At 45.3% G+C, this 288,358-nt stretch overlaps 2 protein-coding genes and 1 pseudogene across 4 annotated transcripts; 1 reads left to right on the forward strand and 2 right to left on the reverse strand.

Annotated features, from left to right (window-relative positions):
- The first annotated feature begins 2,878 nt into the window (after nt 1-2,878).
- On the forward strand, nt 2,879-62,255 carry POLR1E (RNA polymerase I subunit E). Its single transcript, XM_088460102.1, has 12 exons — nt 2,879-3,088; nt 4,665-4,768; nt 5,431-5,507; nt 9,195-9,292; nt 17,541-17,596; nt 18,336-18,480; nt 31,737-31,844; nt 34,699-34,795; nt 48,600-48,730; nt 49,455-49,536; nt 58,922-59,053; nt 61,910-62,255. The coding sequence occupies exons 1-12, from the start codon at nt 3,028-3,030 to the stop codon at nt 62,061-62,063; spliced, it is 1,245 nt and encodes a 414-aa protein (XP_088316228.1). The 5' UTR covers nt 2,879-3,027; the 3' UTR covers nt 62,064-62,255.
- Nucleotides 62,256-78,104: 15,849 nt separating this feature from the next.
- On the reverse strand, nt 78,105-227,650 carry FBXO10 (F-box protein 10). Of its 3 annotated transcripts, XM_088460124.1 has the most exons (13): nt 227,478-227,650; nt 210,932-211,021; nt 209,959-210,549; nt 204,956-204,997; nt 194,396-195,256; nt 175,250-175,399; nt 169,976-170,112; nt 139,665-139,735; nt 127,862-128,014; nt 113,226-113,501; nt 88,777-89,087; nt 87,521-87,702; nt 78,105-79,026 (listed from the first exon to the last, which is right to left on the reverse strand). In XM_088460124.1, the coding sequence occupies exons 3-13, from the start codon at nt 210,541-210,543 to the stop codon at nt 78,849-78,851; spliced, it is 2,946 nt and encodes a 981-aa protein (XP_088316250.1). In that variant the 5' UTR covers nt 210,544-210,549; nt 210,932-211,021; nt 227,478-227,650; the 3' UTR covers nt 78,105-78,848. The 3 variants fall into 3 exon arrangements, with proteins under 3 accessions (XP_088316250.1, XP_088316251.1, XP_088316248.1); XM_088460125.1 differs by lacking the exon at nt 204,956-204,997; XM_088460122.1 differs by lacking the exons at nt 204,956-204,997; nt 210,932-211,021; nt 227,478-227,650 and having other exon boundaries at nt 210,446-210,545.
- LOC148454922 (5S ribosomal RNA) lies at nt 203,663-203,781 on the reverse strand (annotated as a pseudogene).
- Nucleotides 227,651-288,358: the final 60,708 nt, after the last annotated feature.

Genomic DNA, 288,358 nt, shown 5'->3' on the forward strand with positions numbered 1-288,358 from the left:
AAATTAAGTGATGACGAATAGGCCCCAAAGTGTTTAGGGGCCAATTTATCAAGCATTTTTTTAATAAAATTATATAGCAACAGCAGTTTCTGCATAATTTTATGAATTGTTGCTATGTACTAACAGCCTAATGCAGGAGATTTCACAGAAATCTCTGCAAAACACTAATTATTGCTGCAGACTGCAGTTTCCATTATTATCAATGGGGACTACGGTCTGACCCCTATGTAAAACACCAAACTCTGAAAAGCGAAGCTTTTCGTAATTTGGCCCTGATGGACTACATCCTTCAGATGTAATCTGATGTATGCGTATGGTCTGGAGGCATATTCGCAGGAAAGGGAACTTGCAATTCCTCTCTCGCCGCCTCCATCTGGCACCAGAGGCGGAGTCTTTCATAGATGTTAAAGACTCCACCAAAATGCCAGGGCAGTATCTTTTAGATTGAATAAGTGATGATCAGGGATGGTTTTTGGGTACTCAGGAGATGCTTTGTACTATGAGACAACACTTGACTGGTTTTGTAGGCTAGAAGTTGCAGAGAAAACACTTCTGTTTGCCAAATCAGTTTCTGGACATATCCAAACTGAAAGACGAGTCCTATATTTAAAGATAAGAGCCTGTAGGGGAACTGCTGTAAGTCAAACTGATTTATTATGGTATTGTATGTAATAAAATGTGGAAAAAAACAACCATAATAATAATAATAATAATAACATTTATAATTAACAATTTTCCTTATTTTGGAACTTTGATGATAAGGATCCAAATTTAGATCCCAAGTATTCGAAAAAGAATAACTGGACTGGTGCAGTTATTCTTCTTTACTTCTACCCATCTGGGGGCTAGCCACACCCCCTGTACATTTTTGCAACTGCCCTTCAGTAGGCCCTTACCATTGCATTTCACTAAAGGCTCTTCATGCCCCAGTCCGCCCTGTAGTGTCATTGTAATTCATGTGCACAGTCTGGTTTTGTTATTGGTACTTAAACTTTGTAGTACTGGTATATTGCACTGCAGGGGACTGGCTGATATCTGGAGCTGCTATTCTCATATGTCAGGATCGGGATACATTGTGGGGTGTTGCTATACTTAGGTGGGCATTGGCACTGGCTATTCTGTCTAACGTGGGAAAACTACACAATGCAAGTGTAAACAACAACCACATTAGTCAAACTACACCTGCACCGTTTGTCACTCTAATTTTTTTAATTGCATTGCACTGATAGAAAGACAGGGCCGCTTGCTTGTGTTTTCCCCCCCAGCCAAAAAGTTGCCAGCCAGCCCCTGATCGGAGGGACGGAGAGAGTGAACCTCCTTCTGCACAGAGTTTAGGCAGCTCGTATTCATAAGGGAGCCTAAGTTCTGATGATGCTGTGTATCTATATACACACACGCACATACTCATTTCATAAATATATGTGTGTAGAGTAGACAGTTGTCTACATATACATATTTATTTCAGGATGATATATACATATGTATATAAAGTGATCTAGTAACACCTACCGTAATAACTGTGCATATTTTACAGTAGGTGTTGGTGGCGCAAGATACACACATAATATATATATATATATATATATATTAGGGATGTGCAGGCTCGGATAGGTTCGAGTTTGCACGTGGAGTTCGGATTTTTCCCTCCAAAAAAACGGAACTCAGAAAGAGGCAAAACGTCTTTTGTCCAGGAATGATGATGTTCGTCCATGTAAGATGACGTTTTGCCTCTTTCTGAGTTCCGTTTTTTTGGAGGGAAAAATCCGAACTCCACGTGCAAACTCGAACCTATCCTGGCCTGCACATCCCTAATATATATATATATATATATATATATATATATATATATATATATATATATATATAATATATACACACACACACATACAAAGCATTTGGCAGTCCGGAGTGTGTCCTCCTTAGTATTGATGATACAGAATGTTACTAAACATCCAAGTGTATTGTACATACATAGCAGACGTTTCAAGGCCGCAGCGGATCTTTTATTTAGGGTCTTGTACAAAAATATAGTGCTATTGATTCTTTGAGGGAGGGGGGCCCCAAACCGGTATCTTGACTAGGGCCCCATGAAGTCTAAATCCGGCTCTGTCTGACACTGAAAGGGAGCCGACCGGCACTGCACACAGGGCAGTCCGCACTTTCGGCACCCCCCTGCCCCCCAGTAATAAGCACGGTGATGGGACCACAGGGGTTTGGCTGTGAGGCCACGCCCCCTTCTCATGTGGCCACGTCCCTGCCCGCGAGACAACTCCCCCCTTTTCGGCGGCTCCCCGCACCGGGTGACACTGCGGGGAGGGACGCCACTGTTTGTAAGTTATTACACCGCGGGGAGGGACGCCACTGTTTGTAAATTATTATATTGTGACTGATGTCGGAAATGGAGGGACAGCAGCAGGTATCAGAGATATCTATTACGGTCTCTCCATAATACATTGCAGGGATACTAATTAGTTGCATATATCCCCTAAAAACGGGTGTTTTTCTGGGAATTTGCTGCAAATAGTCATTGTCAAATGGGCCCCTGAGGTATACAGGTCATAAATACAAAATCGACCCTTTTTTCACAACAAAACCGAACATTATGAGAATTGTTTTTCCAGGTTGTCCACACAGTGTGTTCTAGATTAAGTCAGTTTTCTTCTGCAGTGTAATGAGAAAAGGAAGATCAAACAGCGATTTTAACAACACAAGATATCATTAAAAAACAAAACAAAAAATAACATTTATTAGTATACGTTTACAATATCATCTAGAAACAAACTGAGAAAAAAAATTTGCTTTAAAGTAACATACCTGAGCTTGTATTTGTAGGAAACCTATGCATATTGAATTTAGATTTCAGCAGCTGTTGAACCACAGTGGGGCCAGTAGAGGGCGCTATCTGCTGTGACACGTATAGGAAGAAGAGGAGAGCGGTGCCTCTTTGTTACCGCATGTGTACAACATGTCTGCACCTCCCAGAGCAGCTGCTTAGGACACAACGTGGGTGACCGGGACTACACAAACATGGCTGCCGGCAGAGCTAAATGGGAGTACAGAGGCGACCCTGAGCGGCCAGCTGTACTGGGTGAGACAATACATTATATAAAATACTGAAAGTATAGAATTCCATGTGTTTATCTATAAAAATCTATTTGCAACGCTGCATTATGTTCTGTATTGTGGAGGTTAACGTAGCTGTGTGGTCTCAAAAGTGAAATATGTTTAATACTTTAAGTATAAAGTTGCCGTTTTATTGACCTTATAGTGGCTCTGACCAGCATCTGTGCATGCTTTGGTTTCTGCATAGGACTACTGATTTTAGTTCAGTTAATATACTTTAGTTACTATTAGAGATGCTTCCTTCACTTGTGTCCTATTGGGGATGTAGTCGACATCGCTGTGGTTGTGATGTCGGCAGTCAGAAAACTGGCTCCAGAATCCCGACGGTAAGTATCTGGGTTAGGGGCTGTGCGAGGGAAGGTTAAGGCTAGGCTTAGGGAAAGGTGGGTTAGCATACTACCGATTGTGCTGCGGACGCCTATTATTTCTGCTTGCACCCCCCTGAGGTGGTGAGCAAAAATCCGCCCAAAGTAGGGCTTTTGTGTGTGCCCAAATACAGTGTGCCTATAGTTTGCACTGGTTTAGCCACTACGTATCTAAACTCTGTACATTTGGGTGTGACATACACAGTAAGTAATGGGCGCACAGGTGCCCAAACAATTGAATATTGCCCCCCCTCAGACGGGAGCTGTGGGCGCGAGAAAACAATTGAATTGTCCCCTAGGAAAGAGGTTAGAGTTGTTTCCCATCCCCACACTTTTATTAGATTGTGGAGGTGTAAAACAAAGGCGGTGTGCATTATAAGATGGGGACAGTTTGTATGACAAATCATACATAAAAATAGAATAAGTACATACAAAAGAGGTAGAAAGGGCCCTGCTCATGAGTTTATAGTCTAGAGGAAGGAGGGAGTGCTGACACTACTGGAGCTAGTGATAATTGGAGTGGAGCTTGGGCGGGATGCAGTCGGGAAGCCGACAGTTGAAATGCCGACTGCTGGCTTCCCGACTGTCTAATCCCGGCAGGGATCTAATGACAGGCGTCAAAATCCCGACGCCTGTCATTTTACCTACGCCGGGAGCTCGGCATACCAATCGAAGGTAAGCCGGGCGCGGACAGCTGCGGGGGGGGGCTAGGTTAAGGGCTTTCCCCTTCCCCCTTTCCCCCCCCCCCCCCACCCCTGTCCCTGGGAGGGTTAGGCTAGGGAAAGGGGGTAGATCTTGGGTCAGGCTGCGGCGAAGGGGGGGCTAGGCACTTGGTGGGGGAGGTTAGTTAGGTACACCTAAGAGGGGGGTGGGGGGGGGAGAATAGGTTAGTGAATATAGAAAATACTCACCTGTCGGGATCTTCACTGCCGTCTTCCAGAGTCGGGATTCGAACCGATCCTGTTTGGGCTGTAGCTGGTCATACACCCAATGGCAGTACTATCAGGTGGGGCAGCATATAGTGAAGAGGTGGATTTTGAGAGATAGCTGGTAGCAAGGCCCTTGTAAGAATCAAATCCAAAGCCACAAGAGGTGAAAGATAATGAGTCTGTACATTGTGCCACAGTGAAAAAAATTTAACTTTGATTTTTATTTTTTTTAAATGTGTTTTTACAGTTCAGTTTGCAAATGGAAATATTCAGACTCCCGAGAGTGTAAATTTCACTCTATACAGGAACAAAAATCATGCATCCCCTATGATGAAAAGGCAAAGAATCCTGGTATGACAATAGTGATCATTTAACTTTTTTTTTTTTTTTACCAGAAAATCCCTTTTCTAATTGGCTGTGATCTTTCTACTTTCCCCCATTTTCCCACCTCATACTGAAGCACCTGTCGCCCTCCTTTGCTGCCAGTCAATAGGTCACGGCTTCCCATAAGGTCAGGACAATATGGCAAGGAGTCTTTCCCCACTCATTTTAAAACTTAATGAATGAGCAGGATGTGAAACTTGAACATTGAAAGGTGCTTTCTCATTTATCAGGAAACTGCGCGTGCGCAGGACCCATTCTGTGAGTGTGCGGAATGGGTCCTGCATAGTCGCACTCAGTCCATAGTTGCACTCAGCCCCTTCTGTGCCTCTGCCTGATTGACAGGCAGACGCATTTAAGGTGCAGGGCGGCCGGCGTTCCCGGAAACGGGGGGGGGGGGGGGCGTCTGCCGTCAGCGGGATCGCAAATGCAGCAGGGGGCGTCATACACCACCTGCTGCATTTGCATATTAGCAAGGACAGAATTGCAAAGCTTCCTACTTGCAGCTTTGCAATTGCGATCCTTGCTGCGTCACCCCCTTAGTCAACACACCTTAGTCTAAATGGGGGAAAAATTGACCAGTGGAGCATATTTGTGAATAACAAGTACGTTTCTTTTAACTACTCTTGCAGGTGGCTGAGACAGACAGACTAAGTTATTCAGGAAATAATTTCTCAGCTGAGGCTCTGAAGTGTAACTCTCTGAGCAGGTAAGAAACTTCTCATTATTGGCTTAATAAAAAAAATAAATGGAAAAAAAGTTGATTTTGAGACCATTTAAACACACAAAAATGACATGTAATAATGGATCAATTAAGCTAATTGAAATCTTCCAACTGCCTAATTAGTCTTTAGGGGTGGTGTCCAAGAGGTTCGGCACTGTCCTGACATTTTTACCTTAAAATAAAGATTTTCCCTACCCTTTAATTATTTTTTTGATTTTCCTATAAAAAAAACCCCAAAAAATATATATGGAAATTTGGGATTGGATTGCGACTGTAATTTGCAGTGCGTGTCCTGTGAGAATTGCATGCACAAGCCAACTTGCACCTAATTGTATTGCTCCCCCAAGACTGCATGTTCCTGAATGCTCCCTAAGGGATAAATTTACTAAAGTGAGAGTTTTTAGAAGTGAGTTTTAAAAGTGATGTTGCCCATAGCAACCAATAATTCTAGCTATTATCTTGTAGAAGGTGCTATTTAAATGTTAAGTAGAATCTGATTGGTTGCTATGGGCAACATCACTTGTAAAACTCACTTCTAAAAACTCTCACTTTAGTAAATTTACCCCTAAGTGTCTAAAAGCTTCTTTAAAGAGTCTGAGGTATGAAAAAATAGAGACAAATTATAGCAGAATAGGATTTGATGGCAGATATTAACCAAATGACCCATCTATTAAGGTACTGACCGCATTTTTACCCTAGCATTTTTTCATATGTAGTATAACCTTGTTTCTGTTACAAACATCTTTAATTTCTGTATAGTCACATCACCATTCAACGCTTGGACCCCCCCCCCCCCCCCCCCTTTTTTTTTTTTTTTCTTTCCAGTTTCAATTTGAAGTTTAAGCAATTCTGGTCCAGTGTATAAGCTAAAATTGGTACAAATGTAGGCGGCAAACTGCTAGATACATAATGAAAAAAAAAAAATTGGGGTTGAGCAAAAACCGAAAAATGTCAATTTCATAGTTATTAAAAAAAAAAAAAAGACCTTTCTCAGAGAACAAGTAATGGGTTAAGAACGTTATACTGTTCTGCATTGATGGAAATGAGGCTTCAAAAATGTAAAATTGCAATGTTTTTAATAGCAAAAACCCCTATGTTTGCTATTAAAAGCATAGTTCTTTTAAATTTTGATCTGCAACACACTTGTAAGTGCCGCTAGTAAATAAACCCCTCTAACCTCCATGGAGGAGGAAACATGAAGAGCTGGGTCTCTTTTGCTGGATCCCCAGTTGGCAACTTGCTTACTGGGTGGGGATCTAGCAGAAGAACCGAAAAGGTTGCCACATCATTTTACAACGCAATGCAAATACCCTTTGGTCAGTACCTAGTTGGTCAAGGGTTCATCTTGCAGCAAGATAATGACCCAAAACATACCTTCAAGTATTGTCAGAACTACCTGCAAGGAATAGAACAAGACTGTAGGATTCAAACCTTGGAATGGCCAGCACAGTCTCCAGACTTAAACCTCATCAAGCTGGTTTGGAATTAACTGGACGAAAGAGAAGCAGCCTACAAGTACAACACATTTGTGGGAACGGCTGCAACGGTGTTGGGAAGGGCTTCCTGCAAAAGATTTCATTTCAGTTGTAGAAAGATTACAACTAGTGAGTCTAAAAATAATTTTAAATTGTTTTAAGTGATTCTATGATTTTTTTTTTTATCTCCAATAGTTTTTGTTCTATGCTTTATTGTCAGAGTACATTGAGGGGGGAGGTGTATAAAACTTTTAAGAGATGGACGCTAAAGTGATTGCAGCAGTGTTTTCGTACGCAAAGCAGCTGCAAAATATGCAAATGTTCATCTGAGTATAAAGACGCCCACTGCTGCATTCATACCTGCGTAAATATCGGTAACATCGATGCACATCAGCGGCCATATTGGTCTGGCGGCAGGTCTCGCTCCTCTCACGCAGAGGGCTCTCCTCTCACGCAGAGTGCGTATGCACTCGCAGTGGCTAATTTATGCACACCCATGTAACCGCGTTTAAACGGACAGGCACGCCTGCGTTTTTCTGACCCTGTTACCCCTGAAGCCTGTTACTCACTTTGAGATGGAGTCCGTAATCGCAGTGCGATCGCTGCAAACGAGCACTGTGGCTTATACTTATGCATAATGGCAAACATTCGCTCGATGTGCGTGGATATCGCATTAGCGTCCATCTCTGAATCAGGCCCAGAGTGGAGAAGGTGTCCCAAGCAGTCAGCTTCTAGTCATCCATTATCTAGCACAGCCATTAAAATTAATCTGACATTAATCTTTGTAAAGTCCAATAAAAATAGTCTTCTTCCATACTTTTGACTGGTAGTTTATGTCCCAGTCATGATTTTCATTACAACATTACTCTATAGCATCTATAAGATCTAGATTATCACGTGTCATTAAGGTGGTTAGTACTGGAATCCTGTCTCTTAAGCTATGAACATATTTATACATAGCGTTAACATTTTTATTACTGCTTTTCCCAATCCTTTCTATTATTTCTCATTCTTTTTGATAAAAATCCTTTTATAAATTATTTTGAGAATGGACAAAACAATAAATCAAACCGTATACCTAGGTATATAATAACAGTGAGAGAAAAGAGGGACAGGTGGGAAGATTGACGCTGGAAGAGGTTAAGGAGAAGGGGAGTAGATGCTGTGCAGAGGTATTATTGGGTGGGAATACTAGAAACAAGTAATAGTTGTCAGTGGAGGTTTGGCCTTTTAGAGGTATATTTACTAAAGTGAGAGTTTTTAGAAATTGAGATGTTGCCCATAGCAACCAATCAGATTCTACGTAACATTTAACTAGCACCATCTAGAAGATAATCGCTAGAATCTGTTGACTATGGGCAACATCTCCTCTTCTAAAAACTCTCACTTTAGTAAATATACCCACTAGTGTGTGGTCCAGTGTGTCCAAACTTTTACGAAGTGTTCGGGGGTGTCCTGTAGAGTTCCATGTGAAACACTGACCAAATAGAGTTGATAGTTGCCTGGACAGAGGGAGGGGTACTAACAATATTTTTGGTTGTTAAATTCCCTGAATGTTACCTGCTGCAGAGTCCTGACTGAATCAAACTGCCTCACTGGAAACTATATATATATCCATGTGGTGTGATCAGTCTGTAAATTACACATACCATATCAAGTAGTAGAACATATTTGCTTTGATATGCATCAGTATGTTTGTTTTACTCTGGGAAAATATTTCTGCAGTAAAGATTTCTAGCGGAAAATAGCAGAGGAACATGAGAGCTTTGCAAAGGTAAATCTAAGTATCCCCACTTGTGTATCACTCATTTCCAACCCAAGTTACCTGCTACTGGGACCCAATGCATCTTAAAGCAGAGTGTTCTTGTTTTCTTTCTTCAGTACAGCTCCATGGACCTATCTATTCCTCCAGGTGGCTAGAGGTTATATTAGGAAGGTGTAACCAAAATTGTCCTCATGATAGATTTCAACCTGACTGAAATTTATAGTAATGGGAAACTTTTTTTTTTTGTTTGTTTTTAATAGCTTACATTTTATGTTCTCTTCTGTGGTCTGTTCTTTCTTTATAACAAACTAAGCACATCAAATCTGTGTGTTTTTATTATTATTAAAAAAACAAAAAAAAGTTGACTGTTTTTATGTCTGAAAGAATTAATCATGTCAAATTGTTTTATTTATGCATCAAAATTTGTATTAGGTACTTTGTCGGAGTTCTAAATAAAGAAACCGGAATAATGGAAGTCCATGATGCTGAAAGGGTCAACATGCAGCCAATACTGGAAAGCAACAATAACTGTGAGAAACTAAACTCTCTTATTTTTTTCCTTATTGTATATGGCAGTGGTTCTCACATTCTCTTGAATCACGATGTCCTAGAGTATCAGTATTGTTTTCACGTCGCCCCTATTTCAAAAGTTACTTATCAAGAAATTCAGAAAAAAAATACTAAATTAAGTAAATCGTGCTTATGCCATCTTTATGGTCAGTTATGTGGTGGTAGGTGGGTGCACTACGGTTTGTCCACATATTTTGAATGGCAGCCACATGCACTGGTTTTACCTATCACATTGACCATAAATAATTTTATTTGGTCCTGGATTATCAACCTATGGCCCCACTGCAAGTGCCAAGTGGCAGCCTAGTGTGCCACGGCACCCAGTTTGGGAATAACTGGTATATTGAGTTTATTCCAAGGGTATAGGGTACAGAAAGCAAAATAAAGTGTAAACGGATATGGGAAAAACATCAAGGGGAGAAAAAAAAAGTGTTACACTCTTCTTCAGGGTCCATAGGGATAATGTGGTTGAAGTGATCCAGGCACCAATCAGTTAAGCTTTTAGCTCCCAGGATGCCCTAGGTCCTCCTCCACATATACCCCGGCCACAGGCATTCAGTTTTTCGTTTGGTGCGGCAGGATTCAGGCGCACCTTTTAAACAGGGGTGCTGCTTAGGCAGTCCCAAGCTTTCATTTTAAGTTTTATTTTTTATTTCTATGTTTTAGAATTAGCTGTGCTGAGCGTCTTGATAGACACCTGCACTGCGACTCCGTCTACTTCCGCCAGGCCGCAACACCAGTAATAGGTCTGGTGATATTTGGCGGGTCACGGCAGAGCTTGCTAGTGACGACACTGGGGCCTGGACTGCAACCGGACGCAAGGAGTTATCAGGTAAGGCGATCCCTTGCGGAAGTCCTTGCATCCGGCTCTGCAGAAGCACCTGAAGACGCTGCAGTGAGGGCCTGGGGCCGTCCGCTCCCTGACTAAGATAAGGGGCCTTATCATCTGACGCCGGGGGTCGGTAGCGGACCCTGCTGGTTTGGGTCAGGTGTATAGTGATGTATATCCTACCAAGTTTGAGTAGTTGATTCAGGGTCCATTACAACTAATTTACATATGCATTGCATATAACTTTTTGCTAGCTTCTGTGTTGATACTGCCTTTTATTTCTGATTTGTCAGTTATAACTATCACTGTTTTTTCTTCTCATCCCTCTGGTACAGGTGGGTGGGTTTTTTGTCTCCGTACTTCACATTTACTGGTTATTTGTGAAGGCTGTCACATTTTATTACCTTTATAATTGCTATGTCAAAAGGTAAAATAGAAGCAGGAGGTTGAGGCCCCTGTGCTGGTTTCATGTAAATCCTGTTTGGTAGGCTTGTCCCCTCAGGACTTAAACAACAGGATGGTTTGTGTGCTGTCTGTTATAAAGAACCACCTCACCAATCCAGTCTACCAGCCCCTGTACAGGAGCCATCTTGGGTGTCCCCCTTGTCTCAGAATATGCGCAGTTAGTGGATCGTTTGGCTACTCCCACACTGCCTCCTTTAGTGGGATACCAAAAGCAGTTTCAGCATGCTATGTTTGCCCCCTATATATTCTTCTTCGATGAATGTTTATGCCCACCCAAGTCAGAGTATGGCTAAGTCTGCTGTGGTGAACAGACCGGTAGTCACTAAGGCGCATAAACGGATGTTCTCTTTTTATCAGTCTGCTCAGCATGTAGATTTAGACGCATCATCGGAGGAATCAATGATGCGCCAGGTTCTTTTCCAGGGTCTATCTCGGTAGAGGAGGACCATCCTTCTACAGTGGATGTCCCTTCTTTGGTGAGGGCAGTCAAATCAATCCTAAATATACAGGATGATGAGCCAGCTCCTAGAAGGCTCCAGTGTTTAAACACCAGAAGGTGGTAGAAGCTGAGTTTCCTAAATCTGAGCAGCTCACTGAACTTATGAAAGAAGCATGGAGTAACCCGGATAAACTGTTCCATGTTGCAAAAAGATTAGCATCTTTGTATCCTTTCCCAGCTACTGAATGTACTAAGTGGGAAATCCCTCCTACTGTGAATACTCATGCGACACATTTAATCAGGAGTGCGACGTTGCCTATTCCGTCAGCATCTTCTCTTGAAGATCCTACAAATAGAAAAATGTAAACATGTCTTAAAGTAGTATTTTTAATGTCTGGAGCTGTTACTCGACCAGCTATGCCTGGGGCTTGGGTGTTCAAGGCTGTTGAAGAATGGACAGGGTCATCGGAAGATACTCTACTGATTGCTACTAGAGAACAACTGACATATATCTCCCACATCTGGGAATCTGCCTCTTATTTTGGAGAAGCTGAAATAGATGCTGGGCTCCTAGCTTCTAAAGCATCGGCAGCCTCGGTTGTGGCTCGTAGAGCCCTTTGGTTAAGGCCTGGAAAGCAGATACGGGGTCAAAGAAGTTTCTGGAATCCTTACCTTTTTTGGGGGGAAATATACTTATTGGAGCAGAATTATATAAGACAGTGGCTACTCTGGCAGCTTCTAAATCTGCAGGTCTACCATCAACAGCTACATTAAAGTCTAGACAGTCTACTTTTCGGTCCTTTTCGTCTTCCAGGACGAGCAAAAGGAAAATCTTCCTCTAGACCGTCTTGTTCTCGCAGGACCACCAAGCAGCAAACTAAGAGGTCCTGGTCGGCCAGATGTCCAGCTTCTAAGCTGGATGACAAACCCTCTGCCTGATGGGACGGGGATCCTCCTGGGGGATCCCAGGGTGGGAGGCCGACTTGTTCAATTTGCGGACTACTGGCATAAAACAGACGAGTGGGTCAGAGAAGTGGTTTCTTGGGGGTATGCCCTCACTTTCCGGAGGCGTCCTCCTCAGTTTTTTTGCACAACTCCCTCATCAGATTCTATCAAGGCCTTGGCCCTCCAGGAGGCCATTTACTCCCTGCTGCTGGCAGAGGTGATAATCCTGGTTCCTGTGGTTCAACAAGGAAGGGGTTATTATTCCAATAAATTTTTGGTTCAGAAACCAAATGGCTCTCACCGCTATATTCTAAATCTGAAAACCCTCAACAAGTTTATCCATGTACCCAAATTCCGTATGGAGACTCTTCGATCAATTATTTTGGCAATGGAACCTGGAGATTTTATGGCTTCTCTGGACATTCAGGATGCGTATCTGCGTGTACCTATTATGCCATCTCACCAACAATTTCTACGGTTTGCTGTCCTGCAACAACATTACCAATTTCAGGCACTGCTCTTTGGTCTATCAACCGCCCTTCGGGTCTTCACCAAAATAATGGCGGTTATGACTGCCTACCTCAGGCATCAGGGAATCTGAATACTGCCATACCTGGATGACCTTCTGATATCGTCAGTCTCCAGCTGTTTTACAACACCATCTCCAACTGACCATTGCTTGCCTACAGACGCACGGCTGTATCATCAGTTGGAAGAAATCCTCTTTCTCCAACACAGCAGATGGTACATCTGGGGGCACTTCTGGACCCTCAGGCACAAAGGGTGTTTCTGCCAGAGGACAAGATTGCGGCCCTATCATTGCAAGTATGCAAATTGCTACACAATTGAAGGGTATCCATTCTATCAGCAATGCAGGTCTTGGGGTCAATGGTATCCACCTTCGACATGGTGGAATATGCTCAATTCCACTCCAGGCCTCTGTAGCAATTGATTCTCTCCTGATGGAGCAGACAGTATCATGTAATATGGTCCCAGAGGATCCTTCTCACTCCGTAGGTCTCTGTCTGTCTCTCTGTCTGTCTCTCTGTCTGTCTCTCTGTCTGTCTCGTGTGGTGGCTACAAAAGAATCATCTGTTCGTCTATTGTTGATTCCAAATTGGGTGCTTCTCACCATGGACACCAGTCTTTGCAGATGGGGGCGATGACGGGTCATCACACCTTTCAGGGAAGATGGACAAATCAAGAAAGTCATCTACCCATAAACATTCTGGAGCTTCGAGCAGCATACAAAGCACTTATCAGGGCCCAGGACCTGCTTCAGGGCAGGCCGGTCCAGATCCAGTCCGACAACACGACCACAGTAGCCTATCTCAATCATCAAGGAGGCACACGAAGTCACGCAACCATGAGGGAAGTGACAAACATTTTGATCTGGGCAGAACGTCATCTTCCGGCTATCTTGGCAATATTCATCCTGGGAGTCCTCAACTGGGAAGCGGACTTCCTAAGTCGTCATGACATACACGCCGGACAGTGTGCTCTCCACCTGGGGTTTTTTCAACTCCTGTTGAACAAATGGGGCCTTCCAGACCTAGACCTCATGGCTTCATGTCACAATCACAAGGTCCCCAGGTACCAAAGAGCCCTCAGCCGCATTCGTAGACGCACTGACAATGAGATGGGACTTCAAGCTGGCGTATCTTTCCTCCGATTTCCTTCCTTCCTCAGGAAATTCAAGCAGGAAGGCGAAACAGTGATACTAGTAGCTCCTGCTTTGCCCAGATTCCATTGGTTCACAGACATACGTAATCTATCCATAGACACTCAGTTTCCTCTTCCTCTATGGCCGGATCTATTAGCGCAGGGTCCCTTACCCCATGGCGTGGCTCTTGAGTCTTTCATCTTAAGAGCTAAAGGTTTCTCCAGCTCTGTGATTCAAACAATGCTTAGTGCACGAAAACCTTCATCTGCCCGGATCTATTACAGAATTTGGCATTCTTTTGGTCAATGGTGTTCCCACAGAAAGTATGACCCTAACGGTTTTTGGGTTTCCCGGGTACTTTTCTCTAGGCTGGGTTAGACTTCGGTCTCCATCTGGCCACCCTGAGAGTACAGGTTTCTACATTGACAGTTTGGTTCCAGCAAAGGATTGCTTGTTTGCTTCATTGCCGGATGTTAGAATTTTTTTACAGGGTGTTTTGAGTGAGTTCAGCCACACTTTGTCCCACTGGTTGCACAGTGGGATTTGTCCTTGGTTCTCAAGGGGCTGCAAATTCCCCCATTTGAACCTCAGTAGATTTGAAATGGTTGACCGCGAAGCCACTTTTTCTCCTCGCTATCTCCTCTGCCTGTCTACCATAACTCTTTTATATATATATATATATATATATATATATATATATATAAATATAAATAATTTTTTTTTTTTTATCATAGTAATAAAATCTACACATCTTTATTTTTTAGGCTTCATTTATATTCCTTGTTTTGGTAAATTTATTCCTTCTTCCACTGCAGCAGCCATGCCATGTGAATATCGAGCAGCCTGCCAGTCATCTTCAACATTTGCATACACAAATTATTGCGCTTTAAAGGCTTCTCTTGTGCTAGATTAATGTATTTTTCCAGTGTTGGTTTTAGATTTCTTTTTTTTTTTTTTTTTTTTTTTTTTTTTTAAAGCTTTGGGAATCTTTAATTCTCTGTGGTACATTCACATTAGTCGGTACTTTTCTAAATAAAAAGGAAAAAAAAAGACTATTGCTTACGACATTGTGGGCAGGGCCATAATGCCAACATTCAACATCGAAAATGTCTGTTTCAGGTAACCCTAAGTCTTACCCTAATGCTAATATCTACATTTTCCAGGTGTCAACATTTATGATGCTGACATTTTAACCATGTTGACTTTCTGGTGTTGACCACCTACTGCCTAGTAGGATGTATAAATATCTTCTAAGGTTGCCATTAGTAAAGCTGGGCATCCACTATACAATTTACGGTCAGATATCTCTCCAATCATGCTGGTTAGAATGAAAACCTGATAATGTATGGGATCAAATGACAATCGTCCATTTGCTCACAAACACTGGAAAATAGCCAATAATGGTTGTTCACATACATTGGTTAAAACACACGAATTTAACCAATTTGAGCTAATTTTTTTGTCCTTTTTTTTTTTTTTTCAGTGTTTAAAACCATATGATCAACTGTCATTTGCTCCCATACATTAGCAGGTTTTCACTCCAACCACCCAGATTGGACAGATACAGTCAGGTGCATAAATATTGGGACGTTGACAGAATTTTCATATTTTGGCCTTTATTCACCACCACAATGGCTTTGAAATGAAACAAACAAGATGTGCTTTTAACTGCAGACTTTCAGATTTAATTTGAGGGTAATTACATCCAAATCAGGTGAATGGTGTAGGAATTACAACGGTTTCTATATGTGCCTCCCACTTTTTAAGGGGCCAAAAGTAATGGGACTATAGGTCCCCATACATCAGAGATGGATTGCAGCAATTGTGCAATTTGCAATCGATTGTGTATAAAAATCTTTCCCTTTTTCAATCGATTGTGGCAATTCTGCAATCGATTGTGTATAAAAATCTCTCTTTTTCAATCGATTGCAAATTGCACGATTGCTGCAATCAATCTCTGATGTATGGGGGCCTTATCAACTCAAGAACTATTTCATGGACAGGTGTGGGCTATTCCCTCGTTATTTCATTATCAAGTAAGCAGGTTAAAGGTCTGGAGTTGATTCTAGGTGTGACATTTGCATTTGGAATCAGAGCTGTCACTATCAGTGAAGCAAGCCATCATTAGGCTGAAAAATCAAAACAAACCCATCAGAGAGATAGCAAAAACATTATGTGTGGCCAAATCAACTGTTTGGAACATTCTTAAAAAGAAAGAACGCATCGGAGAGCTCAGCAACACCGAAAGACCCGGAAGACCACGGAAAACAACTGTGGTGGATGACAGAAGGATTATTTCCCTGGTGAAGAAAAACCCCTTCACAACAGTTGGCCAAATCAAGAACACTCTCCATGAGGTAGGTGTATATGTGTCAAAGTCAACAATCAAGAGAAGACTTCACGAGAGTGAATATAGAGGGTTCACCACAAGATGTAAACCATTGGTGAGCCACAAAAACAGGAAGACCAGATTAGAGTTTGCCAAACAACATCTAAAAAAAGCCATTACAGTTCTGGAACAACATCCTATGGACAGATGAGACAAAGATCAACTTGTACCAGAGTGATGGGAAGAGAAGAGTATGGAGAAGGAAAGGAACTGCTCATGATCCAAAACATACCACCTCATCAGTGAAGCATGGTGGTGGTAGTGTCATAGCGTGGGCATGTGTGGCTGCCAATGGAACTGATTCCCTTGTATTTATTGATGATGTGACTGCTGACAAAAGCAGCAGAATGAATTCTGAAGTGTTTCGGGCAATATTATATGCTCATATTCAGTCAAATGCTTCAGAACTCATTGGACGGCGCTTCACAGTGCAGATAGACAATGACCTGAAGCATACTGCAAAAGCAACCAAAGAGTTTTTTAAGGCTAAAAAGTGGAATGTTATGCAATGGCCAAGTCAATCCCCTGACCTGAATCCGATTGAGCATGCATTTCACTTGATGAAGACAAAACTGAAGGGAAAATGCCGCAAGAACAAGCAGGGACTGAAGACATTTGCAGTAGTGGCCTGGCAGGGATGAAACCCAGCGTCTGGTGATGTCTATGCGTTCCAGACTTCAGGCTGTAATTGCCTGCAAAGGATTTGCAACAAAGTATTAAAAAGTGAAAGTTAGATTTTAGATTTAGTTTGTCCCATTACTTATGGCCCCTTAAAAAGTGGGAGGCACATATAGAAACCGTTGTAATTCCTACAACGTTCACTTGATTTGGATGTAATTACCCTCAAATTAAATCTGAAAGTCTGCAGTTAAAGCACATCTTGTTTGTTTCATTTCAAAGCCATTGTGGTGGTGAATAGAGGCCAAAATATGAAAATTCTGTCAATGTACCAATATTTATGCACCTGACTGTATCTGAAAGAAAATTGTATAGTGGATGCCCAGCTTTAGTCTTACTGAATCGACCGCTTACTCATTTTTGTATTTTGCCTTTACAGCTGATATAAACTTTATTCTTACTACTTCAATATATAATTCTAATGTAGGTTATAAATAAAAATGAAAGTCTTCATAAGTATAGCAACAAATCTGTGTAGTGGATACATGTCACCATAATTCTGAAATGTGTGCCCTTGCTTGATGGATCAATCTAGATTCTGGGTCTAATGCAGTGGTTCTCAAACTCTGTCCTCAGGACCCCACACAGTTCACATGTTCCAGGTCACCCTGTAGGTGCACAGGTGTATTTATTACTTATTGACACATTTTAAAAGATGCACAGGTGGAGCTAATTATTTCACTTGTGATTCTGTGAAGACATCTGGAAAACATGCACTCTTTGAGGTCCTGAGGGACCGGTGGTCTAATGTTTTCCTCAACATAAATTTGTAATAACCATATATATTTTTTTTTTTATAGTGGAGCGACAAAGCCAAGATGTGACAGCCCAGACAAGCAGAACATACAGAGAGAAGGTATATTCTTAGTTTAAATCGGGCAGGGCACGGCGCCCCAGAGACCAGAGATGACATTACGGTATAGAAAGGGTCACCCTACACAGAACATTTTTACAGCATATAAAGAGCATACTTGCCGGGAAGCTCCCAAAAAGGACAGGCATGGATGACATTCTTGCACCTAGTAATGTAAAAGTGTCCTTTAGAGTCTAAAGGGTATATCTAATTGCAGGCCTGAAAATTAAAAAACCCAGTGGCGCAGGGTTTTGCTATTCAATAAGCTGACTGAAAATGGGACGCTGTGATTTTTATAGAAATATAGGGGGGAATTCAGCTCGGTGTGGTAATTTACCACCTGCTAATTGGTCCTCCGGGGCTATTCAGTTAGCTCCATAGGCAGCCGGCAGGCTGCACTTATAGGATTTTTTTTTCCCGAGGTCTGATCAGACCTAAATCCCTACTAACTAGATGGTTAACGGGTGAAGCAAGGCACTTAATGTATAGATCTGTGAATTTATCATAGTTCTGTGTGTTAACACCGCTCAAACTGACTCTAACTGAAAGAGCCCCGGGTGATAAAGCCCTAGGTTATCACCCTTTCACCTCTGTTAACTTAACAGGGCTAATTAAATTTGGCCATGAGTTAGTGAAAAGTAATATTAAGTTTGCAGGAGGTGGACTTATGTCTTTCTAAGAATTTTAATAAAACTATATAGATTTGCAATAATTCATAGTGTTCATGGACTTCATTGAATAGGTGGATGCGCTGATAGAAGCCTTTGGAACCAACAAGCAGAAACGTGCTTTAAGTTCTCGGAAGTTGAACCAAGTTGGCAGTGAAATATTAGATCAAGCTATGGCAAAGGCTGCTGATGAAATCATTGAGACCAAGGGAACAGCAGGCAAGTACAAAATGCTATTTGGTCAGTGTTACTTTACTAAGCTATTTCATGCGGTCATTACATTTAGCGATATGAGAGTCGTGAATTGGGTCATAATGTTTTCTTAAAAGGAGACCAATTTTATTTTGTAACATACCCTTTTGAAGTTTAGAATTCATAGATATATTTTGGTGTTTTATTGGAGCTGTAGATCCTATTTGATAGTATTTTCCTGGTGACGCTAGAAAGATGATTTCAAATTCACTGACAGCATTGTCTACACAGTTTCTTTTCTGAATGCAACAGAGCAAGCACTATTATGTCAGACATAGCTGCTGTACATGTCTTTATAGAATTTGTTTAATGTCTTATACATGGCTAACCTTTTTATGATTGTAGTACAGATGTGTCCTCATACATCTAGCCTCCTTGCACGTTAAACAGCCCTTCTAATTCAGCCATGCCGTGGCGGGACTCTGTAGCGCTGAGCTTCTTTTTGTGCAACTTTTTACCTTCAAATGTGTCTTATTCACATCGTGATGTGAATAGCTAGCACAAGCAGCTTCTGCTGATTAAAATGCAGTGTGTCTATGATCTCTGTGCGTCTGTGGGTGTATCTGAATGTGAAATGCTATGTTAGTCTCAGTGGCTGTAACACTGTAATGTAGCGTTTCGTATGCAGACGCACAGAGAACAAAGGCATGCTGCATATCATTTTAATCAGCAGAAGCTGCTTGTGCTAGCTATTCGTATCAATGTGTGCTTCGAAGATGCATTCGAAGGTAAAAAGTCTCACGAAAGATGTTCGGCGCTCCCGCGGTGTGTGGCGCGACTTGTAGCGTATGGATGATAGATGTATGTGGGCACATCTGTATATGTGCCTCTGATGCAATTGAGTCGCCGTATTATTACTGTTTTGTCCAGGCCCTGAGCATGTTTCCTTTTTGAACCCACTTCCTCACACTGTCCCCCCCTCACATACACCCAAACTATGTGGATTAGCACATCAGATATTGCTGTTTGTAAATGAGGCATATAGTAAAGAGTGACAGCACCAAATGGTTCTTTTTGTGGACACATGTACACTTATGAAACTCTCCTCATCCCTGCATTGTAGCAGACCCTCTGTAGCTGCAAGGAGATAATTTGTACTTTGGGATCTACCTCTATCACCATAACGGTTTGCAACAAACAAAGTTTCTTTAGTATCTTTACATTTGAATGACCAACACACTGCATTTAGCTGCTGTTAAACTGTAGCCACATGTACAGTGTTCTGCTATGTGACACGAGAGAGAACAGGCATGCCTGAGTTGGTCTTCCACTCTTTATTTCCTCCCCTAGATCACAACCCATCCCTTTGTTTGTGCATGCAGGGGCGGATTGCTCATAGAGCTGACCAGGAAGATTCCCGGTTGGCCAAACATGTCTGTGGGGTTGCCTGTCGGCTGGGTGACCTTTTTTCATTTATTTATTTTTTTTTTAATTGATGTAGCCTCGCCCCTGCACTACTTTATGACAGGCAGCCCGCCAGCACTTGTCGGATGTGCAGATGGTCAGTTGCGCTGCAGTGGTACTGGCAGCATCTCAACTTGTGTATGTGACTACTGTGCCAGCTTCTGCTGAGTGAAGCATAGTTTATGGTATATATCTGGCCTGGTTTTTGCTCCAACTCAGAGCAAGTTATCTCTTTTGATCAGCAGGCCAATTGAGTCAGTTGCAGCCTGTCTTAATCAAGGGTTACCACTCCTTATACTCAGTCTAGGGGCAGCTGGGGCTGTTTGCAGCTGGGGTTAAAAACACAAAAGTGTTAAATGCACAAAGTGTGATTACATAACAGTTAATCACAGTTGAACAAACATTGACCAACATCTAAGGTAATTTCAGATTAAGTTACCATTACTTTAAAATTTGTCTAAAATAAACAAACCTAAAACTCACCATGTACTACACATTTCTTTTTTTCAACTACCTCCCTTGTATTTTCTCTAAGGATATAACATCCCTAACTCTCCCTGCATCTCCCCTCTCTGGGCACACTGCCGCCCTATTGAGTCACTCACCTCCTCTAAAAACTAATGAGCTTTCTTTTCATCAAAAATTTTTCTATTACAGCCTCATTGTGTCACTATAAAAAAATTTTATACACCTATATCTACTTCTCCATTCTTCTGCTTTTATTATCTGGTGACATATCACCAAATCCAGGCCCCACACACGGACAGCGGATTTACTATGGAATAAATATCCTGCAAACCTCACATGTCTCCCATCACCCTCCAAATCAATAAATGTGCCTTATAGAATTCACACTTGATCACAACTTATTATTTTACATCTGAACATCTCTTTACAATAACTGCTTTCACTAATTTCTACATTTACCTGAGACTGCTGGTTTATACGTTAACCAAACTCTCTAAATAGCCCCACATGAAGTGGCTTCTGCCACCCGTCAGACTTCACGTAAACTGATATAACAGCCATGGCTCTCCACAGACACCTACAAAAACTGCCTCTTAAAGTAGAATGTCAGTGGCATAAATCTTAATTCAAATGACTTCCACACATACTGTAAAATAGGAATCCACCCATCTGTCATCCTAAACCTCTGTCCCATGCTCACTGTCTACCCCATCCGTGTCACCCCTGTCTGTTTGCCCATCCCCTCTAGAATGTAAGCTCTCACGAGCAGGGCCCTCTATCCTCTTGTGCTTATCCTTTCTTTACTTATACTATCTGCTCTATACTCAAAAGCACCTAACCCGTGACTTTTGCCATCCTGCTTCTGTTACAGCAGTGTACTTGTACTTGTATTGCATTGTCTTAAACTGTTTGACACTGTTTTCTTGTTCTGCTCAACTGTCTATGTACTATGTCTATGTACTATGTTTGTGCACTATGTTTATGTACTATGTAAGGCGCTGCGGAACCCTTGTGGCGCCATATAAATAAAGGATAATAATAATAAGAGCCGTCTAAGACTGGCCAAATTAAACTTCAGAGACATAGGCTGCTTCCAGGATGAACTGTACCATGCTGCACATAGGGGAAATATGCTAGAGGTGGAAAGTGTCATTCCTGGCTTCCCAGGAACTCACTGATTGTGAGATGGCAGTATATGGGGTGAGCTGTGTCATATCTCTTGTTAGAGTGATCATAGAGGTGATAGGTGGAGGGGGGGTTGTACAGCGAGTGATTGGGCACCCCCAGTCACGGAGGGCTGGATAGAATACTCCTGTGCCTGGTCATGGAAGCAGAGTGCTGGCCAAGTAGTGAGTGGTCATGTGCTCAGCACACACTCAGCCAGGACTGGCTTTCTACAGAGAAGCAAGATGATGGACCTGACCACTTGCATTTTGGGCTCCGTCATACTGGACATATCCTACTTCCAGAGCAGCCTGATATCAGGTAAGTGTCACTCCTGCCTGGCTCCTCACAGGAGTCGCTGTCCTATCTCTGTATGTAAATCACAGCTATGCTTTGTGGCTGGTTTAACTGGTCCTTGCTACCCTTTGACATGGCCTTATATTGCTGCTCCCTCAAGCTGGCCCTAACCTTCCCCAGCCTGTACACAGTTAAGGACCTTGACTTAGGTCTTTCATTTATTCATCTTAAAGTGATCTAGAAAGTATTGTCTGACAGAGGAAGTGTTAACAGGATTACAGTTCTGTACCCAGAGTAATTATGTTACTGCTTGTTCGGTATGAAAGTATTTAATTTATTAAATTTAACCTCCCCTCCCAGACCTCTGCTGTAGGAAATGTGATGTGATGTGTTTGCTGTGTAATAAATGAGGACTCTCAGCCAGACCCTTAGCATTTCCACGTCCAGTGCAGAATCAGCACCTCATGAGTATATGCTCATCTCCCCCCCACACACACACACTCACACTGCCCACCCACAGCTAGTACGAGCGGGCAGGAGATGGTCGCGATTATCGCGCTCATCGGCATTGCGAGGAGACCCTGTGGTAGGGTCTCAGCACTCGCAATGCCGAGTGGACTTCCAGCTCTAACAGAGCTGGAAGTCCACTACTGACATCACGAGTGATGTCAGTAGGGACACCCACAAACGGCAGGCGTTCCTTCGGGAACGCCTCCATTTGATCAGCCACCCCCCCTACCCACCTAGAAAACAGGGCGAGCTGTCGATCAACATCGACAGCCGCCCCGTTTTGCTGCGAGCTCCTGAGCGAGTGAAGGTCTCACTTGCTATGGGGCTCGCGTGTGCGCACTGGGCCACTATTGACCCACGTGCGAGCAGGTCTGAATCAGGCCCACAGTCTGTGTTTGGCTGTGTTCTCTGTCACTCACACTAATTTAAAACTAATACGTTTTAATTGATTCCAACTTATTAGCAGATGCCTGGACAGTATCAGACAGAAGTTATGAACCAGGAAAAAAAGAGCCTAATTGCTGACAGACTAGAACTGTTGTATTATACATTATGCTACTGAAATTAACTTCTTACTGCACTAGCCTACTCAGTCCCTAATTGTCCTCTGGCAACTATTACAACTGATTTCTCCTAGAGCTCCAACATTCTAACACACTTTGCTGTTTTAGTTCTGAACATATAATAGCAAATTAAATTTCTTGCAGAACCAGACATGAGTTATACATCACACTGTACTTCTACTGTCTGTTCATGGGAATTCTAGTGCCACATATGATGATCATGCCACTCAGTTTGGACAGGGTCCATTTCCAAGCTGAGTAGAATGTTGTACGTTTGACGGCCGTGTCTTGGAAGCAGTAGGGTTCTCAGGGATGGGTCTCTGCCATTCTGTTGGCCAGGAAAAGGTGGGCATGTCCTGCAGCCAACTCCTTTTGATGAGCACGTTTTCAGCTTTTGGGGTGTATTGACTGAAAGGGATTGGTATATTATGTCGACGTTGACCATATCAACATGGTCAGAATGTCGACATACATGTGGACATGTTCATGGCAACATCCACCATGTCAACACTGATGAATTGTCACATGACCAGCATATCAACAATGTTTCTTCTTCAGGGTCCATAGGATCCACAGGAAATACCTTGGACTATGTAGTTGGAGTAATCCATTGCACCAAACAGCTACAGCTTTCAAGCTCCCAGCAATGCATAGGGCCTCCTCCCTATATACCCTGCCCCCAGCCACAGGCATTGTTTTTTTTATTTGGTACTTGGCAAGTGTCCAGACGCACCTCTTGGAACAGCAGGACTGCTTGGGTAGTCCTAGGCTTTTTTTTAATTTACCTTAGTTTTTTATATACTACTAAGTTGTTAGTACTAAGCGTCCAAAGGGACGCATGTACTACGACTCCTACTACTTCCGCTGATGCCGAAACGCTAGCTCCTGAACAGGGTAGGAGGCTCAGGGATTTTGGTGGGTCTTAGCGAAGCTTAGCTAGCAACGATGCTGTGGCCCAGACTGCAATCTGCTCCAAGGAGAGGACAAGGTAATGCGATTCCTCGCTTGCGGGGAATTGTGTGCTGCAGTCCTGGCTTCCGATGTAGGAGACGCATCGGAGGCTGCTGCGGGTGAAGGGCTCGTCAGAGTGCCTCACTAAGGCCGCCGGGCCCTATCGTCTGACGCCGAGGATGGGTAGTAGATGCACTAGTAAGCACCTACCACTGTGGGGCCAGCGTACCCGGCCGTCAAAATCGCTCCTCCACCAACACAGACGCAACTGCCTGCGTGGGTTCCCGCGTCTGGTTTGCGATTTATGATCACCTTGTGTAGTGAGACGCTCACAGTTCACCTATGGTGCGTTGCTGAAAGCCGTTGGTTCTCAGAAGTGTGGGTCAGTCTCCCCGTACGCCTCTCCCTTGGGTCAAGTATACAGTGCTCTATATCCTACCAAGCCCCCCCGGGGGTTTGGTCAGTTGATTCTGAGTCCATTTGCATATGAAATTATATTTGCATTGTATGTGACTTTAATGCTAGCTGCTGTATTGACACTCTTTTATTTTCAAAACTATCAGATATAATATTATTATTATCGTTTATTTATATGGCGCCACAAGTGTTCCGCAGCGCCTTACAAAGTACATAAACAAATAGGTTGATTTACAGTGACTTACAGTACAGTACAATACATTACAGGACAGGGATAATATACATTGCTACATTCACGACCATAACACCCAGATAAGCAACAATGCATCCCTCTGTACAGGTGTGTGGGGTTTTTCATTGTCTTACACATTTATTTGTGAAGATGGTGACATTGCATTTATACCACATACCTGTGATACATTGTTATGTCATTGTAAAAGCGCGGTGAAGGAGGAGGTTGAGCCTCCTACGTTGGTATCATGTAGATCCTGTTCGGCAGGCTTGTCGAACAGGATTTTGTGCAAGATGGTTTGTGTTATAAACAGCCTCCTCTCCAATCTGGTACACCAGCACCTGCACAAGAACCACCTTGGGTGGCCTCTTGGTCTCAGTTTTGTCGAATTTAGTGGACCGTGCAGCAGCATCACAGGCTCCTGCAGTGGTGCTGCATCCCTCTATGGGGTACCCACAACATTTTCATCCTTCTATGTATATGTCTCCCTTGAATCCTTTTTGGTTTGATGCTTATGCTCATTCTAGTCAAAGTATGCTGCTGTCTATAGCCGCTCAGCAGGTAATGCAGGCGAATAGTCCAGTTGTGGTAAAACAAAAGCATAAAAGAGTATCCCTTGAGGCATTGCCTCAGGATCCTCACACAGCATCATCATCAGACTCTGAAACTCAGAATTCCGGTTCTTACTCTGTTGAGGAAGACCACCAATCCTCAGTAGATGTACCCTCTCTGTTGAGAGCAGTTAGGTCCTATAGAGGAAGATGAGGTTCCACCTAAATCTAAGACCCCAGTCTTTAGGCGTCAGAAGGTGGCAATGGATTATTTCCCTCAATATAAAACAGTACTTGCGGTCACATGCGCTCCTCTGGAGTAAACAACAACTGTTCAAATGGTTAATTGATCAGGACAAATCCTCTTGATAGACAATCTCGTATTCCTCTTGTTTCTAAAAGTATTCCTATTGAAGGTGGAAACCCTCCTTTCACATGTGCAATGATATTTTCCTCAAAAAAAGGGTATATAAAGGTGTATATATAGTGAAGTACAGCTTTATTTATTGTTAAAACTTATCCATAAAAAATCCAACAGAGAAGCAATGTACCAGATATAATGGGGTGTAGGACAGTACACACCCAATAAAGCAAGTATAGGGTATAAACAGTCACCTCCCGGGATGGGTCTGTGTAACCCTTGGTTTGTTGTGTGGATGTCTTCTAACCCCTTCGCCTGGTATCCTTATCAGTCTCTGCCAGCTCACCAACGCGTTTCTGCTCTAAAGGAGCCTTTATCAAGGTGTAACACCTTGATAAAGGCTCCTTTAGAGCAGAAACGCGTTAGAAGACATCCACACAACAAACCAAGGGTTACACGGACCCATCCCGGGAGGTGACTGTTTATACCCTATACTTGCTTTATTGGGTGTGTGCTGTCCTACACCCCATTATATCTGGTACGTTGCTTCTCTGTTGGATTTTTTATGGATAAGTTTTAACAATAAATAAAGCTGTACTTCACTATATATACCTTTTATATACCCTTTTTTTGAGGAAAATATCATTGCACCTGTGAAAGGAGGGTTTCCACCTTCAATAGGAATACTTTTAGAAACAAGAGGAATACGAGATTGTCTATCAAGAGGATTTGTCCTGATCAATTAACCATTTGAACAGTTGTTGTTTACTCCAGAGGAGCGCATGTGACCGCAAGTACTGTTATATTGGGTTTTGAAGAACGGGTGTTAAGTGATCACCCCAGCGGTATTTGCAGCACTGTGGAATTGGAGCGCCAGTTTTATTTTTGTTTGGATTATTTCCCTCAGTCTGAGGAACTGGCGGATATCATGTCTGAAACATGGAGTACTCCAGATAGGCGTTTCCATGCAACAAAGAATTTAACTTCTCTGTACCCATTTTTACCGGGTGAGTGTAGCAAATGGGAAGTTCCTCCAATGATAGATGCTCATGTGACAAGATTGATCCGGACCTCTACATTACCTATCCCTGCTGCATCCTCGCTTAAGGAGGCTACAGACAGAAAACTATTTGAAAGCAGTTTTTTCATTATCTGTAGCTATTACCAGGCCGGCTATGGCAGTAGCCTGGGTGGCCAAGGCTGTGGAAGAAAGGACAACGTCTCTGGAAAACAGTGTGCCAGATGCTACCAGAGAACAGCTGTCTTATCTCTGCCAAATGCGAGAAGAAGCTGCGTATGTTGGGGAAGCAGTTATTGATACAGGTATTCTGGCTTCTAAAGTATCTGCAACCTCGGTGGCTGCTCGGAGGACCCTGTGGTTAAGGACCTGGAAGGCAGATACAGGGTCCAAGAGAGCCTCTGAGTCTTTACCTTTTGTCGGGAAGGTACTGTTTGGGCCGGAATTGGATAACATAGTGACTGCTCTGGCAGCATCTAAATCTGCTGGGTTGCCCTCTACGTCTACCCCTAAGTATAAGCAGATGTCCTTTCGCCCGCAGGGAAGGTGAAGGGACAGTTTTTCTCTAGACAGGATATTTCCCGCAAGAAAACGCAGACCAGGAAATCCTGGTCAGTCAAACGTCCAGCTTCCAAGCCTGATGGAGCGGGCCTCTCCCTGGGGTATCTCCGGGTAGAAGGCCGACTTCTCCAGTTTTCTTTACCCTGGCATCAGACAACTACGGATGTTTGGGTTCGAGAAGTGGTCTCTCATGGGTAGACCCTCACATTCCTTAGGCATCCCACTCAGAAATTTTCTTTGTACAACTATTTCTTCAGACCCAGTCAAGGCCTTGACACAACAGGGAAGGGGTGGTTATTCAGATTTGTTTCGGATTCTGAAACCATATGGGGTCTCATCGCCCTATTCTGAATTTAAAGTTTCTCAACAAATTCATCCATCTACCCAAACTCCGTATGGAAACCCTATGGTCAATTATGCTAGAGATGGGCCTGGAGCTTTCATGGTTTCCCTAGACATACAGGATGAATATCTGCATGTACCTATTGCACATTCTCACCAAAAGTTTCTGAGGTTTGCGGTGGGTCAGCAACATTATCAATTTCAGGCTCTGCCCTTCGGTCTGTCTACAGCACCTCGAGTATTCACCAAGATTATGGCAGTCGACAAGGAGTCAGGATACTAACATACTTGGATGACCTCCTGATATTGGCACAATCTCCAGAAGGTTTTACAACACCATCTCCAAATGACCATTGCCTGTCTACAAGAGCACGGCTGGATAATCAATTGGAAAAACTCTTCTCTTTCTCCAACTCAGAAGATGGTACATTTGGGGGCGCTGATGGATTCTCTGGGGCAAAGGATTCTTTTACCAGTGGACAAGATTTCTGCCCTACAAGTACGGGTACGCAAACTGCTCCGCAATCAAAGTGTCAGTTCACTTAGCAATGCAGGTACTGGGGTCTATGGTATCCACCTTCGACATGGTGACTTATGCCCAGTTCCATTCCAGGACACTGCAATGATGGATTCTGTCTCATTGGGATGGTCAGTATCATCTGATAAAGTCTCAAATGATCCGCATCTCGCCAGAAATTCGTCTCTCCCTTGCGTGGTGGCTGCAGATAAGCCATTTAGACAAGGGATGCCATTATGGATGCCAGATTGGGTGCTCCTCACCACAGATGCAAGTCTGCGAGGATGGGGCGCGGTGACAGGTCATCACTCAGGGAAGATGGACCGCTCAGGAAAGTCACCTGCCCATAAATATTTTGGAGCTTCGTGCGGTGCACAGAGCCCTCGTTCTGGCGCAGGATCTCCTTCACAGCAGGCCTGTCCAGATTCAGACAGAACACGTAACCACAGTGGCCTACATCAACCGTCAGGGAGGCACATGAAGTCCGGCATATATGAGGGAAGTGGCGAACATTCTGGTTTGGGCAGAATGCCATCTTGCAGCAATCTCTGCAATATTAATATCCCAGGAATCCTCAACTGGGAAGCAGACTTTCTAAGTTGTCAGGACACACGCCGGAGAATGGGCTCTTCATCCGGACGTCTTTCAGTGCCTGGTGGATAAGTGGGGACTACTGGACATAGACCCCATGGCATCACATCACAACCACAAGGTTCCCAGGTACAGGTCCAGAACAAGACCCCTCAGCCGCCTTCGTGGACGCTCTGGCTGTAAGGTGGGACTTCAGGTTGGCATACTCGTTTCCTCCGATCTCCCTCCTCCCAAGGATTGTCAGAAAATTCAAGCAGGAAGGCGGCAGGGTGATACTAATAGCTCCTGCCTGGCCCTGGAGACATTGGTTCACCAATCTGACATGTCTATCCATAGACAGTCCACTTCCTCTATGGCTGGATTTGCTAGTGCAGGGTCCCTGCCTATATCCGGATCTACCTCGGCTGGCTTTGACGGCATAGCTCTTGAGTCTTCCGTCTTAAGGGCCAAAGGTTTTTTTTACTTCTGTGATTGAGATGATGCTTAGGGCAAGGAAGCCTGCTTCGGCCCGCATCCATCACAGGATTTGGCATTCCTTTTTTTTCATTGGTGTTCCCACAGAAAATATTACCCTAAGGTTTTTTAGGGTCTCCCGAGTTCTTACTTTTCTTCAGGCTGGACTAGACTTAAGTCTTCGTATGGCTACCTTGAGAGTTCAAGTTTCTGCATTGTCAGTATGGTTCCAGCGCAGAATTGTCACTCTGCCAGACGTTAGAAAATTTTTTCAGGGTGTTCTCCGTCTGCAACCTCTGTTTGTCCCTCTGGTGGCACAATGGGATTTATCCTTAGTTCTCAGGGCACTGCAGGAACCCCCCTTTGAACCCTTAGACGCAGTGGATCTCAAATGGTTAACAGCGAAGACCCTTTTTCTCCTTGCTATCTCCTCAGCTCACAGCGTTTCTGATTTGGCAGCACTTTCGTGTCGAACTCCATTTTTAATTTTTCATCTGAATAGAGCTGTCCTCCGTACAAGGGCGGGTTACCTTCCAAAGGTGGTATCCCTTTTTCATATAAATGAAGAAATTGTATTCCCAGCCTTTCAGTCTTCTGGCCTTTCTGTAGGCAAAGCTTCACTGGATATGGTTAGAGCTCATTTACGTGGATCGTACCAATTCCATGAGAAAATAGATAAATTTTTTGTGTTATAAGGCTTTCATAAGCGAGGCTGACCAGCTAACAAGCAGACTCTGGCTCGGTGACTGGGTATGACTATTTCTCATGTGTATAATCAGGCTGACCTGATTATACAACATTGTGTCTGTGTGCTAAATTACCTACAGCACAGCCACAACAGCATTAGTTTATTCACCTGCTAACTCTAATATTGTGATGAATAGTTCCACAGGGCGCTGGTTCCAATACTAATATTCAGTAAGATGACTGACATTCTGCTAGCCAAAATGGGTGTGTAGAATCTCCGTCATTTGTTACTAATTTATGCTATGCAACATTGTGTCGGCGTGTTATATTATCTACAGTACAGCTACAACAGCAGTAGCTCACTTATATGCTAACTCCTATATACATGAGAGTAATCCTTATAATAGTGAGGTCTTCAGATTGTCCGGATATAAGGACAAATACTCGGAATTGATACATGCTTACATTTAAACACAAAGGGAGTATGTAATAAATCCCCGATAACAGCGAGGCTCTTCAGATTGCCCAGATATAAGGACATATGTGGAAAGACCGGTGACCAATACATGCCTGTGTATTAACTACAGTACACGATCTCACAATTTTACAATTACAATAATTACTATAGGGGAGTGGTTTTTCAGGACAATAAAGCCATTCAACTCAAGTTGCTACTTTCTGCTTAAGCAAGTGACACAGAGACTGAGAGTTTCACCCATATTTGGACTCAAGAATGAAAATACGGTCACACAGCAAGGGTTCTCCTTTTTATTATCACTAATTTCTATCATTTTCACATTTACATATAATTATCTTTCTCTATTTTTAACCTCTATTTCGCTGGTCATGTCCCATGTGGGGGCATTTTAGTGCATATCTAATAAAGATTGATTTTTATTTTCTATTACATTTGTTGTGCGCCATACCATAGACATTCTTTTTCTTTTCCCCTCCTTGTGAGGTCAGGATGGTATACCCCCCAAAAGGATGCAGAAACATTGGGGATCAATGTAGTAGTGCCCGATTAGTCCTAATAAAACAGTTTGGGGTACTTAAGTTCGCACAATAGTCTCTAATTAGCGTCTTTGCACAAGTAGTGATGAAACGGCATACAGCAGTATTTTTTGGAGCAAATAGTCCTGGCAAATTTGGGGTACCTGAAAATGGGTGCAAGCATCTTTTAATGTCTCTAAAGTGAAGTTTTAATAAAAGTTAAATTCCTCCCTCATAAAAGCACCTGCAATCCCAAAAACATTTGACCCCTTCTTAGAGCACCCCCAGAACCTTATTTCTCTAGTTTGCGAAGTTGTCCCCCCACTTTGTGCTTTTTTTTTTTTTCTTTTGTTCTGGAATTTTTTGGTGCAGTTGTCCTTTGGGGGCCTGTCCCAATGGTTCTGAGAGGTTTCCCCACCTTTGCACCCCAAAATAAAAATTTAGCACTTTTCTCCTGCTATTCAGAGGCGAATCTTTATCGCCTATTACATTGCATTGACTTTCCGTGTACGCGAAAAGCGGGTGGAATCGAATACGTTTCGACAGGCGAAAAGACACAAAATACTTTTTTGCGGATCTCGGCTTTTCGTGTCTAATTGAAAACGGCCATTAGTGATCTTCTTGTAAAATTGTCATCTCTGGTAAAAAATAGGATTCTGCTCTTGGTATACAGGTGAGCATGGTCTGTGATGTGAAGAAAGGATAGGTTCTGTGCATGCAACCTGCACATATTGTGCGTTTTTCACTGACACTTTGTTTCTGGAAGAGAAGTCCTGATTAGACAGACCTCCCATTTTGACATCACCAAGAGATTCAGTGTAAACTGGAGCTAGTAGAGCTGATTGTAATATTGCTAGCAGGCCAGAGAGGCATCTTGCGGTCTGATCTGGTGATCTGGCATGATTTCCTTGGCTTTCTGCTGTGATCAGGATGGCATTATTTTGGTTATTCTCTCCAGGTCCTAGAAAAATGGTGACACTTTTTCTCACCACTGTTAATAAGGAACACAATAAGATGCTGTTTATATATGGTAGCTACTAGGAAGTTGTCATTTAAACAATGCCAAATGTTCTTTATAATTAAATATGTAAATATCAATATGATCCTCATTATTATGTTTAACCCAGTTATCCCTTTTTAAAGAACTGGTGAAAGAAGCAATGGATGTGAAAGAAGAAGAGTCTTCGCTATTCCTTCCTCCATGTGATCCTCATGCAGACAAACCAAAAAATGTCTACAAATTTCATGACCGTATCCTTTTAATGTATGGACTGTACTGACAGAGCAGCAGCAGGACGGTCTGTGCCTGATGTAACCCGTCCATGCTGCTGTCAGACTGGATCAGAAATCTACAGCTTACCACTGAACAGCCCCTCTCTGTTACTGCCACTTTTAGGCCCTAACATATATGGAAATTACTATTTTATTATATTACACCCAGATAGAAAATTAAACTTTAGTTCTGTTTTACATGTAGTTTTACTGCCGCCATAAATTGAACTAATGACAAACTGTCACTGCCAGCTGTAACACAGTATAGTATCTTTGTTGAAATACTAGAGGACATACGATTATAGTAAGCTATATTAGCTACTTGGGATGACCAAGCATCCTTGTGTTTGTTTTCTTGGTTGTGGCTGTTAATGGGGAAGTGTGCTGAGATTGTGTGCTAATGACGCCATGTACTGGTGTACCTCAGGGAAATGTGTGCCCCAGGTGAACCTTTAAAGTTTATATACATTTAATTTTTTGCTGAAAATGCAATTAAGTTTATTCTACATGAACTAGCAGCTAAAATAATCTTATTTACTATACTGTTGAAGATCAAATAGTTTTCTATTGATCTATTAGTCAAGTAAAGCCTATGATGCCGGGCAGAGGACATTGAGATTAATTTCTAGCTTTCAGGCTTTTCTTGAGGTAAAACCGTTTTATATTGGAGCCGTGTTTTCCCAGTTATTCACTTTTCTACGCGCCAGGGAAAATCAGATGCTTGGTTCTTTTATTAATGGAATTGTCAGCAACTAATTGGTAATAGTTCTGATGTGCTATATCCTTCATGCATTTTAGTTTGAGGGTAAGTTATAAACTCTCTGCGGGTTTCATTGCAACTTATTTCTACATCTTCACTATCTGGATTTTCTATTGTATAACAACAAAAATGTTTGGATTTTCTTTGAGCCCATTACACTACTTAGTGAACAGCAGCTTGCGCTGTTATTAATAGTTCGGATAGCCTTTCCTCTACACTTAGGGGCAAATTCAATTAGCCACGATAAAAAAAAGTTACCTCGTGTTAAATTAATGCACATATTGTCCCGTAATTTCACTTAATGCATGTATGCGCGCTCCCGATTAACACGCAATTCAATTAGAAAAAGCTTATTCTGGCATTCGGGCAGTAATTCTTGCTGGTAATACCTGTGTTAAGTGTGGGTGATAACTGGAAAATCAGCCTGTACCCCCAAAAAATGCAAATAAATATTGGATAACAGTGTAGAAGTCTCTTAGTGGGCAAAAGCAGTATTTAGGGTTCTTAAAATGTGTCAAATGGCTGTTATATGCATTTTTCAAAAATAGTGAAAAAATTATAGAAGGCAAATATTTTTCTGCAAAATATGTAAATAGATTGTGTAATTTTAAGCCACTTTTAAAAATGTGTTAAACACCTGTAACTCCACCGTGCAAGCTTAAAAGCGTATTTCCCATTCATACAGCACCGCCATTTTGCTGAGTTTCATCCCAAAAATAACATGTCATTATTGGCCAAATTAAGCAAATTAAACATTTCTAAGTGCCCAATTAATCATTAAGGAGGGTGTCCCAGTGGTTCTGAACCAAGTCCCCACAATTGTACCTTTAAAATAGGGATTTCCCTTTCTTTTCATCTGCTCAGGGGGTCGCAAAAACAAGTGCTAAATCCTCTGGAGAATTAGCACAGGTTAACTTGCGCAGCTAATTGAAAAGCTTGAAATTTGTTTCGCCCGTAAAAAATAGTGACATTTGCATGTGTAAATTGTTTATGGCGGATAATTGAATTCGGCCCTAAGTTTATGGCATTTTATACAGGACCACCCCAAAAGTTGAGCTGAAAAAAATATAAAAAAAAATGTCAGCCAGGTTTCCAAAATTGTAAAAAAAAAATTTTTATTATCATGTGGGCTACATTGAAACTGTAATGGCTATTGCTATCTATTTCACACCAGGTTACTCTGGATCTACTGGTGACTGGTACACGACAAGGGTGACCTGTATATGGCTGAATAAGCAGCACAATGACTGAGATAATTAGAACAAGATAGATCCTGGTTACGCCACTAAACATTTGAGAACTGGGGTCTGAGAACAGGGCATGGAGTAAAATAATTATAAATGCCATAAGTTGTTAGTACACCTATATTACTGCTTAATGGATTTCATATTGAGCTGCTTATACAGAATACTCAATATGTTTATAGATCTGAGGGGGCGATTCAGACCTGGAAGCTAAGCTGCACACTCTCGCTGTCAAAAGGTGTCGGGTATGTAAATTCCGCACTGTCTGGTGTAAGGACGCTCTCTATGTCTTAGAGAGCGACGGCAGAGTGAGCGCATGCCGGTATAAAGGTGCCCACTTTTCTTTCGTGGCACACGTCATCTCCAGGAAGTGTATGAGTAATCAGAACCATTGGAGCTGCACGCAGTGCTTGAGGTAGACCCTACCACACCGCAAGCACTGCGATCACTGCAGGCTGAAATACAACCAAGTGACGTGTACAATGACGCTTCCATGCTAATTATGCACACCCATAAAACTCTGTTTCGACGCCCAGACACGCCTGCGTTCGCAGCACCACTCCCTTGTTCACAAGCACCTTCCCCTGTTACCACCCACCAACGGCACAATCTGTCACTCAAAATAGCGCTCAGTCTTTGTGTAACGAGCGCACAATTCCCGATCGCAGGGACTGGTTCGCGTACCTGCACTGCGATGCATGCGCAGACGGGCGACAATCGCCCATAGTGTGCGTCCGCGGCTTAGCGTCTCGGTCTGAATCGACCCCTGAGTTCTTTACATAATTTAAGAAGCGCTACAGCATGTTATTTTGTCCTAACCCCTGCCAAGTTATCTCTCCAGTGGAATATGCTGCTTTGGAAAGTGTGTCGTCTGCCTTTAGGAGCATCACTTTTGAGGAGATCCAGAGTTTGAAAGAAAAAAAACAGTAAGTTCTCATCCTCATCATTATACTTTATATAGCACCAACATATTATGCTGTGCTGTACATTAAAGTGATCATGACATAGACAAGTCACATAACATATGCAACAGAAAGATGGCCCTGCCCACATGAGTTTACAATCTAAGACGTGTGGGGAATAATTGATGCATAAAGTAGTATACAGTAGTACTGACATCGCAAGTTTTTCTGCGTACCTCTATGGGGTGCAAGGGTAAACTGCGATGCTGGCGGACACTGCCAGGTTCCCAACTGTGCGGTCTTTCAGTTGGGCTAGTTTCCCAGGGAGTGGGCCTGTACAAATACCCCTCCGTATTGCTACACACCCCTGACTGCTTCTGATTACCGAGACATTCACAGCTAGACATTACACCACCACCTTAATCTCGTTGAGTCCGTGGATTGACGACTGTTATCGCACCTGACAGGCTGGGGACACCCTGCTATTGGATGGCTCTGTACCATCACTTTGCAGCGTGATTGGAAATTGGGAAACCAAGGCCCAGCGCTCTCAAACCTTCTCTTCCAGTCCAGAAATGGGGTTTGGTCTTCATTCAACATGACTATTGCTCCTTGCCATAGTGATGCAGCGTGTAAACTTCCGCTTCTTCACTCACACAATATAAGACTCTCAGCCAATTGGGATCATACTATAGAACAAACCATAGTTAACTGTAGTCACCCAGGCTGAAATATTAGTTGCCATGGATGTCCGGTGTGGGTCGAGCCTAGATTTAATATAAGTACTTCATGGACGATTTTTAAGTTATGTTTTGGATCTCTGTTTTGGTGAAATATGCAACCTATCTGACAGCTCAAATCTCTGGGATTACTCTGGGTCTTCCAAATGCTGCTGTAACTTCCATTCTAAATTAGGTTCTAACAGTGAATATTTTAAACTTGATCTATTTAATAGCCTTCCCTGCTTTGTAATGTTTAATTCTATTTCTTCTTCAGGGTCAATATGGGCTCCACAGGGAGACATTGGGGGTGTAGGTGGGACCTGGAGGACCGGTCACCAACAGCAATGCTCCGGTCCTTCCCACTATACCCCGCCCACAGCCTGAGAGCACTTCCTTCAGTTTCGTTGGTGTCCGTTAGAGCTGGACCACCATTATAACAGGGGGCTACTTTAAGTAGCACAGGATTTTATTTGATTTAATTTATTTCTATTTTTTTACTATAATGGGCGAGCAGCACCAGACTGTCCTCTTGATGTCTGTGCTGCCACCCCATTACCCCTCCGAGGCGCCGTGACTACAAGCCTGTGCTAGGTACTCCTGGTGGGGCTCCAAGGGGGGGGCTAGCTAGCAGGTTCCTCGGATTCCAGACTGCAGCCTGGAATTCAGGGTACAGGTAAGACGGAACCCAGTTCATGGGGATCTGCATTGTTGCGCAGTCTTGCCTCCCGTCTCAGGAGACACACCGGAGGCATATAACATACTGGTGCAGGGCATATGTAAGGAGGCCAGGGGACCTGGTGGTTACGATCAGCAAGGGGAGAAGGTACTCTCCCTGCAGCCCCTCCCCCAGTCCAGGGTGCCATTCCACTGCATTCTTTGTGTCCCTGGGCTGCTCCTCCCTCACTCTCCACCCCCCCAGAGATGCGCGGCAGCCATTTTCTGCAAGCAGGTTTTTGAGAACGCTGGGTCCAGTCTCGATGTACAGCTCTCCCATGGGCCAGGTCATACATCGCTATATCCTACCAGTCACTGCGGTCTGTGTAGTTGATTTTAGTGCCCATTGTAAACATGCTATGTTTTTCTGCATTTGTATGTGACTTGTGCTTGTGCTGATCTCTACTTTCTATACTGTACAGCTTATACCTTTCCCTTTATTCTACTATACCCTGACATACTTGGGTATATATGGGGATCATTGTACCTTACATTTTCCAGATACTTGTGAGTGCTATCACATACTTTGTAACGCAGTTGCACGCTACACTGTGCCATATTATCCAGGGTGTTCACTGCACTGTATCATACTGTGTGTTTTGTTATTCTTGTGGCTATGGCTGGCAGAGGAATGAACAAGCAGCCTGATGCTGCTCCTCCTACTATGGTGTCTTGTAAGTCCTGCTCTGTGGGCTTAGCCACAGAGGGCCTCAATCAGGATGGTCTCTGTATTAATTGTTACACAGCCCCAGGCCCATCAGCCTCGGTGTCTCCCTCAGGACCCACCCTGAGCTGCCTTCTCTGAAATGCTAGCAAAACTTGCGGACCAAGTAGCAGTCCCCGTGGTAGCTCCCACTATGGGATGGCCACAGCAGGTACTCCCTGCAAATCCTTTGCCTCCCCCATGGGTAGACATACTGTCTGCCTCAGTACAGAGTTTGGCTAATACCTCTACAGTTTTTCAGCAAATGCTGCAAAAAGAAAAGCCTTTACCTACTAGACCTACAAAATGTACTATGATACCTTCCCAATCCACACAGTTATCTCATTCTGAGATATCATCTGGGGAGGCAGAAGATGCAGATCTCTCACACTCTGACTCCATCTCAGGAGAAGAGGAGCCACCCTCTAAACTAAATATACCTGCTCTTGTGAGAGCTGTTAATTCTATTCTACAAATAGAAGAGGATGAACCCGCTCCTAAGAAAAAACATGCTCTTTTTAAGCGACAAAAGGTTGTTTTGCCAGTTTCCTCACTCTGACCAGCTATCTGATCACAGCTTGGAATATGCCCAGTAAAAGGTTTCAAATTCCATAACTGTTCAGTTCCTTTTACCCTCTTCCAGCTACCTATTTTACTAAATGGGAAGTTACCCCAGCAGATGATTCTTATGTAACACATCTGGTTAAAAATGCCACCTTACCCATTCATACTGCAACCTCCTTGAAGGAGACTACAGATAGACGTATAGAAGCTTGTCATAAATCTATATACACTTACAGGAGCTTTTACACATCCTGCTAAGGCTACAGCTTATGTGGGAAAAGCCAATGAGTGTTGGGAAGAGGCCCTAGAAGAGACTTATCCCCCTGATGCTTGAGAGAACATCTGTCCTATATATCTCACATTAGAGATTCAGCCTTTTATTTAGGTGTAGCCGCTATGGCTACGGCTCTCCTGGCCTCCGGGATATCTTCCACTTCGGTAGTGGCCCGCCCTATGGCTATGTTCCTGGAAAGCAGATTCAGAATCAAAACGGGCTCTAGAGTCTCTGCCTTATGCAGGAGACATCCTATTTGATCCAGAATTGGATAAAATTGTGACTACTTTGGCGGCTAACAAAACGGTGTTCCTGCCCTCTGCATATTACAAAGCCTCGGACGTCATCCTTTCGGTCCTTTCACCCTCAAGGAAAAGCCAAGGGTCAGTCCTTTCCATAATGGCAAACATCATCCAAGGCCTCCAAACCTAGGGCCAAACCGGCCTGGGCTGCTAGACGTCCACCTGCCAAATCTGAGGACAATCCTACAGCTTGACGGGGCGGGCCTCTACCTGGGTGAGAGGCCTTCTTCAATTTGCCCACGTCAGGTGCCTGGGTAAGGGAAGTGGTCTCCCACGGATACGCCCTCTCATTCTTGAGGGGCCCCCCCCCCCAGCAGTTCTTTTGCACAGGACCTCCATCTCACCCAACCAAGGCCCTGCTGCTCCACAAAGCCATTCAGTCTTTACTGACTTCAGGAGTAATAATTCTGATCCCCATCCTCACAACGGGGCACTGGCTATTATTCTACCCTTTTCTTAGTTCAGAAGCCCAATGGGTCTCATCGGCCCATCCTCAACCTCAAATCTCTGAACAGGTTTATCAGGGTGCCCAGGTTTCGTATGGAAACAATCCGTTCCATTATCGTAGCTATGGAGTTTTTATGGTATACCTAGACATTTAGGACGCTTACATACATGTACCTATAGCGCCTTCTCATCAGCAATATCTCTGGTTTGCTATACTACAGCAACATTACCAATTTCAGGCTCTGCCGTTTGACCTTTCAACGCCCCCCTGGGTTTTTACCAAGATCATGGCAGTTATGGCAGCCTCTCTTAGTCATCAAGGGATTAGACTGCTCCCATACTTGGATGATCTCTTGCTTGTTGGCAACCTCCCCAGAGACACTTCACCGCCATCTACAGTTAATCATTGTCTTTCTTCAAATGCACAGTTGGCTGATCAACTGGAAATAAATCTTCCGTAACACCCTAAAAGGATGGTACATTTGGGAGCCCTCCTGGACTCTCGGGTTCAGAGAATCTTCCTATCGGCGGACAAGATTTCAGCAATCCAGCGCAGACTGCTGTACAATCGCCGAGTGTCAATTCACTCTGCAATGCAGGCCTTGGGATCAATGGTGTTCACCTTTGACATGGTGGGGTTCGCCCTGTTTCACTCCAGGCCCTTCCAACACTTGATCCTCTCCAGGTGGAACGGGCTACCCCATACCAGACGATGAGCCCTCCCCCCAGAGGTTTGCCTGTCCCTAGCCTGGTGGCTACAGACAGACTTCCCATTGAACAAGGGTCGTCCCTTTTAAATCCTGGGCTGGGCTCTCCTCACCACGGATGCAAGCCTCCAAGGGTGGGGCACAGTAACCGGCCAGCACTCCTTCCAGGGCCGATGGTCCCCAGTCGAGGCAGTGTTACCAATCAACATCCTGGAACTTCGTGCCATCTACAGAGCTCTTACTCTGTCTCAGAATATACTGAACTACAGGCCAGTACAAGTACAGTCTGACAACCCCACGGCTGTGGCCTACCTTAATCACCAAGGGGGCACTTGAAGTAAGTCAGCAATGACAAAAGTGTCCCACATTCTCACATGGGCCCGAATGCAATCTCCCAGCCATCTCCGCAGTGTTCGTCCCGGGCATTCTCAACTGGGCAGCGTATTTCCTCAGCCGTCACGACGTGCATACAGGAGAATGGTCTCTACATGCAGAAGTCTTTCAGCTTCGGTGGACAAATGGGGTCTTCCGGAAGTGGCCTCTTGACCTCAAGACACAACAATAAACTTCAGTTTATGGAGCCAGAACACAGGACCCCGATGCAGCCTTCATAGATGCATTGTCAGTGAAATGGAACTTCCATTTGGCATATCTCTTCCCTCCAATATCCATACTTCCTCAGGTGCTTCGACAGTTCAGACAGAGGGGGGGGCACAGTCCTGTTCATAGCTACAGCTTGGCCCAGGTCTTCAAAGACTCTCCATATACGTTCCTCTTCCTCTACGAGTAGACCTGTCTCAAGGTCCATGTCTACATCCGGACCTAGCCCGTCTGTCATTAACGACTTTGCTCTTGAGACCTCCCTCCTAATGGCTAAGGGTTTCTCCAACTCTGTGGTCCAGCCCATTCTCAGAGCACGTAAACCGGTCTCAGCCAGGATTTACCACAGAATATGGCATACATATTTTCAATGGTGTGCTTCAAGAAACTATGACCCGCGAGTCTTTAAGGTTTCTTGAATTCTCGCCTTCAGGCTGGACTGCATCTAGGTCTCTGCTTTGTCTGTCTGGTTTCAGCGCAGAATTGCTACTATACCGGATGTTCACACCATGCAAGGTGTTCTACGTATACAACCTCCCTTTGTCCCTCCTGTGGCTCCATAGGATTGGCCACTGGTGATCTTCAAGCACTTTAGGAATCGGTAGATGCCAAGTGGCTCACTGTGAAGACTGTTTCTTCTTGCTATAGCATCTGCCCGTAGTGTATTGGATTTAGGGGCGCTTTCATGTCGCTCCCAAGGACAGGGCTGCTCTTTCCCAAGGTGGTTTCTCGCTTCCACCTGAATGAGGAAATTGTGGTTCCGGAATTTCATTCACCACACCTCTCGGCGGGTGAGGCCTCGTTGGATGTGGTCCGTGCTCTGAAGATCTATGTGGACTGCACTACTTCCCTCAGGAAATCGGACTCCTTCTTTGTCTTATATGGGTTCCACAAGAAGGGTATGGCCAGCTAACTGACAGACTCTGGCCAGATGAATTCACATGACTATATCTCACAGGCTTACACGCAGACTGGCATTCCTGTGCCGGCTTCAGTATCTGCTCATTCTACTTGCTCTGTGGGTCCCTCATGAGCAGCCCGGCGTGGCGCCTCAGCTGAATAGCTATGCAAGGCGGCCACCTGGGCTTCTGACCACACCTTTCTTGAGTTTTATGCCTTTGATACATTTGCCTCTCAGGATGCTTCCTTCGGGCGTAGGGTTCTCCTATCCACTCAGGTGCGTTCCCGCCCTTGAACAATTGCTTTGGGACATCCCCAATGTTTCCCTGTGGGGCCCTATGGACCCTGAAGAAGAAAAGCAGTTATGGTAAAACTTACCTTCGTTAACTCTTTCTTCGAAGTTCATAGGGTCCACAGAGCACCCGTCCTGATGCTCCTAGCTTCTATAGGTTTTCTTCTGGTCACTTGTTTCCTTCTCTGTGCGAGTGTGTGATTCTTCTCTCCTATCCTGCTCCTGCCTTGGGCTTGTTAACAGTAAGTGCCCTCAGGCTGTGGGCGGGGTATAGGGAAAAGACCGGAGCATCCTGGGATTGAAAATCTTTGCTGTTTGTGTCCGGTCCTCCAGGTCCCACCTACACTCCAATGTCTCCTTGTGAACCCTATGGACTTCGAAGAAAGAGAGTTAATGAAGGTAAGTGTTACCATAACTCTCTAATTAGAAGGGTCAGAGTAGTATTAATTCAACTCCGGATATGTCCTCATCTGGCTTAAGATAAAGCCTACAGTGTCGATCAAATTTTGAGGCTTTAGAAAAAAAAAATCACCCAGAAGGGTGGCAAATCTGTTGCGTATTCCATCATTCATAGTTACAATTTTTTCAGTCTGTTAAGTTTAGCAAATGGACCGTTATTGTGGAATAACCTATGCTGATATATGTTGTGTGTAACGTCAGGGCCGTAACTAGGGGTGTGCTAGTGGTGCAGTCGCTCAGGGCGCAGAGCCCTGGGGGTGGCGCAGTTGCTTCCCCACAGCCCATGCTGCTGGCTAGCAGGATGCCTGGAATGGCAGCCAGTATAGCTGCTGCATTGCCACCTGGAGTGTCCTTTTTGGATGCTTTGGACATGACTTCACTATGCTGGTGGCCCCGTCCCTTCTGCATGACACCATGCGCTTAGGTGGCGGAGCCGGCAAAGGGCACAGTGCTGCACTGTAACGGTACTGTTTAAAGTGGTACACTGTGGAGGGAGTTCTCACTTTCAGTGAAGATATTTAATAGGTTTCTCCACATTTTTGCAACTGTATAGTTCTATTAATATATACTGTACAGCGTATCAAATTGTTTCATCTTAGATGTGGATATAGCCTGTGGCTTTTTTTTCTTTTTTTAATTATTGAAAATTAAGTTGTTCTCGGGGCGTGGCCTGGCAGCCATCAGGGACGGAAGTGTGGCTTAAGAGCTCCTGATAGCCCTTCTCTAAAACTGCCTACTGCTCAGGTTAAAGGCATCTTACTGCCAAATATTTACTTTCCCCTGCGTCTCTCACCCTGAGAGAGGCCAGCAGAGGTGTCTGCGGTGCCTGGGTGACCTTCCCTGCCTCCCCGAGAGCTGCGGCCTACCTTCCACCCTGCAGCCGGGACCTAGATTTCAGAGGCCCTCCGACTTCCATAGCTGCGCTGCCGCGAGTGTCCACCTGCTGCCTTCAAGCTCAGGGGCAGCAGACACATATCTAAAGGTACCCTGGGGACTTACCTAAGTTGTTGGGAGTTCCCCATATCAAGACCACAGTGTGGGGGACGCTGGGCTCCGGAGCCCCGGGACGACGCCATCTTGGTTTTTTTTTTCTGCAATATTCCCCATAGAAACAGAGCTTGTATGAGGTGTGAGCTCCCTCTGGTGGCCGAAAAGTATATTACATGGCACACTGATGCAGTTCTCTATGCCTGATGATTAAATTCTCTGTCCTGTCACCCTGATATCTCAATGGCCTAACACTTTTCTGAGTTAAGTGGAACATACATTCACGTGATACCCATTTTTATTCACTTTATTTTTTTTTATCGTGAGAGATTACGCTGGATTTTACTATGGGCCCGAAAAAAGTTAAAATCTCTAAATCTGTCTCAAAAATAGCCTTTTTCAAACCCTCTCCTCAAACTGTTAAAGCTATCGGGATGGAGACGTTGGCTCCCCAGAAAACTAAATTGACTACTCCATCTAATGCAAGTTCCTCCCCCACTCATACCGATTCTGCACCGAGTTCCCCTAAAGATTGTGACTCTCTCACAGTCGGCACCATGAAACTACTCCTCTCACAATTTAAAGTAGAGGTTGCTGCGGAATTTCGTGCCACTCTTCAAGCTTGTCAACAGTCAATTGACGACCTCGGTGATCGAACAAATAACCTTGAAAATAAAATGGAGGAGGTAGTCGGGTCACACAATGACCTCATAGTTCAGCATGAGTCTCTCCAAACTGAAATTACTGCTCTTCGGGAGAAAGTCGGAGATTTGGAGGACAGATCAAGACGCAACAATATTAAACTCCGAGGAGTTCCTGAAACTGTTCCCCATAGTGGTCTCCACGAATTTACGTTGAATTTATTTCGGAAGCTCCTGCCTGAAGCGCGATCAGATGACCTTCTTATTGATCGCATTCATCGACTTCCAAAAGCCAGAAGTGCTCCGGAGGGTGCATCTAGGGATGTATTAATGCGGATGCATTTCTTTCATATGAAGGAGGCATTATTGAAGGCAGCTAGACCTTCAGAGGAATCAGCAGCGGCTTTGAAAGGCCTCCAATTATTTGGTGATCTCTCTCAAGCAACATTGGCAAAGAGACGCTCCTTCTATCCAATTACTAGTGCCCTCAGGAGAGCTAATCTACTTTATCGATGGGGTTTTCCTACCAAACTCCTAGTGTCACGTGATGGTTCCACAGTCATAATTACAAACCTGGATGAAGGGTGGAAAACCCTATCTAGGTGGAACATTGCTGGAAATTCTTTTGATTCTTCATCCAATCAAAACCTGCAGAAAGACTGATCTATAGCGGGATTTCAAGCATAAGTACACATTATAATTTTCTTTCTGCTGTATGCTACTATATATAGCCTGAGAAAGTTTTGTGAGTATTTTGAATGTCTTAGTCTATTCAGAGTGGCAATAATGCATTTTCACTGTATTATTTTACTCGAATTCTAGTATATGTTTCATTTACAAGTAGGCCAGTTACTTATTTAAATTTTTGTATGTATCTTTGGATACGTTTTTTTTATATGTTACCAAGTTTTGTATGGCCATGTTCTCCTAGGGGGTTACACTTGGGTACTGTTTATTTACGGGTAATGTTTCCTGCCCCTTCCCCGTAAATTCGGGGGGGAGGCTGAAACTACGTGCTATCTTTTTCACATAATTGCATTGCCTGAGTGATCTCGTTTGTATGTAAAGATAGGGTTCTATGCTTGGTTTATTTATAGTGTTAATTAACTTTCGTTTATGGGTGACGGGGATAGGCTACTACCCCCCAATCACAAATTCCTAAGAGTCGTAGTTTTTTACACGACTCTTGTTGGCTCCAAGTGGGGTCGTTTATGTTCTCTTATACCCCTTCTAATGTCTGCTGTTTTTTTTTTCCTTTTTATTTTCCTTTTTATCTATGTTACCCTGTTATGTGTTTCTCTTTTCCCCAGCCAGATTTGCAATCCCAGGATTGTTATTTTGATGTTGGTCACTGCACAGTATTTTACACCTTGTCTGTATAGATATGGTTAATTTATTATCAATCAATGCGAAAGGATTGAACTCTCCCCAAAAAAGAAATTTAGCACTGCGGTATTTTTCTAAGGTTAAAGCCCACATTGTTGCGATTCAGGAGACGCATTTTCAGCAGTCTGCCCCTCCAAGATTTAATAACATCAGATTCCCTCATTGCTACACAGCTAATGGGCCTCAAAAGAAAGCAGGAGTAGCCATCCTTATTTCTCAACATTGCGCATTTACACTAACCTCAAAATATGCAGACCCACAGGGAAGGTATCTAATTCTAGTGGGATTACTAGATAATGTTGAGGTTACTATTGTCTCATGTTATGTTCCAAATACAGGGCAATTGGCCTTCTGTAGAAAATTCTGTTTGACTTTACAAAAACACTCTAAGGGAGCATTATTGCTCCTCGGAGACTTTAATATGGTCCTGGATCCAACCATGGATAGATCCCATTCAACAACTTCCCGTTCAAATAGACCACAGGAGTTTTCTAAGGGTTTCCAGCAGCTTTTAGTAGAGCACGGGTTGTTTGATGCCTGGAGAGCAAAACACCCTACAGTAAGAGATTATTCCTTTTATTCGAATGTCCATAGGACGTATTCCCGGATAGACTTGGCCCTATGTGATAGATGGACCTTATCATCTATTAGTAGTATCAATATTCTTCCCATGACTTGGTCAGACCACTCCCCCCTTTTTGTTAAATGGGATATAGGGAATAGGAGAGTAATCCCGGGCCCGTGGAGACTAGGTAATCACCTGTTGACTCAGCCGGAGGCTCATAAAGCAGTTCAGGAGGCTCTTTCTATTTTTCTTAGTACCAATAAGCCGGAAGAAACTTCCATATTTAACTTTTGGTGCTCATTGAAGGCAGTTATTAGAGGTTCAGCAATTCAAGTTGCGGCTCGGCTTAAGAGAGAATATAAACAACAGTATGAGAAAGCGGAAGTTGAGGCAGCGCAAATTGAAGAAGCTCATAAAGCAGACCCCTCTAATAAAATATTATATAAACAACTCCTCAATGCTCGAGAAAGGGTGAATGTCTTCTCACTTAGAGAAGTACAGCGTAATATTGCCAGATTAAATCAAAAGTTCTATGTATTTGGTAATCGAGCAAGTCGACTGTTGGCTAATAAATTACGTGGACGAAGGGCTAGGGGGCAGATACAGAGAATCTACAATCACCATGGGGCTAAAGTATCGGACCCTGTAGAGATAGCTAATGCTTTTGCAACCTATTATGCGCAACTTTATAACCTCAAAGTTGACCCCAATATTGCCCAACCAACGGCAGCCCTTATTGAGCAATTCTTGAGTGGGCTTTCTCTCCCGAAATTGTCTTCTGAGGCTTGTCTGTCCCTTAGCACTCCTTGGACTCTGGAGGAAATAGATGTAGCCATTAGCAAAATGCAATCAGATAAGGCTCCAGGTCCGGACGGCTATTCTGCCAACTTTTACAAAACATTTAAAGCTGAGCTGGCTCCGGTTTTGTTGTCTGTGTTCGGTGAAGCAACGGAATCTAAGCAATTCCCTGAAGAAATGCTGGAGGCACGTATAATTGCCATACCAAAACCCGGCAAAGACCCTAATGCTGTAGCTAATTACCGACCTATTGCTTTGCTGAACACAGATGTCAAGTTGTTTGCCAAAGTGATTGCTAGTCGCCTGTCTCGGCTGTTGCCGGTTCTCATTAAACCGGATCAGGTCGGATTTGTGATGCATAGGCAAGCCCCAGACAATACACGTAGAGTTCTCAATATTATAGAATATTATGACTACCGTAGGGAGCCTTTATTGATCCTATCGCTTGATGCCGAAAAGGCGTTTGACCGCCTGCACTGGGGTTATTTGATGAAGGTTTTACACAGTTTCGGTTTCCAGGGAGGTATTTTAGATTCCATTTCGGCCCTATATACTTGCCCTTCTGCGAAGGTATTTGTAAACGGTTGTCTATCTGACAAATTTGACATAACCAACGGCACACGTCAGGGGTGCCCACTTTCGCCACTCATCTTTGCGCTTGCCATTGAACCTCTGGCGGAGATGATCAGAACCCTCAAATCCATACATGGTCCCTTGCTCGGAGGTTTCTCCCATAAAATAAACTTATTCGCAGATGATATTTTACTGTGTTTACTCCACCCAGAAGAGTCCCTTCCAGCATTGCATGCCATTTTGGATCAATACGCAGCAGTGTCCTTTTACAAACTCAACACAGCAAAGACAGAAGCCCTCCCTCTTAACATCCCAACTGTAATTTTGGAGAAACTACAGGAGACGTATAGATATACATGGAAATCTAGGTCCCTCAAATATCTGGGGGTGCATTTAGCTAGAGACCATGATCTTATTGATTGTAATTTTGGGCCCCTCTTGAAAGCTTATGAAACTTTAACAAAAGAATGGATGCTACATGAGGTGTCCTGGCTAGGAAGGATTGCAGCTGCAAAAATGGTGCTGCTCCCGAAACTAATGTATTTATTTCGGACCATTACTAGACCCCTATCCAAATCCATATGTAACAAATTTTACCAAATACTAACTAAATATATTTGGAAGGGGAATCAACCCAGAATAGCGAGAAATACCCTCTCCCTCTCTAAGGAGACAGGCGGAGTGGCCTTCCCAGACTTGGAGAGATACCATTCAGCATGTATACTTAGCCAGGCAAGGGACTGGTTCATAATAGACTCTCCCAAACCCTGGGTAATTATTGAAAGGGAACTTATGCGCCCCTTTCCCCTTCCTGATCTATTCTGGCTGCCCTCTTCTGAAATCTCCTTCAGACCGGGATTCTGTAAAGCAGTTCAGACTACAATAGTATGTTGGCATACCTGTGTTTCCTTAGATGAAGAGATTTCCCTGCCTTCTCCTAATCTGTCTCTCCGATCAATAGCCAATTTGATCCCTGATATGCACTTAGGTTCCTGGGCGAAGGTGGGCCTCTCTTCTTTGGGGGATGTATTCGCGGGGGAGGATTTGGCTTCTTTTGTGTCCCTTCAAACGCAATTTGATTTAACGAGGCAGGACTTTCATAAATATTTACAGCTGAGACATTGGTTGCACAGTCACCTCCCTTCTCCACTTAAAAAACCTGCCTTCCCATCACTGCTGCTGACTCGCCTACGATCCTCTAATCACAAAGGTGGTATATCTTGCTGGTATCAGTATCAGATAATGTTAATGTTAAAAAAAAAAGGGAAACTTCCGTGTCGGCTTAAATGGGAGAGGGATCTGGCTGTGAACCTTTCTGATGAGGACTGGAATATTATTTTTCGTTCCAGTTTTACTATATCCAAATGTATCAACCATTCAGAAATGTATTACAAATTACTTCAGAGAGCATATTTTACTCCTGAAAGGCTGCATAAGATCTGGCCCTCTGTCTCGCAATATTGCTGGAGAGGTTGTGGTTTGGTGGGAGACATCTTTCATGTCTTTTGGTCCTGTCCTCTACTTCGCCCCTTGTGGAATGCAGTATTTTTTATGATTAGTAAAATAGTTGGTGTAACTATTCAGGCGGAGCCTCTAGTTGCCTTATTCCACTTCTATCCTGGGGAATTATCACGTGGCGAGAGATATATTATGGGTCATGTGCTGATTGCTACAAAAGCTACAATTGCTCAGGGGTGGAAGACAGCCTCTCTCCCCAACATCACAATCATAGAAAACAAGATCCATAAGCATTTTGTTTTTGAAACAACAGGTGAGAAATACTCCTCCTCCGTCAATTCCATCCATATGAAATGGTTTAAATGGGGAGAATATAGGGAAAAACAAGGCCATTCCACCATTTATAGTGTTCCGGTTGTTCCCGGTGTTCTCTGTTCACCTCACGCAGATCCGGGGCAGCTCCATTAACTGAATATTTAGTATTTTGTCTATATGTGTTGTGAAGTGTTTTATAAAACATTTTTCTTGTCCTAAAAAGTTTAAGTATCAATTATATGTACAAGGACCAAGATCGATTGATTTATATTGTGATATGCTATATGTCTGGCTTACCCCTTTTCCCTTCTTTTTCCTTCTGTATCCCCATTTCTTTGTATTAAACTTTCAATAAAAACTATTATGAAAAAAAAAAGAAAATTAAGTTGTTCTCTTAAATCCATTTTCTCCCCTTCCACAGACATGGCTCTTATGTACTACAAGAACTCCAAGAGTTGAGGCTAGCAAAAGATATTGACAGACAAGCCCGAGCTCTTTGGTATTTGGACATTCTGATTAAACTGAGCCAACTAAAGATTGTGAAACGGAAGGGTGAGCCTTAGTTTTAAGACATTTAAAATGTGGGGAGTCGGTCAGAATTATTTAGAAATGAGTGGATTCAACCATTAATATATAATTTAAAAACATTTTGAATACCTTGGTCCATAATGCATGGTATTTGGTAAGTCTCTACATCTTATTCCGCTTTGCAGGAAATGAAACACATTAAGAGCTTGCTCATTCAGAACTTCTGGTTCTCAATTTGCCAGCATGTCCTGGCAGGCCAATTAAAATTTGGCATTACAGGGCTTGCTGGAACCTGTAGTGCTAGTAAAAAAATTTTACCAAAATATCACAGCGACCCTTTGATTGTTTGGACAAGCCATAGAGCTTCAAGTGCTGGTACAACTTTTTGGGGTGGACGCTGGGGACACGCACTTTTTTTTTTTGTGTAAAAAAAAAAGCCGAGAACACTGCTGTATGCATCCAAGAAATTCATGCCTGTCAGATACAACTTATTTTTGGGTGTTTTATACTTTTAATGTTAAAAAATTGGGACAGTAATTTGTAAAAGGGAGTTTGGAGGCGATTTTGAGCTTTGTAAATTGGTGTGATGCAAAAGCTCCGGAAAACCCCAGAAAACCCATCAGTTTTGCAAACTCAGTGCTTAGTAAAATTGACCCTTAGGGTTTAACCTTTGTCTATTGTGGCTCCTTATGATCTCTTTATCTTGTGACTATACATGCCTTTTTAATGTGTTGTGTTCTCTTTGTAGATCTTATTGCTTTCGAATGTCCAAAGATTATAAGTGGCAACTTAATGAAAAACTTTACTGTCACCATCTTTAAAAATGACAGGTGAGATTATTCCTTTTCTTATACATAACATGATACTAATGAAGCAGATGCTTGCTCTTGTTTGTCCTGGGAATTCAATGAACTACTCTGTGTACAAAGCAATACTATACATTTGAATTCCTGTAGGACAGGCCTGGCCAACCTATGGCTCTCCAGATGTTGTTAAACTACAGCTCCCAGCATACCCTGTTACAGTTTTGCTATTATGGAATGCTAAAAGTGTGACAGGGCATGCTGGGGCTTGTAGTTTCACAACTGGAGAGCCACAGGTTGGCCAGGCCTGCTGTAAGTCATTATTAATGACTTTGGTCTTGCATATTTCTATGTCCCAAAACAAATATTTACACTCTTTAGGATGACTGATGAGATGATCACTATTGTTGTTTTGCCTTTGTATACTAAAGTGTTATAACTGCTGTTTACAGATGTCTCCTTACACATCTCTGCTGCAGTGGAGCCAAAAGGCCCATCTCCACGCACCAGCTACCTTGAGACTGCTAGCATTGGGTGTCTCTTTTGCCAAAAATATGTCTAAGTTGCAATACGACTAGGACGCACCAACAGACTCTGCTGAGTAATTTCATATGCGACACTTGTATATCTGTGTGCGACTGAGTTCCTGAATTTGTATACGAAGTGCTACAAAGTGGCGTCCGCAGATTTTTTCATTCCAAGTTCCGTTGTGGTTCATACACAGACTCTGTCACACAGATATACAAGTGTTGCATATCAAATTAATCAGCACAGTCTGCTTGTGCATCCAAGTGACATCGCATTGTGACTTGGACGCATTTTTGGCAGAGTTGCATGAGACCTGGAGTCTCACATTAGGCAAGTCGCGCTGTGTGGCGTATTAAGTCTAGACGTATAAGGACACATTTGTATATGCACATAGGTAAACCTAAATAGTAGTATACACCTCTTTGGCATCTTTCACATTTTATTTTCATATATCATGGAATCCAAATGAGTTGTTTAGGGCATTCTTAAAAATTTCAACACAAGAATAATCTAATGCAAAAAAAAATAAATACTTTAGCTGCAGGTGAGCTTGGATGAGTACAGCAATTATTAAATCATTCCACCAATTCTCAGTTGGTTTGAGTCCTGGACTTTGCAAACTAAGCAACTTGAGGATAAATTATTATTTTTTTTATTTTCCGTATCTTAGCCACTCCAGTGACTTTTATTATGTTTTGGGTTATTGCCCTGTGGGAATAGAAGCAATTTGCAGTTTATTTTTTGGCTGCAAATTGCATTTTTTTCTTTGCGTTTTCATAGTGTACTGTGTACAACTTCCTCCCCAGTGTATACTGCAATTTTCCGTACTTAAGGGCCTGATTCATTAAGGATTGCAATTACACACGCAGTCGCACTGCAATAGTGTGCAAATCCACTGCGATAGCTATGCCGTCGCAGCACAACATAAGGACGCCCACTTTACCTTGCAGAAATCCGTAATGTGTTAGCGACACTGCAAAACCATAGAGTACCATCGCAGCCTCATGCACGCTTAGGCATTGCTAACTTCATTGCACGCTATGACTGCTCAAACTGTGTACGGCATTGCAGTGGATAATTTATGCACACCCCTGCAACTGTGTTTTACCCCTCTTGGCACCACCCCCAAACGGCACTTCCTGTCAATCACTCTGCGACGGGTCTGCATGGTCACTGTCCCGATTGCAGTGGCTGGTTCGCACGCTGCAATGCATACGCATGTGCAGTACGCAACAATCGGTCGATTGCGTGCATGATCGCAGTTGCGATTGGTAATGAATCACACCCTCGGTGATGGTACATCTCACGTTGTACTCCATCTGCACCTGACTAAGGTACATGGAGGGGAGGCAGCAGCAGTTAGACTTAAAAATTTAATAGTCTGGAAAAGGCCCATAAATATGACTTTTCAGACGCATTTTTTACTCTGAATAAGGCCCAAAATGTGGCTGTCTATCCATTTTGTCCTCTCTTTTATTTTTCAAATCCCTAAAGTAAAACTGCATCATTATATAAATATATTCCCATGACTATGATCCAAAGCAATGTTTCTACTTCAGGGTCCATAGGGGGTCCACAGGGTTGACCTTGGGGTATAGCTGGATCTGGATCCACGGGCACCACGCAGTTAAAGCTTTGCTGCTCCCAGGGTGCACTTGGGTCCGTCCTCCTCTATACCCCGCCCCCGGCCACAGGCACCTCAGTTTTAGTTGGTGCCCGGCCGGAGTCGGGTCACCCTGTCGCAGTGGGGCTGCAGGAGCAGCCCCTAAGCTTTATTTTAAAAGAGAATTTTTTTATTTTTTTCTACTTTTTTTACACTTTTAGAGCGGCAGCATCAGACTGTCCTTTAGGACGTCCACGCTGCCGCTCCTTCTCCCCGCTGGCGCCGCAACGCCAGTACAGCTCTGGGGATCGCGGCGGGACCCCAGAGCCTGTACTAGCCGGGCTCTGGGGACTCCCTTGGCTGCTGCCGGACGCGACGGGGATCAGGTAAGCCGCGTGTCGCCGCGTATACTTTATATGCAGTCAGAAGCCTCCGGTCTCCAGGGTCAGACCGGAGGCGCTAGCGGCGGTGGCGGGCTCCCCCTCAATTGAGGAATACCCCGCGTGTCCGCTAGACCACCAGGGTAACAGGCTGGTAGCGGGACCGGCAACCCGGGGGTTAATTGCTAGCCAGGGGAGGCAGCCTTCCCTGTCTAGCGGCTCCTCCCCTCAGCTCAGCGCGCCTTTCAACAAGCAGTCTGGCGTCGCTGAGCTGCTCTTATCTTACGGCCACTCCTCCTCTGAGGTCTCCGGCGGCCATCTTTACTGGCAGGCATCGCAGACTCCCAGGCGGTATCAAGTGGACCGGTCCCCCTGTGTACCTCTCCCCTGCTAAAGGACAGTGTACACAGCGCTATAGCCCTCCCAGACACTGAATCTGGGCGGTTGATTGTAGCGGAAGGTGCAGTGAGTACTAACTTTTCTGCATTGTATGTGACTATTGCTAGTGCTGCCTGTCTGTGACTTATTCTCCTTACTGTCAGCTTATAACTATCCCTTTCCTTCTCCTACGGCCCGGCAGGTGTGTGGAGGAAGGGCGTTTTCTGAGACCCTCACTTATATAAAACACGTATTTGTGGGGTCAGTCACATACTGTTGTGTGCTACACAGTACCATATCTGGGCTGTTGTGTCACATACTGGTGAGTGCGCGGGTGTTAAAACCGTAATTCCTCTGGTGATACGTATTTCTTGTGAGTTACGGTATCATGTCTGATGAGGAGACTGAGCGCTCTGTGGCTCCTGTGCTATTTTCCTGCAGACGCTGTGCTGCTGGAGTTGATGGGGAGGACTTATCTCAGGATGGTCTGTGCGGGCGGTGCCAGCTGGTACCGGGCCCCTCCAACCCCCCTGTATCACAGGACCCTCCTTGGGCGATGTTTTCAAAGGTGCTGGCGTCTATTGCGGACCGGTTATCGGTCCCATCAGCGGTCCCTTCTAGGGCGTTGCCGCAGCCCACCATCCCCCATTTCCCGGGTGTTCCACAAATGTTGCGGTCTCCCCCCGGGGCCCCAGACTGTGGGTCCTTACTCGGGACTGCCTGTGTATGTGCAGTCTTCCCCAGGGACGCGTCAGTCTGTAGTGCCTTTGCAGAGTTTTGCTCCGACGGCTCCTCCGCCTTGGGTGGATGTTCTCTCCAGCTCCGTACAGAGTCTGGCGGCTTCATCCTCGGCGTTTCAGTCCATGTTGCAAGGTGATGTGCCACCAAGGGCGTCTAAACGTCCGGTTGTGAGTTCACTAGCTGCGCAGTTGTCGGACTCGGAAGTGTCCTCAGATGATGGAGAAATCCATGAGGACTCTGACTCTGATGCCATGGGGCAGGAGGTGGAAGCTAAGTCCTCCATTAATGTTCCAGCCTTAGTTAGGGCGGTGCGGGCTATCCTACATGTTGAGGATGATGCGCCGGCTCCTAGGTCGAAGTTTCCTAATTTTAAAAAGGCCAAGGTGACTTCAACTGTGTTCCCCCTGTCTGATCAATTATCGGATCATATGGCGGCGGCCTGGCAATCACCCAGTAAGAGGTTCCATCCACAGAAGAGGTTGGCGGCGAACTATCCTTTTCCTGAAGCTCATTGCAGGAAATGGGAGACTCCGCCGGCGGTGGATTCCCACGTTACCCGCTTGATCAAAAGCGCGACGCTGCCATTGCCGTCTATCTCCTCTTTGAAGGATCCCACGGACAGGAAGGTGGGAACTTTTTTAAAGTCCATTTATTCTCTTTCCGGGGCGGTGGCTCGCCCGTCCATGGCTATCTCCTGGGTGGCTAAAGCCATTGAGGCATGGGCCAATGCCTTGGAGGATACCTTTCCTGATGAGGCTCCGGATATCCAGAGAGCGTTAGTGGGACAGATGCGGGATGCAGCTTCCTATATTGGGGAAGCGTCTTTGGATGCCAGCCTGCTCACTTCTAGGGTGTCGGCTGCAGCGGTGTCTGCTCGACGCTCCCTGTGGCTGAGGTCCTGGAGGGCTGATGCAGATTCAAAAAAGGGTCTGGAGGCCTTGCCTTTTAATGGTGATTTACTATTTGGTCCGGATTTGGACAAAATAGTGGATACTTTGGCTAAGTCCAAGTCGGCTTTCCTCCCTTTGGCCTCTGCGCCATATAAGTGAGGAGCTCTGCCTTTCGGTCCTTTCGGGTTCAGGGTAAGGCCAAGGGCCAGTCCTTTCCGAGACATTCGGCGACCAAGGCCGCACCCAAGCCCAAGAAGCAAGCATGGAGTGCTCGGCGCCCTTCTTCCAAGCAGGAGGATAAGCCTGCTGCCTGATGGGACGGGCCTCTCTCTGGGGGACCCCAGAGTGGGAGGCCGACTTCTCCAATTCGCCCAGTGTTGGCACAATACCACCACGGATGCCTGGGTTCGAGAAGTAGTCTCTCAGGGGTACGCCCTGTCTTTTCGGTTCAGGCCGCCCCACCAGTTTTTCTGTACGAGTCCTTCTCTGGACAAGACCAAAGCTGGTCAGATTCAGGTAGCTATAGAATCCTTGCTACAAGCAGGGGTCATTGTTACCGTTCCGCAGTCTCAGCGCGGGACGGGGTACTATTCTACTCTGTTTCTGGTACAGAAACACAATGGTTCTCATCGCCCTATCCTGAATTTGAAGTCTCTGAACAGATACCTCAGAGTTCCCAGGTTCAGGATGGAAACGTTACGTTCCATCATTCTGGCGATGGAACCCGGGGATTATATGGTCTCCCTCGATATCCAGGACGCCTATCTCCATGTGCCCATAGCACCGGCACATCAGCGGTATCTGAGGTTTGCTATCCTGAACCATCACTACCAATTTCGGGCGTTGCCTTTCGGCCTTTCCACGGCTCCGTGGGTGTTCACCAAGGTGATGGCAGTTATGGCTGCCCACCTTCGGGGTCAGGGTCTACGTCTGTTGCCGTACCTGGACGATCTTCTGCTGCTGGCGAGCTCCCCGGAGGTGCTTCTTCGACATCTCCACCTGACCATTGCTTGTCTTCAAGCACACGGGTGGTTGATAAACTGGAAGAAGTCCTCCCTGATTCCATCACAGCGGATGGTTCATTTGGGAGCCCTGCTGGATTCTCGTCAGCAACAGATTTTCCTGACTCCGGAGAAGGTCTCCTCCCTGCAGCTGCGGATACACAGTTGCCTGAGCAGTTGCCGCCTGTCGGTCCATTCAGCTATGAGAGTTCTGGGGTTCATGGTGTCGACATTCGACATGGTGGAATTTGCCCAGTTCCATTCCCGGCCCCTGCAGGGGCTGATTCTATCGGAATGGAACGGGTTACCTCACCGGATCCGCTCTCAGATGCTGGTGTTGTCTCCGGAGGTTCGGCAGTCTTTGGCTTGGTGGCTTCAGACGGCGCATCTGGTCGAGGGGCGCCCCTTTTGGATCCCGGACTGGGTCCTGCTCACGACGGATGCCAGTCTCCGGGGTTGGGGGGCAGTGACCGGCTCATTATCGCTTCAGGGTCGTTGGTCCGCGGAAGAAGCACTTCTCCCCATCAACATCCTGGAACTGCGGGCTGTGTACAGGGCCCTGCAGTCGTCCGGCCCCGCTCTTCACGGAAGGGCGGTTCAGATGCAGCCCGACAACGCCACCACGGTGGCGTACATCAACCACCAAGGGGGAACTCGCAGCCGGGCAGCAATGTCGGAGGTGTCTCACATTCTTGCTTGGGCGGAGTGTCACGTTCCAGCGATCTCGGCAGTCTTCATTCCCGGAGTCCTCAATTGGAAGGCGGACTTCCTCAGCCGTCACGACGTGCATCCCGGGGAATGGTCGCTTCACCCAGAGGTGTTTCAGCTACTCATGGACAGGTGGGGGCTGCCGGAGCTGGACTTGATGGCCTCCCGTCACAATCACAAGTTGCCCGTTTACGGGTCAAGGACAAGAGACGCAGGCGCCTGTCTGGTAGACGCTCTGTCGGTGAAATGGACGTTTCACCTGGCGTATCTGTTTCCTCCGATATCCCTGCTTCCTCGAGTTCTGCGGAAATTCAAGCAGGACGGCGGCACGCTCGTGCTGGTGGCTCCGGCGTGGCCCAGACGTCCTTGGTACTCCGATCTGAGGTGCCTCTCCATCGACGCTCCGTACCTTCTTCCTCAGCGTCGGGACCTAATGTCTCAAGGGCCCTGCCTTTACCCGGGTCTGGGTCGGCTGTCTTTGACGGCGTGGCTCTTGAGACAGCCGTCTTGAGGTCTAGGGGTTTCTCCAGTTCGGTCATTGGTACCATGCTTAGGGCACGCAAGCCTGCTTCCGCGCGGATTTACCACAGGGTGTGGCGCACTTATTTTCAGTGGTGTGAATCCAGAAACTATGATCCGCAGGTGTTCCGGGTTTCCAGAATCTTGGAGTTTCTTCAATCGGGTTTGGACCTCGGCTTACACCTGGCCTCTCTGAAGGTTCATGTGTCTGCTTTGTCCGTGTGGTTTCAGCGACGGATTGCTACACTGCCAGATGTTCACACCTTTTTCCAAGGTGTTCTCAGGATCCAGCCTCCCTTCGTGCCTCCGGTGGCTCCGTGGGACTTGGCGGTGGTACTGCGAGTCTTGCAGGGTCCTCCTTTTGAGCCGCTTGAGTCGGTGGAGCTTAAGTGGCTGACGTTTAAGACCATTTTTCTCCTGGCAATTGCTTCTGCCAGGAGGGTTTCAGAATTGGGGGCGCTTTCCTGTCGCCCCCCTTTTCTGATTTTTCACCAGGACAGGGCGGTGCTCCGCACTCGTCCTGAGTTTTTGCCCAAAGTGGTCTCAAAGTTCCACATTAATCAGGAACTTGTTGTGCCAGCTTTTCAGTCACCTTATCTTTCCGCTGGTGAGGCTTCCTTAGATGTAGTCCAGGCACTTAGAATCTACGTGGACCGGACTGCTTCGGTTAGGAAGTCGGATTCTTTGTTTGTCCTCTTCGGTTTTCACAAGAGGGGTTGGCCTGCCAACAAGCAAACGTTAGCCCGTTGGCTTCGTTCAGTTATTTTTGAGGCTTATGCACAGGAGGGTTTACCTGTGCCAGCCTCTGTTAAGGCTCATTCCACTCGTTCTGTGGGTCCCTCTTGGGCTGCTAGACGTGGCGCCTCCGCTGTTCAGCTGTGTAAGGCGGCTACTTGGTCTTCAATTCAGACGTTTTTGAGGTTTTCTGCGTTTGACACCTTCGCCTCTCAGGATGCATCCTTTGGGCGCCGGGTACTCCTTTCAGCACAGGAGCGTCCCCGCCCTTAGTTGAACTGCTTTGGGACATCCCCAAGGTCAACCCTGTGGACCCCCTATGGACCCTGAAGTAGAAAACAAGAGATATGGTAAGAACTTACCTTTGTTATCTCTGTTTCTACGAAGTCCATAGGGTCCACAGGGCGCCCGCCCTGACGCACCTGGCTTCAAATGGGCTGTGTGGCTGGTCACCGGTTTTCCGTCTCCCATTTCTGTGAGTATGGTTTCTTGTGTGTTCCAGTCTTCCTTCTCTCTGTTTAGTCTCCTCCTCCGGCCTTAGCTGCTTACCAACTGAGGTGCCTGTGGCTGGGGGCGGGGTATAGAGGAGGACGGACCCAAGTGCATCCTGGGAGCAGCAAAGCTTTAACTGCGTGGTGCCCGTGGATCCAGATCCAGCTATACCCCAAGGTCAACCCTGTGGACCCTATGGACTTCGTAGAAACAGAGATAACAAAGGTAAGTTCTTACCATATCTCTTGTTTTCCCAACCAGGGCCCTCCTTTAGCACAGGTGACACAATTAGCACCTCAGTCATTGTGATGTAACCATATGTGCACCAGCATGGATATCACTAAAACCTAGACTGTTAGTGTGCCTTGGGCACCGAGGTTGGGAAACACTGCTCCAGAGTAAGGATGTTTGGGGTGTGTTGCTTTGCTCCAAGCGTAGCGCCTAATGTGGAGACCAAATTTTCCAATCATGGCTTCATAAGAGAGCACCATAGAATATTCCTCCCTTCTGTACAGAATGGTGCATCTGAGTGCTTACTCCCAATCTATAGACAAGTTTTCTCATGAAAGATAGCACACTGTGCTACTGTGGGGGGTGAATGAGGGTGAGGATTTGTATAATGCAGCCAGCTCAGAGGGATGTTCCGAAGTCTCTCTATTATTACATCAGATATCTGTGGCTGTCATGGTAGTTGCATGACACTGCATATCTATAAACTTTAGAAGCCTGAAGGTACAAACCAAAGAAAAATGGTCCTTACAGCTATATTTCTTCCTACCAAGTGATTTGTTAAAAAAAAAAAAAAAAAGAATTCATGGTATTGTTCCTTACATTGTACAGTTTGCGCCACGGTTTATTTACATGTATGTTATGAAGAAGCAGGACTAGCTCTGTAATTACTTATTGCCTGCTTTTTTGTAATAAGGAAAGATCTTCTGTTTTTTTCCATTACAGATTTTCTGTTCATCAGTTTCAAGAAATCCTTTTGCTTCCATGATATAAGATGTGAAATGCCTTAGGGGATGAATAAATTTTTTATATTGTGGCTGTGCACTCAATAATCTGACTTTGGAATTCATGCAGTAGAATGTGGCTTCACTTTACTAGTCTTTGCTGCAATGATCTGATGTCCTTTTCTGCTGCTAGATTTGGGTTTCAAACATTTCACTGTCTTACATGTGAGGTGCCTGTCTATGTAAATACGTTTGCCTGAGGGCAGCAGACTGCTTATTAATTGCCCATCTTTCTGTATGCTTCTACGTCTACGCGCAAATTCATATAAGCGCTCCTCATCTTTTATTATTGTGAATGAATCTTCTGCTTGGTCCATGACAATTTGTGTACAACTTCACTAGTACTTGTCATTTTTTGAATGTGGATTATTCTGTCCTTGGCTGTCTAACAGCATAACCGCTTGTTTTCTTTTTGTCCTTTTAGGATACATAATTCAATATCTGGGACAATGAAATCTAAAATTGTGGCTTATGTGATAGCCCTGGCCTTACATATATCTGATTTTCAGGTAGATCTGTCATTTTTACAGAGAGACTTGAAGCTCACAGAAAACAGGCAAGTGTGTCACTTATCCACAGTGTTTGTATGTTATGCAGTCTGTAATCATTGTACAGTATATCCCATATGTTATGCAGTCTGTAATCATTGTACAGTATATCCCAACAGAACTCAAAGCATGTTATGCTATTGCAATGTAATCACTAGAGTTTTCTGGAGTGAAAGCAAATCCAGGCCAAAACACTTTTTATAATAATCTTAATTTAATCTCTTGTCCGTGCCCAAGCAACACCTTTTATAAATCCAGTGATATGATTACATAATGTAATTTCATAGAGCAATTATATTCAATGCAGCGCTTGGGTTGAACACAGGACAGTGGAAATAATGTTCCACCTCATTACATACCTCAATACATAACTACATACATTGATCTTCATATATTAGCTAACTACAGACCTCTACAATGTACGTCTCTGAATCCTATAGCTAAAATAACATCACTAAGAGCGAATAAATACACTAGTGCAAATAAGTAAACATGTAATAAAATGTACTAAAATAACAATAGTAGGTGTGTAGTAGGTTGTAAAGTTAGAGAATATCCTAGTGAGTGTGTCCAGTCTAAAAACAATGGAAAGATGCGATGATACAAAAGCTCATTAGTTTGAAATATATACTAACATAATTTTAAAACGGTGAGCAGGCAAACCAGTGCTGATATATATGCGAATAGCGTGGAGGAGGTATAGAGCTGCTAGCAATTTATAAATGTTATGTTTTAGAGGGATGTAGTTATGGTGCCGGTCTCAATACCGACATCCGAATCCCGACAAGGGATTTAAGATAGGCACCGAAATGCCGACGCCTATCTTAATCCTGACGCCGGAACACCGAAGGATGCCGGACCGAACAAGGTAAGTCCGGGTGCCCTTAGTGTTGGTCGCGGGGATGGTTAGATTAGGGAGCATAGCGGGGTTAGGTTTTGAAGGGGGAGGTTAGGGTTAGGCACCCCCCGGGAGGGTTGGGTTTAGGGTGCGGTAAGGGAGGGTTAGGGTCAGGCACCCCCGAGGGGAGGTTAGGCATTAGGGGGGGAGGTTAGGGTTAGGCATAGCTAAGGAGGGGTTAGGGGGGATAGGGGTAGGGATAGAGTACTTACCTGCCCTGTCGGGATCTTCTCCCTTCGGGCTGCCGGCGTCGGGATATGAACCGGTGGCTATATAGCCCCGGGACTTCATACCAATTTAGTTTTAGTAAATATAGCAGTAGTTAGCCTAGGAACTTGGCAGTGCCTTCTAGCTACCCATGTTCTCTGGCCTCCTGTGGCTAAAAACTTAAATACTTTGTATGCAGCAGTGATTTTGATGCTTGAGCTCTTTAAACACCTTCTAACTAGTTGTATATACACTGATGCTGAGGTATGTTCAGGTGATATGAAGTACAGATTTAGAAGAGCACATTGTGGTACTGTGCAATATAGTGGGAACCCCAGTTCATACTGCTAAGGGCAGTCTTCAGGAAAGTACACCTAATGCTACTCTGAATGCTTCCAATGAATTGCCAGGGGCTGCTGTTACTGTATAGTGCTATGACCTACAACTGTGGCCAAAAGTATTGAGAATGACACAAGTATTGGTTTTCACAAAGTTGCTGCTTCAGTGTTTTTATACCTTTTTGTCAGATGTTACTATGGTATACTGAAGTAACATTACAAGCATTTCATAGGTGTCAAAGGCTTTTATTGACAATTACATTAAGTTTATGCAAAGAGTCAGTATTTGCAGTGTTGACCCTTCTTTTTCAAGACCTCTGCAATTCGCCCCGGCATGCTGTTAATCAACTTCTGGGCCACATACTGACTGATGGCCGCCCCTGGGGAGTTTCCTGGCCATGGAACCAAAATTTTGATGGCCACTCTGTAGTTTTAAAATCTTGTTGCTCTGATGCCCTTCAGGATCTACTAACGTATTAAAAATGCAGAAAAGTGTGGAAATAGAGTGATGCAGTTAGCTTATAGACATCAGAATGTTGACATGCACAAGGGGGGCAGCGGTATGTTGAACCCACCATACCTCTAATGCGATGTAAAGCATCGTAACAGTCTCCGCTTTAGAATTTTAAATGCTGTATGATGCTTTACGTCACATTGTATTACTACCATGTCTGTTTGCCAGGGTCAACATATGGCTGTCCTCCTTGTGCTTATCAATGAGCTATACCCATTCTGAAATAAATCTAAAAAGTCCATCCTCTCTTAGCACAACTCTGCTAGTGCCAGGTGTCTCTTTAGCCCAAAAATGCAACTAAGACACAATCACGAGACTGCAGTGATTAATGTGATATGTAACACTTGTACGTATGAGTCAATTATACAAAGTGCTACAGTCCATCTGCTGTGTTTTTTCTCTCCACATTACGGTCCATTGTGCCTTTTATACAGATGCAGTTGCACAGGAGATATACAAGTGTTTCATATCAAATTAATCAATGCATTTTTGTGTTGCATTGCGACTAGACGCATTTTTGTGCATATTGAGGCTAGATGTATGAAGACACATCCTCTATGTATATATGTGTATCTATCAAATAAAAGCATGGGGATTTTGATCAAAGCATATAAGCTTTGCAGCCCAATGTCAAACCCCACATGTGCACTAGCATATATGTACACACACTATTACATTGCTCTCAGGTAAAGACTGTAACATCTATACAGGGGCTGGCTGTGAGCAACTAAGTCCTATGTAGCCTTAAGTGAACGCAGCCACTAGGTACAATTTTGAAACAAAAAAGAAAATATATAAATTGATGCATCAAATGCGTTCATTGTTTGTTTTTTTTAAAGCACATTTATACTGTCATTGCAATAATGCCACCAATGTAAAACAAATTATATGTGTATTGTGTTATCAGGATTCTTGAAATAGCTAAAGCGATGGGGCTGAAGATCAGCAAAAAAATGATGTTCTCTGACATGACTGTGGATGAGGGTCACAAAATTGGTATATTAACACTCCCTCTGATATCGTACAAGCCAACAGGAGGGATAAAAAGAAAGAAAATGTGAATTAAACGGCAATAACACTTAGTTGCAATGCCAGGCTGCAGAAAGGTTGGATCACTGACAAGGACTGTTCATTTATAGAATTATTGTTACTCAGCTGAACTCTGAGGTGTGTTGCTGACACTGACTGTAACAAACATTTTTACTTTTGTTTCAATAAAAAAATATAAATATTGCTACTCTAGATAGAATATATGATACATCTATATTCCTTATTACATTTCCACACATGGTGTTTATTTCCGGTAACTTACCTTAAGCCAGTGGTTCCCAAACTTTCTTGAATCACGGTGCCCTAGAGTATCAGCATTTATGTCACGGCGCCCCTAGGACAAAAGGTTCTCATTGAGAAATTCAGAAAAACATTAAGTAAATTGTGCTTACCTATCATCCTTAGGTTCAGTTGTGTGATGGTTGGACAGGGATGTGCTTCTTTCTGACTACATTTTATGGTTTTGCCTCTTACATTGACCATAAATAATTGGATTTGATGCTGGACCACCAAACAGAGGCACCCAGTTTAGGAACCACTGCCTTAACCAAAACATTATCACAGGAGTACTTTGTTTGACATTTTTATTTAATTATTATAGAATCTGCTCATTCTAGAGTTGCAAACAAAACATTGAAATATTTATTTATTTCCAGAGCCCTAGATTTACAATCCTTTTTCCATTGATACAAATTAGTTTCTTTTGTTTTATCTAAATCTATTAGTATAGCTTTAGAGTAAAATGTAGAGGGGATGTATCTGCATATTTACATTTCCATGTCTTTACTAGTCTGCCTTATGCATGTACCTGGAGCAAATATGTGACGGTCATCATCATCCACTTGACAACTTGTACCCGGTTTATGTAGTTGCAAAATTTCTATCTCATAACAAACATTTTAAGTTCCATGTTGCTCAAGACTCATCTCAAATGAAGATGCTAAGCTTTGGTCTCCACAAACTTACCTACTGCACTGCCTAATCTGCCTCTCCCAAGTGCAATATGCACATAGCTGTAAGTATTTACATAGCATGTGTCAGTGTGTTGTGCTAAGGTGTATCTTTACTTTACGCAAAGGCATTTATGCATCAATCAGAACCTGGTTCTTTCAATTTCCTGACCAGTGAATGAGTGCTATACTGATGCAAACCCATTGCTCTATAATTAAGAGGGGTTTCCATAGTCAATGATTCAATGTACCTGCTAAAATAGTACAAGCTTTATCGTCCCATCATTCGTAAGTCAGATGGGGGAGGGATATGACTTTACTGATCTATAAAATACATTGATAACATGGAGTAGGAGTACTATATTTTAGCTGGTAAGTCCTAAAATCGCAAGACCACCAAAGTCCCCTTCACAAAAACCTATAAAAGTCATAAAATGCAGTTTTAATTTGAATCCACAGTGAAATGTAAAACTGCGTGTATAACCTATGTAAATTGCACCAGTATACACAGTAGCGACCTGCCTGAGGAACAAGTAGGAAGGGATTTATGCAGTTTGATATATAGGCCCTGAAGATCTAGGTCACATGCACCAGAGATATCCATGGATAATTAGAAGTACATATTAGTGATCAAATAATCAATCCCCTCAGTCTCTGTGGAGAGTTCTATAAGAAAGCTGAACTGAAGTGTCTGATGCGTTTAATAAGGTGAGTGTAGGCTAGCCTCTCTAGAAGCATGAAGGAGACAGGCTGCTCAGAGGAGGGGACAGTCACTTGTGAGAGTGTCTAGGTCAGCATTTTGTCTTTTTCAGAACAGGAGTAATCACTGCATACTTGAATGATGGAAAGACACCAATAGGGAGAGTGTGATGACTGATTTAGGTTGGGATAAGCACAGAAGAGAACTCAACTGATTTTTGTGAGGTATAGGATCAAGTAGAGAGGTAGGAAGATAAAGAGTAGATACTTTATTTCTGGGATCAAATGAAAAGAAGGTTCAAGAGGGTTCAGGAAAAGAATTGATCCAGTTTCTAGCTGAGGAAGAGGAGACCATTTCTTGTCGATTATTATAAATGTTGTCCTTGAAGTAGGCATGATGGGATGTGTAGTTCCACAGCAGTTGGAGGGCTGCAATATGAATACCCCAGCTGTGGAGTGATCACCCTGTTTACCTTCTTCTCAGCTGCCCACTGTAATTACCTACAACTTTCTTCTTTCCACAGTACTTTGTAGTGGGGAATTACTATCCAGAATTATTATACAGTCAGTACGCATACACCTTAGAAATAACCATAACTCTCCGGGCTACTCCCTTCTACTGTAAAATCAAAACCCCTTCCTGACCATTAATAACACATTCAAAAATAATTTTACTTTTCTTCAATATCAATACTTTCTAATCTCCCTTCAAAACAAAGGTTTCCTTTACTATCCCCTGCCAGCCTTTCAGGGAATTTCCTTATATCTGTCATATATAGTGGTGAATTTGGAGAGTGAAGCAACCCAAAACCTTTACGATGAACTGGGAATGTGATCTAGGTATTACCCTAAAACTCAGACAATAGGTGAAGATTTTCTCTTGACCCACAAGAGCTTAAACCGTAACAGAAAGGTAATATATGTTTAGAAGGGTGGTACCACATTCCTGGCAATTTGAAAGCAATGTATCTCAGGCTCTTGCTTGGTGCTGGGTGTTGGCATGGGCAAGAGGGTTCATCTTTGGTGGTCTTGATCGAAACCTTTCATGAATTTGGTTGGTTGTTCTCCATATGAGAGCTGTCTGGTCTCCAATTACTATGACTACTGCTCACTATAATAACTATGAATAAGCAGAAGGGCGATGTCCAATTTTCCTGTGTTTTTTTTTTTTAATTGTACAAAAAATACTGTTATCTTTGATAAAATACTACTTCAGAAAAAAGGAGATTAGAAAACAAATGTTGTCATCAACAGTATGCCTCATTTCTTATATTTTATCTTCCCAATCACACTTTGTCAATATTTCACAGTGTATATATCCCAAACTATATATGGATGGGAGAATACTTTTTAAATGTGTTGGCATTATAACTTTAAACATTATCCTAAAAGATGATTTTTTTTTTTAAGTTATAATCCCAAAATGCTTTAATATTAGACCTTGTCTGCATTTGCTGATCCTCATACTGACTTGTAAACTGACTACTTCCTCTAATGCTGGGTACACACAAAACCAGTGCTTCCCAAAACTCCCTCAGTTTGAGGCAACCTTAGGGTCTCCATAATTCTTTCAAGGCACCCCTAAGCCAAAATATGTATTTATAACCCAAACCCTTTCCCACTCCATGTCCTCCCCCTTACTTAACTTTAGCTGTGATCACTCCTCAGATCAGACATTGTCTGATCTCCCACAATGCACTGCTCGTCGGACCACATTCAGCAACAGGCAGCCACACAATTCACTGCCTGTTGCTTTCTACTGATGGGACCCCTACTGCATTCTCCCCCCTCCAGCTCTCCTCCTCACCCCAACCCATCTCTCCCCATACACACTGTGCGGCCTCGTTAGGCTACCGGCCGCCACGACACGGAGCCACTGCACTCTAGACTATATATAATTTGTACAGCTGACGAGCGATCTATTGTCACGACATATTGTGTACACAGTGCCAGTTTATGTATGACCTACGCCTTTCACAGATCTATCGCATCAGCCGTGCTGCATATAGTAAGTGATCGACCCATATTCTGGCCACAGGAACCAGTGAAAATGACATCACAACTGGTTCCTGTGACCAGACCTCTTGTATGGCCAGTTGGCAAGTGTGTATGTGCACAATATTATTTGTGCATAACCTTACCAAATCGTTAATTTTCATAATGCCACTCAAAAAAGTACCACATACCAAAATAAGCTGACTTTGTGTACTGTGACAGACTTGTATGACATCCCGATAACACACATCAGCATGAACCAGGGACAATAAATGGATTGGTTAGTACTACAACATAAAGATTAAATCGATATTTACCAGGTGTAGGGGTTTGGTATTTGTTGTTGTCCATTGACCACTGATAGGTCTGCTATTAATTTACTGAATTAAAAAGTAAAAGCATTTAATTGCTTGGATCACGTACACAATCTATGCTAAATGCTTTTCAAATGATTTATTTTAGCAATGGGCAACTTAATGTACCAATACAAGAAGAAAACAAACATTGTAGTCACATAATATTAATTTGTATCTCACTAAATCAATAGTGTCAGAATGGAGAAGCCTGTCTGCTGGAGCCAGGATTACATTTGTTTTCATTTGGTAAAACTTAACTTCAGAATGTAATGTGCATCAAAATGAGACATTGTTAAACCAGGCTGTGTGTACTGAATAAAAAGTCAGATTAACAGAACCTCAAACCCAATAAAGTTACAATTTGTATTATCAATGCTTTATGTATGTGTAAGACAAAATTAATATCTTGCTTATGGTATACCTACATTTGATGTAGTATATATTAAATATTTTGGCATAGTTGTAGAACTGTTTGGTTGCTAATTGCATAATAAAAACATCAAACTCAAAAATAGCAACAGGCACACTTGAAAAAGGCACTTAAACTCCACTTATATTGTACATAGAGCTCTGGCAGCCATTTTGTGGATGAATATATTAACAAGTCTGATACATCCATATAGGTATAGATAAAATGTGCATTGAAGTGCCAAAAGTCATGGGGTAGCAATATGTAATGGTAGGTGGTGTCACCGTACTCTGACCTCTTGGAAATGCCCAGACCTGCATCAGTTGTAATCTGACATCTCATGAGTTAGTTTGAACATGGTTAGGGTGCTCATTACAAGGTGATGTGAACTATTGGAGTTTGAAAGGGGCATGATAGTGGGTGCCTCACGGATGAGACATTCCTTGATCTACGGTGTTGCTTGTGTAACGGTAATACCTCATGGAAGGAATTAGCACCCACCGTGGACAGCGCAGTGGTTGACCTCAGGTGCTTAATGATTCGGGTGTGGCATAGATGCCATTGGCCATGGATCCCAATGGAGTTGGGTGTGTTCACGTATGGGTTGGGTATGCCTGAACAGGTCATTGATCAGTAACAGCTACATTGCATTGCTTGATGACCAGTTGCAGCCCTTAATGTACCCCCACAAAAATGGAATATTCCAGCAGGATAATGCATAGTGTTATCAGTCCCAAGTTGTCCAGAATTGATAAGAAGAGCATTCTGGAGAGTTCTGACGAATGGTAGGCTACCACATTCGCTTGGCATAAATGCAATAGAGCATTATTGGGACATGGTGGAGAGGTCCATTCACACCCAAGATCCCGCACCAACAAATATCAGGGAGCTGTGGGAAGCTAACCAGACTGCATAGGTCAACAACTCTCCAGAAGTCTTCCATCCACTTATGGAATTGATGCCACATAGAGTTGCTGCACTTCTGCGGGCTAGAGGGGGATCCTACACCATACTAGACATCTATCCTATGACTATTGGCACTTCAGTGCAAGTGTACAGTACACTAGTGATTTCCAAACTATGTACTCAAGACATCCTTACTGTCGTTTTGAGGATTTCCATGCTTGAGCATAGATGGTTAAATCAAATTGACTGAGGTACTAATTAAGGCCCCTGTTCTCAAGCATGGGATAACTTCAAAATATGTACGGTTAGAGTGCATTGAGGAGCAAGTTTGGGAACCACTGCAGTATACCATAATGGTTTGTGTACTGTATGATACATCCATGTAGACATAAAGCAAATTAAACATTGTTAAAATACTGATCTTTTAAAACTGTCAATTCGTAAACCTCACTATCATCCTGATTTAGGTGGGCAGTGGTGGTTTATTTTAAGGCCTGTCCCAAAGATCAGGACGATTGTACCGATGCAGAACAAGGGGGGTTTGGGGTGTTTTGCAGGGCCACGTGATGTCTAGGCAGATGTCTCCAAAGCACGCTTCAGAAAAAAAGACCTCTGGGGCATTGCCCTAAGTATATACTGTAGTATGTATTGTTTAAAGCAAAGATTTCCACTGTTATACGTTTAGCTCGTGTGCAGGATTATTACATTTTTTAAATTAGAAGGGGAAGAGCAAATATCTTTTAAGTAGTTTAGGATATTTTCAGAACCTGTGCTAGCTCATGACTTGAGAAAGGTTTAGGGCAGGGTTATTTATCATGCTGCCCTCCAGCTGCTGTAAAATTACATTTGTTTGCTATTTTTGTAGTTTTGCTATTAGCCCAAGTCCTAAATCTAAACAACCATCACGTTTAAAACCTAAAGGTCCCCACACACATAGCGATATTTTACCCGTTTCCGACGCATTGGAACGACCGCTCATATAAAATATGCCGATATCGTGAGTCCCCGCTGGTCGCACATCGCATCGTCAGATCTGCCGTGCTGTAGGGCAGATCTGACAATCTAGGATACAATACAGTGAAAAGTCTGCATGCAGGAGAGATCATTTGAAGATTGGACACCAAATTGTGTGCAGAGCTGCCGGGGAGAGTTTGAAGGGAAATCGTACATAAATCGTACACATCGGCTGATCGTGTGCACATCGGTATGTATGTGGGCACCTTAAGCCAGAGGTATTCAACAGGTAATATATTATAATATTAGGACAGTGCAGTTTCAATATATAGATTTCGAAGATAAGTCTAGATTTTTGTAGAGATACCGGATACGGATATTGGTGATAGCCTTATATGAAATTAAATAAATGTCCCTTGGAATTGGTGAAGCCCGAATGATGCCTTCCTCTGTTTTGATGACTTTTACTATCCTAGTTTTTTAATTGCATATAAGTCTCTGGCTCTAAAGGACTATTAAACTCCAATATTGTGATTTTCTGATGTGAACCATGTCCACTTTTAAATTTGACTTCAACTATAACTCTGTTAAAAAGTAGTAAATCCCCGATCCATTACAGAATGGCTGTCCTGCTGCCCTTTCCACATCTTTAGAACTATGGGCCTGATTCAGCAAGGATCGCAGCTGCATAATCGCACACAATTACATAGGGAGAGGGGCCCTAGATTGCACACCCTAAGCACAATGTGAGGTGCTACCTGCTGAGACTTGTAGTGCTGCAACCATAAAGAGACAAATGCAAGTGCACACTCTAACCATGCTGAACCTAATAATATAACTGCTTAATAGCATCAAAGAGGTTCTTTGCATAATAATGGCCATAATTATGGGCCTGCCCACCTTGTCCTGGTGACCTCTATCAGGCAGGTCCCTAACACTCCCATTAAACAAATATAGGGCACAGGACCCCCCAGGCCAACCTAGCAGAACCGCCCCATGGCATCACACTAGTGTGAGATTTAAAGTGAGGGTTAAAGAATAATAAAGGAAGCCTATGTGTTAAGTCCTACCTATGTAGGTGGTTATAATAAAAGTTGTATAAAGAGCTTCATATATAAAAAACAAACTAAAGAAGTGAAAAAGTGTATATTATGATGCCATGAAGCAGTCCAGCCACACCAGCCCAGAGAGCCCCGCACCCCAATACCAGTCCCAAAACTGACACTTTTTCACTTCTTTAGTTTGTTTTTTATATATGTAGCACTTTATACACCTTTTATGTCCTACATAGGTAGGACTTAACACATATGCTTCCTTTATTATTCTTTAACCCTCACTTTAAATCTCACACTAGTGTGATGCCATGGGGCGGTTCTGCTGGGTTGGCCTGGGGGGTCCTGTACCCTATATTTGTTCCATGGGAGTGTTAGGGACCTGCCTGATAGAGGTCACCTGGACGCGGTGGGCAGGCCCATAATTATGGCCATTATTATGCAAAGAACCTCTTTGATGCTATTAAGCAGTTATATTATTAGGTTCAGCATGGTTAGAGTATGCACTTGCATTTGTCTCTTTATAATCGCACACAATACTACTACAAATATATACTAATGTCTGCCACTGCTCAGCCAGCATAGACATCCACTGCCTCACATCTGTAATACCTCGCAGTCCTGCGTATACATCAGTAACATCGGAGAACATCGGCCCGTCACTCACAATTACAGCAGGTCTGACCCGTCTCAGAAATTGCAAGTCTCATCACACACAGTAAGTACTCCAGCTACGTAGGCAATCGCAGTGGCTCATGCAACAGCGTTCAAAGGGACAGACACACTTGTGTTTTTCTGACAACTGCCCCGTCACCACCCTCAAACGCTCACTGCCTGTCACTCACTCTGTGATGGATTCCTGTCTGCATGTGTAATCACAGTGTGATCACCATGCACGCACAATACGGTATATGCCCAGTACGCAACAATCGGATGATCTGCGTACGCTGTTGCAATAATGATCCATACTGAATCAGGCTCTTTGTCCTAAATGGAAGGTAATAGATCAGAAAGACTGCAGTCATTAGGGGAATGGCCAGTGATGTCACAGCAACTTGTGCAAGTCTACAAGTATGTTTGTCGTGCTCTTTTTGCTCTGTAAGTGCAGAAAGTTTTCATGTTACATGGGCAGTTGTTTCAAAGCGGTGAAAAAAATGTGAGATAGGGTAAGTTCTTACCCTTGTTATCTCTATGAAGGCCATAGGGTTCCACAGGATACCTTGGGGTATAGGCGATGGCAGACATCAGGCACCTCAGGAGGTAAAGTTTTCAGCCTCCCAGGATGCACTGGGGTCACTCTCCTATACCCTGCCCCCGAGCTATGGCATCTCAGTTAAGTAACAAGCCATAGGCCAGAGGAAGAGAAGAAAGAGAGAAGATAGTGCTGGAACACACAAGAATCACATTCTCACCAGAAGGAGACTGAAAAAAAACAATGACCAGATCAAAGCCCATCTGCAGTACAGGTGCGACAGGGCGGGAGTCCTGTGGAACCCTATGGACTTCGTAGAAATAGAGATAACAAGGGTAAGTTCTTACCATATCTCATATTTTCTACTTCAGGGTCCATAGGGTATCCACAGGATACCTTGGGGATGTACCAACGCTGTATCCTTTAAGGGTGGGAACGCTCCTGTGCTGAAAGGAGAATCCACCGCCCGAAGGAAGTATCCTGAGAGGCGAAAGTATCAAATGCATAATACCTCACAAAGGTATGGATAGAAGACCATGTGGCTGCCTTGCAAAGCTGAACAGCAGAGGCACCATGGCGAGCTGCCCATGAAGGACCCACAGACCGAGTAGAATGAGCCCTAACAGGATGGTACGGGAAGGCCCTACTGAGTGTAAGCCTCAGAAATCGCCATGCGAATCCATCCTGCCAAAGTTTGCTTAGTGGCAGGCCAACCCTTCTTACGGAAACAATAGAGGACAAACAAAAGCGTCCAACTTCCGAAAAGAATTGGTATGGTCAACATAAATCCTGAGAGAAAATACCACATCCAAAGAGGCCTCACCAGCAGAGGTCTGGAGAATTAAAGGCTGGCACTATAATTTCCTCATTAATGTGGAAACTAGATATCACCTTAGGTAGGAAACCAGGGCAAGTACGAAGCACCGCCCTATCCCTATGAAAAATCATAAAGGGAGGGCGCGACATGAGAGAGCCCCCAATTCTGACACCCTTCTGGCCGAAGCAATGGCCAGAAGAAACAGTCTTAGCTATAAGCCATTTTAAATCCACTGAACCCAGTGATTCAAATGGTGGTCCTTGGAGAGCCCTCAAGACCAAAGCCAAATCCCCAGGAGCTACTGGTGGAACAAAGGGAGGCTGAATCCGAAGGACACCTTGCAGAAAGGTGCGGACATCAGGAAGAGTAACAATCCTACGCTGACACCACACTGACAGGGCAGAAACTTGCACCTTCAGGGAAGCAAGGCGAAGACCGTGATCTAAGCCCACCTGTAGGAAAGCCAAAGCTCTGGATATTCTGAACACCTGAGGATCATAGCCTCTAGGGCAACACCATTCAAAGAAAGTATACCACACTCTGGTAAATTCTTGCAGATGCAGGCTTCCTAGCTCTGAGCATGGTGTTAACTACAGAGCTGAAAAAAACCCTGGACCTTAAGAGGGCTGTCTCAACAGCCACGCTGTCAAAGACAGACGACTCAGGTCCGGGTAAAGGCAAGGACCCTGAGATAACAGGTCCGGACGTTGAGGCAACAGCATCGGATTGTCTATGGAGAGACTCTGAAGATTTGAGTACCAGTGACATCTGGGCCACGTTGGAGCTTTCAGCAGGAGTGTGCCTCCTTGTTGCTTGAATTTTCGAATTACTCGAGGAAGAAAGGAGAACGGAGGGAAGAGGTACGCAAAACTGAAGATCCACCGGACTGACAGAGTCTACCAGAAGAGCCTCCGCGTCTCTTGTTCTTGACCCGTACACAGGCAGCTTGTTGTGGCGGGAGGCCATGAGGTCTATCCACTTGTTCACCAGTAGTTGAAACACCTCCTGGTGAGGAGACCATTCCCCTGGATGCACGTCTTGACAGCTGAAAAAGTCTGCTGCCCAGTTGAGGACTGCCGAGATGGCAGGGAGATTGTCCTCCGCCCAAGCCAGAATGTGGGACACCTCTGTCAGTGCCGTCTGACTTCGTGTTCCTCCTTGGCATTTTATGTAAGCCACCATGGTGGCGTTGTCCGACTGTACCTGCACAGGTTTTCAGTGGAGAACATGTCTTGCTTGCTGAAGAGCTCTGAATACTGCCCGAAGTTCCAAGATGTTTATTGGAAGCGCAGATTCTGCTGGTACCCACCTGCCCTGGAACAAGTGTGGACCCGTCCCTGCTCACCAGCCTCGCAGACTGGCATCCATTGTCAGAAGGACCCAGTTTGCTACCCAAAAGGGGCGTCCCCTGTTCAGGTGAGCCGACTGCAGCCACCAGGCCAGAGACAGACGTACCTCCGGAGAAAGCACCATGGTCTGTGTCTTGATCCGATGGGGCAACCCATTCCTTCTGGAGAGGAACAATTTCTGCAGAGGTCTGGAGTGAAACTGGGCATATTCCACCATGTCGAACATTGACACCATGGAGCCCAGTAACCTCATCGCTGAGTGAACAGACACTCGGCGGCTCTGAAGGCAATTGCGTAACTTTGCCTGTAATGCAGAGATCTTTTCCTCCGTCACAAAGATCCTCTGTTGAGAGTTTAAACAGGGCTCAGAGATGGAGTATCCTCTGCAAGGGAACCAGGGCGACTTCTTCCAGTTTATCAACCAGCTGTGATTCTGCAACACAGATATTGTCAGTTGCAGATGGCGCTGGAGGATCTCTGGAGACCCTGCTAACAACAAAAGGTTGTCCAGATAAGGCAACTAGCGGACCCCCTGCATCCGCATGGACTGCCATGACCTTGGCGGTCATGGCGGTATAAATACTCGAGGCGCTGTGGCCAGACCAAAGGGCAGTGCCTGGAACTGGAAATTTGGTCGAGCACTGCAAACCTGAGTAATTGCTGGTGTGCTAAGATAATAGGGACATGCAGGTAGGTGTCCTGAATGTCCAACGACACCATGAAATCCCCAGGCTCCATTGCCACAATAATGGAGCGCAGGGTCTCCATCCTGAACTGAGGGACCCTCAAGGACTTGTTGAGGGATTTAAGGTTGAGCCGGGATGACCCATTGGGTTTCTGCACCAGAAAGAGATTGGAATCTGGGGTAGCGTAACAGGCACTTGCACTCTATGCTCCAGGCTGGAGTTAAACACTTTCTGGAGTTCCAGGGCCTTGTCCAGATCTGACGGAAGGCCTGTTGTGAAAAACCGGCTGGGAGGCCTTCGCCGAAAGGAGAGGGTATACCTCAGAGACCATCTCTTGTACCCAAGTGTCCTTGGTAGTCAGGTACCAGCACTGGGCGAACTGAAGCAGACGGCCTCCCACTCTGGGATCCCCCAAGGGGAGGCTCGTCCCGCCAGGCTGAAGGCTTATCGTCCGACTTGGGAGTAGGATGTCTTGTACTCCAAGCCTGCTTCTTTGGCTTGGCAGATTTCCTGTTTCCTGACTGTCTTGGAAAGGACTGTATCTTGGACTTATCCTGGGCCCTATAAGGCCAAAAGGACAAAGTACTAGACCCTGATGGGACTGTAGCCGATGGCAAACGCGCAGATTTAGCTGCTGCCAGCGTGACCACAAATTTGTCCAGATCAGGACCAAACAGGACCTGTCCATTAAAGGCCAAGCATTCCAATCCCTTCTTGGAATCTGCATCCGCTTTCCAAGAGAGCAACCACAGGGAGCGGCGAGCTGCTATTGCTGCAGAGGAGATTCTGGAAGTGAGGAGACCTATATCCAAGGCTGCCTCGTTAATGTACATGGCTGAGTCTCTGAGATTTCCAACTAACTCCACTTGCTCAGCTGAGGAGTCAGTATCCAGAGACGCCTCCAAGTTATCTGCCCAGCGCTCCATGGCTCTGGCCACCCAGCATACGGCCATAGCTGGTCTGGAAGCCCCTCCAGCAAGGGAATAAATGGATTTTAAACATATTTCCACCTTGCGATCCGTAACATCTTTTAAGGAGGACGTGGGAAATGTAATACTCCTCACTAGGCGTGTGACATGAGAATCCACCTGTGGAGGGGTTTCCTATTTGGAAAAATAGTTATCCGCAAATGGGTATGTAAAAGCCAAGCGTTTTTGAGGCTGGAACTGCTTACCCGGATTTTTTCACGCCTGCTCTAAATGATCCACTAACATGACCAGATAGAGGAAATACAGTGGCATCTCCCTTAACATCCTTAAAGAAGGCGTATTTAGATTTGGCCATGGGAGGATCCTCATCATCAATAACCAAGGCCGCACTGACTGCCCGTATAAGGCCAGGTATATAGACTTAGACTCCGCCTCCTTTGCACGAAGGGGCCCTTTGTCTGAAAAGTCAATAATTTCACAGTCATCAGACGTCATGCCATCATCATCATACTGAGCCGTCTGAGACACTGAAGGCCGCAATGGTGACTCTCCCTGTAAAACGTCCGTTGGGTGCTGTACCGTAGTAGACAATGAATTTACCCACACAGGCTCCTGCGAGACCTGGGGGGGCGAAACCGGGAGACTCTGAGGTATCATCAACTGCCTGGGGAACCCCTGCATGGGTGATGAGACTACAGTCTGCTGTGATAACCCCATCTGGGGAAATGCAGGGTTCGCCAACTGGCCCACAAGGGTTGTAAGTGCCTTAGCAAAACAAGCCCAGTTTGGTTCCTGTACAGGCGCAGTGACAGAAATCGGGCGTGATATGAGATAACATGCCCTTCATAAACCCTCAGTGTTCACATCTCCCTCCGCTAACAGTACATTACATGTGGTACATTTTAGCTGAAAATGATATTAATGTTCACTCCCAGACATGATGAGTGTAAACGGAGCGTTTGTGACTCTCCACACAGAAAAACACGGTTTACTGTGAGGCAATGAACACCCTGCAACACCGCACCGCAAGGGCTTTAGTAGAGGAAGAACAGGGATAGTAAAATGGCTGACAGTCTGAAGTGAAAGTACAGTCAGACAGTGCTAGCATATAGTCACATACAATGCAGAAATAAATAACCTGCACTACAAGCACTGTGCTCAACTACACAGACCAGAGCCTGGTAGGAAACAGCGCTGCACACTCTGACCTTATCGGAGGAGAGGTATGCAGGGGGACCCGGACCGCGATGCAACCTGTATCAAACTCCAGCAGCGTTTGCACACTTCCTAGAAAATGTTCGCTGATGAGGCAGGCCCGGGGGAGGAGTACTGATACGGCCTGCCAGACCGCTGTGGAAAGGCAATGTGCAGCGGGGAAGGCGCCAGCTGTGAGACAGGGAAGGCGCGCTCCCCTGGCATGCTATTAACCCTTGGGACACTGGAGCATTTCCACACTGCTGCAGCCCGCTGTCCCTGGTGGTCTAGTGGAAAGCACAGGATCAGTACCTGGCTCCACGCGCAGCCTGTCCCCGGGGAGCTCCCTGCCTGAGGACCAAATGACTGAATCGTTGGGTACCCTCTGCAGGACCCCGCCGCTTACCTGACCCCCTTGAATCCGGCCACAGTCAGGGAAATTCCTGGGTCACCGTTAGCTGTGACCCCAGACTCCCACCAGCATCTCCGGATCAGTACCTGCGTTCTGGTCCGGCGGGGTGAAGGAGCGACAGCATAGACGTCTGAGCTGACTGTCAATGCTGTACAGCTCATCTTGTGCAGTAAAGCTGCCTGGAAATTAACTTCAGGGGCTGTTAACAGCCCCTGAATATGGTGATCTGACTCCGAGCCGGGCACTTACGAAACAGATGCCTTGGCTCGGGGTTGGGGTATAGGAGAGGGACCCCGGTGCATCCTGGGAGGCTGAAAACATTAACTCGGAGGTGCCCGATGTCTGCCGCCATCGCCTATACCCCAAGGTATCCTGTGGATACCCTATGGACCCTGAAGTAGAAAATTATGGATATATTTACACTTAAGACAGTCCAGGTATTTTATATGTATTATTAATGGCCGGGCTTTTCCCTCACACAGTTGCATTACATGTGACCGTACTTTTCTGCTCCATGCATAATGGATCTCCTCCTGCCCCCAGGCAGTTCTGTGGCAGTCTGTGACCACCGACCTCACTGCGCCCCAGAATGCCATGTGAATGGCACTCTGAAGCCTTTGCATCCTGCAATAAACTATGACCAACTCTGTATGTGGGGAAGGGGGAAGTGTGTGTTTTTATGCTCACAGGGAATTAATGGGTCTGTTAATGCTTTATGGTTATGCTTTATTACCCTGGGAGATTATTGACACAGCAGAGGGTAATCCTTCAATGGCTACATATTGGCACTGGGGGAATCGATTACTACTGTCACTGGGGCTTTGGGGGCATTGTTATAATGGGGCATGTGGACATGGCATTTTTTCCCCACTAAAATATTTAAATACGGTTTTAAAAAAGATGCTTAACTTTTTTTTTTATTTTTTACAGAAAAAGACAGTTAAGTAGTTAAAAGGACATTTTGACTCTGAGGTAAATTGGATAGTTGAAATGAAGAAAACATTTCATTACAAGCAATCATACTTGCACCGTAACAAGTAAATTAAATCAAGAAAACATAAAATATAACTTTAATGTACTGTTTTTTTTCATATATATATACAGTTTTCACACAGCTAATTCTTTAAAAAAAAGAAAATAGGAAAATGCTGTCTTTCAGATATGCATGTCAGATATACGCATCTACATAACTGTTATTTCTATACAAAAAGGTTAATGTATCTTTAGGTTATATCGGCTTTACACGGTGATAAACCAACTTTAGCAGGCTGTTATTTTGTGTGATATCCTGCAGAACTCAGTGATAGATGGCTGCTCTTCCATGGCCCATACCCAAAATGATCATTTACAGCTATATTTTAAAGTTCTATTCTTAAGTGAACCTAATATACTGAAAATACATTTTTCAATTAACCAGTACTTCCTATATCACGTTATCAAATTGTAGTACTACTTATATAATGTTGGCCACTGTTATGGAGCATACACACGGTCAGATTTGTCAGACTTGTCAGATTTGTCAGATGAACGACTGAACGATTGAACGATTTGAACAATTTGAACGATTTTACCAAAGTTTTGAACGATTTGAACGATTTGAACGATTGAATGATTTTTGACTGCATTAAAATGAATGGAATCGTCCAAGTCTGACTGCAAACCCATCAGATGTCAGATATCGTTATCTGACAAACGGGAACGCGCATCGTTGATCGTCCATCGTTCAGGCATGTCAGATATGTCAGATTTTCCATCAGATATGAACGACTGAACGATTTTTAAATCGTTATCGTCCATATCTGAAGAAAAAATCTGATCGTGTGTATGCACCATAACATGATGAATGGCAATCCCTTCCTGTTTTATACATACAAATTCAAAGGGAGTGAGATGGATTCAGCAGGCTTTGTAGTACCTAAGAAGATGACCTCTATCTCTATAGTTGAGTAGCAAAGTGACTGGTATTTGTGTATGTCATTCGTATTTTGAAGATGTATAACTAGACAAATTCTTATTTGAAATTTTAATATACCAATGATTTATACATTGGTGACAGGTCTACTTTCATGCAATTCTTAATGTTTCAAAGATTATACCAATAAAATGAGAGTGGCAGTAACACAAATCTATCATGTCTAAAGGTTTATTTAAAAAAAAAAAAAAAAAAAAAGGATGAACCCTTTTCCAGCTGCTGTAAAGTAGTTACAGTCAACTGAATATTAAGTGGCATTCCACCCAAACAAACCTAAAACAGACATACAGTACAGGCTTCTATGAGATTGTCTATGTTAAAGACATACTTGTTATATGATAAATTCCTTCACATGTAATTAATATGTTGTGTAACAGGCTGTAAAAATGGTAATGATTATGCCTCATCAAATTGCAAGACATGTTCTTTAAGAGGCTTGGAGTAATTTTTAAAGACTAAAAGTACTTTTACATGTAAACATAAACATCATATAGATAAATTGTCACTTGGTACATTGACATTGCATGTGAACACCGGGAGAGGGTTCTTCGGCCATCACAATGATATGGAGTTTATAATGGAATGCATATTGATGGGATATCAGTAAAACTATAGAAAGGGTCCATAATAAATATATTGTACCCAACACTGGGCAATCCCGATTTTGCTCCATATTTCGGTATCCTTGGTACATGGTGCATGTTGCTAAGCTCACCATGTTGGAGTGCTCAGAGAATCAGAGTAGTTGCTTTTGTAAACCTTAAATCATGACAAATAATAATTCAACATGTAAAAGGGGTGAGGATACTGTGACAGAAGTCTGTACTTTGGTGGGACCTCATCTCCTTCATAAAGTATAATGTCTATATCACATCACTGACGTAAGTATGGTCAGAGGTCAGCAATGAAGTAAACGCACTGTAGTCAAAGGATAGAACAGAAGATGCTGCCGTTGTTATGACAGCGTCCTTCAACTCTTGCTGCAATCCTGGTTGTAACAGTGGCAACCCTCTGACTACTCTGGGTGCTGGAGACTCCTCTTGTACATCCTTCAATATAAGGCCTGGCAGGCGGATTCTCCAACTTCCATGTAACCTCTGACCTGCAAGACACCAGTACCCGTTAATGGTAATGCAAACACTGCATCACTGAATACTAAAGTGTAAATGTGAAGAATGCAGGACAGCAGCTAAGCGGACATACTGTAGGAAAACAGCACTTTACAATTGATATATTTGGCTTACTGTATAACGGACAATATTTCTGGATAGCTCCAGCTCCCTGTATATTACTATTATACAGTAATAATAATCGCACCTGACTCACCATACGAATATATAGAGAGAATAGTCCGAAAAAAATTGACAGACAAAAAAAACAAGCAACCGAAAAATAAAAACAGAGATATTTTCTATGTAACCGTTTATACATGTATGCAAACACCAAATAGTATTAGTTCACAATAGCAACATAACTAGGAATTTCCAGGTGCTATAGCAAAACTGTGAGAAAGCCCCTCGCTGAAGCTCACATCCTAGTTCATGATCCCCGTTATCTATCAATGGCTAACACTGTTCATAAATCGTCCACTTGTTTAACATTAAACACACTGCGCACACATGCCCCAAATGCTCAGTTGAAAGGACATCAGACCAAACTTTGATGGGCTCAGACAAGTGTGTTTCTGAAAGACTGTCATTACCTTATGCTGGTCACAGAAAGTATTGGCGAGTTACAGCAGGCAGACAGAAGGTGACTGACAATAGAGAAAGTCATCCATCAATAACACTGGGTACCAGCACTTCAGTGCAAAGCTGTGGCTCAATGTGACTGTGGGCCTGATTCATCACGGATCGCAGTTGCGAAGATGCACGCAACCGGTCTATTGTTGCGTTCTGCGCACGCATGGCATTACATTAAATGCGATTACAAAAGCTACGCCGACCCAGAGCAGAAGGATTGACAGGAAGTGCCTTTGTGGGTGATGATGGAGGGTGGTTGGGCCAATGCAGGCGTGCCAGTGCATTTCAACGCCACTGCAGGGGTATGCATAAATTATCCACTGCCATACCAGATACCGCCTGAGGCGTCATAACATGCAATTCCTGAGTGTGGTCTGGGCTACTCTAATTATCCGATGTTACTGATTGTTTCACTTTCTTGGTCAAGTATACGGATGTGGGTAAGGGGAAGTGGGTGTCCTTATGTCGGGCAGCATACGCAATGTAAATGCAATTGTGAAAATATCACCGCTGATATTGGCAACGCAGTTGCGTGCGTATAAGCAGAACAGCGAACCGTAGTGAATCAGGCTCTGTGAAAGCAAGCACTTTATTACATCAATGGCTATTGTCCTAAATTGTCTCCATTGTGGACAGTGGTCCATAGTCTTATTCTTCTTCTTACAGGAATTACAATGACCAACTCCCTTTCATATTACCTTTAGGATACGTGAGCCGACTACAGAGGCCAATCCCGGGCGTTATTTTCAGTCCCGGGATTGGTTTTTTTTTTTTTTTTTTTTCTAAATGCCTCCCGCCCAGCCCCCTCCTCCGGGCAGAGGGCGGCGGGGCTATCTTGGCAGAGGCCTGTCAAGTGGTGGCAGGCGGTCCAGCCGGCGTTGGGCTGCGCAGTGTGACCTCTGTCCTCACGCCACCCTGCTCAGTGCGCACAACCAGGAGAAACCGGGAAGCGCCTGAGCATCCTGCTGAAGGTGCTCAGCGCTACCCAGTATTTAAAAAAAATAAATAAAACATTTATGGCCAACCCTGAATCCTGGGATTGGAAGCTTCATTCCCAGACAATATCCCAGGATTGGCCTCACTAGAGCCGGCATAGATAGATAGATATTTCCTCCCTTCTTATAATATTCACATATCACATTTTCTCTTTCTTTACTTTCACATCCTCCTAACCCTAGGCCACCTTTCCTGTGTGACTGGATCATACAGCTCACCAATAACCTCTGCAATCTGACTGGACCAATTTGCACTATGTATCACCTATCCTTGTGTATTAACACCTATTACCCTATAGAGTGTAAGCTTGTGAGCAGGGCCCTCTTACCTTTATGTCTGTCTGTTACTACCCAGTTTTGTTCTATTAATGTTGTTTCCAATTGTAAAGCGCAAAGGAATATGCCGCGCTATATAAGAAACTGGTAATAATAATAATAAAGTGTGTGTGTGTGTGTGTGTGTGAGACACCAGACGGTTGGTTTGGGCTTGGACAGGCATGGGAGGCTGAAGAGGGGACTTGGGAGGTGTGAATAAACCTAGGTGGCTTGAGCTGCAGAGGATGATGGGCCTGAAGGTGAGAACAAGAATGGAATGTCTTTATTAAACTGCAGGTTGGAATGAGAACTGCAGATAATACTGAATGAATGAGCACAATCAGATTTGGACTGATGATGCTGGAATGAAAGCTGGATTGGTTTGAGACCGATGTTGATGATTTTAAAAATTGGCCTCATTCAGCTTGGATCGCAAGTCTGCAATCGCACGCACCCGCACGGTGCAAAAATATGCAAATTAATGCGAATGCAGCACTATACCAAGACACCCCCCAGCTTATAAAGCCGCCCACATCCCATTACATACATCCGCAAGTCAGCGAAAACATCGGTAACATCGGACCCATACGCAGGAGTTGTGGTTGAGCTTGACATGACTCACAACCTGCGAAGCTTCCAGTCACCATGTAGAGCTCTGACTGCGTATGCCGTCGCTGGGGCTTAATTATGTACGCCCCTGTAATGGCGATCAAACTCACAGGCACGCCTGCATTCCTTTGACAACCCCCCCTCTCCACTCCCAGATGGTACTTCCTGTCAATCATTTCTCAGTGGCTCTGAGTGTCCGCTGCGTTCACGATCGCAGCGGCCAGTTCACGCACGAGCACTGCGGTTCGCACGCATGCGCAAAATGCATACATCGACCGGGTATGTGTGAACGCAGACTTCAGAACCAAGCTGAATGAGGCCCTTAGTGGATTTGAATCCGATATTAATGAATTGATGAACTTGATTGGTTGGGACCGATGTTGATGAACTTGATCAGTTGGGACAGATGTTGATGACTGAATAACTAATTAATATGAGTCCAATTGTTGGAAGCATCGGACGAGACCGATGGTTGAGATATCGTCTGGAACTGATGGTGGCTGTAAGAACAAGTCTCAGTGGTAAAACCAGACTGGTGTGCAAGATGGTACAGGAGACTTGGGGCCTGATGCAGCAAGGAACGCAGTTGCTAATACGCCTGCAATCGGGCAATTGTTGCATACTACACATGCATTGCAGTGTGCGTGCGCGAACTAGCCATCGCGATCGGGACTGCGATCGTAGTGACTACGTAGACCCTTCGCAGAGTGATTGAAAGGAAGTGCCTTTTGTGGATGATAACAGGAGGATGGTCTACCGAATGCAGGCATGCCAGTGCGTTTGAAAGCCATTGCATGGGCGTGCATAAATTATCCACTACAATGCCCTACGCAGCCTGAGGCCTAATAGTGTGCGTGGAAGTTAGCAATTTCTGAGTAAGGTCATGGCTTGTGCAAGTGTGCGTGAGGCTGCGATAGTACTTGATTGTACCGATGTTTTCGCAGGCTTGCTAAACATTACAGATGTGTGTAAGGTAACGTGAGCGTCCTTATGTTGTGCTGCGGCGGCACTGTGATCGCAATGGATTAGCATACTATTGCAGCTGAACTGCATGCGTAATCGCTATTGCATTTGCAGTTGCGTATGGTAGTGAATCAGGCCCTTGATTACCAGATCTAGGAAATGAATATAACGGTCTGGGACCAGAGCACCTGTGAGCTCAGTACTGAGCAGTAACGTCAACAATAAGCGACATTGTACTAGCAACATAGGGCAGTCAGGAAATGGAATTTATAGGGGAAGATCCCCAGGAATTGGATGCTGCAATCAGCTGGTCTGGGAGCTGTGTTCTTGAGTGGAGGACGCCTCTCACAATAGCGACACCGGCATCTCGACCACCAGGATACCGAAGGTAAGTACCGGGTTGGGGGGGAGGGTTAGGTTAAGGGTGCGAAGAGGGGGAGGATAGGGTTAGACACCAAAGAGGGAGGGTTAGTATAGGGAAAGGGTTAGCATACCGAACAAGTGTCGGGATGCCAGTGTCGGGATTCTGACAGCATTGAGTCCAACATGGCTGCCCCCATACTGTTGTGTAGGAGGGAACTATGTGTGCCATCATGCTGGGAAGACACACTGGACCTCATTCAGACCTGGTCGCAAGCGCTGAGCGCTCGCAACCGGGTCGATGTTTTGTTCCTGCGCAAGCGCAAGCCCCGGAGCGAGAGAGAAACTCACTCGCTCCGGAGCTCACTACAAAAGGGCCGGCTGTCGATGTTGATCAACAGCACCGCCCATTTTGTAGGCGGAGCGGGGGGTGGCTACCCAACGCAGGCGTTCCTGACTGAACGCTTGCCATTTTGTGGGTGGCCGCACTGATATCATCAGTGATGTCAGTGGGGAGTTTCCTGCTCGATCAGAGCAGGAAGCTCCCTGGGGTTTGCGGTTGCTGAGACCCAACCTTAGGGTCTCGTCGCAAGCCCCGATGGTTGCGATGGTCTTGACCATCGCGACCATCTCCCTGGTTGGTCGCTAAAGCTGTGGGTGGTAACCCACAACTTAGCTAGCGACCAGGAAGCCGCACTAAAAAAAAAAAGAAGCGTGCGCCCTCATTCAGAGAGAGCGATTGCTTCTAGCGACCGCCTCTGAATGAGGGCCACTGTGAGCAAGGATCTGTAGAGAGCCATCTCCATGCTCAGTAGGACACTGAGTGGACAGGGCAGGAGCAGCACAGACAGTTGTCACCACCAGACGGGAGCAATATGCAATGTGAGCGGACCTCTACGCTAGCCTAGACAGGCACCAGAGAGGTAAAGTCGATATAGAGGTCACAACTGCCCTGCAGCCGCGGCGGGAGGGGGGTAAAGCCGGCTTTCCGAACACTGCTGGCCACAGTGATCGGGACACGCTTATTTGGAAGTAATGGCCCCTTAAAAAGTGGGAGGCACATATAGAAACCACATACATATACATACACACACACACACACACACACACGAGGGTTGATTGAAAAGTAATGAGAGTGCCTGTTTTTCTGTCCCATTAGGTAGAAGTGGCAACGCTATGCTGGTTATTGTGAAGCTCATACATCGATGTGTCTGAACCTGCGGTCTTCTTTGTTTGGTCACAGCGAGTGGAAGCGAGTGGAAGATCCTTCTATGTTTCATTATGGCGGATGTATCTGAGATTACATCAGAGATGTGTGATTGAAATTTGTGTTAAGCTTTAAAAAAAAGCTGAAAAGAAACTCATGAAAGGTTACGGCAAGCATACGGTGGAGAAACAATTAGCCGTGCTGCAGTATTTCGGTGGTGGAAGCACTTCAAAGAGGACAAAATGCGAGTGACTGACGAAGCGCATTCTGGAGACCACCGGTTACAGATGTCATTGCCAAAGCTGCGGAAATGTTGCAAAACGACAGGTTAACTTTACACTGACTTTCGGCTCGACTTGGCATCTCATTCAAACGGGTTCAGCATATTGCGACAAAGGAACTGAAAATGCATCACGTGTGTGCCAGCTGGGTACCCAGAAATCTCACAGAAAAGCTTATGCGACGATGAATTGAATCGTGCAAGAACATAGTTCGAATGACAGCAGGATACCAGATTTCCTGACATCGATTAGTACGTGTCTGACGAATCGGGGATTCGTCATAATCCGGAATCCAAACAACAGTCTAGTGTATGGAATCACGCGAATTCGCGTCCGCCCAAAAAATTCTGTGCGATTCCTTCGGTGTGTAAAGTCATGCTTCTGCTGTTCTAATGCGCACAGTATGATCCTACAGCACTGTGGACCTGATTCAGACCCGCTCGCATAAATGCGTACGTTCGCAGCCAGCGTATGCAAATTCGGCTAAGTGATGGCAAGGCAGACGATCGCACGGCAAGGCATAAGCACGCCCACTATGTTTTGGCGTGCGATCGCTTTGTGTATGTAGATGCCCACCAGCCTATGTTAAGGCGCCCACTTGCGCACGTCATCTCCAGGAAGAGTATGCAACCATCGGTACATAGTGTACCATCGGAAGCGAACGCAGAGTTTGAGGTTGACTATACCCTGCGATCATTTCAGTGTAAAAAACAGTCAGGTAACGTATACTATGACGCTGCCTCTTAATTATGCACGCCTCTGAAATGGCGTTGAGACGCTCAGGCACGCCTGCGTTCGCATCTCCACTCCCCCGTTATTAATGGCCAGCCCCTTTCACCACCCACAAACGGCTTCTCCTGTCACTCACTCTGCTGGGCAGTCTGTGCGCAACGAGCGAATGCTTCCCGATCTCTTGCACTGTTTTGTGAATGAGCAGATAGCGAAAATCGTCCAGCTACGAGTGAACGCATCCTAGCAAGCGGGTCTGAATCAGGTCCTGTGTTCCCTGTGGATAGACAATTAATGGCGACTACTTTGCAAACGTCCTGAAAACCCATTTGCGTGGAGCCATGAGGAAGAAAAGACCACATTTGCTGAAGAAACAGTGGTTTTTGCTCCAAGACAATGTCTGACCACATGTTGATGTTGTTGCATTGGCAGCACTGACTGATATTAATGGGACAGCACTGGAACACCCTCCATATAGCGCGGACTTAGGGCCCGATTCAGCGTGCACTGCTGAACGCAGATTGCTGATGTTCGGGAATCAGCGCAGGCACATGACCCATTCTGCGCATGTGCACGATGGGTATGCGATCTTGATCGCAGACTGGCAGTGATTGACAGTCTGCTGCCGTTTGCGGGCGGGCATGGGGCAGCGATGGCTTCCGTTTCCTGAAATGGAGATGTGTCACCACCGTTGCCTGCGTGCAGCTTTGCAATTACGATCTTTGCTGAATCAGGCCCTTAGTGCCCTGTGATTTCTGGGCATTCCCAACCCTGAAAACAACAACTGCGCGGAAAGAAGTTCTCAACAGATGATGTAGTGAAAAATGCCACAGCCGCAATACTACGGGTCGTGTTCAATTACTGCGAAAAGTAGGAATCCGTGAAATGTCTGAAACTTATCTCCGTATTCAATTGCAAAGACTTTTCGCAAATTGAATACGTTTTTGCAAAAACGGAATGCGTGTAGTAGGCGAAAAAGATTCACCTGGCGAAAAAAAGTGCAAAATCGTTATTTTGGGGTGCAAAGGTGGGGAAACCACTCAGCAATACCCCAAAAAAGGGGCAAAAAAAGTGCAAAGTGGGGTACAAACTTAAAAACTAGCGAAATAGACTTTTAGGGGGTCTGCAAGTAGGGGTGAGGTGTTTTTTTGATTGCAGGTGCTTGCTTCAGGTGCGTTTTTTACGTTATTTATTTTTAAACTCTACTTTAGCGACTTTAAACCATGCTTGCACACATATTGAAGTACCCCAAATTTGTCAGGACTACTTATTTTCACCAAAAAAAGCTGCTTAATGCTATTCTTCACCACTACTGCAAGGACGCTAATTAGAAGAAATTGACACACCTTAAGTATGCCAAATAACTGTATTAGGGCTATTCGGGGGCATGTACATTGATCCCCAATGTTAGTGCATCTTTTAGGGGGTGTCAGGCTGATTTCCCCAATTCTGACAGCACTTTGCCTGGCTTTAACTCGCCAGGTAGCTTTTTCACGTGTTTTGGAATCGAATAGGGCAAATCACGGGGATGCGCGTGATAAGTTTCCGTGGCTAAAACACGCGATGTAGGCGAAAAGTCCAGCAGGCGAAAAAGTATCGCGGGTGCGAAACTAATTGAATACGGGCCTAAAAGTGATGACTACTGCACATCTTTGAATCATTGAAACGCTGCACAAAATGTATTGAATGTGAAGGACGCTACTTTGAAAATGAAAAATGTTCAGAGCCCGTGGAGTCATTTATTCTGAATAGAAAAATCAGTCTCATTACTTGTCAATCAGCGTGTGTGTGTGTGTGTGTGTGTGTGTGTGTGTGTGTGTGTGTGTGTGTGTGTGTTATATATATATATATATATATAATGCAAAAAAACTGTCTGCACTCACGCACACAGATATCCACCCTCTTTGTATAATATATATGTGTGTGTGTGTATATATATATATATATATATATATATATACACACACATATACACACACACACACAGTATATATCGTATACACACCTATATATTATATTTTTTGTAAACTTGTTGCTACATTCTTCACCCTAGCCTTCCTTTTTGTTCTTCCCCTGTTCGTTGTATGCCATTATTAATGTTTTTTTGTTTTGTTTTTTAAAGCAAGGGCTACTGCTTTTCCCGAATGACCTAGCTTTCATTCCAGCCTATTAATGATAGTGGTTTCCATAGCTGCCATGTAGTGTTATGTGACTGTACTTGTTCCCCCATTTAAAAAACATCATCATACGCATTTCCTCATTGTGGATGAGACTGTATTGCTGCAGAAAAGAAAAGGAGTCATATTGCAGAATCACAAATCTAAATGTCATCAAATTATGTTCTAAACAAAAAGACTGAAATAAATATTACAGCTCTGCCAGGAAGAAAACCTACTTTTTCTTGAAGGTGAGTAGTTTGTTATGTTGAATGATGCAGTCCTCGCTGTTAGACACATGCTGCAAAATATTCTGTCCTAGCTTTCCTTGAAAGACGATGTTTTCCTGCACCAAGCCTTTGGACTGATCAAGGAGTGCTATAGCATAGTCACGGAAAGACTGAATTCTGTTCCTGGTCACCTAAAACAACAAACAAAATTCATCCAAGTTCTGGAAGGTAATACTAAATTAAAATTACATAATGTGTTAAATTAGTAATCTGCAGCTAAAGACTGAACAGCCGGATCAGTGTAACCAGTGGGTTAATTATTTCATTTCTACATAACCTAAGATATTAGAACCTCTGTTGGGCACCATTGAGGTTTGAAAAGGAGATTGTATTCATGTTGAGACTGGCCATAAGCTTTAGGGTGAGACAAGACATAAATAGAGGGGCCTAATCTCTTGTATTTGATTGTACCCAACACTGGCATTAGATGTGCACTGGGCCCCTAAGTAGTACCATATATATGGTGTGATCAGCCATATTCCTCATGAATAAGCATTATAATATGTAGAGGCGCTAAGCAATATGGGATAGTAATGCCCATATTCTAGACAAAGGGGCTTTGGAAGATATTCTAGGACACATCCTTACTGTATATCTGGTCCTGGAGATGCGGACTGTCCCTGGGGACCAGTGTATTTGCAGTGCTGGCTCCCTCGCTGTGTCAGGAGCAGAGTGCTGCAGGTAATGTTACAGTGGAGCACCCGGCTCCTGTCACTGAGGAGTCGTCGTCCCTCGGCGGGTGACATCCGGGTGCAGCCGGCACCCCCCTTGTGACACCACTGTGATACACCGGTGTTGTTTGAATACACAGACAAGTTGGGTATATAGTGTGTTTGTTAATTTGTTACTTGTAAAAGTGTGTTCATTTGTACTCACTCAAATGCTTTGTGTATAACTATTTCACTTTGATCATAAAAGAAACCCACAGTATATAATCAGCAAAGTAATAGCCTCTGAAAATTACAACCCTATCACAAAAATAACTACTATTTCAGTATGACAAGGTCCTTTTGTTCTAGAACACAACATTTTTAGCAATATGGTATTTTAGAAACATCACTTTGTACTACAATAACTGATAATTACACCGCCCTTCTCTGCTACTCTGTTTTCCCCATTCTTCCCATTACCCAATTTTTCAAAAAAACTCAGATCCAAAATGCAATCAGTTCAAACAACATAGATGAAGTAACTAGCAGCGCTACCTTCATGTCAGCAGTTTGTAGGAGTTGGAGTCCACAGCCGCGGTTTCCTATAATATCATTTTCTATGATGGTTCCATCTCCCTTGGAGGCAATGCCGTGACTTTTGTTATCATAGATGCCGTTCCCTCGTAGCTCCACTCTGCAGGCTGTCTCCACGTGGACGCCACTTAGTCTGTTGCAGGAGATACTGTTATTTCCAATGCGTGCAAGTTGGGTGCTTTGAAATACAGACACCCCACTGTCATGGTTGGCATGTATTGCGTTAGCTATTATGTTCAGTGCCTCACTACTCTTGATGTACAGCCCAGCAGCTGGAACAGGATAAAAGAGAATATATATGGTTAGGTAAAATGCAGCCCTTTCAGACACCATGAGAAACTTGGATATTCTCTGCCTCATAAAGATTAGTTTTACTTATGGATGATATATAAACTGCAATCAACTCATCTTGATAGTCAGTAATTTTCACCAAACCTAACTTTACCTTCTATATAAAACTTTGATATGTGGATAAATGTGTGTTTAGATGCAAAACTGTCTGCTTTTAGTACTGTAGATGTAGTAAATAATTTGTCAAGAAACAGGCCTTAAGATATTGATTGTTAAGCATGTCTCGAGACTTCAGAATATAAATGGTTGAGGACCCCTGCTTTAAAAGAGAAAATGTAATTAAAACTGCATTTAACAGAAAATGCTTTCCTGTTGGAACTGAGGGCCTGATTCAGACCCGCTCGCAAGCGGGTCGATGTTGCCCAAGTGCGCATGCGCACGACGGAGGCGGCTCCGTTGTGCGCATGCGCGAGACCCGAATAACGACGACCAAGCCGTCGTTATGGGTCTCGCACCAAAGGGGGCGTGCTGTTGATGGTGATTGACAGCACGCCCCCTTTGGTGGGCGTGCCGGGGGCGTGGCTGCCCAGACGGAGGCGTTCCTTTGGGAACGCCTACCGTCTGGGGCCCCCACTGACATCACTAGTGATGTCAGTGGGAGTGCTTTTGGCTCTGATAGAGCCAAAAGCACTCCAGGGCTTGCGGCAGCGAGACCCTACGGCAAGGGTCTCGTCGCAAGCCCGATGGTCACGATGGTCTTGACCATCGCGACCATCATTTTGGCCGCTCGCTATAGCTGTGGGTGGTCACCCACAGCTATGCGAGCGGCCAGGAGGCCGCTCCAAAAGGTAGGAGGGACGGCCCTGATTCAGAGCGAGCGCTCTGTCAGAGCGTCCGGCTCTGAATCAGGGCCTGAATTCATCTCTCTAGGGTTTTCTCACTCAGCCTCAATAAATAATCAGTTTTCACTATGATACAAAGAATATCTAATGACTGAAAGATAACTAACAACCCCCATGCTTGTTGATTTATTTAATGCCATATTATGAGATCCAAATTACATTGTGGAGTTTGTGGCGATTCTCAAAGTTGGAAGGAATCCCAATAAAGTACAATAGTTACCGTCTGATATCATTGCTTCATGTTGCTCTAAAAGTTCCATCAAAACCCTGGCCAACAGACTCGTAGGTGTAAAAGCATCAGTGATCTAACCAGGTGGCTAATGCGGCCCTACATCAGTGATTCCTCGAAACCAATCGGCAATCACAACTGGCGAACATCAATTATTGGTGGCATAATTTAAACGGGAGTTAGCACTCACAGAAATGCCCCCCCCCCCCTCCAAAAAAAAGGGAGAAAAGGGATTGTTTTGGGGGTATACCACTAGCTACTGGCTCAAGGAGGTGCCCTGACCTCCTTAACATAAGTAAATACACATAGGAGAGTCGAGCAAGCCCTCTGTGGTATAGGGATGTATTCTACTTATGTATTTAGTATGTGAAAAATTTATGGTTAGATGGATAGTTAGAATTAATGAATAGCTGATTGAGTGAGTCTGTTAGGCAATAGCTGTAGGCAGGGTGTTCGTCCTATACAGTAATACAGACTATTATTGCTTTTGATATATGCAACAGTATTAGTCAGGATCTACGATCTCTCTAATAATCATTGCACAGAACATGGAGCTCGTTGCCTCGAAACTCAGAATTAACCAAAACATTCTGGTATCCAGCTTAGCCCCTCAGAGCGCAAAATTACACTGATATTCTACTAAAAAGAACAAAACCTAGAGCAGGATATTCTCTCTTTCGTCTGGGCTGGGGGACACTGGACCATGGGGGTTGTAGGTGAGAAGGTGTGGAGTTGGCACTAACTACTGAAAATTTCCAACCCAAGCTCCCCTCCCCTCTGCAACTCCCTGACATCAGTGTAAATTTAGTACCTGTGGAGAGAGGCACGTTTTTTCAGGGCTGCACTGCGCTGCAGCCTTGTTTAGCATAGGGTTTTTATGTTGGTTGTACAGTTTATTTTTTATTTTTACTATAGGTGCTGTGTGCTGCTTGTGGCAGGTGGTGAGAGCCACATCAAGAAGGGGTGGCGCTGAGCACCTTCCCCGTTCTAAGGCGGATTCGGCTGCCCAACTTCAGGCCGACCTAGATCGCACGGTTCAGTTGTTACAGTATCACGGTTGGATACTAAATCTCGAATAGTCTCAACTCACACCTTGTCAACGCCTGGTGTTTTTGGGGGTGATCTTCAATACGGCACTACAAAAAGTGTTTTTGCCCTCGCCCAGAGCCTGGGCCCTTCAGGACTTAGTCAGGGAAGTGCTGTCTGCCCCTCGCCCATCCGTCTGGCTGGGCATGAAGTTACTAGGTACGAAGGTCTCTACCTACCAGTACGGGCGCTTCCACTCGTGGACCCTCCAGTGGGAGATTCTTCGGAATTGGACGGGTCGCTCGGAAGACCTTGTCTCTCAGTTGCTGATCCTGTCAGACAGCACTTGTCAGTCGCTTCGCTGGTGGCTGATTACCGATCACCTTCTCCAGGGTTGGTCCCTAGTTACTCCCAACTGGACCATTGTCACCACAGACGCAAGTCTCAGCGGTTGGGGAGCGGTGACGGAGAACCTTTGTCTTCAGGGGCCTTGGTCGTCATCGGAGATAGACAATTGCAAGGTCCCTCGATTTTGTGCGAGGTCCAGAGATCCTTTGGCATTCGCAGTGGATGCCATGGCAGATCCCTGGAACTTCCGTCTGGCCTACATTTTTCCTCCAATTCCCATGTCACAGAGAGTTCTCAGTCAAGTCAAGGAGCAGCAGGTTTCAGTCATCCTGGTGGCTCCAAACTGGCCATGCCAGTCGTGGTTCGCCACGTTCCTCAAGCTAGCCGCAGGACCCGGTTGGCGTCTACCGCTGCATCCATATCTTCTTCTGCAGGGGCCGTTCTGTCACGAGGTCCTACCTCAGTTGGCTTTAACGGCCTGGTCATTGAGACCAGGCTCTTAAAGGCTAAGGGATTTTCCCTTTCAGTCATTGGGACCATGCTCTGGGCGTGGAAGCAGGTTTCCTTGGAACTACCACAGGGTTTGGAAGACCTACATCATGTGGTGTGAGCGGGGCAGAGTGCATACTGCCCAGTACCGCCTTACAAGGCTGTTGGCGTTTCTTCAGGGTGGTTTGGAAGCTGGCTTACGGCTTCAATCTTTGAAAGTACAGCTTTCAGCTCTGTCCATTTACTTTCAGCAACGTCTGGCTCTCCTCCCAAAGGTTCAGACATTTTTTACAGGGGGGCCTTGCGAGTGCAACCTCCGTTTCGGCCACCTGTAGCACCGTGGGATTTGCCCCTGGTTCTGTCGGCTCTTAAGCAGGCTCTGTTTGAGCCATTGGAATCTGTGGCCCTTTGGTTCATCACGTGGAATGTGTTTTTTCTTATGGCTATTGCCTCGGCTTGGCGGGTCTCTGAGTTGGGGGCTTTGTCTTGCAAGCCACCTTTTCTTGTTTTCCATGACGACAGGGCTGTTCTCAGAACGGTTCCTTCTTTTCAACCGAAGTGGTTTCATCTTTCCACTTGAACCAGGAAATAGTTTTTCCTGTTTTCTCACCTTCACAGGACCAGGACGATCTGTCGCTGTTGGATGTCGTCCGGGCCCTGCAAATTTACTTAGACAGAACTTTGGATTTAAGGCGTACGGACTCTCTACTGGTCCTCTACGACGTCTACAAACGTGGCTTGCCAGCCACGAAGCGGAGCATTGCAAGATGGCCACCGGCCAAGGTGTCGGCTCATTCCACTCGGGCAGTGGCGGCCTCCTGGGCGGCGCGCCACAGGGCCTCAGCTGAACAAGTTAGTCGCACAGCTATCTGGTCATCTGTCCATATGTTTGCGCGGTTCTACAGGTTTCATGTTTTTGCCTCCAGCGACGCCCACTTTGGGCGTACAGTTCTCTGGTCAGGCAACCTTAGCATTCCTTTCCCTGGGGGCAGCTTTTGAATGTCCAATGGTCCAGTGTCTCCCAACCCAGACGAAAGAGAAAAGAGGATTTTTGGTACTTACCGTTGAATCCTTTTCTCTGAGTCAGGCTGGGGGACACTGCGTTCTCTCCCTCACGCTCAGTCGTGTTGGGTATTAGTTATTATTTGGGTCCTAATGACCATCAGTTTTCGTTATTTTTCGGTGTGACAGTGTCACTGAGTATTGCTTTTCCTTAGCAGGCACTTTTTAAGTTGTACTTATGTCAGGGGGTTGCAGAGGGGAGGAGCTTGGGTTGGAAATTTTCAGTAGTTCGTGCTAACTCCACACCTTCCCACCTAAAACCCCCATGGTCCAGTGTCCCCCAGCCTGACTCAGAGAAAAGGATTCAATGGTAAGTACTAAAAATCCTCTTTTTGTGAGATTGTCACTAAAAAAAAATAAGTACTAGGGACTAGAGAGTATATGTACAAAAGTGCACGTTTGTTGCCCAGAGCAACTGATTCTACTTCTTTTTATAGCACCTTTTACAAGAGGTGGCGTACAGTATCACTGTCAAGTTCTGAAAAAAATGCTTTTTCGGCACTTGATGAATGACATATATTCCAGAAGAAATAAAATAATTGTATGTTTTTGATATTCAAAGAAGCTGCACATAGGGCCATCACTACACACTATGGTATGGGAATGTGGAAATTATCGGGGTAGAATTGTAACCAGGAGATGTCAGTGATATCTCCTGCATTACAAATATGATGAATAATCCTGGCACTTAATTTCTACAAAATTTTCACCTACTTTTGTAGAAATCAAGTGATGAATAGAGTCCAATGACACAGATGCTGATACAGCAGCAGAGGATAACAGGAGAATAGAGGGACTATTTCCTTTCCCTGTGTGCTCCTTCAATAGGCCAGCCCAGTATGTAAATTATAGAAACATTTGGCATATTTCACAAAGATATCTGCTAGTGTGTACGGAGTAAAAGATGAATTGGCCAATGGCCTCACAACAGATATATCTTTAGATGGCAATGACGGTTGTTCAGTGTGTACAGTATAGATGGCAATAACGGTTGTTCAGTGTGTACAGTATAGATGGCAATGACGGTTGTTCAGTGTGTACAGTATAGATGGCAATGACGGTTGTTCAGTGTGTACATTATGAACAACCATCATCTGCAGATATATCTTTCAGGTACGAACTACCCAGCTCTTTTTAGGAAACTAGCAACTGACCTACATACATGGAATTCACTCTTCATGTCCTGGGAGGGATAATGCAGTTACAGTAAGAGGAATGCTCTACAGAGACTGCTCTGCACGTTCCAAGCACTTATGACTGTTGAACAAATTTTTCCAGTTTAAAAAATACATTTATACAAAAGGTGTATAAAGCAGTCCACCTAAGATCCTCCGATTGTTTACTTTATTTGCTTCTTCATAGGTAGCCATTCATTTAATATGCAGACTAGAGAAGTTACCAAATTTAGTTACTACATGTAACACATTTTAAAGAGATGTGTGAGCATATTCTGAATACAACAGCACAACATCATATAGTGATATTTGCCTCTATATCCCCCAGTTTCAATCCTTAAATGTTTTTACTATCAGGGGCATCACATGATAGGAGAAAGCATGTGTCTGTATGTTGGAAAAATGGTCTAGAGATTACTGTGCTTGTCATAAGTCTAGCCTGAGGTCTAGAGTACAGCACAGACCTCTTTATAAATTCTGTTATTTCCTTTCAATAGCATCAAAAACCTATGGCAAATCCAATGAAGCTATACCTTGAACAGTTTTTTTTTTTATTATTGCTAAACAACCTTCTTAGGTTACCTACCATGTGAGGCATAAATCTGCCAATGAGTAAGGACAGTAATCACCATGTTCAGCCTGAAGGTCAAGTTTTCTGTCAACATTAATTGTGTACGTGGGCTTAAATGAGCTGCAATTTGTGTACAGTGTATATGACTATCAGTTTTAAACCAGTTTTTCCACTATAATGTGCCTATGAATATTGTACATTGATATATGTATGTCTTCAACAAAGAGCTAATTCAGAGCAGAAAAATAAGAGTTATGGTATAACATACCTTTGTTAACTTTTTTTCTTCAAGGTCCATGGGGTCCACAGCCATTACATTGGGGCATATGGATTCATCCAGGCACCAAACAGTTAATTCAAGCTCTCAGCTCCCAGGGTGCACCAGGTTCTCCTCCATATACCCCGCCCCTGGTCACAGGGCGTCAGGTTGTTATAAAGCCCACTAAGAGAAGGCAAAACAGATAAGACATATGTTCTCTAGACCAATCTCTCACCAAAGAGGGATATACCCAGAGATACAAATAATTACCCAATAACACCAGGTGCGTTAGGGTGGGTGTCCTGTGGACCCCATGGACCTCGAAGAAAAAGAGTTAACAAAGGTATGTTATACCATAACTCTTATTTTCTTCTTCGGGGTCCATGGGGTCCACAACTATTACGTTGGGGATATACCTAAGCAGTACCTCTAAGGGCGGGGACACTCCTGTGTCTCAGAAGAAAGGAGGACCCTGCGCCCGAAGGAGGCATCCTGAGAAGCAAAGGTGTCAAAAGCATAGTACTTAATAAAAGTGTGGACAGACGACCAAGTGGCTGCCTTGCACAATTGTTCCGCAGAGGCGCCCCAGCGGGCTGCCCACAAAGGACCCACAGACCGCGTAGAGTGTGCCTTGACTGAATCTGGCACCCTACGACAAGCCTGAGTGTATGCCTGTGATATAGTCATACAAATCCATCTAGCTAAGGTCTGTTTATTGGCTAGCCAACCCAGTTTATGGCAGCCATACAGAACAAAAAGAGAAATCGGACTTTCTCAAGTTGCTGATGCGATCCACATAAATACGTAGAGCACGTACAACATCCAGGGAAGCCTCACCTCCGGACAAACCTGAGGCCTGAAAAGCTGGGACCACAATCTCTTCATTTATGTGAAATCGTGATACCACCTTAGGAAGATATCCTGCTCTGGTACGCAGCACCGCTCTATCCTGATGGAAAACTAAGAAAGTTGAGCGAACCGACAGAGCTGCCAAGTTAGACACCTTACAAGCAGAAACGATGGCTAAAAGAAAAATTGTCTTTGCTGTCATCCACTTGAGATCTACTGATTTCAACGGTTCAAAAGGGGGAGCCTGTAATGCCTTAAGTAACAATGATAAATCCCACAGTGCTACCGGGGGAACAAAAGGCGGCTGCACCCTCAAAACAGCCTGAAAAAAGGTCCTTATATCAGGTAGCGGAGCAATCGTACGCTGAAACCAAACCCCAAGCACAGAAGCTTGCACTCTCAGGGAGGCCAGACGAAGACCCCACTCTAAAGCTGACTGGAGGAAAGAAAGCACTTGGTAGGCCTTAAACACACTAGAATCATATTTCCTCAGTTTACACCACTGAAAAAACACGCGCCAAATCCTATAGTAAATGCGGGCTGAAGAAGGCTTCCGCGCCCTTATCATTGTCCTTATCACTGACTCTGAAAACCTCTTGGCTCTGAGGATGGAGGCCTCAAGAGCCACGCCATCAAAGACAGCTGAGGAAGATCCGCATACAAGCAGGGACCCTGAACTAACAGGTCCTGCCTCAGAGGAAGAGGCCACGGAATGTCCACGGAGAGATTTTGTAGATCGGTGAACCAACGGCGCCTGGGCCAAGCGGGAGCTATATGGATCACCACACTGTCTTCCTGTTTGAGTTTCCTGATGACTCCGGGAAGAAGAGCCAGAGGCGGAAAAAGATACGCCAGCCCGAAATTCCACCTTATTGTCAGAGCATCTGTGAATTCGGCTAACGGATCCCTGGTCCTGGACCCGTATCTGGGCACCTTGGGGTTGTGTTTCGAAGCCATGAGGTCTATCTCCAGAAGACCCAATCTGTACCAGGTACTGGAATACCTGTGGATGGAGAGCCCACTCTCCGGCGTTTATGTCTTGCCGACTCAGGAAGTCCGCTTCCCAATTTAGGACCTCTGGTATAAAGACGGCTGTTATCGCAGGAAGGTGACGCTCTGCCCAGACCAGGATCCTTGACACTTCTGTCATGGCTCCCCGACTTCGAGTGCCACCCTGCTGATTTAGATAAGCAAACAAGGTAACATTGTCGGATTGCAGTTGCACCGGTCTGCCGTGCCATAACCCCTGGGCCTGTATTAAAGCCCTGAAAACTGCTCTCAGTTCCAATACATTTATGGACAGATGACTCTCTGCCTCTGTCCATTTCCCTTGGACGATGTGCTGGCCCGTCACCGCTCCCCAACCCTGAAGACTGGCATCGGTGGAGAGGAGAGCCCATTCCTGTACCCAAAAGGGGCGACCCTGATTGAGATGGTATGTCCGTAACCACCAAGACAGGGACAACCTCACTTCTGGAGACAACTGGGTCCTTTGAGACCTTATTGACTGATACTACCCGTTCCAGTGTGAGAGTATCCACTGCTGTAACGGACGGGAGTGAAATTGAGCATATTGCACCATGCTGAAGGTGGACACCATCGATCCCAGCACTTGAATTGCCGAGTGTACTGATACTCGTCTGTTGTGAAGCAAATTGCGTATTCGCCCTAATTAAAAAAGGAACATCAGCCACTGGAAAATGATCTCCCTCCTCTACAGAGAGAGACTCCAGAGAGGATACCTGTGCCTCCTCGCCCTCCTCCGAGGATGAGTCCGTATCCCTGCTGACATGTGTGGCCAAACGCCTTCTGGCCTTTGGCTGTATAGACCTGGCCCTCTGTGGCTGCTGCTGAAAAGCCATTGAAGATAAAGGAACAGCCTGACTTGCATGCACATACATATCCATCCAAGATGGCATTATAGGGGGCAAAAACATTGCCGGCTGTAGCGGCTGCGGATATCTCACCACTGGGGCTGCCGGAGCTTCCAACCGTTCCGCCACTTGCGCCAAAATCTGGGAAAAAGAAGCCCAAGGGGGTTCTTGCCCAGGAGCCAGTAAACTTGATTGTTGTGGAGACTCCCTAAAACAGTGAACACACAGACCATTTTGTATAAAATCCTGAGAGGACAAACCTGCTTTGCATGCTATACAGAGGGGCCTCTGCCACCTGTCTTTCAGACTCCTTTGACATAATCAATTCTCTATGCCAGGAACTGAGCACACATATGACAATGCTTCTCCCCTTAAACACCCCACACACCTGTTGCAGAGGGCAATAAGGAGAAACAGTAGTGATAAGTTAACACTTTGTAACATACACACACAGATTTCAAACAAGTTACAAACTATATATATATATATATATATATATATATATATATATATATATATACACACACACACACACACACACACACTCACAGCAGAGCTTATGCAATTTAGGTTCCTCAATGAACTACAAACAGCCTTAAGCTTAGTAGCATATGGAGCTTCTGTATGACCGGTTCCAAGGGAGAGGCATACAGGGAGACTGACCCAATACCTCCTGAGTAACAGCCATGGAGAGCACCCAGGAGTGGTCTGCGGACGACTCATATAGCCAGAGGCAGGGAGGAGCAACCCTAATGCGGGAAACCTCGCGAGAGCCATAGTTCGGGTTGGGGGAGGGGCCGCCGGGGAAGCGTACCTCCCCTATGCTGCATGGCCCACCCGGCACACTGACATGGCCACCGCCATTACCCCCGGCTGTCAGGCACATCACGTCCCGGTGGTCTAGTTGAAGGAGGCAGGTTACCCTGGCTGCTCACTACAGCAGTCGCCCGGCCAGCCTCAGCGCCGGAGGACGGACCGCACATGATTGCGGCGTCAGCGACCGCCCACAACCACACTTACCTGCATCCCCTGTGCCCGGTCGCGGTCCAGAGCCTATGCCCCTGCCGAAAGTAGCAGTCGCTTGACCAGCATTGCGGCTCCGGCGGGGGTAGATGGAGCAGGAGACCCGCGTGCCTCCCATCAGACGCTCAGTTGCCACTTAACGGCGAAACACATGCCGCCTGCTCAAAAGAAAAAAAACAAAAACTGGTCTTTGGGACTGCTGCAGCAGTCCCACTGCTAGTACGGTGCCTTCTAACACCAACCAGAACAACTGACGCCCTGTGACCAGGGGCGGGGTATATGGGGGAGGGTGTGATATGTATTACCGGCGGGCGCATGGTTGGCGGTTCAACTCCCGACAGCGGCTACCCGACAGCGCTGGAAATCCCGATCGTCCTAAAGGTAAGTATCAACTCACCTAACCTAAGCCCCCTAACCCTAACCCCCCCCCTGTGCCTAACCCTAACCCACCCTCTACCCTAACCCCCCCGCTGCCTAACCCTAACCCTCACTCCCCCTAGCCTAACCCTAACCTCCCGGCGATCGGCATTTAGGCCATCGGGTTCCAGACTACATCCCATGGGGGGGGACCTGGTGCATCCTGGGAGCTGAGAGCTTGAATTAACTGTTTGGTGCGTGGATGAATCCATATACCCCAACGTAATGGCTGTGGACCCCATGGACCCCGAAGAAGAAAGAATAGTATTATCTTGCCTACTACTATATTATGTACAGAGATAGATAAAGAGAGAGAGAGGCAAGTATTGCACATTCTTCATGTATAATATAGGGGTGTGCACCGGCCACTTTTCGTGTTTTGTGTTTTGGTTTTGGATCTGGATCTTTCTTCGTGTTTTGGATCTGGATTGGTTTTGCCAAAACCACCCTTCCGTGTTTTGGGTTCTGGGTTTTGTGTTTTGGATCTGTATTTTTTTGAAAAAAAGCATAAAAACAGCTAAAATCACAGAATTTGTAGGTTTTTCTGCTCCTATGCTATTATTAACCTCAATAACCTTAATTTCCACTCATTTCCAGTCTATTCTGAATACCTCACACCTCACAATAGTGTTTTTATGTCCAAAAGGTTGCACCGAGGTAGCTGGATGACTATGCTAAGCGACACGAGTGGGCGGCACAAACACGTGACCCATCTAGGCGTGAAACTGCAGTGGCAGACAGGATGGCATTGAAAAACTAGGCCCCAAACTGTACATAATGCAAAGAAAAAAAAGAGGTGCAAGATGGAATTGTCCTTGGGCCCTCCCACCCACCCTTATGTTGTATAAACAGGACATGCACACTTTAACAAACCAATCATTTCAGCGCCAGGGTCTGCCACACAACTGTGGCTGAAATGATTGGTTCGTTTGGGCCCCCACAAAACAAGCTGGCAATTAATCTGTCCCTGCACAAACTGGCTCTACGGAGGCAAGAAGTCGTCCTCATCCTCCTCATCCACAGATTCCTCACACTCTTCAGTGTTATGTACATCCTCATACTCACAGAGTATTAATTCGTCCCTGCTGGAACCACAGGTCCCTCTGTACGTTCTGGAGGCTGGTCTCCCTGGAAGAGTTGATCATTCATTTTATGAACATCATCTTCTCCACATTTTGTGGAAGCAACCTCCTACGCCTTTCGCTAACAAGGTTCCCGGCTGCACTAAACACTCTTTCGGAGTACACACTGGAGGGGGGGCAACTCAGGTAAAATAGAGCCAGTTTGTACAGGGACCTCCAAATTGCTTCTTTTTCCTGCCAGTACAGGTACGGACTGTCTGACATGCCTACTTGGATGCTGTCACCGATGTAATCCTTTAACAGACAGACGCACGCTTGTCGCTGCTGCTTTGAGGATTCAAGTGCGGCTACAGCCCACACAATTCACAAAGACAGAAAAAAAAAAAGAATATTTTTATTGTTTGTGGAGCACACTTTGAGGGTTACACCACCCTCTAACAGACAGACGCACGCTTGTCGCTGCTGCTTTGAGGATGCAAGTGCGGCTACAGCCCACACAATTCACAAAGACAGAAAAAAGAAGAAGAATATTTTTATTCTTTGTGTAGCACACTTTGAGGGTGTCACCACCCTTTAACAGACAGACGCACGCTTGTCGCTGCTGCTTTAAGGATGCAGGTGCGGCTACAGCCCACACATTTCACAAAGACCGAAAAAAAAAGAACAATATTTTAATTGTTTGTGTAGCACACTTTGAGGGTGTCACCACCCTTTAACAGACAGACGCACGCTTGTCGCTACTGCTTTGAGGATGCAGGTGGAATCTAGACGGGATTTGGAACCGAGGACACACTACCTCCATCAATTGTCTAAATCCCACTGCACTAATGTCGGATACCGGACGCACGTCTAACACCAACATAGCAGTCAAGGCCTCAGTTATACGTTTTGCTTCAGGATGACTGCTGTCGTACTTCATCCTCATCGCTAGGGACTGTTGGAGGGTCAATTGTTTAGTAAAAGTAGTGATGTTCCTACTTCCTCTCTGGGATGATGAACAACTCCCAGCAGCAGCAACAGCACTAGTAGGAAGTGGTTCTTGATCTTTCCCTATTTTATTTTTATCAGAGAAAGTTTGGTCCTCCATTTATGTTATATTGATATATATACGTGCGGCTAAAGCGCACACAAACACAGAAAATATTTTTTTATTTTTGCTGGAGAGTAGTGCACTTTGTGGGTTACACCACCCTTTAAGAAATGAGCCAGCTGGCTCTTTACTTATGGGACACAGGCGCACGCTTGGCGCTGCTCCTTTGTTGATGCACGTGCAGCCACAGTGCACACAAGTCACAAACACAGAAAATATATATTTTTTTGGTTTGGAGTGTACTTTGGGGGTTACAGAACCCTTTAACGGTCAAGCCAGCCGGCCCTTTACTTATGACACAGGCGCACGCTTGGCACTACTTTGTTGATGCACGTGCGGCTACTGCGCACACAATTCACAAACACAGAAAATAATTTTTTTTTTGGTTTGGACTGGAGTGTACTTTCGGGGGTTACAGCACCCTTTAACGGTCAAGCCAGCCGGCCCTTTACTTATGACACAGGCGCACGCTTGGCACTACTTTGTTGATGCACGTGCGGCTACTGCGCACACAATTCACAAACACAGAAAATAATTTTTTTTCGGTTTGGACTGGAGTGTACTTTGGGGGTTACAGCACCCTTTAACGGTCAAGCCAGCCGGCCCTTTACTTATGACACAGGCGCACGCTTGGCACTACTTTGTTGATGCATGTGCGGCTACTGCGCACACAATTCACAAACACAGAAAATAATTTTTTTTTTGGTTTGGACTGGAGTGTACTTTTGGGGGTTATAGCACCCTTTAACGGTCAAGCCAGCCGGCCCTTTACTTATGACACAGGCGCACGCTTGGCACTACTTTGTTGATGCACGTGCGGCTACTGCGCACACAATTCACAAACACAGAAAATAATTTTTTTTTGGTTTGGACTGGAGTGTACTTTGGGGGTTACAGCACCCTTTAACGGTCAAGCCAGCTGGCCCTTTACTTATGACACAGGCGCACGCTTGGCACTACTTTGTTGATGCACATGCGGCTACTGCGCACACAATTCACAAACACAGAAAATAATTTTTTTTTTGGTTTGGACTGGAGTGTACTTTGGGGGTTACAGCACCCTTTAACGGTCAAGCCAGCCGGCCCTTTACTTATGACACAGGCGCACGCTTGGCACTACTTTGTTGATGCACGTGCGGCTACTGCGCACACAATTCACAAACACAGAAAATAATTTTTTTTTTGGTTTGGACTGGAGTGTACTTTCGGGGGTTAGAGCACCCTTAACGGTCAAGCCAGCCGGCCCTTTACTTATGACACAGGCGCACGCTTGGCACTACTTTGTTGATGCACGTGCGGCTACTGCGCACACAATTCACAAACACAGAAAATAATATTTTTTTTGGTTTGGACTGGAGTGTACTTTCAGGGGTTACAGCACCCTTAACGGTCAAGCCAGCTGGCCCTTTACTTATGACACAGGCGCACGCTTGGCACTACTTTGTTGATGCATGTGCAGCTACTGCGCACACAATTCACAAACACAGAAAATAATTTTTTTTTTGGTTTGGACTGGAGTGTACTTTCGGGGGTTACAGCACCCTTAACGGTCAAGCCAGCCGGCCCTTTACTTATGACACAGGCGCACGCTTGGCACTACTTTGTTGATGCACGTGCGGCTACTGCGCACACAATTCACAAACACAGAAAATAATTTTTTTTTGGTTTGGACTGGAGTGTACTTTCGGGGGTTACAGCACCCTTTAACGGTCAAGCCAGCCGGCCCTTTACTTATGACACAGGCGCACGCTTGGCACTACTTTGTTGATGCACGTGCGGCTACTGCGCACACAATTCACAAACACAGAAAATATATTATTTTTTTAGCACTTGGGGGGAGCACCCCTGATGGACAGAGCACCCCCTGGACAACACTACAGCACCTCTTTAGGACTGGGACACTGCACAGGACTTTGGAGTGGACACAGCCCCTATGGAGAACTGACGGCACAACACAGTCCAGCCAGCCCCTATGGCCTTTGAAGTAGTGGGCACAGCCCCTATTAACAACAGCAGCACAGCACAACACAGCCAGCCCCTATGGACTTTGAAGTAGTGGACAACAGCAGCACTACACTACACTACACTACACTACACAGCCCTAACTCCCACCCTCCCTCTTCACTGTCCACAGCCGAGTGAGAAAATGGCGCCGACGTGGGTACCTTATATAGGATCCAAAACCCGCGAGACTCGGAAGGCGGGAAGATGACGTTTTGCCTCGATTTCAGAATCCGAGTCAGGCGGGAAAAGTCGAGCCTGACTCGGATCGGACTCGGATCGGGGGGGCTCGGGAGGGTTCGAATTTCAGAAATCCGAACCCGCTCACCCCTAGTATAATATAAACAAAATTAGGGTGCTCAGTTGTATCGATTACATAAACATGTCCGGAATAAACCAGGAGTAACCAGCACACCAAGATATGATGCAAAAATAAATGTAATTGATTGCCGTCATACATCTCAGTACAGCTCAATAGGTTCTTCAGTCAAAAGTAAAAAAAACAAGAGATATGGTAAGAACTTACCTTTGTTATCTCTGTTTCTATGAAGTCCATAGGGTCCACAGGGTGACCTTGGGGTATAGCTGGATCCTGGATCCTCGGGCACCACGGAGTTAAAGCTTTTAGCTGCTCCCAGGATGCACTTGGGTCCAACCTCCCCTATACCCCGCCCCCGAGCCACAGGCACCTCAGTTGGTAAGCAGCCCAGGCCGGAGGAGGAGACGAAACAGAGAGAAGGAAGACTGGAACACACAAGAACCATACTCACAGAAATGGGAGACGGAAAACCGGTGACCAGTCACAGAGCCCAAATGAAGCCCATAGGGGTCCACAGGGTGACCTTGGGGATGTCCCAAAGCAGTCCAACTAAGGGCGGGGACGCTCCTGTGCTGATAGGAGAACCCGGCGCCCAAAGGATGCATCCTGAGAGGCAAAGGTGTCAAACGCATAGAACCTCAAAAAGGTCTGAATGGAAGACCAGGTGGCCGCCTTACAGAGCTGAACAGCAGAGGCGCCACGGCTAGCAGCCCAAGAAGGGCCCACGGACCGAGTGGAATGAGCCTTAACAGAGGCTGGAACAGGTAAACCCTCCTGCATATAAGCCTCAATAATAACAGAACGAAGCCAACGGGCTAGAGTCTGTTTGTTGGCAGGCCAACCCCTCTTGTGAAAACCAAAGAGGATAAACAAAGAATCCGACTTCCTCACAGAACTAGTCCGGTCCACATAAACCTGGAGTGCCCTTACCACGTCTAAGGAAGTCTCCCCAGCCGAAAGATCAGGTGACTGAAAGGCTGGTACAACAATTTCCTGATTAATGTGGAACCTGGAAACCACCTTAGGCAGGAAATCAGGACAAGTGCGAAGCACCGCTCTGTCCTGATGAAAAATCAGAAAAGGGGAACGACAAGAAAGCGCCCCCAAATCTGAAACCCTCCTGGCAGAAGCAATTGCCAAGAGGAAAACAGTTTTAAAAGTTAGCCACTTGAGCTCCACTGACTCCAAGGGCTCAAAAGGAGGACCCTGTAAGGCCCTAAGAACCACCGCCAAATCCCACGGGGCCACAGGTGGCACAAAGGGAGGCTGGATTCTCAAAACACCCTGGAAAAAGGTGTGTACGTCCGGCATAGCAGCGATCCTGCGCTGGAACCACACCGACAGACCAGACACGTGTACCTTCAGTGAAGAAAGACGTAATCCTAAGTCCAAACCGGACTAAAGGAAAGCCAGAATACGCGAAACTCGGAACACCTGGGGATCATAGTTTCTGGCCTCGCACCACACTAAGTGTGCCACACTCTGTGATAGATCCTCGCGGAAGCAGGCTTGCGCGCCCTCAGCATGGTGGTAATAACGGAGCTAGAAAAGCCCCGAGACCTCAGGACGGCTGTCTCAAGAGCCACGCCGTCAAAGATAGTCGACCCAGATCCGGGTGAAGACAGGGCCCCTGAGACAACAGGTCCCGCCGTTGAGGTAGGAGGTACGGAGCGTCGATGGACAGGCTCCGCAGATCGGAGTACCACGGCCTTCTGGGCCACGCTGGGGCCACCAGGATCAGTGTGCCTCCGTCCTGTTTGAACTTGCGCAGGACCCGAGGCAGCAGAGATATCGGAGGGAACAAGTAAGCCAGTTGAAACAGCCATTTCACCGACAGCGCGTCTATCAGACTTGCGCCTGCGTCCCTTGTCCTTGACCCGTACACAGGCAGCCTGTGATTGTAACGGGACGCCATCAGGTCCAGCTCTGGCAGCCCCCACTTGTCCACGAGTAGTTGGAATACCTCTGGATGAAGCGACCATTCCCCGGGATGCACATCGTAACGGCTGAGGAAGTCTGCCTCCCAATTGAGAACTCCTGGGATGAAAACTGCCGAGAGAGCTGGAAGATAGCGCTCCGCCCAAGCCAGGACGCGGGACACCTCCGACATCGCAGCTCGACTGCGAGTCCCTCCCTGGTGAATGATGTACGCCACCGTGGTGGCGTTGTCTGAGTGCACCTGAACGGCCCTTCCGTGAAGAGCGGTGCCGGACGACTGCAGGGCTCTGTATACTGCCCGCAGTTCCAGGATGTTGATGGGAAGAATCGCTTCCTCCGCCGACCAACGACCCTGAAGTGACAAGGAGCCTGTCACCGCCCCCCAACCCCGGAGACTGGCATCTGTCGTTAGCAGAACCCATTCCGGGATCCAAAAGGGGCGCTCATCCAGGAGATGCGCTGTCTGCAGCCACCAGGCTAGGGACAGACGCACCTCCGAGGACAACACCAGCATCTGAGAGCGGATCCTGTGTGGCAATCCGTTCCATTCTGAAAGAATCAGCCCCTGCAGGGGCCTGGAATGGAACTGGGCAAACTCCACCATGTCGAATGCCGACACCATGGACCCCAAAACTCTCATCGCTGAGTGCACCGACACTCTGCCACTGCTCAGACAACTGTGAATCCGCAGCTGTAAGGAGGAGACCTTCTCTGGAGTCAGAAAAATCCGTTGCTGACGAGAGTCCAGCAGGGCCCCCAAATGAACCATCCGTTGTGATGGGATGAGGGAGGATTTATTCCAGTTGATCAACCAGCCGTGCGCCTGTAGACAAGCGACCGTCAGGTGGAGATGCTGGATCAGTACCTCCGGGGAGCTTGCCAGCAAGAGGAGGTCGTCTAGATACGGTAGCAACCGTATCCCCTGGCTCCGAAGGTGAGCCGCCATGACCGCCATCACCTTGGTAAATACCCTTGGTGCCGTGGAGAGACCAAAGGGTAGAGCCCTGAATTGGTAGTGGTTGTGGAGAATAGCAAACCGCAGAAACCGTTGGTGCGATGTTGCTATAGGCACATGGAGGTAGGCGTCCTGGATATCCAGGGAGACCATATAATCCCCCGGTTCCATCGCCAGTATGATGGAACGCAAAGTTTCCATCCTGAATTTGGGAACCCTGAGAAACCTGTTCAGGGACTTCAAATTGAGGATGGGGCGATGAGAGCCATTGGGTTTCTGCACCAGAAACAGCGTAGAGTAATACCCCATCCCACGTTGAGACTGTGGTACGGGTATAATGACCCCCACCGTCAGCAAGGCCTCTATGGCTTCCTGAACCTGCAAGGCCTTGGTTTTGTCCTGAGAAGGACTTGTGCAAAAATACTGGCAAGGCGGCCTGTGCCGAAAAGACAGGGCGTACCCCTGGGAGACCACTTCTCGCACCCAGGCATCCGTGGTGGTATTGTGCCAGCACTGGGCGAATTGAAGAAGTCGGCCTCCCACTCTGGGGTCCCCCAGAGGGAGGCCCGTCCCATCACGCAGAAGGCTTATCTTCTGGCTTGGAAGAAGGGCGCCTAGCACTCCAGGCTTGCTTCTTTGGCTTTGAGGCGGTCTTGGGTGCGGACTGCCTCGGGAAGGACTGACCCTTTGCCTTGCCCTGAACCCGAAAGGAACGAAACGCCGAGCTCCGGACCTTAGCAGGTGTAGTAGCTGAAGGGAGGAAGGCTGACTTGGATTTTGCCAGGGTATCTACTATTTTGTCCAGGTCCGGACCAAATAGTAATTCCCCATTAAAAGGTAAGGCCTCCAAGCCTTTCTTTGAATCCGCGTCTGCTCTCCAAGACCGCAACCACAAGGATCTACGAGCAGACACTGCTGCCGCCGAAACCCTAGAGGTCAGCAGGCTAGCATCCAAAGATGCTTCTCCAATGTAGGAGGCGGCATCTCTCATCTGTCCTAACAACGCCCCCTGGACGTCCGGAGATTCATCTGTAAACGTGTCCTCCAAGGCGTTGGCCCACCCCTCAATGGCCTTGGCCACCCAGGAGATGGCCATGGACGGCCGGGCTACAGCCCCTGAGAGAGAATAAATAGACTTTAGACAAGTCTCCACCTTCCTGTCCGTAGGATCCTTCAGCGAGGATATAGACGGCAATGGCAAAGTAGCACTCCTGATGAGGCGTGTTACATGGGAATCGACTGCAGGCGGAGTTTCCCATTTCTTACAATGCGCTTCCGGGAATGGATAATTGGACGCCAAGCGTTTCTGTGGCAGGAAACGCTTACTGGGCGTCTGCCAGGCCACCGCCATGTGATCAGTCAACTGCTCAGACAAGGGGAACGCTGTAGAAGTAACCTTAGCTTTTTTAAAACTAGGATACCTTGACTTGGGAGCGGGTGCCTCATCCTCAATCAGAAGAATAGCCCGCACCGCCTTAACCAGAGCCCGCACATTGATGGAAGACTTAGTGTCTACCTCCTGGACTGAGGCATCTGAGGCTGAGTCATGCTGTACCTCACCATCATCCGAGAACCCCTCAGAATCCGAAAGATGCGCAGCCTGTGCCATGACTGAGCGTTTAGACGCCCTGGAGGGCACGTCACTGCGCAACATCGACTGAAAAGCCGAAGATGCTGCCGCCAAATCTTGGACAGTGTGGGAAAGCGCATCCACCCAGGGTGGAGGAGCTGTCACAGGAGCCTGAAACGGCACCACAGCCGGCTGTGCCACAGGGGTGGACTGAATATACATTGGCAACCCCGCATAGGGACCAACAGGCTGAGACCCCGGGGGAGTCTGCAATAATTGTGGGACACCCGGGGAATGGGGGATGGCAGGCTGGGGCAACGCCCTAGTGGGGCGGCAGTCGGGACCGACAGACGGTCCGCGATGGACACCAGCACCTGGGAAAACATCGCCCATGGTGGCTCCTGCGAAATGGGAGGTTTAGACGTACCAGGGACCGCCTGGCACCGTCCGCACAGGCCGTCCTGTGACAAATCCTCCCTATCCACTCCTGCAGAACAGCGCCTGCAGGAGAACAATGCTGGAGCCCCGGAGTGCTCAATCTCCTCCTCAGACATGACTTAGGAAGAAAACGTGCGCTCTCACCACTGTGCTGAACAACAGCCCACAATATGGCACCGTGTAGCACACAACTGTATGTGACGGACCTCACAAATACGTGATTTATATAGGTGAGGTCAGTAGAAACACCCTTCCCCCGCACACCTGTAGGGCTTGTAGGAGAAGGAAAGGGATAGGTACAGGCTGACAGTAAGTAGAAAAAAGACACAGACAGGCAGCACTAGCAAAAGTCACACACCATGCAGGAAGACATACTCACTGCACCTTTCCACTACAATCAACCTCCCAGATTCAGTGTCTGGGAGGGCTATAGCGCTGTGTACACTGTCCTTGTCGGGGGAGAGGTACACAGGGGGACCGGTCCGCGTGCTCCCTGAGAGTATCCACGCTGCCACAGAGAAAATGGCCGCTGGAGACCTCAGAGGAGGAGTGGCCGAGTATCTGCAGCTCAGCGACGCCAGACTCCGAGCTGAAAGGCGCGCTGAGCTGAGGGGAGAAGCCGCTAGACAGGGAAGGCTTCCTCCCCTGGCTAGCATATTAACCCCCGGGTTGCCGGCATCCCGCTTGCCGCGATATTAACCCTGGTGGTCTGGCGGGGTATGCCTCCGCTGGAGGGGGGGCCCGCCGCCACCGCTAGCGCCCCCGGTCTGTCCCCTAGACCGGGGGCATGGGACTGCATTTGAAAGGAACCCGCGCACCGCCGCTAATCAGCGGTGCGCGGCTTACCTGATCTCCCCGGCGTCTTCCGGCAGCAGTCCCGGGGGAAACCAGAGTCCGGCTAGTACAGACTCTGGCTTCCCCCGCCGCGATCCCCAGTTCAGTGCTGGCGTCGCGGCGCCAGCAGGGAGAAGGAGCGGCAGCGTGGGCGTCTGTACAGACAGCCCAGCGCTGCTGCTCTAGAGAAAAAACTTATAGTAAAAAATAAATAAATTTAACTAAGTTAAATAAAAAATTAAAAGCTTTAGGGGGCTGCTCCTGCAGCCCACCCCGCAGGGTGACCCGACTCCGGCCGGGCACCATCTAAAACTGAGGTGCCTGTGGCTCGGGGGCGGGGTATAGGGGAGGTTGGACCCAAGTGCATCCTGGGAGCAGCTAAAAGCTTTAACTCCGTGGTGCCCGAGGATCCAGGATCCAGCTATACCCCAAGGTCACCCTGTGGACCCCTATGGACCCTGAAGTAGAAAGTGCATATTTTTAGAACAAGCAGAATAAGTGCAAAATAAGCATGTGCAAAATGTCAGCAGCATAGATACTTGTGAACGCTTTAGGAACTCATGTCAACATGTACTCAATGGCATTTCTACCATAAGCCTGACAGCCTGTTTCGGTGCATCATGGGGCATTCAGCATGCTGGATAGATAGATATTGTTTGGTTGATTTCAAAGTCCAGTGGTAGAGTTATTTGTGTTCATGACAATGGAGAGCAAGCATGATGTAATAGTTTTCCATCACTTATCGTGGTGGATTATTTGCGTGTTCCTAGGTGTGCTACCTAGGTGGGTGGGGACGGTTGAAAAAAGGAAGTCATATGAGTAGACATGTATTTACCCCTACGCATCTTTACATAAAGGCGAGTCCAACTAGTACATTTGGAGTATACCTATTTTTAGTTACAGGATTACACTATTGCTATTTATCTTGTTTTATGGACTAATGGTGAAAGATGAAAAGGGACACCGCCTCTCTTCCACACATTTACCCAATAGCAGTGATTACAGCTGTTGGAGTATAGTGAAGAGAAACTAAACTTTCAATGGCTGTGTGTCACCTATTATAGGTGAGTGTCATTTTTCAGCTGAATACCTTCCTTCCTATCAGCCACCAGTAGAATGGTGCATACACACGGTCAGATACGTCAGATGAACGATTTTACCAACGATTTCAACAATTTTTGCCTGTACAAAAATGAATAAAATGTGACTGCAAACACATCAGATGTCCGATATCATTATCTGACAAACGGGAACGCGCATCGTTTATTGTTGCAGACTCACATGTCAGATTTTCTTTCAGATATGAATAATTGAACGATTTTTAAAATCGTTATTGTTCAGATCAGACAGAAAATCTGCCGGGGGCAGGCATGACTATTGTGAGTTTTTCTTCTTTTGTACAAGAGAGGATATAGGAAACATCTACCTTCCTTCACTCATTGGATTTTGTATAAAATGCAGAAGATTAGTGTGAAGCAACATCTTTAAAGACAGAGCTTTTGCTTACTCATTTGGGATTGTAGTTTATCGGATTTAGATTTGTGAGAAGATAGTTACGCAGGAGGTATGGAACAGACCTGATTGGCCATCTGTAAGACACACCATAGACATGCTATAGAAGCTCAGTATACCTGCTGTTAGGCACCACACTGTGCACCAAGCTAGACTTTTAAATCAGACTGTATGGACATGCAGAGACACATAAGAAGGGAGAGAGTACAGTCAGTCACATAAGTACTTCAGCTAAGAAAATGATGCGACAACTTCAATGATGGACAGTATTAATGTAAGAATTAAAACTTTGGAATTCCAGTTATGGTTTGGTTTATTTTCCTGCCTCATGGTGACAGCAAATACCACACACAATCCACAGCACAGTCACTCGCTAATATCTTTCCTGCAGTATATTGGCCCTAACCTTGCAATAAAGTAGTAGGGCTTGTGTGAGGCAACAAAACACACTAAATACCCAAGCACCATAAATAACTACACAGTTAATTCTATTAAAACATAATAAGCATAAAAGGTACCTGAGGAAAACGGGCAATCATTTATTGAAAGTGATGAATTGGAAAGTGATAAAATACCTACCAATCAGCTCCTATCATCTTAAAGACTGTGGGCCTGATTCAGAACCGCTTGCGAGCGCTGAGCGCTCGCAAGCGGGTCGATGTTGGCCCAGTGCGCATGCACATGACGGAGCCGGCTCCGTCGTGCACATGCGCGAGACCCGGATAGCGATGGGCAAGCCGTCGCTCCGGGTCTCGTACCAATGGAGGCATGCTGTCGATGGTGAGTGACAGCACGCCCCCTTTGGTGGGCGTGCCGGGGCGTGGCTGCCCAGACGGAGGCGTTCCCATGGGAACACCTACCATCTGGGGCCGGCCCCACTGACATCACAGTGATGTCAGTGGGAGTGCTCTCAGCTCTGATAGAGCCGAAAGCACTCCAGGGCTTGCGGCAACGAGACCCTACCACAAGGGTCTCGTCGCAAGCTCGATGGTCGCGATGGTCTTGACCATCGCGACCATCTTCCTGGCCGCTCACTATAGCTGGTGGGTGGTCACCCACAGCTATACGAGCGGCCAGGAGGCCACTCTAAAAATTAAGAAGGACGGCCCTGATTCAGAGCGAGAACTCTGTCAGAGCGTGTGTTTTAAATGTGACAGTTAGGAGCTGATTGGTTGGTAGTTTATCGCTATCCGGGGCTTAGTACATCTGCCCCTAATTGTTGTACAAGCATGTAAATTACCAATACACAAAGCTTTCAGAAATAAACAAAACAATATAAGACCAAATCATACACACAGCACTATAGGCCTGCGTTTTCATATGCAACACAGCTGTGAAAATATGCTGATGTGTGCAAAGATCACCCGAGCATAAAGACGCCCACTGTTGCCTTCTTACCTGCGTGCAAGGGGCGCCGAGAGGGGGCGGGAGCAGATTGCCCGGGCCCAGGCTTCCTGAGGGTCCCGGGTCTGGCACCGCCCCCCCTCCCTCACAGCATCCCAGCACACAGCGTGTGCTGAGCTGCAGTGGGAGACCAGCAGCCACAGCAGTCTCCTATGCCTGTGGGGGGGCGATCGCGCCTCCCCTGGCTTTGAGCCGGGCTGAGGGGGCTCAGAGTGCCCCCCCTCCCCAGCGCCACGGCACAATTTATTTAATTTTTTTCATGAAGGGGGCGTGGCCACACCTTCCGCGATTAGGCCACGCTCAGTTACGCTGGCCCGCCGCGGTTCTTGGAAGGCCTGCCTGCGTGGGACGACGCATACCTGTGCAAATATCGGTAACATCGGTGCAAATCAAGAGGCCATCTTGCCCTTGCGGAAGGTTTGACCAGCCGCAGACTCGGCAGCTCTCCTCTCACACAGTGGGCTCTCATGCTGCATAGGAGATCACATGGGATAATTTATGCACACCCATAAAACGACGTACAGACATGTCTGCAATTTTTCTGACCACCCCCATTACCACTTCCAAACGCAGTCCACAGTCAATCACTGTGATGGATTCCTATGTGCGTCCGTAATCACAATGCAATCGCTGTGCATACGCAGTGTGGCTTATACTCATGGCAATTGCTAGATCTGCATATGTAATCAGGCCCTAAATCTTCATGGCATAAGCAGCAATATACACAGCAACCTAGTATAGTTGTGTCTTACCTCCATTGTGGTTAATACTGTTGGACTCAATAAGTGCCACATTAATTGGCCTCCGTGAGGAGAAGCGATCATCCTCGCTATCTAGATCATTTTCCCAGTTTGCTGCTTCTCCTTCATCATTAAAGTTTTCATTTCCAGCCTGGTTAGCAAGGTAATCACTGGCATCATCTTTGCGGCAGAACACAGCCACCCCATAGATACTGTTGTGACCGATCTGGTTGCTGGTGATGTGGGGAAGACTGGATGACATGATCCACACTCCACAGCCTTTATTACCTAGAAAGTAACAGAGCATATTATCTTTCGTTTGTTACAATCAAACACGGACCAGCAACTAACAATCACACAGAAAATATTACATCTTCTATAGATCTGTGCCCTAAACCATTTTCAGCATCTGCTCTCAAGGGGATACATTCAGTATGACGGCGCTTAGAACACCGGCGCCAGAATCCCGACACCTGTCAGAATCCCGGTGCCGGCATCCCGAAGGTAAGTAGCGGGGTTGAGGAGAGGGTTAGGGTAGGCACTAGGGGGAGGGTTAGGTTTAGGGTGCGGGGAGGTTAGGTTTAAGCACTAAGTGGGGAGGTTAGGTTGAGGCACCGGGGAGGGTTAATGATAGGGGAGGGAGAGGGGGAGGGTTAGGATACCTACAGACAGGTGTTTGTATCCTAACACTGTCCGGATGTCGGTGTCAGGATTTTCCCCGCCAGGATCCTGAGCACCAGCATCCTGTACACATCCCGCTCTCAAACACCCCAAAAGGATTTTAAGTCCTTCCTTTTAATGCATAGTTGAAACACTTTTTCAAAGATCAGTAATTATCCTTGCTGTATCCACAGATGGAAATATTCAAAACATGACGTCTGAGGGTTAGTTAAGGAACACTGCCATAGGCTAATTGACAAGACACAGAATCCAATAACAACAGAGATGGAAACTGTAAGGACTCACATCTCCTGACAATAGGTGGTATTAAAGAAATAACCTTTCATTTTCCAACAATACGTGAAGATTTCTTAGTTGCAGGAATCCCAGACATATATGACTGTTATGATTGAATTTAAAAAGGGAATTAATGAGAGATATTTAGCAACCAATCTGATGTTCACTTCAATTTTCATGATTCTGAGATAGATGGAATTGCAGAGCAATGCACAAGCATCTCAAATGCAAAGCTGCATCTGTGATCCCAGCACTGCGATCGAAGTCGTAGCCTGGGATCACCATCGCAATCGGTTGCTCCTCTGGCCAGGTTGCGGTAGCTGAAGCTCACCGTCAGCCTAGCCAGGAAATTTGCACCCACCGACATAGACCCTGGCCTCGTCCCTCCAGGAACGGTGGCCTGACATGCCCCCGCTCTGCCCACCCAACGCTGTCAATCATGCTGCAGCTTGGGGCAGGGGTCTGCAGCCGAGATCGCAGGACCTGTTATGCACATGCACAGATGGGTACTGACAAGTATGCTCAGACCACTCACCATCAGAGATGTGCGCTAACCATCAGGTTAGCGTACATCTCTGTATCAGGCCCTAAGTCAGTAGAAATGTACCAACTCCAAAATAAGAAGCTTAAAATCTATATAATAGTTCAACATGCACAGTACATGCATGCAGAGTAAGAGTGGGGGCACGCGTCTGCAGCATGCGTGCCCCCATATCCTCATCAACAGCCCCCACACAGCAGACAATAGAGTGTAGGGGTGAGCCACAGTGACAAGCTGCCGCCACCACCACCCTGAGCCAGCCCACTCATTCACCTTCCATGGCCCCACTTTACCAAACAAGGCTTTGACAACTTTATTGTGTCAAGTGAAGCACACGCATGCATATTTGTAATGATGTGCAGTACTTGTACACTCCGCCATCGAGAAGTGCCGCTGAGCTGTGTGCATCTATATGAATACATTCAGTTATACATTCAGCGTTATAGGGCAAGCTTATACTGGATGACAGAAGCTAACTGCAAGGTTAGCTCATACTCACTGCATTTAATTAGTTCTTCTCCGGGAGAAGCCCGAAGAGGAGATACAGTTGACAGTAGGGATGGCTACTGAGTGAATGTCTCGACACATTGATTCGAATCTTGTAGATGTTCGAATGATTTGAGTCACGAAAAGTTGGTGTGTCGAGACATAATACTGCAGCAGCCTCTCTCTCCCTGAGGTTCAACATACTGGCGCTGCTCAAACACAAAAACTGTAACTCAGGCAGTGGGGTATAAGCAGTGAGTTGAGTGGTGTGTGCTCTCATACTTTCAGGTGCCTCCGAGCTTTTTGCTCTCCACCACGGCTGCTCGGGCTCCCAGCTCCGCTGCCCTTCGGGCACAGGCCAGCCCGCCCGAGCCTCCCTCTTCACCATGACCACATAATCAAATGAGCAGTGCAGGCGGTGCTTTGAGTGACTTCCGGACACAGGACCCTGACCAGAGTCTGGCAACTCGCTTAGGGGACTCAGATGTACCGCACAATCATCGCGGCCACCCCACTCCTAGGTCACGCATCGGGATTGGAACTCAAGTGCTGGAAAAATAGCAACCCGCACAGCCAGTCCCCAGGCAGTCTCTGCATTCCAGAAGAGCCGTGAGCCAGGACACTGTCTCGAGCCACTCCACTGAGTTGAATCACGTGGCTCGAATTAATTCAATGGCTCGCTTTGCCCCTTGGCTAGTTGAGGTTTTGGGGGGTGGGGTGGGCCCTCCATGATGAGGGGGTGGAGCTAAATTAAGCAATTTGTGTCATTTTAGCCCCGCCCATCCGTACAGACCAGCAAATTACCTGTATTCACTTCACTAGGAATTGTTACATTTCTTACCAATTAATATACATATATATATTTGCTATTTATAAAGGAGCCAGAGTGGGACAGTAGTAATAGAGGAGTATGAGATACGGCGTGTCCACCAGTGGTGAATCCATCAGGGATATTATTATTAGGGGTGTGCACCGGCCACTTTTCGTGTTTTGTGTTTTGTATCTGGATCTTTCTTCGTGTTTTGGATCTGGATTGGTTTTGCCAAAACCACCCTTCCGTGTTTTGGGTTCTGGGTTTTGTGTTTTGGATCTGGATTTTTTTTTTTTTTAAAAAGCATAAAAACAGCTAAAATCACAGAATGTGTTGATTTTTCTGCTCCTATGCTATTATTAACCTCAAAAACCTTAATTTTCACTCATTTCCAGTCTATTCTGAACACCTCACACCTCAGAATAGTGTTTTTATGTCCAAAAGGTTACACCGAGGTAGCTGGATGACTATGCTAAGCGACACGAGTGGGCGGCACAAACACGTGGCCCATCTAGGAGTGACACTGCAGTGGCAGACAGAATGGCAGTTTGAAAAACTAGGCCGCAAACAGTACATAACGCAAAGAAAAAAAAAAGAGGTGAAAGATGGAATTGTCCTTGGGCCCTCCCACCCACCCTTATGTTGTATAAACAGAACATGCACTCTTTAACTAACCAATCATTTCAGCGCCAGGGTTTGCCACACGACTGTGGCTGAAATGATTGGTTCGTTTGGGCCCCCACAAAACAAGCTGGCAATTAATCTGTCCCTGCACAAACTGGCTCTACGGAGGCAAGATGTCATCCTCATCCTCCTCATCCACCGATTCCTCACCCTCTTCAGTGTGGTGTACATCCTCATCCTCACAGAGTATTAATTCGTCCCCGCTGGAATCCACCACCACAGGTCTCTCTGTACGTTCTGGAGGCTGGTCTCCCTGGAAGAGTTGATAATTCATTTTTATGAACATCATCTTCTCCACATTTTGTGGAAGCAACCTCCTACGCCTTTCGCTGACAAGGTTCCCGGCTGCACTAGACACTCTTTCGGAGTACACACTGGAGGGGGGGCAACTCAGGTAAAATAGAGCCAGTTTGTACAGGGGCCTCCAAATTGCCTCTTTTTCCTGCCAGTACAGGTACGGACTGTCTGACATGCCTACTTGGATGCTGTCACTGATGTAATCCTTTAACAGACAGACGCACGCTTGTCGCTGCTGCTTTGAGGATGCAGGTGCGGCTACAGCCCACACAATTCACAAAGACAGAAAAAAAAAAATTATTTTGTTTGGAGTGCACTTTGGGGGTTACAGCACCCTTTGACGGACAAGCCAGCCGGCCCTTTACTTATGACACAGGCGCACGCAGTCGCTGAATGGCAAAAGTGGCCAGAAATTTTTCGGGCCACCCAAAGCGTCTCCTGCACGCCCTTGTCGCTTTTCAGAAAATTCTGCACCACCAAGTTTATTGTGTGAGCAAAACATGGGACATGCTGGAATTTGTCCAGATGTAATGCCCGCACAATATTGGTGGCGTTGTCAGATATCACAAATCCCCAGGAGAGTCTAAGTGGGGTAAGCCACTGGGCGATGATTTCCCTCAGTTTCTCTAAGAGGTTGTCGGCGGTGTTACACAGCGTAGCCTGCCTTGGAACGAGCTGGCGTTTCTGAGATGCTGCTACTGGTGACGCTGGTGTTGTTACTGCGTAAAGTGATACATTTACCCAGTTGGCTGTCACAGTCATATAGTCCTTAGTCTGCCCTGTTCCACTTGTCCACATGTCCGTGGTTAAGTGGACATTGGGTACAACCGCATTTTTCAGGACACTGAGGACACTTTTTCTGATGTTTCTGTACAGTCTCGGTATCGCCTGCCTAGTGAATATGAATCTAGACGGGATTTGGAACCGGAGACACACTACCTCCATCAATTGCCTAAATCCCACTGCACTAATGGCGGATACCTGACGCACGTCTAACACCAACATAGCAGTCAAGGCCTCAGTTATACGTTTTGCTTCAGGATGACTGCTGTCGTACTTCATCCTCCTCGCTAAGGACTGTTGGAGGGTCAATTGTTTAGTAAAAGTAGTGGTGTTCCTACTTCCTCTCTGGGATAATGAACAACTCCCAGCAGCAGCAACAGCACTAGGAGGAAGTGGTTCTTGAGCTTTCCCTCCATTTATGTTATATTGATATATACGTGCGGCTAAGGCGCACACAAACACAGAAAATAATTTTTTATTTTTGTTGGAGACTAGTGCACGTGGGTTACACCACCCTTTAAGAAATGAGCCAGCCGGCCCTTTACTTATGGGACACAGGCGCACGCTTGGCGCTGCTCCTTTGTTGATGCACGTACAGCCACAGTGCACACAATTCACAAACACAGAAAATATTTTTTTATTTGGTTTGGAGTGCACTTTGGGGGTTACAGCACCCTTTAACGGTCAAGCCAGCCGGCCCTTTACTTATGACACAGGCGCATGCTTAGCGCTACTTCGTTGATGCAAGTGCGGCTACTGCGCACACAATTCACAAACAGAAAAAAATATTTATTTTTTTTGCACTTGGGGGGAGCACCCCTGATGGACAGAGCACCCCCTGGACAACACTACAGCACCCCTTTAGGACTGGGACACCGCACAGGACTTTGGAGTGGACACAGCCCCTATGGACAACTGACTACACAACACAGTACAGCCAGCACCTATGGACTTTGGAGGAGTGGACACAGCCCCTATGGACAACAGTAGCACAGCACAACACAACACAGCCAGCCCCTATGGACTTTGGAGGAGTGGACACAGCCCCTATGTACAACAGCAGCACAGCATAACACAGCCAGCCCCTATGGACTTTGGAGGAGTGGACACAGCCCCTATGGACAACAGCAGCACAACACTACACTGCACTACACTGCACTACACTATGCAGCCCAGCCAGCTCTAACTCCCACCCTCCCTCTTCACTGTCCACAGCCGAGTGAGAAAATGGCGCCGACGCGGGTACCTTATATAGGATCCAAAACCCGCGAGACCCGGAAGGCGGGATGATGACGTTTTGCCTCGATTTCAGATCCGAGTCAGGCGGGAAAAGTCGAGCCTGACTCGGATCGGACTCGGATCAGAGGGGCTCGGGGGGGTTCGGATTTCAGAAATCCGAACCCGCTCACACCTAATTATTATTAGCATTTATAGGGCACCACAAGTGGTCCGCAGCGCATTACAGAGCAATGCACACCCTGCACCCAGGACTGACCACTGTCTCCCTTGCTGTCCGCCGGCTCCCTGTACTTCTTCCACAGCGCCATCTGTTTAGTGATGTATTCAGAAACATGGTGCGACACAGGAGCAAGCAATTACTCTGGCACTGTGCCAGTCTTTGCTCCCTTCTGCACATGAGCCATCTTTCCAAATGTATCACCAAAAAGATGGCACCATAGGAGAAGCATAGGGAGCAGCACACAGCGCAGGAGGCACATTGTAACAGGTACCCTCCGTACCTGTTAAAATGTGCCTCCTGCGTATTCAGTTTTTAACTCCACAGTCACAGGTTTATCTCAAATATTTCTAAGGATAAAACATTGTCACCAAATCATTTGAACAGTAAATGCAACTACATCTATTGTTCTCTTTCTTTTTTATATACGTAGAACAGTTTGAACATATGTGCTTAAACATTTTAGGAAATCCCTCCTGCCATCAGTGGCATAATTAGGGTATTTGGAGTCCAGGGCAAGATGAAAAATGGAGCTAACCCTATGTGTGCGCCGAAAAAGTGGTCATGGCCACTGACAAATGGGGGCGTGTCAACATGACACACCACTGTTTCTCGTCACTCTGGGAACATTCCTTTCCATTCCATATGCACCTTAATGCCCCCAGTAGTAGTGCCCATTTGCAATGCACACTGTAGTAGTGCCCCTTATGCAATGTCCCCAGTAGTGCTACTCATACAGAGCTCCCAATAGTGCCACTTATACAGTAGTGGTCCCCCTATGCAGTGCCCCCAGTAGTGGTTCCCCTTTTGCAGTGCCCCTAGTAGTGGTTCCCCTTTTGCAGTGCCCCCAGTAATGGTTCCCCTTATTCAGTGCCCTCTGTAGTGGTCCCCCCCATGCAGTGCCCTCTGTAGTGGTCCCCCCCTATGCAGTGCCCCCTGTAGTGGTCCCCCCAGTAATGCCCTTTATACAGTGCCCCCAGTAGTTTTCCCCCCTATGAAGTGCCCATTACACAGGGCCCCCAGTAGTGCCACTTACATATATCACAAAGACACACACAAAACAAAACACAATACTTACCTGAATCCCTCTGCTGCCTGCCGCCGTCCCCTCCTTCGTCCTCCTACTCAGCACCATGGGAGAGGAGTGAAGACATCTCTCCCTCTACCCACTGCAGGAGCCAGAAGGCAGAGCTCATGAGTGAACTCCAGCCCGGCTCTGGCCCTGGGTGCAGCACCCAATGAGAGTCTGTCTGACTCTCATTGGCTGGTAAAACAAACACACCGCCACTACACGGTTAAACTAACATACTGGTGCCGGGTAGTACACTCATACTACCCTGGCACCAGTATGTTAGTGTAACAGAGTAGTGCGGACCGCGCTCACTCTGACGGCACCCAGGGCTTCAGATTAATCACTTTCCACTTGTATGTGTATAAACTGTCACTGTATGTACTGTGTATTACGTCTCCTCTGAAAAAGCTGTAGCACCTCTGTGAGTAAACGATACTGCAAAGACATTCTGATTGCACATGTGTGGCTTCTGAAGGCAGCCCTCGGACGCACAGCTCATCCAAGCATTTTTGTAAAAAATAAATTGGGTGAAACCATACCGGTTCCAAACTTGATTTCCCATAAGTCAGGCTGACCTGCAAAACCTCACAAATATTCAAGCCAGTGACCTTATCCATGCCCACCCATGAGCTAGCTGTGTGTTGAAACAGACCTGATCTCAGGTTTATTATCAAACCCACGATAGCCTGAAGCAAGTAAGGTCCCTCGCTCACTGACCCTAATTAACTTGTGCATGAAGCGATCACCCAGAATGATCTATTACCTGTGCTTGACCCCCCCTGTCCCCAATCCTCGCTTCTGCCATTTTGAGAGTTGTCTTGGTAATTAGAGAATATTAAGGGAAAAAGACAGAATGCTTGAATATGGCCTATAGACCCCAAGTCTAATTTAAAGCATGCCAAAAAAAAAAAAAAAAATATGAGATATGGTAAGAACTTACCCTTGTTATCTCTATTTCTACGAAGTCCATAGGGTTCCACAGGATACCTTGGGGTATAGGTGTGACGTCAGTCGCAGGGCACCAAAGAGTTAAGCTTTCAGCCTCCCAGGATGCACTAGGTCCCCCTCCTATACCCCGCCCCCGGGCCAAGGCACCTCAGTTAGTTACCAAGCCATAGGCCGGAGGAGGAGAAGGAAGAGAGAGAACAAAGATCTGGACACATACAAGAATCACATTCTCACCAGAGGGAGACGGAAAACCGGTGACCAGAGCAAAGCCCATCTGCAGCACAGGTGCGACAGGGCGGGAGTCCTGTGGAACCCTATGGACTTCGTAGAAATAGAGATAACAAGGGTAAGTTCTTACCATATCTCATATTTTCTACTTCAGGGTCCATAGGGTATCCACAGGATACCTTGGGGATGTCCCAAAGCAGTATCCTTTAAGGGTGGGGACGCTCCTGTGCAGAAAGGAGAATCCGCCGCCCGAAGGAAGCATCCTGAGAGGCGAAGGTGTCAAACCTGTAATACCTCACGAAGGTATGGACAGAAGACCACGTAGCAGCCTTGCAGATCTGAACTGCCGAGGCACCACGTCGAGCTGCCCACGAAGGACCCACAGACCTAGTGGAATGAGCCTTCAGAGAAGGAGGGACCGGTAGGCCTTCATGAAGATAAGCTTCAGAAATAGCCATACGGATCCAGGCTGCCAAAGTTTGCTTTGAAGCAGGCCAACCCTTTTTACGGAAGCCATAGAGGACAAACAAAGCGTCCGACTTCCTAAACGAAGAAGTGCGGTCAACATAAGTCCTTAAGGCCCGCACAACATCCAAAGAGGCCTCACCCACGGAAAGACCCGGTGAGTTAAAGGCCGGAACAACTATTTCCTCGTTAACATGAAACTGGGAAACAACTTTGGGAAGAAACTCGGGCCGAGTGCGGAGCACTGCCCTGTTCCCATAAAAAACCAAGAAAGGGGGTCTACAAGAAAGAGCCCCTAACTCAGAAACACGTCTGGCCGAAGCAATGGCCAGAAGGAAAACAGTTTTAGCTGTTAGCCATTTAAGATCCACTGAGCCCAGTGATTCAAACGGCGGTCCTTGGAGAGCCCTCAGGACCACAGCCAAATCCCAAGGCGCCACAGGTGGAACAAAGGGCGGCTGAATGCGGAGAACACCCTGCATAAAGGTGCGCACATCCGGGATTGTAGCAATCCTACGGTGAAACCAGACAGATAGGGCCGAAACCTGTACCTTCAAAGAAGCAAGGCGAAACCCATGATCTAGTCCCGCTTGCAGGAAGGCGAGAATCCGAGACAGACGAAACTCCCGCGGTGCATAACCTCTCGGTCGACACCACTGGAAGAACGTATGCCACACGCGATGGTATATCCTCGCGGAAGACGGTTTCCGAGCTTGTAACATGGTACGCACCACAGAGCTGGAAAACCCCCGGGACCTCAGCATGGCCGTTCTCAACAGCCACGCCGTCAAAGACAGCCGAGTCAGGTCCGGGTGAAGGCAAGGACCCTGAGACAGAAGGTCCGGTCGTAGCGGCAACCGCAGAGGAATGTCCACGGACAGACCCTGAAGGTCTGAGAACCAGTGCCGTCTGGGCCACGCGGGAGCTATCAACAGGAGCGTCCCTCCTTCCTGTTTGAATTTCCGGATTACCCGTGGAAGAAGGGAGACTGGAGGGAACAGGTATGCGAACCGGAACGTCCACCGGACGGACAGAGCATCCACCAGAGACGCCCCTTCGTCTCTTGTGCGAGACCCGTACACCGGCAACTTGTTGTTGTGCCGGGACGCCATGAGGTCGATTTCTGGAAGACCCCACCTGTCCACCAGTAGTTGAAAAACGTCCGGGTGCAGGGACCATTCCCCCGGATGAACGTCCTGGCGACTTAGAAAGTCCGCCTCCCAATTGAGCACTTCCGGGATGAAGACCGCTGATATGGCCGGAAGATTGCGCTCCGCCCAAACCAGGATCCGAGAGACCTCTACGAGAGCCGCCTGACTGCGAGTTCCTCCTTGCCTGTTTATGTAGGCCACGGTGGTAGCGTTGTCCGACTGGACCTGCACCGGGCGACCCTGGAGAAACCGCTGTGCCTGCTGGAGAGCATTGAAGACCGCACGGAGTTCCAAGATATTTATTGGAAGCTCCGGCTTCTGTCGGCGTCCACCTGCCCTGGAACAAGTGTGGACCCGACACTGCTCCCCAGCCCCGAAGACTGGCGTCCGTTGTCAACAGGACCCAATTTGGAACCCAGAACGGACGTCCCTTGTTGAGGTGGGTCGTCTGTAACCACCACGTAAGGGACAGGCGAACCTCCTGGGTGAGCACAATCGTCTGGGACTTCAGAGACTGAGTCAGCCCGTTCCACTTGGACAGGATCAGGTGCTGCAGAGGTCTGGAGTGAAACTGGGCGTATTCCACCATGTCGAACACCGACACCATGGAGCCCAGTAACCTCATCGCCGAGTGTAAGGACCCCCGGCGGCTGTGCAGGCAACTGCGCACCCTTGACTGTAAAGCAGAGATCTTGTCCTCCGTCACGAAGATCCTTTGCTGTCCCGAGTCCAATAAGGCTCCAAGATGCAGAATCCTCCGAGACGGGATTAGAGTGGACTTCTGCCAGTTGATTAGCCAGCCGTGCCGTTGCAGCAGTGCAATGGTCAGGTCCAAGTGGCGTAACAGGAGCTCTGGAGATCCTGCCACCAATAACAGGTCGTCCAAATACGGCAACATGCGGACTCCCTGCAGCCGCAGAGAAGCCGCCATGACCGCCATCACCTTGGTGAAAACACGTGGTGCTGTTGCCAGGCCAAAAGGTAACGCCCGAAACTGGAAGTGGTCGCTGCGGATTGCAAACCTGAGGAACTGTTGATGGCGCCAAAGAATAGGGACATGCAGGTAAGCGTCCTGTATGTCCAATGACACCAAGTAGTCCCCAGGTTCCAGCGCCAGAATGATGGACCGTAGGGTCTCCATCCGAAACTTCGGGACCCGCAAAGACTTGTTGAGTGCTTTGAGGTTGAGAATCGGACGATATGACCCATTGGGTTTCTGTACCAAAAATAGATTTGAATAGAAACCCTGGCCCCTCTGGGAGAATGGAACCGCCACTATAACTCCCGCCTGGAGCATAGTGTGCAATACCTTCCGCAGCTCCGTAGCCTTGTTCCGGTCTGATGGGAGACCCGTGGTGAAGAAGCGAGCCGGGGGTCTGTGCCGGAAGGAGAGGGCGTATCCGTGGGAAACCACCTCCAGAACCCAAGTGTCTGTCGTAGTGGTCGACCAACACTGGGCGAACTGTAGCAGGCGGCCTCCCACCCTGGGATCCCCCAAAGGGAGGCCCGGACCGTCAGGCCGCAGGCTTGTCATCTGGCTTGGGGGCCGGACGTCTGGTACTCCATGCCTGCTTCCGGGGCTTGACCGATTTCTTAGGGCCAGCCTGTCGAGGAAACGACTGTGGTTTGGGCCTGCCCTGGGCCCTAGATGACCGAAAGGACGATGGTCCCGAACCAGAAGGAGCAGCGGCCGACGGGAGACAAGCAGATTTGGCTGCCGCCAGCGTGGCCACAATCTTATCCAGATCCGGACCGAAGAGAACTTCTCCGGTAAACGGCAACGCTTCCAGACCTTTCTTGGAATCTGCGTCCGCCTTCCAGGATCGCAGCCACAAGGTGCGACGAGCAGCTACCGCTGCTGAAGAAATTCTAGACACCAGAGTACTAATGTCTAGAGCCGCCTCGTTGATGTAGGTGGCCGAATCACGGAGATTGCCAATCAACTCCGCCTGATCGGCCGGACAGTCGGATTCAAAAGAAGCCTCTAATGAATCCGCCCAGCGCTCCATCGCTCTGGCAACCCAGCAAATGGCCATAGCCGGCCGTGCTGCCCCCCCTGCAAGGGAATAAGCGGACTTCAGGCAGATTTCTACCTTGCGGTCCGTAGCATCCTTAAGGGAGGACATGGATGGCATCGGCAATGTGGCACTACGGACAAGACGGGTCACGTGAGAATCCACCTGTGGAGGGGATTCCCACTTAGCAAAATAATTATCCGCGAACGGATAAGCCACCGCCAGGCGTCTCTGCGGCTGGTATCTTTTGCCAGGTTGTTTCCACGCCTCCTCTAAATGGTCCACCAACTGACCCGAAAGAGGAAAGACTGTGGAATCGCCCTTTACATCTTTGAAAAAGGCATACTTAGATTTAGCCGCTGGAGGAACTTCGTCCTCAATCACCAAGGCTGTGCGGACCGCCCGAATAAGTCCAGGAATATATACTTTGGACTTAGCATCAGCGTCCTTAGTATGGAGAGGTTCCTGATCGTAAGGATCAAGAATCTCCCCATCATCAGACGTCCCTTCGTCATCCTCATAAGGAGCGGACAGAGACGCCACCGGCCTTTTATGAGGCCGCATCACAGACTCCCCTTGCAACACATCCGACAAGTGCTGTACAGAACTCGTCAGGGAGTTAACCCACGCTGGCTCCTGAGAACCCGGGAGCGGGGAAATAGGGAGACTGTGGGGTACCACCAATTGTCGTGGGAACCCCTGCATGGGTGACGACACCACAGACTGCTGGGACAAACCCCTCGGAGTAAACGCGGGCTGCGGAGCTAACTGGCCCACTAAAGCTGTTAACGCCTGAGCGAAACAAGCCCAGGGCGGCTCCTGTACCGGTGCTGTAACCGTAATAGGCCGCGCCATGGACAAACACTGCCGGCAAAGGCCCTCCGCGCTACCCTCCCCCTCCGCTAACGGTACTTTGCACGTGGTACACTGTAGCCGGAGGGGAAAATCACTTTCAGACATGATGGCACCACGTATGTGACCTCTCTCACCAATTAAGTATTTAAATAGGCGAGAGACCACCCTGCAGCACCGCACCGCAAGGGCTTTAGCAGAAGAACAGGGACAGTAATAAAGCTGACAGTTTAGAGAAGAAAAGTTACAGGCAGCAGCGCTAGCACAGTCACATACAATGCAGAGAAATAACAATTCCTGCACTAACAGCGCTGATCACTCAACTACACAGACACAGGGCCTGGTAGGACACAGCGCTGCATACACAGACCTGACCACAGCGGAGGAGAGGTATGCGGGGGGACCCAGACCACGATGCTTCCGTCCAGCGCTTCCAGCAGCGTTCACCATGCGTTCTGGAGAAGATGGCCGCCGAGGAGCAGAGAGGAGGCTGGCCTGGGGGAGGAGCGCTGCCACAGGACCAGTCGGCAGCATGCAGAGAGGGCTGTGTGCAGCGGGGGAGGCGCCGGCTGTGAGACAGGGAAGGCGCGCTCCCCTGGCATGCATTTAACCCCTGGGACGCCGCAGCGCTACCGCTCTGCTGCGGTCCGCTGTCCCAGGGGGTAGTGGAAGCGCAGGTTGGTCGCCTGGCTCCACGCTGCAGCCAGTCCCCAGGGAGCCCCCTGCCTGGGGACTTAGGACCATGTGATCAGCGGGGACCCACCGCGGGACCCCGCTGCTTACCTCTGTCCCCCTTGAATCCGGCCATGGTCCGGAGCATCTGGGGTCACCGCTAGCTGTGACCCCAGACGCCCACCAGCATCCCCGGATCAGTACCGGCGTTCTGGTACCGGCGGGGTGTAGGGAAGACAGCATGGACGTCAGGACTGACTGTCCATGCTGTTCATCCAGGTGTGCAGCCACAGCTGCATGAAGAATAAGCTTCAGGGGCTCTTCTAGCCCCCACTCCAACAGGTGCACCCGACTCCGGCCGGGCACCAAACTAAACTGAGGTGCCTTGGCCCGGGGGCGGGGTATAGGAGGGGGACCTAGTGCATCCTGGGAGGCTGAAAGCTTAACTCTTTGGTGCCCTGCAACTGACGTCACACCTATACCCCAAGGTATCCTGTGGATACCCTATGGACCCTGAAGTAGAAAGAAGTATTTAAGAGGAGACTCCAAGTGCCCAGACCTTCATGATCACCTCCCCAGCAAAAGCTGCAGAGCTCAATATGAGGCTTGGAATGATCATACATGCAGATACTGAAGAACAGGTAACCTATTTTGTACGTAATGAAAGTCTTCATCTCTCATACCATGTCCAATTGTGCCTCTTCTCTTTTATATATGTAAGTCAGACGAGAATTCAGCCTTGTACAAATGAGAATTTCACAGTACTACCTCATATTGGAGACCTAATAGTTAACCACTATAATCCCCTCTCCCCCTATATATTTTACACATTGAAACCTATTTTTGAAAATATTGACATTAATTAGAATCACTCTGTATTGACTTACTGCTTTCTTAGCCAGAGTAAATTGACATATGTGTTTGTGGATAATTTTTTGCAAGGCAATTGCTCCCCAAGACAATGACCCTATAGCAAGACATTTCATCATGGGAATGAATGCAATTATTTGCGGATAGCTTGTTCTTAGTTTTAGTCTAGTCAGCTGGTAAGACACATCATCAAGAAATTACTGACAGAGTGAAAACATAGACCTGAAATCTTACCACGTTACCATGACAAATGGGAAAATATGTGCCTTGGATATAGTACCCTTGTTTTATAAGGATTTAAAAAGCACACCTTTCAATAGATTGTAGTTAAAATTTTTCAAAAAGACAAAATTAATTTACCATAAATGGTGTTTCCTTCAATTAGACCCTTGCCCCGTTCTCCAACAACCACTCCATCCGAATACCCACAACATATAAGGTTACTTCTGAGAACGGGGTCACCACCTCTTCGGATATCCACTCCACCCCACTGATTTTCACGGATTACGTTTTCTGTGACAGAATAGAACACTTTATTAGCTTTGCAAAAAAAAAAAGGAGATAACATTGAAGATGTTAATATAGTCAAAAAGAAGCCTGTTACCAATACAAGTTTCTCTTAGGCTCTTCAGTTCCAACTTACTCTATTGTGAAAACTCTTATCCTAATTCATTGCTTCAATTTGTAACCTTATTTGATAAATATCTATTCATCTACTATATTGCACGGTCTTTCTATATATAATAACATCTGTATATTTGCGCAGTTGGCTATTTTTTAAAATAGGCTAATATCAACCCCAATTATTATTTTTCAAGTACCTTATTTTTTACATCCCACTGACCACCATTTTAATTTTGTACTGTCTGTAAAACACAAGGGTATTAAGGTGATAAATTACATTTTAGGAGGATATTCAATTATGTAGAGAAAGCTGCTAAATGAAAATAATTGTCTACATGAACCTGCATGCTCTTCAATTTTCTTTTTGTCTTCTAATAAGAAGTAAACTGTTAGAAATTTGGTTTAATATAATCCTCTAAATCAAATATAATATGATACAAAGGCTAAGTGATAATACATAGACTAATTAGCTACAGTATTTAACTAGAATCAACAATATCATAGTACAAACAGCTCTATGACACTGTATTGCATAGTAGCTATTCAGAATCCCTCAATACTCCAAAACAGGGGCGTAAATACTTCTGATTTATGCACACCAGAGGAGCAATAAGTAGGGAAGCCCAGGGGGCATGTGCCGTGGTCTTCCTTCTCCCAGAGCCCAACCATGGATTCCGGTCTCTAGGGACGGATCCCCGGCAAGGATAGCACGCAGTGCATGGCTCCTACCTCCTTTGTTGGTATTTCCCCCTCACATACGTGGGACCTGCTTCTTCTGCTGTTGCTGTGGGAGCAGCAAATAGCAAGAACGGAAGACCCTGATCAGCAACAACAGGTAGTGTTTGTGTGCTGGGGTGTTGATAGTTGGGGAGAAGTGTGTCTGATTACTGCTGCTGGGGTGTTGGCAGGAATGCGGGGGGAGAGAGAATGTGTGTCTGGGTGCTGCTGCTGGGGTGTTGGCAGGAATGCGGGGGGAGAGAGAATGTGTGTCTGATTACTGCTGCTGGGGTGTTGGCAGGAATGCGGGGGGAGAGAGAATGTGTGTCTGGGTGCTGCTGGGGTGTTGGCAGGAATGCGGGGGGAGAGAGAATGTGTGTCTGGGTGCTGCTGCTGGGGTGTTGGCATGGCAGTGATTGCAGGGAAGAAAGTGTGGGTTATGCTGGGGTATTGGCAGTGAAAGCAGAGGAGAGAGTATGTGTCTGGGTGCTGCTGGGTTGCTGGAAGTAAATGTGGAGGGGGAGAGTGTGTCTGGGTGCTGCTGGGGTGTTGGCAGTAAAGTCAGGGGACAGTGTGTGTTTGGGTGCTTCTGGGGTTTTAGAAATAAATGCAGGGGGAGAGGGAAGTCGCATGAAAGTACACCCCTGCTCTAAGTTCAGTAATTATGTTACCAATTATTATATATTTTTTCTTGTGCCATATCTCACCTGATTTAGCAAAGTTAGGTGTATTTTTGGTTACGACTGGCTATGGGTTAGACCAGTGGTTCCCAAACTTTTTTGAATCACGGCACCCTAGAGTATCAGCATTGTTTTCACAGCCCCCCTAAGTTTAAATTTGTTACTGTGAAATTCAGAAAAGCTGTGCTGACTTGTCATCCTTAGGTTCAGTTATGTGGTGGTGGACAGGTTTGCACTTCTGTTTGTTCACATATTTACATTGCATTGACCATAAATAATGTTATTTGGTGCTAGAGCACCAACCTGAGGCACCCCTGCAAGTGTCTGAAGGCACCCCAGGGTGCCACGGTGCACAGTTTGGGAACCACTGGGTTAGACCATGCTGTGCATACCCACAATTGTACTGGAATACATTGGGATTTGGGAGCGATTGTCTCAGGTGTTCCTCAAAGTATCTCACTCAGGGGGAATTAAATTGTTTACTTGCGTCCACAGCTCCTGTCTTAAGTGACAGGAACTATTAAATTGCTTGTGCTGCTGGGTGCGAGTACCGTGGGTGCCCATTATTTCTGCTTGCCACCTCCTGAGGCGATTAGCATAAATCCGCCCCAACTGGCTTTTCGGCACCCAAACTCTTCGACCTCAGCTATTGGCACAGGTTGAACCACTTTACGTGGCTAATCCCGATGCATTTGGGTGCTACAAGTAATGGCTGCCTACGGCACTCTTGTCCATCGGCAAAACAATCGAATATCGCCAATCGAGCCCCCAAAAACAATTGACTGTCTGAAGATGGTGTTAGCCCATAGTAGCCTTTGAGCTACTTTTTCCAAAGTTTACTAGAGAGGCATCCGGAGTGTCCAGGGTTGCATTAAGTGAAGCCTGCGGACTAATTGAACAAATTTCTGTTCACCACTTCCTAAGACTCAAACAAAAATGTGCGTTAAGTTGGGCTTTCTGCCATTATCGCAGCCGCCGATAACGTGTTAACCCATACATCCGGGTACTCCCGTAGATTTACAGCTGGAGTAAAATGGCTTCTAATTGAATAGCACCTGGCGTTATACCTCGATGCTACTACACGGTACATATAGAATTGAATTTGACCCTCAGTGTAAACTGCCTTATATATTTAACAATGTTTCTGCAGCGAACCATACGGCTATGCCTGGAATTGCAAATAATACTTAGCAATGGTTTAGTGTTTAACTTTATTCTATTGCTTAGAGAAACCGTACTGCATGACAGCAGGATGGCCCTGCGTTAAAAGACAATTTGACGTGTGCTATATCTGTATGTTCAAAAAAACATTTTTGTATAGACTGCATTCATCTTCCATTGCTCCTTTAATAATAATTCAGCATAGAGAAAAAGTTCCTGGGGGGCTTTGAGAACAAGTATCCAACTGAATGCCACTGACCTACTTACTGCTGTAGTAATCTGAGCAAGCTCTAGAATAAGAAGCAGATATTCAGCCACTTGGGCACAATGTACGCTGTCTACTCTTATTATAAGGTACTTTCTGTGTATATGTTCTGCTCGTACGCCTTGCTACACTTGTTTTCAGAGAATACAGCAAGGCTGCTGGATCAGATGTAATTCCATGAATTATGCAAGTCATTGTACATTCCTGTGCTGAGGCTAGTCAGATGTGAAGAATTCTTCCAGATGTGAAGAGCTTCCCTGGGTACAGGAACTTGTATCTCGCAATAGCAATTATAAAGATGGAGGCTCAAATTTGCCATGAAATCCAGTTACCTACTGAATCATAATGGTTAACTACATCTATGCAAAGACGTTGTTTAGAAAAAAATACAGCTTATCATGAAGTCATTCAATACAAACCTAGACGTAAAAGGCTTACAGTTTAAAATGTTATATCAGTCAATTGATTTATTTATTAGCACACAACTATACACTTCTTATTCAAGAGTGCGAATATAAGACTGAGTACTGTATGTCTTTATGCCATTAACATATACTACATAAAAAATTACCTGCATATAATGTTTAGAATGTGTTTTTAAGGGTTTATTTGTTATTCTTGGTCTATCTATACCCTTTTCTGTGCTGACAACCCCTCACTAATTTCAGTATTAATTTGAGAAAAGAGATGGAGGATAAAATATGAGATATGGTAAGAACTTACCCTTGTTATCTCTATTTCTACGAAGTCCATAGGGTTCCACAGGATACCTTGGGGTATAGGTGTGACGTCAGTCGCAGGGCACCAAAGAGTTAAGCTTTCAGCCTCCCAGGATGCACTAGGTCCCCCTCCTATACCCCGCCCCCGAGCCAAGGCATCTCAGTTAGTTACCAAGCCATAGGCCGGAGGAGGAGAAGGAAGAGAGAGAACAAAGATCTGGACACATACAAGAATCACATTCTCACCAGAGGGAGACGGAAAAAACGCTGACCAGAGCAAAGCCCATCTGCAGCACAGGTGCGACAGGGCGGGAGTCCTGTGGAACCCTATGGACTTCGTAGAAATAGAGATAACAAGGGTAAGTTCTTACCATATCTCATATTTTCTACTTCAGGGTCCATAGGGTATCCACAGGATACCTTGGGGATGTCCCAAAGCAGTATCCTTTAAGGGTGGGGACGCTCCTGTGCAGAAAGGAGAATCCGCCGCCCGAAGGAAGCATCCTGAGAGGCGAAGGTGTCAAACCTGTAATACCTCACGAAGGTATGGACAGAGGACCACGTAGCAGCCTTGCAGATCTGGACTGCAGAGGCACCACGTCGAGCTGCCCACAAAGGACCCACAGACCTAGTGGAATGAGCCTTCAGAGAAGGAGGATCCGGTAGGCCTTCATGAAGATAAGCTTCAGAAATAGCCATACGGATCCAGGCTGCCAAAGTTTGCTTTGAAGCAGGCCAACCCTTTTTACGGAAGCCATAGAGGACAAAAAGCGTCCGACCTCCTAAACGAAGAAGTGCGGTCAACATAAGTCCTTAAGGCCCGCACAACATCCAAAGAGGCCTCACCCACGGAAAGACCCGGTGAGTTAAAGGCCGGAACAACGATTTCCTCGTTAACATGAAACTGGGAAACAACTTTGGGAAGAAACTCGGGCCGAGTGCGGAGTACTGCCCTGTTCCCATGAAAAACCAAGAAAGGGGGTTAACAAGAAAGAGCCCATAACTCAGTAACACGTCTGGCCGAAGCAATAGCCAGAAGGAAAACAGTTTTAGCTGTTAGCCATTTAAGATCCACTGAGCCCAGTGGTTCAAACGGCGGTCCTTGGAAAGCCCTCAGGACCACAGCCAAATCCCAAGGCGCCACAGGTGGAACAAAGGGCGGCTGAATGCGGACAACACCTTGCATAAAGGTGCACACATCCGGGATTGTAGCAATCCTACGGTGAAACCAGACAGACAGGGCCGAAACCTGTACCTTCAAAGAAGCAAGGCGAAGCCCATGATCTAGTCCCGCTTGCAGAAAGGCGAGAATCCGAGACAGACGAAACTCCCGCGGTGCATAACCTCTTGGTCGACACCACTGGAAGAACGTATGCCACACGCGATGGTATATCCTCGCGGAAGACGGTTTCCGAGCTCGCAACATGGTACGCACCACAGAGCTGGAAAACCCCCGGGACCTCAGCATGGCCGTCTCAACAGCCACGCCGTCAAAGACAGCCGAGTCAGGTCCGGATGACGACAAGGACCCTGAGACAGAAGGTCCGGTCGTAGCGGCAACCGCAGAGGACTGTCCACGGACAGACCCTGAAGGTCTGAGAACCAGTGCCGTTTGGGCCACGCGGGAGCTATCAACAGGAGCGTCCCTCCTTCCTGTTTGAATTTCCGGATTACCCGTGGAAGAAGGGAGACCGGAGGGAACAGGTATGCGAACCGGAACGTCCACCGGATGGACAGAGCATCCACCAGAGATGCCCCTTCGTCTCTTGTGCGAGACCCGTACACCGGCAACTTGTTGTTGTGCCGGGACGCCATGAGGTCGATCTCTGGAAGACCCCATCTGTCCACCAGTAGTTGAAAAACGTCCGGGTGCAGGGACCATTCCCCCGGATGAACGTCCTGGCGACTTAGAAAGTCCGCCTCCCAATTGAGCACTCCCGGGATGAAGACCGCTGATATGGCCGGAAGATTGCGCTCCGCCCAAACCAGGATCCGAGACACCTCTACGAGAGCCACCCGGCTTCAGGTTCCTCCTTGCCTGTTTATGTAGGCCACGGTGGTAGCGTTGTCCGACTGGACCTGTACCGGGTGACCCTGGAGAAACCGATGTGCCTGCTGGAGAGCATTGAAGACCGCACGGAGTTCCAAGATATTGATTGGAAGCTCCGCTTCTGTCGGCGTCCACCTGCCCTGGAACAGATGTGGACCCGAAACTGCTCCCCAGCCCCAAAGACTGGCGTCCGTTGTCAACAGGACCCAATTTGGAACCCAAAACGGACGTCCCTCGCTGAGGTGGGTCGTCTGTAACCACCAAGCAAGGGACAGGCGAACCTCCGGGGTGAACACAATCGTCTGGGACTTCAGAGACTGAGGCAGCCCGTTCCACTTTGACAGGATCAGGTGCTGCAGAGGTCTGGAGTGAAACTGGGCATATTCCACCATGTCGAACACCGACACCATGGAGCCCAGAAACCTCATCGCCGAGTGTAGAGACACCCGGCGGCTGTGCAGACAACTGCGCACCCTTGACTGTAAAGCAGAGATCTTTTCCTCCGTCACGAAGATCTTTTGCTGTCCCGAGTCCAATAAGGCTCCAAGATGCAGAATCCTCCGAGACGGGATTAGAGTGGACTTCTGCCAGTTGATTAGCCAGCCGTGCCGTTGCAGCAGGGCAATGGTCAAGTCCAAGTGGCGTAACAGGAGCTCTGGAGATCCCGCCACCAATAACAGGTCGTCCAAGTACGGCAACATGCGGACTCCCTGCAGCCGCAGAGAAGCCGCCATGACCGCCATCACCTTGGTGAAAACACGCGGTGCTGTCGCCAGGCCAAAAGGTAACGCCCGAAACTGGAAGTGGTCGCTGCGGATTGCAAACCTGAGGAACTGTTGATGGCGCAAAAGAATAGGGACATGTAGGTAAGCATCCTGTATGTCCAATGACACCATGTAGTCCCCAGGTTCCAGCGCCATAATGATGGACCGTAGGGTCTCCATCCGAAACTTCGGTACCCGCAAAGACTTGTGGAGTGCTTTGAGGTTGAGAATCGGACGATACGACCCATTGGGTTTCTGTACCAAAAAAAGATTTGAATAGAAACCCTGGCCCCTCTGGGAGAATGGAACAGGCACTATAACTCCAGCCTGGAGCATAGTGTGCAATACCTTCCGCAGCTCCGTAGCCTTGTTCCGGTCTGATGGTAGACCCGTGGTGAAGAATCGAACCGGGGGTCTGTGCCGGAAGGAGAGGGCGTACCCGTGGGAGACCACCTCCAGAACCCAAGTGTCTGTCGTAGTGACCGACCAACACTGGGCGAACTGCAGCAGGCGGCCTCCCACCCTGGGATCCCCCAAAGGGAGGCCCGGACCGTCAGGCCGCAGGCTTGCCATCTGGCTTGGGGGCCGGACGTCAGGTACTCCATGTCTGCTTCTGGGGCTTGACCGATTTCTTAGGGCCAGCCTGACGAGGAAACGACTGTGGTTTGGGCCTGCCCTGGGCCCTAGATGACCGAAAGGACGATGGTCCAGAACCAGAAGGAGCAGCGGCCGACGGGAGACAAGCCGATTTGGCTGCCGCCAGCGTGGCCACAATCTTATCCAGATCCGGACCGAAGAGAACTTCTCTGGTAAACGGCAACACTTCCAGACCCTTCTTGGAATCTGCGTCCGCCTTCCAGGATCGCAGCCACAAGGTGCGACGAGCAGCTACCGCTGCTGAAGAAATTCTAGACACCAGAGTACTAATGTCTAGAGCCGCCTCGTTGATGTAGGTGGCCGAATCACGGAGATTGCCAATCAACTCCGCCTGTTCGGCCGGACAGTCGGAATCAAAAGAAGCCTCTAATGAATCCGCCCAGCGCTCCATCGCTCTGGCAACCCAGCAAATGGCCATAGCCGGCCCTGCTGCCCCCCCCCCCCGCAAGGGAATAAGCGGACTTCAGGCAGATTTCCACCTTGCGGTCCGTAGCATCCTTAAGGGAGGACATGGATGGCATCGGCAATGTGGCACTACGGACAAGACGGGTCACGTGAGAATCCACCTGTGGAGGGGATTCCCACTTAGCAAAATAATTATCCGCGAACGGATAAGCCACCGCCAGGCGTCTCTGCGACTGGTATCTTTTGCCAGGCTGTTTCCATGCCTCCTCTAAATGGTCCACCAACTGACCTGAGAGAGGAAAGACTGTGGCATCGCCCTTCACATCTTTGAAAAAGGCATACTTAGATTTAGCCGCTGGGGGAACTTCGTCCTCAATCACCAAGGCTGTGCGGACCGCCCGAATAAGTCCAGGAATATATACTTTGGACTTAGCATCAGCGTCCTTAGTATGGAGAGGTTCCTGATCGTAAGGATCAAGAATCTCCCCATCATCAGACGTCCCTTCGTCATCCTCATAAGGAGCGGACAGAGACGCCACCGGCCATTTATGAGGCCGCATCACAGACTCCCCTTGCAACACATCCGACAAGTGCTGTACAGAACTCGTCAGAGAGTTAACCCACGCTGGCTCCTGAGAAACCGGGAGCGGGGAAATAGGGAGACTGTGGGGTACCACCAATTGTCGTGGGAAACCCTGCATGGGTGACGACACCACAGACTGCTGGGACAAACCCATCGGAGTAAACGCGGGCTGCGGAGCTAACTGGCCCACTAAAGCTGTTAGCGCCTGAGCGAAACAAGCCCAGGGCGGCTCCTGTACCGGTGCTGTAACCGTAAGAGGCCGCGCCATGGACAAACACTGCCGGCAAAGGCCCTCCGCGCTACCCTCCTCCTCCGCTAACGGTACTTTACACGTGGTACACTGTAGCCGGAGGGGAAAATCACTTTCAGACATGATGGCACCACGTATGTGACCCCGCTCACCAATTATATATTCAATAGGCGAGAGACCACCCTGCAGCACCGCACCGCAAGGGCTTAGCAGAAAGAACAGGGACAGTAATAAAGCTGACAGTCTTGAGAAGAAAAGTTACAGGCAGCAGCGCTAGCACAGTCACATACAATGCAAAGAAAATCAATTCCTGCACTAACAGCGCTGATCACTCAACTACACAGACACAGGGCCTGGTAAGACACAGCGCTGCATACACAGACCTGACCACAGCGGAGGAGAGGTATGCGGGGGGACCCAGACCACGATGCTTCCAATGCAGGCTTCCAGCAGCGTTCACCATGCTTCAGAAAAGATGGCCGCCGAGGAGCAGAGAGAAGGCTGGCCTGGGGGAGGAGCGCTGACACAGGGCCAGTCAGCACAGTGCAGAGAGGGCTGTGTGCAGCGGGGGAGGCGCCGGCTGTGAGACAGGGAAGGCGCGCTCCCCTGGCATGCATTTAACCCCTGGGACGCCGCAGCGCTACCGCTCTGCTGCGGTCCGCTGTCCCAGGGGGTAGTGGAAGCGCAGGTTGGTCGCCTGGCTCCACGCTGCAGCCAGTCCCCAGGGAGCCCCCTGCCTGGGGACTTAGGACCATGTGATCAGCGGGGACCCACCGCGGGACCCCGCTGCTTACCTCTGTCCCCCTTGAATCCGGCCATGGTCCGGAACATCTGAGGTCACCGCTAGCTGTGACCCCAGATGCCCACCAGCATCCCCGGATCAGTACCGGCGTTCTGGTACCGGCGGGGTGTAGGGAAGACAGCATGGACGTCAGGACTGACTGTCCATGCTGTTCATTCAGATGTGCAGCCACAGCTGCATGAAGAAAAAGCTTCAGGGGCTCTTCTAGCCCCCACTCCAACAGGTGCACCTGACTCCGGCCGGGCACCAAACTAAACTGAGATGCCTTGGCTCTGGGGCGGGGTATAGGAGGGGACCTAGTGCATCCTGGGAGGCTGAAAGCTTAACTCTTTGGTGCCCTGCGACTGACATCACACCTATACCCCAAGGTATCCTGTGGATACACTATGGACCCTGAAGTAGAAAGAACATTTTTCTAAAAAAAAAAGTCCCCCAACCAATGTATAGAGAGACTAACCGCAATACTTCAGTAACTGATAAAGCACACTGAAAGTGTGACAGTATTCCATAATAATGAGATCTATGTATAAAAATGCTGATTCAGTCTACTGTCCTTTTTCTTTATAGCTACAGGAAGAGTATTTACTGACTTTAAAAAAATGGGTGGATTATTGGGTCATGTTTGTCAGGTCACCAGTCATCAAGACTGCACAACTTGCTGACGTTTCATTAGGAAAACAGGCTGCTAGGTCATACTAGCACAGAAGTCTGAGGGAAAGAGATCATATGTAGATTAATGAATGACAGCAGAGACTGGTTCTAGTACCACTAACAAAACATCAGCTCATGCAAGTTCTTATGAAAGAATGGTACAATAATCCAACTCCAGACACTGTTGTTCCTATGCAAATGCATATTGGAGCAGCTTGTAGTGTGCAACTCACTCTCCGTAGTTCTTTTCTATGTTTCAGATACCTGTGACTTTTTTGGACAGACTAAGCACCAGTAATATATGACTGACGATTGGGAGTTTCTCTCTGAAATGTATGGCTGGCAGTCATGAGCTCTTTGTGCAATGTATAGCTGGAATACCTGATCCTTTAGGACTTGCTGGGTATGATGGTAGTGGCAGTGTGTGAGTCCTTTAAAAATATATTTTTGGAAAAAGAAAAAAGACACAACCTCACCATCTGTTAACATTAAAACATTAATGGGAACATTGCTGCTAGGTATAACATGCTGTGAACAGCTGGGGTTTATGTTAGGTACTGATGGGTATAGTGTTTTAGTACTACTAGATACATTGTGATTATCTATTTATATATAGTTATGTACTACATATTATTTATAACAAAACTTCAAATTTCACTTTAGTTTTTTTTTTTACATGTTTAACAAAACATTAATTTTATTATATTTTATTATATTAAAAGGTGACCTTAGGATGCATGTCTCAAAAAAGAAAAAAGGTTACAATCAGAGTTTACATCCTGAAATATTGACGCCAAGGGGTGTATTTGCTAAGCAGCGGGTTTGCGTTTCTGGCAGGTCTACTGAATTTTACTGGCCGGATTGCATCCCACAGATTTACTAAATCCAAAACCCCTGTTCCACTGAGAATCCAGACTTTAGAAAACAATTGCATATCGAAGCACCATCAATGTTTTTATCATTCGTATAGAAATACCAGATTTATTAAGTGGCAGGTTTAGAACCCACCACAAACCCATCCAAATAAATTTCCTGCCGCAGGTGTTTTTGAAGTAAGTGCTGCCCAGATGTCTAAGATCCCCAGGACCTGTGCAGATCCCCAAACAAATTGATCAGCTCTAGACCTCGAATCTTGGACTGGTAGTGAAAAAAAAACTCTGTGGGGCAAACACCATGAGTAACCATAATTTTCCACTAACCATCATTAGCAAGTGCTGGTGGAAGCATAGAGGGGAGACCTACACTGTGGATGTGTCCCCACCATCATTCCACCAGCCCTAGTCCAATTAACTCCAAGGTTGGGTACTGGGAATAATCATGCAGTCCCCCCCACACTTTGTCCCCATGATTTTCTTCTACTAGCCTAGACCTCAAGGACAAGGGGTTGGTTATCAATTTGGGGGACCCCACAGCATTTTTATTTTTTAGATTTCTTGGGAAATGTAACTATTTTAAATATATCCTAGGAATTGTGCAGTGCTTAAAAACGGTGGCAGATTTATGGTGGTATACAGGTTTAGAAACCGATGGGCATTGCCTATTGGTTTCAAAATGAAAGCAAACCCCCCGCTTACCAAATACACCCCCCGCTTACCAAATAAACCCCCAAATAATCCTGCTAAATGTTATCCCTCCTGCAATCAATTGTTAACATGCCAGCAATTACCAATCTTACTGCTTGTTTGTAATTAAGGTTTTATTCACTATATACAAAATATATAAAAACAGGACAACTAATAGGGATGGAAAATAGGAAAATATTATCAAGTCCATAGAATAAACAACAGTGTATGTTCGTTGTGACATTTATATTTTATATAAGCATTGCACAATACCTGTTATTTGACCTCTTCCATTTTCATTCACTGCAATACCAGCAGCCAGACCTTGAAATATATGGTTTCCACTGCAGAAAAACATACAATAATATAAATATATTCTTGTTTAACTCCGATGTAAACAATGAAATAACACCTGCCATGAGCAAGTAGTGAAGGCTGAGTATTTCTCAACTGATGATTAATAATGACAATGCAGCTTATCAATACACTAGGAACCAAAATAGGAGAACGTAATGGAATGTACACCTATAGAAGTGATGGGGTACATCAGAAACTACCATTTCCTCTTATAAAATTAGTGGCCTACACTCTTAATAATTAAAAAATGCCTGAATGTTGACACAATAAATGTATGCATTATTAAGGGTATGTGCCACTAATTTGCGATCTTCCATAGCATTTGAATAACATTTCCCTGTGTGCTGGACCAGACCTCAGACACCCACTCCCACTCCCCAACAGACCAAGAGAGATAGGCAGCATGTGTCACATAATAACCGGCGAAGATGCTATTGGCTCACTGCATGGTGACTCTTCCCCAACTGGGTCTCCAGGGAACCCGTACTTGAGGTCTAATCCAGTGCACAGGACACGGGACACAGGGAGACTGTAATGTATTAGATCAGATCTGTAGAAGGCCATTGCTGCAACATACAATGACAGTAATAGAGGTACATAGGGGCAAATGTACTAAGCTCTGGAAAGTGATAGATTGGAGAGTGAAACTACCAACCAATCAGCTCCTGTCATTTATCAAACACAGCCTGTAACATGACAGTTAGGAGCCGACTGGCTGGTAGTTATCACTTTCAAATGTGTATCACTTTCCAGACCTTAGTACATCTCTGCCTAGTATTCAGCAAATAACCACTGGGCCAGGCTGTATGATGGTGACCCCTACATAGACACAAATAACTAGTATAGCAGAACCAGTAGGACATGAGAACTGATAAGGATCTTAAAAAAAAAAAAAAAAAAACATTCAAAAGCTACTGCACCTAAAATTTAGTTTTTCCCCAATTTTCTTCAACCTATAGTGGAGCTGCAAACTTCCTTATCCAATTACTGGCAAATTGGGAGAACAATTTTAACATAAATGAGGACTTGGACAGAAATCAAGGAGTAGGAGAGGGGTAACAAATTGAAGCGTGGTGGTTCTCACTCCCTATAGTGCTGCTATCATCTTCATAAATAAATGTCCCTCTAATAATGAATGAGATAACCTTACTTACTACTTAAGTGGCTGAGCACTGCAATATAGTTAGATCAACTACCTCCTAAATGTGGCTCCCCCTCCTGTCACCTGTTCAAAACAAAGCATCTCACAGCGATTATGCAAAGTGCTGCTGATGGCTTATCAACCAGACATATGTTTAATGTTCTCTTGGAAAGTGATTAACAGATCTTTCATTTGCCTCCCAGGGGGGTGCCTAACCCTAACCTCCCCCCGAAGGTGCCTAACCCTAACCCCCCCTTCCCCTAGCCTAACCCTAACCCTCCCGGGGGTGGGGGTGCCTAACCCTAAGTCCCCCCAGGGTCCCTAAACCTAACCCCTCCTGGCGTTGGACGATCGGTCTGGCATCCTGTCTGGGTCCCCCGGCATCAGGATTAACATAGGTGTCAGTATTTCAATGCCTATGTTAGTTCCCTTGCCGGGATTACACTGTCGGGATTGTGACCACATGACTGCATCCCGGATATGAGTCGTACTAAGGAGTGCATTTATTTTAATGCAATCTTTTATTCATAGAATAACATGCATATACCTGTAACACTGGCTCATGCACCAGTGTCAATATATTATATTACCAGTGCTTTTTTCCGCTGGTACACAGTACTGGCACATGTGTTATGGAATCTTTTTTTTTTTTTACTAGATCAGGAAACATTAAGAAATCAGTGAAATCATTTCAGAAGTTAATAATGTATACATCTGAAAACCTGTCCGGAGTATGGAAGCTACTATAAATCTCAAGTTGTAACTTCAGATGATTGCCGGTAACTTTTTTTCTGACTACTGATACTTTTTTTTTTTAATAGAAAAAAGGACTGTATATTACATGGTTATCAGTATATGGTCACACTGAATATATTTTATATAGGGGGGCTCAGAGTGCCCCCCTCCCCAGCGCGCCGCACCACTTCGCGGCACTACAAAACGTTACTTTTTTTAAGGGGGCGTGGCCACACCTTCCGTGATTAGGTCACGCCCCCTTATCAGTATGTAGCCACACTAAATTCTCTCTCTCTCTCTCTCTCTCTCTCTCTCTCTCTCTCTCTCTCTCTCTCTCTCTCTCTCTCTCTCTCTATATATATATATATATATATAGATAGATAGATAGATAGAGGAACAGTGCTGTTAATAAATGATTAATTAGAGATGGAGTGGTTGTAGTGTCTAAAATTAATTGTATCCAATTTTATTTAAAATAATTTTACAATTTGTGCATTGTAGGTGTAGCAGCAATAAACAACACACAATGTGCAAGTGCAATGATAGTTAGTTAAATAATTGGAAATGAGTATGCCCCACTATCCTCTGGCAGGGGCGCCGAGAGGGGAGAGGGAGTGGGTACTAATTACCCAGGCCCGGTCCTGCTGGAGGGGCCCGGGTCTGGCACCACTTTCTACTCCCTCTTCCATCACAGCAGCCCAACACACGCTGCAGTGTGCTGGGCTGCACTGGGAGACTGCTCACGGCTGCTAAGAAGCAGCCACAGAAGTCTCCTATGCCTGTGGAGGAAGCAATCAAGCTGATCGCACCCCCCAATGGCTATGCACCAGGCTGAGCGGGCTCAGAGGGCCCCCCCCCAGCACGCAGCACCGCTTCATGGCACTGCAAAACGTTACTTTTTTTACCAAAGGGGGCGCGGCCACGCCTTCCGTGATTAGGTCATGCCCCCTTTAACCCGGACCCGCCGCGGCTCTTGGCGGGCCTGTTCTCTGGTACCAGGATTAGTGTTCAACTTGTGTTCAATCCAAAATGCAATATAAAAGGGAATAATAACCTGTCCCTGGTAGTCCTACCAAATATGTTTGATGAGCTATAAACACTCAGCAAGCATAAATATCCAGTAGTGTATAGTTACCACAGCCAATTGCAGGGGTTCCTTAATTAGCGGATGTGACTCACACAACAGTAAAGGCCCCCATACATCAGCAGTCTGAAAACCACAATTGAACAATATGAAGATTTGTTGCCTGATTTTAGGATTTCCCAGTCTAGCAATCTGCGCCCATACATTACAGATCTTTTTCAGTGATTTGCAGAACATTTTCAGCAAACATAGATCTGTCAATCTTGAAAGGCCCATCATTTTACTAGTAATGGTCTGCAAATCTGCTGATCATCTCCATACACTAGCAATCTACAGCCCCAATCCATCTGTGAAATCCAACATGTTGGCCAATCTGATTTACCAATTCCAATCACTTTTTTGTTGAAATCTGCGATCTGTGAATCCCATATATTGCAGAAATTTTTACACAATTATCTGCAAATTGCAGAATTGCCACAATCGATTGCTGATGTATGGGGGCCTTAAGAGTCCCTTGGCTTTAAATTGTTGCAAGTGCTGTTGTTCTTTGTGTCCTTGAGATTTTGCAAACCCCAGGCACTGTTTATTTGCTTGCAAAATCCAGGGGCTTGGTCCAGGTGTAATCCAGAATGCAGTGGCAAGTCCTGTGATGTACACGGATCAGTGGGGTAGGGGGGTCACACTGAATAGTTTATATGTTTAGGTGTAGATTTACTAAAGTTCGGTTGTCGAAGTCGACGATAATCGGCGGTTTTGACAAGTAGTTTTAAAACGGCAATAGAAATAAATGCTAAATCAGGCTAAGGGGCATATGTATCAAAGCTTGATGTGAGAGAACATTGTGAAATATATATCACCAACCAATCAGCTCCAAACTATAATTTCTTAAACACAGCCTACAAAATGTAAGTTAGAAGCTGATTGGTTGGTGATATATATCTCACATCAAGCTTTGATACATATTCCCCTAAGTGTTTTTTACCAAATAGTCCCTTTTTTGGCATGAGGCTGTGACTACAGGGAGAAGGAAAGGAATATAAATGTAACTTGTGAAGCAGGAGTATGGAAGTGCGGTTACCTGCCAGGTCACTGCTGCTGAAGTGGACAGTAGAGGCCTCAATATTATATTCAAAAGGAACATCAATGTCAGTAAAGGTTTTCAGACAGATGTTAAGAAGAGTGCAAAGTTAAATACAGGTAGAGGGTCATCAGGAGTGTGTTGCTAGACCCTCACAGCTATGTGAACAGTACAAAGACTAGAAGTAGAAGCCAATTTTAAGTACGGTCAGTGGGGTCAAAGGACTCCCAGTGATGTGGTGAAATAGACTAGCAGGGAAACATTTGCAGAATATTATGAATATATGAATCAGAAAAGGTGATTACTTAGAACAGGATTACCGATTTACAGCAGCTAACAAAAATCAGCTGAAATAAAAAATATATTTCAACAAAAAATAAATGTGTTAAAACAAAATTAATACAAATCTGACCACAAAAGAATTTAATTTATATATGTTTTTTTGATATCAAATTGGATGCTAAGATGCCATACTGATGAACAAGTATACTATAAAGTGATCTTATCAATTGTTCACAGAAATTAATCACCTCTACTGACTCCATTAAGTAAGAATTAAGAATAAGGGGGGTATCCAATTATCTTTGGGCCCTAATGGATAGCAGTGTTAAGCGAAATTTGTGGATTTTTCACCAAGTATCCCAATCTTTTTCACACTACAGTTCTCCCGAAAACACATAGAGCCCACGATAAACTCGAGGACCTGTGTCTTTGCGATTTAGGGCCGTATTCAATTAGCAGCAAAAACAGCCGTTTTTTTTCCGCCATTGGCGAAAACGGCCGATTTTCGATAAAAAACAGGCTATTGGCGAAAAACAAACTGGAGATAAGTTCACTCCATCCCAGACCAGGTGAAAAAAAAAAAAGCAAAATCCCTATTTTTTGTCAAAAATGTGGGGATTTCTTTCAGAACCCTTTGGACACCCCACCTAATGATAAATTACCCCCCCCCAAAAAAAAAAATTTGTAAGTTGTGCACTTTGGCAAAAAACGACCCGGCAATTTTGAGTGAAAAAAAATTAAAAAAACGTTGAAAGTGATAGGAAGCTATTTTTTCCCCAAGAAATTACTGCTCCACGTGAATTGGGGATACGTTAAAATGGGTGCAAGTATATTTTCATGTCGTACAAACGCAAATTTGAAAAACGGAAAAAAACGCCCCGCTGCGACCGCGTGCGATGTTTAAAATACTTCACACATCCATACTGTCTCCCGAAAAATCAGACCCAATACATTAAAACCATTTTCAATTTTTTTAAATTTGCGCGGTCGTTTTTCGACAAAGTGCGCAACTTACAATTTTTTTGGGGGCTCATTTAACCTTCGAGGGGTGGCCAAAAGGGTTCTGAAAGAAATCCCCACATTTTTAGCTAAAAATAGGGATTTTGCTTTTTTTTTCACCTGGTCTGCAATGGAGAAAACTTTTCTCCAGTTTTTTTTCACCAATTGCGTTTTCGCCTGTTTTTTGACGAAAATATCACCTTTTTTGGCGAAAAAATGGCCGTTTGACTATGGCGAAAAAAACGTCTGTTTTCGCCACTAATTGAATATGGCCCTTAGATGGTGGAAAAACTGCAGTTATCGTTGATTATTTTTTCGGGACACATCAGGCCCCGAAAATATCCACGATAAGTGCCAGCATTGGGCGGCACTTCGAGGCTAATTGGATACCCCCCTAAATCACTAAAGAGTTTAAAAAAATAAATAAATGTAGAAATGTGTAGACTGGCTTACTACTGTTCGGACTCTTACATGAAGCTACAATGATCTCTGCCAATGCTGACAGCTGCTGTGAGCTAGAGCCATTGGCAGAAAGAATCACATCTCACAAGACACTGCATCTCCAGCTATGGTTCTGGACAATAGTCTTGGCATCAAACATGGCTCTGCATCTTGGAACTGAACACTGGTATGGCTCAGAATACCACACTTGGCACCCTCCCTCCGGAGCCTGTGCTGCTGGTTATTTTACTGCCTCGGGAGTGAACACAGAAGTTCCTGCGCAGGCAGTGGCGTAACTATAGAGGGTGTAAGGGGTGCGCGTGCTATGGGGCCCAGGGGCTTAGGGGGCCCACCAGCCCAGTAAGTAAACCCCTGCACCCATAGGTGAAACTCAGGTGGTCCGCGTGTGCACCGAACCACCCACTAGAATCGTCAGTGGCGTAACAATAGTCTCTGCAGCCCCCATGGTGGCTCGGTGCCGAAGCAGTGAGGTGAGAGCAACGTATCGACTAGTGCCGTGGGAATTCGGGGGACAGGTGGGCCGCAGGCGGCGTGGGAGCCGGTGATACTGTGAGCTGCCTGGGCAGCTGGCTGTTAAGCCCGGCGGGTCAGTCACCAGTGAGCTGATCAAATCAGCAAGAGGTGAGGGCTGCGGGCGGACTGCTGCGGGTACATGAGGGCGAGTGCTGGGTTGCAGACAGTGCTGTGCACAGTAAGTGACTGCGACTCTGGCTGGTCTCTGGCTATATACTTATTATATGTTAAAGTGAAAGGGTACAAATCACCAATGTCACATTGTCTTTAGGAAGGGATTACTTACAAAACCAGGGTATAGTTTCTCTCTTCACTAAATAATCAATACAGTACTGTATTGATTATTTAGTGAAGAGATAATCTATACTCTGGGTTTTGTAATCAATCCCTTCCTAAGGGCAAGGTGACATTGGTGATTTGTGTACCCTCTTGTGGCATAATGTGTAATGGGCATATTTTGTGTGTGGCATAATGTGTAATGGGCATTATGGTGTTTGGCATATTGTGTAATTGGCATATTTTGTGTGGCATATTGTGTAATGGGCATTATATATACATATATATATATATACATTTATACATGTATACCACTGGTTGAGACCTGAGTTGGGGGGGTTCCTTAAAAATGTTGCTATGGGGCCCACAAATTTCTAGTTACGCCTCTGTGTGCATGTATATACTATATAGGTCAGCTCCAGTTCAGTGAACTGCGCAACAAGTGAAAGCGGGAGCAGCAGCTATAACATGATGCCAATAATGCGCTATGATACTTTTTAAAACCATGCAGATGTAAATGCATTTACTAAAACAGCCAATATAGTGTACACCAGTATAGGCCAATTTACACCAGCAATATATCACATACACTTACACCATACTTTCTGACTTTCTGGCTTCCCCCTCTGGAAACACAGCAGGGGGCGTGGCAGCGTCATAGAGGGGCAGTGCATGGGGGCACGATTGCATCATCGCAGCCCCGCCCTGCTGTACAGTGCCGAGATCACAGGCACTGTAAAGCGGGGGGACAGGACTACAATAACACGATTCAGTGCGAAACGCGTAATTGGCCTGGTCACTTTTGCTTGGAAAGTGGGCGGCTGCAGGGGTTTGTGTGTGCGGTTGCAGAGTGGTGCGGGCAGGTGACTTGCCCACTTTTCCGGGCAGCCGGGAGTGCCACCTGATTTTTGGGAGCCTCCCAACCGATTCGGGAGAGTAGGCAAGTATGACTTACATCCATGTTTATACTTATTTGAAAAAAAAACCCATGTATTCGTGGAATTGGATTGAAATGCCACCGACTGTGTAGCCGCCGGTTCAAATCCCGACGCGCTAGCTCGACGCGGAGGTAATCCCGACAGCGGAGGTAAGTAATCTAACCCTCCCCTCTCCCCCCCTAACCCTCCTTTAGGGGTGCCTAACCCTAACCTCCCCCTGTTAGTGCCTAAAGCTAACCCCCCTGCACCCTAAACCTAACCCTCCCGGTGAGCCCCTAACCCTCCTCCCTTTCCCTAGCCTAACCCTAACCCTCCCCGGGGGGGGTCTTTAAACCTAACCCCCCATCCCCGGCTACATCGCTACTTGCCTCTGGTGCTGGGGGATCGGTATGGCGTCCTGTCGGGGTCCTGGCATCGGGATTAACATAGGCGACGGTATTTCGACGCCTATGTTAAATCCCCTGACGGGATTGTTGCGTCAGGATTGGGACCGGCAGCCATGCGGCCTCCAGTCTCATAACTATATCCCGTATTCGATACTAGGCATCTAAATCTTCAAATTATTCTCTAATAAATCAGAAATAACATCCCTTCTAGTGTATAAGAAATAAAAAAAGAGCTTAAACACACAAGCATAATACATGCCGAAGCACCAATCAGCATTCGCAAAAATCCAATCACTAATAATCACCATTATCAACCACTGTGTGCATTAGCCCTTGATCATCCACAAATATCAATCTCTCTTGTGTATATTTCTCCTAGTCTGCATGTTCTCACAATTACACAAACACAACCTTATTGTACTTGACCTATGTCATTCTTTCCCCATTCCCATCCTGCCTTATGCCTGCATAGACAGGCATAAGTACCAGAATCAAGCAAATCTGCACAGATGCATATGTGTGCACCCACTTTTCCAGGCATGCACAGTGTCATTTCATGTGAGATAAAGTACGCTAAATGGCAGGCTGTATCAGGCCCACTATCACATCTCACCTGTACATAGGTTATCTGGCACACTGTGATAAACTAAGCAGGCTTACCAATATGTGCTCTAACTTTGTATTAATATTCCATCTCAATTTACCACTGTTCTACAAATGTATCATTTTGAATACTGGTAGACAATAGGGTTATGGCTAAATTGGCCTAGACTGAAAATGTCTGTGCTACGGAATTCAGACTGTAAGCTTCACTGGAGCATAAACTGATGTTCGTGAATACGTATTCTGTACAGGGTTACATAATATATGTGCTGTATAAATAAATGACAGTAAGACAAATCGCCAAAACATTTCTCAATTCTTTTATAGTTACAACACATAAAAAAACATATTCTCAGAAGAATGAGATGAGAGTTTTGTTAATGCTGATGACTATAGCCGACAGGGGTAGAGAAGGGCAGCCTCCACAAGATTGTCAGGGCTGGGTGGTATATGGATCTCCAGAATGGAGAATAGGAGAGACATGTTCAGTAGAAAAACATCTTGTAGAAAATGTTGTTTTATTTTCTCTCCATAGAAACAGGGCATGACTGTAATGGTCGCCTTGTTGTCTGCCATATGGCTACATAACTACTGTCTGCTCCTTATGTCCTTTGGATGACTAATTGCCTTGTCAATTTGTTGTTATACACTCGCAGTTCCCAAAGCCATAGATCTGAATCTTGTTCCGGTGACCTTTAAAATGAAAAGCTGCTGGGTCATTCTCGGTTTTCAGCATAGTAACCCAACTGCTAGTGAGAACGAGGACTATAACCGGTTTTTGTTTTTTTATGGACTCATAATATCTACTTTCAAGATAGGCAACTAAACACTACCATATCGAAGAAATGATTTCTACAGAAAAGGATTTGTTTATATACTTAATAAATTAAAAGCTCTATAGCAAAACTGTTATCAGGTGGAGTTATAATATAATCTCCTGACCACCCCTGAGCTGGCTAATAGGATACTTGACCATAAAACCTCATGTACATTTTTGGAAGCAATAGTTACAGGATAATTCTAAATAAAGAAATAATCAGAAATGCAGTCAGAAATTTGGTTAAAAATGACAGTTATTAGAGCACTGAAGCTAATTCCAACATAAAACAGGTACCAGCAGCATAACCATGATGATGCTGAGTATGAATTGGGTGCTTCTGGGATAAATAAGTAGCCAATTAGGCGAATAATGAACAGCATACAGATGCCTGGATTGTGCTATGATATGTACAGCATATACATGCTTTCACATTATATATTTGTACGTTTAAAATTAAATACAACAGATTACCATAAAATATACACTTAAGTCTAATAATATTGTTCCATCTACCATCATGATGGAACTGCCTATATCAGCTCCCTGCAAGTGGTTAGTACCAATGACTAGCAGCAGCACACATTTAAAAGTCATATTGCGTTTTTTTTGTTTTGTTTTTTAATTAGATATTAATATATTATTATACGTCTCAAATGTTGTTTAAGGAATTCAGTATATAAACTGATCATCTTATTTATCCAAACTATACTGTTATATGTGAACTGTGACGTGTTGCATATCAATATTTAAAGTTAAAAGAAAAATTAGGAATCAAGCCTAGATAGGGAAGGAAACAGGGATAACATCAGAAAAGGAACACAGGACCGGATTCAGAGGTGGATGCAAGTGCCCGATGTGCAGAGCCTCCCCTGTCATACTCCCTCCTTTATCATACTCCCAGTCATGCTCCAGAGTTTTGATATAAAGACTGTTTTTATACATATGTGCCTCCCCAGCCATTGACCTCAACGCACGTCACTGGTGGACTGTGACTCCTAGCAACATTGTTTTCCCAAATATTACAATCTCAATAACTTACTGTGGTTCTGGCTTTGTGGACAGTATGATAATTATGTATAAGGTAGGTGCAGACAACCGAGCTTTGTGAGACCATGGATCATATTTGACGGGGCAGTATGTGGTGCTGTGAGGTGGACATTGAAGGGGCTGGGGGAGGTGCAGTGATGTGGTTATTGTAGATTGCTTCCTATATTTTATATCAGTCACTAGAACAGTCTCTGTTTGTCAAACAGGGCTGGTAGGTGATGTATTTGATTATAGTCCTTAGACATAGAGCCGTATTCAATTTGGGAGCGAAAAGTCCATACTGGACTTTCGCTCCACATCGGAGCTTTTCTGGGGATAAAGTATCGGGCACGTGTCCGCTTTATCCCCGTAATCAATTTAAAAGCAGCGAAACATGGTGAAAACTTATCCCCGTTTTTTTTTCAAAGACTTTGAGAAACCTACAAAAAGTCTTTGAAATTGAATACGGGGATAATTGAAATAGGCGACAATGACGTAATCGGTGATAAATTATCACCAATTCCGACTTTTTGCAGCCTAATTGAATACCCCCCATAATGATTTTTCATATATTTCCTACACTTGAACCGCATAACCAGTGAATAAACCACGTCTGCAGTTTTTTTTGCCATGTTCACTGTGCTGTTGCCATCCGCTGGTAGAAAACCCAGAGCCACTTGATTGCATTTGCCCCCCAGGCTAAAAGTAGCCAACCAGCCCCTGAATCTATCTGTATGTCTTTGATCTGTGAGAAGAAACCCGAGCATCTGGAACAAACCCATATGAACAAGGGTAGGACATGAAAACTACAAATCAGAGATAGTACACTCAGAATGAAACCCAAGCCATCAAGGAGGACAGTAATGCCAACCACTGTGCCATATACCATCAGACTACTTCCATCAGTTGTCCAACCAGTATCTCCTGCTTCCTCACTTCCAGACACTTTATTTTCACTGCCTGCTCTATCACTTTTACTCTGTCCTACATCCCACATGTTGCACTGCCTCTCAAAGGGGATTTGTACAAGTCTGACAATTAAATATCTGCAATGCTGAATGGAATCTTTGCAGAGAAGCACAAATAGAGCTCTGTGAAATAGGACTTGATTATATAAAAAGATCCTTTGCAGTGAGCAGTGATTTATGATTAGTCTTATTTATTAAATTTTTTTTAAAATAATTAATATGTGAGGCTTGAAATGTCAGGGAAGCCCACTGTTGCCAGCATTGATGAACACGGTTTTGAATAGCTTCCTATTAATAAGAAGCAATCCATGGCTGGTATCATTAGTTCCGGCAGCAGCGGCTCCCTTATCATTAGCACCAAAGGCAGTAGGCCCCCCTTTCATCAGTATTGGCTGCAACAGGCCCCCCTGTCATCAGTGTCGGCAGACAAAGCAGGATGTGGATGGAGGGGGTTGGATCTTATCGTACTGATCCTGAGGGCTCTTTGGACCAGCTGTACTTCCTACCTTCCCATATGTCCCCAGCTCTCCTCCTCCTTGTTTCTATTGGCCAGACCTTGAATGTGCACTGCAAAAGCCCTAAGGACTAGGAGGTAATGGGATATGTGTGTGTTTGTACATCAAGTGGTAAGGTTTCATGGCATGGTGGACCAATCACAAAGAAATATGATGGTGCTATATCAATACATGTCAATATGCGGGGAAGCCTGCAGGACATGCAAGGGGCATGTTGGAGGTTTGATGGCATGAGGGGTGTAACGGGACTGGGAGCTGGTAATAAGTGTGGGTGAGAGATGTAGATCTTCACAAAGCGGAGGTTGGATATGTTTTGAAACAAGAAATGGATGTTGGTGTATTTTTGTTGATGGCCCTGCATGATAGTAAAAGTACTTGCTATTGGGTTTAGCAAAACAAATGTAGGGGCTTACAGAGCAGAGCAGCAGTAGAAGAACATCTTGCAGGGAAAACCAGTCTAGGCACTGTGTTTAAAATAGATTGTAAGGGTAAAAGACAAAAAAATATTAGTTGTTCATACTTATATCACATCTCCCCCCTCTTATGCATGTGTGCTAGCCAGTGGCCTGATGAAGCCCAATATGCAACGATACTGTAGCAGTCCAGGGTTGCATTGCTAGGGTAGGAGGTAGCAGAAGAATGGATGCAGCCATCTTATTTAGCACAACCATGACACGCATGGAGTGCAGCCAGGTGCTGAAATAGGCCACAGGTAGTGGTGCTAGGCAGCAGGCAACAAAGGTAACAGCATGTGCGGTGATCATTGGGGCTGAAATGAGAGAACTTCTGGGTAGACAAAGAAGTCTAAGGAGAGGTAAAGCAGCGCTGAACAGCTCCACATTAATGGGTGCTGTGGAGAGGAGGACCTTAGTTGAAGGCTGTAAACTGGTCCTGCTTCCCAAGGATCTGAGGATAATACAATATGTTGGATGTCAGGGATGAAGAAAGTCTGAGGGGTGCGGAATGGGTATAATATATATACATATATACACACACACACACACATATACATACAGGTTTTCAAAACCAACACCTTTCTGCAGTTTTGCCAGCAAGATGTAAAATAGCAATAATATTAAATGCAAGGTGCGCTTTGTTTTGCATTCAAAATTATTTGCATTTGAAATCTTGGAGGACAAAAAAAATGTCTTTTAGTAAATATGCCCCGGCCTAAATCTTTGTATTGCATGGACACTATGCTAGATTTGCTTAAAGAAATGCTGAAAACAGAGCAGCATTCCCCAAATTGCTCGCATAACTAGATCTTGCTCCACTTTTCCCCTTTTAACAATTTGGAGTTTGTTAGGTTGAAATGTACAATCATGCAGAATGAATATTGATAGCAAAATAGAAGTAGCATGTTAGAATATACATAGCAGTCTTATGCAATACAGCTGATATAAAAATAGATAAAGCTACCACAGGAAACCCTTCAGAAGTCTCCCATGTGGATAACAATATCTCCCTTGTTAGCCAAGGGCAAGTACGCTTTTTCACAATAACAAACTTTCATCACGTTTATAACAGAATATACAATGATTTAGGTTTCCATATTATTTCTTTCATGAGAACTCTGTACGATATTGTACGATTTTAGGGCACAAAGACTACGTATCTATTATAACAATTCTTAGATTTCATTGTTTATGATGGTATGTGATTATAGAATATGCACCCATCATTTCTCCGTTAATGAGAAAAATGATGCATCAATACATGGACCCCTACTGCTTACTGTAGTTGGAAAACAGCAAGTGTATATTTGTCATGTAGCATGAGTAATATTCATGGAAGATTAGAATTCCTAATTACCAGGTGTTTTTCCGGTTTTTCATTGCATTGGCATTTCAATAAACAAGTCTTCAGCAGAGATGATCATATATATCTCATGGATAACTACTAGTAACACTATGGCATTATTCCTTAATCATATGTTGTTGCTTTCTCTTTTCAGGCATAACAGATTTACAGACTGTGCCAGTATATAATTATAATACAGTATTACGAGATAAATATCAATGCTCTTACAATTGCACTCCATTTTCCCCATGAAATATAAAGGGTGGCAAATGCAAGTATAGTGCACTAAATCATTACTTTACTGCAAAATCCCCACAAAACTGTATATTATTTGACATGCAAAGAAAGCTTTCAATGCTAGATCATACATACAGTACAGTAAATGGCTATATTATGCCATATGAATACCTCCACACCAGCATATCAACTGAAGTGTGAAAGTGATTAAAAGTCCTAGCTTTAGAATAATACTGAAAAAACTTATATTGCATATTTCTAAAAAATATATATGAATATTAATTGCAGCTGTGGATTTAAGGTGCTCAAAAAATCTGGCAAAAAAAAAATACATATTTTTTTTTTTTTTTATCACCAGCGCTGGTTTTATTGTATAACTAAAATATAAAACAGCTATGTATAAAGAAAATGTGTTACAAACCCTGTAATATTTACAAAAGTGAGAGTTTTTAGAAGTGGAGATGTTGCCCATAGCAACCAGATTCTAGCTATTATCTTCTAGAAGGTGCTAGTTAAATGTTAAGTAGAATCTGATTGGTTGCTATGGGCAACATCTCCCCTTCTAAAAACACTCACTTTAGTAAATATACCCCTAATTATGGACCTAATGTGTTTCCATTCCCATGGTGCTTAATCAGCCACGGTGAAAGTCAACATTAAGATAAACATATATGTTATTGAAGTATAAAAAGCTGCGTTCTGTGCGGAATTGCAGTTGTAATTGCATTAGCGTCCGTCTCTGACTCAAGCCCTCAATCTACATTGGCAATACAATTATGAATACCAAGAAAGTTACAGTGACTCCTCAATAATGAGTAACACTAGCATTGGTAGTATCTTTCACTTAGTAAGGCAATTCACGTTTAAGAAAGATGGTCAAATGCACTATTTACACAAGTTTATTGAACTTCAATTGTCATGAGCATACCAATTTAGTGAAAATTGCTGGATGGCTTGTGCTTTGCTTTGAAATGACAACTGTATCAACTGATTGAAATATCTTTACAAATGATTGGGATACTATAATTTTCATTGTAATAATATTGAGCAACATGATGTTGCAACTGGTGCCAATTTCAATGTAATCTCATTGAATACATAATTGTTCACCAGATAACATAATTCAAATGTAATTAATAATAGTTAAATATATCTATCAAGAATTCACTTTACATTAAAATGGAATTGTGGTAGATTAGGATTGTTTTGCCAGATTAGCGTTTTAAAGAGAGCAGTAATTCCCCATTCCCAGGATCTCTATTTGTATGAGAAATAATCAACCCTAATGACATCTGCCCACAATGCACCGCTCTCTGGGCTTTCAAACAGGAGAAGCTCCAGTGTAAACCATGGACAAGTAAAACCTTGTTCACAGCAGACAACTCTCCAACATGACCCCTCCCATCAGGTTCAAAATACCCTACTTCTGGACTTCCACCTAATTTAGGATTGCAGTCACCTGTTTTGAACTGATTAATTCATTAATTCATGAGAAATGTGTTTCAACACAGGTGTATGCAATCATCAATTAAGAAGGAAGTCAAGGAGTAGAGCATTTTGTACATAATGGAACGGGTCATTTTGGAAGGTCTGCAACACTCGTTCCCAAGCAAAATTGTTCATCATACTAAATACATAGTTACAGAGAGCTAGATGCAAATTCTTGGTAAGGGAGCTGCTATCTGTAGTTGACATTTGGGGTTTATGTACCGCAAAATTTGTGTATTCGTGTTGCATTTATTTTGCAACCATAAAGATGTGGACAACTTTCACCAACAATATGTGTGTCGTCTCATGTGGGCTCCAACTGATGTACTATATGCCACTCCTGCACCAGTCAGACACCATGGATTAGAGCAGTGCTTGCCAAACTTTCTTGAATCACAGCGCCCTAGAGAGTATCAGCATTTTTATACAGCATCCCTAGGCCAAAAGTTATTTATTGAGAAATTCAGAAAAAAATATTAATTGAAGTAAATTGTGCTTGCCTGGCTTCCTTAGGTTCAGTTATATGGTCTTGGAAGGATTGCACTCCTGTTTGTCCACATATTTTATGATTGGTAGGCACCAGCACTGGTTTTGCCTATCACGTTGACCACAATTGGTTCTAGGTGCCACTGCACCCAGTGTGGGAACCACTGAATTAGAGTACAGTGATGTCTGCTACTAAGTAAATGTGATAATTCAGGGATTGCCCATCCTCCCAACATGGCTGCCAACTGCAAAACTATATTAATTCAGCTCAGGAATACATAACCTTTCATATACGCTAATATCAAATACGAGATTTGTTGGCACTTTAAATAAATACATATTCAAATCATCTATTATATAATTCAGTAGAATGTATGTGCCAGACATGCGTAGTCCAGGCTAGAGGACTGCGCTTGTGCCCTTCAGGTGCTCATTCTCAGCAGCTCCCTCCCACCAATACTCCAGAGGAAAGAGAAACGGGGCAAGATGTGTCGAGAGAAAGATAGGGGAAAGAGGGGTAAAGAGAGAAGTACAGAGAAACAGGTAGCGAGAGAGAGAAGGGGAATTTGAAGACAGGATAAGACAGGTAGAGAAAGACAGAGAGGGCATGAGAGGGGTAGAAGGAGACAGAAAGGCACAACCGCTAGCGACCCAGCAAAAGACAGTACCAATATTCACCAGTATTAGATATAATTGTAGAAGGTATTCAAAACAAACGATTACTTACAAAAATAAAAATAAATAAATAGCACTGCAGAGTACAAAAACTAGAAATAAGTCGGGAATTACTGAAGAAAATGTGAATAAAAACTTGAAAAAGCAATAGGAGGAAAATTTATAAAATATAATTATTGGCACCCTTTTCAGCAATTCAAATGAATTTTTAAAAAATAGCTAGATTAGACTTAAGCATGATAAATTACAAATTAGTGTCACCTGTGATATATTGTCAGTGCTCATATGACTTGAATTAACCAATGAACGATGGCTTTAATGTTTAAAAAGGCCACTTTTTATTCTGTTACTTTGTCAGAATGGTGAAGACAAGAGAGCTGTTTAGGAGCCTTCCTCCCTAATTATTACCCAGTTTTGTTCTATTAATGTTTACAATTGTAAAGTCCACCGGAATATGCTGCGCTATATAAGGAACTGTTAATAATAATCAGAAATGCTATTAACCAAACAAAAAACCTCTAAAGGGTACAAGGCCATCTCCAAAGACAGCGGCCTCCCTGATCCAATGGTGCACAGTGTTAGTAAGAAGTTTTCTACTCATGGAACTGTGATGAACCTCCCTGTATGCGGGGAAAAGAGGAAACATCATGAGCGAAGTCTTTGAAGGTTGGACACTCTGTGGAAGAAACACCATATAAAACATTCAATTAGCTGAAGGCTGACCTGGAACAATCAGGAGTGATGGTTTCTACACGTACCATATGCTGCACACTAAACCAAGAAGGGCTTTAAGGGCAAAGGCCAAGAAGGACCCAAATGCTGAAAATAAAAAGACTGATCTTTGCTAAAACGTACCTAGACAAACCACAACCCTTCTGGGCAAATAGAACTCTTTGGCAATGCAGGCCAGTGATTTGTTTATAGGTGGCAAAATTAAGCTTTTAAGGAGAAGATCAACCCATGTATGGTTCAACATGGTTGAGGATCCATTATGGTGTGGGACTACATTACTGACTCTGGCACTGGGGGCCTTCACCGTATCGAAGGAATCATGAAATCAGAGGATTACTGGAGCATTTTGGAGCAAAATGTGCTACCCAGTCAAAGAACACTATTTTTGGGTTGAGGATTATGAGTCCTCCAGCTCGATAAACACCCACAAAAAACAAAAGCACAATAGAATGGTTAAAAAGTAAAAAATGCACTGTTTTAAACTGGCCAGCAATAAGTCCTGGCCCCTGATTCTGAGTCACACGCAATGCTGATGTTCACGCAGTTGAGCGATTATTTGCAACAGCGCATGCACAAAATATTCTGACAACCTCATCTGGTGCATGCATTACGGTGTACGCAGAAAGGTGCTGTTGCGATCGGTACAAATGGTATCAGAAATGTTGCAGAAAAGTTATGGGCATTCCTGGGCAATGACTAGAAGTACACACATAAAAGGTTGGTTCGTGGGCATGTTATGGGAGTGTTGGGGGTGTGTCAATGCAAGCATCTGCATTCCCAGACGGACAGTCATCTGGGAATGTAAAGATATAAAAGTTCCAGTTTGAGTTGTAATTGGCTATTTTCAAAAGTTCACTTATAATATTAAGCTGTGGGCTGATAAGAAGTGATGAGAAATGGCCAACAAAAAGACTGTGGTGTCAGGATTAAGGCAGCGGAGAATTTCTAAGATGAATAAAAATTGGTCTCATTATACAGATGTGTTCTCATACATTCTTGCTGGATGTAGTCAGAAACCCAACCACCAGCATGCTGATGGTCACAATACAGACAGCGGCATCCCAACTGTCACAATCCTGACAGATTCCAACGGTAAGTATTAAGGCAAGGCACAAGGGGGAGGGTTAGGTTGTGGGAGGGAAGAGTTAGGGTTATGTTGCAGGACGGGACGGTTAGGCTGCGAGAGGGGTGGGTTATGCTGTAGGATGTTATGCCGTTGGAATATTGAAAGTCAGGATGCATTTTGACAGTCAGGATCCCGTACCAAACCCATTTTTGCTACAGTCGCACCAAAGACACATTTTGGAGCGCCAGGTCCTGTGCAACTCTGCCAGCACAGGGCATCTTTTTTGCCCAAAAATGGGACATGGTGGAGAGATCCATTTGCATCCAAGATCCTGAACTTACAACTATCAGGGAGCTATGGGAAGCTATCCAAATGGCATGGGTCCACATCTCTTCAAAGGTCTTCTGTCCACTTGTGGAATCGATGTCACGCCAAATTGCTGCACTTCACCAGGCTAGAGGGGGTCCTACAGGATACTAGGCATCCATCCCATGATGTTTGGCAATTCAATGTACGTATGTGTCCACAAACATCTAGCCTCGGTATGCCACGCAGCGCAACTTGTCTGGTTGGGCGTGCAGCACAGCCAACTGGACAATACCACACGCAACTGTGGGAGCGCACATATTGGCCGTACACACTGACAATGCGGCCGATATGTAGTTCCGATCCAGCCAGAAACGACATATCGTGCCGACATCATCTCAGTGTGTAGCCAGCTTAAGGGACCCATGTACTAATAATTGCGTAATTGCCACGAATGTTAAGGATCCATTAACGGGAGTTTTACCGCATTTACCATATATACTAAGCACCTTAATGCGATACTTTTCCAGTGCTTTGTTCCAGTGGGTAATGGCGTTACCCAATAGAAGCCTGTTGGCTTCTTATCGGGACGCCCTCCCAGCTCCCCCTGCAGCGTGTACGTAGAAGGATGCCAGAGGGACTTCTGTGTGTTAAACCCGGAAGTCCCTCTAGCCGAGGCTATCGCAAAGAACAGCTCTTATCGGGAGCACTGTCCTTTGCGATTTAAATTGCATTTATAAGTACATACCGGGGTAATTAACCACGTCGCAGATGCGATGCTTAGTACATCCCACCCCATAGATTTAAAAATTAAAAAAAAAACAAGGTGGACGCCAATGGGACTTTTCTCCCTGGGCTCTATTTGATCTAGCATCGGCCCTGCAAGTTGTGACGTACTTGTATGACAAGCAGCCCACTGGCGCCTGTCATAGCAAGCAGAGCAGCCTGCGGAGGATCTCTTAGCACAGAGAGTTGAGGCCATCCTTGTCTTGTGAGACAGAGCTGCACCCTCGGTGGGGGATTGATAGGCCCCCTCTCACTGGCTGCTCTGCTTAGCAGCTGTGAATAGATGCCGTGCACATGCACTGTGTGTCTATTCACTGGAGACAGGGACTGGGGGCATGCCCAGCAGTTCTTGGAGAGCTGGGTATGACCTCCCAATGCCAAAAAGGTGGGGCATGTCTCTCAAACATGGCCTTTTATGCAAGGCCCACGACCCTTGTCACAAGGCCACAGCCCTTTTTACTTAGGAGCATGCAAAGTTCCCAATCTCCAATGCTAGAAACCTACATAGGGACACTCTATGAAATTTTTTCAAGGCCACTTTAAATTTTCAACCCACCTGAGTCAGCATCAGCTAGCCCCGACATGCAGATGCTGAGAGACTTGAAAGAATAAAGGTGGATTGAAAAAAAGCAGAGGTGAGGTGCAATGACTAAGGAGGAGAGGTGAGTTACAAACCGTGCAATGACTAAGGAGGTGAGATGGATTGACTAAGGAGGAAAGGTGAGGTGGAATGGCTAAAGGAGGAGAGGTGAGGATGAAAGAGATTATGGGGACTTTTTTTTTGTTTTGTCTTTGAAATATACTACAGTTTATCATGGCATATCGCAATGCGGCTATTGCCATATTTATATTGTTATGCTGAGACAACCTTGTGCTAATGGTTTGTCTGAGTGTAGATATGCCTGATATCTGAAATACAGGACTTGTGACTTGTATAGGCATTGTTCAGTTTATGTACACTTTATTTTCTCATTATATGGTTGTTCTTTTTATTATTTCAAAAAAAATTGCTTTATGGCAGTGTTTCTCAGCCTCAAGCGTGAAATACCCCCACCAGGTCATGTTTCGAGGATTTTGGCCTGTGGAAGCGGGTGGGATAATTACTGACTTTCTCACCTGTTAAATTTAAAGACATCCACAAAACATGACCAGTTGGTGATATTTACTGTTAAGTATTGGAATTAAAAACTCATGGTTTATTGTGAAATCCAGCATTTGGAAATCTCCCCCGTCAGTATTATATATCGGTCATTGGGATGTACTCTGTGTTGCACAAGAGTGACCAGGATGGGCTGTTTTGTATGGCATAATCTACTATGCGCTCTGTATGATATTGCGTTCAATAAAATGTTCTCTGCATTGTATGAGGTCACTACAATGTATATTAAGTAATTGCCTAGCTAAGTACTGTATATACTACAATTCAGTATGTTCTTAATGATGAACCATTAGGAGGAGTGAAATTCTTAATTTAATAAACTATTACTTCTTCATCTTCAATGGAAATGGTATGTCTCAGCTCAGGTGGCTCTGCAATGTTTACCCTTTACTTCCCTAGTCTGTTTGGTCAGAGTTTCCAATTTGCTCTGCAGAATAGAGAATAATTTATCCTAATGTACAGCATCAGCCACAAACATGCAGAATCCCCAGCACAGCTGGGGTTAAAAAGTTTGCAGTATAAGGTCATATAGAGGTCCTGGGTAAGATCAGCACACTTTGTCCATTGAAGAGTGTGAGGACTAGTAAAAGTAGATAGCTATACTTCTTTTTAAGTGGCTTGACATTTTAGTCTCAGTTGATGGCAGAAGTGCAGAAAATATATCTAAACTTAATTTCACACTATTGAAATTCATAAAACGTCTGGGGGCCTAGACGACCGCCTGACCCCCGCCGATCTACTTTATATTTACATACCAGCACTTCTAATTACTAATGACAATCGCTGATCTTTGCTAAAAATATAAGTGGGATGTTAATTTGCTATACCATTTGGCACAACAACTTTAGGTGGACACTATAAATTCACAGCAGACATATGGGGCCACGTCCCCACTCAGTCTCCCCCCGCCTGGCCAAACCCCACAGCCATGCTCCCCCAATCACAGTGCCCCCTGTAATTTTTTTTCTGGATCCTCCCCTGGTCTGATATATATTACAACTATATCCAGGTAATACTGAGAAATAATCAATGGTGCAGTATGAGTAATGAGAAGAATAAAATGTATCATTGCTAATGTGGGGTGGAGAATGTGCCCTGTATCCAAAATAAGGAGAAATTCAAAGTGCTCTAGTAGACTCTTGAGTGCCCTCCAACAGGAAGATGTTATGAGCCTATTATTTACATGAGAAGACATCTCTACTAATTGTCACAGCGGCGCTCAGCACAACATTAGAAGCCCACTCATCGAGGACGGTACGGCTATTACAGCTTTCAGCAGGACACTGATTACTTCACGGAACCCAGGACTTTGAGGTGACTGGGAACCAGCTAGCCACGTGAGACATATCAGAAGTGCATTAAGGTGTGACCCTTATGCTAGTTTAAAATATTTTTTTTCTCTTGAAGTATTGTGATTTGTAAAATGTCTGGAGCGTGTCACCTCTAACATTTTTATTGGGAGTACGGACCTCCTTTACAAACAGGATCCTCATGTATGCAACATAATGTGTCTAACACATTTTCATTGGAAACACTATATTATAGATGTTTTGTGGTATTTGGTGTCTTTGTCATGTGATATGTTATTGTTTATTGTATACTGATATTAGGCTCTAATTTATTTATCTCATATACCTAGGTCCAATTTTTTGACTAGATTTAATATGATTGATTCTTTTTACTCCAATAAAATTATTGATATACCTGTATACATTTTTATCAGATAGTTTGGTCTTTTCTAGTTACACTTATGGTATGCGCTGGGATTTTATTTACTTTTACATACTACTTTATTTACTTTTACTTACTATGTTAGGTTGCTGCTATGGAATAGTGGGGGATAGTGCCCCATGCCCCATTATTCCATAGCAGCAGTCTAACATAGTGTCTATGTGTGTGTGTTAGAATTAGCGCAGCTTCCGTTTTTTTTCTTGCATACTGGTTGCATAACATTGCAACTTAGATGCATTTCCGGAGGAAAAAAAGACACCCGGCACAATCAGCGTCTCACGGGATCTGTCGCGCCAAGAGGGGCGTTTTAGCACGACTGTAGCAAAGATGTATAAGGACACATCTGTATTTCACATAACATGAAATGCCTTACTTTACAGAAGACAGAAAAATGAACAAGCAAGATGAAAATATTCAGACTGAAGTATATTTAATTAAGGTTTATACATTAGAAATGTATTGTAAAAAGGTGTAGGCGAGATGGGAGGGGATGAGGACAGGGAAAGGAGAGAATGAATAAAAGCAGGGTACAGGGTTGTTGCATAATTAAATAATTGTATATATTACCAAAAAAAAAAAAACAACACATTAACAAATACAAAAGATAATTGTGTAATATAGCCAGATATGACAACCGCATCACTTTCTATGTGCTCTTCACATTAAAATAAATGGAGGCCTGGTCAATGCATCAAGGCAATCCCAATTTTCATGTGCATAATTTGGCTCTAAATGTTAATTCATTCAGAAGGTCAGGTACCTCAGGTTATGTAGATATGTATTTTTTGCATTAAATGGGCATTTCCATATTGCGTTTGCACACCAAGAATGTGTATGTATAAGGCAGCATGCAGACTAATGCTGGGCATACACTGGCATATAAAAAGCCTGTCAGACCGACAGCAATTTTATCTGGCAGCCAGACACCCTGCAGCTATTGTGGGCATACACTGTTATGTCACACTGTATGGCCACACCATATCTGGCTTCCTGCCCTGAGGAGAAGCCATTTCCCTGTTCCTCTACAGTGATGGAACGGGTGAAATGTCCGTCAGTCGGCCACAACAAAATATCACATTGGACATACATGCTGGACGACCCAGCGTCCTGATCGATATTTACGGATTGGTTGCGCGTAAACACAGAACAATTATCTGGGCGATCCACTTATATTAGGTGGATTGTCCAGATAGTAGTATAGAGTATGCCCAGCATTAACTTGTCAGGAAGCGTATCCCTTGTGGGGGCTTGAGGGCAACAAAATACACTCATGAGCATGATGATCACCAAGTTTCATATATTTATTAATAACACTGTCCAGACACTACCCTCTTGTGTATATGACACTTCATATAAGATTATGTACAAATAGGGTGGTGCAACTCGCATTTACTACTAACTGTAAAGCTGCATCTCAGCACCTTCTGTACACTATCCTGATATGTACAGTAAGTATATACACTTGTTACTCCCTATGTATACCTGAAGCATGTGTTTGTGTTGCAGAGCTAGACTATGCATATACATGTAAATGTGGGTCTTTTTGCATTAAAGTTTGGGGTAGAATAGCACTCAGCCTTTCACAGACACTCAGGGTGTAAGTATGATAAGTGTAAGGATGAACCATTTTAAATTCAATTACTATTTTGTATTAAATAAGCCATACTTTACTAATTAAAATAAAAATCCAAGCCTGTTTTGCACTGGTAGTTGTTCAACTACAGCATCCAGGGGAAATGTTTCACTGTCATGTATTTTTGGTTTCTAGTCTATACAAGATCTGTGCTCTTCTCTTAAAACTCCTTGAGTGTGTGCTGTCCAGCCATCGTACTGAGTGGAGTGTGTGCTGTCCAGCCATCGTACTGAGTAGAGTGTGTGCTGTCCAGCCATCTTACCGAGTTGAGTGTGTGCTGTCCAGCCATCTTACCGAGTTGAGTGTGTGCTGTCCAGCCATCTTACCGAGTTGAGTGTGTGCTGTCCAGCCATCTTACCGAGTTGAGTGTGTGCTGTCCAGCCATCTTACCGAGTTGAGTGTAGGGTTAAAATATCCAGTAAAATAGATTCTTATATATGGTGAGTAAATAGTATTTTTTCTAGATTTAAATAATCATACAATTTATGTACAAACAAAATGTTGTATTTTCTTCTGCTCCACCTGCATAAAATTGTGACTGAACATAACACTCCAACTCATTTTACTGATTTTCATGAATACAGATAACTGCAAATAGAGAAAAGAATAAAAAATAAAAAAATTTCCCACCAATCTAAAATTCCTAATAAAGGGTATTTTACTCCCTTTGCAGACAGGAATTTGTAACAAAGCTTTAAAAGGGAGAGGGGTCATTCACTGTCCTAGAGTGCAACACCTGACTGCTTGTGAGCAGCGCTACTGCCATGAAAGCTTCCTTCTTCCAGTTCTCCGATTTGGCAGGGATCCGTGGCACAGTTAGCACATGAGATAAGATTTCCAGAGGAATTTTTGTTTAGCATTCTTAAAATTCCATGTTATACTAAAGATAGTCTCTTCCACAATCTTAAAGTGCATTTCTAATACCAACTGTACATTCAGTAAATTATAAAATTATATTACTGGAAAAATGGTCATTCCACTGTATGGTCCATCCGACTATGGGCCTGATTCTGGAAGGATCGTAATTGCAAAGCTGCATGCAGGCTATAGGTATATGATGTATGCACGCAGGCAGGTTTGTAATTGTGATCCCTGCAGATATGGTAATGCAACAGTAGGCTTCACGCTTCTTGTGCATTACATACCCGAGCTGCATTGACCAACGCAGCATCAGATAATCTGCGTACCATCGGCCAGCTGTGGTGAACCATGAGGTCCCTCAGCCGGCCGCCGCAGTTTAAAGGTTCCCTCCCCCACAATGGCGGCGACACACCTCCGGTTCGGGAAACGGAGGCCATCGCCGCCCTCTCCTCGCCCACAAACAGCAGCAGACTGTCAATTACTGACAGTCGGCTAACAGTCTGTGAGCTTGTTAGCAGGACCCATTCTGCACACTCACAGTAAGGGTCCTGCACCTGTGCAGGTTCCCGAATATCGGGAATCTGTGTTCAGCAGCTAGCGTGCACTGCTGAATCAAGCCCTTAGTGCGGACATCCAGCTCGCTATTAGAGTAGCCATAACATAATTTCAGGTTCTAATTATCAGCCACTGTACACAAGGACCCAGCTGCTTGAGATTCAACTTACTATACCAGCTATTGTATAGGATATCCCTAACCTCGTGCCTGTATGTATCTAAATAAAGATTTGCCTGTTTGACTCCTAAGTGATTTATTTACACAGCATTATTTGAGGTTGAACTAAATATCACTTAGCAGTAGGGGTGAGCGGGTTCGGATTTCTGAAATCCGAACCCCCCCAATTCGAGGCCGATCCGAGTCAGGCTCGACTTTTCCCGCCTGACTCGGATCTGAAATCGAGGCAAAACGTCATCATCCCGCCTTCCGAGTCTCGCGGGTTTTGGATCCTATATAAGGTACCCGCGTCGGCGCCATTTTCTCACTCGGCTGTGGACAGTGAAGAGGGAGGGTGGGAGTTAGGGCTGGCTGGGCTGTGTAGTGTAGTGTAGTGCAGAGTAGTGTTGTGTTGTGTTGTGCTGTGCTGTGCTGTGCTGTGCTGCGCTGTGCTGCGCTGCTGTTGTCCACTACTTCAAAGTCCATAGGGGCTGGCTGTGTTGTGCTGTGCTGCTGTTGTTAATAGGGGCTGTGTCCACTACTTCAAAGTCCATAGGGGCTGGCTGGACTGTGTTGTGCAGTCAGTTCTCCATAGGGGCTGTGTCCACTCCAAAGTCCTGTGCAGTGTCCCAGTCCTAAAGGGGTGCTGTAGTGTTGTCCAGGGGGTGCTCTGTCCATCAGGGGTGCTCCCCCCAAGTGCTAAAAAAATATTATTTTTCTGTGTTTGTGAATTGTGTGCGCAGTAGCCGCACGTGCATCAACAAAGTAGTGCCAAGCGTGCGCCTGTGTCATAAGTAAAGGGCCGGCTGGCTTGACCGTTAAAGGGTGCTGTAACCCCCAAAGTACACTCCAAACCAAAAAAAAAATTATTTTCTGTGTTTGTGAATTGTGTGCGCAGTAGCCGCACGTGCATCAACAAAGTAGTGCCAAGCGTGCGCCTGTGTCATAAGTAAAGGGCCGGCTGGCTCATTTCTTAAAGGGTGGTGTAACCCACAAAGTGCACTACTCTCCAGCAAAAATAAAAAAATATTTTCTGTGTTTGTGTGCGCTTTAGCCGCACCTATATATCAATATAACATAAATGGAGGACCAAACTTTCTCCGATAAAAATAAAATAGGGAAAGATCCCTTCCTCCTAGTGCTATTGCTGCTGCTGGGAGTTGTTCATCATCCCAGAGAGGAAGTAGGAACATCACTACTTTTACTAAACAATTGACCCTCCAACAGTCCCTAGCGATGAGGATGAAGTACGACAGCAGTCATCCTGAAGCAAAACGTATAACTGAGGCCTTGACTGCTATGTTGGTGTTAGACGTGCGTCCGGTATCCGCCATTAGTGCAGTGGGATTTAGACAATTGATGGAGGTAGTGTGTCCCCGGTTCCAAATCCCGTCTAGATTCCACCTGCATCCTCAAAGCAGCAGCGACAAGCGTGCGTCTGTCTGTTAAAGGATTACATCGGTGACATCATCCAAGTAGGCATGTCAGACAGTCCGTACCTCTACTGGCAGGAAAAAGAAGCAATTTGGAGGTCCCTGTACAAACTGGCTCTATTTTACCTGAGTTGCCCCCCCTCCAGTGTGTACTCCGAAGGGGTGTTTAGTGCAGCCGGGAACCTTGTCAGCGAAAGGCGTAGGAGGTTGCTTCCACAAAATGTGGAGAAGATGATGTTCATAAAATGAATTATCAACTCTTCCAGGGAGACCAGCCTCCAGAACGTACAGAGGGACCTGTGGTTCCAGCGGGGACGAATTAATACTCTGTGAGGATGAGGATGTACACACTGAAGAGGGTGAGGAATCGGTGGATGAGGAGGATGAGGATGACATCTTGCCTCCGTACAGCCAGTTTGTGCAGGGACAGATTAATTGCCAGCTTGTTTTGTGGGGGCCCAAACGAACCAATCATTTCAGCCACAGTCGTGTGGCAGACCCTGGCGCTGAAATGATTGGTTTGTTAAAGTGTGCATGTCCTGTTTATACAACATAAGGGTGGGTGGGAGGGCCCGAGGACAATTCCATCTTGCACCTCTTTTTTTTCTTTGCATTATGTACAGTTTGGGGCCTAGTTTTTCAAACTGCCATCCTGTCTGCCACTGCAGTTTCACGCCTAGATGGGTCACGTGTTTGTGCCGCCCACTCGTGTCGCTTAGCATAGTCATCCAGCTACCTCAGTGCAACCTTTTGGACATAAAAACACTATTGTGAGGTGTGAGGTGTTCAGAATAGACTGGAAATGAGTGGTAATGAAGGTTATTGAGGTTAATAGCATAGGAGCAGAAAAACCTACAAATTCTGTGATTTTAGCTGTTTTTATGCTTTTTTTCAAAAAAATACAGATCTAAAACACAAAACCCAGAACCCAAAACACGGAAGGGTGGTTTTGGCAAAACCAATCCAGATCCAAAACACGAAGAAAGATCCAGATCCAAAACCAAAACACAAAACACGAAAGTGGCCGGTGCACACCCCTACTTAGCAGCCACCTACTCTCCCAAACTAAGAGATATCAGCATTTCCAATACATGACCATTGTGTTTATTTGTTAAGTACCTATTCTTCAAATTGTATTATTTGTTTTTAAATGTGGCAGTGTGTGTGTTAATGAAACTAGTATTTTAACATATTTATGTAGTCTTGCAATCCTTCTAGCTTTCACCAGCGTTGTGGGGCTTGTATATTTTTTACCACCAGTAGGGCTCTGCTTTGTATACATAGGGCCTGATTCAGATTTGGGAATAGAATAAGATAGAGCAAGTAACTGTGGACCTCATTCAGAGTTGGTCGCAAGCGCTGATGCGCTCGTAACTGACTCGATTGTTAGTCCTGCACACGCGCAGCGGCCGCACTGCGCGTGTGCAAGCCCTGGAGCGACAGAGAAACTCTGTCGCTCCGCAGCTCGCTGCCAAAGGGGCGGCTGTCGATGTTGATTGACAGCTGCCCCCGTTTGGTAGGCGGGCCGGGGGGGTGGTTTCCAAAACTGAGGCGTTCCTTTACGCATGCCTACCGTTTTGTGGGCGGCCGCACTGACATAATCAGTGATGTCAGTGGGGAGCTTCCTGCTCCATCAGAGCAGAAAGCTGCCTGGGGCTTACGAGTGCCCAGACCCAACCTTAGGGTCTGGTCGTAAGCCCCGATGGTCGCGATGGTGATCACCATAGTGACCATCAACCTGGTCGGTCGTTAAGCTGTGGGTGGTAACCCACAGCTTAACTAACGACCAGGAGGCCGCACTTCAAAAATGAAGCGGCCGCCCTCATTCAGAGAGCGCGAACGCTTCTTACAACAGCCTCTGAATGAGGGCCTGTGTACCTAGACAAACCATAGTGTAATGCAAGGGGTACAAATACATTTACTTTTGCATGTGGGGTAAATACTGGCTGCTTTTACATGTAGCCCACAAATGCTGGACAGCTTAATTTTTACACTGCAATTTAGATTTTGGTCACGTCCCTTCCAAATTTGAATCTCTCTGCACATATTAAATCTGCCCCACCTGCAGTGCAGCATGGTTTTACCAAGATGCATAGTTCCTCGCTCTATCTTAAGTTGGGTACACACCTGACAGATATCTGCAGATGGTCATTCATACACACTGAACGACAATCATCTGCATGCTGCATCAGGTCCCGGTGCCGGGTAGGGGGCGTGGCCTAATCGCAGAGGGCGTAGCCACGTCCCCTTCAGAAAACAAACATATGCGGCGCTGGGGAGGGGGGCGCTGTGTGCCCCTCAGCCCGGCGCACAGCCAATGGGGGGCACGATCAGGGTAATCGCTCCCCCCTTTGGCATAGGAGACTGTTCGGGCTGCTGCTTTAGCAGCCTTGGACAGTCTCTCAGTGCAGCCCGCTGCTGTGGATGGGCAGCTGTGCAAGAATCGGGTAAGTAGTAGCCGCTCGCGGCTCCCCCCCTCTCTCTGCACCCCTGTGTACGGGCGATCAGCTGATCGCCCGTACACACTTGTCGATGGACAGATATGTCTGCAGACAAATCTGTTCATTGGCTGTGCAGCACAGCCAATGCGATATGTCTGTGAACAACATTGTTCACAGACTTCTCATCTGTACACACTGGCCGACGGGGGCACAATATATTGGCCGATCAATTGATCAGCCAATATATATCGGCCAGTGTGTACCCAGCATTACTCTATTCCCAAATCTGAATCAGGCCCAGAGAGAATTCTATATAATAGCTACAGGAAAGGGCCTTGTTTTAAAGTTGGACCCCGCGATGACTAATATGGGACAGTTAGCACATATCAGCTAAAGCCTTCAGGTTTAGTTTTTTAGCCTTGCTCCATTATCAAATAAACGTAAATACGCTTTTTGGATATTTTGCTGCTGTCTGAGGAATCCATATATTACGCTGTTACATGTCACATGACTGTTTTACTAAAAGCGATCACAGTCTCCTACACAGCATCACTCTTCCACTTTATAAATGTATGCTAGCACATAAATAGCCTCTATTAAGGTGACTATTTCTTGCTATAAATGTTCCTTGGTGTGTCATGGATTAATGTTATGGGGAAAGTAAAACAAATAAATAAGCACAGCAGATCATTGTCTCTGAAGAGTCATATAAATCATAAGGGAAATGATAAGGATGTAGCGGAGTAGCCTGCATAGCTAAGCACATTACATTGGAGAAATGTTTGTGAAAATGTTCTGCATCTTGTATGCAAAAACAAGAGATAGAACAATTATAATGAAACCAGAACAACATACCTCACCACAGGGTTCCCATTGTACAATATATAAATTCCAGCTTCTTTATTCCCATAGATCTGATTGCTGCGGATGCTGCCTTTCCCGTTGCCTAGGACAACAATGCCAGAGCGGAGGCCGCTGTGTATCCTGTTACACTGCCAGTTACATTATGTGCACAGGGACAGTAAAGAAAACACAAATATTAATAACACAGGCTTCAGAGAATGCGAGATCTCTCTTACACAGAATAAGGAGCACAGATCACAAAATAATCATCACACACGTGGACACTGACTTTTCAAGGTTATACTATTTTTTTTGCCATTCCCCATTCTCTTTGTTAAATTAAACAACCTACTAAGAGCCTGATTCTGAGCATTGGTAATGTATGAGGCGTTCCTGGATGGTGACAGGGAGGTAACAGGGGGGGGGTGGCTAAGCAGACACATACAGATGTTGCATCTTATGGCATTGTCACAGGCGTCGCTGATGGTGGTTGCATTCACAGATGGGGAATCGCTCACATAGGAAGCCATATTCAGATAATCTGAACCTACCATAGGGCTGATGCAAGTTTGGATGGTGCGTCTAAAGATGCACCAAGCAGTATTTGAGAGTCTAAAGGGGTAAATTTACTAAGAATCGAGCCTGGTACAGTTTTTTTTTTTTTTTCAACTCTATTAGCATCGCCGAAACTCGGCGATGTGAGGCTCCTGAAACGCACAAATTTAATAAGTAGTGAGTTTAGCTGAGAGTGAGATAACCGATGGTGAAGCAGAACAAGATTTCTCCCCCGAGTAGCAAGTTTGGAAGGAGATTACTAACCTGAGATTGCAGTGTCTTCTCTCTGCCTAACTCTCAGGTGCAAGCAGCCTGCACATATCAGTGAGATATGTGTAAGCTGCTTGTGTGTTAGACCTGTAAAAACGGGGTAAATTCTTTTAAAGAAATTAAGTAGGGTCCCCCCCAAAAGGCTAACAAGCACCAGACTTGTCAGCTTGTCCTGCTACCTAAAATTACGGGGAACAAAACCAGTAGGGTTCCACCGTAATTTAGGTACCAGCACCAGGCTGCAGGGCCAGTCCTGACTTAAAATATAGGGGGAAAAAAGCGTAGGGGTCCCCCTATATTTAGAACCAGCACCGGACCCAAAACGACCAGGGTGTAATGCCGCAGCCCGGAGACCCTATTACCAGGTCTCCAGTGCCAAAGCATTATCACCCCAAGCCTGGGATCTTAGGGGAGGTGGGGACCCTCTAAAAAAGGAGTCCCCTCTCTCCCGAAACCCCAGGCTTGTTCTGAAGCCCGGAGCTCTTCCCCACACCGCTGGGCTGTGGGTACGGGGTTGTGTAAAATCAAAGAAAACTCTTGTATTTTACAGTGGAACTACAGGTGCCAGCAGGCGGCTAGCACCCGTATCTCCACTGTAAAATAAATAGTTAAATAAAGACAATACACAGACACCTTAGATAGTAGCAGTTTATTACACACATACCTCACTCATACATACTTACCTGCTGATGTTTTTGTCCCCTTGCCCCCGTAGATTCTAATGGAAGTACCTGAAACAAAGATCCTATACTCACCTCCATCCTTGCGCTGGTCTCCGTAGCATCCAGGGGGGTCTTTGAAAAACAAGAAAACGAATTACGCAAAGCCAGACGGACAAGTATGGGTATGTGTGTAGCCACACATAACGATACTTCCTCGAATGCCAGCTGACAGGACGTCACGGGAATTCCCACATCCAGCCAATCAGAGGCCGCTTCACACATAGCAGCCGCTCACTGGCTGGAATCCACGTGGGTCCCAGCCAATGAGCGGCCGCTACATGTAAAGCATAACAAAACAATAAGCAATCCCTTCAACATGCGCTATAGTATACATTATCGTAGTTGATGCTCCTTGTTAGAGATAGATAGAGATAGATATATATATATATATATATATATATATATATATATATATATATCTCTATCTATCTCCCCTCTCTCTCATTCATTTTGTGGGTAGCTGGATTGGTGTCCCATGAGTGAGGTACTTTAGGAGATTGGAATTTAAACTACAAGGAACATCAACTACGATCTTTTGATGAAATGTATACTATAGTGCATGTTGAAGGGATTGCTTATTGTTTTGTTATGCTGTGATTTTGATGAAGGAGTGGGAATACCCTTCTTTAGCTATCCCTATACATAGCCGCTTGTTATTTGAGCATGGTTTTCTCTTTTCTACTTTCAGTCGCTACATGTAAAGCGGCCGCTGATTGGCTAGCGGCCCATGAGAAATTTCAGATAACTTCAGTCATGTGTCATTTTGCGAGGTGTAAGTATATGTAACAGTATATACTTACATCTGTATGTCTTGGTTCGGGTAAGTCGTTTTTTTGTTTTAACAAGATCGTGGATGCTTACGGAGAGAAGCGCCAGGATGTAGGGAAGTATAGGATCTTTTTTGCAGGGCCATGCAAACGGATTTCTACTTGGGATAAGTGGACCGACCAGCTGGTACAGGTAAGCATGTGTGAATGAGGTGTGTATTAAACGTGTACTGTCTACAGTGTGTGTGTTTTGTCTTTAACTATTTATTTTACAGTGGAGGTACGGGTGATGGCCGCCTGCTGGCACTTGTAGTTCCACAAGTGCCAAAAAGCAGGCATGCTGGCACTTGTAGTTCCACTGTAAATACAATAGTTTTCTTTGATTTTACATAATATTACCCCCGTACCCACAGCCCAGGGGTGTGGGGAAGAACCCCGGGCTTCAGACTAAGCCTGGTGTTTCGGGAGAGGGGGGACCCCTTTGTTAGGGGTCACCACCTCCCCTGAGATCCCCGGCTTGGCTTGAGCAGCTTGGGGTGATAATGCTTTGGCCCTGGAGACCCAGTAATAATATCCTGGCTGTGGCATTACGCCCCGGTCGTTTTGGGTCCGGTGCTGGTTTTAAATATAGGGGGACCTCTACGCATTTTTCCCCCCTATATTTAAAACCAGGACTGGCCCTGCAGCCTGGTGCTGGTACCTAAATTACGGTGGAACCCTACTTGTTTTGTTCCCCGTAATTTTAGGTAGCAGGACAGGCTGACAAGCGGTGCTGGTTAGGCTTATTGTGGGGGGGAAACCCTACGTCATTTTTTTTATTAAAAATAACACTTTTTTTTTTTATTTACAGGCAGAAACATAATACATTGATCACACTGATCTGTGTATGTAACTGGCAAACTCACAGGTCACAGGCAGGTGAATTGATTTCACAAATTTTTACAGGAGTGTTGTCCATTCTCATGAGAGTTTAGAAACTCTCATCTTGGTAAATTTCCGAATCCTATCTTCACTAGTGAAAAGGTTCTCGAGTTTAGCCAATGGTGTATTGAAGAGAGTTTGCTAACTCTCCAGTATTTTCCCATAGCAAAGGAGATCTCTCTCCCGAGTTTTACATTCGTAAATTTGAGAGTGGAAAAAAATGCCCAAACTCTCCAGAGATTGCAAAATCGACCAGACTCGATTCTTAGTAAATTTACCCCTAAGAGTGCTGGCAATGGACATGACAGTCCTTGCACAAGCTGACGCACAGATGTACACCAGGGAAGGGCGTTGTAGCAAAATTAGCATAAATTCACAGACACAATTGCGGTAAAGACGCAGATAAGAAGGCGTCTGTCACCATTTCAGAATCAGCCCCTAAATCTCGCTGAATGTTGGGCTGCAGTCTCTAAGGATATATCATGGTGCCTGCACCATTCTATGCTGGGTCAGTTACGTAGCAGCTCTTACATCTATATGCACAGACCATGTAGTGCACTAATGGCACTCAGAGTGGTGCCCTCATGTAAGGAGGCCACTGGCCGTCTTCCTACATAATAATATTACAGCATTTCACAGCTGTGGCTTATTTTCATCTAGATACATCTGAGCATACAGCGTCTTACATAATAACCTCCTTTAGATAGAAACTTATTTTCAGTCTCAGTCCCCACTGTACTGTATGGTGGATAATGTCCTACTTTAGGCTGCCCTGTACTTAACTGGCTCTCTGTGTGTACGGACAAATCCTACTTCTGTGCAATGTGAAGTGTATGACCCAGTACACAATGTACAATGCTGTTTGGATGATGTGCCTGGTAACATCATCTATAAAGTATGGTTTAATAATAAATGGTAACCCCCCTTTAAATGAACATGAAACCACTTTCCGTGACTCTAAGCCAGGCAAAGCAGGCATTTGCTCACACTCGAAGTTCAGGGCAGCCCCTCTAATATTTAAAGAAACTAGGAAACTTTACTCTATACCTTGTTCCCTAGATACAAACTCTGAGATCACAACAAATTTTACTGAATGCTTGAAAAATAAATTATTTACGGCTTCTTACAAATGCTTTGGCCACTCCCTGCACTACAAATCATACTGGAGTCTATACCAGGGCCTAGAAGACAATGCACATGCTGGAAACAGCAGGCTGCCCCATAGTGTGTTTAGTGTCCCGTTACTGGAATCAGCTATTCATTGTAGGGCTGCCCCAATCCTTATACAATAAAACCGTACTCTAAAGTAACATCATATGCATTATCCGCTATACATGGTACATAAGACTACTTGTAGTCAATTCTAAAGACATGCGTCTGGCTTTTTTGGGTGCACTTTTGTATTTTAAAAAGGCAATATTTTTTTTGCAGCATTGATGACTGGACAGATCATATTAACACATGGAACAATAATCTCAAGGATACTTACATTCTATTCCATTCACAATCCATAAGTGATCTGTCTGTCAGGAAGGGAATGGAGCAGAATGCAGATCACACAGGATGATGTGCCTGGTGACATCATCTATTAATAATAAATGGTTTACCACTTGTGATCTGCGTTACACAAGTGGTAAAGACCATTCCACTTTCAATAGACAGACTTTGAATAAATAAGGCAGGGATGGGGAACCTCAGGCCCGGGGGCCGTATAAGGCCCGCAGAATCATTTGGTCTGGCCATCCGAGCTTTTTTCTGCTAGCCTCATCTGGCTAGCAGGGTGCCTAGAATGGCACCCTGCAGCCAGAATCTATGCAGCAGTGCTGCCTGGAGCGTCCTTAGAACACATCGCTGCCCTTACAGCTGCCCGGAGCATCCTCAGGACGTTCCGGGCATTGCTGTAATCACAGTTGAGTGTGGCCCCGCCCCGTGTGACATCCCGGTGTCCCGGGCCAGCAAATAATGTTATAAAGTATATATCAAAATGGCCCTAGGCAGAAAAAAGGTTCCCCACCGCAGAAATAAGGGGCAAACTCTACAGTATCACATACCAGTATCACAGGATTGGCTCCTTTGCGGATATCCACTCCTGCTTCTGTGTTTGAATGGATGTTGTTGTCAGCTATGAGACCTCCTGCTGCCAGACGTAGGAAAACTCCTGATGCCTTACAGTGGTAAATGTCATTCTTTAACATGACAACCTAATGATAGAAATTACACTGGCTGAGTGTTGGCAAAAATGCAATCATGCAAACATTGAAATACAGTATAACTGAAAGATACATGCTAGACAGTCAACACTGCATCTTAAATAAAGAATTTGGATTGGCTTTGCAATTAACCCAAGCCATCTGTACCTCATAAAGGTTTATGCCATGCTCAATAATATTTTGTATCACTTCAGCTATCTATAATAATTCATATTCTGATATTCAGATAAGATAATACAGGAAAACACTTCCTCCTAAACCTTGGTAATGCTCTTTAAGTACTTCTGGCTCTTTGGTGCAGTGGGAGGTCCAATGCCCTTTAAATAAAAATACAGTATTACCAGAATATAACCCCCTTACCTCTCAGCACCTACCTAAGGTGACACGATCACTGATAATAATTTAGAAAATGCTCTTTAAGCAATAAAAGTCTATACCTACGGAACCACCTTTGATAAAGCTGGGGGTTACCCAGCGAAACGAGTCAGTGTTTTGGCACCCCTTTATATCAGAAGGATACATCTGGATTATCCGTTTATATTGGTGTCATATTCATCTGGAACAGACTCCGTGGACCATACAACTTTGTTTGGGCAATCACCAGGGGACAGATGGACGAGCATAGCCTTGTTTAAACCATCATTTGGACTGCAAAGTTTCACCACTCCAAGGGACACTATCAGAGCATGATGTCGCTCTAGTACACTGCGGATCCCTATTATCGTGAGTTGGTTAGAGACTTATCCATTTGGAACATTTAACATCCTATTTCTGTCATCCCAAGGAGTCCCAGAGACTACATTCATAAATATTCATCCATTTGTATACCTAATTTCTACAGGGGTAGCATTGTACAATTGGCTCACATTTTATGTTTGATATTTTTAACTATTATTAAATAATTGATGTTATTAATTTTTTGATTGCACTTCACTTGGTTAATTAACCAGTAGTTCTCATAGCGCCGTATCCATCTATTCTTTGCATTTCTATTGAGTGTGACTATACTCATTCATTATAGCTGCTGTTGAAAAAACTGCCTAATTAAGCGCCTGTTGTGAAGGTTATCTTCACACATCCCTTTGGTTTGCACCTACTGAACTTGCCCTGCTTCCTACGGGACATGATCATCATACCAACACCTTATATAGCTGTACCCTGCCTTATCATTGGGTATTATGTCAATAATATATTTAACTCTTACTTTATCATCAACTAGTGGCCTGCCATGACTTCGCGCACGGGACCAATTTTTAATTTACGGCAACAGTCTTTTGCATTGTAGACGACATTAGACATTATTCCTCATGATGACAACATGATAAGATTTAGTTTTGATGTGACATGCAAAAGGGCCACATAAAGTTGTCCATATCTCCACTTCGATCAACTCCAGCCACTTTAAGGGCCTGATTCAGAGACGGACGCTAATGCGATCACAACTGCATTTTCATACGCAATAGAGATGCAAAAATATTCAAATGTCAGCAAATTTGATCTGAGCGTAAAGATGCCCACTGCTGCCTTCTCACCTGCGTACGATGACGCATACCTATGTTAACATCAGTAACATCGAAGAACATTGGCGGCCATCTTACCCTGACCTGCCGCAGCCTTGGGTGCTTTTCTGACACGCAGAGCTGTGTATGCAATCGCAGTGGCTAATTTATGCACGCCAATGTAATGGCGTTTAAACGGACAGGCATGCCTGCGTTTTTATGACCACTCCCCAATACCACCCCCAAACGCTGGCAGTCTGTCGCTCACTAAGCAATGGATTCCCCTGTGTGTGCATGGACAGGTTTATAATAAAATTCAACTACACTGTATACAGACATAGAACTGTACACCTACCCATCATGACCAGATGAATGGACATATTTGTCATGCAAATCTATTAAACTTTGGGGCATATTTATTGTCAAAGCACCATGTAGCTGGTGCAGGTCCTGGTGGTGAGATTAGGAAGAAGTAGTGATACCTGCAACCACTCGAGGACCCAAGCTCTGCTCTTCTGAGCATGCATGGGGGCCGGTGAATGCAGGGGTGGATTGGGATGGACAACCAGCCCAGGAAATTTCTGAAGCAGCCCTAAATGGGGGGTGGAGTCTGTGGAGGAGGCGAGGTCTGATGGCATATATGGGGCATCAAGATTGGCTCAAGGTATATAAGGGTTTATGGAAGAGTGTGATGGCATATAAAGGGGTATTCTGGCATATAAGAGGCATATGGAAGGGACTGACAAAGAGCGGTAATCAATGTGCAGGGGCAAAAATGATATGTCAGGAGGGTAATAAGTTATTTTTCATCACTAATAAAGCCAGAGCTGGTATAAGGCCTATGCCTCCTTCAGTTTTGTGGTCAACATTGAAATGATCCCACCCCCATTTTAATTACTATGACACTGTCACTCAATGTTACTCTGGCCCCCTTCACCCTCAACTTTATTTAATTGCTAACAAAGATAAGTTCTCTTCACTGCTATATTGTCTCCTGCTATATGTACCTAGCATAATGCTGATGTGAGAGGCTAAGGGATAGATGTACTAAAGTTTCTCAAAATGAAGAATCCTAGCCATCATTACTCTATTGCATAATAGAAAATTATAAACGGAATCTGATTGGTTGCTATGGGCAACACCACCACTTGTCTGTTTTAGAATGTACCCTTAAGTGTCTCTTCTCATAACAATACAATGAATCCTCTCCTCTAGCCTTGCAACCCATGTACCCCCTCCCTACTCCCGTCTACCTCAAAACATCAGCTCTCGAAACCAATGTAGCAGTATATTTTTATTAACTTTTTATTTAGTATTAACTACTTAACATAACATTTCTTCCTATGAGCTCTGCGGGATCTATGTACTCAGCTCTGAAGAGCGAAAAAGTGAATGGAGATAAAGTACCAACTTATCAGCTCCTGTCACTGTTTGAAAAATGACAGTTAGGAGCTAATTGGTTGGTACTTTATCCCCATCCACTTTATCTCTCTCCAATGGATGTAGTTATGAGACCGGCAGCTGCAATCCAGGCAAGGGAATTAACATAGGCGTCGAAATACTGACGCCGGAACGCCGAATCGATCGTCCTCTCTACCGGGTAAGTATACACTTAGCCCGGGGATGGGGGGGGGTTAGGTTTAGGGACCCCTGGGGGGACTTAGGGTTAGGCTCCCCCCAGGCAAGGTTAGGCTAGGGAAAGGGGGGGTTAGGGTTAGGCACTGGGGGGAGGTTAGGGTTAGGCACCCCCCGGGAGGGTTAGGTTTAGGGTGCGGGGAGGAGGGGTGAGGTTTAGGCACCCATGGTGGGGGTTAGGGTTAGGCACCCCTAAGGGAGGGTTAGGGGGGTAAAGGGTTAGGGATAGCTTAAATACTTACCCTGTTGGGATCTTCATTCTTCTGTCTTCGGGCATCGGTATGTCAGAACAATTCCCTCTCCAAGGCTTAGTACATAGACCCCTGCATCTTCTTTACAGTCCAGATGACAGCAACTCTACAATAACGTGCCAATTCCAGTGTCACAAAGCTGAAAGTACTGGGAGGAGCTGGGTACATCTCAAAGTTGACCATGATTGCTCAGGCTATGCCCTAATAAGGAGGGTTGGTGCTCAACCAGGCCCGAGGCTGCAGACTGGTCTACCTAATGGTTGATAAGTTACTGATTCTCCTCTTCCCTCACATCCCCGCCTTATCCCAGTGACATGCGGTGAGGTAAATGGCTGGGGAGGCACTGGCTAGTATCAGAGCCAGATTTACAGATACATATATGAACCCAAGGGTTCATGTGGGCATTATACAAAGGTGCAGCAGTATATATTGCTGGAAATGAGGTGAGTTTTGATCAGGGATGTGCGAAAAAGGTAGACAGGGGAGGCAGTGCCTCACCTGCCATACACTTTTACTGCAGAGTTTTGACTATAAAAATAATTAGAATAATACAAAGAAGATATTTATAATATTTTCTTATCATTTTTATAGTCAAAACTCTGAAGTATACCTAAGTATGACAAGAAAGGCTCTGCCTCACCTGACTGCACATCACTGCCTTATCCTCTCCCCGATCATCCTCCTTCCCTCACACCCCTGCCACATCCTCTCCTCCATCATCCTCCTCTCATACCGCGGCCACATCCTCTCCCCCATCATCCTCCTTCCCTCACACCGCGGCCACATCCTCTCCCCCATCATCTTCCTTCCCTCGCAACCCGGCCACAGCCTCTCCTCCATCATCCTTCTTCCCTCATACCCTGTCCACATTCTCTCCTCCATCATCCACCTTCCGTCATTGGCCGGCCACATCCTCTCCTCCATCCACCTCCTTCCCTCATTGGCCGGCCACATGCTCTCCTCCATCATACTCTTTCCCTCATTGGCCGGCCACATCCTCTCCTCCTTCATCCTTCCCTTATACCCTGGCCACATCCTCTCCTCTATCATCCTCCTTCCCTCATACCCCCACCACATTCTCTCCTTCGTCATCCTCCCTCACTCACAGTGGTGGCTCAGCTAGTTTCAGAAAGCGGTTCTGCGGTCACACTGACACAATATATGTATGTTGATGTGGCTGATTGTTTGGTAGCTTGTCAGTCAAATGCTTATAGTGTATACTTTACTGTATATAACATGGACAAGGTGCCAAATTCAACACAAATGCCATTTTCATTACCTTGCAAAGTAACACATATGTTTCAACTATATGAGTGTGAAACAATGGCTGGGAAGCGTCACAGTCACCTTCAACATGTTAATCATATGCACATTTTATTGCTGAATATTAACATGTTGCAACACCAAAAGGACAGTATAACATGCAATATATTTGTGATTGTCACAAAGCATAAGTACTTACATAGTAATCTACCAGCAATTATGTCAGAGAAGGGAGGCAACGAATGCACTGGCTTGAGGTGACATTCTGTTCCTGATTGAATAGGAGATGATTAGTGTGAGAAGCGCAAGTTCATAAGAGGCCTATGGAGGCAAAATAGTGGCTGGTGCCCCCCAACTAGCACACACATTCATTCATTACCAACACCCCAGCGGCAGCCAGGCACTCCCCTCATTCACCAATGACTCCCCTCTTCCCTCATTCACCAACGACACCCCAGCAGCTCCCAATCACCCTCCCACATTCACCACAAATGCACAGCCCAGACACACCTCTCCTCATTCACTACCAACACTCCTGCAGCACCCAGACACCCACCTTCATTTACTATCAACACCCCAGAAGATTTCAGACACCCCCCAAACACTACCAACACCCAGACAACCCTCCCTACACCACCAACACCCAGACACCCCCCTCCTACACTACCAACACCCATACAACCCCTCCTACATTGCCAGGACCCAGATACCCCCCCCTCCTACAATACCAGCACCCAGGCAACCCCCTCCCACACTACCAGCACCCAAACACCCCCCCATACACTACCGACACTCCTTCCTACACTATGAACACCCAGACACCCCCTCATACACTAACACCACCCAGACATCCAGCCCCTTTCACCCTCACTAATTGCCTGTTGCTGAACGGAGGTCTTCTGGCTACAGTGTGCTGCTAGCCTGCTTCATGGTGCTCACTGGTCACTGCTCCCAGCCTCCACCCTCTCCGTCCAGGGCAGAGGAAGTAGGTTCTGACTCCTGCCTTTTGTGTCTAAGAGGTGGGCCAAGTAGGAGCAGATAGGGTAGGTAGGGACATCCAGTTCAGCTTGTCCACAGTGTGTTCCAGCTGCTGCTCCTCATATGTCCACGGCCCGCCCCATCTTCCCCTGCAGCCTGCGCGGCCAGTCAGTGTGTGTAGTAACACTGGCACACCAGGCGCAGGCTGCTTGTTGTCACTGACCGCGGCGCAGGCATGCACAGCTAGCCTCAGAGAGTAGTGCTGGGCAGCCGCGGTTCTGACAGAGAGGGGCACCGCTGATCGGATCTATGCAGCCACTGACAATAACTGATTGTCCAATCGTTTGCAGGTGGCCCTGTCAGATAGGTTTCCCCCCCTTTAACCCAGTAAAAAAGGGGTCTGGCCCAGTGGGAAATCTCCCGATCTCCCGGTGGCCCAATCCGCCCCTGAGTGAATGCAGTTAAATCCCAACCGGGCTTCACATTTTTTGGGATATCACAGTGTAAACTTCAGAGCAGTAAGTGGCTATGTATTGCCCACCCTCTTCCAATTTTTACTGTGGGGCCAAGTGTCTGCACATTATGCCCCTGGTTACACTGTATACACAAATAGAAGTCTACACCTACTCAACATAACCTAAATACTGGGTATGACCATAATGCAATTTTAATGCTCTTTAGAGTCTCATATTTAAAGATCAATTTGCTTAAACATACACAGTAAAATGGATATCAACATTCAAACTAAAGCAATTGAGTAGTACTAAACATATTTCCAGGGACAAATTTTCACCCTTGGGTAATACACAAAATTAAGGACAGGGGCAAACTGTATTTCAAATTGCACACCTAAAAAACACATGCACACTACTCAACATATAAGGGATCCATACTCACAATCTACAAATATACAGTAAACTTTACACAAAGAGGACCAATCAACCATAGAAAAAGTAATCACAAACATATACTGCTGGGTCTGATCCGAGATTTGGAACACAGGCCCTGATTCAGAGCCGGATGCTCACTCTGAATCAGGGCCGTCCTTCTTGATTTTTAGAGCGGTCTCCTGGCCGCTCGTATAGCTGTGGGTGACCACCCACAGCTATAGCGAGCGGCCAGGAAGATGGTCGCGATGGTCAAGACCATCGCGACCATCGGGCTTGCGACGAGACCCTTGTGGTAGGGTCTCGTTGCCGCAAGCCCTGGAGTGCTTTCGGCTCAAACAGAGCCGAAAGCTCTCCCACTGACATCACTTGTGATGTCAGTGGGGCCAGCCCCAGACGGTAGGCGTTCCCATGGAAACACCTCCGTCTGGGCAGCCACGCCCCCGGCACGCCCACCAAAGGGGGCATGCTGTCACTCAACATCGACAGCACGCCCCCTTTGGTACGAGACCCGGAGCGACGGTTTGCCAGTCGCTATCCGGGTCTTGTGCAAGCGCACGACGGAGCCGGCTCCGTCGTGCGCATGCGTACTGGGCCAACATCGACCCGCTTGCGGGCGCTCAGCGCACGCGAGCGGGTCTGAATCAGGCCCACAGTTCCAAAATGGGTCAGACCCAGGACAGACACTTCCTACTGTGGCGCCGATCCGGATTATTCCCGAATCGGCGCCGTTCACACTGCACACGGGTGCAGTGGAACACTTCTCCTGGCGCTTGGAGATGACATCATCTCCAAACGCCGAGAAACCCAGAAGTCCCCATGCCATAAATGGGAGCCGGGTCAAATGACTCGGGGTACCCATTTACACTGCAGGGTTTCTCGGGTTGTTCCTGTGTTACAACCTGCAAGTTACCTGGGTTGGATTGCTGGGTCACTCAACCCAGGAATCCAACCCTGTCCCCTTTTACACCAAGGAGCTACCCGGGTTAACCCTGCAATAACCCGGGTTTTAGCTCTGTGTAAAAGGGGTAATAGTGAACAAAATCGAGTGTACACAAACCACACACAGTGTACCTTTCTACTAATCATTCTCATTAAACTTACCAGTTCTAAATCATTTTATAAAAGCACCTTGCACAGAGGAATATTGTATTTTCACCTTTTTGCACTGCCTAAGTATTTACTTTTTCACTAGCACAGAAGGCACTCAGCATGTTTATAATTGAGATTTCTAGTCTCTTCATTTGTGTTTCTCCTTTTGAGCAATGGCACCTGCTTGGGCGTAATATAAATACACATTACATCATATTTACACATCTATCAGCCATGTACCTCACATGAGGGTAAGACTCTCAAGGTGCGTATCCACTTGCCGATAAAGGAACGACAGTACAATTACAATATTGTAATCGTACAGACGTTCCTCATCCTGTGCTGTGCCTACATTTCTCGATATGTCGTTCAGTGCAGGCACCCTCCCTCATCCCCAAACATGCCCAATTTGTCATTATCAGCAGACTGACCAGCATGTTCTGGCGATGATTGATGTCGAAAACGACCAGCGGGAGCGCGCATCACTGGTCATTTTCAACATTTTCATACCCGATTTGTGAACAATTAATGAGCGATTGAACGATAACGATGTAGTTATCGTTCAATCGCTCATTTTAATCGCCTAATGGATACAAGGCATCAGAAGTACAAACTTTCCCTTGACAGATTTTTTTCCAGTAGAAATCTTTAACACACATTGTTGTTTCCCCATAGTTGACACGATTGATAATTTTACCTTATTTCTCAGCCCAAGTAAACATATAGGGGCAGATGTACTAAGCTCTGAAAAGTGATAAACTGGAGAGTGATAAACGACCAACCACTCAGCTCCCAACTGTCATGTTACAGACTGTGTCTGAAAAATGACAGTTGGGAGCTGACTGGCTGGTGGTTTATCACTCTTCACTTTATCACTTCCCAGAGCTTAGTACATCTGGCCCATAGTCTTCATTCTAGCACCCCGCACCTTTCATAACCTGTGTAGTTCCTCTTTCCTACATGGGGTGTCACTCTGCTCCGGTACTTCTAGCACACTTAGCTGATAAAACAAACTGCTGAGATGCAGACCAGAGTCTAGAAGTACCAGAGCAGAGAGTGACACCCCAGGTAGGACAGAGGAACTGCACGAGTTGTGACACAGGGTGCTAGAATGAACACTAAACATAAGACAGATTTGATTGCTGTTACAATTTAAAATTAGTGAACCCCGACTTGAGTGCACCAACTGAACACAAAGCATAACCTGACCAAAAGTACTGCTTTCCACTTTACATTAGCAAATTCCAAAATGACTAATTTAATGGCTTGTTTGACTCTTATACCAATAAAGTGTCTCATTGTGTTGAGTAGTTATAGGCCCCAATATTGTGTAACCCAGTGGTTTTCCAAACTTTTCGGGATCACAGCCCACTAAAGTATCAGTATTGTTTCCACAGCACCCATAGGCCAAAAGTTTCTTATTGAGAAATTCAGAAATAAATTATTGATTTAGGTAAATTGTGCTTACCAGTCTTCCTCAGGTTCAGTTCTATGGTGAGGACAGGGTTGCGCTTCAGCTTGTCCATATATTTTATGATTGGCAGTCGCTAGCACTGGTTTTGCCTAGCAAATTGACCATAAATAATTTGATTTGGTCCGGAAGCACAAACTTGTGGCATCCATGCATATGCCCTGCGGCTCCCATTTTGGGAACCACTGGTACAAGGTAGGTCATCCGCCTCAAGCCATACATGGACTCGCTCTAAAAGTCTATCGCCTATTTGCTCTCAGAAAAGTCTAAGAGCTCTCTGTAAATGAAGGCAACGCCTTCAGGTTCACCCTACCAACTCAATATGCTTTGAATTACTAAAATGCTGACATTTTCACATGCACAGAGCTGGAGTACCTCGGCTCAATCGACAAATAAGTGTGGCTCTATCAAGTATCCCATGTAGTTATCAGACAATACATACAGTAGAACTGCTTACGTGTACTGTAATGTCCTAAATTATTGCTGGTCCAAGACAACACAAGATATTGTGCTCAGTACACAACTAGATCTCATAATACTAAATTTATACAGGACAAATACAGATGTGATACAATACACTGTGGCTTCAGTCGAACCAAACAGCCCCTCTCTGTGCATTAGATCTCGTGCAACTCAGCCATGCCATGTGTGTCTTATTCACACAAACAAAACACCTGGAAGCAACAAAATAACTTTGCTAGATTACACTAATCAATATGATGTGTGACATTTGTACATTTGTGTGCAAATGAGTTTGAATCTATATTTGAATTGCTACAATGCCGCTGATTTTTCCCACACTATGGGCCTCATTCAGAGGCGGTCGTAGGATGCAAGCGGTCGCTCAGAAACAGGGCGGCCGCTTGCATCCTGAACGGCCGCCTCCATGTCGGTCGTTAAGCTGTGGGTTAACTCCCACAGCTCTAACGACCGCTAAGGGAGATGGTCTCGATGGTCAAGACCATCGCGACCATCGGGGCTTACCCTAGGGTAGGGTCTCGTCAACCTTAAGCCCCAGGGAGCTTCCTGCTCTGTTTGAGCAGGAAGCTCCCCACTGACATCACTGATGATGTCAGTGGGGACGCCCACAAAACGGCAAGCGTTCCCTGCCCGCCCAGCAAACGGAGCGAGCTGTCAATCAACATCGACAGCTCGCTCAGTCTGCTTCGAGCGCATGCCCTGTGGACCAACATCGAGTCTGAGCGCTCGTGACCGACTCTGAATAAGGTCCTATGTTCCATCATCTGTGACTTTGTACATGTTTAAAGCCAATTCCTGGTATGCCAAACCTCTCGGAGTGGCTGAGTCATGACGAGCGTCTTGCGCAGTATGGCGTAGTGAGGTTAGGTGTATGAGGACACATCTGTATACTGCGTTTCTGCACAAGAATACTGCAGCTGCAAAAAACTGCAAATAAGCTGTAATCATTTGTGCTGCGCAAGGAATGTTAAAGCCTGTAGCAAAATGACAATACAATGTGCTTACAAATATCTGACTCATGTCATGAAGAGCTGATCTCTTCAGGGTCTGTACCAGAATTTTTTTAATGGCACTATGAAGGTGCACAATGTCACAAAAAGAGAAATTACATTTGCCCTGCTTGCACTCAATGTTCCACTTGGTAAATGACCTTTAATGTGTTAGACTTGGTGACTGTTCTACAACCTAGAGAGAGAGAGAGATAGAGATATATATATATATATATATATATCTCTATCTCCAGGGTGTGCTGTCATGGAACAAGACAGACCACAGCGCGTCACTCCAGGATTTAGGAAATGATACTGTTTATTCAACGTTTCAAGGCCCTACCGGCCCCGTCGTCAGGAATACAAACACAGATATGCACAAACCAGACACTTACCTAAATACCCCACCCGATCAGAGAGAAAGAGTGACGAGCTTCTCCACAGTCGCGTTCACGTGTCCGGAGGGCGCGGGTCGCCCGGTGATGACATCACCCGTCTCACCTCGGGCGGTTGTCAAGGCAACCTGAGACGCTACTGCGGCCGGGCGCTGACATAATGTACGGCAGTACCCGGAGCCGCGATCACGTGACCAGAGGGCAAGGGTGCTCCTGGGGATGACATATCCCAGCTCACCTCCGGAGGTTGAAGTGCCAACCTAAAACGTTCCAGCGGCTGTGGAGAGTCTGTAGAAAAGAAAAATAGAGGAGTGAAATAAAGAGACCCAAAGTCCCTGTATATAATGACCATAATTACATGAACCCACAAATCTACAGTCAAATACAAAAACAAGAAGAATAACTAAAAGTGAAGAATGAAAACAATACAGTGATAAAAGTATATGAACATGCAGATAATGCCTAACGATGAAGTAGATGAAAAGCAAGTACAAAACGGTTAATCAAAAGGGAAAAGTGACTCAACAGTCACACTCTGAGCCAGTATTGTATGATGTCTAGAGTAAAATTGAAGTATTCTAATAGTAAATAAATATGCAGAATGGGAAACACACATATGAAAAGGACATGAAATGAGGCATAGACAATGATACAGAATTAGATGAATGAATTCCAGGCAATCCGTTCGTTTAGTGCCCCAGGTTGTGTTGTGTTCATCCGTAGTATCCATCTCGCCTCCAATCTCGTAAGAGCACCCACACGATCACCACCCCTCGATAATGCAGGGATGTGGTCGATAATTTTGTAACGCAGGGTAGATAATTGATGTCCTGCAGTTTTAAAATGCTTTGCCACCGGCTGATCCACATCTCTTCCATTTAGCCAGTGTCGTATGGCAGATCGATGTAAAGCCATCCGCTCTTAAAGGTTCTGGAGGTCATACCGATGTAGCATAAGGCACAAGGGCACGTGATCAAATATATTACAAACTTAGACGTGCACGTCAATATGTGTCTGATTTTAAAAGTTTTGCCCGTGTGTGGGTGCTGGAAGGTGTTTCCAGTTTGTAAATAACTGCAAGTGACGCAAGATGGACATTTGTAACATCCAGGTTTCTTATATGACGTGTTTTCAATGTCTGGATGGTGCCCAGTAATATCTGTATGGACCAATAGGTCTCTGAGGTTTTTTCCCCGCCTGTAGCACATCATTGGATGCTTGTTGTGTAAACTTGTGAGATCTTGGTCACTGGCAACAATTGGCCATAATGCTCTTGCAGCCTTGGGAAGTACCCCACTGGCAGTAGAAAACGTGGTTACCCAGGGAAAACGATCTTGCTTTATTTTTTTAGGTTTGGTTAGTAGAAGATCTACCCTATTAAGAGAAAGTACCCGTTGCTTCGCTGATAGCAACTGCTTTAAAGGATAACCCCGTGTACGGAATTTATGTATCACGTCATCCAAGCTGGCTGGTAGCTCATCCCAGTTACTAGTGATGCGTGCAGTTCTTAACACCTGGGAATATGGTAAACCCCTCTTAAGGGATGGTGGATGATGGTTACCTGCAGTGAGGAGTGTATTCCTGTCTGTGTCCTGGTGAAAAACGGCAGTGGAGATGTAACCATTGGAGACATTGATTTTCACATCCAAAAAGTCAATTTCTGTAGCACTCAGCCTATACGTAAATTTTATAGGGGACGCCGAATCGTTAATAGCACTCAGTAGAGTATCAAATAGCTCTGTGCCGCCAGCCCACAGCATGAAAATGTCATCTATATAACGTGTGTACAGTTTGATGTGTTGGCATCAGCAGAGGATGGAAGCCCCGCCCCCACACTGACATAATGCCACGATTCGCGGATGTATTGGCAGGGGGCAGTTTAATAGGTTTAGAAACATAGTTGTATCTTTCAGACATGTAGGTTGTTGTATAACATGTGGCTGTATTAGGGAGTCCAGCAAGAGTTATTTTTACAACTGCTGGCTTTAACCTTATCCTGCAACTATTTTCTATTTGATGGGGAGTACTACTTACAACAGTCTGGATGTGCGATGGGGTCCAATGTGGCCCCATCATATGCGAATATCTACATGTTCCAACAAGAACGGGAGTTATACCTTCAGTCTGCTATGTTTAGCCAACACATCAAACTGTACACACGTTATATAGATGACATTTTCATGCTGTGGGCTGGCGGCACAGAGCTATTTGATACTCTACTGAGTGCTATTAACGATTCGGCGTCCGCTATAAAATTTACGTATAGGCTGAGTGCTACAGAAATTGACTTTTTGGATGTGAAAATCAATGTCTCCAATGGTTACATCTCCACTGCCGTTTTTCACCAGGACACAGACAGGAATACACTCCTCACTGCAGGTAGCCATCATCCACCATCCCTTAAGAGGGGTTTACCATATTCCCAGATGTTAAGAACTGCACGCATCACTAGTAACTGGGATGAGCTACCAGCCAGCTTGGATGACGTGATACATAAATTCCGTACACGGGGTTATCCTTTAAAGCAGTTGCTATCAGCGAAGCAACGGGTACTTTCTCTTAATAGGGTAGATCTTCTACTAACCAAACCTAAAAAAATAAAGCAAGATCGTTTTCCCTGGGTAACCACGTTTTCTACTGCCAGTGGGGTACTTCCCAAGGCTGCAAGAGCATTATGGCCAATTGTTGCCAGTGACCAAGATCTCACAAGTTTACACAACAAGCATCCAATGATGTGCTACAGGCGGGGAAAAAACCTCAGAGACCTATTGGTCCATACGGATATTACTGGGCACCATCCAGACATTGAAAACACGTCATATAAGAAACCTGGATGTTACAAATGTCCATCTTGCGTCACTTGCAGTTATTTACAAACTGGAAACACCTTCCAGCACCCACACACGGGCAAAACTTTTAAAATCAGACACATATTGACGTGCACGTCTAAGTTTGTAATATATTTGATCACGTGCCCTTGTGCCTTATGCTACATCGGTATGACCTCCAGAACCTTTAAAGAGCGGATGGCTTTACATCGATCTGCCATACGACTGGCGCTAAATGGAAGAGATGTGGATCAGCCGGTGGCAAAGCATTTTAAAACTGCAGGACATCAATTATCTACCCTGCGTTACAAAATTATCGACCACATCCCTGCATTATCAAGGGGTGGTGATCGTGTGGGTGCTCTTACGAGATTGGAGGCGAGATGGATACTACGGATGAACACAACACAACCTGGGGCACTAAACGAACGGATTGCCTGGAATTCATTCATCTAATTCTGTATCATTGTCTATGCCTCATTTCATGTCCTTTTCATATGTGTGTTTCCCATTCTGCATATTTATTTACTATTAGAATACTTCAATTTTACTCTAGACATCATACAATACTGGCTCAGAGTGTGACTGTTGAGTCACTTTTCCCTTTTGATTAACCGTTTTGTACTTGCTTTTCATCTACTTCATCGTTAGGCATTATCTGCATGTTCATATACTTTTATCACTGTATTGTTTTCATTCTTCACTTTTAGTTATTCTTCTTGTTTTTGTATTTGACTGTAGATTTGTGGGTTCATGTAATTATGGTCATTATATACAGGGACTTTGGGTCTCTTTATTTCACTCCTCTATTTTTCTTTTCTACAGACTCTCCACAGCCGCTGGAACGTTTTAGGTTGGCACTTCAACCTCCGGAGGTGAGCTGGGATATGTCATCCCCAGGAGCACCCTTGCCCTCTGGTCACGTGATCGCGGCTCCGGGTACTGCCGTACATTATGTCAGCGCCCGGCCGCAGTAGCGTCTCAGGTTGCCTTGACAACCGCCCGAGGTGAGACGGGTGATGTCATCACCGGGCGACCCGCGCCCTCCGGACACGTGAACGCGACTGTGGAGAAGCTCGTCACTCTTTCTCTCTGATCGGGTGGGGTATTTAGGCAAGTGTCTGGTTTGTGCATATCTGTGTTTGTATTCCTGACGACGGGGCCGGTAGGGCCTTGAAACGTTGAATAAACAGTATCATTTCCTAAATCCTGGAGTGACGCGCTGTGGTCTGTCTTGTTCCATGACAGCACACCCTGGACATTTATACTTTTTTTGTGCGAGCACCCAGGTATCATATCTTTTTTTGGAGAATATTGAGTGCCGAACCATACCCCAATATATATATATATATATATATATATATACACACATACACATACATACACATATACATACATACACACACACACACACACACCACCATCAGATCCGGCACTCCTTGGAAAAAGCGTTGCTTAGCTGGTTGCCCACACTCATGTATGTATGCACAAACCCCTCATCTGTGTGGCACTCCACGCAAAAGAAAGACTCAATAGTCGTGGCTTCAAAGGTGAACGTTTCAATGCCTATGTGATATGTCCTGATGAAAATGCCAACCACATAGGCATTGAAACATTGACCTTAGAAGCCACGACTATTGAGTCTTTCATTTGCGTGGAGTGCCACACAGATGAGGAGTTTGTGTAATATATTTTACACAATAGCAATGTTTTATTGAAAACATTCATTTACATAACATATCATTACAGTTAAAGGTGTAAAATATTTTTTATATTTTAGTAGAGCAGGAATTGCAATCTTTATTTTATATTGCAGCTCTGTGAGCAATGTATTAGTTACTCATTAGGAACTGCCATATTTCTAAATCTGTTTTTTTTTTTTTTTTTTTAAATAAAATCAGAATGTATATAAATCATGAAATGTCCTTTAAATCGCACCATATATACTGTACTACAGCCCAATCTGTGTGAGGTCACAGTGGTCACGCTAGCGCAGGCTGGCAGAGCTTTTGCCGCTGAACAGGGCAATTTTGCGTGCCCAAAAAAGGGGGTGGTCATTTGGAAATGGAGTGTGTCCTCATGATGCACCCCCTTTTCATCACTGTAAGGGTCATGCCTAGCACTCACGGAGATGCGGGGCAGCCCCAAAGCTCTCCCTGCAGCATGAACAGATGCATCTATTCACCTGTCGGTGATTGCTTCACCAAAACTTCCCCTCCGTAGGAGCAGGGCCGGATTATAGGCAGGGCGGACGGGGTGGTCATCCGGGGGCCCCCACACATTGGGGTCCCCCACACTGCCAAAAACATTCCTGGCCACTGTGGACCCTCCGTGGCAGACTCCCGATCACAGCCAGCAGCATAAGAACTGCACTGCAGTGACAGCACACTCCATCACACAGCGTGACATCAGCAGAGGATGGAAGCCCCGCCCCCACACTGACATAATGCCACGATTCGCGGATGTATTGGCAGGGGGCAGGGCCTATTGCAGTGAAGCGCCTGCCCCCATTAGAAGCCCACCCTGCTGCTGCCTGTTGCTGTAAATGGAGGTAGGAAAATATGTATGTGCTCCGGACTGTCCATTCCGCCCTCCACCCCTCTCTCTCTAACTCGCTCATGGCTTCTCTCACTAGCTTCATCCCTATCCCTCCATCTATCTCATATCTATCTATCTACCTAGCTCGATCTCACTCTCTCTCCCCTCTCCCGCTCTATGAGTGTCATTTACTAAAGGGGAAAATGAGGTAAAACCCCAGAAAATGCAGTTTTCGGGGGTTTTACCGCATTCCCCATATGTACAAAGCACCGGAATGCTTAGTTTTAATGGATAACGCCATATTCAGGTGGCTTTACCACATAGAAGCTTATGGGCTTCTTATCAGGACGCTCCCCCTTGGGAGGGATCCGATCGGATCCCTCCCATCACCCCCTGTGGCCCTGCGTATGCACAGAAGCATGCCAGAGGGACTTCTGGGTGTTAAACCCAGAAGCTCATCTGTCCGGAGCCATCACAAAAGACAGCTCTTATCAGAAGAACTGTCATTTGCAATACTCTAGGTACATATCACGGTAATCAACTGCGGTATGTACCCAAAGACACTCAAAATCCTGCGTTTGCACATAGCAGTGTACTAGATCAAGTACGCTATGCTGCTGGGAGTCGGTTCCCAGGAGTGTTGCGGACATGAAGTATTATACTGCAACCCTTGCCGGCCAGTGGAGAGTCCAGAGACAATGGGCATAGCAGTCGTTGTGTGGGGCCGTAGCAATTTTATCGATGGGGCCCCCACAAGCCTTAATCCGGCCCTGCGTAGGACACTGTGACCTGTGGGTGGGGACAGCACCTGGCAGTCTGTTTCAGCAGTGTGCCGCCATTAGGGCAGGGCGCATTTTAGCTTTTCAAAATCGGGCAGGGCGCAGCGCCCGGCTAAAACAGCCTAGTGGGGACACTATCACATTGACAGCACTTAGTCACCAAGCTCATTTCTTTTTTTTCATTTATACGTGACTAATTGCCTCACACATGTACTGTAATTGCAATAAACCAGCTTTCAGTTTGGATGGTTTCTTTGTTGTTGCTTCCAGTCAAAAGCTCTTGGTTAATTTGTATTACTCTTTCCTAAAGATGCCTGTAGCTTGCATATCCATGTGTACAACAAATGGCGTGTGCACGGATGTTGTGTTACATGTGTGACAAATACAGATAGGTGGTACTGACTGCATCATGCCAAAGCTGCACATCCCTCCATTTACAACCAGAATATAAAAGTATTACTGACTGGTTTATGGTTTAGCATTTAGCTAACAATACTGGGTAAATAAATACAGGAGTCCTCTTCTGGATGACATGGGAAACAGGTGCTGCTCAGAGTATTGCGGCAGGTGAAAGAAATAACACATTTGTCACACAGTATGACTCCCCTTTTTATGTATAGCACAGTCCAGAAAGGTTTACCTTGCATGCTTACATCCATGCAGGCAGTCATATTGTGAGCTCAGCTGTACCAATGTCAAAGAGAATGCAGCAGATGACTACCATCAGAGCTTTTTGCTATGCGCTTACATACTGTATGTACCTTGGGATACAGACATCGTGCTCTGTCGTGCTCAGTGCAATGTACACAGATACCTCCAGAAAGCAGATTTTTGTTGAATCTCCAAGCAACAAAAATAAGTAACATTAACTGTTCACATGAACAAACTGCAATGTCTTTAGTAAGAGTTGCCAATGGGCATATGTACAAGCCAGCAGATGAAAGTCATGGGAAGGTGTACAGTAACACAATTATAGCAGGGACATTGGCAATTTGATTTCTCAGGGTTTAGGCTACAGAGAGATGCTGTGGATTGAAGCATGGACTGATACCTTAAATAAAGGTGACATAAAATGAGTGAAGGTGCTAAGGCAATGGTTCCCAAACTTTTTTGAACCAAGGCACCCTAGAGTAACAGCAATGTTTTCACCGCACCCTAAGCCACAAGTTTGTTATTGAGAAATTCAGGAAAAAAAAAAAGTAAAGTAAATTGTGATTACCTGTCATCCTTATGCTGCATACACACAGTCAGACTTCTTATCAGATATGAACGATAACTGTTGTAAAATCATTCAATCATTCATATCTTTGACATGTAGGGCATGCATCGACTAACGATGCTCGTGCCCGCATTTCAGATAACGATATCTGACAGACTGTGTCTGTAGTCAGAAATCATTCATCGTTCATCTAGCAAGTCTGACCGTGTGTATGCACCATTAGGCTCAGTTATGTGGTGGTGGACAGGTTTGCGCTTCTATTTATCCACATATATACATTACATTGAACATAAATAATTTGGTGCTGGACCACCAACCTGAGGCACCTCTGCAAGTGTCCAAAGGTACCCTAGAGTGCCACGGCGCACAGTTTGGGAACCACTGTGCTAAGGTAAGGAAATTGGGATGGTAAGGCAGATAACAATTACAGTATAAATTCCGTAAGGAAAGAGACAGAAGTTTGGTGGAGATCTGTGGGTTGTGCCAGGATTACCTATTGTACAGTCCATACAATTATTACTGGTATCTGAAAAACCAGAGACATGCTACCATCCTCAATACAAGACCATAAATAATCCATGGATGCATTATGCATACATTCCTGGAGATCATTTATATCACGTCTAAGAAGAAAAAAAAGGGTTTATGGACCCCTTACTAGCTGTAACATTCAGGTGGCTTACCTTGCTATTTTGTATGCACCGTACTGCATAGGTCAAGTCCCTGAATATACATCCTTCCAGTCTAGCTTGCCCCTGAGAGCAGATGAAGAGCCCCCCCTTGCCATCTCTGAAAAGGCACTTCCGCACAAGACATCCTTGAATCGTGCTGGCAATGCTTTGCAGTTCTTTGTCCTTCTGTAACTCGTGCTGCAGACTTTTCAAAGCCATGTCACTCTGCAAAGCGAGGAGCCCATTAGTGTGTGGTCTGCACTGAACAGATTTAGCCAGCATGTGACTTAGTCCATGTGAATGATACGACAACTTGTACACCGATTGGTCATCATCTTCATTCTCGCTGACGGTACTCAGTTCACTGTCACTATAATCAGTATCCAGAGTCATGGCTTCCCCATCCTTGCCCATGTAAAAATTCCCATTCAATTCATTCTCCTTGTCACAAGCTTTATCATCCAATATTTGGGCTTTAGACTGAGTAAGCAAGTGACTTTGGTCTCCATTAACTATAATCTCACACGTCCTCATTTTTGCACCAGGTGACCCATCACCAAAGAAATCAGTATTCCCAGGCTCAGAAAGTGATGCTTCTGACGCAGTATACAACATGGTCCTTGACTTGGCAAAGGCTGATAGATGTTTACAAGCCCAGTTTTTGTCAGAAGTAGGTGACCCCTCCACAGTCACAGACGCATTTTCACTGTTAACAAATTCACAGTTCTCAAGCACACTGAGAGCCACATTGTGGAAATGTATGCTGGACTGGTTAAATGTGCAAAATTTGATCTGGCACGTGCCAGGAGCATGGATCTGTAGTTGCCCATTTTCAAAGTTGCAGTTGTCAAACTGGACATAACCTATGGATGTCTAGGAAATGAAGTAAAAGGAAAAAAGAGGGTTATTTTTGCACATCACAATGTACTATTTGGCTTTTAGTTGAATGCTCTGAAAAGAATAGCATCAATTACCAAGCCTTTACTTTTAATTCTAAAATGACAAGACTCAAAAATACAAATAAAACACTTAGGGGGGTATCCAAATAGCCACGAATGGCAAAACGGGGATTTGTCGCCAATTATCCCCATTTTTCGGCAATGTATTTTCTCTCCCTATCCTATTATTTCGGACAAAATAATAGGGTATGGTGGCCAAAAACACATAAGTCCATGAACTTATCACGGATCCTATGTGTTTTCACCTTTGCAGCGGCGGAAAAACTGCACTTTTCGTGGATTTTTTTCTTAGGACACATTAGGTCCCGAAAAAAACCCCCACAGTAAGTGCCGATGTTGGGGCGGCACTTCGGTGCTAATTGGATAGCACCAGGGGATCCATCAGCACCCGAACAATGTTTGGGGCTAAATGGATACCACCGACAGACTAGTATTACAATTGGACCTTTAAATATAATTTTTCAAGCCAAAACAAAGGAGTTTAAAGAAGGCTGTATAGTGACACATTGCAATCTATTAAAAATGTAAATTATTATTATATTTTTAAAAGGTACCACAGTGTCCGAAAGCCATATAGGGAGTCAAATTTGTCAACAGTCAATATGCCGATTGGAGAAGGCTGACAGCATAACGACATTGTTGTCATGTTTCTTAAAGCATTAATGTAACGCATCATGTGTAAAGTTATAATGCAGACGTGGTTAAAATGTTTTAACTAACATTACAAGTTACAACCGTGTTGGCATTATACCGCCAGCATTCTCCCATCTGCATATTGATTGCTGACAACATGGTGACTTCCCTGCAAGTTGACATATCTCAGAAACAATACAGAGCAATAAAACAAGAGACTGTCACTAGGGGTGAGTCAAGGGCAATTCACTGTATCTTGTAGGGCAAGCAGTGGGGAGTCACAGGGAGAGGAAGGCAGTTCGGCACTCGATAAGCCTTTACCCAACATAAGGGCGAGCGTACAGAGTCAGTGATATATTGTCTTCCTATCATAAGTGCTCCTATGTGACAGTAGTGAGATATTGCTTAGGAAGGATCCTGGCTTTATGATTGTATTAAGTGAGGAAGAAATGAAGTAAACTCTTATTATAAAACTCTGTGTTGACATTCGCTACTGACCAGCTGATAGCAGGCAATATGACTGCTACGTTTCTGGCAAACAAGAGTAAAGCTGGGTACACCCTATACAATTTTTTGAGCAATTTGCCTGATTCAGATTGATCGGAACGACAAATCTTCAAAATGGTCTAGTGTGTTCCCACTATGTCGAACGGCGCACGCTACCGTGGGGTCGTCAGCTGCATCATCAGGTCGTCCCTGCATGCAGTACAACCTGACGATGCCGCTGACGCAGCGGCATATTTATAATGGGTCCAGGGGGGCCCGCAGCGCACACATTGCACCCATATTAAACTTCTCTCTGGAGTCCCACATCAGCGTCAGTGTCAGCGGTTATTCCCCACTTTTTTCATGCGCATCTAACTAGCCCATTTTTAGAAATGTCACATGCCCTCCCCACTATACCTGCAGATCAGCATTTCTAATTAAATCTCACATTTCTCAGGTGCATTCACTTCCACAAACTCCCATCTAATTGAATTGACCCCATAAAATATATTTAAAATGGAAGTAGCCATCGGGATTATTGTAAACCATATTCTAGTAAACAACACCAACAATGGTTAATGTCTGGCTGTAATCTGCAACTACATTAGACTGCTACCAGCCACAGCTAGCCTGTTATTCATGACAAAACATCAACAGTTAAGCTGGGTACACACTAAACGATTGTGCTCCCAGCGTCAACATATCGGGCGGTCCGTACATGCTGGGCAATCCAACCGCCCAATATCCCGGCCCCCGCCATATAGCGCAGCATGGGATTGTCAGCCACATTGCCTGATCTTCCTGCATGTACAAAAGATCAGGCGATGCAGCTGACGACCCCACAGAGCGTGCACTACACGATGTAGTGCATACACATTGCACGATATTGACGATTTGTCGTTCTGATGCATTGGATCGGCCAAATAGTTAGCAATATCGTGTAGTGTGTAGAGGCCCTAACTCTTTCATGCATCTTCATATTTCATAGAAATTAAAACAAATAATCACTATTATTTTTCACGGCATGCTTTAAAGAAAACTAGGAATACAGACAAATGACTAATATCAAGCAGTCCTTGCAGTGGTCCTTATTAACAAAGTGGAGTAGGGGCCCGACGCAGAGTTAGATGCTAATCAGCTGCAAATGCAACTGCATTGCACACATGGAAATAAATGCTTATGTTTGCCAAGGCTTGTTTCTGGAGCAAGAGCAGTGTAAAATAAATGCAAGATAGACTAGACGTATGTGTAACTTTCCACCGGCTCCTAAATGTGCTGCAAAAATGCCTTGGGTTTTGCACCAATTCACCTTGACTGACCACCACAGTGCAGGACTACTCTCTGCCCTTTGGAGACACCTCCGCATACTAGAAAGGCACCTAGGTGTCCTAAGAGACAGTCTCAAGAGAGGCACTGTGAAAAATATACACACACTTAGGGGCATAATTAAATAGGTGGGGGTTGGGGGGGGGGGGGTCATGTATGTACTGTGCACATGAGCATTAAGATCATGTGACAATCAAATTCAAAACTTGTTAGTAGTAGTCGTCCTTCTGTGGCAATAAGTAAAGATAAAAAGAACCTTGGTAGTGGTTCAATTTTGTCAATAGTCAACCATGTTTGAAATTCACAGGCAGCCAGAGAACCCAAATCCAGGAGGGGAAACTTGAAGATTTAGGAGTAAATTTACTAATATTCATTCTTGGTCGATTTTCTGTTCTTCTGCGATTTGGATGTGAGGTTGAAATTCAAAGATTTGCTACAGGCCAATTCGACTGCAATTCAACTCTCATCCAATCAGCAGGTGCTGCCATAGAAACCGCTTACTGGTTGGCTGAGTGCGGTCTGACTCTTAGACAATCAGCGCTATAGTGCAGAGAACCATGTGGGGACTGTCATTCAAGTGCTGGACTGTACTGCACTCCATTCTGTACCAGGCTATTTTTTATTTTACCAAGACTGGATTTCTTTCAGGACAAAGGGGGCCAATTACCGCCAAGGAGTAGGTGAGTATGAAGTGTGTGAGTATTAAAGGAATAAAATATTCAGTGTATGAGTCCTGTGGGTTTTGTAATATTTTCTTTACAGTAGAACTATAGATGCCAGCAGGCCCTTAATGCCACTTGTGGGTCTCTAAGTGCTTTGAATGATGAGGCAGGCTTGCTGGGACCTGCAGTTTCACCGTAAAGAACAATATTAATTCTATATTTTACACCATTACCCCTGTACCGATTGCCTCCAGGGGAGCAGGAAAGCGCACTGGGCTTTTAGCTCAGGGCTGGTAGATCCTCGGGAGGGGGGACCCTATTTTATTTTTGGGGTTGCCATCTCCCAAGGATTTCCAACCGTGGGATTACCATTTTAGGGCTGGTTTTACAGATCTGACCAGCTACATTGTCGTCCATAGCGCAGCAAATCACGCTATGCGTGGCGCGAGACTGACTTCGGCAATCGGAGACATGCATTCGCATTTCCAAAGGAAATAATGGGGGACGCGCTTTCGTGTCTTCAAAGGACTGAATGTAGACACTCCCGAGATCGGGGACGCGCCATAGTGTAGCATGTCCCACAGCGCAATTTGCGGGCACGTTTGTGCCGTGATAAGCCACAATGAACGTGGGCGTATCTGTATATTTTGGCAGGGAGATAATACACTGAGTGTCCCCTGCCGTAGTAGAAGCCTCCAGGCTGATTCAGCCCGTGCTGGTTACTGGAAAATAGCAGGACCCCACGTCGGTTTTCCCTTACCAGATCAGACTCAGAGGTCCAGGGCTGGTTATGTATTTTGAGGGGGAACCCACACATTTTATTTACACTTTTTAACACCAAAGCCTGCACAGAACATACTTGGAGAGTGCTTTGAATCTACTGCAGAAAGTCAGCGGATTCAGGCTTTGATTTGACAGCAGAGCCTATGGTAAACAGGGCAATTTGACTGATCTTGCATATGACAGAAATCATTGAGTATCACTATTGAATGTAACTCGTCAAATATGCTGATTAGTATATTTGGGTTTTTGATTTTAAAATGTTCCGGTAATGTCCAGCGATTACAAATCGACTTCATACACGAATCTTAGTGAAATTACTTAGAGTAGAAAAATTTGGAGTAGACAGACTCCAAAACATATACTGTATAAGGGAAAGGAGCTATCCCTGGAGTGCTTCTAGTAAAAATTATAACACTAATTCAGTATACTTGAAATTCCCCTTCTTGGCAAGAAAAATAAGAGATATGGTAGACTTACCTTTGTTAACTCTTTCTTCGAGGTCCATAGGGTCCACAGGGATACCATGGGGAAATGTGGTTGGAGTGATCCGTGCACCGAACAATTAAGCTTTAAGCTCCCAGGATGCCCCGGGTCCTTCTCCACATATACCCCGCCCCTGGTCACAGGCATTCAGTTTTGTAAACAAGGCAACAGCAAAAAAGAGGCGAAGGAAGGACAATGTACACCAGAAACACTCAGTCAAAGAAGAGGGAATTAGTGAACATGAGAAAAAAAACAATTACCCAATGAAGCCAGGTGCGACAGGGTGGGTGCCCGTGGACCTCGAAGAAAAAGAGTTAACAAAAGGTAAATCTAACATAACTTGTTTTCTTCTTCAGGGTCCATAGGGTTCCACAGGGATACCATGGCAATGTCCTAAAGCAGTTCCCTTAAAGGAACATCCTGAGAGGCAAAGGTGTCAAAGGCGTAGAACCTAAGAAAAGTGTGAACAGAGGACCACGTGGCTGTCCTGCACAATTGTTCAGCAGAGGCACCACGTCGAAATGTGCTGTCAACGTATTTGTAACAGGGAGATCAGCCTGCAAGTAAGCATGAGAGATAGTCATGAGCAGACATCAAGCCAAAGTCTGTTTGTTAGCTGGCGAGCCTCACTTGTGAAAGTCATACAACACAAAAAGAGCAACTGATTTTCTGAAGGAGTTAGTATGATCCACGTAGATACAGAGTGCAAACCACATCCAGGGAGGCTTCACCTGCAGAAAGGTCTGAAGACTGGAACCCCATTCTCTTCATTCACATGAAAACGGGATACTAGGGACCGACAAGAGAGTGCTGCAAAATCAGAGACTCTGCGGGCAGAGGAGATAGCGAGGAGAAATGGGTCTTTGCTGTCAACCATTAACAGGTCTACTGAGTCCAGAGGTTAAAATGGGGAAACTGTTAGAGCTCTGAGAGCCACCGGAGGGAGCAAAAAAGGTGGCTGAATGCGTAGAACAGCCTGAAAAAAAATTCTATCAGGTAGAAAAGCGATCCTTCGCTGGAACCAAATTGACAGCGCAGAAACTTGTACTCTCAGGGTGGCCAGGCAGAGACCAAGATCTAACCCAGCCTGGAGAAAAGCAAGTACTCGGGAAACCATAAAAACCTTAGGGTCATACTCTCTATGGGAACACCATAGAAAAAAGGAGTGCCAAACTCTGTAATAGATGCGGGCAGAGGAAAGCTTTTGTGCCCTGAGCATTGTCTGAACCACAGAGCGGGTGAAACTCTTGGCTCTTAAGATGGAAGACTCAATAGCCACGGCGTCAAAGACAGACGAGATAAATCTGGATGCAAGCAGGGACCCTGCGCTAACAGATCCGGCCATAGAGGAAGAGGGAACAGAGTATCTATGAAGAGACTCCGTAGATCAGAGAGCCAATGGCACCTGGGCCTAGCAGGAGCTACCAGAATTACTGCGCCGCCTTCTTGCTTAAATTTCCAGAGGACCACTGGGAGGAAGGCTATTGGAGGAAAGAGATATGCCTGTTTGAAGTCCCACCTTACTGCCAACGCATCCACGAATGCGGCTGAGTCGTCTCTGGTCCTGTACCCATACCTAGGGACCTTGTGGTTGTGCCGTGAGGCAATGAGGTCTATGTCTGATAGTCCCCATTTGCCCACCAGGAGCTGAAAGACATCCGGTTGGATTGCCCATTCTCCAGTGTGTATGTCCTGACTACTTGGGAAATCTGCTTCCCAGTTAAGGACTCCGGAGATTAACACTGCCGAGATTGCCAGAAGATAACATTCTGCCCAGACCAAAATGTGTTCCACTTCCCTCATGGCTTCCTAACTTCGCATGCCTCCCTGATGATTGAGGTAAGCTACTGTGGTCGCGTTGTGGAATTGGATCTGGACCGGCCTGTCTTGGAAGTGGTGCTGTGCCAGGGGGAGCGCTTTGTATACTGCACAAAGCTCCAGAATGTTTATGGGCAGGTAACTTTCCTGGGTTGTGATGAGCTTTCACCGTGCCCCATCCGCAAAGTATGGCATCGGTGGTGAGAAGCACCCAATTTGGGTTCCAGAGAGACTACCCTTGTACAGATGGGACATTTGCAGCCACAATGAGAGGGAGAGCCGAATCTCCTGAGTGAGGAGAATCGTCTGGGACCGTATTAGATTATACTATTTCTACAGGGAGAGAATCAATTGTTGCAGAAGCCTGGAGTGGAACTGAGCATATTCCACCATGTCGAAAGTGGATACCATGGACCCCACAACCTGCATTGCTAAGTAAATGGATAACCTTCGATTGCAGAGTAATTTGAGCACCTGCAATTGTAGGGCTGAAAGCTTGGGCACTGGCAGAAATACCCTTTGTGCCCGAGAATCCAGGATTGCCCCCAGATGTACCATCCGCTGTATTGGAAAAAGGGAAGACTTCTAATTGATGATCCAGGCGTGCGTCTTTTGGCAAGCAATGGTCAGTTGGAAATGGTGTTGTAACACATCTGGAAACTGTGCCAATATCAGGAAGTCATCCAAATATGGCAGTATCCAGACTCCCTGACGCCTGAGGTGGGCAATCATAACAGAACCTGGGCACATGGATAAATGTAGAGACAATCTAAAAACAACCTGCGCCCTCAAGGACTGCAGCTCAGTCCACACTCAGGAGCACCACCCCTTCAAAATATAGCAGAAATACAACAATATGAGTGGTCCAAAGAGCGCTGTCCCTCATAGGTCACGTCTTCTCCTATTCATTCATGGATAATGCAATGATACCAAACGAGGAGAGAAAATAATACACGATTATACTTCAAATGATAAGTGATAATTCCAATGGTCCGCAATTGATATTAAGGGCCACTCACCTAAACTAGGTGAGATGCGTTCATATAAAGGTATCTTTTTGAAGCGTTTTACTCTGGTCACAACACATGGATAAATGTGTTGAGGGTTCCCAGATTCAAAATAGGGTGATGAGACCAATTTGGTTTCTGAATTAAAAACAGATTGGAATAACCCCTTCCTTGCTGAGCCAAAAGAACCGGGATTATCACCCCTGAACACAGCAGGGAGTGAATGGCCTCCTGGATGGCCAAGGTCTTGATAGCGTCTGATGGGGGAGTTGTACAGAAAAACTTCTGGGGAGGATGCTTTCAGAAGGTGAGGGCGTAGCCTTGAGAGTTCCCTTTTTGGACCCAGGAGTCTGTTGTAGTTTGACACCAGGTGTTGGCAAACTGAAGAGGTTGGCCTCCCACCCTGAGATCCCCCAGGATGAGGCCCGCCCCATCAGGCGGAAGGTTAGTCATCCGGCTTGGAAGTTGGACGTCTGACCGACCAAGGCTTCTTGGTTTGTAGCTTGTTGGTCCTGCGAGTACTAGACTGTCTAGAGAAAAGCTGTCCTTCTGCCTTTCCCTGAGGGCGAAAGGACCAAAAAAAGGACTGCCTAAGCTTAAAAGGTAGCTGTTGATGGCAGACCAGCAGATTTTGAGGCTGTCAGAGTAGCCACTATCTTATCTAATTCTGCTCTAAAGAGTATGTTTCCGGAGACAAGCCGGGCTTCCAGAGCCTTCCTGGATCCCGCATCTGCTTTCCAGGACCTTAACCAACGGGCTCTATGAGCAATTTAACCGAAGTTGCTGATGCCTTAAAAGCCAGGTTTCCACCGTCTATCACAGCTTCTCCAAATAAGAGGCTGCATCGTATACATGGGAGATATAAGTCAGCTGTTCTCTGGTAGCATCTGGTATAGTATATTCCAGCTCCTGACTAACATGCCACTTGTGCATCCACAGTAGGAGGGACTCCCCACTTAGTACATTTGCCAGTTGGGAGAGAGTACAACGATGCCAATCTTTTTGTAACATGGAACAGTTTATTAGGAGTACTCCATGCTTCCCCCAAGAGTTCAGAAAGCTGCTCAAAATTAGAAAACTCAGCGTTAAGGCTCCGGTGTTTAAACACCAAAAGGTAGTTATTACCTACAGCCCCTGGTGTTTCCAGGCGGTCTCCCATCCAAGTACTAACCAGGCCCAACACTCCATAGCTTCTAAGATCAGACGAAATTGGGTCTGTCCAGTGTGGTGTGGCTGTAGGTTGTGATTTAATAGATACCGGTCTATTTGCCTGCAACATTTGCTGAAAGGCAGCCGACGACTGAGCCGTACTTTGACTTGAGTGGCATAAATATCCATTCTGGAAGGATGTATCTGGGAGACAAATCCCCAGGGTGGCTCCTGTACAGGGGCTGGTAAACTGGACTGGAGCGGTAGTATCTTACAACAAATAGCACCCAAACCATCCTGTATGAAATCCTGAGGGGACAAGCCCACCAAACAGGATCTACATGTAACCAGCACAGAGGCAACTACAAGGTTTGGTAGGAATTGAGCACTTTGTAACCTTGCCTATGGAGAAAGGTATACAGGTAGACTAGACTCAAAATCTCCTGAGACCAGCAGCTTCAGCAGAGCACAGATAGTGGTCGCTGGGCGTCTCAGATACAGAGGTGGGTAGTAGGAGCAACCCAGACACGCGAAAATCTCAGCTGGATCGGCGTCTGGGCTGTGGGAGGTGCTGACGGGGAGAGCCTATTTCCCCAATGCTGTATTAACCCCCCCGGATTCACTGGCCTTATCATGGCCGGCGCCACTGTGCCAGTCTCACTTGCCCCGGTGGTCTAGTGGGGGAGCTAACGATGCGGTCGCCTTACTACAGCAACCTCTGGCAGGTCTCCAACCGCCGGAGGTATGGACTGCGAGCGGGGAATCACCTTACCTGCATTCCTATGTTTCCGGCTGCAGTCCTGGGTCCCATCATCGCCGCTAGCCAAGATCTACTGGTGCCCGTCGAAATCACCAGTTTGGTTACTGGTGTTGCTGCGCCGGCGGGGGTAGATGGAGCAGCAGCACAGGCGTTCATTAGGACGCCTGGCGCTGCTTAATCTGAAGTAAAAAGAAACAAAATAAAACAAAATAAAAGCTTGGGACTGCCTGAGCAGTCCTCCTGTTATAAAGGAGCGTCTGATCCTGCGGCACCAAACGAAAAACTGAATGCCTTTGGCCATGTGTGGGGTATATGTGGAGGAACACTAGGGGCATCCTGGGAGCTGAAAGCTTAACTGTTTGGTGCCTGGATCACTCCAACCACATTTCCTCCTGGATCCCTATGGATCCTAAAGAAGAAAAGGGTTTATGACACAGAGCCCCATCTTTAGCAGAGATAACTGCTTTAAAATGATCATTAGTAAATAAAATAGAGGAGGTGCTCACCAGAATCCAAAGACAACTAGGAGCCCACAATAAAACGAGAGCCTAGGAAGAGAGGCGAGTGAATATGAAGAAATAACCATAGAATTGTCCTGTAAAAAATTCAAATTCAAAAATATTTCAAATGGATATTTTTTACAATGACACTCCATTTTCCTGTAAACGGACATCACTTTTAACCCTATATTTAATATGTTCAAATGGATATACTATTAACATATTTAAAAAATATCCTATGTAAGATTGTCATTTTTTATTCAATTAAAAGAGAGTTGGGTTCTGCGAACCGGTCTCACAGTGGATTTGCACAATGAATTGCATTTGCAATTCAATATTCATATTGCATTTTCCCAGCAGATTTTTGTTTGTACCTCCCTGATCAGGTAAAAAGGTAGGGAAAATCTCTATTTTTAGGTAAAAATGTCAGAGCACAGTGCAGACCCTCTGATACACCCCTCCCAATGAATGATCATGCACTCAGAAGTGTTTAACTAGTATAATTTGGAGAATAAAAGACGTCAGTTTTCACTAAAAAGCTCAAAAATGGGCTAAATGATGTGGGACATGTATGTAGAGATGTTGAATTGATAGGAGAGGGGTTTTAGAACTTGCATAAAGGAGCTAAAATAGTTTTTTTTTTTTTTAATTTGTATGAAAATACTGTAAACTCACTTTACAGTATTTTAGGGTACAGGAAAATGTGGTATGTAGTTATGAGACCAGCGGCCGTGATGCCACCGGGAATAAATCCCGACAAGAGATTTAAGATAGGCGTTGAAATACCGACGCCTATCTTAATCCCGATGCCGGAACACAGAAAGACGCCAGCCTGAACGGGGTAAGTCCGGGGCGCCCTTAGTGTTAGACGCGGGAGAGGGTTAGGTTTAGGTAGCAAAGCGGGGTTAGCGTTAGGTTTGGGGGGGATGGGGGGGGATTTAGGTTTAGGCACTAACGGGGAAGGTTAGGGTTATGCTACAAATAAGGAGGGTTAGGGGGAGAAGGAGGGAGGGTAAGTATACTTACCCGAGCCCTGTTAGAATAACAACCATCGGGATGCCGCTGTCGGTAATTTGACAGGAGGCATCCCGACAGCCGGCATTACATACAGATTCTAAAAAATGTATGTAAAGACTTTAATTTGCTGACTCAGTCATTGAACACCTTTAAGGAACCTACAAAGCTTTCCTTATGGCCACTGACAGCAGAAAAGTTGAGAGACCTCGCTGTGAGTTCTGTGAAAAGCCATTTATAATTGAATCTCGCACTTTGCAGGTGCGCCCATTGCTGCGAACTATGCATATTTTGTGATGTGCGTTTGCTTTTGCAAACTCACGTCTAGTTGATTTGACCACTTTGACAATTAAATTACTTTTTGTTCTGCAGCAGAATAATAGATTAAAACCCATGTTCAGAATAGTTTTGTCCTTCAGCAGTGTGAGTGCAAAGCATGCTGGATTACCGGTATTACATTATTTGAAATGTTTTTATATATTATTAAACAAAAGAAAGGAATACATCTGAGATAATAATTTATACCACTTTTTTTTTTTTTTACAAGAAAAGGTGAGCATTGTTTCATCTGTACTAAGGGCCTGATTCAGACCCGTTCGCTATCTGCGTATGCAAATTTGTCAAAGTGATGCCACGGGAAGCGATCGCTCGCCAAGGCATAAGCACGCCCGCTATGTCTTAGCGAGCGGCCACTTTGTGTATGCGTACGCCCAATCGCACAGGCAGAGCCGCCCACCAGCAGACATCATCTCCAGGGAGTGTATTAAAACATTGGTACATCGACCACCATCGGATGCTAACGCAGTTTTTGAGGTAGCTTTACTCTACCGCAAGCATTGCGAGGAAATCAGTCTAAAAAAAAGGCAAGTGACGTGTACTATGATGCTGCCTGTTAATTATGCACGCCTCGAAAACGCCGTTGAAACACTCAGGCAGGCCAGCGTTCGCATCTCCAACCCCCGTTATTAGTGTCCTGCCCCTGTAACCACCCACAAACGGCCCTCCTGTCACTCATTACCCTGGGCTGCCTTTGCTGGGTGAGCGAGAGGGATGCGATCGCACTGTGTAGTTCGTGCATACACAGAATGAAACGTGCGCATGCAGAACATCGGGCCGCTTGCGAACACACAGCGTGAGCGCGCGGCTCTGAATCAGGCCCTAAATTCTAAACAGATATGGGTATACACGAACATATAATCCAGTAATATATCCCAGAAAGGTATTTTGGAAGAAATTACAAACATTTGGTCTATATGAATGTTTACCTCACTCTGAAGGTGAGTAGTATATCCACCTAATACCATGTGCTCACTAGCATGTAGCATGTACACTGCATTTCTCCTTTTTATTTCTCGGATCATCTACACCAAGGGATAATATTTTTCTCACTAGCCACTAGTAACTAGAGTGGTTCTGGCAAGTTTAAGTGGTGAGCAGTATTCCAGTAGTTTGCCTGGAAAAGTTATCTCAACTGTCAAGCATGATAAAGGATACTAATAATAGAAAATGGAAGACAAGGTGCTCCAAATATTAACTACTGCAGCTTGCCATTGCAACTATTTCTGACCTGGCAAATGGATATTTTGTGGCAGGAGGAAGAAGATCCTCAGCAGCCCCAGCAGGGATTTGTGGGTGTTGTATTGCAGCCAGCAGTAATTAGTGATGCACACTAGCTTGCTTTAGCAGGTTTGTGCAACGCCACATCCTGTACTCTGGGAAGAGACAGGGGAGTTAGGCTTGAATGCCTCTGCCCTCTTTGATCTGTGTTCCGCAGCCATGTAACAGCTCCGCGTGGTCAGCAGCAGGACTTAGCATAAATCAACAGCCTCTGTCTGCTTGGTCTGAGGTACACACAGGACTCAAGATGTGAGGAGGAATGAGGCTAATAAAGAAGGGGGACTGGGAAGATTTGAAAGTAACTTGAATCCCTCTAAAGATCGCGTGGGTGGCTACACCAGACAATGCATCCTGATGATCACAGCACAGAGAATGTGTGTGTCTGTGTGTAATCTACAGTGGATCTGAGTGGGAAAGTATTTGTTCATACATTGCAATGGTAATTGACTATTTTCGTGGGTATTTACTTTTTCCTGTTATGTCATTGCGTACTGGCTGGGATACCCAGCGTTGCCCGGGTTGAAGAATGGACCTTGAAGTCCATCTGCAGCCTTCATTCTTTACATTGAAGACCAACACTGGAGACCATGGCCTATGTGGAAATGATCTTAGATTAGATTAGTAAGTGTCAGTACATGTGCAGTGTGACAGTTGATCCCCCCCAAACAAACAGGCACACACGCTCTTTCTCACTTATTATATAGATTAGGTATAGTGGTGCTTTAATGGTGTTTATTTTCCTAAAATTCAATATGGTTAGAAATTATACTGGTATATGCCAAAAAATACAGTCTGTAAGAGTGGGGCAGAGACTATAAATTGCACCTTTTAAGAGAAATTGGATGCACTTCTATATAGCCTATAATGAACTAGTGGCACTACTGTATGGCAGGTTATGAACTGGTGCCACTACTGTATTTTGTTATGAACTGGTGGTACTACTGAATGGGGACCCCACTGTGTGGCACACTATTAATTTGGTGCAAGAGATGTGCATGTGGTTGAGTTTGATGGTAATTGAAGTGGCTAATGTGGCGCTCTGTGGTTTATTAGGTCGTTAGTTTGAGTGACAGAATGAGCAGTTTGTGGGTGGTAACAGGGGAAGGTGCTTGTGAACGGGGGAGTGGAGATCCGAACGCAGGCGTGCCTGACTATGCGAACGGAGTTTTATGAGAGTGCATAATTAACAAAGTAGTGTCATGGCACACGTGACATGTGTGGTTTTTACACTGACTAGATCGTAGTGTTTGACAGAGGGTATGGTCAGCCTTAAGCTCTGCGATCAGCTCCGATGGGTCCCGATTAATCCTTATAACCCCGGAGATGACGTGTGTTGCGATCGAGAAGGGGGCGTGTTTTTAGTCTTACGGCTGCTTCTTACCCTCGCTCGTTCGGCTAACGATCCCATCTAAGCGACGCAACTTGTGATCTCTTCATTTGCATATCCGGCCCCTTTCCCCTATGACGAGCGGCCCCTTACGGCCGACTCTGAATGAGGTCCACTATGAGCTGGCGCCAAGATTTTAGAAAAAATTGTCAAGCACTGACCTATTCACATACAGAACAATCAAAGTGTTAATATATGTGAATTATACTCTTAACAATAATTCCCTAGGAAAGGTATCATACAGAACTAAGCATAATGTGACCTCCAGATGGAGAAGGAAAAGATCCAGAGAGAATAATAAAGTAAAAGGCAAACATTACTCCCAAAGCATACTAATGCAAATAGAGCAACCCATTTAAATAAAATTATGTAAATTAAATTTGAAAGGCACAATAAATAGGGTAGATGAAATACATTTGTTATTAGTAGGAGCTTTCAAGAAACAAAGGAGGTGGAATCATTTTCTTCAGGTACCCTACTGCTCTGCGATATGTATCTCTTCCATGTAATTTCTTATGTTAATGGGTAATTCAGCTATAATATCTTGTAAGGCTGCAAAAAGAACATTAATTCATAAAACATTCACAGCAATGTAAATATTAAGAACACAATTTAACCCAGAACTCATTCTAAAAAAATTCAGGCTTCCAAATGTACAATTATTTAAACATTAAAGTACAACCATTATTGCACATTTTACCCATAACATTGCAAAGGCATTTCAGAGAACAGAGCTTAAAGGTTCACTAGTACAGTATAATCAGTTACACCAATATTGCTTCCCCCACCCAATGCAAATAAGGGGATCACTCTCCTGTGTGCCCTGCAATTACCAGACACTGGGAGTAGGACAGTTCTGGAATGTGAACAATGGAGCTCAAAAGGGACACACCCATCTATTTGCTACAGGAGGGATAATATGATACTGAAGGTTCTTCAAAAATAAATCAATCAGCTTACCCATATTTGATGTGAGAAAAATTATCCTCACCTTAAACATTACTGGCGTGAACCAAGCAGGCATAAAAACCAAGTTGCATAGGCGAGAGGTTGGGCACTGCTGGTCAATGCAGACAAGTAATGCTACATCACCAAGCTTTCCTTGGCCCATGATCTCAACAGGAACTTTTAGAATTATTTCGTTTTGCTCTTCATAGACACCAGGCTGGAGCATAATACGGTCGTAAATATTAGCTGAAGCTAGGGCACTCCTGAGGTTCTCGAACTCACAGCCATACCCAACATAAAGAACCCTTCTATCCTTCTTCCTCCTAAATAAATATAAACAGTTGGAGGACTCAAGGTCTTGAGCATTCTTTGTCCAGGTTTTGGACGCTACGTAATGTTGTTTAAAAGCCTCTCTCCATGACTTTGGCTCTACTTCAGGATTGATGGGCCAGTTGGGGTGTCTGCATTGTACACAACCCAGGCAAAGCTGTCGCCATCTTGTGTTGTCCAGGCTGATTATGAGGTCATACCAGGATCTGCAGACCGATCCACATCTTCCAAGATCACGCAAAGGCAAGTAGGCTAGAATTAGACGCCACAGTTCAAGTGGTAGACCACCAATCTCCATAATATCCTGTAAAGTTAGAATAAGTTAAAACATGTCTGGAAAAATATATATAAAAAAAGCCCAATTTACATTACATTCTTAGAAAACTGTAAAAGTTAAATATTGATGGAAATTAAATAATTTTACATCTTTGGCAGCAGACATTTTATAAAGAACATATTTAAATCAGATAAATAATAGCTAAAAGTTTATTTAAATGGAACTTAGGTTAAAAAATTGTAAAGAAAACCCCTATGTCTAAACTTGCATGAAAAAATATATATGTATAGGATTTCTTACTTAGGAACCCATTATCCACAAAGTAATTGTTGCTCTTTGGTGAAAATAGAAGCTTGGACAGTCTGTGGCTTTGTTACTTCATGAAATTACATGAATTTATTCATTTTACCTTTTTTTAAACGAATTTGGATTGACTTGCATTTTTCAGCTTCATCTCCATTTTGGCTTCTTCAATCCTATTGCCAGTCGGTTACATCCCCTAGGTAACAATAATAACACGGGTAGTATTATACCTTTGTATGATTTTAAAAAAAATACATGGTACAAAAAAGTAAAATAATAAAAAAAAATAAAAAAATACAATAATTCAATACAACCACTCAGCAATTAGTTCTACTTCTAGTTAGACCACGAATACAAATTACAGATTGACTGTATAAGATTTGGTATGGGTTTTTTTTTTTTCTTTACATATGCATGCTGTTGTTATTATCATAATTGTTTATTTGTTAGTCACATGTACAACTATGCAGTACCGGACTGTCAGATACAAACTATAAAAAATAAAATTACAATTTCACATAAAAACAAAGCAAATACAGACAAGGTAGGTAAGTCAAGGAAAAGGTGGGTGTTGGGTGAAAGATCTGGAGTTTACAGATTTCTTGAGGGATGGAAAAAGACACCTTTATGTATTTGCAGAGGTTTTTTTCCCTTTTTTTCCTTTCAATTTCAATATCACATTTATTTAAATTGGTTTTCCATTGTGTGTTTTATGTCGTTACCACATTGAAATGAACAGACCACTGAAAAGAAAGTCTTCAGACTTTAACAACAGTCCAAGGGGGATTTTAACTATTATTTTAATATTAATCTTCTAGTACCGGGTTGGCCAACCGGTCCAGTGCAAAGAGCTAAAAATATCTGAAGGCAAGTTAAAGAGCCAATGGCTATCTGTCAAAAGGTCACGCCCCACTTTTTGTGCACTCGCCTTTGGTATGACATTTGCAGGAGCATGACCCTGTGTCACACTCCGGTTAGTTCACGCTGTTAGCGCATGCACACATTCACCGTGGAGGTAAAGCAGTCCATACACGGTACATTTTTTTTGCACGATTTCGATCAATCGTAATGATCAATCGTGCACATCGTGTGTTGTTTATGTAGGTTTATTATGTCGATGCGCGTCCCTGCCATCGTAGATTTGGATCATAGATCCTACAGCAAAACCGTAAGATTGCGATCTATCATGTACAATGTGATACACATGCATATTGGGATTGTATGATCGTGACGAATAATCGTACTCCATTTTGACCACATCGTATAGAGAATTTCAAGGGAAGAATCTCAAGGGAAATCGAACAACACATCATGACGTTTCTTAACCGCACAGGGTATAGCCGGCTTAACTGTTAACGTGAAAGAAAAAGCCAGAGCAATAAAAGAAAACATTGAAAAAGCCACGTTCTCATAAAATACACTGAAACAAGCCAGATCCACCTAAAATACATTTTAAAAACCACAACCACATAAAATACCTATAGTAATCCAGAACCACATAAAATACATTGAAAAAGCCAGAGCCGCATAACATATGTTTTAAAAACCACATCCACATAAAATACATTTTGAAATCCAGAACCATATAATACATTGAAAGCCACTGCAGCAGCCCCTCATGTGTCACTCCAGAGCCACATCCACCACGGAGTTCTCTCAACAGCCCCACTCTGTCCCCATAAACATGAAAGGCATCATCCGCCCCAGCACTCAGGCTGCCCCCCCACTGGCTCTCAGGCAGTAGTGCCCCCGTATGCAGCGCCCCTCTGTAGTTGTACCCCATATGCAGTGCCCCCCTGGAGTTGTGTCCCATATGCAGTGCCCCCCTGGAGTTGTGTCCCATATGCAGTGCCCCCCTGTACTTGTGCCCTTTATGCAGTTCCCCCTAAAGTAGTGCCCCGTATGCAGTGCCCCCAGCCCAGTACTTACCTGACCACGCTGCCGCAGTGCTGCTGCCTCTGACTGGATCAAACTAGATCCAGTAGGTGCATGGAGCACGCTCCATGTCATGAATTCACTCGCGCACTGCATCACTGGGAACGCTGGCCTCTGAAGCGATAAGAGGCTTCTTTAGCCTCTGATCGCTTCAGAGGCGAGCGTTCACAGTTCCAGCATGGGGAGCCGCATCTCAAAACTGGCACGACATAGGTGGATGGTGCCGGGAGCGTGACTGCATGATCGAGTCATCGTGGCCAGACCACTGCTATACAATGTTTATATTAACAGCACTGTAAAGCAGGGGCCGTGGCTATTATGATGTCATTCAGCATAAATCATGTAATCGGCCCCTTGGCCCTCCCACCTTACTCTGGGAAGTTGGTGGCAACAGGTGGACGGAGGGCACGGTGGGATACTTGTATGACTTTCCCAGTGACAAAAGCAGCACCGGCCATTCCGGGTGGTAGGCAAGTATGCTTTAAATAAAACGATATCCATTACATAACTGTCATTTGAATATGTTTTGGTAAACAACTAAAATAACAAAAACTGTATCAGTGTCCAAATATGTATGGACCAAACTGGATAGAATTCTTCTGTCATCCACCACAGTTGTTTTCCGGGTCTTTTGGTGTTGCTGAGCTCTCCGATGCGTTCTTTCTTTTTAAGAATGTTCCAAACAGTTGATTTGGCCACACCTAATGTTTTTGCTATCGCTCTGATGGGTTTGTTTTGATTTTTCAGCCTAATGATGGCTTGCTTCACTGATAGTGACAGCTCTTTGGATCTCATATTGAGAGTCGACAGCAGCTGATTCCAAATGCAAATGTCACACCTAGAATCAACTCCAGACCTTTTACCTGCTTAATTGATAATGAAATAATGAGGGAATAGCCCACACCTGTCCATGAAATAGCTTTTGAGTTGATAGTCCCATTACTTTTGGCCCCTTAAAAAGTGGGAGGCACATATAGAAACCATTGTAATTCCTACACCGTTCACCTGATTTGAATGTAATTACCCTCAAATGAAATCTGAAAGTCTGCAGTTAAAGCACATCTTGTTTGTTTCATTTCAAAGCCATTGTGGTGGTGAATAGAGGCCAAAATATGAAAATTCTATCTATGTCCCAATATTTATGCACCTGACTGTACATACACAAACAACCATACTGAAAAAAATATAATGATCACACTGGCAGTTCAAACTTGATTACAGCATATATCAGTACATATACACAAGGATATAAGCAGCGTAAAATTAAATAACTACGGATCATAGGGAACATATACCAAAAAATGGTCAGCATATAACATATCTTATCCCTACATAACCATCATAAAATGATCACATAACAGAAAATAGTAAATAACAAATAAAAAAATATATATCTGCCATAATAGGAAAATTAAATACAATTAAAATACAACCCCCTCATAACCTAAAGCAAGCCTCCCCATAAAGAATGCATGACCTAGCCCTAGATATACGTGGATCCCCTAACTCCCAACCCACAACTAACTACACTTATTACCTAAAATCCTAACCCCCAGGCCCAAATAAAGGATAATAACACAACATAAATGACAAAGGCAATGAACAAGCTAGGCTAGACTAGCCCCGGCTCTCCCGCAGCATTTGAAAATGGAGTACATAAGAAAATTAGAACTATATTGCAGGCCAGCACATTGTTAACAGAGAATAAAAGGAAAGATAATATAAAATACAACATACAAAACCAGGATATATAAATTTACATCCATAAGAAAAATAAAAAGGGAGTTAAAGAAGACATCCCAAGCAATGTGGCAAAGTAGCATGCATTAATATATTAGTCTGGCCAGTTCTCTATCCCTTCAAAGGATACATTTGAAATAATAGTCCCCAGCATATTTAAACAAGTCCCATAAACCCGGCACACAGAAAAATAAGGAACAAATTTTCAGGTAGACCGCAACAAGATCAGTAGTGATCACATCCATCGGAAAGGTTACATTCAGGACACAGTCAGTCACAAAAACTGTCAGAAGCCATCAGATATATAACTTGCTTAACTCCTTTACAACGCTTTCTCCCTGGTACAACAGGAAAACAGTATCCATCTGCATATTATCAAGCTTTATGAGTAGAAGCAATGAAAGCCTGGAGGATCTGTTGCAGAGAAGTAGCCATATTCTGGAAGAAATGTCCCAGGATAGGAATTTCAGCACAGCACAGAAATCAGAGCACCGACTGTAATGGAGACCAGCGTCAAGATGGTGGTGGCTACCATACCACCAAAAGCTCACCACCCTGTACCTCAGAGGATATAGCCTAATATAAGGCAGCAGGCATCAGATGTACTGGAACAACCAGGAAAGCCAAAAGAAGCAATGTCATGGGCAGAGTCCTGGACACACTACTCACGGTGTTACAGTAACAGCCGAGCAAGAAAATTTCAAGATTGCCACGGTAACTAAGTTAGTGAAGAGCCATGAGGGACCAGACCAGAGCTTCAGACATCTCAGCTGCACAGGTGGGGAGAGACTCAAAGGGCACCAGAGCAGGAGGAAACACTAGCTGGACATAGCGCAGGGATCACCGGACAGCAAGTTCTGGGTAAGGAGCCCACCGATATATAGCTCAGGAGGTGCAGGAGAGACTACCCCACCACTGTAGCAGGGGACTGATTTCTGTCTCATAAACAGGATGAAAGTGGCATAGCTGGCAAACGTCCTGCACCATGCTACTCCAGGCAACATCCCCTCATCCCTGCTGTGTTTCTGTTAACAACAGAGTATAACTCACACTTTAATCTGTTCCCCAACTGTTCTACATTGAGCCCAATTTCTGGATTCAGTGCTCCACCAGCAACCAAAAACCCTGTTCAAAAGTAAGCGGTTTGGAGGATTAGCCCTGAGCAATCACCAAAGAGGTGCTTATATACTACCCAGAAATGTACCCATTTCAAAGTGCTGGCAAAGGTGTCTGAACTTCCTACAACTAGGGCAAACATGTTATTGTGCAGCCAGTAAAGAGCTGGTTTGGCATAGCAGCACCTGCAAAGCGGTCAGTGATGACAAGTCGCTGACAACTAGCGTAACCTTAAAAAATGTGGTTTATGTTTTAGGACGCAGAATAAGTCCATCCAGTCACAGACATGTTGGAAACAAATGGGCTTCCATGACTTCAAGGAAGGTAGAGTAATTCAAAAAACACCATTTCATAACCAGGTGTTGGAAATAGCTTTGACTGATGTATTTTATAACAAATAATGGTCCCATTGGAAAGCAAGCTAAAGAAAACACAAAATTTATGGCTAGATTTACTGTGAGCATTTTCTAAATTCAACAAGGTATTTTCATACTCCCATCTACCGACAATGCTGGGTCAGAGCCGAACAGATAAAACGGTACCAAGCAGCACTTAACAACAGGTCATGGTCGAAACCTGAATACCAAAGGTAGTACCAGGGGGGGAGACGGAATCAGGTCACAAACGAAGCCAAAGTCTGATACAAGCAGCAGAATTCACTGGGATGCTGGAGTATGGTTTCAGAGCCTATACTCTGGCATTTGTTAGTGCCCGGAAACTCCCTCTTTAGGGAGAAGTTCGAATCTCGCTCTAAACATGACCTCACGTTTGGCACGCCCATCTCTTTAAATTCTTCTGCTGCCTGCACTGTGCAGCCACAGCAAAGCCTGGGACGGAGCCGGAAGCATGAACTCCGGCAGCGGGCGCCGAGGCTTTTATGTCCGCAGCCTGCCGCCGCACGGTCCGGCACACTGTGACAATATCACTCAATCGCTCTGATGTTAACCAGCTGAAGTGAAGAGGCAGTGTTCCACCTGTCATATGAGAGCGATTAAGCTCTGAAAATCCAACATGCATTGTTTTCTGAACATAACCTTTCCCATACAACAGTGGAGAAATATTCCCTAGGTTGATCACTGTCACATGGGAGTGGTTATGAACAGGAGCAATTACATGCTATGAACTTTCAGTTGATACCACTCTAATGCTACATACACATGGGTGTTACAATTCTGGGTTTATGTGTAGCTAATGCAAGATGAGAGCATGTAAAAAAATGAGAAAATATATAATCACTGTGTGAAATGCATTGCACAGTGCTGCACATTTTTACTAAATGCTTGTTGATAGCATTGCTGCCTCACAGCACTGAATTCAGGAGTATGATTCCTGATCTGAGCACTATCTGTTTGAGATCGTATCTTCCTGTGCTTGTAAAGGTGTCCTCTGGGTACTGGGTTCTACCCACACTCCAAAAAAAACATACTGGTAGGCCAAGTTGCTGCTGACTAATAGATACCATTTGTCTATGTGGGTGTTTGTGTGTTAATCAATTTAGATTGCAAGCTCCAATGGGGAAGGGACTGATGTGAATGACAAATACTCTGTGTGAGTGGTGAAGTTATACAAATAAAAATTAATAGTAGTAATAATAATAATAATTAGATGTGGTTAAAAGTATTCTATACAGTATACATTTGGCTTCAACAAGATAACAACTTCCTCAGTGATCACAGATACTCCTGTATAGGTGTCATTGACACCAATTAAAAGATGGTACTTTAAAAAAAAAAAAAAAAAAAAAAAAGTCTCATGTGTTCCTCTACGCATGAGACAAATTAGGGGAAATTAATTCTTGACATATGATGCATTTTTCACACTGGTGCATATGCTGTATCTCAAAGTCTTACTTTCTAAACAGCAGGATCTACTTAAGACAGTCTACTGGTAAATATAATGCATTCCATAATAAAAGGTAAATACTCCATGTTTACAGATTTACTACATGTAATAATTATTTGTTAAAAAGTAACAAATGCTTCATGATCTATATGTGTATGGTAAAGACATTGTGACAAAGGGGGTCATTCAGACCCGTTCGCGAGCAAAGGACGCTCGCAAACGGGTCGATGTTCCCCCACTGCGCATGCGCACGACGGAGGGAGCTCCGTCAGACGCATGCGCGAGACCAGGACTGCGACAGCCAAGCTGTCGCTCCGGGTCTCGCACCAAAGGGGGCGTGCTGTCGATGTTGATTGACAGCACGCCCCCTTTGGTGGGCGTGCCGGAGGCATGACTGCTAGACGGAGGCGTTCCCATGGGAACGCCTACCGTCTGGGGCCGGCCCCACTGACATCACTAGTGATGTCAGTGGGAGTGATTTTGGCTCTGACAGAGCCAAAATCACTCCTGGGCTTGTGGCAGCGAGACCCTACCGCAGGGTCTCCGTCGCAAGCCCGATGGTCGCGATGGTCAAGACCATCGCGACCATCATCATGGACGCTCGCATATGCTGTGGGTGGTCACCCACAGCTATGCGAGCGTCCAGGAGGACGCTCCATTTTCAGGGAAGAGGGCCCTGATTCAGAGCGAGCGCTCTGGTCAGAGCGTTCAGCTCTGAATCAGGCCCAATGCCCAGTAATCCCAGTATTATATGCTACAGATCTTTACATACAGCATTATCAGCAGTCCCTGCGCACTGATTGGGCACCAGTAATGTACTATCGGTTTCTTTTCTTGTTATCTATCCCACCTCTTGCTATGCAAAAGCTCTAATATCTTCAATTTAAGTGAAATGTAATGCTCATAATTTAAAGATGTCCATCTTAATTTTGACTAATTTTTCCAGTCCTTCTCTGCAAAGAATAGTAAATATACAAGCTGGGTGTGTCTGCATCATCAATAAGACTCTGGCACAGGAATGAATGGGTGCCCTCAGATAGTCCTTAAAGAAAGCTTCTAGACAACCAAAGTTTTATTAGATAAAATAGTTTTACAAATTATTTTTAGGCTGACCCCTCATAAACCATTTTGATAGTACTTTCCAAATATGTTCTGTATGTACAGATGTGTCCTCATACATCCAGCCTCAATATGCCACGCAGTGCGACTTGTCTGGCATGAGCGAGCTGCCAGGTACCATGCTACGCTGCTATCATTGGGTGTCTTTTTTCGCCAGAAATGCATCTAAGTCACAATGCAATGTGACTAGGACACACCAGCAGACTGTGCTGATTAATATGATATGCGACACTGTATATATGAACCACAATGGAACTTGGAATTAAAAAAGCTGCGGCCGCTACATTGTAGAACTTTGTATACAGATTCAGAGACTCAGTTACATACAAGTGTTGCATATCAAATCAATCAGCACAGTCTGTTGGTGCGTTCTAGTCGCATCACTTTGCAAGTTGGCAAATAAAGATGCAAAAAAAAGATGCCCAGTGCCAGCAAAGTCTCATGGAACCTGACGCGCAGAGAGAGAAGCTTTTTAGCAAGACTGCATCAAAGATGTATAAGAGCACATCTATAGAGGTGATCACATTCACATTGCAGAAAACAGTCATTGTACTGGAAAAAAATAAAAAAGTGTTAAATTATAAGATATGGACATTTCTCCATGTATTTACATTTGCAAAAGAGCTGAAGGTTAGCTACTATTCTCTGTTATCACCCATTTCACATTCTGAGAGGTAATCCAACATTGTTTGGATGCATTTTAGACCGAATAGACATCATATCACTACAAAAGTGGAAATGCCAAACAATTCGGATCAACATAGAGTCAGGAATATCTGGTCAGCTAATGACTTTCACCAAGAAGACCAATGTAAATAAGAAAAAATTCCTCTGTATTTTCAGACCCATCACAGATATATTCAGAATTGTTAATCCACTTATAGTAACTTGCCATATGATGTTCAAAACTCACCATTTAACCAGGGGAGCATTGTTATAGCTTATTAACCCCAATGAGCCTCCCACACCCTGTAAGCTGTCCCCAGTGAGCAGGTGGAGTAGCTTCACATTGTAAGCACACTCTGCTGATCACATACCAGGCTTGTGGGAAGAAAACGGGATGGGTACGGAATGCCAGCGTTTGGCATCCCGGTGGTCAGACAGGACAGGTTTAGAATACCGACACTTTGTCGGTCGGTATACTAACCCGCCACTTGCCCTCAGGATTCCGGCGGTCAGGATGCCGGCGCCGGGATTCTAATAGGTGTCGGAATTCCGGCGCTGGCATTCTGACCGCAAGAATCCCCTCAGTCGGTATTTTAACCGCATCCCGAAGACAACACCTACCTCCGAGGCGGCTAGCCCGAGATGGCATTAGCAGAGAACTTTCTACATGAAGCCACTCCCATTGTTGCATTGGCAGGCTTAAGCTGCGTACACACCAATACGACGGTGCAACCCAGTGACGGTGCAATTTAACAATACATTACGCATGGCATACACACTGAGCGATGTATCATTACATGCTGCATGTAACTGTACTGCGTCGTTCATTGCATCGTCCGATCTGCAATGAAGAACAGCAGATGGGACAATGCAATAAATGACCATCATGAATGACAGATCGGGCGTACACACTATATGATATATCGTTCCGATCCACATCAGAACAATATATCATACGATACATCATACAGTGTGTACCCAGTTTTACTGTGCTTCTAGGAGCTGCAGCTGATGCACTCCCCTATAAGCCGTGTCTGTGCACATGCTGGTGCCAATCACGACTGGTGTGACATCCCTGAATGGAGGTGCAGTGGCAGCCCCCCTTAGCCGTAAAGGTAAGAGACGCTGCTTATTGTGGGACAACATATGGCATTTTATAATTAAGTGAATCAATAATGATTTACTCCTTTTTGTATAAAAATACTCCTTAAAAATGTTGAGGAATATTTTCATTATGCCGAAACAAAACTACCGTGACCACTGTGCTTTGTCACAGACACTTACAAAAAACAATGCAGACTGCATTTCTAAATACATCTAAATGCAATACATTTTCTATGTGGTTAGATTTGTATTTTAAAACTGACAATTTTACAATACAATATTATTACATGCTTTTTACTAGTATTTTCAACAAAAATTGCTTCCTGTGTCACCATAATAAGTACTGCTGCTTTTGTTAGTGTTCATGTTTTCTCGATGCATATTATTTTAGCGGCGGTTTAGTTTTTCGGAAATACGAACACACCCGAACTTAAGGGTTCTGAGTCAAATATAGTCCCAGTTCGTATTGTCCCAGTTTGGAATCACTTTGGGGTTCCGAGTGGAACAGAGTCCGATTCGGGTCTGCTGTCAGTTCGGAACTCAGATTTAAAAACCGAACTTGTGTGTTTTGGATAGCATTTAAAGGTGCAGGCAAGTTTGGGAGAAGAATGCACAGATCACTATGATCTGTGCATGCGTCTTAGGATTTTATTTAAGCAGTTAAATAATTCAAATTAAAAAGAGCAACAGCGTGCGGTCCCCCTTCCCCCTAATTCCATAACCAGCCCTGGACCTTTTAGCCTGGTTTGGTCATGGAAAAATCGTGAGAAAAACCTGGTGTGGGGTTCCCAATATTTTCCATGTGGCAATGTCACAGCAGGAGGACACACAGTGTGGTGTCCTCCTGCCAAAGCATTAAACTAGCCCCAAACTGGTCAGCCCAGGGTTGGCAATCCTCATAAAGTGGGGACCACTCCTACCCACCCAAAAAAAAATGGGGTCCCACCCCCTGAGCATTAACCAGCTCTGGGATGACAGCCCAGGGCTCTAACCTGCATCCCTGGCAAGTGGGTGCCAGGGTAATGGGTTAACTGAAGTAATAATATTGTTACAGTGACACTAACGCAGCATTTTGCATGCAGCAGTGATCGCGGTGAGTGACAAAATTTGTGGGTCCCAGGGACCCACCACTTTGAATGAAATGGGGTCCTACCTGACCATTTCTGGGTCCCATCATAATTTATGCTTTAGAGCTCCCCATATGCTCTCAGACCTCCCCACATCCCCCTAAAATGTCCATCTGATACCCCCAACAGCATCAGATATCCCCACAGGCCCCTTAAATGCATGTTTTAATGCCTCCACGATTTTTCAGGTAATATGACTTTTCTGTTTACAAAATCCATAGTGAATTAAGTAGGTTTACCATATCATCACTTTAAACTGGGACACTCATGGATTACACAGGTTATGTGGCTCATTAAAACCAGGTGAAATCCAGGCATGAAGTCAGCCAGTCACAGAACCTTTGTAATTATTCATGTGTCCCGTTTTAAAGCTATAGTATGGTTAGCCTATGAATAACGCTTTAGGTAATAGGCATATTTATCAAAGGATAAATTCCCGGTCTTTACACATTATGCCACACATTAATGCCCTTTACACATTATGCCACACAGCAATGACCAGCCTTTACACATTATGCCATGCAGTAATACACCTCACAAATGATGCAGCACATTAATGCCCTTTAGTCCCCCTATGCAGTGCCCCCAGGAGTAGTCCCCCTATGCAGTGCCCCCAGGAGTAGTCCCCCTATGCAGTACCCCCAGGAGTAGTCCCCCTATGCAGTGCCCCCAGGAGTCCCCCATATGCCTCTTAGACCCCCTATGTAGTGGAGGTAGTTGCCCCCCAAATAGGAGTGACCTGGGATTTAGGCACAGGTCACTAAAGGGCAAATTAGTGGTCAACTACTGGGGACCCACCTATTTGCCCTTTAGTGACCTGGGCCTAATGCCCAGGTCACACACCTATTTGGGTGGGGCGGGGCAGATACCTTCAATTGGGCCTAATGCCCCCTATGTAGCCTGGGCCTTGTGCCCGCCTATATACCCACAGGCCTATTGCCTGAATTTATGCCACGGGCCTAGTGTCCGACAACCCTGGTGGTCTAGGGAGGGGTAAATAACGGTGGTCCAAGGCCGCCTACCCGCATGGTGGAAGAGGCTGCGGGGGGGGGGGGGGGGGGGAGCTTCGATAGCTCTTTTACTTTCCACCCCCGCAGTCCTCTCCGGTCCTCAGCTTCAGTCTTCTGCCGCTTGCCCGTCCTGCCCAGCGGTGCTGCCTCTTCCTTCTTGATCGCGCCACCTCTTCCTTCTTGATCACGCTGTCTTCTGGCCTCTTGTGTGGCCGCCGGAATTGTTGCCGCGCCGCTCTTCACTTGTCTTCAGGAGGTCTTCACTCCTCCCCTCCCCTCCGCCGCCGGACTGAATGTTCCCGCTCTGCAGCGTCTATTCAAGACGCTGCGAGTGGGCGGGGCTATGACGCGACGAGCCGCGATTGGCTTGCCGCGTCTGCCTCCTATTGGCTGCTGGACCGCGAGCCAAAAGCTCGTGGCCAGTGCCAAACCACCGCCGCCGCTTGGCTTCCGGGCAGCGAGCTCCGCTCAGCTCGCACCCGGAGCCAAGCTTCTCCCGCCGACACTGGTGGAAGGGACCGGGCGGTCCCTTCACCAGGTACCCGTCGCGGTGGCTTACCTGGTGCTGGGAACAAACACTGTCCCAGCGCCGGGCACGGACGCTGTGCCGATGCTGGGATCAGACACTTGATCCCAGCACTGCTTTCCACAGCAGCAGCCAATGAGAGTCTATCTGACTCTCATTGGCTGCTCTAACAGACAGCATTGTCTGTCTCTGCAGGGGGACGCGCTGTGCTGCAGCCAGCTGTCAGGGATTGGCCACAGCACAGCGCGTCCCGGGGACTTTAAAAAAGTGAGTCCTCAGTGCTCGATAGCGGGTAAAATACGCGCTATAGCGCGTATTTGCGAACACTGCATGCAGATATAGCCGCAGCCGCACACAGAATATAGGCATGCTGCATTTATATCATTGTAATCAGCAGAAGCTGCTTGTGCATCCTATTCACATCGCATTGCGAATAAGACACAATTAAAAAGGTAAGAAGTCGAGACGCTCAATGCTACAGAGTCACATTGCGCTTACGCGATGTGTTTAACGTGACTTGTAGCGCACGGAGATAAGATGTATTTGGACACATCTGTATTACATGATTTTAGCTGTTTTTGTGGGAAAAAAAAAAAAAAAAGTAAAACCAAAACATTTGAAGGTGGTTTTGTCCAAACCAAAACAAGACGATGAATTAGAAACACAACACATACGCACACATCTTTAGTAAATAACACTGGCAGCAATGTGACATGTGTTTTTACTTGCACTTTTCTAGTGATAATAAAATGCATTGCAAACATATGACTCCTCAGTGTTGAGGTTTTTTTTGCAGAGAACTGCAACATTTTTACAATATAATAATAATAAAAAAAAACACCATTAGTAAACACCTGCCAAATTTTGTTGTTAAATAGTGAAGGAAACAGTTGAAAGCTAACATTTTTTCCCTGCTTATACTCCCCTGAATACAATTTGTGACTGCGGACACATATCCCACATGGACTAGCATGCACCTTGATGTATGTATGTATGTATGATAAGAGTCCAACTGGACACACTGCATCCAATGTGCTTAATGAAGTCCAATATGTTTTTTTAAATAATTTGATAAAAGTTCCCCATCACACAAGTGAATACATACTGTAGAAACGTTTGGTTTACATGTGTGTTTGTTTGTTTTGTTTTTTATTACCAGAAAACTTCAGAAAGATATACCTGTAATTAAATCATCTTTTACTTAATGGATATTAACAAAATTGGTGTGCAGTTTGTGTACCACTTTTATACCTAAATTCTGGGTCTGACCCGGAAGTTGGAACAGGGTTCCAAACCAGATGAGACCCAGAATTTAGCCGGCGGCGACCCAAGATATTCCCGAGTCGGCGCCGTTCACACCGGAACCGGATCTGCAGTGATCTGGCTCTTCCGGCGTAGAAGTGGACGCTTGGAGATGACATCATCTCTAAGCGCCACTGAAGCAGATTGGCCGGCATGCGTGTGCTCCAGGTCAGCGTGACCCGGATTGCGCTGTTTACACTGCAGGGTTTCACGGGTCATTCCCATGTTAAACCCTGCAAGTTACCTGGGTTGGATTGCTGGGTCACTCGACCCAGGAATCCAACCCTGTCCTCTTTTACACCAAGGAGCTGCCAGAGTTAACCCTGCAATAGCCCGGGTTTTAGCACTGGTGTAAAAGGGGTATAAAGGTAAAAACAATCGAACTTGTGACTTATCTTGTATAGTGGAATTCTTCGCATTGTCTGTATATTATGGCCAAAGACATTTGCATCAAGTTAAATTAGCAACATGAGTTATCATCAGGGTTATATTCACAGATAGCATTAATGCAAATATCCCCTGATGGCTCTTCTGGCACTTCTCCAGATCAGTCGCGTGAACAATTGTACGTATACAGAGTGACATCAGGCACAGATAGAAGACATTAGCAACAAACCCCAGATAAACCTGCAATAGTTTGTGGCTAGGAACAGGTGCCACTTAGTTGCTAAGGACATTTGTGGAATTTCTGCCCCTTAAAATCTGCATTAAGCTGATTGTATGTTGAATTTTGAACATTATAAGCAAATTACTGATAAAATGTTATAATTCTCTTTGGACAGAAATAACCAATAAAAATGTTAAGCAGAGTAATAAGATTAAATTGTATTATTCAGCTGGAAAACCCCTGTATGATGGATGCATATGTAAAAATTAAAATAAAATAAAAAGGGAATTAGTCTAAGCAAGAGAACATATAATTACCCTTTAATGTCAGGCACATAATTATGCATTCACTTATGACACACAGAGAAAGAGGAATCTAGGGATCACCAGGCCCTGAGGGGCACAGCACATCAATTATAACACACTGCTGTAAACAAGGCACATTATGAAGTTTAACTAAAGGTTTTTCCACATCAGTCTCCTGAGATCTCAAACAAGTAACCTAGCATTGTGGTAAAGGTTTGAGATTTAGGTCTCATTTACACTTGCTCAAAGCCAATTAAACTGTTTACTTATGATTATAGTTGACAAAATCATATTAAGCAAATATGCCAATACATACACAGTGTCTAAGTGCTCACTTTGCATCAATTATAGCAGATTTTTATGTGATGTGTCGTTCTGGAAGGGCATGTTGCGTCCGGCCAGCATCTACTGCATGCAAGGGAAAACTTGCAACGTCAGCACTTGCGTTCGTGCCCTATATGTATGCGGCCAAGCATTGTGCCGAATTGAAATCCCACCAGTGATGTAAATGGGGACAAAGTACAAGGTTTTGTTTACATTTTCATAGGCATTTTGTTTCAAGCAGCAATCCATAAAGCCTGACATATTTCAGGCAACATATCCATAAACTAGTCTTGAAACTAACAAACTTGGAGGGTAAAATCATCATAGTCCAAAATCCTCATCAGTACAAAATCCTTTTAAACAACAGTCCCTTATTTATCAAAATTATTTCCTTTCAATGCACAGCCATACACTAACACATCACATCAGCGTGTATAGTTGAGGTGTGTGTGTATTCATATTTTTGTAGATATATATATATATATATATATATATATATAAATATTGTTGATGTATGTGCAACTATGATGAATATATGTGAGATGTGTGGGTTATGAATATATGTGTGTGCATTTGATGAATGTATGTTTGAGAGTAATACCTAAGTGTGAGTGATAAATTAACGTGTATATGTGGGTAATAAATGTAAATCTGTGGGTGATTTATGTACATGTGTGTTATAAATGAATAAATGTTGTTAATGAATGTACGAGTGTGGTCGATGAATGCACGTGTCATAGTCTAGGTGATAAATGTAGGCCAACATGCATTCTCATTTTACTGCGTGATAATACGTAATAACCCTGAATATTTGTCGTAGTTGTACTTTAAACATATTGTGGAAACAAGCCAGTCCCCAATTATCAAGAGCACTGAAAGCGCAACACAATTAACTTTGGTTTTACATTTACACCCATACTCAAAAATTGTCTGGTGTGTAAGGGCCTTAAGATGATCCAGTCCATTCAATGTGCACGCCTGCGTTCCCATCTTGCTTAGGTTTGTGGATATGTAAAGCCTCCCAGCAATAGGTTTTATTAATTTAAACTTTTTACTTTTTGTCTTAAAAACATTACTTATTTAAACTAATTGTGAGGGGACATGAGTACAGCATTTATTCTAAATACTTTTTTTTATCGTATTGTACACGTGGAAATGTGTTTTGCTGCGTGAGTGCAAATGAAAGATGCAAAGTGTGAGCTAGACTCTGCTAGTTCTGGTGTGTAATTCGCTGGTTCCAACATTTTCAAGAAGTTTGGATTTGTAAATGTGCAACAATAACAAGGAATGAAAAGAGTGTAAATTCTAAGCAAATGTCAAATCAGGGAGTGTAAAATGGGTGTTTACGTGTATACAAGTCACAAATTGATAAAAAGCCATAACAATACTTACATCCATTTGCTGAACTATAAATCTTACTTAATTAAAACAATGCTGTAATTTGATTTATCAATCATAAATATTCAGATAAATGTTTAGCTAGTTCTATCCCTATGGAAAATCCCTACTGAATGACATACATACATTATACAGCTGCTTCTGCACATAACAAATAAATGAGTAAGCTGCAATTTGGGTCTAGCACTACAGTTATCCCCACACTTTCAGGCTACAACAGACAATGATAAGATGTTAGGATAGTTTATGCCTCCTCGTCATCTCAATGTCACATAGAGCACACATATACATACATACATACATACATACATACATCACACACAGTGGCAGCAGTCTCCTGTGCACATCTCACCAGCCAAGGGATAAACTATTGGCTATATTAGATACGCTAAATAGCAATAACAAAACCAATTCTACTGCACAGCAGATAAAACAGACCGTAACATGAGAGCAGCTATTAATTAATATTAATTAATCAGGGAAACAAAGAAGCATAAAGTTCAACACTGACAGACAGTCAGCAGAGCCTACCTGCTCAGCAATCACCCCGCAGTGACCGCACACACACATACTACTACCGCTGCTGCTGTACCGGAGCCCCCGCACTACTGATACTGCTACAGAGACTACTGTGCTGCTGCCCGTACATTTATTCTTGCAGCTGCAGCAGCTAACCATAGAGAGCAGGAGGAGAGATGACTAGAGAAGCCCCTCCTGTAGTTTTCAATGAATACAGCAGCCATGCACCATAGAGATTTAAGAGAATGAAGGGAAGACTGAGCAGTGAGCAATAAGACTCGTAAAGATAAAGGAGGGGACTTACTCTATGGTGCTGATACTACTCCATCATGTGGTGGTGCTAGTATCAGGCTGAGGAGTCAACCACACAACCGTTATTCAACGTTTTTGGTTTTTTTTTAATCACATCACTATACACTCACCTACTAACACTACCACATTGTACACACCTACTAACACTACCACATTGTACACACCTACTGACACTACCACATTGTACTCACCTACTAACTCTACCACATTGTACACACCTACTGACACTACCACATTGTACACACCTGCTGACACTACCACATTGTACACACCTGCTGACACTATCACATTGTACACACCTACTAACACTATCACATTGTACACACCTACTGACACTACCACATTGTACACACCTACTGACACTATCACATTGTACACACCTACTGACACTACCACATTGTACACACCTACTGACACTATCACATTGTACACACCTACTGACACTACCACATTGTACACACCTACTGACACTATCACATTGTACACACCTACTGACACTACCACATTGTACACACCTACTGACACTACCACATTGTACTCACCTACTGACTCTACCACATTGTACACACCTACTGACACTACCACATTGTACACACCTGCTGACACTACCACATTGTACACACCTGCTGACACTACCACATTGTACACACCTGCTGACACTATCACATTGTACACACCTGCTGACACTACCACATTGTACACACCTACTGACACTACCACATTGTACACACCTACTGACTCTACCACATTGTACACACCTACTGACACTACCACATTGTACACACCTGCTGACACTACCACATTGTACACACCTGCTGACACTACCACATTGTACACACCTGCTGACACTATCACATTGTACACACCTGCTGACACTACCACATTGTACACACCTACTGACACTACCACATTGTACACACCTACTGACTCTACCACATTGTACACACCTACTGACACTACCACATTGTACACACCTACTGACACTACCACATTGTACACACCTACTGACACTACCACATTGTACACACCTGCTGACACTACCACATTGTACACACCTATTGACACTACCACATTGTACTCACCTACTAACTCTACCACATTGTACACACCTACTGACACTACCACATTGTACACACCTACTGACACTATCACATTGTACACACCTACTGACACTACCACATTGTACACACCTACTGACACTACCACATTGTACACACCTACTGACACTACCACATTGTACACACCTACTGACACTATCACATTGTACACACCTACTGACACTACCACATTGTACACACCTACTGACACTACCACATTGTACTCACCTACTGACTCTACCACATTGTACACACCTACTGACACTACCACATTGTACACACCTACTGACACTACCACATTGTACACACCTACTGACACTATCACATTGTACACACCTACTGACACTACCACATTGTACACACCTACTGACACTACCACATTGTACTCACCTACTGACTCTACCACATTGTACACACCTACTGACACTACCACATTGTACACACCTGCTGACACTACCACATTGTACACACCTGCTGACACTACCACATTGTACACACCTGCTGACACTATCACATTGTACACACCTGCTGACACTATCACATTGTACACACCTGCTGACACTACCACATTGTACACACCTACTGACACTACCACATTGTACACACCTGCTGACACTACCACATTGTACACACCTGCTGACACTATCACATTGTACACACCTACTAACACTATCACATTGTACACACCTACTGACACTACCACATTGTACACACCTACTGACACTATCACATTGTACACACCTACTGACACTACCACATTGTACACACCTACTGACACTACCACATTGTACACACCTACTGACACTATCACATTGTACACACCTACTGACACTACCACATTGTACACACCTGCTGACACTACCACATTGTACACACCTGCTGACACTATCACATTGTACACACCTACTAACACTATCACATTGTACACACCTACTGACACTATCACATTGTACACACCTACTGACACTACCACATTGTACACACCTACTGACACTACCACATTGTACACACCTACTGACACTACCACATTGTACACACCTACTGACACTATCACATTGTACACACCTACTGACACTACCACATTGTACACACCTACTGACACTACCACATTGTACACACCTGCTGACACTACCACATTGTACACACCTGCTGACACTATCACATTGTACACACCTACTAACACTATCACATTGTACACACCTACTGACACTACCACATTGTACACACCTACTGACACTATCACATTGTACACACCTACTGACACTACCACATTGTACACACCTACTGACACTACCACATTGTACACACCTACTGACACTATCACATTGTACACACCTACTGACACTACCACATTGTACACACCTACTGACACTATCACATTGTACACACCTACTGACACTACCACATTGTACACACCTACTGACACTACCACATTGTACTCACCTACTGACTCTACCACATTGTACACACCTACTGACACTACCACATTGTACACACCTGCTGACACTACCACATTGTACACACCTGCTGACACTACCACATTGTACACACCTGCTGACACTATCACATTGTACACACCTGCTGACACTACCACATTGTACACACCTACTGACACTACCACATTGTACACACCTACTGACTCTACCACATTGTACACACCTACTGACACTACCACATTGTACACACCTACTGACACTACCACATTGTACACACCTACTGACACTACCACATTGTACACACCTGCTGACACTACCACATTGTACACACCTATTGACACTACCACATTGTACTCACCTACTAACTCTACCACATTGTACACACCTACTGACACTACCACATTGTACACACCTACTGACACTATCACATTGTACACACCTACTGACACTACCACATTGTACACACCTACTGACACTACCACATTGTACACACCTACTGACACTACCACATTGTACACACCTACTGACACTATCACATTGTACACACCTACTGACACTACCACATTGTACACACCTACTGACACTACCACATTGTACTCACCTACTGACTCTACCACATTGTACACACCTACTGACACTACCACATTGTACACACCTACTGACACTACCACATTGTACACACCTACTGACACTATCACATTGTACACACCTACTGACACTACCACATTGTACACACCTACTGACACTACCACATTGTACTCACCTACTGACTCTACCACATTGTACACACCTACTGACACTACCACATTGTACACACCTGCTGACACTACCACATTGTACACACCTGCTGACACTACCACATTGTACACACCTGCTGACACTATCACATTGTACACACCTGCTGACACTATCACATTGTACACACCTGCTGACACTACCACATTGTACACACCTACTGACACTACCACATTGTACACACCTACTGACTCTACCACATTGTACACACCTACTGACACTACCACATTGTACACACCTACTGACACTACCACATTGTACACACCTACTGACACTACCACATTGTACACACCTGCTGACACTACCACATTGTACACACCTACTGACACTACCACATTGTACTCACCTACTAACTCTACCACATTGTACACACCTACTGACACTACCACATTGTACACACCTACTGACACTATCACATTGTACACACCTACTAACTCTACCACATTGTACACACCTACTGACACTACCACATTGTACACACCTACTGACACTATCACATTGTACACACCTACTGACACTATCACATTGTACACACCTACTGACACTATCACATTGTACACACCTACTAACTCTACCACATTGTACACACCTACTACACTACCACATTGTACACACCTACTAACTCTACCACATTGTACACACCTACTGACACTACCACATTGTACACACCTACTGACACTACCACATTGTACACACCTACTAACTCTACCACATTGTACACACCTACTAACACTACCACAGTGTACACACCTACTGACACTACCACAGTGTACTCACCTACTGACACTACCACATTGTACACACCTACTGACACTATCACATTGTACACACCTACTGACACTACCACATTGTACACACCTACTGACACTACCACATTGTACACACCTACTGACACTACCACATTGTACACACCTACTGACACTACCACATTGTACTCACCTACTGACTCTACCACATTGTACACACCTACTGACACTACCACATTGTACACACCTGCTGACACTACCACATTGTACACACCTGCTGACACTACCACATTGTACACACCTGCTGACACTACCACATTGTACACACCTGCTGACACTACCACATTGTACACACCTGCTGACACTACCACATTGTACACACCTACTGACACTATCACATTGTACACACCTACTGACACTACCACATTGTACACACCTACTGACACTATCACATTGTACACACCTACTGACACTACCACATTGTACACACCTACTGACTCTACCACATTGTACACACCTACTGACACTACCACATTGTACACACCTACTGACACTACCACATTGTACACACCTACTGACACTACCACATTGTACACACCTACTGACTCTACCACATTGTACACACCTACTGACACTACCACATTGTACACACCTACTGACTCTACCACATTGTACACACCTACTGAAACTATCACATTGTACACACCTACTAACACTACCACATTGTACACACCTACTAACTCTACCACATTGTACACACCTACTGACACTACCACATTGTACACACCTACTGACACTACCACATTGTACACACCTACTGACTCTACCACATTGTACACACCTACTGACACTACCACATTGTACACACCTACTGACTCTACCACATTGTACACACCTACTGAAACTATCACATTGTACACACCTACTAACACTACCACATTGTACACACCTACTAACTCTACCACATTGTACACACCTACTAACTCTACCACATTGTACACACCTACTAACACTACCACAGTGTACACACCTACTAACACTACCACAGTGTACACACCTACTGACACTATCACATTGTACACACCTACTGACACTACCACATTGTACACACCTACTGACACTACCACATTGTACACACCTACTGACACTACCACATTGTACACACCTACTGACACTATCACATTGTACACACCTACTGACTCTACCACATTGTACACACCTACTGACACTACCACATTGTACACACCTACTGACTCTACCACATTGTACACACCTACTGACTCTACCACATTGTACACACCTACTGACACTACCACATTGTACACACCTACTGACACTACCACATTGTACACACCTACTGACACTACCACATTGTACTCACCTACTAACTCTACCACATTGTACACACCTACTGACACTACCACATTGTACACACCTACTAACTCTACCACATTGTACACACCTACTGAAACTATCACATTGTACACACCTACTAACACTACCACATTGTACACACCTACTAACTCTACCACATTGTACACACCTACTGACACTACCACAGTGTACACACCTACTGACACTACCACATTGTACACACCTACTGACACTACCACAGTGTACACACCTACTGACACTACCACAGTGTACACACCTACTGACACTACCACAGTGTACTCACCTACTGACACTACCACATTGTACTCACCTACTGACACTACCACATTGTACACACCTACTAACTCTACCACATTGTACACACCTACTGACACTACCACATTGTACACACCTGCTGACACTACCACATTGTACACACCTGCTGACACTATCACATTGTACACACCTACTAACACTACCACATTGTACACACCTACTGACACTACCACATTGTACACACCTACTGACACTATCACATTGTACACACCTACTGACACTACCACATTGTACACACCTACTGACACTATCACATTGTACACACCTACTGACACTACCACATTGTACACACCTACTGACACTACCACATTGTACTCACCTACTGACTCTACCACATTGTACACACCTACTGACACTACCACATTGTACACACCTGCTGACACCACATTGTACACACCTGCTGACACTACCACATTGTACACACCTGCTGACACTACCACATTGTAAACACCTACTGACACTATCACATTGTACACACCTACTGACACTACCACATTGTACACACCTACTGACACTACCACATTGTACACACCTACTGACACTACCACATTGTACACACCTACTGACTCTACCACATTGTACACACCTACTGACACTACCACATTGTACACACCTACTGACTCTACCACATTGTACACACCTACTGACACTATCACATTGTACACACCTACTGACTCTACCACATTGTACACACCTACTGACACTATCACATTGTACACACCTGCTGACACTATCACATTGTACACACCTGCTGACACTATCACATTGTACACACCTGCTGACACTACCACATTGTAAACACCTGCTGACACTACCACATTGTACACACCTGCTGACACTACCACATTGTACACACCTGCTGACACTACCACATTGTACACACCTACTGACACTATCACATTGTACACACCTACTGACACTACCACATTGTACACACCTACTGACACTATCACATTGTACACACCTACTGACTCTACCACATTGTACACACCTACTGACACTACCACATTGTACACACCTACTGACACTACCACATTGTACACACCTACTGACACTACCACATTGTACTCACCTACTGACTCTACCACATTGTACACACCTACTGACACTACCACATTGTACACACCTGCTGACACTACCACATTGTACACACCTGCTGACACTATCACATTGTACACACCTGCTGACACTATCACATTGTACACACCTGCTGACACTACCACATTGTACACACCTGCTGACACTACCACATTGTACACACCTACTGACACTATCACATTGTACACACCTACTGACACTACCACATTGTACACACCTACTGACACTACCACATTGTACACACCTACTGACACTATCACATTGTACACACCTACTGACACTACCACATTGTACACACCTACTGACACTATCACATTGTACACACCTACTGACTCTATCACATTGTACACACCTACTGACACTACCACATTGTACACACCTACTGACACTACCACATTGTACACACCTACTGACTCTACCACATTGTACACACCTACTGACACTACCACATTGTACACACCTACTGACACTACCACATTGTACACACCTACTGACTCTACCACATTGTACACACCTACTGACACTACCACATTGTACACACCTACTAACTCTACCACATTGTACACACCTACTGAAACTATCACATAGTACACACCTACTAACACTACCACATTGTACACACCTACTAACTCTACCACATTGTACACACCTACTGACACTACCACAGTGTACACACCTACTGACACTACCACATTGTACACACCTACTGACACTACCACATTGTACTCACCTACTGACTCTACCACATTGTACACACCTGCTGACACTACCACATTGTACACACCTACTGACACTACCACATTTCACAGTGTACACCCCTACTGACACTACCACATTGTACACCCCTACTGACACTATCACATTGTACACACCTACTGACACTACCACATTGTTCACACCTACTAACTCTACCACATTGTACACACCTACTGACACTATCACATTGTACACCTACTGACACCACTACAGTGTACACACCTACTGACACTACCACATTGTACACACCTACTGACACTATCACATTGTACACACCTACTGACACTACCACATTGTACACACCTACTAACTCTACCACATTGTACACACCTACTGACACTACCACAGTGTACACACCTACTGACACTACCACAGTGTACACACCTACTGACACTACCACATTGTACACACCTTCTAACTCTACCACATTGTACACACCTACTGACACTATCACAGTGTACATACCTACTGACACTACCACATTGTACACCCCTACTGACACTATCATATTGTACACACCTACTAACTCTACCACATTGTTCACACCTACTGACACTATCACATTGTACACACCTACTGACTCTACCACATTGTACACACCTGCTAACACTACCACATTGTACACACCTGCTAACACTATCACATTGCACACACCTACTAACACTATCACATTGTACACACCTACTAACTCTACCACATTGTACACACCTACTGACACTATCACATTGTACACCTACTGACACCACTACAGTGTACACACCTACTGACACTACCACATTGTACACACCGACTGACACTACCACATTGTACACACCTACTGACACTACCACAGTGTGCACACCTACTGACACTACCACATTGTACACACCTACTGACACTACCACATTGTACACACCTACTGACACCCTACTAACTCTACCACATTGTTCACACCTACTAACACTATCACATTGTACACACCTACTGACACTACCACATTGTACACACCTACTGACACTACCACATTGTACACACCTACTGACTCTTCCACATTGTACACACCTACTGACACTATCACATTGTACACACCTACTGACACTACCACATTGTACACACCTACTGACACTATCGCATTGTACACACCTACTAACTCTACCGCATTGTACACACCTTCTAACACTACCGCATTGTACACACCTACTAACACTACCGCATTGTACACACCTACTGACACTACCGCAGTGTACACACCTACTGACACTAGCGCATTGTACACCCCTACTAACTCTACCGCATTGTACACCCCTACTGACACTACCGCAGTGTACACCCCTACTGACACTATCGCATTGTACACACCTACTGACACTATCGCATTGTACACACCTACTGACACTACCACATTGTACACACCTGCTGACACTACCACATTGTACACACCTTCTAACACTATCACATTGTACACACCTACTGACACTACCACATTGTACACACCTACTGACACTATCACATTGTACACACCTACTGACACTACCACATTTCACAGTGTACACCCCTACTGACACTACCACATTGTACACCCCTACTGACACTATCACATTGTACACACCTACTGACACTACCACATTGTTCACACCTACTAACTCTACCACATTGTACACACCTACTGACACTATCACATTGTACACCTACTGACACCACTACAGTGTACACACCTACTGACACTACCACATTGTACACACCTACTGACACTATCACATTGTACACACCTACTGACACTACCACATTGTACACACCTACTAACTCTACCACATTGTACACACCTACTGACACTACCACATTGTACACACCTACTGACACTACCACAGTGTACACACCTACTGACACTACCACAGTGTACACACCTACTGACACTACCACATTGTACACACCTTCTAACTCTACCACATTGTACACACCTACTGACACTATCACAGTGTACATACCTACTGACACTACCACATTGTACACCCCTACTGACACTATCATATTGTACACACCTACTAACTCTACCACATTGTTCACACCTACTGACACTATCACATTGTACACACCTACTGACTCTACTACATTGTACACACCTGCTAACACTACCACATTGTACACACCTGCTAACACTATCACATTGCACACACCTACTAACACTATCACATTGTACACACCTACTAACTCTACCACATTGTACACACCTACTGACACTATCACATTGTACACCTACTGACACCACTACAGTGTACACACCTACTGACACTACCACATTGTACACACCTACTGACACTACCACATTGTACACACCTACTGACACTACCACAGTGTGCACACCTACTGACACTACCACATTGTACACACCTACTGACACTACCACATTGTACACACCTACTGACACCCTACTAACTCTACCACATTGTTCACACCTACTAACACTATCACATTGTACACACCTACTGACACTACCACATTGTACACACCTACTGACACTACCACATTGTACACACCTACTGACTCTTCCACATTGTACACACCTACTGACACTACCACATTGTACACACCTACTGACACTATCACATTGTACACACCTACTGACACTACCACATTGTACACACCTACTGACACTACCACATTGTACACACCTACTGACACTATCGCATTGTACACACCTACTAACTCTACCGCATTGTACACACCTTCTAACACTACCGCATTGTACACACCTACTAACACTACCGCATTGTACACATCTACTGACACTACCGCAGTGTACACACCTACTGACACTACCGCATTGTACACCCCTACTGACTCTACCGCATTGTACACCCCTACTGACACTACCGCAGTGTACACCCCTACTGACACTATCGCATTGTACACACCTACTGACACTATCGCATTGTACACACCTACTGACACTACCGCATTGTACACACCTGCTGACACTACCGCATTGTACACACCTTCTGACACTACCACATTGTACACACCTACTGACACTACCACAGTGTACACACCTACTGACACTATCACATTGTACACACCTACTGACACTACCACATTGTACACACCTACTGACACTATCACATTGTACACACCTACTGACACTACCACATTGTACACACCTGCTAACACTATCACATTGTACACACCTTCTGACACTATCACATTGTACACACCTACTGACACTACCACATTGTACACACCTGACACTATCACATTGTACACACCTACTGACACTACCACATTGTACACACCTACTGACACTACCACATTGTACACACCTACTGACACTACCACATTGTACACACCTACTGACTCTACCACATTGTACACACCTACTGACTCTACCACATTGTACACACCTACTAACTCTACCATATTGTACACACCTACTAACTCTACCACATTGTACACACCTACTGACACTATCACATTGTACACCTACTGACACCACTACAGTGTACACACCTACTGACACTACCACATTGTACACACCTACTGACACTATCACAGTGTACACACCTACTGACACTACCACAGTGTACACACCTACTGACACTACTACATTGTACACACCTACTAACTCTACCACATTGTACACACCTACTGAAACTATCACATTGTACACACCTACTGACACTACCACATTGTACACACCTACTGACTCTACCACATTGTACACACCTACTGACTCTACCAAATTGTACACACCTACTGACACTACCACAGTGTACACACCTACTGACACTACCACATTGTACACACCTACTGACTCTACCACATTGTACCCACCTACTGACACTATCACATTGTACACACCTACTGACACTACTACATTGTACACACCTACTGACACTACTACAGTGTACACACTTACTGACTACTGCAGTCTACGCACCTACTGACACTACTACACTGTACGCACCTACTGACACTACTACAGTCTACATACCTACTGACACTACTATACATCTACTGATGTGTGTATTTTAAATAATTCAGATACAGTGGGTGTAATTCAATTGTATAAACGGTCTGGATCTCCCGTCTAAAGTGACAGGAGATCGCGGGCCGCTATTCAATTGTTGCCGTTTTTTGCGCTGATCGCACCCAAAGTGGTGTGGTTTAGCCGCGTAAAGCAGCTGGGCCCAGCCCCCGACCAAAGTGCTGGGCGCGACCGCGAAAAGTGATGTTTGGGACAGGTCACTTCGCACATTTCAGCATATTTCAGCACATTTCAGCTCGCTCCCTGATCTCGCCCGACAGGAGCAACAATTGAATAGCTCCGTCGGGCGTGAAGGCGGCTCGAACCAATTGAATTCCGCCCAGTATGATTCTTTTTTTTTTTTTTTCATGACTCCTTAATGGGCTCTATTTACATGCTCAATATCTTCAAGGAGCTTACTTTATTTTCTCTGTCTGAAATTGAACACCCAAATCACTATATATATATATATATTATATATATATATAGTGACAAGACTGAAGTCGGCTTCTTATTCGGCCAGCTTCTTATTCACTTTCTTATTCAGAAAATGTTATATTAAAACATTTAAATAAAGTTAGATCACTAAACTAATACTATGTAAACAAAGAATTGTGTCCCTTACACAGTTTTCAATTGTTATTTTCCTGGCACAATAAGGATTTTGGCATGAATAGGGCAGTAAAGATTTTGGCATGACTAAGGCACCAGATTATCTCATTTTACATAAGAAACTGCAGTTGTGCAGGGGTTAACTAGCTTTGGTCATCAAATTTTACACTTGAAACCCACAGGGGGTGGTCAGGTACATATGATCCACTTGCCATTTACCTTGACCAACAAGGATTTTGGCATGAATAGGGCAGTAAAGTGGGCACAGGCAACGCATTTTGTCATTTTGAATAAGAAGCTGTAGTTGTGCAAGGGTTAACTAGCTTCGGTCATCAAATTTTACACTTGAAACCCACAGGGGGTGGTCACATACATATGATCCACTTGCCATTTGGCTTGACCAACAAGGATTTTGGCATGAATAGGGCAGTAAAGCGGGCACAGGCACCACATTTTTTAATTTTGAATAAGAAGCTGTAGTTGTGCAGGGGTTAACTAGCTTTGGCCATCAAATGTTACACTTGAAACCCACAGAGGGTGGTCTGCTACATATGGCCCACTTGCCATTTGCCTTGATCAACAAGGATTTTGGCATGAATAGGGCAGTAAAGTGGGCACAGGCAACGCATTTTGTCATTTTGAATAAGAAGCTGTAGTTGTGCAGGGGTTAACTAGCTTTGGCCATCAAATGTTACACTTGAAACCCACAGAGGGTAGTCTGGTACATATGGCCCACTTGCCATTTGCCTTGATCAACAAGGATTTTGGCATGAATAGGGCAGTAAAGTGGGCAAAGGCACCAGATTATCTCATTTTGAATAAGAAGCTGTAGTTGTGTAGGGGTTAACTAGCTTCGGTCATCAAATTGTACACTTTAAACCCACAGAGGGTGGTCTGGTACATATGACCCACTTGTCTTTGCCTTGACCAAGAATGTTTTGGGCATGAATAGGGCATTAAAGCAGGCACGGGCACCAGATTTTGTCATTTTGAAAAAGCAGCTGTATTTATGCAGGGGTTAAATAGCCTTGGTCAACAAATTTGACACTTGGAACCCACAGAGGGTGGTCAGGTACATATCACCCACTTGCCATTTGCCTTGACCAACAAGGATTTTGGCAATGGACGAATGGTCCAGATCTCGGTGCCTGGAAATAAACACAAATAAAAACAGCCAACCACACGGCTTCACTATACTGACTTCTTTCTTTAGTGTGTACCACACACACCAACCTGACTGCTCATACATATACCAGCACCCTGCCAACAGCAATACAGGCTGGATGTAGTGCACTACATATCACCATGCTACCCCTATGCTCCCCAACAATGCATCTACACCAATAATGTAATCATTGTTACAGGACATTGGAATAATGCAGTTACAAAGCATTACAATAATCACAAACCGGTACCTTACCACAGCCTACCTTTTAATGGAGGCCTGATTGCAGTAGCTGAGATGACGAGGCAACAAGGTTACAAACCACAATACATTCTTTTTTATTTATTTATTTATTTTTTCATCAATAGTTTTTCTTAAATTTTGTTCCATTAACAACAACATGGAAAGGGAAGGGAAAAAAATACAGAAAAAAAAGGAAATGTTAGGGAGGGGGAGGGGGAAGGAATCAGACAGTGCTGTCAATATAATAAACATCTTAATTACAATAAATTTAGAAAAGAAACACAAAAGAACCCACATATCATAAACACAATTTTACATAGAAATACATAAATAAATATAATAACGAAGTCTCAATACTGACAATATACTCAGTATACTAGATAATAAAGTATCCGGAACACAATAACATCGACCCCAATAAAGGCCAGCTCATAGATAAAGATCAATTAGCCTCAAGGAGCAGTGCGGCGCCCTCACCATCTGTCACAAATTCATGCCATTTAAACCATTTTACCAATGGGGAGGAGACCGCAGAGGAGTATGGAATACCTAAAGTCTCCATTTGGAAAGCATATTGAATTTTAGCTAAAAAAATTTGCAGGGACGGGAGAGACAAGCTTTTCCAATTTTGCGCAATGGCCGCTCTAGTGGCAATCAAAATATGACCTAAAATGTATTTGTCTGAGGTGGACATCTCTGTGGGATAAATATGAAAAAGAGCTATGGTAGGGGACTATTGAAACTGGGTATTAAGAACTTTATATACTAATACAAACACTTCATGCCAGAGGTTTCGGATTTTTGGACAATCACAAAATACATGGAAGATATCTCCCTGCCCCGAACAGTTCCGCCAACAGAATTTTGACTGGGATGGCCATATCTTGTGTAGCTTAGCTGGTGTAAAATACAACCTATGTAGCAACTTGAATTGCATCTCCATATGGTTAGAGCATTTAGAGAAATGGTGAGCTGTTAAATAGATTCCTTCCCACTGTTGGGGGGGGGGGTGAATGTAAACTTTAAATCCGTTTCCCATTGTAATTGTGCAGAAGATTTAGTAGGGGTCTTGTCCTCCATATATGAGGAATACCAAAATCTAATAGCCCCTCGAGCATTACCAGATGTCATTTTAGCTAAAATAGAAGGAGGGGACAGAGCTAAAGAACCAGTGATTCGAAACATAGCAGAGACTCAATGGGTAATACGTAAATAAGTAAAAAATTCACTTGACGGTAAATTATATTGTGTTTGTAAATATGAAAAGGGACACATAGAATTGTTATTAAGTACTTCTGCAATTGTGTTTATACCACTAGAGCCATATTCTAATACACAAATCTGGGATTAAACGAGAAAGAGCCAAGATAGAGAGATTACGGGTGGGTAAAACCATACACTGAGAAGTTCCTATAGTGGCATCCCACGCTTTAAGGGAGTCCAATATTGCTCTAGGTGATTCTGTCAAAATTGGCCGAAGTTGCTTAGGGGTCCAGATCATTTCTGCCAGGGGGAAGTGGGGAAACAAAGCTCTCTCCAAATCAACCCATGGCTTCGAATTACTAGGAAGCGCCCAATCACTGATCTGGGCCACCAATCATGCATGGTGGTATGCCAAGAGATCTGGGACAACTAGGCCGCCCTGGTGTTTGTAATGTGTTAAACGGCTTTAAGCAATTCGTGGAGTTTTTCCCTTCCATATATACTTTAAAATAAGTTTATGTATTTGGGCTATATAGCACTGTGGAACCATATAAGGGATTGTGCAGAACAGATACATTAACTTGGGTAGTACCATCATCTTGAATGCTGCCAACCTGCCCAGCCAAGAGACCTCAAACCCATCCAACTTTTTAAAAGACCAGCAATGTGTATTATAATGGGAGAGAAATTAATCTCAGCAAAATTGGAATCATTATTTGGAATATGGATACCTAGGTATCTGAGGGATTCTTTCTTCAATTGATATTTATAAATATTTTGAAGATAGGTAAGTGTCTTCTGGGGAATCGAAAAGGGTAATTGGTGGTGTTTAATTTATAGAAAGACGCACTGCTGTATATATCTATAACTTCATGTAGGGCAGGCAGAGAGGTCTCCGGGCTGGTAACAAATAGTAAAACATATTCGGCAAATAAACATAGTTTGTGCAGCATGGACGTTACTGCAATCCCTGTGAAACATAACAAATCTCGGATAGAAGCAGCGAAGGGCTCAATGGCCAACACATACATTAAAGGCAAAAGGAGGCAGCCCTGTCTCGTGCCATTTGAAATAGCAAATGGGGAAGACAAGAAACCATTGCTCAATACTTTAGCAGTTGGACTGCTATATAAGGCTGCTATAGAGGAAAGTATTTCTGCTTGACAACCGAACTTTGTTAATGTAGAGGTAAGAAACTTCCAATGTAGTCGATTAAACGCCTTTTCGGCATCTAGGGAAAGTAAGAGAGCTTCTTGTTTCCTTTTAACTAACAGTTCAGCCAAGTCAAAAACCTTTTGCGTATTATCTGCAGCCTGCCGTACCCTAACAAAACCCACCTGATCAGGATGTATGAGTTGGGGAACAATTGGGGAGAGGCGGTTAGCAATTAATTTAGAGAAGATCTTTATATCAGAATTAAGGAGGGCAATTGGTCTATAATTCTGACATAAAGAGGGATCCTTCCCAGGTTTAGGGATAGTGATAATCTTGGTCTCCAACATCTCAGTTGGTAGGAACCCTTGTCTAGTGGCTGAATTAAAAAGAGTGGTGAAGGTAGGGGCAACTTCATGTGAAAAATGTTTGTAAAAAGAGTTAGTGAATCCATCCGGGCCAGGTGCTTTACCCAGAGGGAGTGCCTAATGACATCGAAAACCTCTCTCTCCGACCATGGGGCATTAAGAGTCTCTAACTCCTTAGCTGTCAATTTGGGGAGATGCAGTTTTTCCAGAAATGAGGAGATAAATTCATGCGTGGGTTGAGGGGTATTAGGATCATTGCATAGATTGTACAGTTTTCTATAGTAATCGGCAAATGCGTCTGCTATGGACGAGGGATTAAGCAATCTCTGTCCGTCCGGAGTAATGGTGGCCTTTATTCTATTCCTTGTGTGACGTAAACGCAATTTACGAGCTAAAAATCTACCTGATTTGTTGCCTAAGGTATAGAATTTCTGTTACAGTTTAGACGAAGCACTTTTCATACAATTCATAAACAATTTTTGGAGTTGATTTCTAATAGATACCAATTCTCTCTTAAGGAGACGAGATGGACGAGCTCGATTTAGAGATTCTACCTGTGCCTATTGCTTTTCTAAATCAGACTGTTGTTGAAGGTATTGTTTACATTGTCTGGAACCTGTCTGAATAGCCACCCCTCTCAATACTGCCTTTAAAGCACACCAATATACAAAAATTGACGTGTATTCTGGGGAGTTTGTGGCCTTATATGTGGAGAAAGCATCCAACAGAGGGGTGGTGGCTTCAGGGGATTGCAACAGGTATTCAGGGAATCTCCATTGTCTAGGGGAAAACTGAGAGCAACCATAACCCCACGTCCATGTCACAGCTGCATGATCAGACCAGACCACAGGGACAATTTTGGACTGTCGGGTATTTTGTAGTGTCCATTTATCTAATAGAATTAGATCTATCCGAGAGTAGGAATTATGAACATGTGAAAAATATGTAAAATCTCTAACCCTCGGGGACTGAATTCTCCATACATCGTAAAGATCGAATTCAGGGCCTGATTCAGACCCGCTCGCGAGCGCTGAGCGCTCGCAAGCGGGTCGATGTTGCCCAAGTGCGCATGCGCACGATGGAGGCGGCTCCGTTGTGCGCATGCGCGAGACCCGAATAACGACGGCCAAGCCGTCGTTATGGGTCTCGCACCAAAGGGGGCATGCTGTCGATGGTGATGGGAACGCCTACCATCTGGGGCCAGCCCCACTGACCCACAGCTATGCGAGCTTCCAGGAGGCCGCTCCAAAAAGGAGAAGGGACGGCCCTGATTCAGAGCGAGCGCTCTGTCAGAGCGTCCGGCTCTGAATCAGGGCCTCAGTCAATTGATTACGTAAAGTAAAGGAAGGGTCTGGGCCTGTTCCAGTAGATCTCACTACATTTGATTTGTCTAGTTTAAATCTGGAACTAGGTTGAAGTCACCCATGATGACTAAACTACCTTTTTGAACTTTTCGCAGGGCCTCCAACATCTTTCGTAAAAAAGGTATCTGTCTCGTGTTAGGTGCATACAGAGAAACCAAAGTAATTTCTCTCTCATCTAATTTCCCAACTAATATCAAATATCTGCCATCTCTGTCTGCTAACCTGCAGGTAAGTTCAAATTTTATTGAGCGATGGAATAGGACAGCTATCCCATTATGCTTAAAAGGACCATTAGAATAATAGGCGGTTGGGTATCTAGAATCACAATTCACCGAGGGTGCTAGTGAAGAAAAATGTGTCTCCTGTAGGGCCACTACCTTCGTCTTCTCCTTATGGAATGTAGCCAGGGCCAGTCTTCTCTTATTGGGAGAATTAAGCCCATGAGTATTCAATGAATACAATTTAACCATTTGTAGTTAGAGAAAGTCTATAAATAGCAGCATATATAGATCCCTTAACATTAACAAGGACGGGAGGGGCAGGGGGAAACAAAACAAACATCAGGGAATACATAACACAAAAGGGAATGAACAGAATTAGCCCAGAAATCGGGGCTAGAGTGTTTGCCGCAAAAAAAAAATATAACGGCAAAACAAAAAACATTGGGGAAGTGGCCCAGCATAACAGCCACCCACCCATGCAGCTACCGAAACATAAACTAAAGAACAAATACTGGGAGGCACTGACATTGCTACTTATATCAAACTTAAAAATCCCAATATAGAGAACAGTAACATAATCACTACCTTTAATTGAGAAATAAACATCTAGTTTATAGAGCATTTAAATACAAATTACTTCTTAAAATTAATAAATTTTAAATTAAATTGTCCTACCAGACTAGGGTGGTAGGACAATGGGAACAATCCTATAAACAAAAAGCAGGTACATCTCTATTGAGAACCTAAAATATAAACAGTAGTTGTAATATAAAATGACATAAACTGCTATGAGCAACAAAAATTCTAAACAGTAGTTGAGGTGCGAAATTACAAATTGCAATTAGAAATAGAGATCTGACAAATCTAATAAGGCACCAGCATCGTCAGGGAATCTGTATATATCGAAACATCGGAAAATATAACATTCTCACGTGCACCAGGTCAATCAGGTGGGGCACTTTTTGAGGATGTCTGGTTTGATAGGTATGTCCCATTCTGCCAGTAATTTAACACCGGCCTCCACTGAAGAAATAACGTATGAAGAAGATTCATAGTGAACTAGCAATTTAACCGGAAATTCCCAGCGGTAGGCAATCTCGCAATCTCGAAGTGCTGACGTGATGGTGTGAAATGAACACCTCTTGGCCAATGTGTGAGCCGATAAATGCTGGAAGATCTGGAGACCCCCCCCAAAATTGTCAAAACCTTCTGCTTGTCTGGCCGCCTTTAGAATGAGTTCTTTAATGTGGAAGAAGTGGATCCTCATTAGGGTGTCCCTAGGGAAGACATTGTTCCCCACTCTTGGCTTAGGTAGCCGATGTACTCGGTCAATGAGTAGGTCTTGTGCAGAGGCTGAAGGGAGGAGTTTTTGAAATAACTTGGTTACAAATTCTTGTAGTTCCGCAGGGGCAACTGAATCAGGAATACAGCGCATCTTGATGTTATTCCATCTCGATCTGTCCTCTAGGTCAGCCATCTTATCGCGGATAAAGGATACTTCAGATTGTAACTCAGAATGCGCAGTAAGAAGGTCATTATGAGAGGAGACCAATTCACTTATCTTTCCTTCCAAATGATCGGTACGGCTGCCCAAACCCATGATTTCAGTTCTAAGCGATTGAACCGAGGTTTCCACTCCAGCTAGAATATCAATGTGGAATGCTGTGAACATTTGGAACATTGATTTAGTGGTTAGAGGAGCCGAGACATCTATGTCTAGCCCCAAGTCAGCTGGTGACATAGGGCTTTTAGAGAGTGTAGCGACAGGAGTCGAGGCGAACTTCAGTAATGTGGGAGAGTATGTCTTCTGTTCATTTTCAGGATGGGTTTGAAAATTGGACCAGTGATGGTAACCGCTGTGCTTTCCCTCCACGTTTAGGTGGCATTGCAATAGTAAATGTAATAATATTAGATACTAGAAAGGGTAAAAGAAAATATATGGCACTTGGTAGTGATGTGGTAGATAGTTCCGGTAGTTTACTGCACGGGTGAGGGTGTCTTCTTCCCTAAAAGGGAAGCATGCTGTGAGAGAGCAAAATAGCTCAGGAGGCAAACATCTGCACAAATAGCACTATACGATCATGGTGTATTGAAATAGAGCTTCCTCATGCATCTGGTAGGGAGATATCATAAACTGCAATAGGTTGTTTATCAACTTGTGTGACAACCAGGAGGTATAAGTGATACAGTCCCGACACTCCACAAATGTGGGGATTATTGAGAATAGTGGTGGACACTGCTGTGTGGGGGAGTCTCAGCATCAGGTGGTGAGTTGGCTGAAGGAGCTGGGGGAGGGGATCGGTGCAGCAGCAGCCCTTGTACCAGTGAGCACTAATGATCCCCCAGTTAAGAGCAGCGGTGGACACCTGGAATCCCTTGAGGGGCCGTGGGGCTATCAGGAGGGATTCTCCGTTATGCTGTAGGGGCACCGGTGGGTAGGAGGGTGGAGCCGCTGCAAGTTGGGAGTCAGGCAGACGCAGGACGCCTGTCCACCTTCGGCGTTATATTCTGACCTCCCGCTAATCCCCAGTGGGACAGTGGGAGGGAGAGAGGGAACTACCTCTGACCGCGATTTGCAGTGGAGAGGTTTAGCCGGTCCTGCCTCAAATTGAGCTCCCGGCTTCCTGATGCGAACAGGCCTCAGACCGCAGGAAGCCAGCGGGCGCTATCCAGACTCTCCGCTCTGATCTCAGGTGCCCCGGCAGACTCCAATACGTTCAGGCTGTATGCTGCTTGCCTTTAGGGTCGCAGCTAGAACCCCAAAAGGTGCTGTTATTGGTGTTTTTTCTGGAGCTCTATAAAAGTGCATGCACTCGGTTCAGCATTCAGGCCACGCCCCCAAATCTTTGGTGCTCTTGTTCAGGGGCTCCACACTTATACAGGAGGTCACAGGCTGTGCAAAGCTTAGTAAGAGGTGGGCAGGGGGTAGACAAATCCCTCAGTGTCGGAGAAAGCCAGCGGGGATCGTGCACTGCAGCCGCAAGTGCACCTGAAGTAGCAGTGACTTCCGCCGGGTAACCTCAGGCCGCGGTCTCAGATGCCACAGGAGGCCCAAGTGTCAGAGCCCCGCTTCAGCTGTACAGGAGCTGGGATACCGTAGAGCCCACCGCGAGGAAGGCAATGGCCAGGCTGCAGAGAAGCCGTGACCACGCCGGCGCTGATCGTGACCTCCGCCGCCTCCAAATTTAGTCACCGGCTTCAGCCTAGTCATAGGCCCCGATCGCGGAACTCCCCCAAAGTCGAAGCTCAGGGCTCCAGATGAACCCTGGGTGAGTGTAAGACCAGCAGGAGCCTGGATATAATGAACAGGGTCTGTAAGGGCTCACCGAGAGTCAGAAAAGCTCCAAGATAGCAGGAGCTAACGGCATCCACGTCTGCCTCGTTGCTTGACCAGGCCACGCCCCCCACAATACATTCTTATGAAATCAGAACAACAGTACTATTAATGATATTCTGCTGCCTCAGGCCGTGCCTGCCTTCTAGGGAATCAATGACACTATGTAGGGCCTATTGCCCACCTAACAATGGGTTAATGATGTGGAACCCAAATTAACCCAATAGGGCATAATACCCCTTATACCTTGTGGGACTAGTGCCTTCTCTGGCTCAGGCTTATTGTCTGCCTAACAAATGCCGTCCCTGCTGATTAGAGCTTAACACCCACAGTGGCCTCGGGCCTAATGCCTGACAATTAAAATGGCATGCAATTGAATGAAAATACAATGCAATTAGACTTACCAGTCCAGTAGTCTTCGGCTGAACTAACCCCAGTTCATCCACAATTACTATGTGTTCTTCACCCGAGGTGGGCCGACTCCCACAATCTCAGGGCTTCCTGTAGTCTTCACCTTGAGCTGGCAAACTTCCACTGCCACGGCAGTCTTCACACAGGTAGCAGTGACCAAGGTCCAAGCGTATAACTAGGGTGTTTGGCGCCCAGGCAAGATAATAAGTTGCACCTCGCTTATTTATGTGACCTGGCCCTATTGCCCAGGGTCAATTATAGCCTTAGGAGCATGGGCCTAATGCCCGCCTATTTGTGCCACAGGCCTGATGACCCCTACGTGCCTAATGCCTGACAACCTGGTGGTCTAGGGAGGGGTTAATGATTGTAAGGCCTCAAAGAGGATCTACCTGTCCGGAGGGAGAGGCTGCAGTGAGGAGCTTCATTCACTCTTTTACTTCCCAACCACTGCAGTACTCTCCGGTTCTCGGTCACATTCTTCTGTCGCTGGCCCATTCTGGCCAGTAGCAGTGCCACCGGAGCTCTTCTCTATTGAGGCTGGCGTCTTCTGCAGACACTGGAGCTCTTCTCTTTTGAGCCCGGTGTCTTCTGGATTCTTCCACGGCCACTGGAGCTCTTGACCCATTTCCGCCAAATTGACTCTTCCACCCAGAAACATCTGACGTTAAATGCCACTGGCGTAGCCAGCCATGATGCAGCTTACAATGATTGGCTCACTGTGGCCGCTTTCTATTGGCTGCCGATGCGCGCCGTGATTGGCTCAGATTGTCAAAATTGTCACCACTGTGATTGGCTCAAATTCAAATTGTCACCCTTCTTCAACGGCTGGCGGTCCATGAGCTGCACTAGCAGCCGGCGCCACATGTCAGCCGCTGCTGGTCCTTGATCGGCGCTGAAAACAGACATACTGTCTCAGCACCGGACACTTATGTGTCCTGCTGGCGATACATCTCACCGGACTGCAGGACTAAGGCGCTGGAATCAAGCACTTGGTCACAGCACTAGCAGTGGCGTAACTAGGGTATATGGAGCCCAGTACAAATGTAAAAATGGAGCCCCCCTATGTGCGCTCGCTGAAAAATGGGTGTGGAAACTTAAAAATGGGGCATGTCAACATGACACACATCCCTATATCGTCACTCTGAACATTCCTTTCCATTCCATATGCACCTTAATGCAGTGCCCCTTATACAGTCCCCCCTATGCAGTGCCCCCAGTAGTGGTCCCCCTTATGCAGGCCCCCAGTAGTGCCCCTTATGCATGCCCCAGGTATGCAATGTCCCCAGTAGTGGTCCCCATTTTTGCAGGCCCCCATTAGTGCCCCTTATACAGTGCCTTCAGTAGTGTCTCCCTTATGCAGGCCCCCAGCAGTGATGCCCCTTATAGAGTGCCCCTAGTAGTGGTCCCCCTTATGCAGGCCCCCAGTAGTGGTCCCTCTCATGCAGGCCCCCAGTAGCGATCCCTCCTATCCAGTGCCCCTTATACAATGCCCCAAGTAGTGGTCCCCCGATGCAGTGCCCCAGTAGTAGTCCCCTCCCCAGTAGTGCCCCCAGTAGTGGTCCCCCCGATGCAGTGTCCCCAGTAGTAGTCCTCAGTAGAGCCCCCCCGATGCAGTGCCCCCAGTAGTAGTTCCCTCCTCTCGTTAGTAGTAGTCCCTAGTAGAGGTCACCTAAAATGCAGTGCCCCCAATATACAAACACACAAGTAAAAAAAAAAATAAAAAATACCACTTACCTAAATCCCCGCTCCAGCTCCTGCTCCCGCCACCGTCCGCACCACCGCAGTCCACCCGGGCTGGTGCACTCTGCATTATGGGAGAGATGTCATGACATCTCTCCCATAACCCACTGCAGGAGCCGGAAGGCGGGGCTCATGAGTGTGCTCCAGCCTGGCTCTTGCAGTGGGCACAGCAGCAGCCAATGAGAGTCTCATTGGCTGCTGTAAATGCACTGGCGGCCCTACGGGTTAGCCTGAGCCCACCTCCCACCCTTCGCCTGGTGCTGTTAAATAAGCACTCAGTGGGAGAAAAGGGACGTGGCTGTGCAGCACAGGACGGGGCTGGGCGCAGAGTAGCCTAGCACCGGTCCTGAGTAAATGTATAGTGCTGACCGCACTCACTATGGTCGGCACTACACTGGCTAACTACCGTGTTTCCCCAATAATAAGACCTACCCCGGAAATAAGCCCTACCCTTACTTTTGAAAAACGGTCCAAAATAAGCCCTACCCCGAAAATAAGCCCTAACAAAAAAAGAGGAAAAAAATAATGGTAAGTAAAGAATTGTAAAGCAGGACTGAGGCCATGATGGGGATAAAAGCAGGACTGAGGGCATGATGCTGTCAATGTTAATAAAAAAATAAGCCCTACCCCGAAAATAAGCCCTTCTTATCGGGGAAACATGGTAGGACGGGCCAGTACCGCAGCGGCCCTGCCCTAGTTACGCCACTGAGCACTGGATATCGCCCTGGCCATCAGCACCCACCTCTGCATGCCTGTCAGATGGTGCCAAGGGAAAGGTGCCCCACACGCACCCCCCCTTTTACTCCACTGCCAGTGTACCAGCTTTCCAAGAGAATCCAGAAATGTGCTGGATAGTTTTAGGCTGCTTAATGTGATGGCAGGAGGACACCATGCTAAGTGTGTCTCCCTGCTATAGTGTTACCCCCTTCCTCCCTATAACCAGCCTAGTGCTGGTTATCGAAATAAAAGGTGAACCCCACACCGATTTTAAATCCTGTATTCCAATACCAGACCATGCTCAGAAGCAGGGCCAGACTGGCCATCGGGCACTTCTAGCAAATGCCAGAAGGGCCGATGGGCAGATGGGCCGGTGTGGCTGCCGCTGAGCGCAGGCTTACCCGGCCGGCACTGCAGTGTTCAGCACTTAACTGGTTTCTTCCGTGGCTGCATCAGTGCGTAATGATGTCATGACGCGGCTGCATCATGATGTCATTACGCGGCTGTTGGGCATGCAGCTGGGGGCTATGTAGTTAGCTCCTGCGCTGCCCGGTGTTAAGTGCGGCCGCGTCATGATGCAACCGCGTCAAGACATCATGAAGCGGCCAGGTACTATGCGCGGTGGAGGTGGGACCCAGCTATTAGCTCCTGAGAGCTGACTGTAGCGGGCTAACTGCTGCGCAACAGGCGCCATGACACCATGCTGACCACTGGCGTGTCACGTGCGGCCACTGCCGCGGTGATGTCAAAAGCGTGGCATGGGCAGGAATCTGAATGGACTGGACCGATGCCATCTTCAGACCTCATGAGCTGCTGCTGACAGCCTGACACAGACACCAGCTGAGACTGCAGCCAAGACCCCAGACAATCGTGTGTGCAGTCACAGTGAGTGTGCACAATTTTTATTCCCCTTGGTGTGGTGGGTGGGCTACTCTGTGGGGACTACCACTGGGGCCAATGCGTAGGGGGTACTACTACTGTAGGCACTGTATAGGGGGGCTACTACTGGGTGGACTACAACCACGGGCAATGCATGGGAGGACCACTTCTGGGGGCACTACATAGGGGGACCACTACTGAGGGCAGTGCACTGTATATGGGGACCACTACTGGGGGCACTGCATAGGTGGGATGGCTGCTACTGGGGGCACTGTATGGGGGATGGCTGCTACTGGGACACTGTATAAGGGGGGCGCTACTAGGGGCACTGCATAGGGGGGACTACTACTGGGGGCTCTGCAGAGGGGGGGCCATTACTGGGGGCACTGCAGAGGGGGGACCACTACTGGGGACACTGCACTACTGGGGGCACTACATAGGGGGACCACTACTGGGGGCACAGCATATGGGGCACCCCTACTGGCAGCACTGTATATGGGGCACTACTGGCGGCACTGTATATGGGGCACTACTGGCGGCACTGTATATGGGGCACTACTGGCAGCACTGTATATGGGGCACTACTGGCGGCACCGTATATGGAGCACTGCATTTCCCCGTATTCCTCCTCTCTCTCCCAGCTTTCTCCTATGTCTCTCCCATCTCCCCCTATTTCTACCCTCTATCTCCCAGCTTCCCCTCTTTCTCTTATGTCTCTCCCGTCTCCCCCTATTCCTACCCTCTATCTCCCAGCTCCCCCCATTCATTCTCTCCCTCTCTCTTCCTCCCTCTCTCTCTCTCTCTCTCTCTCTCTCTCTCCCTCTCCTTCTCTCCAGTCCCTCCCCCTCCCTCTCCCCCCTCTCTCCCCCCTCTCTCTTCCTCCTCTCTCTCTCTTCCTCCCCTCAGCCCAGCTCCCTTATCCTATGTCTCTCCTGGCCTCCCCAATTCCTTCTCTCTCTCACGGCTTCCCCTATTCCTTCTTTCTCTCCCAGCTCACCCTATGTCTCTCTAGCTTCCCCAATTCCTCCTCTCTTTCTCTCAGCTCAACCTGTTCCTTCACTCTCTTGCGGCTCTCCCTATTTCTGCTCTCTCCCGGTTCAACCTATACCTTCTCTTTCTCTCCTGGCTCTCCCTATTTCCTCTCTCTCTTCCCTCTCCCTTCCCACTCCCCATATTTATCCTATGTCTCTCTTGGCTCCCCATATTCTCTCTCTACCCCAGTTCCTCCTCTCTCCTGGCTCTCCCTAATTCTCCTATTTGGTCCCCTCTTTCCTTCTCTCTCCCCAGCTTCCCAAATTCCTCCTCTTATTCCTGTCTCCCTCTATTCCTTTTAGTATGTTGCTATTTCAAACCTGCAGATCCATGTAGTATTAATATTAATTGTATATAATATATTTTTTATAATATTTCTATTTTATAATACTTGTTATGTGCAAATATTCATGTTTGTGTATAAGGGACACTATTGTGTGACATAAGGTGAAAAAGGGACTCTGACGTAATGTGAAAAAGGGACACTACTGTGTGTTGTTACATGAAAAAGGGACAATACTGTTTGATGAAAGGTGAAAAAGGGCACTACTGTGTGATGTAACATGAATAAGGGACACTACTGTACAGTGTAGTATGATGAAGGGACACTACCGTGTGACGTAACGTGACTATGGGGCACTACTGTGTGATGTAACGTGACTATGGGGCACTACTGTGTGACGTAATGTGAAAAAAGGGTCACTACTGTGTGACGTAATGTGAAAAAGACACTACTGTGTGACGTAACATGAAAAATTAGGTGGCTACTCCCCTTCCTAGCAAGACAACACCTGAATTTTTTTGCGCGTGCATTCAGCACGCGCTCTCCCTGCTTCATCTATGGATTTGGCACACATGCTCTTTTGTCAAAATGTGTAGTTACGGCTCTGCTTTGGTGTGCACAGATGTTCTCTGCGTTCAGCACCCCTGTCCTAAAAAAGTCCTGCAGTGAACACTATCTAATCTACAACTGCTAAACTAGGGCTTGGGAAAATGCCTTCCCTTTTCTTTGTGTATGACCTACACCAGTGAAGTGCCAGCTTTACCCATAGATATCTTTCCAATCTGTCTGGTGGGAAGGAAAATCTGGTCCATTTTCCAGCATCTGGGAGCAATTTTCCATTGTTATTTGTCCCATACATTCCCCGATTTTCTGTCCCACCACACGAATTGGACAAATATATCTATAGGTGTGTACACAGCTTAAAAGAACCAACACAACACCAATTGTTTGACTCCCCTGCAGGATGTGCTCTGTTGTATGTATTTTAATAGATAATGATGTGTACTGGTCTGTTCTAATATTAATTATATATGTAAGAACTATCGTTCCCGCTAGGCTGTTTCAGTGGGGCGCTGCGCCCTATTCCGGAAGGGCAGAAAGCACCCTGCCCTCCAGCGCGGTGCACAGCTGAGACATCCTGTGGGTTCTCTTTCCACCCACGGGTCGCCATCTCCCATGGGTGGTCAAAACGGTGGCGCAGCGGTTACTGCCGGTGAATGGATGCCGGGCGCATGTGCCCGGTATCCATTCACAGTGACCGCTGCGCTTGGGGGCTGCCCGGCATGTCCGTAAGTGCCGGGCATGCCCCCAGGAGTGATGAAAAGGGGATGCATCATAAAAACATGCCTTTTCGGGCGCGCGCGCAGAAGTGCCCTATCTCTAGGTCCGGCGCCCTGCCCGCTGCCGGACATAAAGTGAACACTGAGAGCATAGACTAAGGAGTGGGAGGGGTCAGGAATAGTAAGGGGAGGAGTCTATGCCAGATGCCAGATGCTGACGCAAGGTGGTCCTGTGTGCTCTTTAAATGCCAGGGCCTATTTTTAGTCCCAGTCCGGCCCTGCTCAGAAGTGTGGGGCTTTTACTAATTTAGGGAAAGATACAAATTGTCATATTTGTTGACCAAGGCTATTTAACCCTTGCAAAACTAGGTGCCTGTGCCAACATTACTGCCCTATTTATGCAAAAATCCTTGTTGGTCAAGGCAAATGACAAGTGGGTTACATGTACCTGACCACCCGCTGTGGGTTCCAAGTGTAACATTTGATGACCGAAGCTAGTTAACCCCTGCACAACTACAGCATCTCATTCAAAATGACAAAATGGGCTGACTGTGCCCGCTTTACTGCCCTATTCATGCCAAAATCCTTGTTGGTCAAGGCAAATGACAAGTTGGTCATATGTACCAGACCACTCTCTGTGGGTTTCAAATGTAACATTTGATGATTGAAGCTACAGTAGTTAACCCCTGCACAACTACAGTTTCTTATTCAAAATGAGAAAATGTGGTGCCTGTGCCCGCTTTACTGCCCTATTTATGCCCAAATCTTTATTGTGCCAGGAAAATAACAATTGAAAACTGTGTAAGGGACACAGGACCTCATTTTGAGGTGGTTGTAGCGGCCGAACGGTCGTACGCATCCGATGTTTTTATTTCTGCGACTGCACACGGCTAGCTGTGCGCATGTGCGTACGAGCTCTACCGATGCAAAATACTGTCGGTCGTAGGGCTTCCAAACCGGAAGTGGCTTGCGAGAGTTGATTGACAGGAAAGTCCGTTTGTGGGTGTATACGGGGGTGGTGGTCTGCAAACGGAGGCGTGCTTCAGCATTCCCAGGCGTTTTAGGGGAGTCCATAAATTATCTGCTTCGTACGACCATGAATTTCGGAAGCATGACAACGTCACTCTACGAACAGGATGATCGTCCAGGGTAAGGTAGGCAAGGAGCCTCCGTAAGCCACAACAGTACAATCGTTAATCCGATATTACTTGTGATGTTTCTAATTGGAACCACACAAACCAAGCAGCTAAGAATCGTGCATTGTAACTATTAACACTGCTAATTGCCTTGTAAATGATTTCACTTGCGTGTGCATTAGGGAATTCTTTACACAACTCTTTATTTGTGGTTTTTTAACGTATTTCTTTCTGTCCTTTTTTTTAAGAAACGGATTTGGAGTGTTTACAGTGTTTGGAGTTGTTTGAGTGTTGCTTTTGTGTGTTGTTTGAGTGGTGCTTGTGTGTGTTGTTTGAGTGGTGCTTGTGTGTTTTGTGTTGGTTGTTTGTTTGGGGTTTTTTCTTTTTTTGGGGTCTGTTTGTTTGTTAGTTTTTTATTGTTTTGGGGTGTGTTTGTTTTTTTGTTTTTTGGGGTGTGTTTGTTTTTTTTATTTTTTTATTGTTTGGGTTGTGTTTGCTTGTTTTTTTTATTTTTTTGGGGTGTGTTTGTTTTTTTTTTAAAAAAGTTTTCATTTAAAAAAAAAATGGTTACTTTGTGTGCTTTGGTGGCCGTGTATTTTGTTGGGGAAAATATCAACGTTGTTTGCAGACTCCAGTAAGTGTTTCAGCCTACTGCAAGCATATTTCCATTGTGTTTTTTTTCCAAATTTTTTAGAACATTATTTCACCAATTATAGTCATGTTTTATATTTTTGTTTAGGCGTTTAACAGGCCAGTTTGTAGTGGATCCAGGTAAGTGTCTATTTATTTAATCCTAAAAGTTTGTCGATTTTAAATTTAAAGGGTTTTATGCTGACTTTTTAGATTTTACAAATGTTTCAGGCTGTTTTTAAAAAAATTAAACAGTGATTTTGTCATTTATTTATATTGGACAATTTCAAAGTTAAGGATTGTTTTACCAATAATAGTAGTAATATACTTGTGTATGACTTATCCTTTTGTTTACTTTTCCAAAACTAACAATTATTCGGAACACAAACAACACATGTAGGGGTTCCAGAAGATGGCACAGCCCGACCCTGTAAGAATATGCACCATTATTACTAAGCTAAGTATTTTTTCTACAATTTTTAAAAAAACATTCTCACCACAACTAATTTTTTTCAATTAAAACTTTACAGAGCGATTTTGGCCAGCTAATAGTGGCCATGTTGCCCCCCACCAACCTTCCTCAGCCTCCTCCTGGGCATAGGCATAGGAGGCGTGCAGGGCCAAGATATATAGACCACGTGTCACCCTTTTTGGAATGCCTGATGATGTGGTTTTAACCACTTATCACCTGCCTCCAAATATTATCCTAGACACTCTTTCAATAATAAAGAATGATCTAGAAAGTCAGATTAACATTCCTACATCAATCACACCACTTACACAGTTGTTGGTGGTGTTACATTTCTGCACCTCAGGGTCCTTCCAAACCACTGTGGGGCTGGTGGGTGGCCTCTCCCAGCCCTCATTTTCACGGATCATGAGGCGTGTGCTAGATGCATTCTTCAATCATATAGCACATTTTATTAGTATGCCTTTGGATATGGAAGCCCTTGATATGGTAAAGCAGAAGTTTTTTGAGATTGCAGGCTTTCCACACATCATAGGGGTAGTGGATGGCACTCACATAGCACTTCAGCCCCCTGCATGCAGGGAACAAATCTATAGGAACTGAAAACATTTCCATTCACTAAATGTAATGGTGCTATGTGATGTCTCCCTCCGGATCCTCTTCCTGAATGCCAAATTTCTGGGCTGCAGCCATGATGCGTACGTGATCCAGCATTCAGGGATTTGGCCTAAATTAACCACACTGCAAGCTGGTGACGCGTGGCTTCTTGATAAGTATAAATCCAGTAATAGTGTAAACATGGTTTCATAAAACATTTCTACAACTTATGGTGTCCCATTTCTAACAGGTGACAATGGATATCCTTGCACGCCTTATTTGATACCCACACCAGGGCCACAAACTCAATATAATGGCCCGTTTACTGCCACCAGGCAGGTGATGGAGTGCTGTATCGGCCTTTTAAAGGGCCGGTTCCAATGTCTCCATCACTCTGGTGGTGCACTCATGTACTCGCCGGATATGGTTTCTCGCACTGTGGTCCTGTGTGGGATTTTACACAACAATAACCAATAAGGAGTCAAGTACCCATGCAGCCAGAGGATGCCTTGCCAAAGGATGGCCCCCCGGAGGAAGGTGTCGTGATGCTGTTGGGGGGGCCAAATGCGATTATGTGGTTTCCAGGTTTTTTAGGTATTTATTTTCATGTTAAGGTTGTATTTTACACTTAGAGCAAATGTATTTTAAGGTGAAACTAATTGTTTTTTTTAAACAAAAAAAAACACTTTCCTAAACTGAAAAACAAATGGAACCCATTGGCAATACCCTGTACTGTTTTTGGACAACTAACATAATTTATCCGGATATACCACCACATGTTTAGTTAATTTTGTTGAATTTTGTGATGTTTTTCCCAAAAATTTGTAATATTATGTTGGAGTTTACCTTTTGTCATTTATGTCTGACAAAGAAAGATATTTACTGTAAAAAACACCTGAGGCCATTTTATTTGTGTAATTCTGTTATGAAATGCTTTTTACAATTAAAAGCATGTTGGCAACATGTTGTTTTTTTTTTTAATTTTTGACAAAAAAAAGTTTTGGTGTACATTGTTTTGGAATCCCATTTTGAGGTGGATAATGTAGGGCAACCCAAAAAAAACACAGACAAACATTACTGCAAATGTTCTTAAGGTTAAAAAACACATTTTAGAATCAGTTACACTATGAGAAGGCACACAGCTTTTTAGCAAACTATTTGAAAAGCAGAATTACACAATTTAATTTGTTAAAAAAAGAGGACAAATGGTTGTTTAACACAAACTTTACTTTAACTTAAAACATTTCGAAATGTGCAAATGTAAAAAAAAACTAAAAGCGCTGCAGACTCCCCACAATTCGCAGTAGGCAGCAGTAGGCCTCCAGAAGATGCCCACTTGCTCGAGTGAGTCCTCTCTGATGCCTCCAAGTATGCTTGTTATATCTGTGGACATAAAAATTTATTTGTAGGTTAAAAACATCTAAAAATTGACCCACATTTTAACAGTAAATATTATTCAATGTCCCAAACAGTGGGGTGGACACAATGATGTTATAAAGTTTACTCCACACAACATTATTAATATGTTGAAACATTTAATGTCTGAAAACACTGGGAAACCCTAACTATGTGGCATAATAAAAAAACCTTAGGATGATTGGAAATCAACTGGGAGGTGTATTCCTAAGTCATGATGGCCATAGCATTAAAACACACTGCACGTATTCACTTCTAGAATGTTCTTGATAATCCAAAAGTACAATGTGTTTGTTTGCTGTGGCTAACATCACTTTTCCAAATTAAGTTACATCTTAGTACTTTTTAAACAGTGTACACAGCATTAACAAGGTTAGTCTGGTTCCTATCACCAAGTCCTGTGACATGTTTTTTTTTTTTTTTAAATACAAATACAAAAATGTATAAATTTTACACAAATTAATAAGCATTTAAAAAACCCCAAAAGGCAAAAAAATTTTTGCACCAAAAAAAAATTATAGTGCACAGCCACAAAACATAACCACAAAACATTGAGTAACATGATTACTGTGCACTCATTATGACACCCATACTGTGATAATGAAAACAAACACACACCCGAAAAAAAGTAACGGCTAAAAACACAACATGGATAACAACACCACAAAAAAAAAAAATAGTTTGTAAAAAATTTTGATTTAAAAAAACATACCATCAGAGCCTGCCGGGGCAGCTACCGCTGGAGATGGTGGAAGGGTGGGAGGGAAAAATGGGTGGAAATTTTCCGAGGGAGGGGTTATTTGTGATGAGGATTCGGGTTCTGGAGGGGTGAGTTGGGATGAGTGGGCAGCGGAGGGAGGATTACTAGGGGAATATTGGAAGAGGGAGGGAGGGTTACTGGGGGAGTATGGTGGTGGGGAGGGAGGGCTGGGTTGAGCGGGTGGGGAAGGTGGGTGAGGGCTGTAGGTTGGGCCCTGCATTGCGGGCAATTCTGGGGACCCTTCTCCGTCTCCGCTGTTGGGCTAAAATAAAAAAAAAAGGATAACATCTTAGTTTAGTTTGCACTTTCTGCTACACACAACAAGTACACTTTACACATTCTGGACAATTGGGACAACATACATGATTGTTTGTTTACATTTAGGAAAACAATTGGAAAAGGTACAGACATTTTTAAGGGTCCTCTGATTTAATCATTTATTACAAACGCATACTTACGTGGGCGTATTAGCGCCCGCAAATTGGCCAAAAGGACTGGCGACCGGCGGTGCAAATCCGACCACCGCCTCTCAAGTTGGGCAATATTGCGGCGAAAACCCGCACGCCGAAGGGCACTCCGCACCTCCGCATAGGCCGCACGCTTTAAGCGGTTGGTAATGGGAGGCTCAGCGTTGGTTAGGCGCCTGTCAAGGATATTGACCATGATGCTCAATTCACGGCTGGTAAAGGCCGCGGCTCTCATGATGGCAATGGCAGTTTTTACAGAAAACATGAAATATACATGTGGTTAAAGAAAGATGATTGGCTAAAATATTTACTCAGTTTCATAAAATAAAAAACTATTAGACAATGCATTAATCATGTGACACCAAAAAAAAGGACAGATTTGATTGGTTAAAACATGCACTGTGCAATTGCAAACCTAAGAGTGCAAATGATCCTAAAGCAAAATGCAAATGCATTTTTAAAGTTAACACAAATATCATCAGTACATTCAAAGATAATAAACATTACTTTGGATTCAAAACAAACAAAATACAAGATAACGGGGAAACAAAAAAAAAATGTGATCAATAAAGTTTATTGACAAACTAAAAAAAACTTGATAAAAAGAACAGCAAGAGTTAAACACTCTTAATTAGATAATTGACAACAAGCTAATAACAAGCTGTTCGATAGTCCATGTAAACATGACATGTGACCATCAATACAACACATACGGCCGCAACCATCACAACATAATTAGCATACAGCGACTGACAGCGCCTGACTACGATTGACTCGATCGTTCGATCATATCAGTCGGTAGCTAGAGGAGGTGCAGTGCTAACGAATGGGCGTCACTTTGTTTACGATCGACCAGCCGTACGATCGCTTCCGTTTGGGATTTTGCGGTCGTAGCCCGTACGACCGTGCGGCCAATACGACCGGCTCTGAATGAGGTCCACAATTCTTTGTTTACATAGTGTTAGTTTAGTGATCTAACTTTATTTAAATGTTTTAATATCATTTCCTGAATAAGAAGCTGGAAAATGAATAGGAAGTGAATAAGGAGCTGGAGCTTGAATAAGAAATGAATAAGAAGCCAACTTCAGCCTCGTTATATAGTGCAAGTAATGGAGGTGAAGGTTGAATAGACACCCTTCCTACCATCACCCTCCATGACCACATCTAACAGCCCCTGTCCATGTTGCATATAGAAGTTCAGGTTATTAAGCACAACAAACGCCAACATGAGGTTTGCTGTGAAGCTTTTACATCCTTTGAAGTTCATTTGCTAGACAGTTGCTATAGCTCAGATGCCACCACTTTCTACAGTACCAACCTAGAAATAAGCTGTATGTCAACCTACTTCTCTCTAGTCCTGTTTGAGACTATGTGAATACGTTGAATTTTAGACTAAGTTAAAAGGGTATCTAAAAAACAGTGCTTGTCTGTGTGTGGCCCATCTGCCACGAAGTGCTGGTAATACTTATGAAAAACTATATATATATTTTTTTATTAGTTTGACTGTGGGCCTGATTCACTATGGATCGCAACTGCAACAGCGTACTCAGATCATCCAATGGTGCGTACTGCGCATGCTCCGCAGTGCATGTGCGTGAGTTGGCATTGCGATCATACTGTGATCACGCACGCACATAGAAAGCCATCTCAGATCAAGAGATGGGATGTCAGCGTTTGGGGGCGGTGACGGGTGTGGTCGGAGAAACGCTGGCGTGCCTGTCCGTTTGGACGCTGTTGCATGGGTGTGCATAAATTAGCCACTGTGACGGCATACGCAGCTTGCGTTCTCACTACATGTGATGAGGTTAGTAATTTCTGAGTAAGGTCAGACCTGCATGAGGGGCCGATGTTTCTCGATGTATACGCAGAATTGCGAGGTCTTACAGATGTGAGAGAGTGGTAGTGGGTGTCTCTATGCTGGCTGTCCGATGGCTTTGCGATTGCATTAATTTGCTCATTTTTGCAGCAGACGCAGACCTGCGTGCGTAATCACAGCCGCGATCGCAACAGCGATCCGCAGTGAATCAGGCCCTGTATCCAAACATTATGCATGAATATGCACACTTAATATTTGCTCTTGGGAGACACTGGAGCTCATTCAGACCCACTTGCTAAGATGCATACTCTCACTGCTGCGGATGGTATGCATGCTTATGCATCGCAGTGCGCATGTGCATACCTTAGCGAAAGTTTACAATACGTTTGCTCGCTGCACATAGACAGCCCAGCAGAGTGAGGGACAGGGCAAGCCGTTTGTAGGTGGTAACAGGGGCTGGCCATTAAACACGGGGGAGCGGAGATGCAAACGCAGGCGTGCCTGAGCATCTCAACGGCGTTTTAGATGTGTGCATAATTAAAAGACAGCATCATAGTACACGTCACCTGGCTTGTTTTTACACGGAAGTGCTCGCAGTGCTAGCGGCAGGATAAGGTCAACCTCAAGCACTGTGATAGTATACGATGTTACCCGATGTACCGATGGTTGCATACACTTCCCGGACATGATGTGCACAAGTGGGTGTCTTAAAACAGGCTGGTGGGTGTCTGCATACACTATGTGATCGCTCTCAGAAATACTATGGCCCTCATCCAGAGGCGCTCGCAAGAAGTGAGCGCTCGCTCTGAATGAGGGCGACCGCTTGACTTTTCAAGTGCGGCCTCCTGGTCGCTAGCTAAGCTGTGGGTCACCACCCACAGCTTTAGCGACCAACCAGGTTGATGGTCACGATGGTCGCGACCATCGGGGCTTGCGACGAGACCCTAAGGTTGGGTCTCGGCAACCGCAAGCCCCAGGGAGCTTCCTGCTCTGATCGAGCAGGAAGCTCCCCACTGACATCACTGCTGATGTCAGTGCGGCCGCCCACAAAACGGCATTTGTGAAACCACCCCCCACCACGCCTACAAAACGGGACGAGCTGTCAGTCACCATCGATAGCCGCCCCTTTTGTAGCGAGCTCCGGAGCGAGAGAATTTCTCTCTCGCTCCGGGGCTTGCGCACGCGCAGAGTGGCTGCTGTGTGTGCGCAGACCCTAACATCGACCCGCTTGCGAGCACTCAGCATGCTAATGCATTGCTGTGCGATAACATTGCCTAAGCAATTTGCATACACATCGTGCGAGCGATCGCATCTAGCGAGCGGTCTCGGAATCAGGCCCACTGTCACAAACTAGAAGTGCACCTAAATATGTGCAGATATGGAAAAACATTGTGCAAAAATATAAATGTGACAACAAGTCCTGCTTGCTACCCCATTAGAACCACCCTCTCCTTAACCACTTGCCTGGCCTGGTCGTATCAGATACGACCATACCAGACTGGGCTTTCCCTGACATGGTTGTATCTGATACGACCAGTCAGGAATGCTCTGTGGGCGGCTGCTGGAAAATAATTTTCTAGTAGCCGCCAATCACAGAGGGACCTCCATGTCCCTCTGCACACTGTCCCTCCCCGTGGGCTGACCAATCACTGCTAGCAGTGATCGGACAGCCCAACGAAGGCACACCCATCCCCGCCAGCAGCTCCAGAACTTGGGCCCAGAGCACAGATTAATCATGACTGGAGTCAGGCAGCACTAGGTTGCAACTTGCGTTGCTGGCTGGATCTTGTGCGGTACTGCGGTTAAGCCTAACACGCACGCACACACATACACAGAAAAATATAAAAGACACTTTGATTTTTTTTTTTTACTATATATATATATTTTTTTGGAGTCCAGAACTTGGGCCCAGATGGACATAACAGCAGCCCAGATGTATCTGCAGTTCTGCACCAGCCCAGATGGACACAGCAGACAGCAAAGCACCAGCCCAGAATGGATCAGCAGACAGCACAGACAGCCAAGATGGATCAGCAACAGCCCAGATGGACACAGCAGAGAGCACAGTGACAGCACCAGCCCCACCAGAATAGATGAGCACCAGCCCAGGACACAGCAGACAGCACCAGCACCTCTCCCAGCCCTACACTACCCACCCTCCCTGTTCAGTCTCCACAGCCGGAGTGAAATAGCGTCCGTCGCATGATCCCTTATATACTACATTGATCATAGAGATGAAAGCTCGCGGACTGCAAGATTTCAGACTCTATAGTTTTGCCTCGGTTTGAGATCTGAGACAGGCGGGAAAAATCGAGCCTACTTGGATCCAACTGGGATCTGCTAAATTCGGGTGGGCTCGGATCTCTGAAGTCTGAACCTGCTCATCTCTAGTTGAGACACACACTGGGGTTGAGGCACATTGGGTCTCAGGGTAATGGATCTGAGAGACACACACTGGGTCTGAGGGAATGGGTCCAAGAGACACACTGGGTCTGGGGGAATGGGGCTGAGACACACTGGATCTGAGAAATGAGGCTGAGACACACTGGGGTTGGGGAAATGAGGCTGAGAGCTACAGGTGGGCCTGAGTATGAGAGACAAAGGGGGTCCTGGAGAGACATATGGGGCCCTGGAGAGATATATGGGGGCCTGGAGATGGAGAGACACAAGCAGCCTGGAGAACCAAGGGCCTGAGGATGGGGTCTGGAGTAACACGGGGGCCTGGAAAGACACAGAAATTGTTCAATCAGTGAAATTCACATTTTGCCCTGCACAAAAACTTGTTACTATACATTATCTGGTTATGATGAAGACACTGGTTAAAATTTCTACAAAAACAGGCACCTTCCAAACAGTGTGATCTACATGAATAGTGAATACCGGCTGAAGACGCTGTCCAGTGAGATTCAAATTCTATAGAGGTTCCACGTTGCAGAGAAACCGCCATATAGGTAAGAAAAAAGACTTCCAAACTGACTGGCCTGTACCTAATGCAGAGGGATGGGGGTCTCCAAAAAGAGTGTATCATTCACCAAGAATTCTGTTGCCAACCCTGCTCTCCTCAGTGGCTTGCAAAAGCCCCTCCAGGCCCTAAGACAAGGGAGTATCCTGCCCTCCTCATCAGAAACTGCCCCCTCAACAGACCCACCCCCTGTACAGACCCACCCCCATACGGGCTGCTTCTAGAAATTTTCCTGGCTGGTTTTCCATCCCAATCCGCCCCTGACACTATTGATGCGATTTTAGCAGCTGTGGAAGTGCGATAATATGCTAATACAGCAGTCACAGAAAGTTGTATTGAGACACCCACCGAAGCCTTTGTAGTTTGTACCCATCTGCAACTGAGTACACATATACGCAGCATTGGACACAGGTCAAGCAAACATCAACTCCCTGGGTGAGTCTATTGTTGCGCAGCAATGCCGCCGTACCTGAGACGCTGGAGCCATGTTATCTGTGTATAGGATTGCAGACACTGTCGGAAATACACAGCAAAAGCGTAAGGAATATGACTCAGTTTTAGCCGTAACTGTTTGTTCCCTGTCAATCACTTGCAATTGACTCTTCATTGCAATGTTAATCGCAATTCAATTGCTGCGTGTGCGCATTGTAGCTGGAAAGCAGAATAGCGTACAACTCTGAATCAGGCTCTATGTTTATTACTTGTCAATTTTGCCTGTGTTATGCTTACATTGCTTGGAGTCTGAATATAAATTTGGTTCTCCACTAAAGTGTATCATTGAAAAGCAAAATAGGTCCTATTAAATTATTAAATAGTAGTACAAAACCCAGAGGCTACTAGATCTGAATTGGTGCAATATTCAAGTTCCTTTGGAGAATGGAAATGGCTGCTCGCTATTCCGCACAGCAAGGAAGATCTCTAAAAATGTCCTCTTACCACCCCTGTATATTATTTCAGTAACAATGCTTAGAAAAATTAAATCTTTCTCCGCAAAACTAAGCGCACTGTAGCACCACCTGTATACAAAGAACATCTTACTCTGCCCAAATCCTCACCTGGGGATATGCAAACTTTCAACCATTTGATATGCAAACACTTTGGCTGAATTCTAAACAAAACATTGGCAAAGCTCACTTTGTGCTGTGACTCTTGTGTTTAGTGTCTGTAAATTACTTTCATGGGGCTGATTCAGAGTTAGGAGCAAAACAAACAAAAAAATAACAACTATACACCTGTTGCAATGCAATGGATGTAAATACAATTAAAATGTTTTTGCATGTAGAGTAACTACAGCCTGTTTTTGCAAATAGCCCACATACTGTATAATGGACAGCCTTAGGACCTCATTCAGACCCGCTCGCAAGCCCTATGTGCTCGCAAGCGGGTCGAAGGTGAGGCCCTGCGCACATGCAGCGGCCGCAGTGCACGTGTGCTAGCCCCGGAGCGAGTGACAAATTCACTCGCTCCGGGGCTTGCTACAAAAGGGGCGGTTGTCGATGTTGATCGACTGCTCACCCCATTTTGTAGGCGGGGAGGGGGGTGGCTGGACAAACGGCGGCCCTACTGACATCAGCAGTGACATGTAGGCGGCCGTACTGACATCAGCAGTGACATGTAGGCGGCCCTACTGACATCAGCAGTGATGTCAGTAGGTAGCTTCCTGCTCTGTTAAAGCAGGAAGCTACCTGGTGCTTACGGCAGACGAGACCCGACCCCAAGGGTCTCGTCGCAAGCCCTGATGGTTGTGATGGTCTCGATTGGAACCCTGTTCCAACCTCCGGATCAGACCCGGAATTTAGGTATAAAAGCAGTATTATTTTGCTTTGCTCCCAACCCTGAATCAGCAACATAGTCATGTTATGAAAATCTGGTAATAGCACACATTACTAACACATACTTAAGGCTAAAAAGCTCAGTTAAGCCTTATTATTCTTTTTACATGGCAAAGTGTTCTTCTAGTGAATAAGATACTGTATTTCTATCTTCCAGTAAACAAGATACGGTATTTCTATGATTAAATTATAGTAGTTAACAAATGAATAGTTTAGCTAAATGGCAACAATTTTCCTCTCTTCCTATAAACATTACCACTGTCTGCATTAAATAACATTTTCCTGTCTAGACTAGATGTCCAATCTTACAGCAACTGAGCGATAACAGTGATCATGGAAAATATTTGATGATATTCTGTTTGTGACAAACTTGACTCACTAATTGGTGAGCCTCATTACCATTAACTGGTAAACTGATTGCAAGGATGTATTTAAGTATTGGGCAGTGTAGGGCTAATTGTGAACTGGAAAAATGTTGAAGGGCAGTGCATTGTATGTATATTCACAGGTAAAGCAGGGCAAAGCTAGGGAAGTTGGCGAGGCACAGGCCTTAGCCTGGGCGCTAGTGGTGAGCAGGGAGTCTGGAGGGATATGGCTGAATTATTATGTCAGTCCTGTAACAACTGTTTTTTTTTTTTAACACGTAGCTATGAGTTGGTTATGACTTAAAATAACATCATGAGAAGTATATATTTTTGTGATAATATCACCATTGTGGAAATAATATTTCATTATATTTGTATATATGTATATTTATTATACACTTTGTGTTTTTATATTGATCATATATTTGGTTACAGATTAAGTATGTTTTTTTGATGTATGAGGTGTGGCTATTGAATAACGAGACTGAGGCTATAATTTATGTTTAATTACATAAAGTACATTTTAACTTCGTCTCCCTTCTATGTACTCCCCTTCTGCATCCACACACCGCTGTATTCTTATTTTCCATTGGTCAAAGCCGTGCTGTAGCTCATTATCTGTCAGCTGTCTCAACAGCTCTGTCATTTTCTTCTTTACCTCAGTAACTGGTGCAAAACAGATACCCTTCAGTACAGATTTGACTTTAGGGAAAAGAAAGAAGTCCCACGGTGCTAGGTCTGGCGAGTATGGAGGGTGTTCTAGCACTGCAATCTGTTTCTGGAGGATGAAACCATTTTCCACAACTGTGGCCTCTTCTGATTTCCACAAAGTTGCTAGAACATTTTTGTGGTAATATTGATTCACTTATGCACCTCCTGGTACTCAGTTTTCCAAAATAACACACTTGATATCAAAGAGAACAATTAGCATGGCTTTGAATTTGGATTTGCTTTGACGTGCTTTCTTCATTCTTGGTGATGATGTTGTTGTCCAGTGCATGGATTGGCATTTTATATCAGGATCGTACTGGTAGATCCATGTTTCATCACATGTAATAACTTTATCTAGAAAATGCGACTCCACTTGAATTTGTTAAAAAAAGGCTGTAAAAATGTGCTTTTCTTTGTGCTCGGCAATGAAAAGCCTTGGAACCATCTTAGTACAAACTTTTTTCTTGTTAAGATCTTGATGCAAAACTTGCCTAACAGTTTCTATGTCGATGTTTACCATTTCTGCTATCACTTGGATGCTGAGTAGATGGTCAGTTCAAACTGTTTTCGCAATTTTTTCCACATTTTCATTTGTTTTTGATGTGCAAGGCCTTCTGGGAAATTCATCATCTTCAACATCCTCACGAACATCACTACAAAAATTTTGCAACTCAAGCCCTCCTGTCACATACAATCTGCCCCATAAGCCTCCATTAGCATACAGAAATCTTCAATGGGCGTTTTGTTAAATTTAACTACAAAATTTAAGTTAACACATTGCTCTACTTTTGAACTAAGCATTTTTATGATGCACAGGAAAAACACAACTTCTTTGAATGCTTTGTGACAGTAAACTCTCTGCAAGAGGGGTGAAACTTGCAAAACCGTTTTGTGATAGTCCAAGGTCAATGTTCCCCCACTCCCTTTTAACTCACGCAGTATGGTTTATTTTTTACAAGTTCACTTAATAGCCACACCGTGTAAATGTTTAAGTATTCACAATGACTCCATAGTACATTTAAGTACATCAGCCCAACTCTATCTGGGCAGCTATGTTGAAATATTTATATTTATATGAGTCTTAATATTCTTATTAAGTTTTGTCAGGTATGTTTGTGTGTAAAGTATATATTTTTGACACACTATCTTAGGTTATATATTCGGGTGATATTTGATCTAAATTAATATGGTGGCTCCTACTAGCAATTTTTTGGTCGTTTTTTTTTTGTAGATCATAAACTTTATATTGTTACCCAATGGTGAACACATATAGTTTAAATTTTTACAATTTCAATTTCTAATATAAGCGCTAATACATATATATATTTCTCAAAACTAATCTCAAATATGGCATCGACCAGTCAGACAAAATCCTCCATTTTTGTAGATAATAATCCATAATACATTTCTGTTTCTCCTGAAATTTACCATCATGTATTTACAGTAAATTTTGGGTCAATATTTGGGACTTTATAACTTAGTATTCTATTGTCTCTGGCATCAGTTTGAGCTTATTAACTTAACTTCTTAACTTACATCTCCCCAGAAATGGTGACATCTCTAGTATCTAGCATCTGTTTAATACATGTCAATAGCCACCATTTTGTTGGAGACTATGACCTATTTCATGCCCGGTTCTTCCAGTATCTGCGGCTGCAGATTTATGACACCTCCTGTCGGCATGCTGTGCCTGACCATGTGACAGCCCTTTACCCAGTAATCTATGTTGGCACCTTATTCTTGGACGCAAGAATACTTTAAGGTAGTTTATCCATATGCATTTACTGCTGTTTTTTCTTATGTCATCTACATTGTTTTGTAGTTTTTCCATAAGTTATTGCCTTGTGTTTTGTTTAATATTTAATTTTCCCACAGATAAAATATATTAGTAAAGACAGCACTTTGTCATATTTATATAACAGATGCTCAATGCTATTAGACCATTTTCTAGTAGCCTCACCAGTATATGTCTTAACACATGTTGGAGTCATTGTAAACAGTAATAAATATGTGTTGTGATTGGTCCATGTTAAGGATGAACCCTATTTAATCACCATTTAATTGTAACCATATCCCTGAGGCAGTTAGTAGTAACAAAATGCATTAGATGGCTCTGGGGCTCCTTCCCTGTGATATCATTCTGATATCCCACCATTGCCTCCACTTTGGCCTGGAGATGTAACCTGCATTCCATCTGCCACTGTGTATTTGTCATCTAGCCCCAAAGTGCGCTGTCTTGGAGTCATCCTGGACTCATCCCTCTCTTTCGAACCACATATCCAGAACCTTTCACAGTCTTGTCATTTCCATCTCAAAAATATTTCTAAGATCATCTCCCTTCACTCTCCTCTCCGCTCTCTTCATTCAACTAATGCACGCCGCCTTTCATGCCAGCTGATTACTTTTTCCTACTCCCGCCTCCAAGATTTTGCCCGTACTGCTCCCCACCTCTGGAACTCTCTCCCACTCCCCATCAAACTCTCCACCTCTTTGCAATCCTTCAAACGGGCTCTCAAGACCCATTATGTCATCAAAGCCTTCCAGCTGTCATTCTAACTCCCTGATACATACACCTTCCTCCCCATCTGTGTCACCCCTGTTTGTCTTCCCCTCCCCTTCTAGAATGTAAGCTCTTATGAGCAGGGCCCTCTAACCTCTTGTACTTCTCCCTACTTTAGTTTCATCTACTTCTTACTCACCACTAGGGCACCTAACACTTGGCTGCTTATGCTCTGTTGCTTATCTGGGTGTCATGATCACTAATGTAGCAAAATGTATTATCCATGTCCTGATCCTGTATTGTATTGTTCTGTAAGTCGCTTGTCTACAACTTGTTTATGTGCTTTGTAAGGCGCTGCGGAACATTTGTGGCACCATATAAATGATAATAATAATAATAATCTGTCAGTGTCGCAGCTTCTATGCTGCATATAGACTGGCTTCTCCTCAGTACTGAGCTGGTGTGTGCAGCCACGGTTTTCATTCTATCTGCCACTATTACATCTTTGTGGATTCCGCTCTACATCAGTATCGCTGGGACAGTGCATGAAAGTTACCTAAAATTTATTACTCTGTGGTTATTCAGGTTAATTGGTTATACTATTGTACTGACCCTGTATTGGTTTCTCTGTGCTGTGTGCTATTGTCTTTCGCTGGTTCATAGAAGGGTGCTGGTTCCAGGGCTAGGTTTCAGTGTGCAGTATACGGTGTGTACAGGGCCATAGAGAGTGCCGCCAGGCCCTGGTAAATAGCACACTTTTGCAGCGCCGCTGTGCGCTGGGGAGGGGGCGCTGTGAGCCCCTCAGCCCATCGCAAAGCCAGGGGGGGCGCGATCAGTGTGATCGCTCCCCCCCTCAGGCATAGGAGATTGCTGTGGCTGCTGCTTAGCAGCCGTGAGCAATCTCCCACTGCATCCCAGCACATGCTGTGTGCTGGGCTGCTGCGAGGGAAAGAGGAGGAGGGTGGGCGCCGGCCCCTCTAGTAGCCCGGGCCCGGGATAAATTGTACCCGCTCCCCCACCCTCTCGGCGCATGGGCCCCGGGACAGCAACTTCTTGGGGCCCCCCTGGAAGGGGAGTGGCCACAGTATGTTGGGCAGGGAGCACAAATCTGGAGTTACTGCTGTTGCATTAGATGGTATGACTGGCTCACGCACACTTGCAACAGCTTCTTGAGCAGCCCTTCAGCCAGGGCCGGCCCTTGGCATAGGCATTAAAGGCAAATGCCTAGGGGCAACTGGAATGCCTAGGGCATTACAAGCCTAGGGCCAGATGTATTTTTTTTCCTCTTTGAGCTGCTCGGAACCTGTGCGGCAATCTGAGGCAGCCAGGAGGGAGAGATCAGGAGGCTGCAGCAGCAGCAGGGCACTCTGACTCACACAGGCAGGAAGTGTTTTTAGTTTCACTTTCTGCCTGGGAGTCGAGGCTGACGCGAGCTAGTGCAGAGGAGAAGCAAGGCAACACCCGCGGAGCTGCTGACAGACCAGGGTCCAACACACAGGATAAAAAGTAAGATTTGATTGAGGGAAGGCAGATACCTTTGGGGAGTGGGGGCTGATGGCACCACTATGGGAGGGGGAGACAGACCTGTGGGGAGCCCAGGGGCTCAGGGAGCTGATGATACTGCAATGGGGGAGGGGAGAAATATACATAGGGGGAGTGGGGGCTTATGGCACTGCTATGGGAGGGGGAGACAGACCTGTGGGGAGTAGGGGCTCAGGGAGCTGATGATACTGCTATCGGGGAGGTGGAGAAATATACATAGAGGGAGTGGGGGCTTATGGCACTGCTATGGGAGGGTGAGAGTGAGACAAAGACATGGGCAGTAGGGGCTCAGGGAGCTGATGATACTGCTATGGGGAAGCAGATACATATGGGGAGTGGGGGCTGATGGCACTGCTATGGGAGGGTGAGACAAAGACATGGCAAGTAGGGACTCAGGGAGCTGATAATAATGCTATGGGAGGGGGAGGAGGAAGCAGATATGTGGGGGCTGATGACCTGTTATGGGGGGGAGGCAGATACAAGGGTGTGTGAGAGCTCAGGGCTGAGGACACTGCTATTGGGGGGAGGGCAGAAGGCAGAAACACATGGGGAGTGGGGGCTCAGGGTGTTTATGACACTGCTTTGGGGGAACGTGGGAAAGATATTGAGAGTGGGGCCCAGGGGGGATAGGACACTGCTCAGGTGGACTCCATCACCCACAATGATAATGAGATGTACTGGGGCAGGGTTGCTATGCTGAGAGATGGGTGTTGGGTGAGTGGTGGTGACCTGTGCTGTGTGAGGGGCTCTGGATGATGGGTGCTGTACTGTAATCTGTGCTGTGAGGAGTACTGTGCTGGGTGACGGGTGCTGGAAGAGGGGTACTGTACTGGATGATGGGTGCTGTACTGTAATCTGTGCTGTGCTATAATCTGTGCTGTGAGGAGTACTGTGCTGGGAGACGGGAGCTGTGAAGGGTGCTGGAAGAGGGGTACTGTACTGGGTGATGGGTGCTGTGCTGTAATCTGTGCTGTGAGGAGTACTGTGCTGGGTGACGGGTGCTGTGAGGGGTGCTGAAAGAGGGGTACTGTACTGGGTGATGGGTGCTGTGCTGTGCGGGGTGCTGGGCTGGGTGAGGGATGCTGTGCTGTAATCTACTGTGAGCAGTACTGTGCTGGGTGACGGGTGCTGTGCAGTGAGGGAAGAGGAGTGCTGTGAGGGTAGAATTTGCCCTATAGGATGTTTTCTGCGGTGGAGGTATAAGGAACTTTCCCTTAAACCTGTCCCTATTTTCTTAGTTACAGCAGTGTACTGAGAGGGGTGCTGTGAGGGGAGAACCTGTGATTTTCTGCTGGGGGCACCAGAGAAAATCTTGCCTCGGGCAAAAAATTGATTAGGGCCGGCTCTGCCTTCAGCCTCCATTTCTCTGCTACAGCTGCTACTGGGATCTGGGAAACATACATGTACTAGCAGGAGCCACCTGACAGCACAGTAGAGATGCCAAGAGGTTGGTTAAATCAATGTCACCCTTACCTTGCCAAGTCTCCCCTGCACTTCCTCCCCAGGTTCCTGCCGCAGTCGGCTTGTATCTGATGCCCCTACACATTATGCTATACACATACATGTGCAATGTACAATATGCAGAGCTCACATATACACAGCACTGTGCATTATACTATACATACTAATGATACTATACACACATATATATATATATATATATATATATATATATACACACCACATACATGATATATTTAAACATTTCATACACAGGCAATAATAAGATCACACACAGTGCCCACAGGGGAGACCACGCATCTTGCCATTCCACCTCACAGTGACACGCATGGCTCCGCTCACACACAGACACACAGTGTGTGACAGGTCTCGGGCCACCCAGACTAGCCGCCTGAAGTGCGCTGCTGTCCGTGTCCTGATTCCCTCCCAGTCCCGGAGCCCTGGGGAAGTGAGTATGAGTGAGGCTATGGGGGAAGTGAGTATGAGTGAGGCTATGGGGGGAAGAGAGCATGAGTGAGGCTATGGGGGGCAGTGAGTATGAGTGAGGCTATGGAGCACAGTGTGTGTGAGGCTATGGTGGGCAGTGTGTGTGAAGATATGGTGGCAGTGTGTATCTGAGTATATGGGGGCAGGGAGGGAGTGGGGGACGCAAAAGAAATTCCCGCCTAGGGCTCCACTTGGTCTAGAACCAGCCCTGTGCCCAGCATGTATGTGTCTGCCCTCCGAGCCTGTCATCAGATGTATAGAAGGGGTATAAGCAGCATGTATAGGAGGGGAATAAGCAGCAAGAATAGGAGGGCCATAAGCAGAATGTATAGGAGGGGCATAAGGAGCATGTATAGGAAGGGAATAAGCAGCATGTATAGGACCCCTTTCTGTCACATGGGAAGCGACAGCTGTGGGATTTGACCTTCCGGTGATGCAGGCAGTATGGAGCAAGTGGAGTCCAGAATGCAGGGCAGGAGCCAACCAGCAGCGCTGTGGCTGTCCTTCAGGGCTTCAACATAGATGGAATAGGAGGAAGCCTCTGATGTGTGCTCTTCCGCAAGGCCGCCATCAGGGGGGGCTGCTGGGACTATAAACCCGGGCCCGGACACTTGGCAGAAAGGAGGGGGCCCATCCGGCCGATTCCCGGCTGCACCTGGCTGACAAAATTCGAGTTCCCGGCAGCGGAAGCCCGACAGCGCTGGAAATCCCGATCGTCGCTAAGGTAAGTATAAACTAACCTAACCTAACCTCCTAACCCTAACCTTCCTTAGGGGTGCCTAACCCTAACCTCCCCCCTAAGTGCCTAACCCTAATCCCCCCTCTAAGTGCCTAACCCTAACCCCCCCTTCCCCGCTGCCTAAACCTAAGTCCCCCAGGGGCATGCCTAACCCTAAGTCCCCCCGGGGGTGCCTAACTTTAACCCTCCCTCCCCCTAGACTAACCCTAACACTCCCGGGGGGGTGCCTAACCCTAAGTCCCCCCCGGGTGCCCTAAACCTATCCCTCCCCCCCGCGGCTGTCCGCTCACGGTGCCTGGCATCCCTTCGATCGGGATCCTGGGCGCCTGTCTCCCGGCGTCGGGAAATGACAGGCATCTAGATATAGACGCCCGGCATTTCACCCTCGCCGGGATATGACAGTCGGGAAGCCGGCTGTCGGTATTAAGACAGCCGGTTTCCCGATTGTATACCCCGGCACATCTCCTGGTGCATCATTACAGATTCCAGGTAGCACCAGGTAGCTGGTTGAGATTATTAAGGGGCAGGTTAGTTGGATGTGATATTAGGGAATCAGCCTACACTTTTTATAGTTGTACAGGAAGGCTGCATACAAGAGCTGCTGCTGGGTGCTTAATGAACATGCTTTGGGCTGTGCAGGAAGCTGGGAAGAGTGACTCCTACACCTCAGAAGGGAAAAAAAGACAAAAGACCTTTGGGATTCTGTGGCCGGCATTCTAAGTGCCGGAATCCCCACGGTCAGGATATTGACCGCATCCCATTAAAACCAATAGAGGCTGCAGGGTCAGAATAGAAAAACAAAAAGGTGAAAAAAATCTGTGTGGAAGAATGACTATATATAGTGTTATGTATGAATGTGCCACAAAGACTTGAACTGAGTATACACCTCTAGCTGCGTCTTCTACCTGTCTCTCTGGTGCTTCCTTGGTGGAGCAGTAGGAAAACAGTCTTTACTGACAGGTGATCTACAGTCAGGGGTCTGCGGGAAGAAGCAATGACTTAACCAATCACATGGCTGGAAAACCTTTATGGGTGGAGTTATAACGATTGCAAATACACATGAGAGAAATTTAGAGTTTGGAAAGGGGGGGAGTGACATGACAAAAGCATCTTGTAATTATCCTGAATTCATTAGGACCCCTTGTATTGTAACATGGTTTGTTCCAGGTACAAATTGCTCCTATTTTGTTACTTTTTAAGTCTAAACGGGCCCTAGATATTATGTAGGTGAACAGTCATACAGAATTGTGACACCAATCAGACAAAGACAAAACGGTCACACAGGACACTGCATATAACTGCCCATAAACATGACGTCTGCAGCTGTTCTCCCACAGGCGGTACCTGGAAAAGTACATGTCACATTGTGAAAGGAGAACACATACAAACTACATTATACACATGGTGATAGGCCTATGGCCACTCCTGCCCTTGGGAAGGAAAAGCCCTGTTACCTAGGGTGTAATGGGAGTGCAGAAAATGGTTGCTGAAAGCCATGTGTGCAGTTATTTTATGAATGTATCAGGCATTAGATAATGGTCAGACAATAGGACGTGGTCAGACTTTGCATAAGGTGTATTTGACAGAAAGAGGCTAAGAAAAGGGACAAAGGACCTGATTCAGACCCGCTCGCAAGTGCACAGTGCTCGCAAGCGGGTCGATGGTCCCCCACTGCGCATACACCGCCTCCGGCATGCGCATGCGCGAGACCCATCCAGCGATGGCAGCTATGGGTCTCGTTACAAGACGGGGCGGCTGTTGATGGTGACTGACAGCTCGCCCCGTTTTGTAGGTGGGGAGGGGGGGTGGCTGCACAAATGCAGGCTTCCCTTAGGAATGCTTGGTGTTTGTGGGCGGCCCTACTGACATTACTAGTGGTGTCTGTAGTGGACTTCCTGCTCTATTAGAGCAGGAAGTCCACTCAGGCTTGAGGGAGCCGAGACCCTACCACAGGGGCTCGTCGCAAGCCCGATGGTTGCAATAATCGCGACAGACTCCAGGCCGCTCGCACAAGCTGTGGGTGGTCACTCACAGCTTTGTGTGCGGGCTGGAGAAAAAAAAAGAAAATTCCCTGATTCAGAGCGAGCGCTCACCAGCAGTGAGCAGCTCTGAATCAGGCTCAAAGTTCACTGTGACCAGACATACTTAATCCTGAGTCAACATTGTCTTACCTTCAGTTTATCTACAGTAAGTACATACACCATAAATAGTTGTTGAGATTTCCAATTTTCATAACTGAGGCAACAATGCCCCCTACTGTCTATTAATATTTATGTATATTTCCAAATATGACCATTGTACTTGTTAAAATGCTTATGTATGAGTTTTTCTTTTATATAAGCTGTAATTTGTCAGTATAGAATCAGCTTATTGCTTGATGTACGAGATTCCAGCTCCAAAGTGTTGGAGGGACTCCTGGGAAGGAAACCATTTATGTTCTGACTAGATAATCTGACAAGCAAGTTAAATGTTCATAATTGACTTTTTCTTTTACTTTGTAATAAATGTATTTTAACTGATATTTGTTTGTATGACATGATTAATGTCTTTGTATTCAAGAATCTTATCTCATTCCACCAAAAATATTAATGGTGTCAGAAGTGGGATACAAAGGGTTAATAGTCATAAATCTACTTAGAATGTGTAGCCGATGGTTAGGGTTGTGCAAACCCATTGTAAATTGCCTTCATGGTTCAGTGTCGTCCTGAATATTCCTCTATCTCATTTTAATAAGGAAGGTGTGACCTGATCAGTCACAGAGTGTATACTGTATGTCACAGTATATGTGTAGTCTGTTTACTGTCTATGTTTTACTGAAACAAACACGGAAAATGCAATTTAAGATTTTTAAGAAATATGCACATTTTCTAAAAGATAAATTGGAAATTCAGCTGGCTGATTTCCAGAGAAAGCATAATTGATTTTTCACTGCCTGTTATTGATGAGAGTATAACTAGTGACATTTTGCGTAGTCCCATAGATGTTGTGAAGGGAGGAGGAAGTGTAAAATCTATGCAGAAAAATGCAGCAGTGATAAGAAAGTCTATCTCACAGATAGAGAGAGGAAATCTGAATCCACATTGTCCTGTGAATTCACACGGGAGAGGTAGTGAGGGGATTCATTATGTATCAGCTACTGAGGGAGAGAAATCAGATGCAGCTGCCTTTGAGAAAAAAGGTTTTCAGATAGAAACTTTGAATGAATCTGAAGATTCCTGTGATATTACAGAAGGTCTTGATAGTCATACATTGTTAGAACAAGAGTATGGTTCTGAATTGAATGAAAACAAATGTGTGCAAGATGTAGTAGAAAATTAGGTTTCTGACAACATGCCATTCCTTTGTGAGATAAATGATGGAACACCTGAATTACCACGTACTGTCCAGTTTGCTGTGTGTGATGAACTGAACAAGATTCAGGAACTGCCTGAGTGCCCATTAGAAAAAGTTGGGCTAAGTGATGATGGGGGAGTGGTTATGATGCCCAGTGAGGGACGGGAGTTACCAAGAGCCAGGGGGTGGGAGATAGGCAGAATTGCAGTCAAAGTCCATACCCCTGAGACAGAAGACTGCCCAGATGAGATTTAATTTATGTGGCATGATTACCAGAGAGTTACTGTGAAGTTTCACAATGATGGAAATGCATGCTTTGCAAATGACGTTTATGGGTTATCAGCTATTGATGAGACAGTAGTGGTGGGAAACACATTGATAACGATAACCAGTGAGCCATCACATATGCACGACGGTCTTACACCCACAACATACAAACTGATTGGGAAAATGCTGTTTGATAACAGAGAGCAACAGAGAAAAATGTAAACACTGTGGCCCTCATTCAGAGCCGCTCGTTAGCGGCAGTACGCTCGTTCCGAGCGATGTTCGCACATCTGCGCATGCGTACGGTTTTTAGTACGCATGCGCGAACCACTCAGTGCGTCCGAAATTCATGTGCTCGCAAAATAGCGAATGCCTGATAATTTGAGTGACAGAAAGAGGCGTATGTGGGTGGTAACAGGGGAAGGTGCTTGAAAACGGGGAGTGGAGATCCGATCGCAGGCGCGCTTAAAGGTCAAAACGGGCGTTTTATGGGTGTGCATATTTAAAACAGCAGCGTCATTGACCACGTCACTGGGTTCTTTTATAGCCAGAACTGCTCGCAAAATTGTGGTAGCAAACACCAACCACAAGAATAGCGAGCAGTTCATACCCTGGTCGATGTACTCGATTAATCTAATAAATAGCGGACATGACGTAGGATGCGAGCGGCCAGGGGGCGTATTTTTCCAAAAAAAGAACGCAAGTTTTGTTCGCTCGTTCAGACCTAGAGGCGTGAACAGACCACAAACAGCGAACGGTTCATTTGAATAGCCACCCCTTGTTTTAGAACGAACGACCGCAAATAGCGAGTGGCTCTGAATGAGGGCCTGTGTTTTGTATTGCAGAAAAGCTGATTGTGAGCAGTAAGAAAGATCAGACCCCAGTGTATTTCCTGATAAAATCCTATCATTCAATGATTTTAAATCAGCTGAAAGATGCACAGTAACCAACAGCAATTACCAGAGCTGACATGTCGATTGCTGAGGAGTTCAAAGCAAAGGAATGGAATGTGTTAACAGAGGAATGCAAAATCAGACGTTGATACATGGATGATGGTACTTACAAGAAAAGATACGCATGAAACAACAAGGTCCTTACGTTGTACCAGTTATATCACAGACGTCTGCTGGGCTTGTCAAGCTTAAACCATTGTTGCCAATGATACCAGGACTGGATTATAGTGCTGCTTGCACCAATACAGAACTTTTATGGACTCTTTCTGAAGTGATGCAGCCATCTTTTTAGACTGTCAGACAGACAAGTGATGAAAAGGAGCTACCCCTACTGCAAATAGGTGGGAGACCAGTTCAGGTGGCAGAGTCATATGCCAAATTAAAAGAAGGCCAGCTGCAACTTGTGTGGTTCACAGATTCATCAGCCACACTGACAATGCAAGGGCTCTGCTGGACAGCAGCAGCATTCCAGCCAGTTATCAGGGGTGGCATTGCCCTGTACAACCGTAGGCCTGTGTCCGTGGGCCAGGTCAATGCCCACACTGGACTAGATGGCAATGAAGTTGCGGATGTATAGGTTCAAGGCAGAACACTGGCGCTTATCCCTGAAGAGCAAAGAGAACTGTACAATCTGGGAGAATGGGCTCATGTGCAGTGTGGTCGCAGAAAATACACTGAAAATTATATTTATAGCACTGATGTATTATGTTGTATTAGATATTGAGACTCACCCTGTTTCTTCCTTCTTTCAGGATGTATTATCAAGAAAGATGATATCCCTTATGTTTATCCCGGGCTTGTGATACCAGAGCTGTCTTGTCTACCATATTAGAGACTGCATTATCAAGTGCCTGATGACAACAGGGGGGGGATTGTTAAATTGCATGGGATCTCCCACAGTGCAAGGTGGGGAGATATTGACTTTACATTGAGACTTTTACAACAACTGGAATGTCTACCGAAGGTGTGCCTCATAAACCGTATACCCCACCACCTCTGTGTACCCCACAACATTGTCTTATTAGTACCAATCGGGGCCGGTGCAAGCTCTTTCTACACCCTAGGCAAAGCTTCAGCCTAGCGCCCCCACAAGACCGCCCCCATGTACTAAAGACATGTACTACCTGCACACAGGAGGGTAACACACATATACACATACACAGCACTAGGCTGCAAGTAACCATTGCGAACAAATGGGAGTCAGAATAGCAGCGAAGGACAGCACCACCTATTGCTTCCCTGCCCAGGGAGCTGGCACATGGTGGGATTGGGATACAACTGGGGGAAACATGACTGTGCAATTGTACAAAGATAATAAGTGACATCAAAACCCAGTAGTGACTAAAGATCAGAGATTCACACAGCACACACAGCAACAGCAATGATGTTACCCCCTCCCCGACAGTCACCACGCACCTTACACAGCAGCATGGTGAAGGCACAGTCCGGATGGCGCCCTCCACCCCCATTGGTACCTGGAGCACGAGCTCCAATGGATAAGTCCCTGTGCTTCTTGCAGTATGATCCGGGATGACTGCTTAGCCTCTGCCCTCAATACCACACGCTCCGTGCCGGATTAGACCTTCGGGGGGCCCGGGGCACTTTAGACATGGGGCCCTCTCCCTCTTGCACCACCTCCCCTGACAGTGCCCGTGGTGCATACGCCTCCTCCCCCACACCTCCATGAGGAAGCAGCACAGGTCCTACCAGTGGGGGCACATAACATATATATATATATATATATTGTGATAGGATCATTGGTAAAGTGGTCTGTGGCAGGTACATTTGTCCCAGATTCCTGTCTTATGTGTTTTAAACCCCCAAGAGAAAGTCTGCAGTGTAGCAGGCTTGAGTTTCGGCTTTTTGAAAAGCCGGTTTGGGACCTGGGGGTTGTGGGTGAGAGGAGAGGGAGGGCTCCACCCACGGCTACTCCAGGTTTTGGTTCTCGCAGCCTGGTAACAGGCTTGTTAGGGTTTCCACCTGAGAGTGGCCAATATAAGTCTAGTTTGGATAAGGCTGATTGTCTCACCTGGGAGAGCAGACAGGGAGTTTGCTCAGAGACACTTGAAAACCTAACTGTAAGTGTTGTGCTGTGCCCTTGTTGCTGGTGAGGGCATTAGGCCCTGCCAGGTTCTGGTAGTGAGGGAACTACCTGTGAAGTTAGTGCCCCGACAGGGCTAGGATTTATGTTTATGTTTTCTTTATGTTTGTTTCTGACATTGTACAATAAAGACTGGTGCCGACCAGCTTGTACTTGCATCCAGACTGGTGTGCTGCTTCCCTGCTGCTGTGTGTGTGTGTAAGGAAGGATTCCTGTACCCAGGAGAGGTACCCCCTAACCTAACTGTGTCACAATATGGTGGAGAATGTGGGCAACCACACACACTGAAGTTGCAGCAAGAGGAAAACTTTCCGTTTAAAAATTAAAGGGACAGACACCCAATTTGTGAGTGTGGAAATAACACTGTGTCCTTGGAGTCCCATAGAGGAGGTGTCAGCCAATGCTCAGAGAGGCAAGGTTCAGCTTCCAACATACACCCCAGGACAAAATGGAGGACATGATTAAGGCCTTGCTCCAAGCTACAGCAGCTCAGCAGGAATCTACCAGAGCTCAGCAGGAATCTACCAGAGCTCAGCAGGAGACTAACAGACTTCAACAGGTCGCCATTGAGGAAACCCGCCAGGCCTTAGCGAAAAACAGCCAGGCCATAAGAGAGGTGGTACAGCACCTGGTCGCCCAGCCCAGAGATGTTAATACTGGTCCTCCCACCACCACTCACTCCGTACGAGCCAGTCACTTCTTCCAAAAGATGACTTCGGGCGATGATGTGGAGGCCTATCTCGTCGCATTTGAAAGAACGGCCGAAAGGGAGAGTTGGCCCCAGGAGCAGTGGGCAAGTCTGGTGGCACCTTTTTTGTCTGGGGAGCCACAAAAAGCATATTTCGACTTATGCCTGGCTGATGCCAAGGACTATAAAAAACTAAAACAGGAGATCCTAACTCGCTTGGGAGTCACCACCTTTGTTCGTGCCCAACGGGTCCACCGCTGGGAGTTCCATAGGGACAAGCCTCCACGTTCACAGATGCATGACCTCGTCCATCTGTCCTCAAAATGGCTACAGCCCGAGACGCTGACGGGACCACAGATCGTGGAAAGGGTCGTGATGGACCGGTACCTGCGATCATTACCTGTGACTCTGCGCAAGTGGGTGAGCCATGCAGACACTAAGTCCGCGGACCAGTTGGTCGAGCTGGTGGAGAGGTACGTGGCGGCTGAGGAGCTGATGAGTATGCCCCACCGAGCCCCGATGGCGCACCGGCGAACTCCCACAGACACTGGTAAGACTGTTCCAGGGGAGAAGGGTGCTGGGCGGTGGAATGTACCTAAGACTGAGGGTGTAGAACCTGGAGACAGGCCTGCCAGGCCGGGAAGGTTCTTGCCCCGTAAACGACTAGACATTAATATGACTCAGTGTTTCCGATGTGGTGGCTTCGGCCATATTGCTGCTAATTGTTCACTTACAACTGAACCTATGCAATGTGATACTGCTCATGTCTACTGCAGGGGGTCTTTCTTTGCACAGACAGCCTGTACGGCTGACCGGCAGGCTGAGACTGATAAGCACATGTGTGTACTCACTGTAGATGGCAACCGAGTAGAGGCACTGTTAGACTCTGGTAGCTTGGTGACACTTATAAAAGCTGAGCTGGTGAACCCCTTGAGGTATACAGGGAAAACTGTTGGTGTGACCTGCATACATGGGGATACTCGATATTATGTTACGGCCGAGGTGAACATCGAGACACCATGTGGCTCTGCTATAGTTTCTGTGGGTTTGGTGCATGGTCTGGTGTACGATGCAATATTGGGGAGAGACTTTGCTCACTTCTGGAAGTTGTGGGAAAGCCGTTTTATTCCAGAGGTGAACAACCCCAATCCATTTGAGAAGGTTGTTGATGTAGTGGAGGAGGGAGTTTCTTCTGAGTCAGAGTTATTCCCTTTTTCTACTATGGTTGACGAACTAGAGAATGCGGAACGTGAAGGTGGCCCGCCAACTGATGTGCCTCCCATTGAAGTGGGAAGGGTTGTTGGGCCAGGTGATCGTCTGCCTGATTTAGAGGTCAGAAGAGAGGTCTTTGCCGTGGAGCAGTTGAATGACCCTACTTTGGTAAAAGCCAGGGAGAATGTAAAAATAGTTGATGGTAAACCCGTAGACCCTGATAGTCCTTTGTCCTATCCCCACATGGCAATGTGTCAGGATTTGTTATATCAGGTGACTAAGAAGGGGGAAGATATTGTGGAACAACTAATAGTTCCCAAAGCCTACAGAAGAACAGTGTTGGATCTGGCTCATGGTCATATAACGGCAGGCCATCTAGGGGTAGAGAAAACCACTGAGTGAATAATGCAGAGGTTTTTCTGGCCCGGGCTTCATAAAGAGGTGTCTGACTTTTGCGCATCCTGCCCTGAGTGTCAGTATCATGCTCCCAGGCCACATTTTAAGGGTCCACTAGTTCCATTGCCTATCATAGAGGTGCTGTTTGAAAGAATAGAGATGGATTTCGTTGGACCCTTAATGAAGTCTGCCAGGGGACACCAGTATATTCTGGTCATAATGGATTATGCTACCAGGTACCCGAAAGAGATCCCGTTGCGCAATACGTCAACCAAGACCATTGCCAGAGAGCTAGTTCATGTCTTTAGCAGGCTGGGTATACCCAAGGAGATACTAACTGACCAGGGTACACCGTTTATGTCAAAAGTCATGAAAGAGTTATGTCGCCTGTTCAAAATTGAACAGTTAAGAACTTCAGTTTATCACCCCAAAACCGATGGGCTGGTCCAGAGGTTTAACAAGACGTTAAAACACATGCTTAGGAAAGTGGTCGACAAGGATGGTAGGGATTGGGATTACTTATTGCCGTATTTATTGTTGGCCATAAGAGAAGTTCCCTAGTCCTCCACCGGGTTTTCACCCTTCGACTTGTTGTATGGGAGACACCCAAGGGGGTTACTAGACATTGCCAAAGAGACATGGGAGGGGCAGTCTAGTCCTTACAAAACCGTGATTGAGTATGTTTCTCAAATGCAGGAGAGAATTGCTGCGGTAGTGCCGATAGTGAGAGAGCGCCTGGAACAGGCTCAACAGGCACAGCAGAGGGTATACAACCGCAATGCTCGGTTACGCAGCTTTGCTCCTGGGGACAGAGTGTTAGTATTGGTTCCCACTGTGGAAAATAAACTTTTGGCTAAATGGCAAGGGCCCTTTGAAATCTTAGAAAGAGTGGGGCAGGTCAATTACAAAGTTTACCAGCTGGGGAAAAGAAAGCCGGAACAGATATACCATATAAATCTGTTAAAGCCCTGGAAAGATAGAACGGCACTGTCGGCCGTCCGAGCCCCTCCAGTAAATCCAGGGCCCTTAGTTCCCGAAGTGACAGTGGCAAAAACCCTGTCGGCAATTCAACAACAAGAGGTCAAGGAGTTTCTGATCAGAAATAGGGTGCTGTTCTCTGACGTACCCGGGAAAACCTCGGTCATTAAACATGACATCATCACTGACCCAGGGGTTAAAGTTAATCTAAAGCCCTATAGGTTGCCAGAAGCACAAAGAGAATCGGTGTCGAAAGAAATTAAAAATATGCTAGAGTTAGGGGTTATTGAAGAATCACATAGTGAATGGTCAAGTCCCATTGTGTTGATTCCAAAGCCCGACGGGAGTGTGCGTTTCTGCAATGACTTCCGAAAGTTGAACAGTGTTTCAAAATTCGATGCCTACCCGATGCCAAGAGTGGATGAGTTGATTGAGAGACTTGGGACGGCAAGGTATTTAACCACTCTTGACCTAACCAAAGGGTATTGGCAAGTACCGTTAACCGAGAGCGCCAAACAAAAGACAGCTTTTTCAGCGCCAGAGGGCTTGTTTCAGTACAAGATGTTGCCCTTCGGGCTACATGGGGCACCTGCTACCTTCCAAAGAATGATGGACAGGATTCTAAGGCCCCATAGACGGTATGCGGCTGCTTATCTGGATGACGTGGTCATTCATAGTCCTGAATGGCAGTCTCACTTACCCAGGGTACAAGCAGTTTTGGACTCCATCTATAAGGCAGGTTTGACAGCCAACCCAAAAAAGTGTTGTCTAGGCATGGAGGAAGTAAAATATCTGGGATACACCATTGGCAGAGGCCTGATAAAGCCTCAGCTCAATAAAGTTGATGCCATACAAAACTGGCCACGGCCTCTGAATAAGAAGCAGGTGAGAGCCTTCTTGGGAATTACGGGGTACTACAGGAGGTTTATACCCAACTTTGCCACTATGGCAGTCCCACTGACTGACCTGACCAAAGGCAAACAAAAAGTCATGATAGAATGGAGTCCTGAGGCAGAGAAAGCTTTTCAGGAGTTGAAAGTAGCGTTGTGTTCCCAACCAGTCCTGATGACTCCTAATTTTGAAAGGGAATTCATAGTACAAACCGATGCATCAGAAGTAGGTATAGGAGCGGTCCTGTCCCAGAACAAAGAGGGTGAGGAACACCCTATTTTCTATCTAAGTAGAAAGTTGAATGTACATGAGAGAAACTATGCCACAGTGGAGAAGGAGGCGTTGGCCATAAAGTGAGCATTAGGGGCTCTCAGATACTACTTGGTTGGAAGAAAGTTCAAATTGATCACTGACCATGCCCCTTTGAAGTGGATGTCCGAAAATAAGGACAGTAATGCGAGAATTACGAGATGGTTCTTGGCGTTACAAACTTTTAAATTTTCAGTGGAACACAGGCCAGGAAGCCAGCTGGCCAGTGCTGACGCGTTGCCACGCGTTCATTGTTTGGGGGCTTCAGTTGTTCTGCCCCACAGGTCGAAACAAAGGGGGGGGATATGTGATAGGATCATTGGTAAAGTGGTCTGTGGCAGGTACATTTGTCCCAGATTCCTGTCTTATGTGTTTTAAACCCCCAGGAGAAAGTCTGCAGTGTAGCAGGCTTGAGTTTCGGCTTTTTGAAAAGCCGGTTTGGGACCTGGGGGTTGTGGGTGAGAGGAGAGGGAGGGCTCCACCCACGGCCACTCCAGGTTTTTGTTCTCGCAGCCTGGTAACAGGCTTGTTAGGGTTTCCACCTGAGAGTGGCCAATATAAGCCTAGTTTGGATAAGGCTGATTGTCTCACCTGGGAGAGCAGACAGGGAGTTTGCTCAGAGACACTTGAAAACCTAACTGTAAGTGTTGTGCTGTGCCCTTGTTGTTGGTGAGGGCATTAGGCCCTGCCAGGTTCTGGTAGTGAGGGAACTACCTGTGAAGTTAATGCCCCGACAGGGCTAGGATTTATGTTTATGTTTTCTTTATGTTTGTTTCTGACACTGTACAATAAAGACTGGCGCCGACCAGCTTGTACTTGCATCCAGACTGGTGTGCTGCTTCCCTGCTGCTGTGTGTGTGTGTAAGGAAGGAGTCCTCTACCCAGGAGAGGGACCCCCTAACCTAACTGTGTCACAATATATATAAACATATATATGCACAAAGACACAATCCATTCTATTATGTGTAGTAGTGTCCCCCCACTTCTTCCCTTATATATTGTATGATTTTGTCTCTTTCCAAATCCCTACATCTCATAATATATTAGTTAATTACATGTTTTATTATTATAATATATATTATATATTTAAGGATCTTCCCCCTCACCCCTTATATAATATATTTAATGGCCCACCTCTTATATAATTTATTTAATGATCTTCTCACCCTAATCCCTTATATATTAATTGATACCCCCTCACCTCCAGCCCTTACATATTTAATGATACCCCCTTTAATGATCCCCCTCACCCCCAGCCATTATATATTTAATGATCCCCCCTCACCCCATCCATTATACATTTATTTAATGATACCCCCTCACCCCCCAGCCCCCTTACATATTGAATACCGCCTCACCCCCAGCCCTTACATATTGAATGATACCCCCTCACCCCAGCCATTATATATTTAATGATCCCCGTCACCCCAGCAATTATATATTTAATGATACTGCCTCACTCCCAGCCATTATATATTTAATGATCCCCCCTCACCCCTAGCCATTATATATTTAATGATCCCCCCTCACCCCCATCCCTCACATATTTAATGATCCCCTCACCCCCAGCCATTATAAAATATATTTAATAATTCCCCTGATAAAATATATTTAATGATTTAGTGAAGCAGGGCAGGTGGTCAGGATTCATACCTGCAAGGAGGCAGGGGAATCCCAATACCTCTGACACTGTTCTTGTGAAATAGGGACAGCCAAGAAGCTGAGAAAGCTATACCAGGCCAGGAGGCCAGTGTCCAGTACTGCATGTGGCAGGGAGGACCACCAATCTGCAAGACTGTGAGAGACTTTCATGCAGATTAGTAGCTTTTATATAGCGGGCTCAAGAAGTGTGCTAGTGCCCTAAGTGAAGGCTAGGTGTTTGTTATTTTCTTTCTATGCTGGAAGTAAAGCACCGTTTCCATTTA

Source organism: Taudactylus pleione, unplaced genomic scaffold, assembly GCF_031769625.1.
Source record: "Taudactylus pleione unplaced genomic scaffold, aTauple2 ptg000967l, whole genome shotgun sequence".
NCBI classification, from domain to species: Eukaryota; Metazoa; Chordata; class Amphibia; order Anura; family Myobatrachidae; genus Taudactylus; species Taudactylus pleione.

What these genes read in the sequence shown, in the direction of transcription:
- POLR1E (XM_088460102.1), top strand. Translation starts at nt 3,028, where the DNA reads ATGGCTGCCGGCAGAGCTAAATGGGAGTACAGAGGCGACCCTGAGCGG. An exon ending in ACTGGAAAGCAACAATAACT is followed by an intron (nt 9,293 to 17,540) that starts GTGAGAAACTAA and finishes TTTTTTTTATAG; the next exon opens with TGGAGCGACAAAGCCAAGAT. An exon ending in AGTTTGAAAGAAAAAAAACA is followed by an intron (nt 34,796 to 48,599) that starts GTAAGTTCTCAT and finishes CCCCTTCCACAG; the next exon opens with ACATGGCTCTTATGTACTAC.
- FBXO10 (XM_088460124.1), bottom strand. Translation starts at nt 210,543, where the DNA reads ATGGAGATTGGTGGTCTACCACTTGAACTGTGGCGTCTAATTCTAGCC. An exon ending in GGTGCATACAAAATAGCAAG is followed by an intron (nt 175,400 to 194,395) that starts GTAAGCCACCTG and finishes TTCTATCATTAG; the next exon opens with GTTGTCATGTTAAAGAATGA. An exon ending in GAGCCAATCCTGTGATACTG is followed by an intron (nt 170,113 to 175,249) that starts GTATGTGATACT and finishes TGTAACTGGCAG; the next exon opens with TGTAACAGGATACACAGCGG.